This window comes from Sceloporus occidentalis, unplaced genomic scaffold (assembly GCF_023333645.1).
Source record: "Sceloporus occidentalis isolate IW3139 unplaced genomic scaffold, rSceOcc1.0.p SCAF_2, whole genome shotgun sequence".
Classification (NCBI taxonomy): domain Eukaryota; kingdom Metazoa; phylum Chordata; class Lepidosauria; order Squamata; family Phrynosomatidae; genus Sceloporus; species Sceloporus occidentalis.
Window position 1 is genome coordinate 139,036,554 of NW_028316982.1, and position 288,358 is coordinate 139,324,911.

Here is a 288,358-nt window from a genome sequence, read left to right on the forward strand (position 1 = left end):
GTGCCTTATTTAAATGGGAATAACCATATTATTATAGAAGTGTTATTTTAATGTGAAGATGGGATAAATCTGCTATATTGGAATTTATGTTCTGCTTTCATAATAAAGTGTCTTTAATAAAAGATCATGACTAGTATAATCACAAGATGCTTCCATAGCCTCCTTTGTGGGGCTAATCTGGAGTTGCCAAATATTCTGGTGGTAGAGAAAACCAAAATGTATAAAACTGAGAGACCCCATGCTAAAATATATTTGAAAAACACACTATGATAAAAATCATATTTTGGGGTTTTGCTTTGGAACATATCTCATTGATTTCAAAGCAACAAGATATGTGGTGAAATCACCATTATGTGCAGATCTAATAGTGCTGGAAAAAGTTGGTGATCAGTTATAGCCTATGTGACAATGGTCTATATATGTATATATGGTCTATGTTGCCCTCACTTGTTTTCAGTGTCAATATGCATCCAAATTTGATTGCTAATGTTATTGTGTTATATAAAGATTGTTACCATCCTCTTCACTACATCAATTTTCCTTCTGTTATCTGCACACTGGGAATTATGGCAAAGAACTCTCCATGCATTGTGGTGTACATATGCAAGCTTCCATGAAGGATGTTGGCAGAATAAGTATTTCTCTTTACTCTACTTAAATGTAATGTTGTGGCATTAAACCAAGGACTATTCGAATATGCAAATGACACAGAAGCGCTTTCCTCTTCAGAGAAGTCAGAGGCCATGTCTTCAGCTTGCATTAGTGGTAGAGTACAATATCTCCAACCACTGATGAATTTGTTCATAATGTGGACGAGGGAAGAATAATGTGAATCTCCATTATTTGAACCTTGGTTGGGAAGAATCCATGACCTGATGGATTGAGGAATTAGAAGCAACCAGACAAATAAATTATATTGAAAAACACTGAAGGGTGAGGGAAAATCAGTATAACCATAATATATTTCTTTTTCTTTTTTTGTTTTTGATAAATATACAATTGAAAATTTATAATTTTGATCACAAAATTGGAAATGTGAAATCTTTGTTGTTTCCTTATATACAGTTTATTTTAATGGACTATAGTTGATTCTCCACTCAAGCTGTACTTCATCTGAAATGGATTTTGCAATGTTAGCCACCTGTATGCTGTTATTTAATCCAATTTTGTAAGATTACTGACAGATGTTACATCTGATGTTGAACAACTCATAAAGTTGACCTATTTCCCTATTCAGAGGATGATACAGTACAATCCTTTTCTGAATGCTACTACATCAACTAATATGGAGGTAAGGCACAATTGGATGTTGTTGTATGTAAACAATTCCCTATGCATGCAAAATTCTAGTATCAGAAAGAGGAATCAGCTGGAACTTACATTTCATGTAGCAGGAAAACACATTGTTTATCTGAGCATATTGTTGTGTTTCTTTGTGCCAAAACAGTGCCTTCTTCACAAATATCTCCCCATAAAGATCTTGAAATGCAAAAACAGTCATGCAATTGATCTCTTTTTGGAGTTTTTGTGTGTGTTGTGTTTTATTTTTCTTATTTAGGACAATTAAAAAAAGTTGTGAGTAGTCTTTTACATTTCTAGTCTGAAAATTTACAACAGTGCAAAAATAACAATTAAAGAAACCAAGCTACTCCCTCTCTATGCATACACTCACTCATGAACACTTGTACACATTAATAAATCCTTGTGAGCCTGTGGTTTAAAGCTCTATTTGGCAACAGAATAAGCAGGTTAGGGAATACACAAATGAATTTTACTGGAGGGACAATATATTTTTGGTAAAACATCTGTTAGTTGCATGAAGGAGATGGTAGGGGAGTCTGGCCAGATGGGTCCCAACAGCATGCTTTTGTTCAGTAGAATAGTGGAGGATGGGGTTACACAAATATTTCTTTAATTTATTTTCCCTCTCTGGAAATTCCCCAAACCCAAATTAATCTTCCCAGGCAAGAAAAAGAATACATTTTTAAAAAGTATTCAAGAATACAGACAGTAAGTTAGAAACCAAGTAAAGAAAAGAAGATAAGAATATGTAAAATTTACTATTAAATATGAATTCTCATGCTGTTGGTAGCAACCTGAAATATATCAGGGTCCTAAGCATTGCATTGCATTATTATACAAATAATGTCAATTTCTCCATATTATACTTGTAGAGGTGTCACTGATCAGAACTGTATAATAGATGAATTCTTCAGGTGTGGACTTAACATTGAATAGATTGTTGGATGTGATGCAAAACAATATCTACACAGACATTGAACTGGATCGCCTTTCTATCAGACTTCGTCTGCTGCTCTACCAATTATAAAATAACACATATGGCCAAAAACAGTCAAGATAAATGATTATGATCTCAGAATTTTTTTGTCCTCTGTCCTGTTGCTAGTCCTAACTAGACGGAAGCTCTTTAATCAATTAACTTTACATAATTGTTGGTGTAACAATTTCCAGTTGATTCAATGGTTCTGTAGGGACTAGGTTAGATGTGACGCACTGTGGCTCTCCATATATTTCTGTCCCACAGTTCCTATAAAAGATAACCAGTGACAAAAGATTATAGAAGTTATAGGCTCTGGAGAGCCACATTTGCACATGCCTCATTCATCTGTCATCCCCTCCCTTTCTCACAAGTAGGATTTGGAGGATATTTTGAAGGCCTTGAAAGGACAAGTTTCCAAGTTTTTTTGTAAATCTTCAAGGTGATCCATGCTATTTATTAGCAATACATTTTTGAGGAGATTATTGTGTGAATAATGAAACAGAAGAGCACTTATAAAAACCATGATAATTTGAAGAAAAAGCATATCTCTGCCTCATATCACTCTGTCTTCTGAGATCTGAAAATAATGCAAAATTGGAAAATCATAGTTATGTGGAAAATCACAGCTATCTGGTTCCAGTTTTGGACTAAGAGTTTTCAAAATTATTATTTTTTTAATTTTAAAATTTTCTTAGGAGAATCTAGAGGTGATGGTGAGGTAGAAATCAGACTTTATCTGAAAGGTACTAATCTTGTTTAAAAACATTATATTCTCTCCTTCTGCTGCCTGTACACCACAAGGGCAGCTAAGAAAAACTCATCATAAAATAGAATACATTAATTAAAAATTCATCACAAATGCAACAAAATACCAAAATGGGAAGATTATTTTCCCAATTGTGTTGTTGTTGTTGTTGTTGTTATTATTATTATTATTTCTATCTCTTCAGAAATGATCTCAGAACAGCTTGCAAATTGTTAATTTGAGAGTTCCTTGCTCTAAGGCTTACAATAAATAAATAAATAATAAATAAATAAGGCATGACACAGAGGGAGAATGGCAGTGGGAAAGGGTTTCAAGTCCAGCAGATACTGTCTCTCCTTCTCTTCTTCTCTCCTTCTGAGACCACGATGATGGAAGTTGGAATGGAGGGAGGCTTTTCATTTGCCTCTGGGGCTAGGCATGGTGGAGCTTTGTCTGCCTCTTTTCTTCTTCCAAGGCCAGGGTGGTTGCAGTTGGAATGGAGGGAGTGCCTTCAAATACACGCACACGCGCACACTCTCTCTCTCTCTCTTTTATATATAGCCCAGCACCCTTATAAACACACAAAAAAAACCAACTGCCAAGTATTTCCATACGTGTAATCTGTAATTGGAGGCAAAAAGCGGCCGCCTGACTCTACAGGCAGGCCGCTTTGCCGCACGGAGCGGCAGCAATTCGCCCCAGAATGCTTCTGGGGTGAATCCTCCACCCTGATTGGCCGCGCAGGGTGAAGGGGCAGGCCCTTCCGCTCCGCACCATTCTAGGACGGGCGGAGGACTCTATGCCCAGGAGTTCCGGTCCTCCAGGGCAGCTCATTGGCTGAGCTGCTCTGGAGGAGGAGTCTCCCGGCCACGTCATCAGCTGGGGCCATAGGCCTATTTAAGGCCACGTGGTCTGGCCCTGGTGTCAGAATTTGCTTGGCTCTCCCACCGCTGGGGTCTGTGGGGTTTTGTCACAACTGTGGTTCGGCAGCATAGGCCATGGATCTGCATGGTGTGGTACCAGGGCTATGGAGTTCTGGTTTGGGAGCCATTCAGGACCCGGGGGCGAATAGGGCAGGTGTTGTGGCCATTGCGGGGACCATAATGCAGGAGCGCCTCCCAAGGACTAGGGGCTTAAGGAACAAGTGAGCGCATGGTGGCATGGCGGTCAATTGGCGTTCCTTAGCCCCTAGGTCATCCCATCGCCTGGCGGTTACCAGGCTTATTGCTGATCAGACAAACATGGGGTTGTTTGATCTTGCAGATCCTGACCTTATGCTTTTTGCCAACCCTACCAATTGTTTGAGTTTGTTTAATAAAGTTGTGGCCTTTCTTCCAGCTCGGTTTCATGTGGTTATTTGTGACAGCCTCCCAGGTAACTTGCCTTCTTCATATGTAGCAAAGATGCATTGCCAGTCCATGTTGCAAATTTTCCCCAGGTATTGTAGGCATCCCTCACTAATTATTTAAATGAACTTCCTACCTCAGTTTCCCCAGTGTTGGTGACCTAGGCTTTTTTGGGAAGGAAACATTTATATAGCAGAGGTACTCTTAAATGTGGTCTTTCTCTATTTTTCTTTTCTATTCAAGGAAAATTAAGATTTTGTAAATATATGTCACAGGTTGCTTTGGCTACAAGGTGGCTCAGTTTTAATCAATCCTTATCTAAGAACTGAGGTTGGAAAGAATGTATGAAAATGTTTGGAAAATGGCTGAAAAACATGTTTTCAAGTCCTGACAAGATGGGAATCTTGAGAATCTTCACATTTCAATATTTATTTTGTGTGAAAAATTCAAAAGTGGTTGCAAAAAATTACTCACTGTATCCTTCAAGAAGAAAGAAGATCTTCTTCTCCTCCTCCTCTTCCTCCTCCTCACTATCTTCTTCTTCGTATTTATTTATTACTATCCCACCTTTTTCCAAGACTGGGGCAGGTTACATACCGTCCATTTGGGGCGGGCTGTACCTGCCCCTTTCCCCAGAGTATCGGCGCCTCAGTGGCCAGAACGGCAGCCGCTGAGGCCCTGATCCACTGCTTCCCCACAGCCTGGAAAGGGGTGTCCCTGGGGCTTCAAGCCCCAAGGAGACCCCGCAGTGGTGGGGAGGAGGAGAAAGGGGCCGCTTTTTCCTTTGGTCTGCTGAGCGCAGCCGTCTGAAGGCTGCGCCCAGCGGACCAAACCAGGAAGGAGCTCCAAAACGGAGCTCCTTCCTGCTCCGCGGAAAGGGCGCATTATGTGCCCTGGCGCAGAGCAAGGACGTCACGTCCACGCCGCCCCGTATAGAGGCTGCACAGTCATGACATTCTCATGGCGGCGGCCGTGTGGAACGGCCACCACCATCTTGTGCATGTGGAGCGCGTACTAGGGTTAGGGGGTACAGAAGCACCGTCCCTTTCTAACCCTAGTGCGCGCTGTGCGCGCACAAAACTGCCCGTTTGTAACGGGCCTGGGACTCCAAGCGGAACACACATCCCTATGAAAAACACAGTTAATGGTTTCTCAAAATACAGTTATAACTATAATGATGACCCGAACTATTGTACCTCTATAGGCAATTGAAACTGTGCTTAAGACTCTAGATCAGCTACTTAGTTACTTGACTACATAGCATCTACTTCCCTAAGCCCCTCCAACAGCCTGCCTTACTGGGCGGCACCTGTTGTGGGTTATGGAAGTCTGTTCTGTTGTTAATCAGGATCCAGCAGATTGAGGTTTCCTTACCTTTTCTGCAAGCAATCATTTGTGTGACAATCAGAACCAAGACTCATGTCACGATTCCTCATTGCAGGAGGGATTACTTATGGGAAGGGTTTGGAAACAGTAGTCTTCTTCTGTATCCTAATTTTCAGGAAAATAGATCTACATTGTTCACAAAAGGTGCTCCCTTGTAAAGTAGATTGTATTCCCTACATTATTCCTGTCATCATCATGAAGACATGAAGACTGTGAATACAAATCAGTTATGAATGAATAAATTAAAGTTAGACATTTGTTAATTGCTGTCATGAATCTCGGGAATCATGACTAGTTCCAGAAGTAGAACCAACATAACAAAGGACAAGAACCTAGCTAGGACATACTTAGCACTACTCAAAGAAAGGGGAGAAATCATGTTAATAGCCATTTTGCAGAATTCAGCCTTCTTTGTGCTGAATCCTCAGATTCTTGCCCCACCCTTTACCTTTTTACAGTGTTCAGTCAAAACTATCTTTTAGTTACTCCTTTCCCCAAGAATAATTGGGGCTAAAACAATACTGCTGGTCTTTTACTGAAGTGGGATTGAGACTCTAAATGAGACTTATGAATATGAAGATTAAAAATAACAATGAAAGAATCATATAAATCTCCACATTTGTATTTCTTTAAGGACAAAATGATGACTCATGAGAGATTGATGAAGCAGCAAATATATATTATCACGAAACAGGTAGATGACAGCAAAGCTATGCATTGGTTGTAATAACTCACTACAGCTTTATTATTGTTATTAAAGTGCAACATGTACAATTAATTTCAAAGGCCAACCCCTCAAACTTTCCCATAACACACTTCCTCCACCATTTGGTACAGAAAAGCCATCTGAGAACCAATACAGGATGTAGGACCTGAGAGATATTGATAATCTTATTTAACGTCTTCCCTCCTTCCATCAAATTTTCTCAGGGTTTCCCCCCCTGTAACTTCCTATTTCATTCCAAAACTTTTGTGATATGTGAAATTCAGTGGCTTGTCTAATAATTGGTTTTGGATCATTTCATGAAGAGTTTTGCTACCTATTTCAGACTACCAACAAGATGGCATGTGTTGGTTAAGATGTATATTGTGTCCAGCTGGACTACATTTTGTGGGTTAGGAAGACACAACACTAATTAAGGAAACTTACTAGTGTTATGAAAACTCTTCTTTGTCCCCCTTCCCATAAATCTTGCATGTTACTTTCAAACACAATCTCATCTTCTCTTCAAAATTTTGCTTAGATCAAAATTTTTAAGACAACTGTACAGTGATAATATATTCTCCAAGCACCCGTAAAGATTCAGAGCCAGTTCAGCAAAACAACTGTAATAAAATGTTCCTTAGAGAAGAACTTGATCTGATGGCTAGCATGGGTTTATCATCCAATTTGGCATCCCTATCCCTATTTTTCACTGTCGTACTGTGCTGTCAGAGGCAGGTATCATAATATGTTGGGAAACGATTAGAGATATGTCTAGAAAAAGCATAGGAAAATGCAGGAAAACACTAATTTGACTCTTACTATTTTGTGAAATATATAGTCTCCAGAATGAAAGGAATGAGACTTTGTCTTGGTCCCATAACCTGTGTTCCTTTTATTGTGTACTTTTTCTTATCTTTTTTCTCAAGGTCACACATTGACAGTACCTTGAAAGTTACAGTTGTCATTTATTGGTTTATTTATAGTTCTGGGGATATTTTACTCCTCTTGCCCAAAGGCATTTGCCTTTATTTAGTGGTAAAGAAGAAAAATCTATTTACTAGTGGCTGAGATAATTCATTTCCTGCCTCCTTTGGGGTTTATTGCACCTCTGCAATTTTCAAGTTCTCATGCCAGCTTCCCAACAGTCCAGAGTTTTATCCTGGTTCTTTTAATTATCACTCAACACAACAACATAAATCTCTGGAAACTGAGAAGTTAATTTGGAAAAAAAAAAAAAGGGGGGGGGCAATGAACATATTTAATGGCTGTCCATCAGCAGATGACTCTTTTTATTCCTTCACATTAAAATAATATGTAACCTGAGCAAAGGCCTAGTAAAATAACTTCAATATCTCTTATCACAAACTTTGGCTTTCTTAATAGGACTCTCTGTCTTTATATAATGGTTTTTGATTCAGTTTTACCTGTTGGATAGATTACACATTTCTTGAAGTGTGTCCAATATTTTTTCTTCTTCTTGCCCCTGTGTGTTTCTTGCATGATACATGGACTGTGGTCATACACCAGAAGTAAATTAGCAGAGTCTACCGAGGATCTTTCTTTTGTTTCTTAAATGATCATTAATAATAATAATAATGCTTCATGTTGGTCTGCTACTTTGCTACTTTGGATCACATGAGACATAGGAGAGGACAAAGATAGCTGTTCTTTTACCCATATCCCTTTCACTTAGAGAAAGAAGGTCCATGTTGAGAGTATGTGACCCATAGCAGATTCCTTGAAACCTCTAGGTATCTGAGGGGCTATACATGTCAGGGATGATGGGAGTTGTAGCTCTTCACCTCTGGCTCGAGCTCACCACCTTGTTACACACCGGCGCTGACCAGTTTTGGCCAGTGGTTAAAGCTTTGCTCTAAAGCAGCAGAGTTACAGAGAATAGGCTGAAGACCCTGACAAACTCTCCAAGCCTTCTCACTCTTGCTTCCACAGAAGTCTTCACACTTCTTCAGGATCCAGCTGGCTCTTGTATCTTCACCCAAGACACCAGACAACTCAGTAGTCTTATATAAAAGATCTACTTTATTCTACTATATACAGCTCCAAAACTCCTCACTACTACCCACAAAATACATTGGGATTCATAGCCATTATTATAGCCCTTGGAAAACACCACCCACTCTTGTCAGTTTCCACCCAGTGGGCGTGTACATCCATTTTCATTGGTTCTCTTGGTTCATCCCACAATTAATGATTTCATCATCTCACCTTGTCCACTTAACAATTCTCAGGTGTGTTCAATTATCCACTTTGCATTTCTGTCCTTGGCATTTAGGACTTGCTAATTACATTACCTATTACACCTGTGTGGCTCCTAATTGCTTCTGCTGAGTCACCCTGACTCTCACATACATGTTTTATTTCTTTCACTGTATATCCCATGCTGCTTTTTCCTTAACAATACAGACTGGCCCCTTAGTAACCTAGTTAGAGTTTGATCTTGGAAAAGCAGTCTTGGAAAAGCAGAGTATTGTAAAGATAAATGCATACAGAGATGTGCTAAAGTGATCCACAACTGAGCAATGATAGCACTGCTGATAAGTTTTTGAGATTTTTTTAGTAGAACATTGAAGTCTAACAACTTATAGCCAGAAACTAAATGGTGACTTAAAGGTCAGTATTCTAAGAACCACAATATTCTAAGTGTTGTTGTTGTTGTTGTTGTTGTTGTTGTTGTTGTTGTTGTGTGCCTTCTTGTTTCTGAATTGTGGTGACCCTAAGGTGAACCTATCATGGTATATCCTAAGTATTGCATGTCAATAAATATCTTAACACATGCAGGCATGCTTGCATGTTAACAAAGCTTCTCATAATGAAGCTCCTTTTTTACAAAGTGTTTTTCATACTTTCCTGCCACTCTTTCTTTCTCATCTTTGTTTAGGTGCATTAAAAAAACAAAAACACAACACAACACCACCAGCACTGGGACAGTGGTGAAGGAGTGCTGAAGAGACATAGATTTTTGATGTCAAGTCGCAGCACATCTGGTCCCCACCTTTTCCCAAGCTAAAGTCAAATAGGCACACATGCGATGTTCCCTCCTCCTTGTGACTCCTGCCACCAATGCTATCTCAGCAAAACACTCTCCAGATTTCTTCTGTCAATACATTGTTTGCTCTGGTATCAGATTAATTCCTCCCCTCTCATCACTAATCACATGGCTGGGCACCTTGTTCTGACACCAGACAAGTGTCATGTAGATAGTGGGGCTTTGGTAAGGTGTATGCACTTGCTTGGGAAGGTGTCAGCAACAGAGGACCGGAGGAGAAAATAACTTTTAAAAATACATAAAACAATTGGCTGGTTTTGGAGTAGCAAATTGGAAAGTAGCATTGATGGAAATTAGCTTTGGTCTTTAAAAAACAGTTATCACCTACTTGAATCCAGCCTGATCCAGATGTTCATATGTCAGAAACTCCAGATTTTCCAGGGACATCTAGAGCAACTTGCAACTTTATTAAATCTGTTTTAGAGCCTCAGAGCAGCAGTTTCACTTCAGCAAGGGTTGCATGTTGTGTGGCTGGATTGAGACAGATACAGTGTAGGTTTGGGGGCAGGGGAGGGGTTGGCCAGTGTAGACAAGCCCTTAAATTTCCCCAACCACGGTAACTATTATAGTAAAGAAATCAATGGGTCACTACAATTTTAATTTTTAAGGCTCTCAAATATATCAATCACATCTATGGTTTCATTTGTTGGTTAAATACATCAAAAAGCGATAGTAGACTCATTACTCGTAAAAAATGGACAGGATAACGTGTGCAAATTGTGCCTCATTATCTTGGCTTCTACAAAGGGTTGAGACATCAATTGTTTCTGTGTAACAACATTATATCAGCTTCATAGCATTTTCATTGTAATGGTACCACCCTTAAGAACCCTGGCATGTGAAGTTTGGTGAGGTACTTAGAATTCCTTGCAAGGCAGCTTCAATCCATCCCCTGAACTATAGCTCCCAAACTAAACTGACAGATGTGAAGTTGAAGGCTTTCGTGGCCGGCATCCATAGTTTTTCGGGTTATGTGGCCATGTTCTAGAAGAGTTTATTCCTGACGTTTCGCCAGCATCTGTAGCTGGCATCTTCAAAGAAATGAAGATGCCAGCCACAGAAGCTGGCAAAACGTCAGGAATAAACTCTTCTAGAACATGGCCACATTGCCCCCAAAAAACACAAAAAACTATAAACTGACAGATGTTTTCACTGCAGAATTAAACTGAATTAATCCTTAGTCCCACTCTTTTCATGATGTATTGGTAAAGTTTAAAAACCTTACCAAACTACAAATTTGAGGATTTCTTAGGCTGGAGGCCTGATAATTAAAGGAATGTGACATTGACATAATGGTGCAGTTCAGATTCATCTTTTAAAATGAAATTTGGGGATCCAGGCCAGCTAATTGTGTAAATAGCATCTAGTGTCATTCCTGGAATTCAAGTAAAGTCTAGACAACTGCACAACATGACAGCTGTACAGTGCACTCTTTTTTTCTATCTCACCCTTCTTGTCCTGCTCTATAAGTACCACATATTCTACCTTTGCATCACCTCTCTTTCCTCCTTCCACTACCACATGCCTTCCACAAACTAGGAAAGAAGAATTCTCATATTCTGATTTGAAACATAAATATATCTGAGTGTACAATTGCATATCCGAAATAAAGATCAAGCAAGGTTCACCCCAGGAAGTTGGGTCACCCAAAAAATAGATTCTATGTTTATCTAGCTGCAAGGGTTAAAAAGGAGTTTAAATAATCTACTCCTTTTGTTTCTCACTTGAAACTACTGGCAAACAACAAGCAACTGGTCTAATCCTCAAAGTTTCCTGTCCTTACTCCTAAGATGTTTACTGTTCACGACCTACTGGCCTAGTGACTCAACACCACTTTGTGTGTTGTTTTAGAATAGAGATATAATTTAATTGAATAAAATTAATTAATTTGTTTCAAAAGTAAAACAGCCTTGAAATGCAAAATACATTTCTCTTATAATTCCTTCAAGCTGAAATTATCCAGAGAATCACAAGTAGATCACAATCTACCTTCAGTTCCTGCATCCAGTCTGTGTGTCTCTGAGTGCCTCTCTCTCTCTGTGTACATGTTCTTTTGTCTGATGTGCAAGATTTCTTTCTTGGACACTGATATGGAAGGTATTATCCTAAAGTAGAAAATCCCAAAAGCAATTGCCTTATGCAGGAGGAAAATAGCATGGTTAAGAACTACCCACAACAATGTAAGCATTAAACTGTGTGTGTTTTATATCCATCTTCTCAGTGGACCCCCCCCCCCCCCCAATTACCTTTAACTTGTGGACAGCAATGTCTTTTTCATTTCACTATTCTGTCTGGAAATTCTTTTCTATTGCCAAATCCTCTTGCATCATGGTGTAAATAAATAAAAATATCAGTTTTACTCAGTTTTTCTTCTGACACAAGCTCCAATACCCAGAGGCCCCAAAGACATGAATATGAAAGCTGGCTGCAACAGATCTGCTTAAGAACTAGAAACAGATAAAAAGCCTCAACATCATGTCTGCTCTGTAGAACACTTGTTATTGTTAAGTACAAAAACCTAAAGGAAAAAGAGATCACTCATGGGAGTAACTGAAGGATATATATATATATATATATCTTCTCCTTCATATCCAATTTACACTATGTATTCGGGGTGTCCTACAATATAAGTAGTTTTATTAGAGTCTTTAGAAAAATAGATATGCAAAGAAAGTAGGAATAAAAAATAAAGAGAAGGACAGAGATATATAAGATAGGAACATGGGGTAGGTATTAATATAAGCTGTCCATGATATTAGTGGTATAGGCAGGTGTAACTGAGTTATATGCAGTTACCTGCATATGCACATTTATGGTCCATAGGGAAGGAGGTATCCAGGATCTCTTTCCACAAGGTTTCCTTCTTGGTACAGAATAGCAGCTGGGCTTGGGCACAACTCCTGCTCCAGAAACTGACAGGTTTTGCATCAATTCCACCTGTTGTTGAGAGAATACACCAACCCAGTTGTTGTTGCAGTATGGAAGTAGCAAGGCAGAGGGAAGAAACACATCTCAGGCTGGTATGGGGGCATGCCATACACATGACACATGCCCCAATGATGCCTGGAAGCGGCTACATGCCGCCCAGCTGCCCAAACAGTAGCCGGCTTCTGACTGCTGCATCAGTGCAGAATTTAGACACTGCACACTGCTGGACTGTGACAAAACTGAGGCAGAGCAGGAAAAGCCGGATTTTTTCCAGCGCAAAAAGGAGTGGTATTTTTCCGCTTCTTTTTGGGTCCGCAAAAAGGCAGATTGGGGCTGTGTCATGCGGTTGCCACTGCCCCAATCCGGCTTTCTCGGGGTGGCTTCAGATTCAACATGGAATATTAGTTTGAGAACTGAGAATATTTCAAGCTTTCCCTTTGCACAGTCTGTTCCGTGGGTAATACACTTGCAGGAATCTATTCACTTCCAATGTGATAAAAGATTCTGGCATCTATAGTCACAGATCCATTTATTAATCAGACATTCATGCAAGCGTAGAGCAGTAAGATCTTCTGACCATAGAACAATGGAGAGCAAGTATTTATCTTTTAGCTATAATAAAACCATGCATGATCAAGTCATGCTGATTATCAGTTATATTCTAAGATTCAGGGATATAATTTCAAAGTGCATAATAAAAAAAAATACACATGTGTCTACTATTTTTTCTAGTACAAAGTTACTACATCTAACCAAAAGAGGGTGATTACTAAGCACGTCCTTATCATATACCACGAGGAAGTATTGTCTGTATTACGTCTTGCAAAGTATAACAAACTGAATTGATTATTAAATATATCTAGCATTAAGTAGTGTATTGGTTTGACCACTGGAATATGACTCTGGAAACCAGGGTTTGTATCCTGGCTTGGCCATGAAACGCACTGGGTGACTTTGGGTAAGTCACATGTTTTCAGCCTCAGACTTGTTGAAGAAACCTGCCTACAAACCCAATGATAGGATCATGGGGTTGCCCTAAGTTGGAAGTTACTTGAAGACACAAGAAGAAGAAGAAGAAGAAGAAGAAGAAGAAGAAGAAGAAGAAGAAGAAGAAGATGATGATGATGATGATGATGATGATGATTGATGTAGAAATGCTGTGGACTGAACATGAAATATTAGTTTGAGAAGTGAGAGTATTTTTATTAATGTAGTAAACATTTAGTCAGTAAATACAATCTGAAATATATGTAATATGTACATCACAACCTATTAATAAAATACACTACACAGATGTGAATTGTCAGATAGTAACACAATTTGGAGATATTGAAACGAACTTCTCCAGAATGTCATTTGTGAAATTGGGTGGGAGTATAAAGTGAAGATTATTCACAAGTGATGACATTTTGCCCTTGGCTCGAGACTGCTGTTTTTCCTCCCACTTCCTACCCATTGTCTCTATTTCAACTTTATTATGCTTGTGGATGATCTTATGTGTCTGTTTGATACTTATATTGTGGAACAGTAAATTGATATATATGTTGGCTTCAGTTGCATAGACGCCATATGCCTGTTTATTCCAATGACTTCAGTTCACTCATCTACTACAGATCACAGAGCCACCCAGCACCATGATAAAGGTGAAACTTAAATAAACAACAAAACAGTAACATAGGTCTAAAACACATGCAGAAATAATCCAGTTTGAGATCATTTTTACTGCCCTGGCTCAGTGCTAGGGAATCCTGAGAATTTTCTCAAGTAAAAAAACAAAACCTTGGGCCCGAACAGACAGGCCAAAATAAAGCTGCTTCGGGTCACTTTGGAGGTATATTGTTCAAATGACACACACATCTTGAGAGGCCAGAAGCTGTGCCAAAGCTGCACTCCAGTCTTCAGGACTAGCGCATGGCTTTGGCGCAGCTTTCGGCCTCTTAGGACGCATGCATCATTTAAACACCATACTTCCAAAGTGACCCGAAGCAGCTTTATTTTGTCCTGTTTGTTTGGTCCCATAGGCCCGTTAAAAACGGGCCATATAGTACGCGTGGAGCACATACTAGGGTTAGGAAGGGGCGATGCTTCTGCACCCCCCTAACCCTAGTACGCGCGGAGCGTGCACAAAATGGCGGCGGCCGTTCCACACGGCCGCTGCCATCAATACGTCACAACCGCGCCACCTCCAAACAAGGTGGCGTGGTTGTGACGTATTGGGGCCACGCCGCGACGCATAGTGCACCCTTTGCGCGACCCTGGAAGGAGCTCCATTTCGGAGCTCCTTCCTGCTTTGTGTCACTGGGCGCAGCCTTTATACGGCTGCGCCCAGCGACGCAAGGGAGAAAGGGGCCAAGCGGCCCCTTTCTCCTCCTCCCCGCCGCCGTGGGGTGTCCTTGGGGCTTGAAGCCCCAAGGACACCCCTTTCCAGGCTGCGGGGAAGCGGCCTTTTGCCGCTTCCCTGCAGCCTGTAAAGTGGCGGACCGGGGCCTCGGAGGCTGCCAGTCTGGCAGCTGAGACCCCGATACACTGGGGAAAGGGGCGGGTGCAGGCCACCTCAAAGGGGCGGTCTGTAACCCGCCATAGATTTGTATGCATTTAGTCCTTTATTCTGATAGAACAATTCCAGTCCAAAGAGCATTTTGATTTCCTGGAGCTCCCATATAACTTCAAAACCTATTCCAAAAAAGTGAAAAATCTATGAGAAGACTGGAACTGGATGACAAGGAGCTTCAGTAGGAAGGAGAGGTGGAGAAAATCCCCAAAGTCCACTCACTCGTTTTTTTAATTTTACACTTCGGAAAGGATCCTGTGGGGACACTAGCAGAAAAAATGTTGTTCTAGTGACTGGATTTTCCTGAGATGGTGTAAACACCAATCCTAGGACAACCAATTCTTCTGCAAGCACACAAAAAGTCATTTTTCTCATGTTTGGCTTGTTGGTTGGGAAGCTATTCAACCACAGGGCAATGGATGAGCTCAAGACAGTGACATTCATGATGCCAACATAATTCTTCTGATGTATATTTGTATTACATTAAAACTGTACAGGGTCTTAGCCATAATCTGCTGATCAACCTAATTTTAAATTTAAAGGCTAATAATATTAATTAAGTCCACTGGAGAAAAATACTGACCTATTATATACTACTCTGTTATATTGTACCTATGTGGAAAGTTTTGAATACTTTATTCAACTATATATAAAGCTAAGCATTGCTATGAAGGCAGCAAATATATAGCAGCAAATTGTTTACAGCATATAATACAGTATATTCCACATTGGAAAGCTTTCACATATGGTGGGAAAGAAACACATCACTTTAATGTTTTGCTTAAGAGTAGAGATGCATCTCAAACTGAACACAGAAGGGTGTTAAGTGTCTTAAACTTTCATATAATCTTTCACTAGTCCCCAGTACATCAGGCTAGAAAAAAATATAGCAGTCATGTATTGTTTGGCTTTCCAGCTTCTTCGAAACCTTACCCTCCTCCTATTTTTTTCACTCCCAAGAAGGTAGCAGCAAAATGTGACGTTTATTAAGAAGTTCTGAGACATTTCTGAACATTTTTAAATAATACTATCTATAATCTGATACAACTCTTTCTACTCTTCTTCTTCCTCTTCTTCCCATTTTTTTGTTTAATTTTTAGTTTTGTACGTAATAAACTGAGATCTGACCATAATTTAATATGAAATATTTGCACTCCTATGGATTTATGGCAGATTCCACTCCCTGGCTCCTCCCAGACCTATCCATTTATTCTACATCTTTATTGTGATTTTTTTTAAATAATGATTTTCTGTGGCAGACTCAGTACCCTCATTCCAAACACACCTAATTCATTTCTACATACTGCAGTCTGATAAAATAATCATGACAAAGATTTGCTTTGTACCATTCCAAGATGACTGTGTGCCATGATTACAGACATTGCAACTGTCTCTGTGTTCTCTATTATTCATGCAGTCAGCTGTTACTCATGGAGGCTGGAACATTTCTGAACCAAGGTTGGCACATTATGACATGGAACTGATTAAACTGGACTCAAAACTGAAGAAATGCATTCATATATTTTTGCAGTTGGGAACAGTCTAGTAAAAAGAAAATACAGTTAAGAAAGGAAGGGAAGTACTTTCCATTACCTTAATCGCTAGAAGATGGCCACAGGAAATCTTGCTTGTAGTAGCATGATATGAGGAACAAAATTATAATCCAATTTTGGAAAGGTAAAAGAAGGGGATGTGGTGATTAGAAGGGAAGGCTAGGTACCATTTCATGAACAGAGCAAAGGTCAGATGCAGAAAGGGATTCTCTTCCCACCACACACACACTTCATTTATTTATTCGTTTTAATACTACTCAAAACATTTGAGAACTGTCCATATGGAGACCAGGGCAGTCTAAATGCAAGCAAAATCATCATCACCATCACCACCATCAATTATCATAACCTATGATAAACATATCATGAATTAAGCAAATAAAAGCAGAAAGTACAAGCCAACATGGTGTAGTGGTTTGAGCATGGAGCTATGGCCCTGGAGACCAGGCTTTGACTTCCCACATGGCCATATAGTACTGAGTGACTTTGGGCAAGTCACACACTCTCAGCCCCAGAAAACCTTGTGATATGTTTGCCTTAGGGTCAACATAAGTCAGAAATGACTCGAAGGCACACAACAACAAAAAACAAACAATAAAACAAACAAAAGTGTATGGCCCCAGGTTATATTGATTCCACAGAGGCACTATTATGTACTTTGATGTTACAAGGGAGAAGTCTTTTTTTTTTCATGATTCCCTTCACTTTCTTTTCCTCAAGACACTGAGAGATGGTCTCTTCCAGATATTTAGGTCCCAAGCCATTTAGATTGTTAAAGTAAACACCTGCTCCATTTGCAGTCAAATAGGCAACTGATGCCACTTCTTCAAAATTGGTGCAATATGATCCTGCTCGGTTTTACTGATTACATTTCTCTCTTCTGTATTCTAATCTAGTTGATGATTCTCGTCCATCTTTAAGGAGAGCCTCATGTGCCTTGCAGTAGTCTGGGCCAACCAAAGCACCAGCCACTCTGTTCATATAAAGGTCTCTTTTACTCTACAGAATTATATTACCTTGTTATCAGTTTAACTCCCATGTAAAAATGGAGAGAAGATATGAAGCATTTGGGGGATGACAAAGGGGATTCTTGACTGTTGTGATACTCTGACAAAGAGAATTTATCTGAAAAACAATTTTTGTCACCATACCTTGTCTTTTATTTGATTCAGAAAAATACTCTTTCTCCCTCCATACTAAGTTCATACTTTCTCTCTTGCTCCTGACACAGCCATGTAGTGGCCAGGGAAAACACAGGAGGAAACCGAGGATCATTGCCAGCTATGTTCTGTTAGCCAGTGTACACTCCAGAGGTCCCAGAGGATGGAATGGACATGTTGATCAAAGATCAACCAAGATGACTTTCTCACTCACCCCACAACCATGAGAACTGCAATCACTGCACTTTTGGAAGAGCTTTCCACAGTGTAATAAATTATTTGTTATCCCCTGAAGAAATATATATATATTTAATCAACACATCTTCAATGAAATGATGGTTGCATCTTACATAACCCTGGGATTTGTTGTTTAGTAAGGCACTAGAACTTTCTGGGAGTGAATTCTTAATACTTATTGAAACTACAAATACCTGGATTCCGTATGCTGCAGTCAGGACAGTTAAAGTGATACCAGAATGATTCTATAATCCTGTAGTATGAAAGAGATCTAAGTGAGATTCTCCCTCTCTATGAATAGTCTTAGCTGGTAATACAGCCAAATATGGTAAAATGCACTTCTAGCCACTGGATATTATGAAGCAAGAAGCTTGGTAATCCTGGTTGAGCCACCAAATCAGAGTGCTGAAAATGGAGGCCTATAGGGGAAAAGAGGCAACCTAGAGGCTTATTTGTTAAAGAGGAATATAAAGGGAGAATAATGTAAAGTTAAGGAATCAGAAATAGAGTGAGAGGGCTGATTGGGAGAAGGGGAAGGCAGAAGGTCTCAACTGGGTTTTGGGAATGTGAGAATGTGGAGAGAGTTTAGGGACAAGCTTTACTTGATTTGAAAGAAGGTTTACTCTGTACAGGGTGTGTAGAACTGGCATAAGGCTTAATGTTTATTTTATTTGTTATATAATAGATCTATACTATTTTTATTTTCTACATCTCTTCTCTGGATGTTTTTTATTTCAATAATAAAGCTAGCCATATTTTACCACATTGAATCCACTGATCAACACAGCCACTTGTCCAATTACCAGATCTACCCAATTACCAGATCTAGGAAGGGATCTTAAGGGTAGAAGGGCAAGGCAAATGATATTAGCCCAGTGTTGAAACAATAGAACTATAGATCCAACCTACGGGAACAAGTAACAACTAGGGGTGTAGCAAATAGGGAAAATAGGGCATTGCATCCAAAATAAGAAATCTCCACCTGAAATTAAATTTTATTTCAGTCCTCACATTTCCTGCATTTCAACATCCTGAAACTTTGTTTTACCAGTCAATGGGGGGGGGGGGGGGGCAGTTTTGCCACCCTGAAATTATTAATGTTCAATATCCACAATGATTACAGAATAAGAAATGTATTGCTCATCAACAACTTGTATATTTTGTCTTTAGATGTTCAAATGTTTTAGTTAACTTTATATTTAAATAAAAGTGCTAAACTTAAAAAAAATATTAAAGATAAATATAGTGCGAATGGTTTTCAGTGTCCCACTTTGTGAGTCAGAGGAATTCCAGTTCATCCTAACTGTTCTGAACAAAAAAGGGACATGCTTGGAGTTTACAGTGTTTCTTCAAGTCAGTTCAAACTGGAATCAGATTGAAGTTATCTGCCATGCAGCTGCTTGTTTTTGCAAATTACTCTGGGGTTAAACAGGAGGCAAGTTCAAAGAAGGGAAAATATAATATGATGACTTCTGCAAGGGGACTACATTCAGCAACTATTAGGCTAGTTAGATATTTAAAGTGCATTGATTCACACCCCACCTTGCCCCACCTTGACACCATCTTTCTGTAGGAGTGGGTTTGCATATCCCTATTTGGCCAGAGGTTATACTGATGATTGCACTGATGCTGTTAAGGTCTTCTACATCAGGCAGGCTTTTGTTGTAGAGGCAGACCAAATGTACCAAAAAGCTGCTGGACCGCAGCAGTAGTGGTTGTGGTACTGGCAGACGATCTCTAAGGACCTTATCACAATTGGGGGTTTAAACAGTGATTATTCCGTGTACAATGCAATATCAAAATTAAGATTTTCACACACATTGCTATTAAACAGGCAACAAACATGCAATAAATAGGCAATAAACAGCAAGAAATCATTTTTGGGATTTCCCTGTGATTCTGCCCAATCCCCCCCCCCCCGCCATGTGATAAGGTCTTATGAGTTAGGGGTTTAATGGAGTGCACCAGAGAATTCCAGAAGAAAATCAACAAAACAAAAATGAAGACAATGAAGAAATTAAATATTCCAATATCATATCTATGCAGATGACACTCAGATTTTCCAGAGTTTTCATTCAATTGATGCTACAGTCTGGAGGTTGTCATGGACTGCCTGTTGAATGTTTCTAGGTGGATGACAACTCATCATCTTAAGCTGAACATGGAAAAAACAGAGATCCTAGTGTTTCAGCCTGAACACCCAGTAGCCCCACTTTCATGTCCTTCATTGTGTTTACAGGGTTGCATAATGATCTGTGTATCAGGACTTTATCGCACACCTTTTTCTGCCTGTTACGGGCACTGGAAGAGGACGCTCGTGTGCATGCACGACTGTCCCAAAACATATTTTTCCTCACAACAAAGCATCCCCCAAAAGGCCCCATTCCGTTCCGTTCTGGCAATCCGTCCCCATTCAGTGCTGAGGCCCATGAAATCTTCTGGTCGGAAGTCTTCTGACCAAGCAAAATAGTGCCTGTCAGCACTGAACAGGGATGGATTGCCAGAACGGAACGGAACAGGGCCTTTGGGGGGATGCTTTGCTGTGCAGTAAAATCCATTTTGGGGCAGTTGCACGCGCGCACACATGCACACAAATATCCTCTTCCAGTGCCCATAATGGGCAGGAAAAGGTGTGCAATAAAGTTCTCAGTCACCAGAAACCTTGGAGTTCTGCTGTATGATCATTTAACTTTATCCCCATACCCCTTTATTGGGGCAACTGCTATGGCATGTAAATTCCATCTTTTGAACATCTGTAGGATCCATAGGTTTTTGACTCCCCATTTGCTTGTCCAGGCCTTGGTTATTTCATGGCTGAACTATTGTAATAGCCCACTGACAGGTTTGCCTTTCTGCTCTATTACTCCTCTGGTCTTCATGCAGAAGAGTGCTGCCTGGGTTGTTTTAAATCTCCCTGAATACTCACACATCTCTTCCTCTCATAGATCCCTCCACTGGCTTCCAGTTCAGGCCAGGGCTCATTATAAGCTTTAAGGCCCTGTGGTTTAACCTCCCCCCTCCCTGCCCCCCACTGTATTAGGCTCCGCATTTCCTTTGCACTGCTGGCTGGAGGAGAATCTGATCCACTTTCATAAAAGGTTAAAGACTTTCCTCTTTGATTTGCCAGATTAAAGTGCTAAGCATGCCTAAAATGGCTGAGATGGCTAGCGACTCAAGATATTTATTTTGTCTTTGTTTTCAGCATATTAACATATTAATATATTATTTTAGTATTTTAGTATATTTAATCTTATATAGGGGCTATACAGACTGCCCCAAAGGGATGCAGCACTGGAGGAGCATCATGATGGTGTGCGCCATGTGGACTGGCACACACCAGAATGGCACCCTGGGGGTGGTGTTAGGGCATCCAGTGTGCAGACGCTGCACCCTAACTCCACCCACAGGCTGGCACAAAATGCCAGTCTGTATTGGACCATAGCGTGGTGTTCTATCGTTCACTTTTTATTGTATGTTCTGACGTACCACCCTTTGGTAGAAAGGGTCTTATAAATAAATGTTGTTGTTGCTGTTGTTATGTAACAATCATTATTATCCAGAAAAATTTAATAGCAAGAGCAATTTGCCTATTTTTATGATTGTTTTTCTCTTTTATTATCTTTGTACTTACGTTTTAGATATAAGTTTAAATATAGTATCTTCAGAATACTAATACTGCCTTAAAGCCAAGGAAATGTGACTGTGAATCAAAAACATGGTATGAAGAAAGAGATTCAAATTCCCCTTCCCCTTTCCCAGTATCCTAGTAATAGTTTCCAAGGTGACTTCAGCTTGCATTCTGCTGAACAAGGAAAGCACAATAGGCTGAGTTCACACTTTTTGTGGAACTGTCCAAGCTGGCAACAAAATGGAGTGCATTTTTGCCTCAGGAACTTCTACCTTTCCAAAGCTGGCAATATATTGCAGAGAGGGAGGAAATAGAGCTGTATACTTTTGAAATGAGCATGACTCAAAATGTATGCATTTGAAAAATGCACAGAAATGTAATTTAGTCAGTGGGGGGGGGGGGGGGATAAACAGAAAATGTATACATATGTGGACAATTTGGCATAAATGGGTTAAAATACCAATTTCCTGAATTTCCATGGAAGAAGGAGGCCCTAATATAAAACCAGAATGGTTCAAGATGCTGGTGGGATTATGAGAAATGTCATAGGAAGGTAACCGACATTTACATCCTCAGTCCATAGGTAACCTCATTGCATCCTATCCAAGTCTCTGTTTAGGGGAAGAGTAAAAAGTGGGGCCAGCAAACACTGGACAAACCAAGCCATGTGAACTATAGACTAAATTCAGTTTGTTGAGTCACACATTGTGCAGGCATGCACTCAGCTATAAGAATGGTGCAGCAGATCCTTTATACACTGCTGCTCCTATTATTTCTCCTGCATCTCACAGAGAGGAAAACAAATATTTTAAATGAACAAACTGACACTAAAGGGAAAAAAGAAGACTTACACTGAATACTGCCCAAAGGGGGTTTAAAATGATGAAAGCACTTTACATTATAGGTTAGCTTCAGTCTCCTAACATGAATTCCAGTCTGAAAGATTGAACATCTCCCTGAAGTCTGAAGCATTTAAATAATTTAGATTAAATTTAAATTGTGCTACACTTTACAAGCCCAGAACCACAGTCACATCTTCACTGAAAAGCTTATAAAAATTTGAAATGCTCCAATAATTTTAAATCTTGTAGAAGCCTGGTACCTTCCAAATGAAAGTGCTAATAAAAAAATTAGTACTGAAATTTAAATCAGAGCAGTGCCGAATGATTTAAAATTATTGAAGCTTTTACATTTTTTATGAAGGTTCCATGCACAAGTGAGATGAGCAACTTCTTCAGTACAAAGCAAGGTATTCAAATAATAACAAAGAAAATGACAAAAAAAATATTTGCATGAAGGGCTAGGTAATGTAGCAATTTCCCAAGAGGTTCTTTCATTACAGCAAAAGCAACCAGGTCTGCTGGCATTATACATACTAACAAATTTATTATGGCATAAGGTTTCATAGACTAAAATCCATTTCATCAAATGCATAACGTGTTTTCCTCAGTTGCTGATATATCATACACATTGCCAGGGCAGAAGGAAATGAGAGTAAGTGTCAAAGACAGTCATATTTAATTATGGCTTGAATGTTTAGAAATTAAGCTAATTATTTTTCATAACCAAAGTAATATGTAATAACATGGTTACCTTAATAATGCTATTGAAATTCATTTGTGGAAAGCAGATCACCATTACATAAATAGCAGAGTACCCTAGCTGATTGAAAGAATGTCCTACTGATTTCTGAATGTTATCATTTTCAACATCAGATTCCTGCCCACGTATATTTCTCCATTGAGAATGACATATTTGTCTTTGCATAATCAGAAAACTTATTTATGGTAAATAGTAAGATATACAGAATGCAAAGGGACCTTGCAGCACCTTTAAGACTAACTGAAAGATAGAAGTTGATAGCATCAGCTTTCGTAGAGTTCAGCCTGCTCCCTCAAATGTATCTGAGGAAGTAGGTTCAAATCTACAAAAGCTCATGCTACCAACGTCTTTCTTTCAGTTAGTCTCAAAGCAATAGAAATAGCAAGTACATTTCTAGACTGCTTATCAGTGCACTTAAGTACTCTCTAAGCAGTTTACAATGTGTAAGCTAATTGCCTCCAACAATCTGGGTTCTCATTTTAGTGACCTTGGAAGTATGCCAGGCTGAGTAAAACCTCGAGCCCCTGGCTGGGATTGAACTCACAACCTTCTGGCTTGTGAGTGAGTGGATGCAGTACCAGCATTTAAACACTGCACCACCAGGGCTCCCTTTGCTGCAAGGTCCTTCTACATACTGATTTTCCATACTAACATGGGTCCCGAACAGACAGGCCAAAATAAAGCTGCTTTGGGTTACTTTGGAAGTGTGCTGTTTAAATGATGCATGCATCCTAAGAGCCCAGAAGCTGTGCTAAAGCCACTCTCCAGTCCTAAGGACTGGAGCGCAGCTTTGGCACAGCTTCTGGCCTCTTAAGATGCATGTGTCATTTAAACAGCATACCTCCAAAGTGACCTGAATTAGCTTTATTTTGGCCTGTCTGTTCGGGCCCATAGTTATGTCTTTAAATTCTACCGGTAAGATATATGGTATCATATTAAAAAATAAGCCGGTGAATGAAACTTTGGCTATTACACATAAATACATATTTTTGATACAGTAAGAGTGAATATTCTGAATATAGGAGAAAATTGATCGCACATGAAAACAGGACTTGTAGATCATAAACCATTAGAAAGCAAAAGAAGAAAACAGAGTAGAATAAAAGATTGTATGAAAATTTGGCCCAGGATCAAGAAATGAAGCGAGAGAGTGACTGACTGAATTTTGCAAGGCCAACAGTTTGTTCATCTTTAAGCAACCTGAAGGTCAATACAGAAATAAAATAGTACATATAATTAGCAGCAGAAGATGGAGAAGTTTCATTCTCTCTACAAAAACAAGACCAGGATCAAAATATGACCAGAAGAATATTGTAGTAAAATTTAATGAGAATATAAAAATATATTTGCCCTATTAAGACCAAGTGATCAGGAGTGAAAAGAACTCTGGACTGAAACCCAGGACATTGTCAGAGAAAGATGCAAAAAGACACTATCTGCAGCCAGAAAGGAAGAGATGTCCCAATAGGTGAGTGAGAAAACTCTTCAAGTAGTTAAGGACAGATAAGAAATAATAAAAGTAAAACATGACAGAAATGGAGTCAGAGCCCTCTGTGCAACTGCTCAATGAGTTGTACACAAGGACAAAGAGAATGAATCTAATAGTAAATTCAGAGAAATAAAAGATGATAACAGAAAGAACAAGAGACCTCATGGTGAAGCATACAGCTTGCCAGGAGTGGCTGGAGGCCATTCCAGTGGTTGAACAGGCCATGATCGGGCTGGGACCATTGCGACCATGTGATCCTCTTCCAAAAAAGGTCACCATCACATTCTGAAGCTATCCACTGCCAGGAGCTGGATTATTCCAGCTCCCTTTTGATCTAGTCCAAAGGACTGAATTATGATGTCACAGTGGCTTCCAGCCTCTTTGGAGGCATGTGTCATCTGAATGCCACACCTCCAAAGTGGCCAGATTCTGCTTCTTTTGGCCAGTTCATTTCAGACCCTCTTTTACAAGATCCAGGAGATCAAGGTGAAATTTATACAAAGAATGGGGATGTTATATGACCATCAGAGGAACACATTACTTGCCCAAGCAGAAATAAAAAGCATAGAAGAAGCATTAAAAGATGGAAGCAAAAATGCTGTAGAAGTCTATACATAATACATTATAAGGATAATAGTCCTGTTCTTATAACCTGTGCTTTACAGATTGTAGCAAAGCCTTTATATTGTACATGAAAAACTATGGATCGTTAAGGAATGGTGTGCTACAACATTTGATTGCCCTAATGGATAACCTGGACTCAGGTCAAGAGGCCACCATCAGGAAAGAATGCAGAAAAACACAATGGTTTCCATTTGGCAATGACTAGACCCAGAAAAAGGATGCATCAGAACTGGAAGAAAAAAGACCAATAATTTAAGATATATACCATACTACTAATAGATAATAGCAAAACTTGAAACAATTATTGAAGAAATTCTGGCCATCCCCCCTTCCACAGAGGAGTTGGAATGGGGATGGGTTGTTTGCTGACCTCCCACTGCGGGAGACCATGAGTCAGTGTTGCCATGGCAAGAAACTTCTGGGGGTTTGGTCAGTGGCAAGCTTTGCCAGTCACCCCCAGTTGTTCTCATTCCAAGAATTTGATTGACCCACCCACCCCCCACTGCTCTAGTGTGAAGTTTTACTTGGCCGTCTTGGGGACAGGTAGGAATTTTTACCCTTTTCCACAGGTTTTTCGACTACCCCACACTGTTTCCTGCGGCATATGGGAAGTTGACTAGGGTGGAGTCTGTATAATATTTGATTTGGCTTAAAATGTTGAATTCTGATTGGTTTATGTAATTGTCCATATATGGCATAAAATATTTGAATTATGTTTTGGCGAGCACCTTGGACATGGTTTGGGTGGAAGGGACATTTCTGGAACCACCTCTTTAGGTCTTGTGACCTGGGAAGGGGGAGCAAGAAATTGTCCTTAAGTCTGGATTGAAAGGAAAACCCCATCTTTAATCTTTGTGGATTGGGAAGGGGACTTTCTGGTTAGACTTCCTTATCTGGGCCGCCAGTGAATAACCCAGCTTTTGGGTTGTCATTGAGGGCTCAGGTGTTATCGTCCTTGATAAACTGCAGAGGTGGTCTGGGGTAAGACACCGGATGCAGTTTCTCCCACACTTGGTTTTTGTTAGGAAGTAGTTTCAGTTCCATTAAGAATTTAATATATAGGTCAATAAATGGCCCTGTTTTATCCCATCTCTTGTGTCTGGTCTCATTATTCTGGGGGTTGGGTAGCAAAAGAAAAGGGTAGCAAAGTCAGGTTTACAGCTGAACATTAAGAAAACAAAAAATAATGACCACTGATAATTTACATAATTTTAAAGGAGATAATAAAAATATTTAAAAAGTTCATGATTGTCCATACCTTGGCTCAGTCATTAATCAGAATAGAGATTGGAGTCAAGAAATATGGGGAAGATTAGGACTTGGAATGGTAGCTATGAAGGAACTAGACAAAAATCCTGAAGTGTAAAAATAAATCACTGAATACTAAAGTTAAGATGGTCCATATCATTGTGTTTCCAATTTTTATGTATGATTGTGAAAAATGGGAAATGAAGTTGAAAACAAGAGGATAATCTTATTTGAAATTTGGTGCTCGGGGAGAGGTTTATAGATAGCATGGATAGCGAAAACTAAAAATAAATCAAACCTGAAATCTCCCCAGAAGTTGACTGAATTGAGGCTGTCATATTTTGGACATGACTCACTAAAAATAAGATGATATTAATGAGGTATTAATATTATTATTTAATAAATAATGTATTTAATATTAAGTCAGGGTTAGGAGTTAAGAGCGGGCAGTAGGAAGAGTGAATTGGAAGAGTCAATGGGGAGTGATTGTGTATTGAGTGTCTGAATTGATTGAAGGATAATTTCTGACATAACTCAAATTGAATATTGTTAGATTTCAGAACTAAGAACAGCAACTTCTTAAAGCATTTACTGTTCTGCCAGTTATAATATATATTATATATAATATAATAATTTTCTTGGTTTTTTGTTTACTCAGACTGTTCTCCTTTCATCCTATGTTTGTGTTTTTTATGCTTACCATAAAAAACACAAAGCTAACATGCCTGGAGATCATCTGGAGACCCACTCACTTCAAATCCAAAGAAGGATTTTGAAGGGGGACCTTGGAAGAGAGCAGCAGGCATCCCAGGCTAGGAACTGCAGGAGCATATATTCATTATATATAGCCATAGCTACAACTATAGCTGTAGATATAGCTATTAAGATAGAAGATAGTAGGAAAAGAGGAAGACCACATAGCAGATGGATGGACTTAATCAAGGAAGCCAGGGCCCTTAGTCTCAAGACCTGAAGGGGGCTGTTTATAATAGGATGACTTGGATCATTATAAATCAAAATCAACTTGATGGTAGTTAACAATGACAACAAAGGGGGGATTAGAGCACATAGGTGCACTGCACGTTACAGTTGAAAACCCCTGCATATAACGTGTAAGTGTCTCAAAGATATCTATTCTACATGTTTGCGGGCAGGGTGTGTGTCTGTGTGTGTGTCTCTTATTTATAGTGTCATTGTTAGTCAAAGTCGACTTAACAACAGTTAACAACAAACACCACTGGGCTTGCAAAACTTTTTGCTGCACCTTTCTCATTTGTATATGGTGTACCACTTCTGTAGACATACTGATTCCTCAATTCAACCTGCTACATAGATGATCTCCTCACAGGGGGCATTTCTGCAGTGCATATGGAGAAGGCCCCCTCGGAAGATCCATCTGCTGCAAAACAATGCATCTGGCAATTCATGTGCCAGTGGTATCCCAGGGAAATCTTGACAAGTACTATTTGTGTATAAGGAATGAAATGTGAAGCACTAACTTTGATCTCTATAGTAGTGTGCAATGTCTTGCTTCCAGCTTGTAGCTGCCCCCTTCCCATTTTTTTTGTAAAAAGTTTGTGAAACATCTGGATGCATTTGCATTTATTGAAATACTCAGGCACATCATTATCTATGTAACTCACCTCTTTCTCTAATGAATAAGGACAGATATGTAGTCTACCAATGTGCTTCATGGGCCCTTTCACAAACAAACAAACAAACAAACAAATGAAAACCACATTTTCTGCCAATGTTTATTTGTGTATGTGCATGTGCAAGCTTTATTTCAGCAGCTAAATATATGTGGCAAGTTAATATTCCGATTATTACGTTGCACAGTTAAAATTATAATCACAAAATGTCCATATGTATAAATAGGCTATTCCTATGTTATTTCTAAGATAGCTGACTATCTTTCTTTCTACAGATAAATGGGAACAGAGATACAGAATGATAGGGTAATGAATCAATGAATGTAAAGAAATAAATTCCTTATTTTTGCATTTCATTGGTTCAAAAGTGATGCCCAAATCAGGAAATGCTTCAGCTTATTACTGGACCTATCTTATTATATGGTCACCTAACCATAGAATCATAGAATCGTAGAGTTGGAAGAGACTGCAAGGGCTATCCAGTCCAACCCCCTTCCCATGCAGGAAATCACAATCAAAGCATTCCTGGCAGATGGCCATCTAGCCTCTGCTTGAAGACCTCCAAGGAGGGAGACTCCACTACACTCCGAAGGAGTTTGTTCCACTGTCGAACAGCCCTTACTGTCAGGAAGTTCCTCCTAATGTTGAGGTGGAATCTATTTTCCTGCAGTTTGCATCCATTGCTCCAGGTCCTAGTCTCTGGAGCAGCAGAAAACAAGCTTGCTCCCTCCTCAATATGATATCCCTTCAAGTATTTAAACAGGGCTATCATATCACCTCTTAAGCTTCTCTTCTCCAGGCTAAACATCCCCAACTCCCTAAGTCGTTCCTCGTAGGGCATGGTTTCCAGTCCTTTCACCATTTTAGTTACTCTCCTTTGGACACGCTCCAGTTTCTCAATCCATGGGTCTGTCTGTGCAAGTGATAAAATATGGTTTCACCAACTTTGAAATCCACCTGTTTAAACAATGCATATGGCCAACACAAGATGACTTCAGGAAGAAATGGTGCTCTGAGCTAAACAACAGAGCAAAATACCCTTGATTTGTTCTAGTAGGTGTTAACTATTGCACCAGTGTGAGGTTTGTGTGCAGATTTGAGGGAAGGAGCCAGTGTGATGCCAGTGCCATTGTTGCCCTATTTTATTTTATTTTAACCACCCATTTATGAATTGATCTGCCTGTGCGTGTTCAGCCCATTATAGGAGCTGGTGATGCAGTCAGCAGGTTCTCCTTATGAATCTGTAAACTCTTCAGGAAAGCTGGCATCTGCTCATCCCCCATCTCTCCATCTAACCCTGGAGCTATAATTTTTAATCAAGTAGCCAATTGGACAAAGAGGCAATTATCCTATTAGTGATTGGTGTAACATCAGGCTATCAATGGCAGGCAAGAAGGGAGGGAGCTTGAAAACTGTCATCTTCCTTGTTCCTTGACAACATTGCACAGCTTTGAGATGAGTACAGTAGGGCTTTCCAAAGCCATGGGAATCATTTGCAGCTAATGGTCATTGATGGGGTTCCCACATCTCTGCCTTTGGTCTCAGTGCCTGGCTATATTCTATGGTCCAAAAGGAGAGGGAGGGATCTCAGGGTGAGAGCACTGCTTTGAAAAGTGTGTATGTATGTGCATGTCTACACACAGATACACACACATATATTCACCTTTGTTAGACTTGGAATGAGATTTCAAAATTATTTGAATTACATACTCTAAACAATTGTAGTAGATGCTTAATGCTTCAGATATTAAGGATCCACCTCTTGTAACATAATTGGTTTTAAGTTATGGCATTGAAATTTTGGGGCCTAGGATTATATTAACATGGCAAACCTAAGAGTCTTCACAATCTTCACAGTTCTTAGCTGCAAATGACATAATCATTCAACCAAGAGAGAACACATTTGTACCTAGGGATACTTGTGCTATTTTTGGCTTTGGGAGTAACCAAGAATAATAAAAGCTTCCATTGTCTCTAGTTGCTTACACATTTTTGTTATTGCTGCTGTCAGATAAGTCCATTAGGATTTCTCCTAACTGTCTGAGTCTGTCAAAGATAAGCCTCCCTTGTCAAGTTGTGTTCTCACGGCTGATGAAAAATTTGCAGGTGGATAGAGAATATGATTGCTTACAAACTTCTATAATTCTGGCATCTTATTCATTTTTATTTTCTTTATTTTATTTTCTTATTTATTTTATTTTCTTATTTATATTCTACCATAGATCATATGATCTGAAAGTGCCATATGAGTTAAAAAGTGTTTAGCTTATTTAAATGATATAAAAGTAAAACAACAACCAAAATAGTATGAAAAAATGTGACAGATGGAAACAGTTTAAGAAGATCATTGTCCATATTAGCTTTGGATAACATAAATTAGTCCCCAAAAGCTTAAATAAAAATCCATATTTTTTAGTTGTGGCACAATGACACCAGTGTATTCTACAGCTGAAGCATCACAGCAAAGAAGACACTCCTCATGTCCTCCCATGGTGCATTGCCCTGACAGTGACAGAAGGAACAGCGATGAAGCACCCTCCTAGAGACTTCAGTCCTTGGGCTTCTGTACATACAGAAAGCCAATCCGTCAGGTACTGAGGATCCAAGTCATTTTGAACTCTGAAATTCAGAACAGAAGTGTAATGCCAGTAAATATCACCTCTTTCTGTGTGATGCTCCAATTAGTAATCTAACTGTAACTTCAAGTGGTTAAGTCCAGTCACATACAATGTATTTTAGAGCAATCTACTCTGGAAGTTAGCAGAGTACTTCACAAGTAGTAGTCTAACAAAGAGTGCACCATTCCCAGGTGCAAATTATAGTTTCACATACTATAGGTCTCTCTAGGATGCACAAAGCAGTCATTTGAGACTTGGAATTGTAGATACTTTAAATATCATACAACCCACAGCTACAAATGCTTCATACAGTCAAATGAGACTCAAATGTTCTCTGATTCTGGCTTCTGAAGGCAGGTAGGTGGGCACGCAAAGCAAAACAAAGCAAAGCAAAGCAAAACAAAACAAAGCAAAGCTTGGGATCTGGAAAGGCAGGAATGGTTTGACCTGTGGAATCATATTTTAATCCAAAAAAGAGAATTTGGAGAGTTTATAATTCTCACCTGCTGTCCAATTCTCACCACTTTGAGGCAAGCATTAGATACCCCTGAATCATAGGCCCGTTACAGGCAGGCCTATAGTACGGACTGGGTCCGTACTAGGGTTAGAAACAATGTACAAGGTACAAGGTACTAGGGTACAAAATGGTGGCACCCGTTCCACACGGGGGCCGCCATTACAACGTCACAAATGTGCCACCTCCAAATGGGGCGGTGCAGACGTGATGTCTTGGTGCTGCGCGAGAGCGCATAGAGTGCCCTTTCCACGGTGCTAGAAGGAGCTCCGAAATGGAGCTCCTTCCACGATTTGTGTCACTGGCGCAGCCTTTAGATGGCTGCGCCAGCGACGCAAGGGAGAAAGGGGCTGAGCGGCCCCTTTCTCTTGGTCCGTCGGGTGTCCTTGGGGCATGAAGCCCCAAGGACACCACTTTCCAGGCTGCAGGGAAGCGGCCTTTTGCTGCTTCCCCGCGGCCTGGAAAGTGGCGGATCGGGGCCTTGGAGGCTGCCACTCTGGCAGCTGAGGCCCCGATCCAGCGAGGAAAGGAGCGCCTACAGGCCACCCCAAAGGGGCAGTCTGTAATGCGCCATAGACTTTGAATCAAGCCTACTGTGTTTTACTGAGCAGATGATTTCAGAATGTCTCATTCACACAAATCTCCAGTCTGGGAAGATTTCTCAGGTAGAAATCCAAAACAAATATGAATGTTCATACTCAGAAAAAAAAAATTCTCACAGAAAACTTTGGCTTCATCTAAAATTGTTTCTTCATAGATCAAAGAGTTTTTAAAAGTTCTTTCTAAAGTGACTGTAGAGATAAATTTGGAAGCATCTGCTGTGGCAAAATATCAGAGGAGTTTTGAGACAAGATAGAAGAGTTTTTGTTTAAAAAAAAGCATTTGTTTTAGGAGATTTGATTAGTCCCAGTATAACCTGATAACAGTAAGTAGTATTTGTGCAATTACTCCTGCATCTCTTTCTCCCGCTCTTTAAATATATTCTTCAGATCAGTGCTTGGACGGATCAAAAGATATCACTATTTGATCACATTGCAAGATATTTACAAGTTTTTAAATGCCTACCCTTGGTATTCATGAGAGTCACATTACTCACTCTTGACAAGAATTTAGACGTTTAATCAGAAAAGTAATAAAAGAGTGTTTCCATAACCATGCTTCTAGTGCTCCCTTGCTGATATATTCTTCCTTTGCTATACAGTCCACAATAAATTAAACAATGGGACGTATTTTAAAATCTTCTAAGGTACCCCACTTAATTTTAAGATGATGAATTTTCATAAATTACAGTTGAAAAACAAAATGCTTTTAAAATATCAGTATCGTTTGGTACTATATAAGTATGAAAGTGTGTTGTAGTCTAGGGTCACTTGGGAAATGTTCATATGGTGTAATACTGTGATATTTTCTTTATCAAAGAGCTTTGACAACCCCTTCACCAAATGATGCTGCATGAACTCTTTGGTCACAAGACTGATACAATCATGGACTGATAACTCGTTAATTACAGTGGACCCTTGGTATCATCTTGGGTTTGTTTCCAGGACCCCCATGAATACCAAAATCCATGGATGCTCAAGTAAAATGGCATCCCTTATATCAAAAGACAAATTCAATGTTTGCTTTTTGGGATACACACACACACACACACACACACACACACACACACACTGTATATGTTCAAGTTGTGAATGGTGGAATCCATGAATAAAGAGTCCATTGGTACAGAGGGCCAACTGTAAAAGGAAGCAAAGGGTAGGAATGGTTTAACATTGTCTACACTGGGGAGCATTAAGTGGAGCCCCCAAGGATTTGCATTGTGGTCAAGTTTTTGGGTGATGCAACATTAATAATGGTGGTAGAGACACATACAAAACCAAGAAGGAGTCATCACAAGCCCTGAGGCTGCACATTATCCTCTCCCCTCCTTCTCCAGTATGATTGTGAAGAGGGATGTGGCACTATTTTTTTCTTCAGCCTTGATTTCCCTGAATCTCATTATGTCCTCTGGACTAAAGAAAGAAAATAAATTTATTGTTGTGACCACAAGTCATTACACAACAACTCGAAATACACCATGAAAATAAATAAAACTATAACATCTAGAATAGTAGCAGCTGCAATTAAAAATGACATAAGATAATCTTTAAACTATAATTTAACTAGATGTCTAGCAAGTTTACCTGATACCATTTTTGTTCTAATTTTAAAAGATAGCATATGTTTTTGTTGGTTTGTTGGTTTGTTTTTAAAGAAGGCAGTTTGAGAATTGACATAAGGAAATGTGTCTGGAGGCTAGGAGTTAATAATTCTACTATTGAGCCCATGAAGTTATAAATAATCTGACCGAATGTCCATTTATTACTTCATAAAAGAGACAGTGTAGGACATAATGTTTAATGTCCTCCACTTATACTTGACCACAAGGGCAAAGTGCTTTTCATCTTTGAATACTCCACCTTTTTGGATACATGGGCCATTTGGACAGTGACTGGATTTTATAACAAACTCTGCCCAATTTCAAGCTCAGACTCATTCCCGCCCAGCAAAGCTCAGCTGCAATGAAGGAGCTTTTTGCTGGCCTATTGGGACAGAGACCAGATAAGTGCTTAATGGTAGAAACACAAAAGGCAGTGTTAGGCACTGAGGTGAGTGATTGAAGTTGAGAGTTTATAGCACCCTATTCTTCTTTTAGCAGTTGCTTGGCTCATCCACTCACCTTACAGGCAGTGGAGAAAACTGCAGGTTGTCTCCAAAGTGATTTCTTTGGACTTGGTCTTGTGTATTGTGGCAACTAGGGGATGAGAAAAGAGACTACCCTTGGAGCCAGCCTGGACACATATCCTCTTTATGACACGGGACCTGGAGGGAAGGAGTTTCCATAGGTGGATTTTCCCTGTTGACAACTGGCTGGGTGTCAAGGCAAAACTATGGCCTGTATTCAGAGCTTAGATGCTTCTCCCAGGGTAGCTGTCAGGATGGCATCTGCTGCTGAAGCCCTGCAAATTAAAAATAAATTTAAAATAGTTATGGTTAATAAAATTGACACTTTAGTTACCCAATTTCCCTTGTATGAACTAAATATTTTCTAGTTGATCAGTTCTATTTCAGTCTATGAGTTATGAATCTGCCTTGTTCAAACTAACCGTATTTGGTAGTAGCTTCATTATTGTTCATATGACTCACTTCTAAATCCTAAGAAGGCCAAATTGAAAAGCTACAATGTTCTGCTTGTGATTCCATGGAAAGAGAAGAGAGGAGGAGAAAGGTTGTCAACCCAAAACCAATGACAGTTCCTTCTCCTCATGCAAATCTCCCTAAAACATGTTGGCATATGAATGGCCATGTTTCATTTATACAGTATGCATGCTAGCCTTCCTTCTCCATGGGTATATCCTTTTACATATAGAAAAGCAGTGAATTATTTATTTAGCAGCAATGTTGACGGGGATGATTAGGAAAAAATATGCTCTTTCTCTTGAATCCATATTTTTGTCAAGATATCAGTATAATCAACTCTCTTTTTTGGGGGGAAAAGGGGATTATGCTACACAGGTTTCTTTGACTGTAGGAGATTGATTTTTGAGCCATGTGCTTTGTGCTAAATCATTTTTATGAACAAGGAGGCAAAAAGCTGCTAGTCATTTAGATTAAATCAGATGATTGAAGGCCTTTGGACTTTAAAACTAGTTGTGAAATATGGGAATGTCTGTGCTCGATTTCATGAGGCTGTGTTCTCCGTGTTCAGAGAAAGGTTTCAGTCTTCAGCCCTCATCCTAAAATATTGATATAGACAGAGTCAAAGCCAATAAAATAAATAAAAATAAAATAATTTAGAGATATCTGTGACAATGACAGTGACAGTGACAGTGACAGTGACAGAGCAATCTGGCATTCTGATGCACTGTGATCACCTTAGCATTTTTTCAGTGGAATAACAGTGGAAGAAGATTATCAGACAAGGGATGTCCCATTTCTGTCCCGTCATGTTCCTGTCCTTCTGCGTGATCGCAGGAAGGACTTTCAGATGGGATTCATGCTTATCCCATCCTAGAAGTATGAATGATTGTGATTGTGCAAGTCTTTCAGATGAAGTCACACAGATCCTGTCATTATCCTTCCATTAACCTGTCATTAAAGTGACATTGGCCCACATTTTGCATTAACGGAAGTTCGCTTTAATGCCATGCCACTTTAACTTTAATGACAGGTTAATGGTGGGATTCGTGCTATGGTTTGAAAGCCTTTCACACCATTGCAGTCACGGACGGGTTAAGTATGGGGAGCGATCATGTCCTTTTCCCATCCCTGTGTGAAAATTTGCTATGACATCACTACTGCATAAAGATCGTGTTCCATTTCCAGATCAGATGCACCTGATTTCTCACTGAAAAGCAAGCAGGGACAGTCAAGGGCAGCCTACAATTCACTTTCTAAAAAAGGCTTTTGAGATAGGGAAACAGTAGATGGAGCTATAGATAAAAGCATAAAACAAAAATACCATGTAAAGTTTTTATTGGCCTGATTAAGCCTTAGAAGAGGCATTGCACACTTAAAATGGGAAGAACAAATTTATACAAATGCTGTGAAACTACAAAATTAGATTTTCTTCGTCAGTTTGTAAACTATTTGCAGGTTGTGCTTCCTGACCACTTTGCCTATTCTGTCTGTGACTCCTTTGATGTATGGTAAAAATACCTTCCCTTTGGGTGGCTGCTTGTCTTCACTTCTCTGGGTTTTCCTGGGCCTGGCAGCCCTTCTGATGTCTGAGCTGCAGTAACCATTAGCCTGTAGAGCCTGGTCCAGGTGCTTCAGTTCATCTTCCAAGAAATGGGCTTCACAGATGCATTTTGCCCGGTCTACCAGTGTTTTGATCATGCTTCTTTTTTGTCCTGGGTGATGGTTGGAGTTCTTGTGCAGGTATCGGTCTGTATGTGTGGGTTTTCGGTATACTATGTGACCCAAACGTTGGTTTGGTTTGCAGATGACTAGGACATCCAAAAATGGCAGTGTTCCTTCCTTTTCTTTTTCCATAGTTAATTGGATGTTGGGGTGGATGTTGTTCAGATGGTTCAGGAATACATCCAGGTCTTCTTCTCCATGGCGCTAGATGGTGAAAGTGTCATCCACATATCAAAACCAAGTTGTGGGCTTTTTCAGTGCTGTTTCCAGGGCTTGCTTTTTAAAGTGTTCCATATAAAAGTTTGCTATCACAGGGCTTAGAGGGCTTCCCATTGCCACCCCATCTCTCTGTTCATAGAATCCATTGTCCCACTGGAAATAGCTTGTAATGAGGCATGTCAGGATGCACAGGGAAGCCACTGAAATCCACAAACAACTGGGTAATTTCAACCAGAAAGAAGAAACCCTTAAAGTGAACAAAATTTGGCTACCAGTCCTGAGGAACAGCAAAATAAGGACTCAGCAAATGCAAATGGGAAACCACTCAGAGTCAGGGGCTTTTCCAGCAGATAATGATCACCAATTAGCAGACACTAATCCTCTTTTGCATTAGCCTCCCAGCCTGAGGCCAGCCATCAGCACAATACACATGCAAATCACACCTGCATTCCCAGGCTCACAACATATATATATATATATATATATATATATATATATATATACCCACCCACTTTTTCCAGGCAAGCATTCTCTGAAGATGCCAGCCAGAGATGCTGGCGAAACATCAGGAAGAAAATCTTGTAGAACATGGCCGCATAGCCTGAGAAACCCACAAAAAACTATGGATGCCAGCCATGAAAGCCTTCGACTCCTAGGGACCTGATTGAAAAGGAAGGAAAATAAGGCTTTAAATTTGTAGAAAGGGGCTGTACAAGCTGACCCTTCTTCAGCTGGATTGGGGCCATGGCAACCTCATGCTGATCTAGCCTTTCCAGGGTGCAAAAAGGAGCTGGTCTGAACAGGGCCTAAGCCATCCACTGGAATTTGCATCCTAAGAAAACTATTATCAGAAATCCAGGACTCTAAGTATAAACATTCCTTGACCTTCAATTGCATTTCAAGATGAGTTGTTCCTAAAATTACCCCACACTTCAAAGTGGTGGCTGGTTTGCAACCTAGGACATAGAACAAATTGCTCCCTCTTCTCCCTGCAGGTACCTGGTTTTTAGTTAAACTCATCCAAATTCAGTTCCTTCTCTCATTTCCCCATATTTATGACTCTCAGAGCTATGGCGTGAGAACTTTGTTAGATGCTGGAAACTGTGCCTATTATGTCTGAACAGATGATTGTCCACCTTAGCTATTGCCCTCTCTCAGATCAAGAAATCACAACTTGCCTTCTTAAGATTCCCCTTTCTACTGCATGCAAGAGCAGACTGGAAAATCAAATGCACTGAAACTAATGTTTCCATTTTAACAAGCCCTTCACTTTGAGACTCACATTTACTAGACTGTATGTGTTACTTGCTTCTCCAGTGCCGCCCCCCCCCCCAGCAATAGAGTTTATTCCCCTTTTTCCCTTCCATCTTTCAAATGAAAGACTCCCTCCTTTTTTCTTTTTTAAAGGAAAGCATCACTTTCAGCAGAGCCACACACCCAAATGATAGATGTAAGATATGGAGGAGGGGAAAAAGCTATTAGATGTATTCACTTTTCCTGTTGCTGTAGGATTGCTTCTTTTTGTTCAGTCCAGTTTTTATGTGTCTCAGATAACAGGATTCTATCACTTTCTGAGCTGTTAGAGAAGAAAAAGACTAAACCCTGTGACACTTCAATACAAATGGGCCTTCACATTTTTTAAAGATCCCCCTTTTTCATTTCTTGGAAATTCACTTGAAAGTTCTGAAATGATACCAAAAATCCACTGAAATTACAATTAGTTTAGATCATTTCAAAACAATTTACCATCAATACAATCAGATATGCAAGCCATCCAAAGCCCTTACCTCATCATTTTTCAGCATCCCTTACATCTGTGCTACAAACACTACATTCTAAGGACCAAACTAAACCTAGAAGTGTGATCATCCTGCTGCATTTTTAATGCTGTTTTGAAAAAACAACAGCCATGGAGGCACCTGGTTGGGAACCACAACATGGAGGAAAGGGTATTAACTCTCTCCAGTGCCATTTTTCCTAACAATGATAACAACAACAACAACAACAACAACTAGGAGTAGGTTGTGGCGGTGGAGGAGGAGGGAGCATCTTCTGTTCCAAGACAAATATCAGTTTGAAATGGGAGCAATTTTCCCTGCCAAAAAAAATTAATAATGATATGGAGGAAACAAAAAATCTTCAACATACTATCGTCAATCATCCCCAAACCCCCTGGTTAATTTAAAGAAATTTAAGGTGTATACAAGAGTGTCCTTTAGTATGGTCCTAAACTATAGTAATACTAAAAGCTTAGACTGTTTTAATATTCAAACCTCATTCCAAGGATACTCTAGAACAGTGATGCCCAAACATTGGTCTTCCAGGTGTTTTGGACTTCAGCTCCCAGAAGCCCTAGCCAACTTTGCCAAAAATTGGGAATTCTGGGAGCTGAAGTCCAAAATATCTGGAGGACCCAGGTTTGGGGATCACTGCTCTAAAATAACAGTATTCCTTTTTAAAAAAATAATTTTTATTAAGTTTCATGAAGAAAAATACATCTTGCAAAGATTAAAATAACTGAAAGGATGAGTACATAAATTCTATAACTTAAATATGTTTGTACATTGTCAAATTGGTTATTCACAAGTCTTCTAGGTCTTAACAGTATTCTAAGTGGAGGACCATATTGTATTATGTGAACCTGCATGGATGCTGAGATATTTGGGAGAGAACTTCTCAGTTCTATATTCCTCACAGGAACATTTGTTTGGAAAGGAAGAGAAGATCTTCTTGGTGGTGGGTCCCCAGCTATTAAACTCTCTTCCAAGGAAGGCCATGTTTTAGTTTTAATTAGCCTGGTTTTTTGCAAAAGAGATTTTAAAGTTTTGATGCTGTCCCTTTTAATAAATCTACCTTTGAACTGGTTTTTAACCCAATGATGTTTTAATACGGTAATTTGTTTACTATATATACTTGACTATAAGTTGACCTCATATATAAGTCAAGGGCAGGTTTTAGGGCCAAAATTATAAATTTTAATTTGACTCGTGGATAAGTTGAAGCCTATGGACATGTAACAAAGGATCTAAAGTGGATGAAGCAAAAGAAAACAATGCCAAAGAACTTTCCTGCAGGCATAATTCACACCAGGACGATTGGCAGAGCCATTGAGAGAGGGTGGGGCTTTGATACCCTCCATGATGAGACCAGTATTTTCAAATGGAAGCATGGTCTAACAGACCAAGCTTAGGCATGTGATGGGGGCAGAGTCAGTATATAAGGATGGTACTCCCCCCCTCCACCATCCTGCCTCTTTTCGATGGCGCAGGTCACCCTCCCACCCTAAAAGCAGTATGAACTTTGTTGGTTGCCTCGGGGCCAGGTAGGAATTTTCTCCCCTTTTTCTGTTTTTTTTTTTTTTTTTTTTTTGCCTACCCCATACTGTATAAAGGGAGTGGAAACTGGCTAAGGGTGGCTGATAAATACGTTTCACTAGTCCATATGGGGTTAAAAAATTGTTTGGTATGCACCATTGGCACCCCTTTGTGGTGAAAGGTTAGACTATTGATCAGCTTGTACATGTCAAGGGATGTGGAGTTGTGAGAGAACCTGCCTTTGGGGTAGACATGGGGTTTTTGCTCAACCTTACAAATTCAAGGGAATTTGGGGGAGAGTGCCTTATGTTTACCTTCTGAGGACTGGAAGAGGATGCAATCCGAATCATCGGATTTACCTCTAGGTTTGGTGTTTGTGCCCAAAGGGAAGGCTAAAGAGGAGGTCTAGGACTGACACCTGGCTTCAGCTGGTCCCGCACCAGGCTTTCACTTTAATCATTCTCTCACAGTTTGACGTTTAAGGTTTAAGTTCAAGTGCTTAGCTTAAATAGGATATAGGTCAAATAAATGGCCCTTTATTCATCCAATTTACATGTCTGGTCTCTTTATTTCATGGTGTGGTATCAACTACTTGTGCTCATACTAAAGGCTGGAGGTATGAGAGACTAGAAGGGGTCAGTGCTTCCAGGGAAGATAAAATAATTGTATTTTACAATTGCAACTTTTTAATCTATTTTTAATATATCTGTTTTTCTGGTGTTTTATTTATATTGGTCACAGTGATTTAGCGAAGTGCTGGGAATTCTTTCAGAGATTAGCACCCATAAACCCAACTGAACAACAACAACTATCAGGGTGAAGGAGGAAGAGTGAATAACACTTCATGAAAATTTTGTGGAAGACAGAAAAGCTCTGCCCTTTAGACTTTATTCCCTTTGTTGCATAGAAGGCTGCTCATCCCCCATTTCTTTCATTCCTTTTTCAATTTCATCTTGCCTTCAACACATTATGTAGAGTTCAAAGAATTTGTGCTGCATGTCAATTGAATGTTTGTAGGCTGGGGAGGAGCTTTCCTCAGGAAACATATAACTGAAAATAATATGCCATTTCTTATATGTATTACTTAGGTATTTTGCTTGTGGTAAACAGATTTAGAATTATTTCCGAAGGTGTCTGAATGAACTCCTCAGCACAATTTAAATTATTCACTAACTTCAAATCGTATGTATGAGAGAGAATAGCAAATTACTTGGAAATCAATAATCAGGCATGTAATAAATTTAGTGCATTGTGCAAAACACATCAACCCAAAATATATAAATGGAGTTCTCAGGCAATAAACATTACGCTCAAATAGCCAGAACTGTCCCTATGGTCAAAAAATAATGATGACTGACATTGTATCAGAAACCCAATGGATCTAATTAGAAATATTAATTTGAAAGTGTGGTCTTTACTTAATTCTAGCAACCACTCTTCCAGACAATCCCTTTCATATATAACAGTACTTTTCAAAGCTAAGTTTCTGCCTTTCACCTCCATGTTCCTTCCACACACACACACACAGAGAGAGAGAGAGATGCATATTACTGCTAATTATTCAAACATGAATATGTAAGCTTTTATTTTGTTCTTTTCAACCTTTTACATTTCATAAGTCACATGACAACCACTTCTAAAAATGTACCCCAGAGGTAAAAGCTCTAAGAAGGTCTCATGAAAAACAAAGCCTGTTTGCTTAAATGAAAATAAAGATAGGGAATAAAAGAATTTCTTTCTTTGAAAGAAAGAACTCTACAACTCAAGCTATAGCAAACATGAATGAGCAAGAGAACAAGATGTTCACCTATGTATTTAAGAAGAGAAGAATCACTTTCCCTCCAAAGGGATTATTTATTACAGTCCCACAACTGCTGTGATGCACTGACTAGTTGACATGGTTATAGAAAATCAATGGGATTCAATCTGAGAAAGTTGTGTTGCATGCATTCAGACCTGACAGTTGCATAAATCAGTATTTCAGGGTTTTTTTTTTTAAAAGAAGCACCTTCAGCTCTAAACAAAACTAGATTCAATTGTATACTTTTCCCCTTTCTTCTTTTAGGACTGAGGTTGTGATTGATATTTCATTTTTCTTCAGAAAGGCTGCTATTACCAATTGGCATTCAGCTGCCCTATATGGCTGAGTGATGAAAGAGCTCTCTCTCTTATATATATAAAAAAATCTGATTAGGGAACCTGTCTTCAAAGCATTTTCACTCGTTGAGATTTCTCTGTTTTAGAGGAACCTGAGGTGAAACTCTTTTGTGAAGAAACTGTACAGTTACAAGTATTTGTTCACCTATGGTAAACTCAATTCCTTCTGACAGCCTTGCTGCTCTTTCTTGTTGTAAAAATCCAGCTCATCATTTCAGTATTCTCACATTAAAGTCCTAAGCCTTGGTTTGCCAAGTTTGTGGTGTTAGACTAGCTTTTTTGGTGTTGTACTTATGTTCCCAACTACTCCCCAAGTCATTTCTGACTTGTGCCCTAAGGCAAACCTATCATGGGGTTTTCTTAGCAAGGTTTGTTCAGACGAGGTTTGCCAAAGCTCTCCTTGGGGGTTAAATGCTGGTTAAAATATTGTTAGAACATACTTTTACTACTACATATTTCATTACAACATTATGACAGGACAAAAGTATATACAACTCCTGACAATAAAATTTCTTAATATAGTTAAAAATAGCTATCAAGAGTACATACCCCATATGAAATGACATTTTAAGTCCTTATTTAAACTATGTGAAGTATACAGATATAAATAAAGAAATAGATGTACCAGTTCCCATTGATCTTGGAAGCTAAGCCGGGTCATCCCTGGATTTTAGTTGGATGGGAGACTACTAACAAAGTGCTGTAGGCTATATTTTAAGGAAGGAATTGGGAAACCACAACTGAATATCCCTTGCCTAAGAAAACCCTATGGAATTCATGGGGCCACCATAAGTTGACAGGAGATTTGAAGGCACATATACACACACATTGTACTGGCTGCTACTCCAGATTTCCTCCTTTTTTCAAGCCTAATTAGACAATTCCTTTTTCAAAAAATTAGCAAGCAATTTTTAGCAATATATAGTAGTCTAATCATATTTAAATGTCATCAGTCAAGCAGACAGTCAGTGAATTAAGCAGTATTGTTGTCCCTCCCTCCCTCCCTCTGAGTTTGTGTTTGGGTGTGTTTATGTACAAAAGAATGACTACTACCATCTTAAGTGATTCCTATATGGTAAACTGGTTGTTAGTTTGCAAGTATTCTGCCTATTTTGCTGCAGAACATTTGCCTTCCAAAACAGTATCTTCAGTTAATATTGAAATGGCCAGCAACAGACAGATTTGACTTTCTGCAAAAACAGCAAAGAGACATTTCTGACATTATGTTACATCTCAAACATAAAGAAATGCTTTCCAAAATACCTAAAACATGAGCAGCAAAAATAGATAACCAAGAAATGAAAGGCATAGACCTACATGCAATGTGTAATTTATCCGAAAGTTCAGGACTGTGATAGAAATAATAGATTGCCTTGTACAAGATTTCCTGCAGAACAAAGAAATTTGACTTTCACAGTTAAAATTGATATAGAGGATAAATCTATAGTGAACATTGCCAGGTAATGCTTTAACAGCAGAAAATCACAGATGTAAACTGTTTAGATGTGAAAGTGGCTCTAACATATCCAAGGCTGCAATTTAAAGGTGTGGCTTTGTTTATTGAAACTGAGACATAGAGCTTGGTCTATTGTGTTGTCTGAACACCTCATTTATAGAGTGAAGTTATTTAGAAAAACAATCAAGAAAGACTGGTTCAAAGGGAGAAGAGGGAAATTATATCTTTCATACTTGAATATATGTTTAATATTGTTTCTTATTGAAACAGCATACTGAAAGATATACATACATGCATGTGTAACAGTAATCTGACAATATGTAGACTCCATCATGAAAAGCAATCAGTGAGTTTGTGTACATGTGTGAAAGAAAGACTGCCCCCAATTTGTATGTATCTTGAGCATTGTCTGCATGGCCCAAAAGGTGTCCTGATGTTATCCTGTGTAGAGGATGTATGTCCCAAGCCCCAGTTGTGGTGCAAACAGTCCGAATGACATTTCGCACTAGAACTGGGCTATAACACCTGAAAATAGAGTAAAAAACATACCTGTTATTCCAGATCTTCCAGGAGATTCTGGCCAAGGAGCATGGCCAAGGTCATTAGAGAAATCACATCTTTCTATAACAACAAAAGAAAGAGGTGGTGTGGCAATAAGCAGAGGAAAAGTGTATATCATTATTCATCATTATTTTTCATATTATAGAATGTTCTAAAGGCTTTCGTTCCCACACTGTAGTGGCTGTCTGCATGAATGTCCTGCTGGATCTCACAGTGTGTGTATCACCATCTTGGGTTGCTCATTCAGTCAGTACAAGGGAGCTAGCCATATGACCATCACCAAACACCTCATTCTGACCACAGAAGCGAGCGACCTGTGTCAGTGGCAAATGCACTGGGTGGCTCAGCAGAATGCCCATGCAGATAGCCACCAAAGTATAGGAAAGGAAGGCCAGGTAATGGGGGCAGGTCAATGCAGCTGCAAGGCCAGGATACTCTAGGCTGCCCCTGGATCTTCCTGACCAGTGTAGACAAGGCCATGGCTTTGCTTATCATTGTCATTAATGGTTATCATGTCAGCTTTGACTTAGGACCCTATGAATGAGAGACCTTCAAGACACCCTATCATCAACAGCCTTATAGTTTTCCTGATTATATAATATGTATCAGGGTAAGATTTGCCAGTGTGGAAGATTAAACACAGAACCTACCTGCTGAAATATATAAGCTAGGACTAACTTATATTTTACTTTACCTGGACATGTACTCTTTTTTAGAGTTAAATTTTCTGTTCAGGCAGACTTTTAAAAAGGTAAAAATATTAAAATGCAAGCTGCTGTTTCTCTTCTCACCTTCCCATCATTGTTTTAGAAGAAAGGATGTTGGGTTGCCTAATAGAAGACTCAGAGAGACGGAGAAGGTGGCATAGAAGAGAAGGAAGGCAGACTCAGAGAAGGAAGGAGTAATAGCTGTGCAAGGTGGCTAGGGCAGCCTCTGGCTGGATGGTGCAAGGGAGCAGAGTGGCTTGTTGAAATGGGTGAGGTGGCTGTAGAAAAGGAATATTTCTAGTAGCATTTATCCCAGCTTATATACTAGGAGTATTTAGAGTGACAGTCATTAACACAATTGAAGGTAGATTTCAATAACCCATTCAATCGGAATAAAATAAGACCCGATACAGATGGGCAAAAAGCACTGTCCTGGGGCCGATTTAAGGACTCCATAAGGCTGGGTGTCCATACACGCCCAGCCCTAATAGTAGTGCCTGTGTGCCATATTGCCACAGCCCTGCCCATATGGGGTGTGCGATGATGATGGTCAGGCATCCATGTGCCCAAACAGCGCTCACCGAAAGCATTGTCGTCAGGGCACGCAAGCATCATTATGGTGATCCTAAAAAGAACTCGCTGTAGGCAGCTTCTTTTTAGGGAGTGTGTTGGTGCTGTACGGTGCGGTTGGCACGGTGTCAATGAGGGGTAAAGATGGGTGGCATGGAGTTGGCTGTCTGTTTCCCCCCTAAATTAGGAAGGTCCCAATATACCAGAGTGCTGAAGTATAGGGATGCAGACTTCAGCACCCTAGACAGCTCCCAGGCTGGCAGGGGTTAGAACAGATACCTTCTGGTATTAGATGCTAGAAAAATTGAAGCTGTTCCATATTTCCTCTTTAAGAGGTCATAGGTTTCAGAATCAAAAGGAACCAGAGTGCAGCCATAATGTTAACAAATGCTAGTATAGAAGTTTATTGTTAAAAGCTAAAAGCCATCAAAATATAAAATGGATCCAAACAGTAAATACAAAAACAGTATAACAAAAACCAAGGCACAAAAACCACAAATAAAACAATATGGTAAAATTAGTAAAAGAGACATATTAACATAAAACAATAATACATCATACATAATAAAATAATAAAAACATAAAACTAGAATGGTTCTAGCCATCATTCCGATCAAGAAAACTGATTCTAACAAATCAGTTAACAAATGCTATAGTGCTTAGGGACTAGAAATAACCTTGGAAAGCTTAGCCTATCAGATATATTTTTGCAGTTACGAGACTGCTAGGAAATACAGTTCCCATCACCAGATGTATCATAATTTGTTACATTTAAGCAACATGGGTCAGACACTGAATAAAATAATGAATTTTCTATTGTTGATTGTTAGAAACTAACTCAAATTGGATACTTTTATCCAATGAAGTAATAAGAACTTTTCAATGATACCTGTGAGCTTACAGCATTGCAGCAGATACACGTATAGTTGACAACTTGTTATGACTTCATTGGGTAAAAGTATCCAATTTGAGTTGGTTTCTAACAATCAACAGTAGAACATTATTATTTTTTGCAGTGTCTGATCCATGTTGCTTACATAATGCAAGCAGATAAAAAATACTGATTCATACTAATAAAGTTGTTCTTCTTTGTACCTGAAAATGATTGTTGGACTTTCTGTTGGGAAGAATAGGCAAATTCTTTCACAAAGATAGCTATCTTTCTACCCAGATTCAGGATCTGAATAGCAGTCCACATTAATACCAGTTTAATGTGGGGAGACTGATGCTTCAGTTCTCCCCCTGCTAACACAATCAGTGCTTTGAAGTAGTTAGATGGTAATGTATCTTCTTTTTTTGCTTTTCAGAACATGATAACCATATATAAATTGCCATAAAATCAGAAAATTATAGTGAAAAAAATGTCTGAGTTACAACAGTTTGAACTAGAGGCACACCACTGTTTGAACCCATCCACCCTTTCACTCAAAATAGACTCACAATTTCTCTTTTTGTTTGCAAAAACAAGGGAAATAATTGGGGAACATTATAGTGATGTGATTTGCAGGTATGAAAAACACCATTATTTTCATATCCTAAAAAGATATGATTGTAATCAAACATGTAAATAAATGAAAGTAGATGGTGGAGATTGTCCATGGGTATTTGAATATGTGGATGAATAGGTATGCATATGGCTTTGCCTTTTTCCATTTTGACACACGGGCCTTTCCTCATGTGAAAATGTGGCTAAGTAGCTTAAGTTACACTTTCTATATCTTCCACTTTTCTCTTAAACTGAAGGGTAGCTCTTTTTTCAATATTATCATAAGGCTATAAAATGATGAGAATTTTAGAAAATGATGTAGAGGTGAATATGAAGAAATTGGCTTGGTCTCAAATTGCGAGTGCTGGCAGTTGGCCGATGAAATTGATTGGCAGGCAATACAGGACAAACAAAAGGAAGATCTTCTTCACACAACAAATAATAAACATATGGGATTTATTGGCATGTTATAGTATGATGGCTACTAGCACAAAATACTTTCAAAAGTATTTGGCAGATGAACTCACATTATGTCTATCCCTAGCTGTTAACAACAGTAGCTAGTTGATGGATTTTCTAAATATTTCATCAAAACCCATGGATGTCACTACTGATGTACATCTCTGACACTTGTACACTTACCTGAAGATAATGGGATTTATTTGCTGACCAACTATGGAATGATGAGACCAGACACGTTGAACTGGGTTAAATAAGTACCTAAATATTTAATCTAGGACCTTTTAAAACTGTTTTGAACCTGGAAAGGAGTAAGGGAGGGAGCAACCTAATGTGGGGTCAACAGATGAGGCCTATCTGGCCTATACAAGCCCAATCAAGCCCAATGAGGTCCCACAATGCCCTACCAGACCTATAAGATCTTCCAGAGGTTTGCTAGTAGCCCACCAAGACTTCACAAGGCCTATAAGGACTTAACAGGACCTTACTAAGTCTATATGCCCTGTATAATTCCTATCGGGGCACAGCCTGACTGCACAGGGTCTATAGGACTTTAACAGGGCCTTACTAGGTCTATAGGACCTGCATGAGACCTCCTGGACCCAATAGGACCCAAGAGAATTAACTCTCTTGATTTTAATGTATATGCTTTCACATACTCTACATATAGGAGAGATTTTAAACTTTTGTCAACACGCTTTCTTGTTAGTGTACTGTAAGCGTCATTGCTCACAATACTTGAGGCACAGTGCACATTTTCTTTCAACAGGACTTGGGAGCAACAATCCTTCTTTTGTTGAGATTGTCCTATATAATTTCTTTCCAAACTCAGTCTGGTTTCTCCTTTGTAATAAATGATGTGCTAAAACCAAATAGATGATAGATGATAGATAGATAGATAGATAGATAGATAGATAGATAGATAGATAGATAGGGAAAACTCCCTGGCAGCAGTTTATAAATATAAGATAGGAAAGAAAAGGAATAGTTAAAATAGAAAAATAATAAAAATTGTCATGAACACAGTGGGAAATTCTTGGAAACTGGGAAAATCTGCAGAGCAGTGGCAAAGTACATGCTTTCCATGCAGTGGACTCTAGTTTTACTCTGTGACATCTTCAGACTGTCTTATATGAAGCTCAGGAGAGACACTATAATTCAGTACAGATTGTAATGGACTGTATCCAGTGGGGCATTGCCAAACCCTTAAAAATCAGGATGAGGATTTAGTATGTTTGCAAATGGATGGAGGAATCACATTGTGCAAGCAGAAGTCTGCTGTAGTGATGTCAAGTAGAGCCTGCTGTGCTAGATGGACGGATGGTCTGACTGTTATGCCTTCCCATGTTCTTTATGTGAAAATGGAAAAAGACAAAGCTGAGAGACAGTTTCTTGAAAGAAGATAGGATAGCTTGGCAAAGCACCTGAACCTGATGGTCTTGCATCTTTTACAAAGCAATTATTATATAAGTAGAAGAAAAAGAATATACAAGCCTCAAAAGCAGAAGGGGTATGGTAATGGAGGGCAGTGTCTCTTCACCTCAGCACATGCATTTTCAAATGTGCAGGGATGGTAAGAAGCCTCAATCCACATTTATAATAAGCTTTGTGTGACCCATTACTGCATTTGTCAAAGAGTGATTAATATTCAGAGTTTGTGTTTAAATTTATTCATGCTGATTTGTGTGCATATTACAGATTCTCATCCTGAAATCCATTCTGCTGAAAAATCTTCCCTTCATTCTAGTATAACCCCTATTTTATTGGAACTAGGAAGGCTGCTACCTTGGTCTAATTGATGATAAATCTATTGGGTAAAATTCATATCCTAGGCTGCAAAGTTCCTAGAATGAAGTAATATATTTCTTCCTTCCCCACACCCCATTACAGAAAATTTGGTTCTAGAATCTACAGATTTACATTCAGTTTTCCCTCTAAACATATTATTACTGGTCAGAGATTAAAGAAAGAGATGAGAAATTAATCTCATCTGTTGAGTAGGAAAGGCACAGGTTTTTTTTAAAAAGGTGTGCATTAGAAGTGTTCTTCTTTCCATCCCCTCTTCTACAAAATTCTATTTCAGTCTGAAATTACAAGACAGGGGGGAAGGGGAGCACACAGCACAATATGAAAAGATCACTAAGCAAATATATTCACTATTTTAATCCTTCATATATCAAGAATGAGGTTGTAATTAATAGAATAAAACAGTCTCTTCTGAGATGAATTATCTAATGAATGATTGGACATATAAATTATTCAATATATGTTGCATAACATATAATATATTAAAATATATAAATGCCCTTTGTTTTAAAAATCTCTTCAAATTTAACATACCAGGATGCTGTGAAGGTAGATGTGCTTTGTTGTTGTTGTTGTTGTTGTTGTTGTTGTTAACTGCCATCAAGCCAATTCTGACTTATGCCTATTTATTTATTTAGTGTATTTATATCCCATTCTTCAGCCAGAAAGGCACTCAGAGCAGCCTACAGATACTTAATCAGACATTTCCCTGCCCTCAGGCTTACAATCTAAAAAAGACATGACATAAAAGGAGAATGGAAGGGCAGTGGGGAAGGGCATCAGGTCCAGAAATCTTCTCTCCCTCTGAAGCCTTGACCGTGGCAGATGGACTGGAGAGAGGGCTCTTATTATTATTTTAGGCCAGGCTTGATGAAGCTGGCCACCTTTTCTCTCCCTCTGAGGCCTGATGATGTCAAAGGCTACCTTATGAATGAGAAACCTCCAATTCATCCTATCCTCAACTGCCCTGCACTCAGGGCTGTGGCTTCCTTGTTTCAGTCTATCTGATTTGGAATTCAGCCTTCCTCTTTTTCTGTTGCTCTACGCTGCTTGGGTCCAGTCTGTTTGAGAGACTGCATCTCCCCATATGAAGCTGAAAGAGTCCTGAGATCTGCAGGAGAAGGTTTTCTTTCAGTCCCATCAAGATCACAGGCTCACCTTGTGAGGACATGAGAGATAACCTTCTGGAATGCCCTTCCTCCCTGCTCATCTTTAAAAACCAATAGAAATATTTTTGTGCTGACAAGCTTTCTGTACATAATGCATAGCAGGATGGTTTTATGGAGCAGGTGGGTTTTTAGTTTGTTTTTAGCATGAGTATATTTTATGTGATTTTATATTATATCTTATATTGTGTATATTTTATGTGATTTTATATAGAGAGATTTTGTGAATTTTATAATAATTTTAAAGGTTTTATCTGTGAGCCACTTTGGTCCTTTCGGGGAGAAAGGCGGGATATAAATGAAATAAATAAATAAAAAATAAATACAAAATAAATAAATTCTGCCTTTCCAAGCATTGTTGTATTTTCTAGTATGTCTTCTCATTATATATGTTATATGTCCCTCCTCCCCTGTTCTTTGATGCTAATAGTATGCATAGCTCAACAAGATGCCAGAGCTACATTTGTTCTCTCCTCACCTTCTCTGACTCCACCTTGTTATTTCCTCTCTTTTGAAGCAAGTGGAACACAGAGATTAGCCAAAGTGTATGCTTCATTCCAGTCCTTCTTTTGTACTTCCCTTTCTCCCTGAGCAACAAAGCCACTGATATAGGATGAGCCACTTCGACTACAATTTCTGCTTCTTTCCTCTTGCCATACACCACAAAGCTTCATTCAGAGCTTGAGCAATTTGATAGGTATGGACTTTAGCTGAAAGAACCTGAAGGCCTTTCATATTACATAGTTACAATACTATGGTTCTACTTTACCATGGCAAGATCCTATGGAACACAGAGATTTGCATTTAGGGAGGGTATTTAGAATACTCAGCTAAACCTTAGGTTTCCACAAGATGTTCTCATGGGTATTAAAGTGGAATCACAGTGATACAATTGTGTAAAGTCCCCCTGAAAACTCTAGGTGGCCTAATGAGTTGCAGGTGCCCCACACAGTGTTTTGTGGTCACAAACTCCACCTACTCACTGCAGAAATCATTAGTGTGTTACCAAGTCTGGGCGGCACAGTGGCTGTAGTGTCTAAAAATGTTTGCATATAGCAGGCACAAAAACTGTGCATTTAGCATTAACTTTATTTTAAAGTAGAACCACATACTTGGAAGCACAATTCTATTCTGAAACAATAATGTGAATAACCCCTATATACCTTTTTCATAGTGGGGGCTTTTTAGCCTCTGGGCCACTGCCAAAACATAATAGAGAAATAACAATTTAAAAGTTAAAAAAGTAAATGGAGGCTTATCACCACCATCCAACTCAATTTCAGCAGCATAGTGGTGCCAGGCTTTGAATCTAGGTGCTCCGGGGAAGCCTGGTATGACACCTTAACCATGTAAAGATACTCACTGCTGTAGTAGGAATTTGCCATGATATAGGTTGAGCATTCCTTTTCATACTCAGTTTTTTAAGTAGGAACTTTAACGCACCACTATCCTAGATACAATGCTGTCTCCCTTACCGTCAAGAAGGATAGACCTCAGATAGTTCGTTCCTAACAGACATATCTGTATGTTCATAAACTGCTGCACTGGGGCTGGATTCAGCAGTTGGGAGGTGGATCCCAGATTTTGTATCTTGGGCTGTATGAGAGAAAGTTTCTAGCTTAGCATAGTGTAATATTGTGCTTTAGCACAGTATCAAAATATTGGAATCACAGATAATACTCAACCAGGATTGAATTTTTGCCACTTGTTTAAAACATTTATAACCCACCTTGCCTCATTAAAACTACAATTACCTTACCTGGAATAGAATTCATCCAATTTTAAGTTTCTTTATGTATTTCATCAGCTTAGTTGTTAGTCTTTGATTATTTATTTTAGCTAGCAAGATGACATAGTTTTGCAATCTGAAATTGCTGTGAGCAGATGGTAAACCCTTGCTGCAGCAGGTACATCTGAATCATACCTGTTAATACTTTAAAAATACAAACAATGTAAATTGAAGTTATAGGACAATTTACAGCATGCCAACCATATGACAAAATAAAACAAAACAAGTTTCCTGCATAATAGGAGAAAATCTAGCCACCATCTGATCCACTTTGGTTCCAAGATGTACTATTTATGGGAGTGGAGAGAGGGGTTTGTTCAAAATGTGAGATATTTCAACTTTACCGCAAGATTATTACTATTACTATTACTATTATTATTATTTTTTAAATCAAATACCTTTTTTTAAAAAAAATCTTGCTATATGGAGTGTACAGGGAGCAGGATATATGTCTATCAATAGGTTCCGGGGGGGGGGGGCGGATCAATACTAGTTTCTTAACTAGGGGCACCTGCATACTGTGTCTTTCAGAACTCTCACCCCCACAGAAAAGGTCACACACAATAAAGATTGCACTTGCACAAAACATCCTGCATTTATCAATCTGAAATTTGGCAGGTTTGTTAATATTAGAGTGATTTACTCCTGCTATTTCCATTTAGTTATAATGACATGTGTCTTACTTGCATCCTGTTTGGATTATTGTAACATGCTCTAAAAGAATTTGGATTACTGTTAACACATCTTTACCAAATTTTCAGAAACTTCAGCACGTTCAAAAAACTGCAAGCCACAATTTGCATACAATTCAGTCATTATAACCACTCCAATGCTATCAGTCTGTTTCTGGGGGAAATCCAAAGTAGTGGTTATAACTCTAAAGCCCTATGCACTTTTGAGTGCAGGATATCTGGAGCCTATTCTCCCATCTAATAATAATAATAATAATAATAATAATAATAATAATATTTATTTATATACCGCCCTGTGGCAAACCAATCCGGGCGGTTGACAATAGTAAAATATAAAATACAACAATTAAAAACACTTTATCCCTCCCCCCCTTAAGACAATATTAAACAGTATAACATATTAAAAACACAATATCAAGCATAAAAACAGCAATTAAACTAAAAACCCTGATATCCCTCTGTTGATCCTCGACCATCACTAAGATGGGGCCACGGGAGGAATGAGGGAATCAGGGAACCTGGGCCGGGATGGTTAGTCTGGAAAGGCCTGCCGGAAGAGATCCGTCTTGACCACTTTTTTAAAGCTGTCTAATGATGTTATCTGATGGATCTCATTTGGCAGGTCGTTCCAGAGTTTGGGGGCGACAGCAGAGAACGCCCTCTGGGAGGTCGCCGCAAGCCTAGATTTTAAAGGCTGCAGTAAGTTCCTCCCAGAGGACCGGAGAGCGCGGGGAGGATTGTACGGGAGGAGGCGGTCCCTGAGATAGCTTGGACCCAAGCCATTTAGGGCTTTAAAGGTGATAACCAACACCTTGTACTGGGCCCGGAAGCTGATAGGCAGCCAGTGGAGGGACCTCAAAACCAGAGTAATGCGGTCCCTCCTAGATGTTCCTGAGACAAGCCTGGCTGCCATGTTTTGAACCAGCTGTAATTTCCGAGTCAAGCACAGGGGTAGCCCCATGTAGAGTGCATTACAGAAGTCAAGGCGTGAGGTTACCGGCGCGTGCACAACTGTCTCGAGATCCCTTACTTCCAGAAAAGGGCGCAGCTGGCGTATCAGCCGAAGCTGATAACAGGCACTCCTGACCGTCGCATTTACCTGTTTTGTCATCAGGAGCGACGAGTCAAGGAGCACCCCCAGACTGCGAACACAGTCACTGGAGGAGAGTGTGACCCCATCCAGGACTGGAGGTTGCAACCCAATTCTTGGTTTCGGGGCCGCTACCATGAGCACCTCCGTCTTGTCTGGATTCAGTTTCAATCTGTTTTTCCTCATCCAGCCCATTACCGCCTGAAGACATTCATTGAGAGAAGAGATGCCATCAGAATTCGAGGCCGACGAACGAGATATAGAGAAATAGATTTGGGTGTCATCAGCGTACTGATAACACCCAGCACCATGACTCCGTATTATCTCACCCAGCGGCTTCATGTAGATGTTAAATATTCTCCCATCTGAGACTGTCCATGTCATGAGGACCTCCTCTCCATCCCACCACCTTCACAAGTAGGAATGGAAAAAGCTGTCAACATTATTCTCATCCCTGGAGCAAGATGGGGAATATATTTACTGTTCTCTCTGCAGGTGAAGTATGAGACAGTTAAAATATTTTATCTCTCACTTGGGGGTGGATGTGCATTTGAAATTTAACGTTCTAGATGACTTTATTGCCCCAGTACTAAGTTGAGCAATTATTATTATTATTAACATTTATTTATAGAGCGCTGTAAAGTTTGCACAGTGCTTTACATAGTAAGGGTCAAATAAAATAAGGGGGAAAAAAGAATAAAATCCTACCAAGCAGCATACAATCAAAACAACAGTATTACTTAAATAAAATATCTCTAAAATAATACTAATTAGTATACAAGAAAGACAAAGTTAGTAGCAGATTAACAACCCATAATTTAGAATGCTTTTGTAAACAAGAGTGTCTTCAATTCAGCTTTAAAATTAGCCAAGGAAATAATACTTCTTAATTGTCTGGGAAGGAGATTCCAGGAATGAAGAGCAGCACAGAAGCAAGGATAGATTTGAGCAGGGGAGGAGGGGACCCTTGGCTGGAGACCAGTGTTAAGAACTCTATGCCTGCAGAGGATGGTAAGGAGAGATGAGTGCTGATAAATAAGAGGGAGCCAAGCCATGAAGGGCTTTAAAGGTCAGGAGAAGAATTTTATATTGGATTCTGAAAGGAATCGGGAGCAATGGAGGGATAACAACAAGCGGGTAACATGGTCAAAGGGATGGGCAGAGAAGATGATTCTGGCCACTGAGCATTGTACAGAGATTAGGGGGCTAAGGTGGGAAATAGAAAGACCCACTAGCAATGAGTTGCAATAATCCAGATGTGATATCACCAGTGCATGTACCAAAGTCTTCACCATTGAAACAGAAAAAAAATCTGAATCCTTTGACTTCACATCTGATGAGATTATAAAGAAAAAAATTTGCATGACTTGGTTGTAGCCTGGATCTGTGGCATGAACGATAACAAAGAGTCAGATAGGAAGCCAAGACTATGGGCCTCATTGACAGACTGAATAGAAATGTCATTCACAGTAATTGACAAAGAATACTGCAAAGATGGCTTGGGCAAGAAGATATGTAGCTCAGTTTTGGCCATGTTGAGCTTCAGGCACCAGTGAATCATCCACTCAGAGACAGCAGCAAGACATGATAATAATTGCTGCTCAACACCTAGAGAAATCTCAGGGATAGAGAGGTACAGCTGTGTGTCATTGGCATACAGGTGATACTGAAAGCCATAGGAGCTAATAAGATTTCCCAGGGACAGAGTATAAAGGTTGAACCACAAGACAGAACTCTGAGGGACTTCAACAGCTAATGAGATGGGGGCAGAAACCTGACTCCCTGCAACCATCACAAAAGATCAGTTTGACAGGTAGGATTTAAACCAATTTAAAACTGATCCCGCAAAACCCAGGTCTTGGAGTAAATCCACCAAAAGACCATGATCAATGGTGTCAAACACATCAGAGAGATCCAGGAGGACTACAATAGAATAAAGACCTTTAGATTTAGCCAGTAAAAGACCATCAGTGATCTTAGTAAGAGCAGTTTCAATCGAATGCAATGGGAGAAAGCTGGACTGAAAAGCATCAAGAATAGAATTAGCATTAAAAAAAAACTCCAGGCAGGGAAAATAAACAACACATTCTAAAACCTTAGAAAAGGAAGGAGATAGACCAATAGCTCAAGAGAGAAGATGAAATGAGAAGGCTTTTTTAAGACTGGTAAAACTAGAGCATGCTTGAATGCAGAAAGGAAGGTGCCATTAGAGATAGAAAAGTTGCTAGTATAAAGAAGAGAAGGTAAAATAGAGAAGGCAACAGAAATCAAAAGACGAGAAGGAAGGGGATCGAGAGAGCAAGTCATCAGTTTAGAAGAATTATTTCAATCTTAGTAGTAAAATAATAGGCGGAATCAGGTGATGAAAATGAGTGTGGAACCAACAGGAAGAAGATTTTAGTAGAGAATCAAATGTGGAGAAAAGATGCCATGCCCCCCCCCGGTCATTAGCCTCAGTCACAGATTTATAATAATTCTGTTTTTTCAAGGAGATAGTGCACAAAAAAGAAAAAGGAACAAATCTATAATGAATAAAATCAGCCCATTCCCTGGTCTTTTTCCACAACAATTTGGCAGCTTGAAAACAAGAATGGAGAAACTAAACTAAATGATGAGAGTGAGCCAGGGCTGTGGCTTATAAGAAGAGGTTGCACATATCAATAAAGGGGCAAAACTATTGAGGGTTGCTGATAAGGCTGAATTGAATAAGGAGATCACTGGCTTCATGGAGTCTCCAAGGTTTAACGAAGGTAAATAAAAATCCAGGGCCTGGCCAAAAGTCACAGGATCAATAGAATGAAGGTTGTGAAAGTGGTGTTGGACAATTTGATGAGGAGGTGGATTATGGGTGCGGGCAAAAGAGATGAAATGAGGATCAGACAATGGGAAATCCCTAGTCATGAAGTTGGAGGTTACAAATTTTTTTCATAAGAACAATATCAAGGCAATGACCAGAAAAATGAGTAGGTGTATTAGAATAGCTAAACAGTTGTGGGGGGGGGGGGGGGGTTTGCAATGGACTTTTGTTGGTACATGCCTTCAAGTCATTTCTGACTTTTGATGATCCTGATGCAAACCTATTACAGGGTTTTCTTGGCAGGATTTGTTCAGAGGCGCTTTATCATTGTCTTCCTCTGAAGCTGAGAAGTGTGACTTGGGGCCATCTTTCATCATAATAAATAAAGACAGACTAGTACAATGAGATGCTGAAATTTTGTGTTGCTGTTTGTTTGTTTGTTTCTTTTGCTTTGCAAATGACTGGATTCAAATTTGTCAGCCCTAAAGCAGAAAATGATACACAAAGGAGGAGTAAGGTCTCTTTTATGGGGAAATATATGAAAGATATAGTATAGACAAGTTGGGATCAGTTTTCAGTTTCAGCTTCATGTATGTTGCATTCCCACCAAAATGATCCATTGAACAAGCTCTCTGTGTAGCTCAGAAAACACACACACACTGTGGTCCTCAGAGGCACCTCCCTGAAGAGACAATAAATATTCATTCAGTTGCATTGTTTCTTATCTGTCAGAGCTTGGAAACAATGCCTTTTTTGGATTGCAGATCCCATAGTTGGGTGGGGGATTATAGGAGCTATTGTCCAAAACTTTTCCAGGTTCTAATTCTATCTCTACACCCCCTTCTCTCCAGTGCATAAGGTAATACCCAACTTTTTGGATCAGCTAACACAAATAGAATATATAATCCAGTGTGGTCTTTAGCATGTTGGACTTTAGGTTGAAATATCTGGGTTTTCATCCTTGAAACTACTTAAATTTACATTGTGGCTTTATGGCAGTCAAGCATCAGTATTTAAGCCTTGCAAGATTATTGGACTTAATCTAATCAACCAAGAATACAAACGTCCCATTCAATTATGCAGCTATTCCCCCTTTTTAGGCTACGTTTGGGCCACTGTGGTATTTTATCATAACATATGGCCATTCAGCTGTTGTTGGACTTCAACTCTCAGCATTCCCTAGCTGATCTAGTGAATGCTGATAAATCCTGAGAGCGGCAATCAGCAACATCTGGATCATGGAAACTGTGCTGTTGAAGTCACAGACAAACACACTTTGCAATCTTTGCACCCCCTCAACCATATGATCTAAAATGGCCCTAAAAAATCAAGCAAGCTAGACTAGGTCAGAAACCCACTGGGTGACTTTTGCCAAGTCACACTCTCTCAGCCTCAGTGGAAGGCAAAGGCAAACCCCCTCTGAACACATTTAGCCAAGAAAACTGCCATAGGTTTGCCTTATGGTTGCCATGAGTCAGAAATTACTTGCAAGCACACAACAACAAAGGTGAGAGTGTGAACTGCACTGCAGCTGAAATGCTCAGCTTACTATTGAGGCAATAAAGTTATTCAGAATAAATTTCAAATAGAATTTTATTGTCTTGTCAGGTGATTTGCAGATGAAACATCTGAAGATTCTCATGCCCAAGAGGTGACTCGTTAATTAAAATGGAAAGAGGATGAGAAAACAAGATTCTATATGTTTACCAAATGGTTTACATCACTACTCACAAATAATCTGGTGGCAATATGGGAGAAGACTTTCCCAATGACTCTTTGCTACTAGACTGAATTGCTACTAGGATAGACTGACAGTCTCTATGGGCCTTGTCCCCACTATGGTTTAAACCAGATTGTGATTCCAAATGATCCAGTTTAAACCACCATGGTTGCCACTTAATTTGAATCACATTTTTACCCATTTAACCCGTGTCAAAAAGATGCTGTTAAAATTGGGTGTTTGGGGGCTGAATCGATTTATTTGGAAATAAATGTTTTGAACCAATGCCAGGGATGTCATGATCAAAAAGGGTTCTTTTATTAAATGTTTAAAATTTAAAATTGAAGTGTAAACCCTTTAAATACTCAAAAGTGCTGTGAAATATAATGTGTGGGTAACAGTAGTGGTACTGCTTTTACAGAAGGACAATCTGAAAATCCAGAAAATCCTAAACAAAGCATTCATAACCTATCCCTTGCTTTCATTGCACATGACGCAGGGGCATGTTTGTTCATTACAAGTAGTCTAATCTATGTTTGGGAGTAATTGTGCTTATAACATGTAGATTCTGCCTTCTATTTTGAAAGATCGAATAGAAACCCTTTTTTTTCCTGTTCTATGTAACTACTGTTCAGCAATATCCCCTCAAGCTTCAAAACACCAATTACTTCCTGTGCTGGATCTAAATTGTTTGCATTTCTCATCTTAAACAGCAGGCTGGTAGCACTATTCATTTAATTCCTTTTCAGTTCCATAATGTTTAATTGTAGCATGTGACAATTGTATTGCTCACTTGAAGTCATGTGGTATGCTGCATTATCAGATAACCCCTTTTCTCTCTCTTAGGATGAAAAATAAGCCCTTCTTCACTTTCTGTTGAAAACTGAGTTGAGCTTCCTAGCCTTGATGTGTCAAAAGGACAAAAAGGATCCTAACTGTGACACACTAGTATTGATTTTCTTTCCCCATTCATTAACTGTTTTTCTTTCTTTCTTTTTTTAACATCTTCTTCATTTCTCATGATAGATATATAATAAGTCTTTATTCCAATTGGGGGATCTTTTTTTAAAAAACATTTTATTTAATATATATACACTTACACACACATCAAAGGATTAAGATTATAAACAAATAACAAGATCAACCCAAGAACCATCTGTAAACAGATTACAAGGCTCAAACAAACGTATCTTTCCTCTAACACATTCCTCCAGAGAGGTGTGCATAGTTTCCTGGTAGCAGATTGAAATATGAAGAGGAATTTTGAATTACAAAATTCAAAAAGGGAGACAATTTTACTTTAAATGATATACCACATCCATTGGGGGGATTCCATTCTGTCAGAAAGTTTTTCCATTAACAAGGAGTCCCATATTTTTCGCCATCAACCCTCCAGATTTAAGTGGCCAGTTTTCCACTTCTTTGGGGCTCTTAACATATTTTCCCAATGCCTAACCTCACTTGGGCTCATGACAGTGGTGTTCCTACAACTCCCAGGAGTGGCTTCCATTTCCACCTCCTGTACAAGTGGTGACACACTACAAAATGCCTGTCACCAGATATCGCAGCTCATGTGCATAGGAGGAAATGGGACAGCCACAAGTCTTCTTGTGAAGTGATTGACTCAGTGGCACCATTGTAATAGATCTAAGAATGAGTCACTCACCTCCCTGGCTAGTTAAAGTAGCATGAGTAAAAGAGAGTAGGACATCTGCATACCTTCCCTTCCCTAGCAGTGAAGAAAGTGTAATTGGCCCATTTGGCTCCTGCCTAATCTTAGAAGCCAAAGTAAGCTCACTTTTAAGTGAAATGGGAGTGAGGGTTGGCAACTGGAGTGACACAGAAGTGCCCAAATTACAGCGGGGTGCTAGGATAAGAAATGTTGATGGACAATTGCACATGCAATGGTTTCCCATCTGTTTTCGTGCAGGTTTATAAACTTGTCTGTTGAGCTGTTTCAGCCAATAGAATTATTTTAGAAAATCACTGAAAACTTATGGTACAAAATGAATACCTATCTTGGGAAAATAAGTGGGATTGTCAGTTTTGATTTTGGAGAAGGACACTTTGTATGTTAAGAAAAGGTTAAACCTCCTTCCCAAATGCCACAACTCTGATCTAATTTTGGGCCCCATGTAGCTGCTTCAAGTTTCAAAGACATATGGATATAGTCATAGATCTGCTTCATCATGTTCAGTTTGGCCCACAAAATCATCTTCTTGAAGCTTCATTTACACTAGCAGAATTTTCAATATCTTGGTTCACACTACCTCATTTTATTTCTGTTCTGTTCAGAGTTCTAGAAAGTTAGAAAAAGCCTATTTTGTGCACATACAATTCATTTCCTGTACAGAACCTTTTTCACCATCTTTTGAAACTCATTTCCTTTGAAACTGATCAAACCATATCTATTCTTACACTGATGTTCTGATTAGTAAAGCTGGGACATGTAGGTATCTTAAAACAAAATCACAAAGGCACAGACTGATGGTAACTGAATCGAAGAGGACCCAGTTCAATCATGAATTCCTAGCTGTGTTTCCAATACAGCCAGTATTACTTATCACAGGCTCCATTTAGGTGTTCACTTGAACATAAGGAGGACAATTAAACTGTGCAGGGGTTGTGGACAGGAATACAAATTGATCCCACTCTATTGGTCTACTAGCCATCCACAGACTGGAGTTCCCATGGATCACCCTGCCCCCATATTAGTCAAAGGTGGTGCACACCCACAGGTATACTAACACAAGCTTAAGCTCCTTTCATTTCCCCCAAAGAAAGAAAAGATAGAAAAGACCTACTGTACCTCTGCATCTCTTAACATCTCCATGTGCTCAGATTCAGAACAAAGATCTGAAAAAAGGCTGTACAAACATGTTTAAGCAGAGCTCCTATGACTGGAAATGTGGATAGGGTTATATGTTTCAGCATGGGAACTCCATAAGGAGCTCTGTGTAATCTCTGAACATGGAGAGAAAAAAACTTTTCAGTTTTCATACTGAACAAGAGTAGATCTAAATGGCAATTGAGAATGCAGGAATCTCACCAATGTGCACATGAGGGTTAGTGCAGCATTGGAGTTATGTTGATGGTATAACTGCTATGCCCTAAAGACACTAGATCCTGTATACTATTGGAAGCTAAACAGGGTCAGTTTGGATGGGAGACTCCCAATGAATACCAGGTACTGTAGGCTATATTTCAAAACAAGGAACTGGAAAAGCCACCTCTAATTATTCCTTGCCTAAGAAAACTGTATGAAATTCATAGGGTCACCACAAGTCAGCAGGTGACTTGAAGGCACACACACACACACACACACACAACTATGAAAATTGTATCTCAATGTGCAGTTCTCCCCTCCCAACTACCTTGCCATACATCTTGAAGATCATCCAATGAAGCACCACCCTCCTTTTTTCACTAGAAAAACATGACTGAGGGGCTACAGTCAAAATCCCAGGCTCTAAAAGTCAAAGTAATGTTTCAATAATAGCTTTGAGTCCAGAAACTTCCTTTTGCAATGCATCCATTCTATTAAAGAATTTTTCTGCTGTTTGCTCAGCTAAAAAAATTAATAAAATTGATCTTGTAAAAAGCCATATAGAGAGGTGGATTTGTGTTCTGTTGATACTGGGTGAGGTTTAATTTTTTTTTCTTAGTGTATTTACTATTTCTTTATATGAGGACAACTACCTCAGCATAAAAAGTGAAAGATTTGCTTCAGCCATGCCTGGGTCAATAGACCAATTTCTGGCACTTTCATTGGAGGAGTGTAGAAACAAATTTTCTGTTTCAATTCCAGTCTATTACCTAAGCTGTTACACAAACACTCTTTAAGGATCCAGGACTATCCATTGGAGGCAATTCTGTGATCTCTAGATCCAGCCACTGCTCATTTATTTCTGATTCCTTTTCTTCATTTGCTAAATTATTGATTTCTGGACTAAAATGAATAATGTGTTTTGAGCTGAGGCTTTTCTATGGTGGGCCCGAGTAGAGACCATATTAAGGTGCAAGTGGTTTATAAAACAATCTGTTTAGTCCTCCTATACTATACTCTTTGATACTATGCCTTTAAGAATATTATACACACACACAAATACACATTAATTACTTTCTAAAATGCAATCTTAATCTTAAAATACTTTTAAGATACTATTAAAATATTAAATAATCAAGATAACCCAAATATTGCTGATTCTCTACCGACTTACACAACACTAAATAGAGAAACTTCACAAATAAAATGATTTTGAGACTCTTACTTTATCAGCATTCATTTCTCTCCAAAGATATGAATGACAAACCCAGTCTCTGAATTAAGATTAAAACCATAAATTAATAGTGGATCAAATGATTTCACTGATAGACAGACTGTTATGTCCATAGGCTACTTTGGACTGAATGGTTCCAAATGTTGTTACTTTCCACAGTATCCTGGGTTTGTTAAGTTTAGGTACACTTTCTAAAGTTCACTTCCAAAACTCAAGCTTTGCTGTTTTCTTTTTATTTCTTCTCCTCCTCCTGTATGTCTGGGTGATTCTCCTCTTGTGACAAGAGTAAGCATTTGAGTTTCTAGAAAGTATACCTATGAAAATATTAATAGAAGGAAGAGTTTTAACAAGTGCCTCTCTATGGTAAGGTAGCTGTGTTGTTGTTTCCATGGTAGAGATTTCAGAATACACAAAAAAATGCTTCTGCTTCCAGCCCCAAGAATATAACTCCTTTCAATGTGGAGGCAAGCTATCTTTATCATACGTCTCCACTTCTCTCTTCAGTGTTAGCCAATATTAGCCAAGATAGGCTGTTGTTGATTCAGGTTCAGATTTTCGCAGTGAGAAATGTAAAGTTATCAGTTAGTTATTAGTTATCAGTTTGTTGGAAGCAATTCCTCGTGTGGCATATGGCTCACAAGGATGAAAGAAAAGAAGGAAATGAGGGAGTGAAACAAACAGAGATCTGACTATGCCAACCATCTTCCCTTCTTGGCCTTTCATCTCTATCATGGGGTTTATTGGGGCTAAGAGGGTGTGACTTGCTCAAGGGCACTCAACAGGTTTCCATGGCTGAGTAGGGACTCAAACCCTGATGTCAAGAGTCCTAGTCCTACATTCAAACCTTTATGCCATGGTGACTCTGTCTCACTTGACTCTGATCATACCCTGATCTAAATTAGATTTACCAGTGTTTAGGAAAATTTCCCTTCTTCTTTAAATCAGTTTTCATACCATATATATATTTAAAAACCCATCCATATGACTTCACTCTACTTTTGATTAAGTTTTTAAAAAATCTAATGGGTAAAGAAAGAAAGAAAAGAAGTTAATTATTGTGATTATGCAGAATAAAATCCTCATTATTAATTTCCAATAGTGACATAAAAATATTAGCATTTTTTCTCAACCTTCATGAGACAGAATATCCTGTACATCTTCAGTTCCCTCATAAATAAAAGTCAGTCACTTCCCCCACTTTCAATGGAATTTATAATGTTAGGGTTTTTTTTCTTAAAAAAAAGAATCATGTGGTTTTTGCAAAAAGACATTTTAATACAGAAATTGCAAAACATTTTTGTCTTGCATTTTGTATTAGATTTTGTGCTAAAATCAGTTTTTGCACAAATGGAATTTTCACAAAATATGAATAAAACAAAACAAAAATCATTTTAAAATGTTCAAAACTCCCATAACATTAACCAGCAAGGGGGGAACATATCTTATTTTTCAGTGCTGTGCGTAAGAATGAAATAAGCAAATATTTATGTCTCTAGTCTCTGGGAGGGAGGAGGGAGGGAGACATTCTCTTCCCTATCTTACATATTCTATTCTTTCCTTCACGGCATGTTTGTTTCTTGATACATTTTTCATTTACACCACACGTTTGCTGCCTTTTCATCAAATATCCTTTTTAATTTGCTTTGTTGTTTGTCCAGACTTTCTCCTCAGCCTGTGTTTACATGACACCCTTACCTTTATCCTTTACTAATATTATGGATTTCTCCGCTTCCTCAATCAGACAGGCACAGTGACTTTTTCATTTCCAGCTTATTTATCTCTCAGACCTTTAGATAATTGATGCATGTTAATTTGTTTTCAGATCCTTCTGAGGTGACCCCTAGATTTTATTCTTTCAATAGTACTCCCAACATACACTGCAAACCAACACAAACACATAAGCATATTTTTGTCTCTCACTTTATCTCGTTTTCTTAAGTATATACTGAGCAGCAATTGCTTGAGATTGCTTGAGATAGCAGCCCTATGTGATGCTTGAGCTGCAAAGATAAATTAAGCTCGCTTTCCATGGATTTTGCACCCCAGTAAAATTACTAAATTGGGCTGTATTTGCCTTCAAAACCACAAGTTCTGTGATTCAATTGTTTAATGTTAGTTTTTAAAACTCTTATAACAGAAATAGCTGCATATGGATCTATGCTACATTAGGCATATAAAACCCCCTGCATTACTGCAAAATCTTAAAGCCATGTCTCAAATCAAACAAAGATGAGTAGAGGGATCAGAGAAGGTCTGACCACAACTATCCATAGCTGGACACGCAATGAAGACATCAGTGCTCAGATCCACAAAGGTTCTCTGAGGGTTTCAGCATTTCTGTAATTATTGTATGTCTGGCTGGAAAGGGAAGTTATCAGACACTTCTCTGATTCTGCCATGGAATGCAACTGTCACTCAAATGGAACATTGTGTGGCCTTATATAGGCCCACCAACCAATCGGGAGCCAGGATAGGAAGGAGGCACTGCCTTCCTGGCTCCCTCAACCAATGAGCTACCCCATGGGAATGGGGCAGCCAATAGGAGGGCTCTGCCACCCCATCCAGCTGAATGGGGCAATAGTGGACCCGCCCGACTCCAGCAAGACATGCTGGGAACCTGGGCAGGCCAGCAAGGGCCCAGACAGTGGCTCGCTCCCCTAGCGGCAGCAAGGCTGGCCCAGAAGATGAGGGGTGGCCTCATTTGATCAGCAAATGTGGCTATGAACTAAAGGCAGCAGATCTGTCTGATCTTGGAAGCTAAGTACTAAGAATTTATTGGACTACCAATGAATATAAGTTGCTGTAACTATATTTTAGAGGAAGAGACTGGCAAAGCCAACTCTGATTATTCCTTGCCTATGCAATTTATGTGGTCATCATAAGCAAGCAGGCAACTTCCACATCACTGGCAAGGCCACTGTAAGTAAACCTGATTTCCCATAACAATGCACATGAGCTTTGGCCAAAACAGCAACTTTGGAACTGAACAGTATCTGACAGAGTAGAACAGTATTCCCATTATGTCAAACCTATTTGGTTCCCCTTCATAATCTCTTTTCACTTCAAGAGAGGATCCATCACAGGGCTTTCTCATGATCAGACTGTTTCCACATCCTCCTCATTCATTACAGTAGCTAAACCTACACCTCTCATGCCTTCCTTGCAAAAGTGAGTGTAGAAAAGCTTTTTCTATCAGTGCAAATTCCCCGCTAGATCTTGATTGTGAACATGAATTTTGGCAGATACTACCTATAGTTTTAAGGCATTTCTCCTTTTGTCTGATTGCTTTCTTTTTTAAGTTTTCAGGTGTGTCACCTAGTCAGGAACCTCCCAAATTTACTTCAAGTTTTAGCAGAAAGTATACCCAGCATGGGGCAGCATATGGTATATAGAAGCACATTTTATAGTCGATGACCTTTGGCAAAGACAACTGATGAAGAAAGAGTTCCCATCTGGCCTTGCACATTGTTTGGGCATAAATTTGCCAATGCTTCTTTTATAACAAAACATACAGGCTTTCAGTTTCAGCTTTATTGGAGTTTATAAAAAAGTTGCCTCTCAACCAGAAACATTGGTTCATTCGAAGTTCTACTCTTTTCCCCCATCTTTGCTTCTCAATTATTTTTTAGTGTTCCTCCTAATTAAAACTCTGTCTGTGGTTATTAGGATATGCAAGGAGACACCCTCTCTTCATATCCATGCAGTAGGTGGTCTAGGCTTAAAATAAATAAATAAGCAAGTAAACCCACCAAAGAGGTCTTATCGGCTGCATCTGAAGTATTAAAAAGAAAAAGCCTAGACACCTCATAATTTCCATGCACTCTTAATCTACTTTGTGCACATTACACACTCAGACTTTTCTAAATTTATTGTAATTAGGCCTATATATTACAAAGGGACTGCTCGTGCAGCTCCTACCTAATCTCTCATTTATATGCAGAATAGCAGAGCTAAAGAGTTTAGGATTTTCACATGTAATGCTCTTTTTACCTAATCAAGTTATGCAGCTTAGTAGCTCGCTTCCCTGTGGTTCACACACATTTTTAAAATAAATCAGCATAGTCCTAGCCAGGCATTAATGCTACTTTCGGCAACCTTTCTCTATTCACTGATTGTTCACTGGGGACACAGTAATTCATCACTCAGAAGTAAATGGTGCATGAGTAACCCATTTTAAATAATCAGTTTATAAGAGAAGCACTACAGAATCCAGATTAAGTTTAAATGAAGTTATGTATTTCTCCATTTTCCTCTTTAAACCATACAGCAGTATCATGTATAGTGGGGAAGGATGTCTATGGCTGAGTAAATCTAGATCACTCTAGATTTGTGAGCTCATGTTTCAATCACTAGATGAAATTTCTATTTTTCTGATGTTCTGAAAGATTGGTGCTGTCTCATTTGCACTCCAGTTTTCTTTCTGACCAGCAAAACCCAAATGCTGATTTTGAGAGAGACCATCATCCTAGAATTATGATATCTTAACTATTGTCTTACTGCAGCTTAGCTGCATTAGTATTGGACACACTCCAAGCTTTTGGTCACTTATACTGTATTGTAGGAAGACAGCTTCTAACTGAGATTCTAACAGAGGTGGCACACCACTGTTCAGAATCAAAATCTGGAGAGCACTTGATAGGCTGAGATTATTGTCAATATGTATGGATCATCATAGTCAATACATACATAGAATGGTTTTTGTAGTGTCTGGAGGTACACAACACCACTTCCACCAAATTATTGCTGAAGTTTGGTGATGGCTCAAGAGCTAAATGAAGTGCACAAAACAAAGGTGGGCATCTTGGATACATCTAGGACCATGTTCCATTGGAATTGTCAAAGAATTGAAGCACCTGACACAAACAAGAAAAATACAAGGGATCACACACACTAAACTATAGAGAAAATGGCAGAAAATAAATCTGAAGAATAAAAATACAAATACATTTCAGAATCTATGGATACAGGGCAAAGGTGCCAGCCTTACACACAAACAGAAATACATATTTTTCCTCTCACATCATAGTGAAAGTTTCTGGATATGGTGTGTGGCCAGTCGAGTTGTAATTCTCACATTCTCCCCACCTGCTCCTGCCCTCTTTTTGTTTTCAGCCTTTGAATAGCAGTGTGTAACTATTTGTCTCTACTGTTGTAGAGCCTATGTTGTTAGGTTGCTGTTGCATACATTTTTTTAAAAAATAAATAGTTTTTCATCAGAATGGTAGTAATGTCAGCAGTTCAGATCCCATTTTGTGTGGAGACAGATGAGGACACAAAAGCAGAGAGAAGCTTGTGATTCACTTAGGTCATACTGCCACTCCCATGTGGGGAAAAATATTTCAGTGATAATGGTGCATGGATCAGCACTTCTCCAAGATCTGCTGTCTCTTCCTTTCTCCTGTTGTATAAGAGACCTTCTGGATACCACTGAGCTGCAGATCTCTACCAGAGGTTCTACTAAAAATGGTTCCACTCAGCCCTAGATCACTCATAGAAAAGAAGTCTTCCTTGCCCTCTGAGGGTTCCTTTTTTTGTGCAACAACATATCCCCTCATATTTCTCTTTGAAAACATGGAAAGAGTAAAAGAGAAACTGTGTGAGCTCCTCTAGGGGAGAGCCATTGGCATGGAAACACAATTAATATATTACTTTTCCCATACAGATGCAACTGCAACAATGTGATCTCTTCGTGTGGGAAATTTAAAATTAAGTGTATCAAAACTAAAACCCAAATACAGTCGGCCAAATACAGTTTTTTAAACACGGATTCAAGCATCCATGGTTTGAAAATGTTTAAAATAAGTATAAATTTCAAATATCAAACCTTGATTTTCCATTTTTTTTAATAAGGGACACCATTTTGCAATGTCATTATATTTAATGGGACTTGAGCATCCACAGATTTTGTTATCCATGGGAGATCTTGGAACCAATCCCCAGTATATAACAAGAGGTTCCTGTGAAATAAAACATTGGCCTGTTACAGACTGCCAAAATAAAGCTGCTTCGGGTCTCTTTGGAGGTATGCTATTTAAATGATGCATGCATCCTAAGAATCCGGAGGTCGCGCCAAAGCCACACTCCATTCCTAAGCACTGGAGTGCAGCTTTGGTGCAGCTTCCGGATTCTTAGGGTGCATGCATCATTTAAACAGCATACCTCCAAAGAAACCCAAAGCAGCTTTATTTTGGCAGTCTGTAACAGGCCATTGTTTCTTTGAAGGGTCTTTGGAAACTTCAGCTGGTCCAAAGGGCTGCAGCCAGGCTGTTAACTTGGGCAGGTTACAGAGACCACACAATGCTTCTATTGAAACAGGTCCATTGGTTTCCAGTTTGTTTCCAGGCACAATTCAAAGTTCTGGTTATGGCCTATAAAGCCCTATATGGCTCAGGCCTATGCTATTTGGTATCTCCCAGTATGAATTGGCCCAGGCTCTGAGATCCTCTGGAGAGGTCCATCTCTCCATCCCATCCCCATCACAATCACAATTGGTGGGGATGTGAGAGAGGGCTACCCCAGAATCTAGAACTCCCTTCCTAGGCAGGCTAGAATGGCTCCCTCCTTGTTGGCCTTCCACCAGCAGGCTAAGACTCACCTGTTCAGACAGGCTTTTAAAACAGAATGGTTGTAAAGGAGCGGCTTGGGATGTTGTTTCATTTTAAAATGTGTTAGACAGTTTTATCTTTTTAAACTGTATTTTATTCTTTTAATAGCTATCTATTTTAACATTGTAATAATTTAATTCATTTCTAATGCACCTCTTTTCTATGTTTTAATTGTATTGTTCTTTTCATATTATGAAGCTGCTCTGAGTCCCAGTTCTGGAGAAAGAACGGGATACAAATAAATATAAAAATAATAAATATAATAATAAAGATGATGATGATAATACAAAATAGACAGATATCCCCCTTAGAGCCATAGAGCTGGAATTGAGGGGAAAGAAAGAAAGAAAGAAAGAAAGAAAGAAAGAAAGAAAGAAAGAAAGAAAGAAAGACTATCCTCCAGAAGAATAAATGCTGTTTGATCCAGGGAATTCACATTAAACCAAATGTTACACTTCAATTCCTGTAAGGAATAACAGGATTCCAAGTTTAACAAATTTGTTCATTTAGCATTTAAAATCCCCCTTTTACTATGATTGATAGCTATAATTTTACACATTAGGGTAACACCTTACATTTTGTAAAGTCATTCATGCAGGGAAGGTGTTTTAAGATACCCCCGGGGTGTTTTTTTTTTAATGAAATAAGCCTGTGGGCAATTTTTAAAGTGTGAACCAGAACAATATCTGCATAGACATGGATAATTTTCAAATGAGGAAAGTAAAGTTTTCAAACAAGGACAAACACACTACACACACACAAGCACACATATTACCCTGAGCTACTGGTTTTTCTCACTACATGCATGTGTGGTTCAATATTGTCTTCCAAAAAACAGACACGATTTTCTGTTTTTCATTTGTTATTGAAAGAGTTGCAATAAGGGCAAGGTGGTAGAAGGGCAAGGTGGACACAGTGAATCTGATCCAAATGCAGATGTGCTTTCAAAATTTTGCCAGAATACAGATTATAAGTGTAATTCATATCCCACTGAAAAACAATGTTGTGCTATGAATCCAGGTTCATTCCAGCATCCATTTGAATGAACAGTAGTTCTCCACATTGTAGCAACTGATTTGTATGGGAAAAGTCCCCTGATGAGCATAGGTCTCTTTAGGTGGATGGGTTGGGAATTTGTTGGAAGCTTCTTCTGTGCATCTGTTATTCTAGGCATGCCAGGCTCTCTACAGACTGTGCTAGGAGTTCTCATCATTGTAAAAATTTGCAGCATTACAAATACAAAGCACATGCTTCAAAATGCACGGTACTTTCTCATTTGTCATAAAGAAAAATAATGCTAGCTTTATGTTCCAATATTAAGGGTGTTATCTTATATGTTCCTTAGAGATAAGGTGATCATAACGTGGCAGGCGCATAAAAGTTTTCCTGGCTTGCTTGGTCCCTTATTGCATGAGGCTCTCCTCCTGCTAAAATAGTGTGTTGTGTAAAAACACTATTCATTTGGGACTACTGTTTTTACCTGCACACATTCAGAACCGTTCTGAGATTACAGTATCTATTTGTGCTAAAACCTTATTGCAGACAACAGCATCTGTGACTGTGTACCCACTCTTCCTCTAAGATATTGCCCCCACTTCTTTTCATTGTTTGGCACACATGCACATAGAAGTCCTCCCCCCCCCCCCCCCCGTGTGTGTGTGTGTATGTGTGTGGGAAGATAGCCTTAACTAAATAGTCCTTTTGTGGCTGCTGTGGGAGATTTTTGATGGAGATAGAGCAGGCTTCCCAGACTTATCTCATATAATCACAACACTGTAGAGTTAGAAGAGACCACACGGGTCATATAATTCAACCTCCTGCCATGCAGCAAAATACAATCAGGGCAGTCCCAAAATATGTTCATCCAGCCTCTGTTTAAAAACCTCCAAAGAAAGAGACTCTGGCCGGTACAGAGCGCCTCGAAAGGGCAGTCTGCCGGCGCCCTGGTTTGCTCCGTGAGGAAGCCGCAGCAGTGTGGTTCCCTCACGGAGCAAAAAGAACCCGCAAAAAGCACATTCTTTTTGCAGCAAGCACCATAATGATGCCGCAGTGCGGACGCTAGGCATCCATCGCATCAAAATGGTGGCGCCCATCTTTCTCCCCTGTGCCGAAATCTCATATACCTTCCATTATTTTTTCTTTAAAAAAAATCTTTTTTATTTTTCCTCATAAATTGAATAAAAGCAGTGGAAGAAACAATGGTTTTTTTCCCCAGCACCGCATTACTTGAAAATCATTGAGATAAAACATTTTCAAATACACATTAAATATCTGAACCTGTATATTTTGCAAGTGGGAATGGTTTTGCATCATGTAGTAGTTTGAGTGTTGGACTATGATATGGGAGACCAGAATTTGAATCCCCCTTGGCAATGAAAACTGACTGAATGGCCTTGGGCAAAGTCACACTCTCTTAGCCTCAGAGGACGGCAAGGGCAACCCCCCTCTGAGCAAACATCCCCCAGGAAAACCCATGATAGGGTCACCACATATCAGAAAGGACTTGAAGGTACGCAGCAGCAGCAGCAGCAGCAGCAGCAGCAACATATTTTGTAAATATGTTCCCCCATGCTGAACTTTTTCCATCATATGCCTGTGAACTGCACGATTGCAGAATACAATTGCCTAAATCCTAGTCCAACCTTGTAAACTCTTGCAGTGCAAATTGCTATGGTTGGAGTATATCAGTAAATCAGTTCATTCAATTGGATTTACATACATGTTGCCTCACCAATCAACTGTTCATTCAATGAGTCTCCTGTATTTGGAACTAACACATTGGATTCCAGACAGTTGTTCCACTTCAATATAGCGTTTCTCTGAGATCTGGCACTGATAACCAGCTGTCTATGCAGAAGTCTGCATTTAAATATTCTCTATTTTAGGGTTCAACAAAAAGAAAAGAAAAAGAATCTCCCCTCCCCCTCCTTAAATATCCTCAAAGTAGTTAAAAAAAATACTAAATATCATTTCACATTAGGATTAGCTACAAGATGTAAGAACCATTGAAAAGTACCTTCCAAAATGAGTTTTCAAAGGCTTGTCAGTAAAATGATTCCCACAGGAAGATGCTTTTTGATGTAGATTTCACAGACCTAAGATGAGCAGTAATCCTCAGCCATTATGTTTAGTTAATCTTATAGACCTGTACAAAGAAGCTTATGTACCATTATATATAGCCACAGAAGCCTCCTCCGATAGCATTTTGCCCTGCAAGAATTTACATGTCTACTCAAGTGTAAGCCCAAGTAAGTTCAAAGAAGCTTAATGACAGGTGCATGAGTATAACATACTGATACACATAACTGAAAAGAAAGATGCAGCCATTTCATACACTTTTCTGACATATTTGTTTCCAACAGGGATAGGAGAGGAGAAACTCAGTGTCGGTAAGATTTATTATTATTATTATTTAGTAAAGGTGTTATAGCATGGTAAACCATCCTGTTGAGAATATGCCACACTCAGTGAGTGTTGCTGCCTCTGGTGTGACTGATACCAAGTGGACTTCTGTGTGCGTGTTTTGTATTTTGTACAATATATGTCTGCATTAATTTGTGGGACTAAGGCCTGGTACAGACTGGCACTTTGAGCTGACCTGGGGCTGAAAGTAGGGCTCGGTAGAGTGGAGCATCTGCATGCTCCTGAGCCCTACCATGTGCTGTGGGGTGTGTCATGATGATGTAGCTCATGCATGGTGTACAAATGGCACTGCACACAGGAAGCATTGTGAGGGTGTGACACGACCCTAATGGCGCTCCTGTAGCACTGACAAAAGAAGCTCTTTTTCGGGGCTTCCTTTCCTGGCAGGTTGGGGGCGTGGTGTCCAGTTGCAGTGTTCCCAACCCCGCGGATCCAGGGGCGTCACAGAGCCATCTGTTTTGGGCTGTCTGTATAGCCCCTAAATTCACACATACATAGGAATCAACAAGCATAGGGTTGATGACAAACAAACAAACAACCCAGTGTTAGTACTTTCAGTAGTCCATGAAATGAAGTAACAATAATCACATTTTCTTTCCATTCTTGTCTATTTTACGAAAATTTCAAAAAAGTGTCAAATGTGCAGGATCTTTTGAACTAACAACAAGAATAACAACAAATAATTGACAAGAATGTGTGTATGTTCCATATAACATGTGACAGTGAACTATGTCAGGAATTACACTCCTAGATTCCAAACTGGTTGTTTCTCTTCCAACATTTCCTTTGTAGTAACATTCTTAAATACCTTTATTCTACTCACCCAAGTATATTGGGTATAAATGAACACTATTAGATGTGAATAAATCTACAGAAGGGCTTTGAATCCCATATATATTTCTATGATCAAAAATTAAGAGGAAATAATTTTCAGTATTTATTTCTGAACATCTCTGTGTAGAATTGTCAGAAGTTCAAGTGGTGTGTGAAGTGCTTAGTTTTCATGGGTCAGCCTCAAACATCAGTCTGGGTAATAATTCTATTCTTTTAATGGCTCAGCACCGGTTGGGAAATGTGGAGTGGTGCAAGATCTCCTCTCCAGACTAGTTCCATAGTTCCAACTCTTTGGCTTCCGCTACTCATCTTTTCCCCTTTTCCCTTCTTAGAAGATTTTCAGATCAGCACTTAATGTGGGGTAAGCACTGGTAAATCACCACTAAAATATTTGGGAAGTGCATATGTATGAAAGCCTGGCATGTTTCCTAAATCCCTGAATCGTTTGTGGAGAAGCACTTTCCGCTGAATGCAAAGTTTCTGTTCAGAGGAAATTGCCACTCCCTGAATGATTCATGGATGCTGGAGGGGAGCTAACAATTCCCTAACATTTAGGAAGAGCGCTAGGCTTTCACACATGCGCACTTCCTAAACATTTTAGTGGTGATTTACCTGCATTTAAGCACTGGTCTGAAAATCTCCATAATCTCTTCCTGGATTGAGAACTTGGGCTTCAGGGTGACTTTCTTTTGTGGACCAGTGACTGTATTGTTTTAATGGGTTTGCTGTTGTAAGTATTATTAGACTCTCCACCAATTTAGTTGGCACAGAGAGAAACAGTATTTGAATGATCCTACCTTCCCATATGAGTCTTGCTGCTGTCTGATTTCAAGTTGTTTCTGATGTATGGTGATCTACAGTGAACCTTTCATGGGATTTCTTGGTAAGATTTTTTCGGGGGGAGGGGGGTACCTTTGCCTTCCTCTGAGCTTGAGAGAGTGTGGCTTTCCCTAGGTCACCCAGTAAGTTTCCATGGATGAGCAGGGATTTGAATCCCCATCTTCAGTGTCATAGTCCAGTGCTCAAACCACCACGCCATGCTGGCTGTCTTATTTAAATTTTATCATGTTCTAATATCTTTGAGGATGGCCTTTCTCTTGATCTCACCATCTTCACAGGCATGTTTGGTTGGAATATGGGACAGAGCCTTCTCTGTAGCTATTGTCAGACTCTGGAACTCCTTCCCTATAGAAGCTAGGATGGCATCTTTTTTGTTTTCTTTCTGATAACATATGGAGAAAATTTTCATTTCTGTAGGTTTGGAAGTTTTGATTATTTTATAAGAAATATGGATTTTCAGTGTGCAGTAGTGCTTTTCTTTGTTTTAAAGTAATGTTTTCAATTATTTTAATTATGTGGTTTAATACTGTTTTAACCACTACTTTTGCATGTTTACAACCACATATGTGCTTTTTGTTTTTGTTTGTTTGTTTGTTCTACTCTGTAAGCTCCATTGAGTCCCAGTTTGGAAAGATTATGGATTATAAATGAGGTGATGGATAAATGGATAGATGAAGTCATGGTGGACCTGGGGAGACCCATATATTCATTTACTATTATTATTCTATTTAGAAAATGGGTCAGAGTTTTAGACAAAGTGGGATAGGAACAGAAAGGGAGAAAACAGTTTTGCTGGGCAGTTGCAACAATGAGTGGAGGGTGGGAAAGTTGGAAAAGGAAAGAAGTTTAGCTCTTGTGCTAGAGAGGAAAGATAATGAGAAATAGGCTATTTATTAAGTTAAAGTTTTAGGGAGAAGAAGACTGAATGCATTTTGAATGTATCTAATGTTATTTACAAGTATTATTTATGATTTTAAGCAGATGGATGGAGAAGAGAGGAAAGCATGTGTTATTAAAGATAAAAAATGATTGATTTGGAAAGGGAGCTCAGGATTTAGTCAGGTGGGGTTTGTGGCCTGAGTGAGAGGGGAGATCATGGATTTATATTTTATGTTGTACATTTATATTTTTATAGGCTCTGGGGGCATAGAAAATAAAACTGAACAATTTGTGAAGAGATTTTGTGTTGCAAATGAACTGTGTGATATGTGGTAGCAATTGGCACCTTAGGAGTCAGGATGACAGATGTGTCAGTTGCATTGGACTGCAACTACAAGAGGCTTGTGTGAAACAAATGCTGGCAAAACAATTGGCATGGTTGTTTTGGATTGAATTTATGCTATGTGCTTTGGTTTCCCTCTCTGTTTGGACTGCAACTACCATGACCCTGAGTTTTTAACCCATCTTTTCTAGTTTCTCAGAGTGTGTGAAATGCAGGCTGCCTCAGCAAAAGACATTGCTATCTTGGGTTGAATTTGTGCTAAGTACTTTGAATTTCCCTCTCTGGCTGGACCACTGCTATCATGATCCTGAGGCTATAGACTGGCCTTTCTTTCTAAGTCTTCAAAAGTCCAGATGCTACTGGACTTTAAAAAGGAAACAATACCCACCATATAATTGATACTCAAAGATACAGTAAATGCACAGAATGAGAGACACTTAGGAAGTTAGCATTTTTGCAAGTTCCTAGTTTTTAGATCTGTAGTGAAACCTGTATATGCTGTAGCAGTTAACTTCACGATAGTCAGAAATGATCTTCACAACTTTATAAATGTCCATTGCTTCTGAGTTGCACATGAAATAATAGCCCAAATCCAATTTCAAAGTGAAATTGATGATGTTGTACTTGTTGGGTGCATTAAAGTAGTTTCCAATTTATGGCATACCTAAGGTGTACCCATCACAAGACTTGCAAGATTTGTTCAGAGGTGGTTTGCTTATACCTTCTTCTGAGGATGAGAGCTCACCAAGTGGGTTTCCATGGCTGAGTGGGGATTTGAAACCTGATCTTCAAGGTTGTAATCCAATGCTCAAACATTACACCATGCTGGCTATTATAACTGATGATGAAATTACCTGATTTGAGTATAGCAAGTGATTGTCTTATGCCTACAGGAAACAAGTGTCCACAGAAAAAGATGGAGGGAAGAGCTACCTTTAAATCAATCCAGTCCAGGTTATGGAATCATAGAATCATGGAATCATGGAATCATGGAATCATTCTTCTTTTTCTTGGCTTTACTTCGTGAACAAAGATTCAGGAAGGACTCATCCATGCTTTCTACAATTGCGTTGATGACGTTGGATGTATCCTTCGAGCCTGTGCAATGGATTTTTCTGGTGGAGTGCAGCGTGCACAGAACTGGCCTCACACTTTAAACCAGAGTTTTGACTGCTGAGGCCTTGACAAGCATGGACGGTGGCAACAAGGTCCTTGGGTTGTAGGTTTGATTAGAGTTTCCTTCTCTTAGATGGTTGACCTTACTGGGTTAGATGAGCACCATCTGCCCGGGTTTGGGATTAGAGTTTTCCTTCTCCTAGGATGGTTGCCATAAGGCTAGAGGGCCCATCCTGCCCTTTGGTGCTCTTGGTCAGACCCTTCGGTTGTGACCTGTCTGGCATGGGAGGCCCTGCTGGTGGCTATTACACCACCGCCAGCATAGCTCACAACTTCATTAGGGTACGCAAGCCTCTTCCCCACATAGTCAGAGCATAGCTGGAGGGGAATAGGAGGCCGGAAGATGACAGTTAAGGAGGGAGGAGCCTCTTTCTTCAGGCTAGCCCTAATGGAGCTGGGTCTGCCTGATCACTCCCTCTCAGGCTGGAAAATGACAGAATTCATGGAATCATAGAATCATAAATTTGGAAGAGGCCACAAGGGCCACCCAGTCTAACCCCCTGCCATGCAGGAACTCACAATCAAAGCACCCTGAAGATATGCCATCCATCCTCTGTTTAAAAACCTTCAAAGAAGGAGACTCGACCACATTCCAAGTGAGTGTGTTTTCGAACAGGATGTTCTTCCTAATGTTGAGGTGGAATCTCTTTCCCTGTAGCTTGCATCCATTGTTCTGGGTCTTAATCTCTGGAGCAGCAGAAAACAAGCTTGCTCCGGCCTCAATATGGCTATCATATCACCTCTTAATTGTCTCTTCTCAGGTTAAACATACTCAGCTTCCTAAGTAGGGTTGCCATATCCTGGTTTTTGCAGAGACAATCCCATTTTTTCAGGCTCTTGGTTTTAAGATCATGTCCAGGCTCCAGGAGAAATGATTGCCTCTCCTCTCCTGGCCTCTCCTTCCCAGGAGGCAGTAGCCATGTTTGTGGGAGTGGCTGGAGGGGTTCGGCTTCCAGCTGCTCCATCCCCATTGGCCTGGCAGGAGCAGCTTTTCAACAGCCTCCCTACTCCTGCACCTTGTTGAGATCCTTTCCGGGGCAACACAGGCAGCAGAGAGTGAGAGCAGACAGAGAGCTTTTGGCAGCAAGGCAGAGGCAGGCATTAGAGGCAGCCAGAGGTCTGGGAGCCTGGTCAGGTCTCCCTGAGAGGCTTGGAGAGGGAGGTGGCCACACCACTGCCACTGCCTTTCCCTTGCTTTTGGCAGTGTAGCCAGGAAGCAGCCAGGCCTTCTGGATGCCTGGGGGGTATTTTTCACTTTTAATTGGTTATGTCCATTTTTCTTGAATGTCCTACATTTTGTCCTAGGTTTGTGGAAGATAAATATGGCAACCCTATTCCTAAGTCTCTCCACATAGGGCATGGTTTCCAGACCCTTCACCATTTTGATTGCTTTCCTTTGGACACATTCCAGCTTGTCAATATCCTTTTTGAATTGTGGTGCCCAGAACTGGTCACAGTATTCCAGATGACACCTGATCAGTGCAGAATAGAGTAACACTATTACTTCCCTGTTCTATACACTATACTTCTATTGATACAGACTTTTTAGCTGCTGCATCACACTGCTGACACATGTTCAACTTATACTTGTACAGAGGTAATTCAAGACGTTTATATTTGTTGCAGCCAAAAAAGACCAGGTTGGCTGCAGCTTCCCAGAGGACCTTCTCAGCTCCCACTCCAAAAATTTGGAATGACCTGCCAGAAGAGATCCATCGTATCACCTCTCTTGACATTTTTCAAAAGGCGGCCAGGATGAACCTGTTTTAGCAGGCTCAGCTCCAAAGCTTCTTCTCTTTTGGCTGAATTTTAAAGGATGGCTGGCTCTTCCATAGTTCTGTTGAGGAAAGAGCCCTTCAGCTGCTTCAGCCAGTGGAAATGTTACTACTTGTAACCATCTTGTAACCATCAGCAGAGAATGATCAACAGAAGAAGCTCTAAAAGACTGTGGTTAATTTTGTGAAGGCTTCCTAGTCAAACCTTTTCAACTACAGCACCATATTAATCATATCTACATATATTTAGGTACTATTGAGTTCTATATGGCTCAGTCATTAAGAAGTGTGCATAGAATTCTGTTCTTCCCAGGCATTCATCTTTCCTCTGTCCTCAGTTTCCATCAGACAGCTTGACCTCACATCCATCCCTTCTCTCTAAAGGTCTCTTGATGTCTGAACTGAGGGTATTTAAACCCCTTTGACTAGAAACAAGTAGGCTAGAGTAAGGGGCTCAACATACTGCCCTGATAGAGAGGTGTCCTGCTGCCCCTTTCTTCGCTGGATTGGGGCCATGGAAACTGCACGCCCCAGCCCTGATCCAGCGCTTTCCTGGTGCTAAAAAGAATGGCTAAATGCCAGTCCTTTTAGCATTGGAAAAAAGGTGCTCTTGTCATTGTGGCGGTGGCTTTTTTGCACTCCTTTGGTGCAGCATCTCTAAACATTGCACCAAAGAAGTGCCGTGATGCCCCTCCCTCCATGTGGTCAGGCGCATGGCATGATGCAGGCTTTGGGGCAGCATCAGGGCTTACAGTATGTTGATGCCATGCCCCCACTCTGACCCGAGGCCAGCATTAAACGCCAGTCTGTTTAGCCCCTAAGTGTTCATTAAGTCTCCCTAAGCTAGTGAGAAGGAAGTATCCCTTCACTACTTTGATCTTAGAACAGCCTTTTTGCTAAGCTAAGGGCATATCCCTGCTAGTTAAAAGGACCAGAAAGACTCATGTTTTGTTTCTGTACTTTCTAATAATATTTTGGAGCTCCATACACATTTTATACCAGAATATTTTCTGTCTGTTCATGGTACAAACAGAGACCAGAGACCAGGGAATCCAACAACAAAGTCATCCAATTAAATTTAGTTGTGTTTAAGAAACATGCCACAAATATCTTTTGAGTGAATGGGAGATTTCCAAAGAAGACTGTATTTCAGAGAAAGGCACTGGCAAAACAACCTCTGAATAGTCCTTGCCTAAGAAAACCCTATGAAATGCATGAGGTTGCCATTAGTCAATAGACACACACACACACAATGTATAGGAGCCCCTGCAATGTGCTGTCCTTCCTGTTTTGACAAAAATGTCCTCATACCATTTACTGACTCCACTTTCTAGGAGCCCCCTCAGAGTACAGCCATGAATTTAAAGTGTGAGACAGATAACAGAAAAGAATAGGTGGTAATAGCCGTAAAACCTGAATCTTCTCCCTTTTCACTGTGACAGTTCTTTTCACACTTCGCTTCACTTTACTTCAGAGTCAGACCACATTTCTTGTATTGACCTTACACTCAAATTCTGGGGAAATATATCTGTGTTTGGGAAGAAGGAAAATGCCATGTTGAAATGTAAAAAACAGACAGAGGAGGGATATATCTTTTTAAAGGAATGGCCAACAATAACATTATGTGAAAGATGCATAAAATACTGTCAATTTAGTTTGCATATATTTTAATGCACTTTGAACTTCTTTCTCTGAAAGCTCTTACTGTATGGAAATTAAACTTCTGTTATCATCAAGATAGGAGAGAGATGATATGGTAGACATTTTGGATGAGGATAGGTACATGGGATTCACATGCAAACACACTGGGACACAGATAAAATTGCCAAAGTTTGATTGGCACAAGGAGCAAATAGGATGCTTGAATGGATAAGTGTGTGAGCAAGCTGATTGCACGTGATTCAGTGAGATCTAGAGGACAACTCTTTTGTCATTATGTCTATGGCGTGTTACACATGCGTCGAAAGTATGTGTTAGGGTTAGGAAAGGGCGTGCTAGGGTTAGAAAGGGGCATCACTTCCTGACGCCCCTCAACCCTAGTATGGACTAGGTCTGTACAAAATGGCGGCACCTGTCCACACAGGGGCCACCATCTTGATGTTGCAGACATGTAGCATCCAGACGTCACAACCCGGAAGTGACACTGCAAGTGCTCAACTAGCGCCTGATGCCACCACTTCTGGGGTGCAAAAAGAAACACCATTTTGGCGCTTCTTTTCGGCTGCACTCGGGAATTGCACGGTTTGGCCACTGCAGTTCCTGGACGCAGCAACCAGTGCCATCGGCAGACCGCCGCTTTTAGGCAGTCTGTAACGCGCCTATGTTTATATAATAATACACTCCAAAAACATTGAAATCTTTATGTAGAGAGCAGTGGTTTTGGTGTGCATAATGCACATTAACACATTGTGATTTCACTATTTTTAATAGTTTTTATAAAGTATATCAGAACTACAGTTTTATCATTTGGATAAGATTTTAACTGCCATCACTAAATCATAAATCCCAGCACCTATCGGTTTCTTTTGAAAGTTTACATTCAATAGTTGTTCTTACCCCATTCTAGAAAGCCTGTCATTTTCAATAAATGCTGGCTTGCAGAAAATTCTTGCAGCTTCTTCCACAGCCTCTGGGATTTTTATAAAATAAAATAATAATAGAACTATGTACACTTCACTAATATTTAAATGCACCAGTTTATTCTACATTTAATTTAACAATATATGGGGGTAGTTAATATTCCTTTCAAACAAATTAGGCTTTTTTCCCCAGATGAAACATTTCATAAGGAGAACAGTCAAAGCAATCTGTGGGTTATCTGTAAAGGTGACATTCAGAGGTTCTTTCCAGTTTCCAAGACTGGGTTTTTGCATTATATTATTAGAAATGCTTCCTTGATTCATTATGTCATGTACAGGTGAGACTGCATCAAAACTGTGACTTATAGTGTGCAAATTAGAAACTTACTTAAGTGCCTACACATCCTACCAGAAGCAGCAGCAGTTTCTTCTACTATCTTACAGTGCTTTGCTCTTTCTAGGCATCATCTGGATGCTCAAGAAGCTCTGGAGCTTGTAATTCTTCATATGATAGGCCATACCAAATATAAGAAAACAAGGCGGACTGTCTCTCCGGCATAAATCCTATTGTCAGTTCTCACTAGAGCATATAACAATTTGCATAGCTAATGTTTGTACTTACCATAGTCTCACTGATTCAATGACACTATTTTGGTTGGGACAATAAGACTAGCAACTGGAATCAGCCCTCTTAGTTGAAAGGCACAAGAGTGCACATTCTCTTCTAGAGAAAGGTGCCCCAGGGTCAGGCAACTCAACAGTTCAGATTTTTGTTTGTTTGAGATTGCTTTGACACTGCTTCTGTCTATAGCCAATCTCACTAGGTCTGGACAATAGAATTAACAGATAAAAGGAAATAAGCTCCTGTCATCACTCTCAAATATGACCAACATTAAATCCTTTTTTAAAAATTATTATTTCCTATTACAGTCATGCCTCAGATAACAAAACCTCTGATGAAGATGTTCCTTTCTATAAAGTCTTTTTAGAGTAGCACAGCCCCCTTCCCTTTTCTTGTCTTCTGTCAAGCTGGAGGTTTTCTGCAGCATCAGCATTGGGAAGATGGTGAAGGAGGCTGAGAAAGATGGACTTTCATTATTGGCTGCAGAAGCATGTCTGCAGTAAACAGTGCAATAAAGTTTGACCGGGGAAAGAATGCAATTCTACTCTAGGGGCCAGAGCAGATGGGGCAGGATAGCATGGACTGAGCCCATGCTATCTTGCTCCCAGTGCTCACCCGGGGTAGTCCCTGAATCAGCACAGGGATGGCCAGGTGTTCACACACCCATCCCTACACTGACTCAGGACTAGGGTTGCTCCTTACCTTTCTGGCACATCTGATGCAAAAACAGGGCACCCAGCTGCACCCAAGCGGTGAGGTGTCAAATGGAGGAACTGAGGGGTGGGCTTCCCAAAGAGATTGCCCACTGAAAAACTAAGAAATGTGTGAACAGCCCAGTTTTGTCACTGACTTTCTTAGAAAACAAGGGGTAATTTACTCTTGGATAAAGGCTTTTTATCCTGGGGCCCCCTGGATTCATGTCTGCAGGACTGGGCCCAGTTTTGCCACAGAACTCTCCCTGGAAGCCAAGGTGATTAAACTGAAGCTGTTGTACTTTGGCCACAATAGAAGAGAAACAAAGCATTAGAAAAGACAATTATGGTAGGAAAGGTAGAAGTTAGTAGAAAGAGAAGAAGACCACACGCCAGAAGGCTAGACTCAATCAGGAAAGTCACAGGCCTGAATCTATGGCATGGTATATACCTCCAACAAGTGGCATACCAGCACTGATTCTAGGGTTAGGGACCACACGGCAACCGCATGGTCCCTAACCCTAGTACTTGCAGGCGGCATAACAATGGCCATCCGCACGTTGTCATGTGGCACGTACATAACTAGTGCGCCAGTGGCACACTTGTTACGCCGCCCCTGCGGCTCAAAAAGAACCTGTTCTTTTCTGGGTTCTTTTTCCTCCATAAGGAAGCCGTGTGGTTTGGCAGCTGCAGCTTCCCTCCGGAAGAAGTAAAGTCCAGGAACACATCTACTTCTTTAACAGAGGTATGTCTTTCATCAGAACTGCAGCCTGGACTGGGTTGCTCTGGACCCTGGTGAAGGATCCCCTTTTCTCTCACATGTGGGGCCTTGGGTATAAACTAACAAAACTGTATAGTGCTGATTACCTTCAGGGAGGGATTACCACACATCATTCAAAATGGGAGGTAGGTGCACCCACATTCTTGATCCATATTCTAAGTCTGGAGAATATACTGTAGATGTCTCGATATATTAGCACAGAAAGATCTGAAAACAAATAGAAGTATACACACTCACATACACAAAAAATGATGTGGGCAAAGAGTTTGCTCTGAGTTTTGTTTTTTTTTAACAGCAATAAACACTGAAATATAAGTATTATTAAACTCTATAGTCACTTCATCCATCAAAATTAGGCTACTCTGAATATGTTAAAAATAACAGCAGACATTTCCACATATACACATAACCACACTACACACAGGCATGGAAAACATATCTATGGTTTCCCTTCCTTTTCTGCATTGCAGAGCACAGTACATGAAGATGAGACATTCCCTCCATATTCCAGTGGTTTTAAACCTGCAATTCTACAAACACTAATTCAGCTATTCCTAGAAGATTTATAATAGTTGTGAATTCTTCTCAGCATTATTATTCATTTTGGTATTATGGCAGCAAACCTACTATCAGGCTGCAAGTGATACAGGATGCAAGTGATACAGGGAAGGAGGGAATATGTTCCTCGCCTAAAGGTAAGATAGGATTCATATCATGCTACCAACTCATTCCCTGCAAGACAATAATTTAATGACACAGTGCAGTTTAGATACCACTGTTTGATTCAACCAGTTCTGGTTTACTTTAATGGACATCTTTTCACTTCATAAATTAAAATCTCTGCAATCCAAACTGAGGCCATATGTGAAGTGCTCAGATTTCCCTAAAGGAGTCCATCTGTAGCTGCTTCTGTTCAACCCCTTCATCAAATCTTGCTGTGATTATATTAAGTCATTGTTCTTATACAGCCAGTATCAAACAGTTAGGCTGTAAAGTCCCATAGATCTCTTTGTTTTGCCTTTTCATATATCAGGAAGATAATTTTGGGTTTATTCTGGCTGTATCATCTTCTAATCTATTGTTCTGGTGATATACCCACACATGCAGATCTAGTACTTCTATCTCTTAACTTGTGGCATCATCTTTCCAATCAACTTTTGAAGAAAACAAATTAGGATAGTTTTGTAAAGCGACTAGAGATATTCCATCACAGTTAACACCTAAAAAAAATCTTTAATATCCCCTTATGCACCAATATTTAATATATGAGTAATTATATATTTAAATATATAATTAGATTGAAATATCAAAAGGAGATCTATCAAAACTTTATAAATATTTCTTTCTTACTAAATATAAATCAATATCTTTATATTTTTGATGTGTGCTCCATCCCCTATGATGCCCACAATGCCCAATCTTAAATTTCTTGGTATAATAATAGTTTATATTTGTAATAAAACACCATGAATAAATATGTGCTTTCTGGCAATGAGAAACACACAAACAATTGCATAGATGATTGAAGACAGTTGCTATTTCCATTGAGCTTTTAACCATCAAATTATCTTCCTACCATAGTGCCAACTGGAACAACCTGGGTAAAATTAGATTCTTTTCTTTAGTTATACTTTTTGTCTCACTTCAGTAGCTAATACAGAAGTAAAATATGTCTTTAGAAGGAGTGACTTATATGGCAAGAGGATTTTTCCACAGAGCTGTTTACCTGTGGATGTGGTTGGCAATTGTGAGACATGGCCTTTCACTCCTGATTCTATTATGCATTTATTTAATATATCCTCCATTTCTCCCAGTAAGGGACCCAAGGCAATGTACAACACCTTAAATAACACAATACAGTTTTAAACACTTGAAATACAGAAGATAAAATACAATTAAACTAAGAGCCTGAACAGACAGGCCAAAATAAAGCTGCTTTGGTCCACTTTGGAAGTATGCTGTTTAAATGACACATGCATCCTAAGAGGCTGGAAGCCATGCCAAAGCCATGTTCCAGTCCTAAGGACTGGAGTGCAGTTTTGGCACAGGTTCTGGCCTCTTAATATGTGTGTGTTATTTAAACAGCATACCTCCATAGTGACCTGACGCAGCTTTATTTTGGCCTATCTGTTCAGGCCCACACTTTCATTTAGAAGCACAAGTGGAAACAGCATCAAAATACATTGAAAACATAATGAAATCATAATTTAAAATCCCCACTAAACTTCCACTATATTAAAAAAACTCTACCACCACCAAATGTCTCTGTAAGTAAAAAAAAGATATTTACTTGTTAGCAGAAGGATAGCAAGAAGGGAACCAACTAGAGTTTCTGAAGACGGGAGTTCCACAACTTGGAGATGCCACCAAAAAGTCTTTCTCTCATCCCACCACCAGACATTGCTGGGATACTGGTGGGATTAAGAGAAAGCTTTCCCCAACGGACTCTACTGCATGGGCAGGTTCAAACAGGGAGATGCAGCTTTTCAAATAGTCTGTAAACAGACTTTAAAAGTCAAAACCAGCATTTGAAATTCTGCCTGGAAATAAATCAACAGGCAATGGAGTTGTTTCAGCAGGGGGGTTATGTGCTCCCGGTAACCTGCACCAATCTGTAATCTGACTGCAGCATTTTGGACCCGTTGGAGTTTTTGAACAGTTTCCAAAGGCAACACCACATGGAGTGCATTACAATAATTCAAACAGGATATAATCAAGGCATGTGTCACTGTAGCCAATTCTGATGTCTCAAGAAAGGGGCACAATTTATTAATGACCTTTCATTGTGAAAACACACTCCTGGCCACTCATGAAACCTGGGGATCCAAGCTTGAATTTGAGTCCAGGAGTACATCCCAGCTGTGAAGGTGAGATTTCAGGGACTGTATAATCCCATCCCCTGAATCCCTATTTCCTAAGAAATATATATCCACTGTTATATAACTGCTCCTGATGGTCACTCACTTGATCCTATGCTTTTCTGTGTATAGCAGGAACAGCAACAAAATCTATAAACATAGAAAATGAGATATCAGAGATATAACGTATCTTTTTCTTTCATGAGGGATAAGTGTGTATGAAAGAGAATCTCCCCACTTTCCAGTACTAGTATGATACACCAGCAGCTCCCCGCAACCCTCACACACAATTTCATTAGTAGTTATTTTGATAGTGGTGGCAGCAGTTTTTGTCTTGAAGCTTAGAACTATTGAAGATGCAACTGATGGAGTGGACTGGACTACATGAAGGATTATGATGTAATGCACCCCTTTTCTCCTGTTAGTCTAAAAGGTGCTACATGATTCCTTTATTTCTTTTTCTCTCTGAGGTTTGGCTGTGTCTAGAATACACCACTTCAGACTGTAGGTGAAAGGCTCACTGAGTTGAATGTTCCTCCATTCAACATTAAAAGAAAAGAACTATACATAGAAAATCAGAAGGCCAGGCAGAAGGTTAGGCTAAATGGCCAGAAATCAATTGCCAGCAATCCAGAAAATGAGAAGACGGGATCCTAGACAAGCTAGAAAAAAATAATGAGAAATGGACTGTAGGAGAGTGGGAATACTCCACAAATTTTATGGGGAAGGCCAGCTGTGTTATCCCATTGCAGTGTTTGTGTGTGTGTGAAAGAGGGAGAGAGAGGGAAGAAAAGAAAGAGAGAAGGATTTTGCACCTTAAACTTTAAAAGATTGTCTTGAACTCCAGCTTGCCTTATTGTGATATATTCTGCCGATGTGGCATATTCTGCTGATTGAAGCAGGACAGCCAATGGTATTCTCATTCCTGCATAGTGTCCATCACCACCCAAGATATTTACATATATGATATGAAAACCCCCATGCATCCTTTTTTCCCATCCTTGTTAATAAAAAGTATAACAGTTTTTAAAACAACACTTTTTTCAAAAGGCTAGACCTGCTTCTAGATCTCAAAGATGTTAGGTTAATAAATGTGCATGTGTGCATATGCATGCATACACACGCACACACAAATATGAATAAGTAACACCTAATTTAGAACAGTGTCATTATGGTTGTTTAGTGACCAACAGTTCTCAGGAAATGAAAAAAAAATCTTCATAAAGCTGTAATTTTAAAAAATGCATGGATGTATTGCCAGGACACATCTGGCTATGAACCTTTTGTTGTTGATTTATGTCATGGTTGGTTGATTACCCTAAAAATGAATGTAACTGTAATTTTCCCTCCCAAATAGGATCCAGTGCTGTGAAGTGTGACTGCATGCATGAGTAGTGGTGTTAAAGGAAATAAGGAAGGCATTATAATCAATTAATCATGAGCGACTGCAAATATTCAAATATTCATTGGCAAGGTTTACCTATACAACACCTGAAAGTTTTTCCCCCCAGATGTGACAGTACAGAGAGCTCTTCAGAAATTCAATGTTTGCTGCCTAAGAAAAGTACAGTTAACTTCCCACAGGACAGAGACAACCTGGATCTCAAGAGAAATTACTTTTCTATTGTTGTTATTGATTTATTACTTGAAGGGTAGTGGCCTTTGCACTGAGACCATCCATACCATCTTAACTGATGACAGAAATAAAATCTGAGACAAAAATGTAAGCCTGTGACTGTAACATAGGGTGCAAACAGACAGGCCAAAATAAAGCTGCTTCGGGTCACTTTGGAGGTATACTGTTTAAATGACACATGCATCTTAAGAGGCCAGAAGCTGCGCCAAAGCCATGTTCCAGTCCTTGGGAGTGGAGTGTGGCTTTGGCGTGGCTTCCGGCCTCTTAGGACGCATACGTCATTTAAACAGCATAGAGATGAAACAGATGGGACAAATAAAGTGGTTTCATCTCCTTTGAAGACAGGGCATTTAGATGACGCACACTTCCAAAGTGGGTGGAAACCAGATTGAAGCCACAATCTGGGTTTAAAAAAAACAGAGCAAAAAGATAGTCCAACTCAAGGTGGAAAATTTACATCTTTGACCCTGCATATAAATGCCCCAACAGAACAGGAGTGATACATCTAACTCTAACCCTAAATTTCCATATAAACACACTGGTGCAGGTGCACATTAAAAATGATGGAGCTGGCACACCCAGGTGGTTGGGGCGGCAATGCATAAAAAGTGAACATGTGACACCTCCAATGGATATAAGTACAAGATACACACACCAGATAATCAAAGAGGGGCATGAGGTGAAGGAAGGATGAAGGGAGCATGTAAGGGGGGCATGATTTTCCAGTGTTTTACTGGGCAAACAGATACTCTGATGCCCTGTAATGATGGAGGATTACAGTGCAACTGTGTGGCCAATCAAAGGGGTGGCCATCCAGTCTGATGGCATCTAGGCAGCAGGCACTTGCTGGCAGTGGGTTTGTGCAATGGTGCACATGCATGGGGGGAGGCAACAAAAAAATTTCCCAGAAGTGTGCCTTGATGCCACACCATGTGGTTGCTTCAAGCTGCTTTTTTCTGCCCATCTGTGCCAGGCCTTAGTCCCTTCACCCCATTCACGTATGATTTTTTAAAGCATATTTTAACATATTTTAAACATATTTGCTTGATAAAGAAACCAGTGAAGCTTCAAAAGCTCACATGGTGCATTTTGCACATTTCAGTTGGCCAATAAAGATATATCTCTTTCTGTGGATTTGGGATTTTGTTGTATCTGGCACATATAGTAATTAACATAGCAGTTAGACCTCAATGAACTGTCTATTCTGACTTGATATTTGAAGATTTGGGTGGGGGGGGGCATTATTAAATAAACACAAAAAGCAGAAAACCAGTCTCCCTACAAAGTATATCATTCCAGACTCAATTGTGTTTAGAATCAATGAAACCAATGGGCCTACAGTGAAATTCCACTAGAACAAACAATGTTGCATTTGGATATACCTAGTTGACTTTGCAGAACATATTTTTACTATTACTGAGTTATGGATGCCTTTGGTTTGTCATTTCACTCATTGTCATAACTTTCCAGCCTCTAAAATCTTGATGATATTCTTGAATAAACTGTTGAAGAATATAGCAAGAATCATGTTTCTCATGTTGAAACTTAGCTCAAAATATATGTGTGTTTGGGTCTCATTGGCACCTCTTGATTGTTTTGGATACATGAAATATGAAATTCATTGGAACAAGTAACATCTTTTTACTCTCTCTATGTTAACCAAGTCAAAACTGGTAGCATGAGTTTCTAAATAGACTTGTGTCTACTTCCTCAGATAAATATGCAGACTCAAGTCTATGAAGGCTTATGAGACCAGCTTCTTTCTTTCATTCTCAAGAGTGCTACAAGATCTCTTTGCATACTGATTTTCCAGACTAAGGTCCAAAACACACTGCATAAATAATCCAGTTTGAGAATGACTTAACTGCCCTTTTTCAATGCTAGGGAATTCTGGGAACTGTGGTTTTCTGAGACATTTAGGAGATTATCAAACATCCCGTCTTTTCCCTGATGGAATACCTGCATGTTTAACTGTCAAAGATGAGTCTTAACGCATTCTCCCATGACCAGGTATATGCAGCCCATATGCAACCTGTGCTTGTCCCATGGCTTTTCAAATATGTGATTTTCCTGTCCTTCAAAAGCTGTGGGATATGCCTGAGTTGCATACAGGCTGCATATGAGGTGCATACTCCAAGCTATGGGAGAATGAGGTAAGACTTGTCTTTGACAGTTAAATGTGTGTGTATCCCATTGGGGAAAAGATGGGATAAGGCATGTGTGATATTCTCCTTATTTAGCCTTCTCTGTCAGAGAGCTCTGGTGCCACAATAAACTACAATTCCCAGTATTCCCTAGCACTGAGCCAGGGCAGTTAAAGCAATCTCAAACTGGATTATTTTTGCAGTATGTTTTGGACTTAACACAACTTTCAGGCAAAACAGGCCGCCCTCACCAAAGCCGGATTGGGACCATGGCAAGCACACACCTTGGGGCCAATCTTGCCTTGAAGCCATATGAAAAAAAATCCACACCTTCGTTGGTTGGCAAAAATCTGGGTTTGACCATGCTGCAGCAGCTTGAAGCTGGTTACAAGGTGCTTTGGTGGCGTACGGCATATAAACATTGCACCGCCAAAGCTTCTGAAGCTGCCCATGTCTAAGCAGCTGGGTGGCTTCAAGACATTTTGGGGGCATGTGGTATCTAAACACCATGCCCCTACACTGCCTGAAGGGCGGCTTTACTGGGCCATCTGTTTCAGCCCTATGTCTTTCAGTTCTTTCAAATCAAATATGTTGGACATGAATATAAAAAAAAATAACAAATCAAATTGGTATAAACTAGAATAAGTTTAGTTACACTGGAATTTAGCTGAAACTGCATTGAAAGCTTTAGTGTCGACTCCTGAATGAAAAGTATTTCAGACACTAGTTTATGAGTGTCTAACAAAGAGATTCATCTTAGCAAGGAGATAAGTAAAAAAACAGTAACAATAACCATAGGCGATAGGCAACAATGAGGAAAAATATAAGAAAGAAAGTAATTTTGTGTTGATTATGGGTCCTGTGTCTTGTTTATACCACAGTAAAAGTGCAGTGATGACTTCAAAAACAGCGAAGGCTAGATGAACAATCTAAAATACTGTTATTCTATCACAATAACATGGGTCAAATTTAGCTTTTTGTGAGAAAAGTGGTCATTTTAGCAGTTACAGCTGATGCTTTTCATCTTTTTTATTACTTGCACTGTGGTTTTGCAGAAAGAGGTTTGAGAGTTAACTGTACTGAGGTTTTTGTTGAACCTTTCACTTCCATATTTCTATTGTTACTTTTTCTTTCAAGATATAGGTGGGCTCCTACAAAGTGACAAAGATATTTACGTGTGGTGAGCCAGGAGATCCACAGATCTAGAGGGACCTAGCTCTTGTTTTCACTAGGCTGAAAATAGCAAGGCACTCTTTGTCATCTTCAGTCCCTTTTCTGCATGTCTAGGACAATAAATATAAATAATTACATTTAATTTCATTCACCACACTTTCTTTATGAGTAGATGCTGGGCTTTTTAACTATTCTCTTACACACTGGAGGTCAGAAGATATAGTTCAAAACAATGTGTTTAAAATAAAATGCTTGTGATCTTCTAAAAGCAAATTGTAGGTGTGATGACTTTCCATTTCTTTATGCTTCTCTCTCAGCCTGTAATGGTGATGGTACTGGTGTCCACCTGTCTATTCTGTTTTGTTAAGCTGTCTTAACTTGTCATATGACATCTAGGAATTTCAGGTTTGTATAGTTATGATTACTGACAGACCAGCGTTTCTACCTGTTTACTGGAGCTTGTCACATTACTGTGAAAATTCAGTTGTACCTAAGCGATTCTCTTCTACCATTCCTTGGTAAAACATCTGAATCTATATTTTCATCATTCAGTTTCTAAAAAAAGTATTGCTTTTAATTTCTTATCTTGCAAAAGAGAAGAATCAAGTGATAAAGATTCAAATACTTTCCAGAATTATGAATCATGAGTTAAGTTACTGAAAAGAAAATGATTTAAATAATAATAAGAAGAATAAGATAGCAACGTCCACCTGTGAGAAAAACAATTACAATATCCACTGTTGGACCATAGCTTAATAAATAGAAACTAAAATGACAAAAAGTAGTATTAACTTTCAGATTTTCAAAGTGTTTGATTTGTATGCACGTGTGTGTGTGTTGGTGTAAACAGACAAAAAGGTAATATACCAGTCAGTGTACATTGTCTAGGAAGCCGCCACAAGTAAACACATGAGCCAAAGCTGGAAGAAAGGCCACAACTTTATTCAGCAAGCAAATAAAATTGGTAGGGTTGGCCCAAAGCATGAAGTCAGGATCTGTCGTATCAAACAACTCCCCGGTTGTTTGATAAGCCGGATGCCTGGAAAGGGGATGATCTAGGGGCTAAGGAATGCCATCTGGCAGCCATGCCACTAGCCACTCACATGTTCTCTAATCCCCTAATCACCGGGAGGCGCTACCCATTGTGGCCCCCGAAATGGCCACAATGTATGCCCTCATCACCCCGGGGTACCTAATGACTCCCATATCAGTGCTCCATAGCCCGGGTAACCACACCAACCAGATCCATGACCTATGCTGCCGCCCCTGAAATTGTGACTAAAACCACCAACACTAGGGAGGGAGGGTGGGAGAGCCGAGCAGCGAATGGTACTGGGGCCAGAGCACATGGCCCTTATATAGGCCAGGCCCCAGCATGCATAGCAGGCATGGTGGCCCCTCCCCCAAGGCAATCCAGACAATGGGCTGCCCTGGAGGACAGGGGCACACCATAGAGAGGTCCTCCTGCCTCCCAGAGCAGTCCACTAAGGTGGAAGGACCTCTCCTCCTCACATCAGCCCGATAGCAGGACAGCTTGCCCCAGCAAGGCATGCTGGGGCAAGCCTGGGAGCCTTGCCGTGCAGCTCCCGGCAGCAAAGCGGCCTGCCTGGTGAGGCGGGCAGCCGCTTGTTGTAGTAAATATTTTTCTAAAAGATATTTTTCTTAACAAAATCTGCTCCCAGATTTGTTGACTGATTGAATTTAATGGTCCTCCCAGATTTGTCCTATGAAAGCTACAGATTGGACACAGAAATTTGGAACATCAAGCTTCATTGGGGGGGGGGGGGGTAAAAAGATTTTTCCTCCTTTTCTCCTGATGTACTTTCTCCAGTTAGCTAGCCTGCTGGAGAAGCCACAGCAGAACAAAGTTCTTACCAGTTTATCTCACTGTGTGTGCTCCTCTGAACAGGGATTGTCATCTGATGACAAGCCAGCTCACCCCAGCCAAGCCTCCATGAGACCAGCAGTTTCTGTCCCTTCTCTGATAATTGTCTGTACATTTTTCTAACTTGGAAAAGACAAGCTTTGCTTTTTAAACTTCTTTAACATTTTTTAAAAACCTCCTTAACATTGCTGGTGGGATGAGTAACTTTCCTAACTTTGTGGCTACTCCCAATGATTCCATATGAAACTGGCTTCCCTCTTTACACCATTCTCAGTTTATATCAGACATCCATGAACACAACACCTATATAAATCAGGACCTTCTTGGATACACTTAACAGGATGTCAGCAGCATTATATGGGTTGAGTATCCCTTATCCAAAATACTTGGAACCAGAAGTGTTCTATATTTCACATTTGGAATATCTGTTTTGGCATATACATACATAATGAGATATCTTGCAGATAGGACCCAAGCCTAAACATGAAATTCATTTGCTGATCCACTTGGACATAATGAGATCAGACAACAGGTTTGAGTTATAAAGTGGGCCATTTATTTAAATTGCCTTGTTTCTTTGCTTTTGTATGAGATCTGCAAAATGGTGGGAGCAACCTAGTGCAGGAGCAGCTGAGGCCAGCAGTCTATTTTCGAGACCACCTCCTCAGCTTCCCCTGGGCAAAACACCTGAGCCCTGGGGGAAAACTGTAATTGGGTTGTTCCCCAGTTGGTTTGCATCTGGAATGCCAACCTGAGATTTCTCTGCTTAACTGACAGGACTTAAGTAAGAGTTTATATTCCAGGTCAGTCCCAAGGAAGATCTCTTTCACTATTCCTTTAGTCATATGACCTAAAGAGGCAGTTCCAGAGACCTAACCTTCACCCAAGGCAGGTGCCATATATGTTCACCTGAATTATCTATCCCCCCCCCCCCGCCACCAACCACCAAATGATAACCTATTTATGACCACACCCTGATCTGTTGATAAAATTCCCAAACAATCAGTGTGGGGTAGGCAAAAAAGCCTTGGAAAGGGGAGAAAATTCCCTATAAGCGACCAGAAAACTCAGACAGATGTAGAGGCAAGTAGTTGGGTCAACTCGAGAACAAGAGGGGAGGAGGCAGAAGTCTTAAATAGGCTAAGCTCTTCCCCCAACCCTTTCAGTATGGCATGACTGCACCTGTACTTTTACCACTGGTCTTGATCTCAAGGGGCCAACAAAGCAATGGCCTGGAGTGCAGCTGAGGCCCCGATCCAGCAGAGAAAGGGCCAGATACAGGCCGCCCCAAACGGGCGGTCTGTAACACGCCCAAATTAGGTTCTCATCTCTTATGGGTCTCTGTTTGTGGAATTCTATACTGCTTAGAGACTAACCTTGCACTTCATTAGAATGAAATCAGATCCTAGAAAATTAAAACTATACAAAGTAGCATTATTTTCTGAAACTTTGTTTTGACTAAAACTACCTTTATTTATCATGCAATATTATATGAGTTTTTCCAAGACATAACACAGTTTAATTCATTTATTGGACTGTTTTGAAAAAGAATTACAGAAGAAGCCTTTAAAAAGTCTCTTGAGGAATAAATAAAGGAACACATTTGTTTGATTTTGCAAATGAGAAGATGTAAAGTACGTATGGCCCATTTCTCTCTCGCTTAACACTTTCCCATCCACTTTAAATATTGAATCTATTTTACAATTATTTTTGTTTGTAGCTTATTTGTTTTAATCTTTTGGTTATTTTAATTATAGACCCTTTGATCCCAAAGCTTGATTTTTAAAAGTTGCAGAGACATGTTTTGTGGTACAAAAGAAAACATTGAAATATATGACATAATTTTAATAGTTGTATAAACATGTTTCATATCTTCTGAACATTTTGGGGTTCTCGGGAACTCCTTTGTTTTTACCAAACATATCAGTTAGAACTTAGCTCAACAGTTATGTTGATTCTGTCCTGTTCTTTCTAGTCTATGTGTGTTATGAATAAAGTCATCTAGCTGTCTAGTACACTAAAGAGACAAAATTGTTGAATGTGCTGCTAGTTTATCATTGCTGATATAGTGACAATAGAAACTATACACAGAATGATCTGGGAGAGCTGCCTCTGAACTTTCAAGATGCCCAAATAAGATACAAGATAAAATAGACCTCCATCAGCTGGTCCAGAGAGTAGCTAATACTGATATATGTTGTTCTGTCTTTGATGACACTATTGGCTACCTCCCACATCCTCTAGTTCAAGGGAAGAGATTATTCTGATTGATGTCACTTCTCCATCCCAATAAGACACCTCTTTTAATCACTGACCCAAGTTGACTTTATCTTATTCAGACTGATGTATCCCCAATATGAAAACAGGCTGAATGCCACACATGATGGTTACACTGCTCAACTAAGGTAAAAAAAGAAAAGTATGTATAACATATTTTATATCTTGATTGGACTGGTGGAAGGCAAACAGAATTATGGGTGAATAAGTGAATCAGTAGGTAGTTCAGTATCTTATCAGAGATTTAAGTTAGCCATCCCATAAACATCTTTCCTGACATGGCAAGCTGAGGAACCAGGCCAAGAATAATCAGTTTTATGGGACTAGAAAGGGTTTAATTTATTTTTAATTATCATCTGATCTCCATTAGAGCAAAATACCACAGTGGCATTGATTGAAGGTTGTTAGATGCTACAAGGAGTAAAACAGCTGGGATTACTGGTTTCATTGTGCTACACAGTATTCAAAGCCAAATATAAAGTATAAACCTGTTTAAATAGCAAACTTCCTATGAGGTGCCATCTAATGTGAGTACCATGTACACATTCATGATGGAGGATTCTGTGGCATTTTCTTAGTGCCTTAGTTTTGTTGTTGTTTTTGTTGTTTCCCTCCAGTCTGAAGTTCAGTGCATTGCAGACTGTAAGGATTTTACCAATCTAACATTTTTTTTTGCATGATGTATACATGAAATAAACATACTGAGTAATTAATGCTTTTTAAAGTACAATTTTCATAATCTTCATGTGAGACTTTTGAATTTGAACAGTTATGAGCTGCTAGTTTGGAAAAAGTAATGCTGACTGTGAAATTGAACATCTCTCAGGACATAGAAATGTCAAGTTTGTAAACTTAGGGCCTAGACACATGGGGCGAAAGATGCAGTGAGACGCTGCCCCTTTCTCCCCCGGATGGAGACCATGCCAATCAAATGGAATGGCCTCAGGGAGGCCTAAAAGCAATCTGCTACTGGCAGGTTCTTTTTAGGGTGCGCACGGGGTGCCATTGCTGCGCTCACTGTGCTGACATCTACACAGTTCCCCGCTATTTGGATGTCACGCTGCATGGAAATAATCTATGCATGCCATGCTGATGACATCCACACAGCACCCTGATATTTGGGCATCATGCCATGTGGATGTCACCGTTGCTTGCCCTACAAAACCCTAAAATCGGCCTTACTTGTTAATTAAGTTCTGCATTTTACCACAGTCTTGTCCATTCAGGAAGAAAAGGCAAAAGTCAGTGGAACACTTCAATTTGCCTTTGTTGAATACTAATCAATCTAAAAACTACATATGAGGTCACACTGAGTTGTAAAAGTGTAGATAGACATATAAACAGTTGCCATTTAATGATGGCCTGCTCCTCTTGCAGCAACTCCATCTAGGCTGAAGAAAACACTCTGCCTCTGACCAAGGATGGGATACATGTGGCTCCAAGGTTATTTTCCCTCACTTATTTTCATCCCTATTTACTACTGAAATTATTCACCAACATAAGCAGCACTATTGTAATTGGCCCCATCCCCATAAAAAATATCCTCAAAGAAATTCCTTTGAAGGGCAAGACACGTTGGCCATGATCCTATATTGAACAGGAACAACTTAACATTCTTTATGTTTCTCTGTCCTCCCCCTGTCGCAGCAGTTGCCATACCCTGAGAGGGGCACCTGCTGCTGTTGATTACTGTTGAAGAGGAGGGGAAGGGAATTCAAACAATGAAAAAACAGGTGGTCTAGACTCAAAATGGGATCATGGTTCAGAGTACTCTCAGGTGGAGTACACCCTCCTTTTCCTTCCCAGGGAGCCCAGACCTGGCAGATCTTCATTATTTGAATTATTTCTTCTGTTTCTCCTCTAGTTAGAAGCTGTCAGGGAGCCATTCTGAGAGTACAAAAGGCTAGAATATAGATTCTAGCATTCCATTCAAAAAAGAGAGACATGCATGTTACTGCAAGTATGCGCCGCACTCTGTCCTAAAGATGGGTATGGTGATACCAAGTGGGAGGGTTCTTTGACAACCCTGTTGCACTGTAGCGAGCCACCATATTTGCCATAAATATTCTCCTTATACACCAGGTAGTTGTCAACCTCTAATATGTACTCTTTCTCCTTATGTGACCTGCCAGAATGTCTGCATTCGGCCAAATCACCATCACCACCACCAGCACCACCATTATCATCATATCAAATCTGCACAAACACCTAGACATTATACTCAGTAAATGAAGGAAGCATAGCAGAAACCACTCTTCAGGCATACTGAAATCCCTGGGAGAACAGGAGTGGTTCTTAATTTTCTAAAGATAATTGAAAGTGCTGCCTGAAAAAGTAACACTGCTGACTTTGGAGATTTGTGCACTGGATTTTATTCCTGCACTAGACATGAGATGTAAATGCACAGGGATGGATTCTATCACACAACTCCATCCCCAGGCAATACTCATCCTGTACCTGACCCAGGCTTCTCCCAGACATTTTAAAGAATGGGATTTTCTAGTTCTTTAAAGGGTCTGGGAGAAGCCCGGGTCAGGTACGAAATGAGTACTTCCCAGGGACAGAGGTGTGCTATAGAATCCATCCCTATGCGTTTACATCCTGCACCTAGCACAGTAATAAAAGCCGATGCCTTAATCGCCTTTGTTGACTTTGCTGATACTTCTCTTCTTCCTGTTCTTATAAAACTTGCAGCAGCTCTGGGATTCTTATAATGGGGTGGGATTAAATGATAGTCAAAGAGGCAAAGTAGAATCTCAGTTGAACACACACACGGGGGACGGGGAGACAGTTAAGTGAACATTAAATGCACCAAAGGCTATCAATAGGGGGCACTTGCAATTGTGGACATCCATATGTCTTGAGCAAATAGCCTGTCCCTAAAACATTTCCAGTTTAGCAAGGAAAAAGCACATGGGGAAGTGAAACTGAACAATAAGAGCTGTCAAGTCACATTTTGTGTCAAGAGGTATGCTCGGTGATGACACCTGGGCTTAAGTGCTGTCTGCTTGCATCTGTCTGATCGTGCACTGCTTGAGAATCAGATTAACTGCCGAGGTCAGAATTGCATTTGTAAGTTCCACCAGACATCTGCCATAGGTACAGAGATGTCTCTTCCAAACAAAAGCAGCACCAACACAGGAAGGTTAATTTCTAAAGAGAGGTGCTGAGAAGCATTAAAAAAGAAAAACCCTAAGAACTATTCAAACAGAGCAAGGTCTGACTAGACCAGTGTTCTGTTTTCAGATAGAACAGTAGCCAGTCAGAAGCTCTGGGAGTTCACAAGCAGGGCATGTCAGTGATGGCTTTCCCCTTTTGTTTATCCCCCAGGGCCATAACTCTGTGGCAGAGTGTGCATGCTTTGCATGCAGAAAGGCCCAGGTTTATAGTTCTTGGCACTTCTAGTTAACAGGCTGATAGAAAGAAGGGCTGAGAAAGAGTCCTGGAAGGGCCAGGGCCAGGGCAGATGGACCAGTGGTCTGACTCAGTTGTGGCATGCAATCCCCTTGGAAGTCCAAAGGACACTGACACAGGCTTCATCCTGACACCCAATTAAAGCAGATACTTGATTCTGATGCCAAGTTAAAGTGGAGGTCATTGAGCTCTAACAATTTTGCCAAAATCTATACAGGCGTTAAACTGTTTTAATTTGTTTGCCTGAGAGGCTGCCACAAATAACCACCAAAACACAGAGCTGGAAGAAAGCCCACAACTTTATTATCAAAGCAAATAATTGGTAGGGTTGGCAAAAAGCATAAGGTCAGGATCTGCAATATCGAACAACCCCATGTTTGTCTGATCAGCAAAAAGCCTGGTGACCGTCAGGCATTGGGATGACCTAGGGGCTAAAGAACGCCAATTGATCGCCATGCCACCATGCACTCACTTGTTCTCTAAGCCCCTAGTCACCAGGAGGCGCTCCCGCGTTATGGCCCTCACAATGGCCACAACACCTGCCCTATTCGCCCCCAGATCCTGAATGACTCCCAAACCAGAACTCCGTAGCCCTGGTACCACACCATGCAGATCCATGGCCTATGCTGCCGAACCCGAGTTGTGACAAAACCCACAAACCCAAGCAGTGGGAGAGCCAAGATGGGAATGACACCGGAGGCCGGGCCGCACCACCTTATATATGCCCCCAGCCTGTGACGTGGCTCGGGAGCTCCTCCTCCAGAGCAGCTCAACCAATGAGCTGCTCTGGAGGACCGAAACTGCCGACCACTGAGTTCCCCTCTGCCCGTCCTAGAGCGTTGTGGGGTGGAAGGGCCTCCCCTTCTGGCCCTGCGAGCCAATCAAGATGGAGGATTCGCCCCAGAGGCACTCTGGGGCAGATTGCTGCCACTCTTGCGGCAAAGCGGGCTGCCCGCCGAGTTGGGCGGCCACTTTTTTCATTGTTAAATGGTATAAAGTATCCCTTATTTGTATTTGTGTGTGTGTGTATTCCTTGCCCTATGGTCTGGTGATACAGAGTGGGATATAAGTAGTTTAACAATCAATAAGGGTTCATCCTTAGGGTTGGCACACTCTGACCTATATTTTCTGCCATTCCATTTACTATCATGTCTAAAAGCCATAAACAAGCATAAGCCCAGATATGGATGAGCTGGCTGGAACTATTGCATAGTGAGAAAATGCAATCATTACAGACCACCCATTAGGTAGTATGAGTCAGTTGCTTCAGGCACCTGATACTGGATGTCATGGAAAGGGGACTATCTGTAGGTAATTTACATTGTTATTATATTTTTATTGGCATGAGCAGGAAGATGTGCTTGTGATTTATTTATTTATTTATTTATTTAAATTAATTATATTTTTTTGGCCTGATGTGGAAAATTACTTGACTGACCTTGGTTACCAGGCATTCTGATTTCAAAGAGCGGCATGTGAGACATCAATTTCATCTTAAAACATCAAAATGTCTTGGGTTGGCCCAAGTCCAGATCAATATTCGAGAATACTGCTACTACTTTTGAGGAAGCTGTCATGATTCTGGGATGCAAAGCTAATGTCTATAAAAACCCAGAGATGTTGGAAGAGTATATTACACATTATTAAATGAATGAGTTAATAAAAACAGAGTATAGACTTTAATCTGCTACTGGGATGTATACATTTGTACAACTCTTTGGGACCTCAGCTCCTCAGCTAACAGACGCCAACAATTACAGCTTTAGCTGCCAGGGGCTCTACCACTGACCCATTCATACCTATTCTTTAGGCTCATTCATATGGGTATGGACAACTACCAATCTTTTAGTTCTGCACATGTTTGAGGTGGATTTTAAAAGTACATTATGAATAATCTAGGAAGAATAATATTTCCCTTTCCAACAGCAACTCTCTCTCTCTCTCTCTCTCTCTCTCTGTGTGTGTGTGTGTGTGTGTGTGAGAGAGAGAGAGAGAGAGAGAGAGAGAGAGAATCTTTCCACCAACATCTCTCTCTCTCTCTGTGCTGTATGTGTGTGTGTGTGTGTGAGAGAGAGAGAGAGCGAGAGAGCGAATCCTTCCACCAACATCTTTTCCTCTTTGTGTTTGTGCGTGCATGCATGTGTGTGAGAGAGAATCCTTCTGCCAACATCTCTCTCTCTCTCTGTGTGCTGTATGTGTGTTGTCTGTGCAGATGTGTGTTTGAGAGAGAGAGAGCAAATAATTCCACCAACATCTGTGTGTGTGTGTGTGTGTACTGTTTGTGTGTGGTGTGTGTGTGTGCAGAGAAGAGGCTGTACAAAGAGAGAAAGAAACCTTACTTTTGTCACTAGTGTCTTCTACTTCAAGCCTGTGTTTTATGATGGATTACAACCAAGGAAAACCAGCCCTCAAAATAATGATGATAATAAATGCCCACACTCCTGCTTCAGTAAAATAATAACTGTTCTTTCGTTATTCTCTGCAACAGTGCTTCTTCTAATTGCTGGATTCTTTTGCTACTGGTTGCAATCTCATTGCATCAACTTTCACTTATACTACTGTTCAATTCACGATTTTTTTTAATATGACCCCCAACCTGGCCCAAATTACAAAATAATGGTTCTTTCTTTTTCATTAAGCTTGAACCTGCTTACTGGACAAGTTATAAAGGGCAGTCTACATATCCACTCACGAAAACAAATTGTGAAGCTATTTATATGGTATATGCAATGATGCCTAATTTAATTCTTGTCACTACAGTTATTAAACCTTCCTATGTATTCTCTCTAGGGCCATTTGCAAAGAAATATCCTTTTTTTCCTGGGGTATTTATATATAGCTGCATACTTTCATCCATCACAGTGGGACCTTTCATTCTGAAGAGTCTGTTGTGTTATTGTCACTCAGGTAAACCAGCATAAGGGTTCTGGCTCTAAGATGGAAAAAAAGAGCTTTAGAAAAGAGACAAATATTCAGTCGCTAAGGTTAACACAGGATCAAGCTTACTTCATTGTAGTTGCTCACAGCAGCATACAGATCGCAGTAGGCTACCTTATTATCTGCTTAGCCTGCCTCACCATCAGAATCCTTGTTCTCAGAGGTAGCCCAATCCTCCAGACATTGGTGAGAAACAAATTCTACTTAAGTATATGGTTTCTGATAATAGCAGAGACCTCCAAAGAAATAGGTTGTTGTTGGGAGCTAATAGAGACCTACTGTGTGAGAGAAGAACCTCATGTAAAAAAGAGAAAAAAATAAGAAAAAGACTCAGTTAACTAAAAAAAAAACCACCCCAAAACACCACAGTCAAGATATTTAGCAAGGTTGCACACGGGGGAAAAGAAAAGACAGCCAGTCTTCTAATGTAGTGTGTTAGATGTTATAGATTAATGTTGATATGCTCTGGATTTCTTTATATTTATCTTAAATTCTTCAAACTCCTAGCCATTTCTCCATATTTTTATGAGGTGAGAAATGTGTGTCCCTTCAAATGTTGTCAGATTGAAGCCCACATCAACCCTAGCCAGCACAACAAATGGTTAGGGATGATGAGAGCTGCAATTTAACCACATCTTGAAGTTCTAAAATTGGAAATCCTTGAACTCGTGTGCCTAGTTCCAAGAAGGGGTCACAGATTTATATCCTGCCTCTTCTAAGTATAGATACAATATTGCACTAATTTTCTTCTTGAAGGACTGAATAAATATTTTTAGTAATTTTCTTGCTGCTGAAAGAAAATCTTAGAAAACAATTCAGTTTTCAAAGCTTCTTCATAATTTGAGATGGAAAATGATATTTCTGTGCCGAGGCATGAAATAAATTATTATTATTATTATTATTATTATTATTATTATTATTATTATTATTATTTTGCATAGAGAAAGCCATTTCCTGTGCAGAAAATTCTATTTTCTTTGCAAAACAATATTTTTTTTCACAGAATAAGTCACAAACTGCTAAGATTATCACCAATCCATCATTTTTCTCATCCAGGTTTTAACACACCTAAACAATGTTTTCCCACAATTTCCCAAATATTTTTGAATATTCTTTTCATGCCTATTCCCAGGTTATCTCCATTTTGTAATTAACTATGCGGTGAGCTCTACATTATCGCATACAACACTTGTCTTTTCCCCTTCCCCATTAGCTTTTCACTGAACAGTACAATACCACATCCCTTAATACTTGGAAACCATCCAAATGAAACCAATTGTTTCCTATTTTCAAAACAAAAGCAAGCATATTTTCATGGGATTTTGACCAAAATTTTAAAAATTATAATCAAGTTGATGACTTATTGCATGTTTCTCATATCCTGATGCTGATTCCTGATTTAGGTGAAAGTAAGATTTCTGTAGATGGTAGAAGTGAAATAGTGGAGGAATGGAAGGGGAAGATTTACAGAGAGAGTGATATTTCTTGAGGAAATTTCACACACTGAGAGTTGAGCTTTGAACATAACTTCATCAAAGGCAAAGATGGGGGGGGGGTGAAGGATTGTTCTGAGACAAAATATCTGGGGACTTTTGAAACAAAACATAAAACTATATGTATACACACTCATATATTGAACAGGAATAGCTTTAATAGGAAGACTATCCCAGATTTGAGGAGGAGGATGGAAAAAGACAACAGATTAATTAATTGCTAGAGGTCAATATCTGTATCAATAATAATTGAATAACTGTTAATTGTTAACCACCTTTTACTCAGATGGGACTTTCCTACAACATAGGCTGCATCTGCACTTCAGAAATAATGTTGTTTGACACCACTTTAACTACTATGGAATTCTAGGATTTGTGGTTTGATGGGGCACTAAAGCTCTCTGACAGAGCAGGCTAAATGTTTCACAAAACAACAGATCCCTGAATCCCATAGCATTGAACAGTGGTAGTTAAAGTGATGCCAAACTGTTTTATTTTGGCAATGCAGACAAGGCCATCGTTTGAATATGTAGGACAAGATGAAAAGTTTAAGTCAGGGGTGGGAAATATGTGGCCATCCAGATATTGTTGGACTGCAGTTCTCATTAGCCCTAGCCACCAATGATAAAGGATAAAGAACAACAACATTAGGATGCTGATGTGTTCTCCAACACTGATGGAAATGAACACACCCGTAGATATTTGGCAGAGAGCTCCTTTCAAATTCTGGGTGTCTATTTTTTTTCATTTTCTCCTTAACTATTTTTCCTAATGCTGACTATGGAGATGCTCTAAGTCCCTCCTGATGCACCTAATTTTATAAACAGGGCACAGGATGCTGATGCCCCCCAAAGTTATTTTTATGCTTTGGCTTGTGAAACATAACTGCTTGCATACACAAAAGCAAATAAATGGTTACATTTCTCCTCCGTGCTGTAAAAGCCTGGGCCATCTGTAGCTCATCCTTTCCTTGGTCAATAATAGATGAACGAAGCCCTGAATACTGAATGGATAATCCATCAAAGACAACCAAGGGCATAATGCTTTCTCAGAGCAATTTCACAATCAAGGTAAGAATTGCACTCATTTGACCGCCTACCTTGTTTTATTTCCTGAAGCCTAAATTGTCACATGCAAAAGCATTAGCCTCCTGAGGGACATGGGGCTCTAATCCCAGCTCCTTAATTAGAAGAATGGGAGAGTGAGAATTAATGATGTTTCATGTGACATTGAGCAAATTTCAGGTAGGCTGTTTTAGTTTCTTCTCTGCAAAGCCTAAAATAATAGGGTAATTGGAGCAAGACAAGCAAAAATGAAAACACAATCTTCATTTCATTTAAAGGAACAGAATTTTTAACCAAATACAGTGTTGGGAAAATTGAATTTACTGCCGTGGCAGCAAAAGCTAATAGGGTCAAGCGGAGAAATGGAAAATTGTATTGTGACACTCTGTGCAGTGGCTTTGTTATTCTCTGAATTAACAAACATACCATTCTGGTTGTTTAAATCAGAAAGGCCAGACTCAGTCCTTTAACCAACTTATTCAAGAACAGCCTGTATGACACATTTATGTCTCTTGAGCCCCATCAATGAGAGCTGTGAGTCCCATCTATAAACTGCATGCTGCAGGGAACAGCAAGAACTTCTCCACTGCACTTCTAAAGATTGAACGGCAATGAGTCGGTGTGATTCAGACATCATATAGATGTTTTCTAAAACAACACATATCATGGAGTTTCTAGAAGTTTTACTAGCCTTTTCAGGAGAGGCAGAGAAGGCATGAGGGGAGCAGTCAAGATTTTAAAACTTTTCGGCTGTTTAATTCTGTTTATTGAAATTAACTGAATACACTTATTTTAATTAATTTTGTAAGCTAGCTTGAACTTTGTAGAAGAAGAGAAATAAATTCATAACTCTAACAGCTTAGCTCTGTATATCTTTCTCAGTACAACTTGGAAGGAAATTTTTAATTGATTGATTTAGATTATTTCAATCCTACCTTGCAATAAAATTTGCTTTAAAGTACCGTATATACTTGTGAACAAGTTGACCTCATGTATAAGTCGAGGGAAGATTTCAGGGTCAAAATCCTGGATTTTGATATAACCTATGGATAAGTCAAGGGTAAAAAGTAAGGGGCTATAAGGAAGGATGGGAAGGGGGAAATATGATTTCTATCCTTCCTTCTCCTTCTCTGGACTACTCCCAACCAATTCCCAGGTGCTGTAGGAGAGGTTTTAACATCAGACTGAGAAAGGAAGCAAGTGGATTTAAATGAGAGTTGTTTCCAAAAGAAGCAAGGTTTTGCCAAATGGACTGGAAACAGAAACAAGTAGTTTTAAATGGAGAGGGTTTGTTTTTTTTTCATGGGAAGCAAGGTCTTGCAAAAGGGACTGGAGACATGGTTTTTAATGGAGAGGAATTTTTTTTTTTACAGGAAGCCAGGTCTTGCAAAAGGGATGAGGCGGTGAAGCAAGTGGATTTAAATGGAAAGGATATATATATATATATATATATATATATATATATATATATATCCATTTCCATTTCCATTTCCATTTCCATTTCCATTAAAATATATATAGGAAGCCAGGTCTTGCAAAAGGGACCAGAGAGGGAAGCAAATGGATTTAAATTGAGAGTTTTTTTTCCATAGGAAGCCAGGGCTTGAAAAAGGGGCCAGAGAGAGAAACAAGTGGATTTAAATGGAATTTTTTTTTTGATAGGAAGGTAGATGTGGGTTAGGCTCACAACTGCCAATAATGTACCAGGTGACATTAGCCAATGGAATGCTGACTGAGAGGTGATAAAAACCCCATCAGTGACTGTTGGAAAATTAGATAGGATTTGGTCTTCAGAGTATTAGGGTCTTGCTGTGTCCAGAGAGGGACAGATGTTGAGGGTTCCAGGGTAGGACTCTACACTTAATTCCTGTGTAGAACTCTAAGTGAAGGAATTTTAGAGAAGAAGATATCCTGAGGAAGCCAGGATTTGCAAAATGGACCAGAGAGAGAAGCAAGTGGATTTAATTGGAGAGGTTTTTCAACAAGAAGCCAGGGCTTGCAAAATGGACCAGAGAGAGAAGCAAGTGAATTTATATGGAGAGGTTTTTCCATAAGAAGCCAGGGCTTGCAAAATGGACCAGAGAGACAAGGAAGCGAATTTAAATGGAGAGGTTTTTCGATAGGAAGCAAAAGCTTTCAAAATGGACTGGAGGGGGAAGGAACTGGTGTTCAATGGACATTGGGGCATTAGGCTTGCTTGCTTTAGCCCGGTACAGACGGGCCGCATGGCACATCTTGATGACATGCTAGGGTTGCCTCAGGGCATCACTTACAGACACCCTGCAACCCTAGCATGTCTTCTGTACATCAAAATGGCGGCGCCCTGTACCGATGGGCATCACCATTTTGACACAACGGACACCTAGCGTCTGCACATTGCAGCACCATAATGACGCTACAGGTTCTTTTTGCTCCACAAGGAAGCCGTGTGGTTTGTCCGCTGCAGCTTCCTCACAGAGCAAACCAGGGTGCTGGCAGACCGCCCTTTTTGGGCGGTCTGTACCGGGCCATTAGGACCTTTCTAAGCACTACTGATGGGTTGACCTTCATATAAGTCCACCCAAAATTTTAGGGTCAATTTTGGGGCATAAATTTCTCGACTTATAGTCAAGTATAAACAGTAGATTCTAACAGGTTGAAACATGGAAGCCTCCACCACCACTGAAAACTAACATATATGCAATCTTGCCACCCTGAGGGTGTTCTCATTTGCATAAGCTGTACCAAGACAACTTACCTTTTGAATAGAAAAACTGTGAGAAACCTTTAGTTCTCCATATGTTTTGGACTTTAGCTCTTAACATGGGCTGTACAAAGTAAGGCCAGTGGATGTTGTAGGCTAAAACATCTTGAGGAACATACATTTCTCAGCCCAAGACTAAAATGAGAGTGAAAGACCATCTTTTGAGGCATCTCTTTTTCTACCTGATTACTGAAAATAGTTTGTTTTCTCTTTTGTCACTTCTTTCCTTATGATATAGAAGAGAGTAACTATTTGGATTCCCCATCTGGCAGGGGGACTTGAACAGCACACACCTTTGCAGACCCACAAAAAACATTTTTAATTTTTTGCCCCAAATACCTCCCCAACACGCACTAATGGATGTGGGAAGCAATTTCTCCATTACTTTGTTTCTCTCTGGCCCAGGAGATGTCAGAAGTTTACTTCATTTACAAAATGGCCCTTGGTTCCTATAGCCCAGAGCCTGCACTCTTTATGTCACCAATTCATTTTAGCATAGTGGTGTTGTTGCTTTGGAATATTGGGACAGATTAAAGGCCCACTATCCACATGTTAATGAAGCTGAAGTTATTTGTTTTGACAATAAAGATGTGTGATGGTGTTTTTCAAACATATCAGCAAGGTAGCATCAGAACAATGCTAGAGATGCAACTGAACTCCTGTGCACAGCCTCAGTATGATAACTATTGTGAAAGTGCAGTGGCAAAGACATAACTGGGAAGTATAATTTCTTCTTAAACATATCTGCGTACAGCACTACTGTATACATCTGTTAAAAGCACAGGTCACCATCCTGGATTTTAACATTTTAGCATCCTACCAATCAGTATAATGTTATTCAGAGGGCCACTTAACGTGTGGAGTAACTGGTAGTAGTGATCAGCACCTAGTAGAGAAATCCGCATGAGAAAACCAAGTGTCATAGTTCATCACCCAGTTTGTTGGGTATTAATTTGAAGAAGTTGGTTAGTATTTGGATAAAGAGATCCAAGGATTTCTAGGTGTTCCAGGCTACATTTTAGAAGAAGTCAGTGGCAAGCCACCTCTGAGTATTCCTTGCCTAAGAAACCCCTATGTAATTGTCAAGTCTTGGCAGAAGACTTGAGGCAATACTGATACTCATGTCAATATTTATGTAAATATTATTAATTCAATGAGTTGACTCTAGTTGAAACTATCAGTTCTATGTAGGCTTACAGTATATTAACAATTAGGGTTTGGAGAAAAATCTTCAGGAAATGCCGCAGAGAAATGTGGCACTGGTTTCTGAAGAAGACTCTTGCCAGTTTTAACTTTTAATACTTTATCAAGTTGGAAACTGTTAGTGAAATCATTATATCAAAAATCTCACAGCTAGTACATTAATATAATCTCCCACTAGTTAATGATAGAATGTTTCTGAAATCTTGTGATAATGGTTGTGAGTTTAGCACTTCCCCCCATGAGAAAATCAACTCAATGAAGTTTATAAAATATATTTATAGAAGAAACCTTTCTGACTAAAAGATAACTGTCATAATAAAAATAGGCACCGGGGGGGGGGGGGGGAAGCACTCCAAAACTATCAATAATTTTAGACCATTAACAATCCAACTGTGTGCCCCCTTCACAGCAAAAAGCTAATGATGTTGGCCCTAATCCAACAGAAAGGAACATGTTCCCTTTTCCTCCAAGATCATTTAGTGTTGGTTAGATTGTGTTTGGAATGTCACAATTTATCTGTTGAATAGAGGCCAGGATTCAGCATGTGTGTGGATGTGAGATTTCCCAGGCAAGATGAAAGATTCTTAAAATTGAGAGATGAGACAAGACTGTAACTTAAAGGGCAGAGAAAATGCTTTGCATGAAGAGTGTCAACATTTCAGTTCTTGGTATCTTTGAATATAGGGAGCAGATAAAGTAGTAGACTATAAGAAAGATATCTCTCAGAGGCCCTGGTGTCACCTGACATAAGGCAGATTCCCATGACGCTTTTTACATTCCACAGTAAAAGCCCTAGTGTTCCATTAGACCCAAATGCTAGAATTTAAAGAATATTCCAGAGCCTGGTTCAACAATGCACATCCAGCTTTATTCAGTACAGTTCAATCTGGAGCTGATCTGGACACCAAGTCCAAACTGAGATTGGAAACTGAATCACTACTCTACCATATTGAAATGCATTAGAAAACCAAGTGCCCATTCACAGCACACAATTATAGCATTATCATTCCACTATAGCTGCCATGGTTCTATGGATTCTCAATGTTTGCAGTTTGGAAAAGCACTGAAACTATCTGAGAATTCCAGATGGTTATGCCTTCTTGGTATCCCTCCCTAAATTGCCATTCTCAGGATTCCATAGGATGCAATCATTGTGGTTAAAGTAGAATAATCACACTATAAATGTGTAGTATGAATGGAAGATGGCTGCAGTTCTGGTGTTTTTCCCCACACACACCTGCATGAAATTTATAAACATGATGGGCCCTAAAAATATGATTAATCCTACCAAACTGACTATCCTGCTTTTTAGTAGCCCATGCTACACTGAATTACAGTAGTTTTCAAGGTTCTAAATTTACAGAAATGCACAAAAATAGTGCTATAAATGTGGAAAATTATCTCTAAGACAGAAACTTACCTCATTTCTCACTGCCTCATGGGGAAGAACTGTGTGTGTGTGTGTGTGTGTGTGTGTGCATTCTTGATTAGTGTATGAAGACATCTCCTGAATCAATACATCTCCTGCATCTGTAATGGTACATGGTGCTTTATCTTTTTATACTGCCTCCTCCTTGTCATTATGTTCTCTTCCACATGCACATGCATGTGCATACACACACAAGTGCATGCACACACACAAATTAACTGCTCCAATTTACAAGATGGTTAAGTAGAAGATTAGTAGGCTACACAGCAAGACTAAAGACTGTCAAAGGAAAAGACCTAGACTCAGAGAGGCCAAGCTCAGATGACAGTTAAGAACCATTGAAACCCGTCCCACAAGTGCAGCGAGCTGCCACTAATAGCTAAATCTTGCAAATGAATGAAGATTTGGAGAATGAACTCACATGATCCCTCCTCATGAGCAGTGTCATTGGAGAATGTTGGTGAGTATTGTTGTGTCTTATTGTGTGTTGGAGCTGACCATGACCAGAACCCATCCCTGTCCGAATTATGCCACCTTGGTATTTTTCTCATATGATCATGTTAAACAGCCTGATTCTGACCAATTGTGAGACTTAGATATCAAAAAATATTTGTGTGTGTATGTGTCAGAATCACTTTGAAATATGTGTTTCTATTCTGGAAGTGAATTGGGTCATTCTGTGTTGATATGGACTTGGTATAAATCAGTCCAGATCGATCTATTTATCTACACAATACATCAAAATTTGTTGCACATGATATGTGCCATATAATAAGTGCAATATGTGACCTTGCCCTAAGGCTGAGATGCCATCATTCTATATGAAGTTTTACCACGTCTTATCTGTGCTCTGGACTGGTACAATCCCTGTATTATTGCTTTCTCTTTACTTTTAGCTTGACATTTTATTAGTATTTTATGAAACATGTAAATCAAAAAGTGGCAGAAGGTGACCTATATGTGTGCAGTCAGGTCCACAATCTCTTTCCTTTTCCACTTGTCCTTTAATACGTGTCTCAGTATGAGTGTTTATGATTTCTTTATTGATCATGGTAAGTCAACAGATAAAGGAGTGTGGATAAAGATACAGTATCTGATAGTCTGTGCAAATGAGTTGGAACAGCCCAGGGAGACTTTTGAATTTGTTTTTCCACTTGCAAATAAGGTAACAGAAAGATCTTCATGGCAGTTCAAAACAAACATAAACCAAGTAGGAAATGACTGTCTCTTTTACTAGTCTCTGGAGCAAACAGAAACCACAAAGAGCATGTAGCTATCAAGGTATGGAAATAATTAGCCTGCAAAGTGTGTGTGTGTGTGTGTGTGTGTGAGAGAGAGAGAGAGAGAGAGAGAGAGAGAGAGAGAAAACAGACAAGGTAGCAATGTTGCATCTGTCAAAGTTCCTCTTCCTCATTTCCACGCACAGTCCACTACACTTCGATACACTATACATATAGTGTGGATGCATATTTCATTCAAGAGATGAGTTGATTCAGAGCTTCCCCAAATCTACAGAATTCTTAATTATTTTCTTGATCAACAAAAGAGGGAAAGGACTTATGATATGTATATATTTTAATGAATGTAGAAAACAGCAGAACAGTTATCTTTTCTCATTGAGGTAAAAGGCTTGAAACACTTATTTAATACTTACTGATTTAGTAAATGTACTTCTATTTATTCATGAATGGCACCCAAGATGGGTCACAACATGAATTACAACAGTATATAAATTAAAACCTAGTAAAATATTTTTCTTTTTTAAAATAAAAATAAAAATTTATTTATTTATTTACTGCTTTTCTTCTTGCTTACTACCCTATCTAGCTGTAATAGACTACCATATTAAAACAGCGATATTTTAAAGCAATAAAAAACTATTTAAGTACATGACAAGGATAAAAAAGGCATCCTATAAGACGATTTCTGTACAGCCCCCATAGTCACTAAATGCTTGTTCAAATAATTTAAGAAGATATTTTCTGCTAGTGGAAAGAGAACAGGGAGGAGGTCAACTTAGAGCTAGTCTACATATAAGTATATTATGCAAATTGCTGCATATTTTCACACATTCACATCAACACTTATTTGTCTTCATTTTTCCTGCAGAAATTTGCATCTATTCACCTTCCTTCTTCTAACAGTGCACAGCCTTGTGAATCCATGCAAATCCATGCAAAATGGACAGATGGTCACATGTGAAATAATGTGGATCCTTATGGATATGCCAGTAAAAACTATTAACCCTTTTCCAGTGAGTTTATGGAGTTTTATGCCCTCTCCCACCACAAAAAAGCCTGAATTTTTCCCAATTGTGTGTGGCCAGATCTCAGTCTGCTTTATTTAAATGAGGAATGTTTTAATTTGTAGACAAGTCCATAGTCTCCTGTGGCGGAGAATTTCATAGCCTGGGAGCAGCTTCCATGAAGTCTCTTTCTTATGCCTCATTGAACATTGCTCTGAAGGTGTTAAATTTAAAAAAAAATTCCTACTTTGGGGATCTTAAGACTCAATTAGGGTCACATAGGGAGCTAGGGTCTTTCAGATAGTCAGGACATAAACTGCATAGAGTTTTAGTGGTTATAACCATTGCTTTGAATGGAACATGGAAACAAATCAATCACTAGTTGAAAGTTGCTTTGAATCCTTGTGCATTCAGCCATGTTCAAGGCTTTAAATTAGGGTTTTCTGCATCTATGACAAGCTTTATATAGTTAACATACATGATTCATACAGGAACATGCTGATGCTGGAAATTTATAGTGCCTACTGAGTGTAACCATTGCAGATGGAAGACAATTTCATTTGGTTCAGTTTTGGTAAGAACAGGTCAGCATTTACAAATTTCTTTCCAAGAAAGTCTAGAGATCATCTGGTGACCATCTAAGTGGTGACCATACAAACACCCAGAATACCAACTGTACTGTAATCTGAAAAAGAATGTTTAGCTAGTTGTGCTAGGGATTATATTATCTTTCTGATCTTGGATAAGTATGATTTAACTTTGTAAAATTGTAATAATTCATATGTAATGTGTGAAGGAAGGTATATCCTTGTACGATATGTTTTTGTTTGGTTGTTGTTGTTGTGCCTTCAAGTCATATCTGACTTATGACAATCCTAAGGTGATCCTATCAAGGGGTTTTCCTTGTTCAGACCAGGTTTGCCATTGCCTTCTTCTGAGGGTGAGAAAATGTGACCTTCACAAGGCCACCCAGTGGATTTCATGGCGGAACCGGGAAAAATCCCCTGGTCTCCAGAATAGTAGTTCAATGCTCAAACCGCTATGCCACACTGGCTCTCACCACATACATTATACCCCATTTGCTAATGTAAGATTGCTTGCTTAGAATAAAAGCTTTCTTTAAAAGATCACTTCTTTTTTATTCCCTCTTCACATGCTTTGCTTGGTGTATGTATCTATGTATGGGATTCTCATCTTCCATTGAAAAGGGAGGGAAACACTCTGGAAAGTTAGTAGTAGTAAAAAAAGTCTGCACATATAATAATAATAATAATAATAATAATAATAATAATAATAATAACCCCTTTGCTGCTGGTAATCCTTAGTGGGAATACTGGGTTCTGAGACTTTCAAATGCTGAGCCTAAATAAAATCCATGTGCAATATGAGTTTACACTGTGATTCTGCCCATGCCCATCACAGACACATACAGAACAGGAACTAGGAAAGAAGAGTGAATTATTTCTGAAAGTACTGTTTATTTCCCTATGCATTTTTCTGTTTTGTTTTTAAGTGCATCCCATCATGCAAAATGAATATTCATTTGGTCTAATACAATACAAAAAAAAACCACCTTATCACATTAACAGCTCTCACATTATGTTAGTGTTGATGAGCACTAATACGATCCAACACTAATTTAATTTGAAGGAACTTGTCAGTATAAGTCTTGCTTTTTGGGTTACAGCTGCTGTCAGGCTGGCTTTTCTCTTGCAGCTTCAGCACTGCCTGCAGAGTCAGCGTTTTCAATGAATAAATACCAAATCAAGTTGTGATAATGGCAGCAAGGGGAAGCAGTTAAAAGGAAACACAGTAGAAAAGTCCATGGTACAGACCCAAAAGTCTTCTTTGAATCCTATTATATGTATACTCAAGACATTTTAATATCTTTGCACCAAATCACATTGGACTACTTCAAGTGCTATACTTAAAGCACGCTTAAAATTTTCATACCCTTCTTTTCCCTTCTGAAGCCTCTGTGGTTCTGTAAATCTACTCCAGAGGCTTTCCCAGAAGCCTGGAAAAGGGTTTTAAGATTCAAGGGTACTACCAGACAAAGGACCCTATCACATGGGGTTAAAACTCTGGCTTACCTTTCCTGAATTCAGTCTTAATTTGGGAGGCAGCCGGGTATTAACACAAAAAAATCACTGCCGAATCACCACCCAGGTCTGTCCCGGATGCAGCTTGGGTCCTGTAAGCCACTTCCATGGCAATTTTTAGAAATCTGAAGCTTTCAACTTCCAAAATGGCAGTGGAAGTGGCTTACAGGACCTGAACTACATCCAGGATGGACCCGGGCAGTGATTTAGTGGTGATTTCTTTGCTATAATACCCGGCTGCCTCTCGAATCAGGACTGAATTTCGGATTGGTAAGCCAGGGTTTTAACCACTTGTGATACAGTCCAAAAACTAAGTAAATTTTTCTTCCTTTGCTCTTTCCCTCTAAACTCCACAAAATCTCACATTTTGCAGAACGGCTACAAAGTAACATGCTTAGTCCGAATATACTATTATAACTAAACCAAAACAGGTATATTTGGGGAAAATACATTTTACGTTCTTCACCTTTCACTTTATTTCACTTTAATTCCTTTTTTATCTCCCTGTATTGTGTTCTTTCCTGGTAGGGGTCTGACAAACATAACTTTGCAATTTGTCAAGTTCATTAAAGGAAGGAAAGATATACATATTCAATATAGTATTCATAGCCAGAATGGGCAGTGTGTGCTCCCTTAATTGTTGTGGAACTGTAAATCCCATCATCTTTCACCATTCTTCCTGCACTCTAAGACTTCAGACAAAAATCTGTTGAGATTAGTTCCACCACTATAATCCAACACAGTACAGAATCAACCATCTGTATACCATGTCTATGCCCAAGATGGCAGTATTTCCATGTCCACAGAGTGCATATGTATAGATGTGTGTTTAAATGCATATCTAATTCTGACTGAGAATAACAATGGCACAATAAAACCTCTATTTTCACTATAAGGTTGGATAGTATACTTCACAATGATCAAAGACACATGAGCCTAGCCTCCATCAGTTCCGTTCTACTTATTTCATAGGACGGTTTGTTCTCACTCTTTCAAACCTGTCCACTACAACACTATAAAAAAAAATAACTTTTGTAATTAAACATACCATTTTCTCCATAAACAGTGCACACCTTTTATTGTTTCAGAGTGCATCCCCTATTTGCACAACTTTTTAAGTGATTGTTCTTTATGTTCTGTTCCTGTTGCCAGTTTGTTTAAAGCTCCATTGTTGTTGGTGTGCCTTCAAGTTGTTTCTTTCTTATAGTGTCCTTAGGCAAGTGAAACTACTATGAGGTTTTCTTGGCAAGATATTTGCAGGAGAAATTTGTCTTTATTTTCTCAGGCTAAGAGGCTTGCTCAAGATTAAATGGGTTTCTAAGGCCCGATACAGACGGGCACTTTGTGGCGTGGTGGCGGTGATGCTAGGATTAGGGATCATGCACCAACCACATGGCCCCTAACCCTAGTACAGAGTGGCAGCGTACTAATGGCAGCACCCTATGTACACAGGCACTGCCATTGTGACGTAGGCACCATGCAGTGTCCTCATGGCAGCGCCCATTGCTTACCTTGTGAATGTGCCAGTGGCACACTCGCAACATCACTCTGGTGCCGTAAAAAGTACCCAGTTTTTCCAGATTCTTTTTACTCCGGAGAGAAGCCACATGGTTTGGAGGCTGCAGCTTCCCTCCAAAGGGAAATAGGCCACTGGCAGGCCGTCCTTTTGGTGCAGTCTATCCCGGGCCTAAGATTGAGTGCAGATTTAAACCCATATATTCCAATCCAACACTCAAACACTACTTCACACAGGGTGCCTGTTAACCAACATTGTGTGTATGTGTGTGTGTACATTCAAGTTACCTGTCAACTTATGGTGACCCTATGAATTTCATATGAGAACATACTTTGTGCAGTGTTTCTGTAAGCTTCATTGTCCTACCCGGAGGTGGTGAGAATAGATAATAGGGATTGTTTGTTTGTTTGACATGCAAAGGACATGCTTACATTTAATTGTTAACCTCACCAAACCAATTGGGATGGTGGCTTATACTGATTCAGATTATTTGTCCATACATTGTCTGTTCTCTCCAAGATGTTTAGCTGGAGTCTTTCTTAGTGCCTCCTACTTAGTTATTTTTCAGCTAGAGCTACAATGGATTGAACTTTCTGCATGCAAAGTTTGTACTGTGCTGCTGAGATAAGGTCCCTCCCAGAAGGAAACCCAGATGGATTTCATTATAAGATGAGTCTGTACAGAATCTAGACAATGCAGGAAAGGGAAAAGATGATAGCACTGAGAAAGACCAGAATCAAAGGGAACAAAAGGTCACCAATCAACCTTACAACAATGTGAATGATTGTCAGGGTATTCCCCTCACCCTCCCATTGATTCGGCTTCATCAGAGTCCTACTTTCATAGCCAAAGAAGAAATGAAATAAGGAACCTTCTCTTAGCATACAATATGTATCTAGGAGAAATATTCAAAAGATGATCATCTCTAAAATGTTTAATAAGCTAGGATAATAAATACTCTTGTGGTTTTTCTGAAGTCACAATTTAATCTGTTTTATCTCTAGATTTTGAATATCCTCTTTATCATCCGTGTATCTGTAAGGCATAATTGAACATTTGTTACTGTGCTGCTTAATTACAAAGGGTATTGCAGCTGTATAGCATGTGTTTTCTAGCTACATAAATATTTAAGTGACAAATTGGGAAATGTAGAAATCACAGTAGTGGCATGTACAAATCAAAGTAACATATTTTTTTTAAAAAAAAGCTAATTGTTGTTATTAATGGCAAGCAAAGAACTCAGCATATTATTCATCCCAATGAGACTGAATAGTTTTCAAAAGATTGAATTCTGTATTATAGGAAGAAATTTCTTACTTACATGGGAGGGATATTTCTCTCCCCCCCCCCCCCCTTATGTCCAGGAGATCTAGCAACCAACGTTTTGGTGACATTTTGCCAGCTTTGATAGTGACACTTGCTCATGTTTCACAACATGATGACATCAAATTACCATGTGAGCACTGTCACAAACACAGAGGGGCTGCATTAGAAAAATGTGCATCTGGTCCAGTATTGTCTGACAACCAGTTCCTCTGCAAAGTTCTTCCATATCACCTTATTGTTAACTCAAGGTTTCAGGGACAGACTCAGGGACCAACCAAGACTTGCTCTTTATCCTGGAACTATAACCTTCTCCCAATGTAAGTCTCTGTATAATACTCATTGTATATAGAGCAAAAGGGAGAGGGTACAGTGTTATTTCTTGGGGACAGTTTAATAGCCATATGTTTCTGACTCCTGAAGCTGAACACATATGAATGATATACTATTGTGATCAGCAAAGGGACTTTCCATTTTCTACTCTGTCTAACTATGCAGTCCATCAGCACCTCATACAATTGTGCAAATGAAGAAATTACATCTGGAGGGAAATGTATGAGGTGCTACTTCAGGGAAAAAGGACACATCTTACATACTTTTTACATACTGAGATTGAAGACAAACAGTCTCTCCATGGTCCTAAAATGGCTAATCCTAGTGAATTCAGCTCTTCTTACTCCACCAGTCTTTTGGACACTGCTTTTTCTATTTTAATAATGTCCTCTAATCCCATTAAAGATTCAGATGTAAGGGCTAAAACCTGAGTTATAATAATAATAATAATAATAATAATAATAATTTTTATTTATATCCCGCCTTTCCAATTGCATGATCAAGGCGGCTTACAAGACAAGAAACAATAAAATACAAGTAAAACATCACAATATAAAAAGTTTAAAAACATCATTACTAGGGGTAGGAATGGGAATCTATACAAATCACAATTCACTAGGGGCAAGAAAAAGACAATATATTGCACTAATCCGGGGTCGAAAAACAGAGGGCAAGGAGCAGAGAAAAAACACTATTACCTAAAGTGAAAAAGCCAACTGGAATAGATGCGTTTTTAATTGTTATCATCCCAATTCCTATATCATTACATTGTACTGTGGTTTCAGCTTTTTCAGACAGTGATGTCCTTTCTCTAATGCATTTAATATACTAATGCTGAGGTGGGTATATATTAAAGCTGATCAGAAACAATCCACAGGGTTGCTGCTGTTTGGAGATACATTGTCATTATTGCAAAAATAAAAGAAAATATAATAAATTGTTTTGTTTCTTTTAAAAAAAGAGCAACAGCCTCTTTTGGTGATTTGTTAAATTTCCTTCCATGTGTGTGAACATGAACATATCTTACTTAGGATTTTTTTAAAAGTAAATATATTCAATAATCTAAGGGATTTATGGCACAGGCGTTGTATTTTATTAAAATGAGAACATAGTTATAGTGGTGTAATATTAAATGGACTCTTTACTGGAGTGTAAGTAGGATAAGCCAAATTAAAAATGATCAGTAAAAAGGATCATGATAATTCAGAGTTGGTTATTAACTGGTATGTGTATGTGATTTTTTTTCTTCTTCTTCTTCTCTCTCTCTCTCTCTGTATAAATGCACAGATATTTGCCTAAGAACATAAACTATTTGGAATTCCTCCTATCTAAGGGAAGTTGCTGCCATGCCATTTTCCTTTGCCATTCTTGATTTTCTTTCAGGTGGCTCTTAAATGTGATTGAAATGACTTGGGGTCACTTCTCCTGTATTATGGAGAATGATAATTCATGTGTCAGAAAAAGTTAATCCAACTGTCGTACCCCTCTCTGTGATTTGTGGTTGTCAAAACAAACATTTCAGAAAGCTCATTGTAGAGGCAAGCCATAACCCCTGGGGCAATGATCCCAATACCACTTTCTGCCACAGTGTCATAAGATTTGAAGCATACCTAAGCTTCAGGGTCATGAATGTTTGTGTGTATGTGTGTGTGTGTGTGTGTGTGTGAGAGAGAGAGAGAGAATCCTGTTTTATACATAATATGATGAAACGTTAGTCATCTTGATGCATCATTATGTGTTCTCTTTCTTCATATTTTGTAAAGAAATTATTATCTCAGATAGATAACACAGGTTGCACTTTCTTAAATTTCCAAAATTCAGTACCATGTTGCATCCACTTCAGTTCACACCAACCAATGTACCTGGAAGAGAACCTCAATACAGCTGTATACAAGCCTCTCCAATCATACAGTAGCTTGCGGCCATGGTGCTGGTATAATGTACTCTGCTAAGCATTCACAGACTATGGGAACATGTACTAAGGTCCAATAGCCTGTTCACTGTAGGTTAACCTGGCCATAGCATATGAGTAATTGTGGTGTGCATCCCGGGAAAGACTGGATCTTATTTTGGGACTGCTGAAAAGATTTCCATTTGTGTCAAGCTGACATATACCAAGAATTATTATTATTATTATTATTATTATTATTATTAACCTTTATCTATAAAGCACTGTAAATTTACACAGCGCTGTACATACAATAATAAGACCTCATCATTTATTACATTAGATTTTAGTTTGAGCAAGAGAAAATTTGTTCTCAAAAACCACCCTTACTTCTAGTCAGGAGTTCCCAACCCTCACAAACAATAATAATAATAGTAGTAGTAGTAGTTGTTGTTGTTGTTTCCTGACTCACGTCAAGACCCAAGAGGTGGGGTACAATGTGTTAAAACACAATTAAACAAGAAAACATATAAAACCAACAGTTAAAACCCAGCACTATAAAATCATTAAAGTACACTCATATAAGTACATTCTTTAAAATATACAAATCAAAAAGTCATGATTTAAATTAATAATAATGATGATGATTTATTTATAGCCCACCCAATCACAAGGAATCCAGGTGGGTTACAACAATAAAAAGATAGAGAATACAATAAAATAAAATACAAAAAATAAAATAAAATAAAATAAAATAAAATAAAATAAAATAAAATAAAATAAAATAAAATAAAATAATGGAGAGCGATGTTAATTACAGTAATTCACAGTTAGGCCTGATGGAATCGGGCCTGTCTTTTTCACTCTCTCCCAGGTCTGATGGTGACAGTTGGGATGGAGGGAGGGCTCTTCCTCTTGAGGCAAGAATATAATTTGTATTAATTTTAATTTAATTCTTCTCATTAATTTAAGAGAAGAGAATTGGTGGACAGAGTGATGTAAGTCACAGTAAACGGAGAGAGGAATTAGGTAGGGAAGGCCTGCCGGAAGAGATCCGTCTTAAGAGCCTTCTTAAAGGCTGCAAGAGTAGAAATGTCATGGATCTCCTTCGGCAGGTCATTCCATAGCTTTGGAGCTGCGATGGAAAAGGCCCTCTGGGTGACTGAAGTCAGCCTAGATTTTATTGGTTGAAGTAGATTCTTCCCCAAGGACCTTAGAGTGCGGGACGGACAGTACTGAAGAAGGTGTTCCCTTAAGTATTCTGGACCCAAGCCATATAGGGCTTTAAAGGTAATCACCAACACCTTGTACCTTGCCCGGAAACTAACTGGCAGCCAGTGGAGGGATTTCAAAACTGGTGTTATGTGATCGTTACGATGAGACCCTGTAATTAACCTGTTGTGTAAATTGTCTGGATAGGCCTCCTGGAAGTGTCTTTAATGTTGTTTTAAATGGTGTCAGTGTTTTCAGCTGTTGTATTTCTTTACTCTTTAACTTAAACAAGAACAACTGCATTGACTGATTGTGGTTATGGTTTTCTAACAAAATATTTAAATCAAGCCACTAATTAATAGCATAAAATACCTGTTTGCTATTAAGGAAAAATAAATATGAAGCCAGATGCTGCACAATTGGGCCAATTAACATTTGCAGTTTTTTTCTCCAAATTAGTATTCCTGAATAAAAAATAGTTTGGGGCTTGGATCCATTTCTGTTTCCTATAATTTCAATACCTCACCTACCCTCTATACCTATACAATACTATCACTTTTGAATGAATAATATGGATAGTATCAAAGTTCATTTTAATGTTATGTTTGCATTGTATTTGAAGATAGAACTGCAACAATAAAGAGTGCTTCATCTGCTGAATTTTGGCTTGCTGTGCTATTATTAATACAGACATCTGCACATTATAGAGGAAAATGGAAGTTTCTGAAGTTGAGCCCCAACTGCACCAAGGTTTTTTGATCAATGGACAGCACAATTGCATAAAAGATCAGTTAAAAAAATTAACACCCCTCCATATTATATGAAATAAAATAATTTAAAAACCATACAAAAGTTAATAATAAACTGCATATCTCTGTAAGAACCCTATTAAAAGCATGCTTGAACAAAGATATCTTTACTTGGCAGCAAAAAGAAAGCAGGAAGGAGGCCAGCCTAACCTCCCACCAAAGTGAGTTCTACTAAGAGGGTTTTATTTCATGTCCTAACAAAGTAAGTGTGATGGTGATGGTGATGGTGGCAGGATCAAGAGGATACCTTCCCCTGTACATCTTAAAATTCTGGAAGATTTATATGGTTGAGGTATGGTCTTATAGATACGCTGGATCGAAGACATATAGAGCTTTATAGGTTATAACCAGCAATTATATGTCTTAACCATCACTTTGAATTGTGTCTGGAAGCAAACCAGTACCCAGTAAAGCTCTTTTGCCAAGGTAGTTATATGTTCCCTATAACTGATCAGCTTTCTAGCTGTAGTACCTTGGACCCACTGAAAAGTCTGAATTGTTCCCAAAGACTACACATGTAGTCTAAATGGGATTTGGTGAACAACCCCAGAAATAATGAGACAACATACAAAAAGTGGGTTGAAAACAGAGCCATTTATTAACTTGACCTATTTATTAATTTATTAAGAGAACTGAAAACAAAGTGGGAGAGTAGCCTAGTGTGGTGCAGCAGTAGCCAACCATCTCTGCAGCTTCCCCTGGAAACTCAAAGGCTGGGTTATTTGCTGACTGGCCCACATCAGGAAGACCAACAAGAATGTCCCTCTCCAAGTCCCCAAAAATTAAATAGAAGGTTTATCCTTCAGGCCAGCCTCAAGGGCTATCTCTTTCACGACCTCCCAGGCCCCAAGACCTAAAGAGGTAGTTCCGGAGACCTCCCTTCCACTGAAATGTTGCCTAGGTGCTCACCAAACTCTAAATTATCCCCCCCACTCCTGCCATAGATAAGGAGCAAGTGTCTGCTTAGCCCCTGTCTCCCACCAAGGTATTTAAAACACCCATAATACCTTGTTGCAAGTGAGTTAAGAAAAGAGAGTTACCTCAATCAAAGAAGTGAATGTCATCAGCCCAGTAGAGCTCCAGCCTTTGAAATATTATTTGCAGATGTGGCAAATAATGACCTATTACATTGTCAAGAGCATTTCAAATTTCCCTATTAGCCCACACTCTAACTGGGGCCACAACTTTACAAACAAATTTTAAACGAATTCTTGAAATTTGTGCAGTGTAGCCTTTTTGCGCAGCAAAAAGTGGTGGACTGTTTGATGTAGACCTGTGATCTTGTCATAAAAAAGTCTAGTTTGCTGACTGATCGTATCAGTTGTAATGCCTTAAAAAATCTAATTGTGCAAATGGTCCTTCAAGTTTTTTTGAGAAATACCCAGCTCATGTGTTAAAGCTCCACAGTCTCTCAGTAATAGGTAACAGCGACCTGAATCAGATGACTATAAACAAAAAAGTCATCTAAATAGTGAATAACACCTCTAAAACCATCCCTGTCTTGGTGGTCCGACTCTAACAATGTGCTAAAGGCTTCGAAAGCTGCACATGAAACCCATAAGGAGAGCTTGATCGATATAAAAATTGCCCTCCAACTGAAAGCCTAACAATTCAACAACAACAAAATTTGTTGTTGTTGTTGCCTAACAATTCAAATCTGAAGGAAGACCTGGCAACAGATGGGAAGCCGACTTAATGTTGCACTTGGCTAGCTTAGGCCCCAAACCATGACTGTGAACCTGTCTAATTGTCCTACTGAAAGATGTATAACAAACAGTGCACAGTTCATGGGAGATGCCGTCATTAACTGATTGGCCATGAGGATAGAACAGATAGTGAATAACACAAAACTCTTCTGGTGTTTTCTTTGGAACTTGCAAGTTAGGAACAAAAGGCCCCAGGGGTATCCCTAGTCCAGTTTATTTTTATGGCAACCAACCAGATTATTAAAAGCTATCAAACAGGAGATAAAGAATGTTTGTTCCCCCTATTATTTGCCTGCTTTGTAAATAAATCTTAATAATAATAATAGTATTCAAAATTTATTTATGAATGGAGGGGGGAAATCTATTCATTGGTTCAGGCTGAGGGCTATGTGTATTTAATCTTAAAGCATTTACCTATGTATTTAACCATCTTACATGGTGCTGAATTAGTTTTACCTTCTTCTAAATCTAATTGCTAATTAATGGATGATAAAATTCACCAAAATGTACAGATTCATTTATAAAAAGGATTAAAAGAACTAGGGTGAAACTGAAAGTTTTCCATCTGTACCCATAGGAAAATTCATGAGAGTAGCTATAGTGTGGGCAAAATTAGGGCATTGCACCTGGAAATAGGAATTCTGCACCCCCAAATTAAAATTTCATTTGTAATCAGTTAAATTTTCACTTGAACATTTAGAAATACAGCTTAGGCATCCAAAGAAAAGGAGCAGAAAAAGAAAAGGCCAGACTTTAAAATCAGTATGCCAGCTGATTTTGGAGGTATGCTGCTATTCAAAAATCAAAATTTTAATCACCTTTGAACATGGAGATCTGGCTGAATGGTAATTGAATCTTCATGGCCTAGATCTGACCAACACTATAGTAGCATATATGTTTACTCTGCAATATGACTTAGAGTTTAATATACTTTGGCACATATTGCATCTCTAAATTAATACTACATTACCAATTACTATGTGTCCATGTGTGTGATTTCAGTCTCTAACTGGACCTTCAGAATAGCCCACAACCATAATTATAATTTATGTAATTGTTGTATTGTATTTTTCAATGGCCCTTTCTCTTTGTTTCTTTTTTCCATGTCCTTTCTTTCTTTCTGGTCTTCCCAGAAAACTATATGATAGGTTTGCCTCAGGGTTGCCATAAGTCGGAAATGACTTCAAGGCACAAAACAACAACAATAGTTCTGCATGTCCACAAGGGCAAAACCAATCAAATTTCCATTTTGATTTACTTCTACACTGCCACCACCTCTACTTCAGATGTAGTGAATAATGTTCCAAATAATGTCCTCAGTAATGTCCCACTCAGGAATTTGATATGTCACAATATTTATCAAAATGTATACATGAACTGTATGTTCATAATAATGGTGGTATGATCATTTATTTATGTTAAGAGGTGGCTGTTATACCCCAGTGTAGCATCTGTGGATTCGCTTATGGCACAGAGGCAAAGTGATTACTGTATCATGAGGTAATCGTACTCAGGGGCATTACAAAACATGAAATACAACAGAGTTAAGGAAGTTCTCCCAATTTTCCAGGGCTGTGATTATCACATAGGAGCTCACAGCTTGCATTTACCAGATGTTTGGAAATATCTCTGGCTTTGGAGTTGCTTCATTGCTATAACAAGAAGATTCTACAGCAGAGAAAAAGACTGGCATTTTCTCTGCAGGAAGAAGATGAAATTGGCAATTGAGAACAGCAGTTTTTACTGAGCAACGTGGTTTGCATCGATTAATCTAACTCATTAGAAAATTAACTAACCAATCACAACCAAGGCTCAAACAGTTGTAATCCATGCCATATGCCTACTGCTCAGTAAACATTTGCTTCTAGTGACAGCAGAGAGCACATAGGAACTTTGACTCATTTCCCCAAGCCAAGGAGTCCTTAGGTACTAGAGTAAGAATGTGTGAATTATTTGTTTCATTAAAAAAAATACATTTTTTGCCAAATACTAGGGATGATATTCTTCATTTAATTTTTGCTCAAAATACACAGCAAGTAATTTCAGCAATTTTCTTCCTACGCTGAGAAAGTGTTAGAAACCACACAATTTTCAAGGCTGGGACTTATTCTGCCCCAAATTTGTATGTGTTCGTTTTATGTAGAAAACAGAATTTTCTGAGCAGTAAACAGCATATTTTTAGTGAAATATTGTATTATATATTATTAATATTATTTAATATTATTAGAAATATCAGAAATGATTTCTATGCAAAAAATAATGTTTTCATACAAATCAACCATGTGTGAATTTTTTGCAGAACAAATGCCCTATTACAGCATTCTCTGCACAATAAAATATTGTTTTCTGGGTAAGAATAACTATTTTTGTGGAAATATTATTTTTCATATATATATATATATATATATATATATATATATATATATATATTTGAACAGCCTTTCAAGCACTGAAACTGGAACTAGACATGCTCTAGGCTTGTAATGTGTTCCCTGTAAAGAAGAAAATGGATTAGGTAACCCATTAATGTTTGAAAAATCTGAAAAAATGACACCACTCTTTTATATATTCCTAACCCACAGCCCCACTGATGTCAAGCAAATCATGTGCACCTGGCAGTGCTGTCTACTGTGGCCATGCAATAACAAATATGTGCATAAGCTATCAAAAAATACACCATCTAATGATGTTCCCAAGAGAATCCCCTCCCTGGCTTTGGTGAGCTATGGGAATCAGACATTGATGAAGATAAGGGGACTAAGGCGGGTTATAGACCGCTGCTTTGAGGCGGTCTGCCGCCGCCGCCGTTTGCTCCGTGCAGGAGCCGCAGCAGCCACACCGCGCGGCTCCCGCGCGGAGCAAAAAAGGAGCTCCAAAATGGAGCTCCTTCTTGCGGTGCCTCTGTGACGTAGCGAGGCGCTGCTGGCTCATTCGCGACGTCATAGGCGCTGCGACACGTCTGGATGCTATGCGTCCGATACGTAAACATGGCGGCCCCCATGTGGAAGGGGCGCCGCCATGTTGTACGTATGGAATACGTACTAGGGTTAGGGGGTTGCGGAAGCACCGGCCCTTCCTAATCCTAATACTTATTCCATACATATTTTTTGGCGGTCTGTAACCCGCCTAAATCACTGACAAAAGAGAAAAAAAGCTGGGCTGCGCTTTAAAGAGACCACTTTCCAAAGCGAGGGAAGTTTGAATCCACTGCATTTCTAGAGCTGCTTTTTTCACTCCCACAACCAAATGCTGATAGGAAAAAGCAATGTCGCTTGGCTGGCAGAGAGAAAGCAAAGGAGTGGGCATGATCTGCCCCCTGCATATTGACCCCCCTTTCCTGGATGCCCTGAATGGGATCAGTTGCAAGTTCCTATTGGTGGCACCCTAATAAAATCCAGCATTTTGGAAAAGAAATGGGGGAAAACTCAAGGAAATTATCAGTGAAAATAAATCACATGCAAGAAAATGTGTAAGAATGACAACAGCGAGCCTTGGCAAATAAATTATACTTATACCAAGATAGGTGGTGTGAAAAAGTTGGATAAATCTCAGCACACAAACCAAAATCTCTTATTTTCATATTTTGATGTAATATTATAATAAAAGGACAATCAGTGAATAAACATACACAGCAATGCAAGATCACTAGTGAAGAAGGAATGAAAACGCCGCCCACGCCCCCTTTCCATCGGGCAGGAGCGGCCCCCAAGAGACTCAGCTGTGCCGCCGGAGCGGCGTTCCTGGAGGGGAGGGGCTGGTGGCAGCGGCCCCTCTAAAGCCGGCCCGCCGGCTCCGTGAAAGGAAACGCCGCCCACGCCCCCTTTCCATCGGGCAGGAGCGGCCCCCAAGAGACTCAGCTGTGCCGCCGGAGCGGCGTTCCTGGAGGGGAGGGGCTGGTGGCAGCGGCCCCTCTAAAGCCGGCCCGCCGGCTCCGTGAAAGGAAATGCCGCCCACGCCCCCTTTCCATCGGGCAGGAGCGGCCCCCAAGAGACTCAGCTGTGCCGCCGGAGCGGCGTTCCTGGAGGGGAGGGGCTGGTGGCAGCGGCCCCTCTAAAGCCGGCCCGCCGGCTCCGTGAAAGGAAACGCCGCCCACGCCCCCTTTCCATCGGGCAGGAGCGGCCCCCAAGAGACTCAGCTGTGCCGCCGGAGCGGCGTTCCTGGAGGGGAGGGGCTGGTGGCAGCGGCCCCTCTAAAGCCGGCCCGCCGGCTCCGTGAAAGGAAACGCCGCCCACGCCCCCTTTCCATCGGGCAGGAGCGGCCCCCAAGAGACTCAGCTGTGCCGCCGGAGCGGCGTTCCTGGAGGGGAGGGGCTGGTGGCAGCGGCCCCTCTAAAGCCGGCCCGCCGGCTCCGTGAAAGGAAACGCCGCCCACGCCCCCTTTCCATCGGGCAGGAGCGGCCCCCAAGAGACTCAGCTGTGCCGCCGGAGCGGCGTTCCTGGAGGGGAGGGGCTGGTGGCAGCGGCCCCTCTAAAGCCGGCCCGCCGGCTCCGTGAAAGGAAACGCCGCCCACGCCCCCTTTCTATTGGGCAGGAGCGGCCCCCAAGAGACTCAGCTGTGCCGCCGGAGCGGCGTTCCTGGAGGGGAGGGGCTGGTGGCAGCGGCCCCTCTAAAGCCGGCCCGCCGGCTCCGTGAAAGGAAACGCCGCCCACGCCCCCTTTCCATCGGGCAGGAGCGGCCCCCAAGAGACTCAGCTGTGCCGCCGGAGCGGCGTTCCTGGAGGGGAGGGGCTGGTGGCAGCGGCCCCTCTAAAGCCAGCCCGCCGGCTCCGTGAAAGGAAACACCGCCCACGCCCCCTTTCTATCGGGCAGGAGCGACCCCCAAGAGACTCAGCTGTGCCGCTGGAGCGGCGTTCCTGGAGGGGAGGGGCTGGTGGCAGCGGCCCCTCTAAAGCCGGCCTGCCGGCTCCGTGAAGGAAATGCCGCCCATGTCCCTTTTTTCAGGGCCGGTGTGAGCGGCCTCATAAAGCCATAGAAGGGTGGGGGGAGGATAGGGATGCGGGGGATGCCTGGGCCGGGGATAACATCTTGGTGGGCGGAGCCCCTATAGAGGTTGTGTGGGGCAGGGGGAGGTATGGCGGTGGGAGAAGGGACTTTCGTTCCAGGGGAAGGCGAGATAGATGCATCATATCTATCTCGCCTTCCTGTCCCCCTCCCAACCTGAAGGACCTGAGGGTCTCTCCAACCGTGCCACAAACCCTGTCGCTGCTCCTGTGCAATGCCAGGTCTATTAATAACAAGACCCACATCCTCCAGGACCTCCTGGAGGACTCAAAGTGTGACCTGGCTTGCATTACCGAGACCTGGCTGGGGCCTGAAGGGGATGCTGTGTGGGCTCAGGCCCTCCCTGCCGGGTTCACGGTGAAGGACCAGCGTAGGTTAGGTGGGCGGGGGGGGGGGGTGTGGCCTTGGTACATAGGAACACCGTGCCCCTCACCAGGAACCACCTCCGACAGACCACCTATATCGAGTGTATTTACCTGACCCTAAAGGCTAGGGACAGTCTGGGGATTCTGCTGGTGTATCGGCCACCCCGTGCATTAGCGGACTCCCTTAACGAGCTGACACAGCTGGTTGCTGAGCTGATGTTGGAGACGCCCAGGCTTCTTGTCCTGGGTGACTTCAACATCTCCCTCACGGCCAGCTTTGTTCCATCTGGTGCGGCTCGGGAATTCATGGAGACCATGACAGCCATGGGCCTGTCCCAGCTGATACAGGGTCCTACGCATTGCGCGGGTAATACTCTCGATTTGGTCTTCTGTTCGGAGGCGGAAAATCCGTGGGTGGAAATAGCTAATATTTCCCCCTTGTCATGGACGGATCATTTCCTGGTAGAGGTGAAAATCAAGGCCTCTACCCAGATCCCCCCCGGGGGTGGTGGACCTATCCGGATGGTCCACCCTCGAAGGCTGATGGAACCTGAGAGGTTCCAAGAAGCCTTAGAGGGGCTCACGGTTGGAAATGACGGCGACTCTGTTGATGCCCTTACCGGTATCTGGAATACCGGTCTTTCTGGGGCTATACACAGAATCGCTCCCAAGCGCCCTCTCAGGCCCGCTTCCAAACGTAAGCCCTGGTATACGGAAGATCTCCGGGCCAGGAAGCGGGTCCTGCGACGGCTAGAGTACCGTTGGCGGAAACACCTTTGCTTCGACGACAAGACTCTCCTAGACCGACTGTTAAAGGACTATGGAGAGGCAATACGAGCAACAAAGAATTCGTTCTATGGTGCTCGTATTGCGTCCGCGGAGTCGCGTCCGGCAGAGTTGTTCAGAGTGGTCAGGGAGCTAACTCAGCTCCCTCCCACCCTGAACCAGATCCTTGAACCTTCTAAGGCCTGCTGTGACTTGTTTAACGACTTTTTCGTGGATAAAACTTCTCGTATAAGCGAAGGTCTGAACGCTGACGTTATGGCAGAACCTAGGGTAGAAGTGTCCAGAGCCTCCGTGGTCTATGTTACACTGGATCAGTTTGAGTTGGTGAGTACCGAGGATGTGGACAAGATCCTCGGAAGTGTTCGGAAGACGACCTGCTCTCTCGATCCCTGTCCCTCATGGTTAGTGGCCCAGGGGGGACCGGCGGTAACGTCTTTGCTACGCCGGATAATTAATACATCCTTCAGGGATGGGCGATTTCCATCGGATCTTAAATTGGCCATAGTAAGACCGATCCTAAAAAAGCCCTCCCTTGACCCCCTGGTTCATAATAATTATCGGCCTGTTTCGCTGCTACCATTTTTGGGAAAGGTGATCGAGAGGGCGGTTGCGATCCAGCTTCAGGCGGTCTTGGATGAAACGGATTATCTGGACCCATTTCAAACTGGCTTCCGGACGGGTCACGGGGTTGAGACGGCCATGGTCGCCTTGGTCGATGATCTCCGTCTGAGCAATGACGGGGGAAGCGTGTCCCTGTTGGTGCTCTTGGACATCTCAGCGGCTTTCGATACCATAGACCATGGTATCCTTCTGGGGCGCCTGGCTGAGGTGGGAATCGGGGGCACCGTGCTTCAGTGGTTCCGCTCCTACCTCTCTGGGAGGTCCCAGATGGTGCAGCTGGGAGACGTGTGCTCCAGCGAGCGGGCCCTTAAGACCGGGGTCCCTCAAGGAGCCATTCTGTCTCCCATGCTATTTAACATTTACATGAAACCGCTGGGAGAGATCATCCGGAGACATGGGGCGCGGGGTTATCAGTACGCTGATGACACCCAAATTATCTTCTCTATGTCTCCGACTGATGCAGTGACCGGGGATGGCGTCTCTCCTCTCGTGGCCTGTCTAGAGTCAGTAATGGGCTGGATGAGGGAAAACCGACTCAAACTTAATCCAGAGAAAACGGAGGTACTGGTGATAGGTTCCCCTGGTCCAGGATTGACGGTGGTTCCACCAGTCCTGAACGGGGTCACGCTCCCCGTGAAGGACTCCGCGCGCAGTCTGGGGGTGCTTCTTGACTCGTCCCTTCACCTGACTGCTCAGGTGAATGCGACGGTCAGGAGTACCTGTTATCAGCTTCGGCTGATTCGCCAGCTGCGCCCATACCTGGCCCAGAGGGACCTTGAAACTATCGTACATGCTCTGGTAACTTCGAGACTGGATTTCTGTAATGTACTCTACATGGGGCAACCCTTATACCAAACTCGGAAGCTGCAAATGGTGCAGAATATGGCAGCGCGGCTGGTCACTGGTGTCCCCAGGACCAGCCATATAACACCTGTGCTTAAAGATCTCCATTGGCTGCCCATCCGCTTCCGAGCTCAATATAAGGCGTTGGTTATTACCTATAAAGCCCTAAATGGCTTGGGCCCAGGTTTCCTGAAAGACCGCCTCTCCCCGTACATTCCGCCTCGCACCCTCAGAACATCTGGGCAGCAACTCCTGAAGGTGCCTGGGGCCAGGTTGGCTGTTACTGCCAGAAGATCTTTTTCCACAGCTGCCCCAGCCCTTTGGAATACGCTGGCCACGGAGCTCCGCTCATCTACCACCCTGGCCCAATTTAGGAAGGGTCTCAAAACCTTCCTATTTAATCAGGCATTCCCCGACTAAAATATCCTATGGGCCTCCCACCTCTCTCGTGGCCGTGAGGTGGGGCCAGGGGGCTTTTTATTTTATTGTTTTTAAGGATTGTTTTTATGTTTATGCTTTTGGCTGTTTTTAACTTTGTTGATGTTTGCACTTTGGTGCACTTGTGAGCCGTCCTGATCGTTTGGAAGGGCGGGGTATAAATAAAAATTTTATTTATTATTTATTTAACATGAGAGCCGTATTTAGGTTTTCCAATTAACAGACAATGCAGGAGATGAAGGACAATCATTCTAGCTCTGCCCTCTGCCTTTGTTTTTGCTGTCCTTTCAAGTTGAAGACACAGTTCTGCAGAGAGGACTTCCCTCTTTCTTGAGGCTCCCCTTACAATTAAAAACCTTGAAAATAATGAGATTTCTACTCTGTGAGGAATCTGCATAGTAAGATTGTTTAAAAAATTATATCACTGTGTAGATATTGGTTTGCAACTTATGGATAAGCTTGGACACTTATCCATATGCTTTCTTACTGCATCATACCCACACTCTCTTGTAGACATGATACCTCAAAAACAAAGTATTTTGAACTCATATTGATGAAATAATTAATGAATATTGAGTTTCTTAATTGCAATGTGTCATTGGCCTTCTACATCTTTGCTTTCTTTTCTGATTGCAGACTCTTATGAACAATCTGAAATAGTCAAGTATTCAATGAAATGCTAGTCAAAGACATCTTAACCTCAAACATGCAAAATTTGCCAAGACATACTAAAAACTATTAACTATATCAAAAATGGTACATCGTTTATCTTCATGTGAGCACACTGTAACATTTCAAAATTCTTCTAAGGCAAGGGCAAAATGATTTTATTCTGCTAACCCATAGAAGCAGAAAGTCTGGGAAACTCAAGCACTCATTCCAGAAGATTTTTTCATCATCACCCTGAATTTGGATGCCTTGATGCACTTTCACACACAAAATTGGATTCAAAAAGTCCCTTAATTCTGTGATTAGATTGAAAGCCAGATGTTCTGGTGCATCAACAAAATGGAAGTGGATTTTGAAAAGAATATTTTATTGTATACAGTATTAGCTCTCAACATCAGGATTGAAAAACATGGCATGACAAGTGCTTTCACATTAAGTCAGAAGCAGAAAAAGGGGGAACGGATGTGAGCAGGTGTGCCAAAAAACATGCAAAGGCAAAGGAGATATTTGTCATAGAACTTATTTGCCCCTAATATGTATCAATACATTTTCCCCAGGGGAAAATGTACATCGTGAAAATTTAGCACACTACTAAATATATTTAAGGGCTGAATCCTGATGCTTTCTGGGTTTCTATCTTTAAAAAAGAGTGCACAACATTTTCCAAGATCAATTACATAAGTTCTTGCATGAACTGGAAATGTGTTTTTCTTAAATCATAAGTTAATTCCAATTACCGTATCAAAATGCTGTACTAAATCCAAGTACAGTAGACCCACTAAATCAAAAGAACTTACATAAATGTTGACTTCTGGTAATAGGGGAGGTCAGGCCCAGGATACCCTCACAGTATTCTGGCTGATGCAGACAAAGGGCCAAAACAGACTTTCACGTATCTTGGGAGCACAACATTTATACACCATATGCTCTGAAGCTGCCCAGAAGTTGGGCAGCTGCCCAGACATCGACAACTTCATGACACTCCAGCAGAAGAGTGTTTACATGCTGCATGCTGCCAAAACATCCTGAAGCTGCCCTGGGGCTGCAGTAAGGCTGGGAAAGGCAGCTCTTTCCTGGCCCAAATAGGAGCAGATCTTTATGCTTCTATTTGGGCCAGGTTCAGGGAAGATTGGGGCCACAGCATGTGTTTACTGTGACCCCAATCTGTCTTTTGTAGGGGCCGCTTCAAGCCACCCCTTCAAGGCAGTCTGTTCTGACCCAAGGTCTATATATGACATTATTGAGAAACTAAAGCTTTCACATTTCCAGTTTGCCAAGCCTTGTAAATTATAATGCTGCACCAGCCTCAGTGGTCTTGAGCCACACTGCACTTATTTATTTCTATATGCACAGAATCAAATGGTTAGTGATTCTGCTATTGGCTTTTGAGCTCTTTTTTTAAAAATGAGGTTTGTTCTATTGGTGATTTTAATAACAAATCATTTTGTGTTTCTGTCATGTTGTTTTAAATGTTTATTGTATGCCACTTTTGGGAGACTTGTCCTGAAATGCAATGGAAAGAATGGCTGAACTGAAATTAAAGATGAGAATCGTGTGTTTCTCAGGATGTTATCTGACTGCATTTCCCATATTTCCTCAGCACAAATATCCTGGCTGGGCCTGTTGATTAAGCAACATCTAGATTCCCTCTGCTCTCCTAAGATTCCATAATGATTCCCACCCTTCTCCAAAGCACATAAATAAGAAAACAAATTGGGGCAACTGGTGCTTCTCAGAGTGAAATTGAGAGGAAAATTATGTATGTATATCCTTAACTTTACTCTGGATTGTCATCACAATTACTGATTTTTAAAACTTCTTTATTAATGCTGTTTTGCACTACCCAGTAAACATATATCCAATCAATCAGAAACCACCAAATGTGGAAGTGAATGAGGCAGAAATGCTATACAACTACACCTAGCATTTTATCGTTGCTGATTACCTTCAAGACCATAAGGTGAACCTATCATGAGATTTTCTGGGGCTGAGAGTGTGTGACTCACCAGAGGTCACCCAGTGTGTTTCCATAGCTGAACAGGAAATCAAACCCTGATCTCCAGAGTCATAGTCCAAGCTCAAACAGCTACACCACACTGGCTCTCATACCTAGCATTACCATCTCACATAAGAATCTCCTTCTAACACTGCAGAGGATGAAACACTGGAAATGCTCACATTTATCACTCTCATATCTGCTGTGTTCACATTCCTGTGTTAACTTTGACTGCCCTCTTTCACTGGGTGACTAAACTGTATTTCTAGATGCTCAACTGACGTTTGAATTACTTTAGTGCTAAAAACCTAGGGACTGAAGTGGAATTCCATTTGGGATGGAAGAATTCTTATCTGGAAGGGACAATGCCCTCAGTTGGTCGCCTGTAGTTATATCACTGCATGGGATCTAAGCAGGGTCAGCTCTGGTTAGTATTTGAATGGGAAACTGCCATTGAATGTGAGGTGCTGTAGGCTATATTTCAGAGGAAGAAACTGGCAAGCCTTTAAATATTACTTACCTAAGAAAACTCTGTGAAATCCATGGGGTTGTCATAAGTTGATAGGTGACTTGAAGGCAAACACACACATACTGGATAAGCCATGGGGGAGGCATGCACATTTAGTGCCAGGACTACACTTTGTCTATTCTTGCATTTGCTGACTTTTACCCAAAGCCCATTCTTCATGTTATACTTCACTCCTTAATGTCTGTCATCAGTTTCACAACTGCTTATAAATAAAATCATGTTATCCATTTCTTTCCCTAATATCTAAATCATCCTACATTATGACTCTAACTTAAAGAATTTGTTCTTTTTGGGAATACATTATTACAGGACTATATCTAAACATTAGGGCAGCAGTTCTCAACCTGTGGGTCATGACCCCTTTGGGGGTTGAACAACCCTTTCACAGGGGTCGCCTAAGAGCATTGGAAAAGACATATTTCCAATGGTCTTAGGAACCAGGACACTGCTCACGCCAAACTACAAATCCCAAAATCCCTCAGGATGTTGCCATAGCAACCAAAAGCGCTTATAGCTCTCTAACAGTGTGGTAGTATGATAGGGCCCTTATAAGGAAGCCACACCCCCTTCTCAGGGCCTCAACCAATCAGAGCAGCCTCTGGAAAGAGGTTGGAGAAAAGAGGACTCTTTTCTCCATCCTTAGTTTAGCAGTTCCATTGGAAAGCTACTGGAGTGGATGGAGAAATGCAGTGGAACTCTTTGTGCCTGAGGCAGAGACCAAGGGGGATGCATTTTGCTGACAAACCATGAGATGCTGGAGACATATATGAGCAAAGCACTTGCATTTTTTCCTGCTCACTGACTATGTTTGTCGACTGAAGGTTGCTGAAGAGCATGGCTGCACCTCTGGGCAAAGTAGGTACACTTTGGGGCAGGCGAAGGGATGTGAATGGAAGCCAGATACCTTCTTTATTGCATTATTTGTCTTCTCTCTCCATGACCCCTTGCTCCCTATGTTTTACATTTTGTTATTGATGTCTTCAAGTTGTTTCTGACTTAAGATGACCTTATTGCAGGATTTTTTTTGGTCTTACTATTGTTCAGAGGGAGTTTCCCTTTATCTTTACCATCCTCTGAGGCTGAGAGAGTGTGACTTGCCCAACGTCTCCCTTAGTAGGTTTTAATGGTAGAGCAGGGACTTGGAACCCATGTCTCCAAATCCTAGCGCGCATCTACACTGCAGAAATAAAAAAAATTGACATCACTTTGTCATTAACTCTATTCTACAGATTCCTGAGATTTGTAGTGTGGTGAGGCAGCAGAGTTCTCTGAAACTACAAAATCCAGGATATGTGCAACAACAACAACAACAACATTAATATTAATAATAGTTTTTCTTTTTTTTCCCTTTTTTTGGTGACAAAGACAAAATTCCATTTATTTGTAATTAGAAATAAATATTGTTTTTGTGATTAATCACTACGCTTTAATTATGTTCAATTTGTAACAATGAAAATACATCCTGCATATCAGATATTTACATTATGATTCATAACAGTAGGAAAATTCCAGTTATGAAGTAGCAACGGAAATAATTTTATGGTTGGGATTCACCACAACATGAGATAACTGTACCTCGTGTCATTAGGAAATTAAGAACCACTGCATTAGGGCCTAAATACATTAAAGGCACCAAATCCTGTCTGATCTTGAAAGCTAAGCAGGAATAGCCCTGGTTTCTCCTTGAATGGTAGACTACCAATGAATACCATGTCCTGAAGGCATATAGCAGAGGAAGGAACTGGCAAACCCACCTCTGGGTATTCCTTGTCTTAAAAAAATCCTATGAAACTGACTGGGTGACCCTGAACAAGTCACATACACCCGACTCCAGAAAACTTCACAATAGGTTAATGTTAGGGTTGCCATAAGTCATGAAGGCACACAACAATAACACCACCACCAACAACAACAATTTCAAGTAGTTTGGAGAAACAGGACAGTAAAGAGATACTTTTAAAATGTAACTACAATAGTAACTACCTAGTTTAAAGCAAGGCTTGCCACTTGTTGGTGCTCTATACTAGTGGAGGTGGTGGTGGCAAGAAGAAAGAAAGTTGGAAGGGCTTGCAAAAAAAGACTGATCAGAACTGCTTTCCCTTGCCACCACTGTGGAATCCTGGAAAAAAGCGCAACAGGATTCCAGCGAATACAGAAACTGTAACTAATTACTTTTTAAAAATTATCTTTATTAATTTTCTGATTTATTAAAATACACAAAATATAAACATGTTTACCATATTTACCATTGTTGGTAAAATATGATGCATTGATACAACAGTCTTCCTTCCTTTAGTTTGTTTCCAGATTCCAGTCTAAATCTGCACTGTCAGGTTCAAATTCCTATTAGCTTAGATTAGCTATCACTGGTAACTGTAAATGCCTTTAAATCCCAGTTTTTATAGAATGCTGATACTTCAGCGTAGACAAAATTAAAATTAGCGCATTGTTACCCAGTCTGATTATAAATAGGTTTTCCAACAAACCTGTATCTAATAAACATAATAGATGATGGGAGGGGGGAAGGAGTATGAAATGAAACAGATGTTCATCTCCAAATCAATATATTCAATATCACACATGAAGCAGACATTCATCATCTGTTTGTAAAAAAAAAATCTACTGGGGTTAAACACATCTATAGTAGCTTAACAGTGATATCTATTTACAAGGCAACTACACATTCATAATGGAAATAAGTAAAAGATGGAAACAGCTGCAGTAAAGGTTTAGTGGACTTCCACAGATTGAAAAAGGAAATCATGACTCTACTTAGACAGGTTTTATTCAGCTATAATCAGGTTTGGCTGCTCTGCTCCCCAGGGAATACAGTAATTATGGCTCACTAGACTGAAGATAATTACTACATTCCAAGGGGATCGTCACCTGCTCTCTTCTTCCATGCTAAATTGAAGAAGAGAAGAATTTACCCCTGGAAACAGGCTGGGGTGGATCCATAAGCTGCCCTGCTTGTGCTCTTTGTACATAGTCAAATATCTGTGGTTAGGGAATTACAGTGGTGAAAAAGGCAGCATTCTAATCAGATTGTCAGAGGCTAAAGCAAGAATGAAACAGGAGAAGTAAACTTCTTCTTTTATAGGAATTGGAAACCTGTGATTCTTAAGAGGAAACACTGGGCCTCTCATCATGCACCATTGGTCAAAATGGCTAGGGTTGATGGAGTCAAATAAAACTTGGAGAGCCGCTGCATTGCCTAGAATTATTACTTATGGACACTTGACAGAACTTGTGATCAAAGCTTAACTCAGATCACTGTACAAGCAGTATGATTTTCCAGGTACTTGATTATGTGCCAATGTATGTACACACTCTTGTATCTGTACATGCAGCTGATCCTCAAGCCCTGCTGCTTTATTTCACAAACAATGTGTTTGGTGCTGCAGGTTTCAACATCAGTGGTCTGTATTCCAGTACTCATGGGTCTGCAGGAGACATGACTGAGTTATTCATACTATGCATGAAGGAATGTTAATTTCACTTGCTCCCACTTTTTTCCTTCTAAAACATGTAAATTTTTCATCCAATTTCTTGAGACATCACCAAATTTTGGAAAGTTTAAAACAATAACAGTGTCACACACCTATGCTACCCATGTTGAGTATAGTGTTGAACCTTTTTGCCACATTGCTGTTGATAAGGAAATTTGCAGTCTGACTGTTTGTGCAAATCCATTTACTTACCAGTGATGAGGCTGAATACTCAGGAATTCAAAGCCTGGCTTTTAAAAAAAAATAAAAAAAAATAAAATCTACAGATTTTATTTTAACTTCAGGAAAGTGATAGATTCATTTTTCTTGGTTTTTCTGGAGTGGTGGGATGTGGAGTGGTGACCATATGTACAAATAAAATCAGAACAGAGAGGGGCCTAGTTAAGAAACATTTAAAAATTCAAAAGAACAGGTCTTGAGTTTTGTATGGGAAAGGAGTGATCCAATATGGGGTGTTCTGCTTCCCTTAACCCCCCTTGGGGTTTTTGAAATTCACATGAGCGTTTAATGAGCCTGTACCACAGACATGTCTCTGAGAAAGAACCTTCATACAATCAAAACAATCAGTGTATAGTGATGTACAAACTTATGATAAATGGAATTTATTCCTCAACTGGCAAGTGTATCACAGAAAGGATATTCGGACAGGAATCTGGTGAATGTAGAACATGAAGAAAGAAACAGAAAGACGTGGACATCTTCATTTCTCATGCAAGCACCCAGGTTCCATGAGCACCATCAAAGCAGGTTTAACATTCCTTCTCTAGAGAGAAAGAACCAGCAAAGATCACTGAACACTGGAGCAGTTTATTCATTTATTTACTGTATTTATACCCTGCACTTCAGCCGTAAAGGCTCTCAGAGCAGTGTACAGATAATTATTCAGACGGTTCCCTGTCCTCAGGCTTACAATCTAAAAAGTCATGGCACAAAAGGAGAAGGGAATAGTGGTGGCGAAGGGGATCAGGTCTAGTGGTTCTTCTCTCCCTCTGAGGTCTGGACCATGGCAGATGGACTGGAGGCAGGACCCTTCTTCTTGCTCTCACTAGGCCTGATGGCATTGGGCCTCCCTTTTCTCTCCCTCACAGGCCGGATAATGACAGAGGGACTGGAGGGGAGGGGGTCTTCTTCTGTGCATTCAATAGCTCTCTCCAAAATTAGAGTTGGAGACTTTTCATAAAAATATTAACAGTAATACGAAAAGTGTGATACTTCAGAGAAGTTCTATTTTCGTTTGGGTATCTTTCATATCTGTTATAACCAACTTGATATAACTCTGTATATGGATTTCATCACAGTCCAGATCACCCCCCTAGTGTGTGTGCTATCTCCTTCCCATTTTAAACTCATAACAAATTTCTGACTTAGGTTAGGCTGAGAGTGTGCAATTCGCCTGAACTTGTCCAGTAGGCAAGTTCTGAATGAACAAAAAACAAACAAAACAAAGGGAAAATATTTGAGAGATGCTTGCAGCCCTGTTCTCCTCATCATCAAATTAGAAACTTTCATCCTACCTGCCACCTGCATATCACCCTAGGGTATGAACATCAGATACCATATGTACTTAAACAGAAAACATGCTACGAGAATTTATTAGTTTCTTCCTCTGTAGAAATCTTTCTTTTTGTTATGAAGTGTTATAGTGTGTGGTGATTTGTCCAATTTCTTCATGTGAGACACATTATCAAATTCTTTTACATATCTAAGGAAGCGATTAGAGACTTAAGCAAGGCCTTAACATTAGCTTTTTGTAGCATGCTCCATTGCATTCAGTGGAATTAATTCATAGCTAACATTTGCTAGATTGAGACCTGTATGCAAAAAGAAAGGAAAGATACCTTATCCAAACAAAACAAAGAAGTCAAACAAACAAAACTCTGAGGAGGGAAAAATGATAGAAATATCATGATCTCATTCTAGACATATGTGGAAAGATATTTAAAAAGTGCATGAGACTGTGGTCAGAAAATAGCATTCTAATGTACACTGCATTTATTTGATTATTTCACTCTGAGTCTTTGAACTTTACCGCACAAGTCCTCCGCGGCCTCAGAATGGAACGGAAGGGGCAGGAACGAGTGTGGAACGAGTGGGAGATGGATTTTAACACACATAAAAGTCCCCATTCCATTCCGTTCCCCTCTCTTCTGTGCCCATTCCATTCCAGAGGGGGCAATTTTTGAGAACTATTCAGAACAGTTCTCAAAAATTGCCCCCTCTGGAACGGAATGGGAATGGAAGAGAGAGGAACGGAGCGAGTGAGGGACTTCCTTGTGTGCAGTAAAATCTGTCCCCCACTCATTCCATTCCATTCTGAGGCCGTCACTGGAGCCTTGTGCGGTACAGTCCTTAGATCGGTATGCAAAGTAAAATTATATTGCTACACACACACACTAGCAATTAAACATTTAAACAAAGCTAAAAGTAGCAGCTGATTAAAATGACAGGTAAAATAAAAAAAACCATACTAGAAAGATTGTGACATACATACTAGGAAGACATCTTTATGGGTACTGTTCCATACCAAACTATTAATCCTGTTGAAAAAAATATAATGCAAAGGGTCTATCATATCTGAAAAAGAAATTACAAAAAAGACACTGCAATGTTACTGTTAACAATGTGTAGAAGACACATGTTACCACAAAATAGAATAGTTGCATTATAAGAAAATGTTGACTGCTGATACCACTGAGGCCCAATCAAGATAGTCATCTCACTGGGGCATATGGCTAACTCTTCAAGTTCCCTGGCCCCTTCTTACCTCCACCTTACTATCATCACCTACTCCCCTGTTTCATTTTGTTTTGTTTTAAGTAAACATGACAGCAACACAAACAAAGAATCACTATCTCCCTTATTGTGGTTGTCCATACTGAACCAACAAGGAAGTCGGCAGTGATAACAGCAGTGGGAAAGAGGTAATTCCACTGACAGCATCCTGCAGAGTTGCCCTCTAAATTAGGAGTTAATCCCACTCTCTTGTCTGTAGCTGGAGAATGTCCTAAGCAAAGTTCTACCACAAAACAAGACTATAATTTAATATCTAGCATTTGCTATCTATACTTCTTTGATATGCAGCTCAGTGGAGTGTTTGCTTACCTTTCATGTTGAGTTTGAAGGCCTCAGGTATACCTCTATGGTATACTCTGACTTGTTTTATTAAGTTATGTATTGAGGGCTTCTTTTCTTCTTGTTCAGTCATTCCTGTGTGGTGCCCTGAATACTATCTTTACTTGTTTTCACTCAGTAAAACTGATTCCTTTGCAGGACTGTATAAATGCAAAGACTGTGAAAGCTACTGCTGCCACCAGTGGGAGTGTATAGCTTCCATCTTATATTTGTGTTTGTGTATATGAATGCAGATCTAGGAATGGGTAAAGATGAGTCATACTAGCATAAAAAATACAACAAAGATATAGCAATCCTATTTATATCAGTATGTAGAGAGAGTCTATGAAAGCTCATACTGCCAACTTCTTTCTTTAGTTAGTCTCAAAGGTGCTACAAGATCTCTACATACTGATTCTACAGATTAGCATGACTATATCTTGAATTCTATTTATGACAGTATAGTTGATCTAGTACAGTTATAATCTGATCATAACACCAATACAATTTAACTGCCTTGCAACTGTGAATTTGGGATAGTTGTATTCAAAACTCTCTTCAAGGGCAGCCCCCAATAACATACATAACAGAGGTCTAACTAGGTATTACCATTTCTATATCTATTTATTCAGAAGAAGTGTAATATCATCGAACACAGTGAGTACACATTAAGTAGTAATAAGTAACCCATTATGAACAATGTGTAGTCATGATGCCATTATTGGCTTGTCCTCATCTCTCAGTAATGTGTAATTAAGGAGAAAATTCATGATGTTGTTATGAGCACTTCCCTGCCATTTTTATTGGGGGACAAGCCAAGGATCACTGGTAGGGTATTGCAGGCAGAGGACCCCAGTTTAATTTGCTGAAATCTCCAATTGAAAGGATTAGGAAACAAGTGATAAACAAAGACCTCTGTCTGAAAGACCTTAGAGTGTCACAGGCAATGAAATAAGATCCCTGGATAAATTATCTGACTTGGTACAAAGCAATATTTTCTCTTCTATCCCTAGTATTGTGCCTGATACCCCCATTCTATGTTTACCTGCAGTTGTGTAGAACTATTGTTCCTACCAGCTAATAATATTTCCTGACTTGGGAGAAGGAACAGAAGATAAAGGATATTACTGTATTGATATTGCTAACTTTCAGCCTTCCCTTCATAGCAGGACAGCAGCAATTATTCAATGTTGAACTCAAGGCTGGCTGGTGACTTCCATGTCAGTGAGGAGTGATTATGCATCAGATTTCAGTTCAAACTTTAAAAAAAAACTATCAAAAGTGTTGAACCTTATACCCTTAATAGGCTCAGCAACCCAAATTATTCAATTAAAGTTGCTGTTGTTGTTGTTGCTGTTATATTCATTTGTATCCTGCTATTTTCCCAGGACTGGGACCCAGAGCAGCATCACAACATTAAAATACAGTTCAATTAAGAACATAGAAAAAGTACATTAAAAAAGAATTAAATTATTAAAATATTAAAACAAAATAGTTATTGAAAGAATAAAACACATTTTAAAAAGATATACTGTATCAAATTTGGTATGGAGACTTCCACCACACCAAGATCATCATCTCCCCATCCAGCACAGAAAACAAGATCCAGAGCATGCCCAGCATCATGAGTAGCGCCAGATACTACTTGGCATAGACCCATGGTTGTCATGGAGGCCATGAAGTCCTGAGCCACTCCTTAAAGGTAAGTCTCAGCATGGATGTTGAAGTCCCCCAGCAGTAATAGATAGGGAGACTCCAACACCAACTCTGAGATCACCCTGGCTAGCTTAGGCAGGGAGACTGTTGTGCAATAGGGAGTTCGGTACCCCTATACTGTCCTGACTACCCATCTTTAAATAAACACACTCAAACCCTGTAGACTATGCTAGTGGGCATCTGGATGGAATCACGATAAACCACAGCAACTCCACCTTCCTGCTCCCCAGGCCTTGCCTGCAGCTGTACAGAGAAACCTGGTGGGCAAAGCTAAGAGAGATTAACACATACACACTGACCTCATCCAACCAGGTCTCTGTTATACATGCCAGGTCAGTTTGTTCTTCCATTATCAGGTCCTGAATGGCAGATGTTTTACCATTCACTGACCTGACATTCAGCAGCAGTAGCTTCAGCCCAGGGGGGCTGCCATCAAGGCTATCATGCTATTTGGATTAGGAGACAGCTTGGGGACCACAAGCACCCTCTTGTGCTCCCCTCTTCCTTGGTGTTTTACTTGTCTGCTCCCTCAGTATCTCCCTCTGCCCTGAATGACTCCAGTGACTGCTCCCTGATTCTGTATATCCCCTTCCTCCTCAGGAAAACACATCCTTTGTATTAAACTGACAGGACAGAAGTATTAGAAGGGGGAGGGGACAGGTGGCTAATAAATCTGGATGTTGTCTGGTGAGTCTCCTGCTGAAGGTCTGACCTTATGCCTCAGACAGATAAGGCAGCTGTGCTGGATGAAGCAGTGCCTGCTGAGTCAGTCCTCAGTCCTACAAAGTCCAGTCCAGAGAGGGAAGCAAACGTCCATGCAGCAGGAAAAGAAGCCTCTTACTTCCTGCATCCTCCAGACTGAGCTTGTGGGTCTCTGTCTCTTTCCAAGATGTTGTCTGGTGAGTCTCCTCCAGATGGCCTGGCCTTATAACTCAGACAGGCAAACTAAAACCCAGACTGGATTCAGGACTCCACAGATATGGAAGCTATCTGATGCCACTGGTGGGACTGCATATAAAAGCAATGATAGTAACAGTCTACAACACTTCTTGGTATCGGGCTTGATGGATGAGGATTGTTTGACCTAAATGAAAACTATAGCGTGCAAACCTATTTCTAGACTCCATTGTTCTAATTTCCAGGCATTAATGGATAATAAAATTTTCTCTCCCCCCCCCCCCTTGTATCACAGAACCAAAGGCAAATATAACACATTAAAATCAAGAGATCTCCCCCCTCCCCCAGTTCAGAAGGAATTGCAAATTACTATAGTTTGAGCTTTTATGTTCACTGAGCTCATCCTGAAGTTTATCAGAGTTTTCTATTGACTCCGGAGTTAAGAGCCAATTGGCCACAGATGCTCAAAAAGCAATGTAAATCCAGATATGTCAGTATCAATTACTCGATCTTGAGCTCAGCTAACAACATTAGCATATAAATTTGTTAATTGGAATTTTTCAGTATGTTTGGATGTTCTGTGCCACTCTGCCAGTGCACAACCAATATGTGCTTGATCCAGACAGTCTGTTGTCTTTGCAAGCAACAATGGTTACAATTTGAATCTTCATTAAAGGATGCTGTTGTATTGGGTTCTTGTTCCACACAACAAAGGGTGCCAGGGTAAGGATTTGTGGGCCAAAACCCATCCAGTTTCAGATATGATTAAACAATATTCATGTGAATTTGCAACAGCTGGATCTGTAAACATCATAAAGCTCAGGGGAAGAGTTATCATTTAAATATTTTTAGCCTGAATAGAAAACAAATCTAAAAAGGCTGCTGTGGATCCATTAAATCTATAGATGCACATTTCACAACATCCATGACTACCACACATACATACACAAAACTTTTTGTTAGTCTCAAAGACAGACATTTTTAACTTTTCTCAAAGTCCCCCATGTTTATCCCAAACAGGGGTTTCCAAATCTGCCCTGAATTACACTGTAAGCACATCTCAGTGGCAGTATCTCTTGTTTGTTCATGCTGATGATCCCCTCTGCCTAGGCAAATGCAGCAGCTGCACAAACAGACAAGTAACTCCAGCTGTGAAAAGATAATATTTATTATTGTTATAATAAACACTCTACAAAAAAGTTAAAATGCTGCCTGCAAGGTCCCAGCCTAATAACATACAAAGATGTCAAGGGAAGAGGAGAAGGAAACAAATGGAAAGGAATGTTGTAGCCAATTTGTGACCCTCTAAATGGATTTGGATTGCAACTCATCAGCAGCCAAGAATAGTCAATGGGAAGAATTATGGAAAAATATTTGAAAGCTACATGTTGACCTCCCCTCAAATACAATATGTCATTCAGTGAATTTAACACGTCCCAAGCATCCAGGGTTGTGCCCACTTGATGTACCTCTGTTCACAGAATATCATTTGACCTAGAAGAGGCTCCCATTAGAGGAATAATAATAAATAAATAAAACTTTTATTTTTACCTTGCTTTTCTGTAGTGAAACAATCAAAGCAGCTAACAGCAAGTTAAAACCCCTGTATACAAAATTTTATCTCAACATCCCCCCCTTGAAAAAGAATTACACATCATACTGTTAAAATTAAAACATTAAAATAGCTATTATTAATAAAAATAACATGGGCAATGTGGCAGCATAATACATGGAGTGAGGGGGCAGTCATTCTATGGTGGGCGATTTTATTCAGGAAAGGAAGAAGTAGGAAGAAACACTGGTTTTGGTGATTCCTTCCCCTTCCTGCACTGTCTTGTGCCACCTCCAACGGTATTGTTAAGGATTCCCAACAATCACAAACCAATTTAAATGTGAAAAAATATGACATATAATCACTGAAAATTACCTTGCTTTCGAATTTTACGAACAAATAATTTATTATGGCACATGGCCAGCACAAATTAATAAAATGTTTTGCAGAAATTACATTGCATTGCATCATCCGTCGGAAACATACCTTGCTTTCTATTGCTTCTGACAAAAGCTTCTGCTGGATCAAAGACCTTTCCATCATATAAAGTATGGTACTTGGAATAAATCCTTACAATAACAACAGTAGCAAGAACAACAATGGCAGCAGCAGCAGCAACAACAACAACAACAACAACAACATGTCCCATATTTTTCAAGAGTTATGATAAACATGGAAAGTCCCCTAACATCTTAGGCATTAAATTCTTAGCCCCTATTTTTTCCCCTCTCAATTCTTCTGACCATTTTGTACATAAGAAGCAGAACATGAAAGTCACAAGTGACGCCATTACATGCAGTTAGTTACTTTGGTACTGACAATGGTTCAAGAAATCTGTTTCAGATGTAATGCAATGACTAACACCAAGCAACTTCATAGGTGTGATGAGTTATAATTTCTAGTTCCTTTCAAAAGGTACATTTAAAGGTAATTTTTATAAGCATTTTCTCAGAATTTTTAAATCATCAATCATAAGTGATTTTTTCCCCTCACAAAAACAGCAAAAAGTAATGCATGGTACAAACATTGTTAACCATTGCAAGTAATTGTTAACTAGTGCAAGTAATAGTGGAACAAATTATTTTCAAAATGTAATATTCCAACCTATGTTAATACCATTTAGTTTGGCTTATAGGTTTCTGATATGTCTTGGTGCCACCATCCTCAGAAACACATTTAGTGGAGACACAAGAAAGTGAATGTTCCCAAGCTCTAGGACTTCCTACCAAGACACAAAGATTTTTACTTAGGTGCACACTTGACAGCTAAGCTGGGTTGTTGTACAAGGGGCCTTTAATATAAGTGGAAACTTTTATTTTTCCATGTACTGATTTGGCTTTCAGTTGCTTCATGTTCTGTGCCCTATGTTGTAATTCATTTGATTTATGTTTTTAATTGTATTGTTTTATATGATTGTATTAATCTTTTGGAGCTGGAGGTGGAAGAACATCAGGATACAAATCAAATCAAATCGAATTGATTATTTTGAATTTATGTTGCTTTTAGTTTTAACATGAAAAAAAATCTTTTTTTGTTTTGTTTGCAGAATGAGAATTTTTGCACAAACTGGAGTGTGTGTGTATGTGTTCCTACACCCTTCTTATAGCTCTCTCTATGTATGTATGGTCCTTTAAACTGCCTGTCTATTTGGAGTGATCCCATTAATTTCATAGGCTTTTCTTAGACAAGGAAAACTCAGAGGTTGTTTTCCAAGCTTCTTCTTCTGAAAAATAGTGTACAGCACCTGGCATTTGTTGGCAGTCTCCCATACAAGTACCAACAGGGCTGACCCTGATTATCTTTAAAGATTATATGGGATCTAGAGCATTTAGAGTGTTTAGGCCATTCCTATTAGAGCTCTACAATGCACATATCAAATAATCTTCATTTTCCTACTCTTAGATATCATAATGTTTTGCAAAATGAAATATTTTTGGTAAACCATGGATTTACAGCAGTACCACCAGTTGATGCAACTCTGTCTCTCTTGTCTGCTTAGATAATGAGGATAAAACTCAGTTTGTCTCTGATGATATCATATTGGATGAATATGTATGGAAAAACATCCTTTCCTTTTCTCAGAATTACAAGAAATGTTCTACAAAATAAATAAATAAATAAATAAATAAATAAATAAATAAATAAATAAATGCTAATTTATGAACTAGTGTTTTCAAATCTTCTTAGCAATGTGGCTGACTTTTCTATTTTTAGTTTCAGTGGAACTTGATATGCTGAAATATAAGTGCAATATTTGGTATCAGATTTCCCCCTAAATCCTGAAGTCATACTCTAGATGTTTGAAACTCCTGTTAATCTTCTTAAAAATCACATAACTTCCTAGAGATTATCACAGACATTTTATTCAAAAGGACCTTACCAATTCCTCTAGAATTTCAGTTTTCTCAAAATTCTAAGTTTTTGTGGATTTCAATCATTTGGAATGGTAGGGAGTAAAGAGGAAACATTCAATAGTTGTGCACAGTGAAAATTTATGAGTCAGGTTGTTGTTGTCAACCACTCTTGAGTCAATCTCATCTCATAGCAACCATGGATGAGACATAGCAATGTGGATGAGACATTTCCAAGACACCCTATCTTCCACAATTCTTCTAAATTCTTGTGGATTCATATCCATGACCTCCTTAATTGAGTCTAGCATATTGCCTTCCTTTCTTTCTACTTCCCTCCACCTTTCCAAACAGTATTGTCTTTTCTAATGATCCATGCCTTCTCACGATGTGGCCAAAGCATGACAGCCTCAGTTTTGTCATCTTTGTCTCCAGGAAAATTTCAGGCTTGATCTGTTCTAGGACCCATTTATTTGTTCATTTTGCTGTCCATTGTATTCTCAACACTATTCTCTGGCACCACATCTCCAATGAATTTATTCTCTTTTTGTCTATTTTATTAGCTGTCCAACTCTTGCATCCATACATGGTAATGGGGTATACGATTGCTTTTACAATTCTAACTTTCATGCTTAGTTGTATATCTTTGCTTTTTAGGAGCTTTTCTAGATTTTTCATAGATGCCCTCCCCATTCTTAGTCTTCTAATTTGACTGCAGTCCCTGTTCTGATCAATGTTTGATCCAAAGTATAGGAACTCTTTTACTATTTCTATCCTCATTGTGTAGATTGTATTTGTGAAGATCTGTTGAACTTTTGAAGATCTGTGGTCATTATTTTATATTCAATACAAAGGAGTCAGGTACACCTTCTATAAAGCAAGAAATTTATAATTTTTGTAGCTGGGTAGGGGTAATAATGAATAGTAGCAATAGTAGTAGGAGTCATTAGTTGTGGTTGTAGTATTTGCTCTTGTTTTCAGTTTTCTGACAGGCCTCTCAAATGTTGGAATGCTTTTGTATTAAAGGCATAATGAGAATGTTCACATTACCAGAAAGTTTAAGTGTTGTTGCAAATGTACAGGAGATAAAGTAAATGTTATAATTAGAGAAACTCCATAGGAAGCTCCACTCCAGCTTCTGATTGGATTCCATAGGTCTATAAATCTAGTAATGAACTTCTCACTCAAAAGGTTTCATGCTGTGGAATCATTGAGAGCAACACAATCGTTTTCTTTAATGAGCACATGTTAACAAAAAGCTTGCACAGATGATTCACCAATCACCAAGGATACCACTGTACCTATACACATAAGGAAAGGGATTAGGATATTGAATTAGAATTGATTCACACTTCATGCGCTAATAATATTTGTCACATATTTGCTGTGGCAAACACCATAAAATGTAATGCAAGAAATGTGCTTTGTACAGAGTTTGGGGATAGGGAACACATTGTTTTAATTAGTGTGCCTAATTTATTTAAATCTGTGTCCACAATGACTAAACAAAGTTAATGTTCACCCCAAATAATGAGGATTATCTTTAAAAACAACAACAACAGAACAATGTTAACTCAACAGACTTGTTCACATAGAGTCAGAGCAGATATGCAAGAAAAAGTGCCTCGATCCTACTTTTTTCTAAATCAGGTTGAAACCTCACTCCCCGCACTGTCCACTCCCAAGGCAGGCCAAATGTGCATGGCTCAATCACACAGCATGGCATCAAGCCATGCTACTGGGTAGAGTTTTGTGTTGTTGTTGTCTCTTCACTATATATGCACACTATTGCACCAACAAACCACCAACAACTCCAAAGTACATCCCATGTCTGCCCAAATAGCATCCCATTGCATGGCCACCACTTGCATGTGTGATGTTCCACCTGTACAGAGCATTGGTGCATTGGTGTGAAAGTCATAGATTGGCATAGCACAATAATGGCAGCTGCCTTCACCCATTGGCTTCAGTCCAGTTTCTACTCCCTTTGGAGGTGTGTGTCACCTAAACACCCTCCTGTAAAAGCAATTGGAAACTCTTATAGTTTGCAGTCTTTTATAGCCCATGGTGTCTGCTCACGAAAGGGTTCAAATGCTGGCTCTTCATGTTATGCATATCTGTTGCTGCCTCACTGCTTGTGCAGAGATTGCAATCAGCAGAGAAAGACTAGTCTGGGACTTCCATTGATGTCAGGGCAAATCCAAGTCAGAGAGACTCAGTCAAGAGTGGATAATGGAAATCAAGAGTTCAGGAGTAATAACAATGGAAGAGGTATTATTTCTTATTTTATTTTCTTATATTCCACCTTTCTCCAGATGTGTCCCCCAGGAGGAGATTTTCAGGAACTTCCAGAATACGCTGGGAACTTCCGGCAGCGGCAGTGGCATTCTCCTGTGTGGTAAACTGTGTTCTACGCCGCCTTCCATTCTTATCCCACCTCCTTTGGTAATGCGCCAGAACCTTTGCAGAGGCCTGTGCAATAAACTACTCAATTAGGCACAAACCCTGTTCTTTCTTTTTTTGCAATCATTGATTCAGTTGTAACTAGTACATAAAAAAAAAAAAAAAAAAAAACTTCCAGCCAAGAGATCATCAAAGTGATCTGGGAGAAAGGAAAGAGATGGAAGAAGTGAGGCAGACAGGCAGGTATGTGAAATCACCAGGACATCCAGTCTTATACAACCATATGCTCTATTGATCATTCAGTATTTGAGGAAGTGTTCTACTGGCCCCTGCAAGAATGGTTGTGAGAAACTTAGTAATTTATTAAAATGCATTCCCTCCACCTCAGATTCAATATCCTCCCCCACCACATCCTTTCCATAGAAAAGAGCTAATTCACTGCACTGCACTGCACTAATCCCTTCCCATATTTCCATATTCTACTTATTCTACTTTACCATAGGGGTGGGATTGTGTGTTCCAGTAAGGCAAGAAGCTATGATGGAAGTAGCAATGCTGTTGGCAGAGTCTCCTGTGTTACATAGGCTTTTGCCAGACTAAGGCCCGGTACACACGGGCGCTTTGTGGCATGGCAGTGGTGATTTTAGGGTTCAGGAGTGTGCAGCAACCACATGCTCGTGAACCCTAATACACGTGGACGCCAGCATCATGGGATCCTCCCATCCATATGGCAGCTGCCATGATGCCACCGCCACCGCAGTGCAACCAGACATTGCTAGCAGGAAGTGGTGTTCTGGCAGCACCCCTTCATGCTTCTAAGCAGCTCTTTTTTTGCAGCACGTCTGTGCTGTAGCATGGGGGTGCTGCAGCACAGACATGGGGCAAACATGGGTGGCAGGGAGCCACCTGTCTCTACTGCCCCTAAATGTGCCAAACAGCTACTGGGCAGCAACAGCAGTCAGGGAGTGACACTGGTGGAGAGACAATAACAGTGGCACCATAGCTGACATTTGTTAGTACCTTGTAGTAGGAGCTACAAGAAAATCACTTTTCAATGTGTTTTACCAAGAACATATTATGGTGAGACAATCCAAAATTAAACAAGAGATACTGGCAGAAGATGAGACTTCCAGGATGGAAGGCATTCAATGCGCTACTGGGAAAGATCAGAGAAGATGAATGAATAGTGCTTTGGCAATTGCCCAACTGGACTCATGCTGAAGAGATATTCAATTTTGACATGCTAAGAAGTAAAATGAAAGTATAAAGATATATAATGACATATTATAGGAACATAGGAGGTAAAGAAAAAAAAAAAACATGAGTCAGGGCAGCTAGACACTGCCAAAACCTGGACATGCAAGTTCAGGGTGAATCTAGGAGAATAAACTGTGAACCCAAGCCTTTCGGGAACTGAAATCACATCCAGCAAAACTGGTTCCCTATTCCTAGGTTCTCTTCTTTGATTGACCAAGAACAGCACCTCCTTGTCTGGATTAAGCCTCAGTTTGTTTCCTTTCATCTGGTCCATTGTTGAAATCATACACTATTGATCCAAAACAGCCTTCTTAGGTTTGGTTGGAAAGGAGATATAGAACTGGCTGTCATCAGCACACTTCTAACATTGAACCCTCATATTCTTGACACTTTCTTCCAGTGGTTTAATGTGCAGGTTAAATAACATGCAGAACAAAACAGGATCTTGACAGTGGCACCATAGCCACTTGCTTTTTCATCCCATCCAACCTACATCTTCTCAGATAAATTCCTGCCACGAACCTTTGAATTTACTCCTGCAGGAAAGACAAGAGCCACTATAAATTTCATCCCTGAGAGCTGACTGAAAAAGATATTGTACTATGGCTAATTGTATCAAAAGTCACCAAGAGATCCAGGAGAATCAATAGGGATGCAATTGCATCTGTTCCACACAGATTGTCAGCCAAGATAACTAAAAATATTCAGGGATAGCTGTGTTGGCCATATAGCAAAGTATAGTATCATCCAAATGCCACAAGATTACTAAAGTCATCTCTATAACATAAATAGACTTGGGACATTATCACATGCAGCTTTTAAACTGAACATCCCCTGGAAAGAAAAGGTGCTGATTGCATGACACCACTTTCTCCTGCAGCTGCCTCATCCTTGACCCATCCCTGTTCATTCATGGGGGAAACCCCTGAATGAATGCCAGTCCCACAACGCTCTGGGAATGAAAAGACATTCCTGTGTCATTTGCATGATTTGCAGTCACATGGGTTTGCTGTTCTCTCCTCCTCTCTTTCCCCTCCTCCTCACTATGTGTGTGTGTGTCTGTGTGTATTAAAGTTATGTTTTTCATGCAATTCCAGAGCTCTGAATCCTCAAAGTTTCAAAAGGTAGTTTTAAAAAACACAAATCAGAGCTGTAAAGCCCTGAAATTGTGCAAAAACCAGAACAAAATTTAAAAACCCTAAAGGTATGCTGGATAAGGGAGTGAGGGCGAGTTTAAGGGCAAGGGAAGAAGGGAACACAATGGGGACAATAACCCCATTCACACGAATGATAGCAGTGTGGAGTTGGCTGCTGTAAAATCAGAATATTCCCATATTTGTGATTGCATGACTGCAGCAGGAAACAAGCAACAAAGTGGCTGGTGTGATAATCTCCTTGGATTGGACTGAAATTAATCACATCACATTTTCCAGTACCACAATGGGACACTGAAGACTGTCCAGAAAATTATCCAATATGGCAGAAGTTCCTTTTTTCCTTTACCTCCAGTGAATTCAATATTCATTTTAATGTTATCATTGGAAAAACAATTGGCAAAGTTGCATCCATTAATCAACTACAGTATCCCAGTTGGAATGCATCCAAACATATTTTTATCCACAAATTGGTCACAATGAACTACCAAGTATTTTTGTAATGTGTACCTCTGCATAGAAGGCTTTTGACTAGGAAATAAAAAGTTGTACTGAAACAGTTTGAACAGAGAATGATGAGGAATGAGTAACCCCTTCACAAGTACTATCATGTAGTAGGTATTCAAATGGGCTCGATACCATCTTTAGCCTGATTCATTCAAAGTCTTTGTTGAATATTTGTTATACTCAGCATAGTGTCCCTAGAGAACCAACCAGGAGGTTTATGATTACATTTTATAGAAAGGTTAGTCATATTGAGTCCTGGACACTTAGGGGGAAAATCAAGATATAGAACAGCACCAATATTTGGTCTAATATAACAACATACCCTTTCTGAGTAATGACTACAAGTTCTTCACATTCCATTATGGAATGGCTTTTAGATTCTTCTTTCATCATGTTTTTAAGTGTTCAACTTAAAGCAATCCTTCTGTTAGACCTGTGCTCCTCAAATAGTGCTCTTTAAGGGATTTTGGACTTCAAGCTTCAAAATCTCTTAAAGGGCACCGTTTGAGGATCACTGTATTAGAAAGAGCAAGGCAGTTACCTCAGGCAGCAGGTTTTCAATTATATGAAAGTGTAGCACATGGTTTCATTCAACACACAAAGACACATGGACACACGGACACCTTTAAAGCTGAATGGGGGTGCTTTTGAGTATGAGATAGGGATATTTACTCTTCTGCCTCAGGTAGCAAAATGCCATGGACCATCCCTTCTTTTGCCCAATAATGGTTCTAAATATACACTACAAATGTAAAAACTGAAGGCTTTTTTTTTTGAGGGAGGGTAGCAAATGTGGGTAGTAAATACATCTACTCATCAATGACCTGAAGCTGGCTATAGATGCCTACAGAATGTAGTTGCTGGTGTCCATGGGTTTCCCTTACATATTGTTTTATATACTGATCTTTTGTGTTCCTTTGCACATGCAAATTATATCAACCAGCACATTTTAACTACAAAGTTCAGGGGATGTTGTTTCAATTCCCCTCCCCATATAATCAGAGCAGTGACTTTTTAGAATAGCAATTCATTGTGGGAAATATTCCAATGTAATTCACCTTTGTATACAAACACATCAATTAATCTCTAATATGAAATTTAAATATGCTATGATCTATTAAGAGTAAAACAATTAATTTGTCCAAGAGGAAAATGGGAAGAGAGGGGAGATATAATTCATAAAGTAACCCTTCAGGAGGTCAGCCATTTCATGGTGGAGACTTGAATGTAAGAAATGGTGGGCTTGTAGATTTAAGGACCTCCTCCCTTCCATTTCTTCATTACCGCAAAATAGTACTCTAGAAGCTGCTTTTTCAATAGTTGAATACCTGCATCTAACATGTATTTAGGTAGTAGGAAATTAATTTTGAATTGTATTTAATCATACTACCCTGTGCTTTTAAGTCAATATAGCAAATAGATGGTGTTATTTCTACTGAACAGTTTTCCCTCCTGTGGATTTTCTGTGTAGTTAAGTATGCGAACAGAGCTAAACTACATGTAAATCAACATTATCATTTCACACATCAAACAAAATTGTGTGAGAGAGTATACTTTCTGCCTCTAAATCTGTTGTTCTCAAAATAGGGAGTGAATGACTTCTCATGGCGGATGACCCAATTTCCAGACAGTAGTGAGCAAAAAATCTATACTCAACCATTCTAGTCACATCTGCATACAGATATTCAGTGGACTGAGACATAACATTTCAATCTGATTTCTCCCAGATTGTGAAATGTGGAGTTGAGTGGAATGATGCAAGAATCTACAGAATATGAAAGAGGAGTGGTGCAGGTCAGATATTGAGAGCCCACATTCCCTGTACCCTGTATCACTACATCCACATCTCAGAAAAGAGAAATGCAAGCATTTGAATTCAGGAAGCAAACACAATGATCTTGGTTCATGAATCACAGAACCAACTCAATGCCAGTTCAACATGTTTTGCTGCCTGAGGAGATGGGTGAGATGGCTCCCATTACCAAACCTGGCAGATGAATCTTTCTTCCACACTGATTCTGAGATGACATTTTGTTTACCACAACTGAGGACACCACAGTAGGTAAAATGATACAGGGAAGATTATGATGGCACAAATAACTTTCTTCAAACACTTGGCTGCACTTAATTACCTCCTGGCATCCGCTGCTTGGTAGGCTGGAACTAGGCTGACCACACATTATTGCTACTATAGAACTCTTCCAGACTAGGTTTATCCCACACAGAAGGTACTCAATATCCTCTAAGTGCTTCCTATCCATTTTACCTTATGCATCTCATTAATGTCTCTCCAGCTAGCCAAAACAACTTCTCTGGCATTGGGAAATATTGACTTTGTCTTGTGTGAGTGAAGGCATCATTTGCTGAACCTTCTCAAGCAGCAAAATGTCTCGAGGTGACTCTGATAATTTGAACTCTTCTGAAAATTATTCTAAAAAGACTCTGCATCAAAAATGCAATAGTGAAAGGATGTTTCTTGTACTCTTTCCCCATTAGCTTTGGGCCCAAAACACACAGGGCAAATAAAGTGGCTTCGAGCAACTTTGAGGGCATGCTATTTACATGATACATGTCTCCAAAGTGTCTGAAAGCCATGCCAAGGCTGCACTCACGTCCAAAAGACTGGATTAAAAAGCAGTTGACTAAAACTGACTTCTGGCCACCATGGTTTGGGACTTGCGGGGGTGGCCCACTTTGGAAGTGGGCTGCATAGTCAACACAGTCCCAGCCAGAACACAGCACCATCACTCCTTGTGGGCCCTCTGCTTTGCCCCATTGAAACAGATGGCTGGTTGGCACTGGTTACAAGACAGTGTTAATTATTTGAAAATATCTATTTTAGAAACTTATTGTCAGCCAGAAAATGTAAATATCGTCCAAGGAGGTACTTTGTTTCTCACCTATGCGCCAACATACTTTTGGGAAGCATTGCATTGAAATACTGATAAATGTATTCTAGAAGTACTTAATTTATATTAAGTATGTGGATTCTGTTCTGCTAAGTGGTATTCAAGAATAGACACACAGACACTACTATACATACATGTCTAGGTGTTGTTGTTTTAAAGGAACCTGGTATAAAATAAAACTTTTATTCATTTTATTAGTTGTTTTATTTAACTATTTGTATCTCACCACTATATCCAGTGGGTAATCTATATGTTAATTCACTGAAAAAACATGTGAACATTATATCATCACAGGGGTAGTAAAAATAAATATTTATAATTATTCATTCCCAGATTGAAAATGGGTTTCAAAACAGTTAGGAGACTCTGTCAGGGAGGATAATAGACCAGGGTGAATTTTGTGTAGTTTTCTTCTAATATTCAAACATTCCAAAATGCTGTGACAAATTAGTTTGCAGAGTAAAATGTGTAAAGTTTTGGGTTTTTTTGTGTGTGCAAAGCTACAGCCTTGAGAATCTTTCTTTCTTTTTTCTTAGCCCTGGGACTCAAAACTGTTTGCTAAGGCTGAAAAATATGCAACTAAAAGAACACATATTTTATATATTTTTTAAAAAAATTAAACTATCAGTAAAATTAAAAGTAATAAAAAGCATGCCCATTGAAAAGAAAAATAACAAATGTAGTTGACATAGCACATTATTAAATATTTAGTTCCCATGAATAATCAGTTCTCTGAGGCCTGCTGGCACAAATAATATCTTTTACAGCCCGGCGTAATATGCCAGCCTTGAGGCAGAGTGGAGGTATGGTATAATGACATAATGGCACCTTCTGTCTGGTCAGGTGGGCAGTGTGGGGTGGGGTGGGGGTGGAGTTCGGGCAGCTGATGTGTGGTCACTACGGTGCCCCCATGCTGGCATATAACGCCAGCCTGTCAAACCCTGCTTTTTTTTGGCTTCTTTTTGCACCACAGAAAGGCCAGATCAAGGCTGCAGTGCATAGTTGCCACAGCCTCGATCTGGCGAGGAAAGGGGTGAATGCAGGCCGCTGCAAAGGCGTGGTCTGTTGAGCCCCTAAATTTCCTCCTGTGAATAGAAGGCTAACAAGGAGTGTGCCAATTCAGGCTGTCCAGCAAGAGAGTTCTTGAATGTGGAAGCAGCCATCATGAAGGGCTGCCCCCAAAGATCTCAGAACATAGACAGTCTGATATATGGTGATGTGGAGTGTCAAATAGACTGGGTCTAATCCATATGGCTTTATAGTTCCTAAGCAGGACATTCAGTTGTGACCAGAAACAGTGGAATGGTTGTAGCAAGGGAATTGTTAGTTTACAGTTGTAAACCACTTAGACACTGCTTAGGCAGTATGAAGTGATATATAAATGAAGCTTGTTTGTTTGTTTGTTGTATGCTCTCTGTAGTTATCTCATTTGAGTTAGGAAAAAATGGCATAAACTAACAAATGGTGATGAATCATATATGACATGGGAGGAATAAGACTAATTAACTGAAGATACAAAAATGTAACAGAAGACTGGAAACAGATGAACATGAAGAAAATATTCAGGGCAACCTACAAATCAGCAAAAGGAAAGAGTTTATTTTGGTTAGCGTTGTGGTAAAACTGAGTCCACACACAGAAGACTGCCAGCCAGGAAGACAAACAACACTGCTGAGTCTGGAATTAGTTCACAACTGCTTAGGTTCTTCCAAAGAGGCTTTTGATCTTAGGAGCTGTACGTACAGTTCTCAAGGGGTGGCGGGATGCTGCCCCTTTCCTAGCCAGATCGGGGCTGTAGTAATCTCATGCCACTGCCCTGATCTGGCCTTTCGAAGGCACAAAAAGGACCCTCAAAAGGCTGCTGTAACCACATTGCCATGTCTATATGGTGCTCCTTCAGAGCTGCGTTGTATGGACACAGCGCCTGAGGAGCACCATGTCACTGCGCGCCGTGTGGAGTAATGCACAGTATCAGGGTGCCCTGAAGGGCAGTGATGGGCATGCATTATAAAGACACTATGCCCTGACTCTGCCCCAATGCCAGCCTTAATGGCCAGTGTGTATAAGGCCTTAGTTGCAGCAAATATTTACAATCATGATACAGCGATATTTACACGAACCAGCATAATGCTCTGCCATCCATACCACCACACTGTGTACTGGAACATTCATCCTTATATACACAAATGTAGCTAGGATTCTGATCTATCCCCCTGCTAGTGTTTCATCAGCTTCCTGTTATGTAGCCAAAGTGACAGTGCAGCTTTGGAACGTCTATGACTCATCTCCATGCTCAAGTTGCATCAGCTTTCTCTGAGCCAGCATTTCATCTTTAACCCATTGCATGCACCTGAGACATTTTACACAGCTTGTGGCAAAAAATATCCTGACAAATTTTGTATTTGTATGACAGAACACCAGAAAAGGCCTGCTGAATCAGGTCAAAAGGTCCAACTAGTCTAGCACCTTATTTTACAAATGCCTAATCAAATGCCTTTAGGAAGCCCAGAAGCTGGATGTCAGGGCAGAGTCCTTCTTCTGCTTTTGTTTCCTAGCAACTTGTATTAGAAGCCAATTGCCTTTTATCCTGGAGTTATCAGGAATACTACAATATTGGGTTAACTCTTCTGCATGTGTTAGGGGACATTCCAGCAGAAGTTAAAATTCTATGCATTTGCCTATATTATATCATAGAATTATAGTGGCAGAAGGGATTTTGAATATCTAGTCTAACCCCCTGGTGTAAGCACATGTAGCAACACTGGCAGATATGTGCCCAGATTCTGCTTAAATGTCTTCTGTGAAAGAAAATTCACTAATTCCAGAGATATTCTGCTTCACTGCCAAACAGGTCATACCACTAGGACGTTTCTCCTGAATTTACCCATATCTAGCAAGGAACTAGCAAAACCACCTCTGAGTATTTCTTGACTAAAAAGCCCTATGAAATTCATGGGGTTGATATTGGTTGATGGGTGACTTGAAGACAAACAGACACACATGCCAGAAATGTTGACTCATTTGTTAAGTATTCCATTTTAAAGCTCTGCATGACAAACTTTTAGATTATCTGTTATTTATGCTATTACTTGCTTCTTACTATTTTTCCTCAGCTACTATTTATTGACCACAAGACTATAAGATAAGGTTGATTAATCAGAACTAGCTTCGAGACTGAATCTGGAATCAAGTGGCTTCCATGTCCTATCACGATATAACAGAACTAAGGTATCCTGTGGATACCTCTTGGTTGTGATAGTTGTTCTCTCATATGCCCATAAGTCTACTGTGTGGGATGGAAGGGCCATTTAAGGATAGTCATCTGGTGTGATATGAGGTAAGTGAGCACTCCTAAATTATGGCATATTGTCCATCTGTTTTCTTTTTCACACATTTTAACTAGCAGAACACAACACAATTGGGGTACATAAAATGATTAAATTAATGTACTGAGCATTAATATAACAGGAAAGGTTCGATAAATCTATTGAAGAATACAGCATTAACCTTTGTAAGGTTCTAAAAAGAATCATTGGAATTTTGCTGATGGATATTTAGTGGCTTCTAAGTCAACAATAATTTTGAAAAGTGCACATTACTCTACAGGAAAATAGGTGGCCACATAACTATAAAAGGAAATAAATACCCCACTGATTGCCTCCTTCCTTTTGGTGTGTAGTTATCACATTCTGTCTCTCTACATGCAGCAGGAAATAATGAGAGGGTTTATTTCTTGAGTGATTAAAGCCACAGCTGTTACTGCTTATTGAATTGCTTTAACCCACAAACTGAATTAAAGAGCATGATTCTTTGTTTTACACCACATGCCTAAAGTTGTTCTCATGAATATTAAGGGACAAGTTGCATAACACAGACAAATGTATATGACAGTAGATGGATGGCTGTGGTTGCTGTCGGGAGCACAGAAGCAGTGAGGAATGTCAGAGGTAGCGCTTAATCTTGTCCTTACTCTAAATTATTGGCCACTTGCCTCTTCTAGGAAATAATAAGTGGTTGGCCTACTATGTTCAAGCCCTAGGCTATGTATCCTTTCACTCTGGGCTCCCCATCACCCAACTTACTTCTTTTCAGAAACTTCTGGACATTCACTAGGGTGAACATAAAATGGCTCCTAAAATGGAAAGGAATTGTATTCTAAAATTCTCTGCTGTTGCAGACCTCTGTCCTCCAACTGCCATTTTCAGTTCCAATCCATTGTAAGTTAAATTGTCATCCCCCCTCCCCCTTTCCAGGTCTCTTTCCAACATTTTGAGGGCTATAATATCTAACCTACAGAATGGGCAAGAATGTAATGTGTACTTTGTTCTTGAGGATATAATCAATGAAGCTGTGTGATTGTTGGTCTTAGTTAGTTGATGTCAACCACTCTGAACTGTTTCTCACCACTGTCCAGCTTTTATACTTCCCTACTACTGATTTACTCAAAATTGTATATCTTAGGTAAAAACAAAAAAGACCCCCCCCCCAAAAAAAAAAATCCTCTTGAGGTGGCTCAAGGCTAAACCCTTCTGAACAAATGTTGCCAAGAAAATCATATGATAGGTTTGCTTTAGGGGCTCCATAAGGTAAAAACAAGTAGAAGGCACCACCACAACCACCACCACCACAACAACCCGTAAAGTCTTGATATTAGTAACTATCCAGCTCTATGAAATGAGGGCTTTTGGAGAAAATGTTTTTCTTTGCAAACCATGAAGATTAACAAAATGGAGAAGGCTATTTTGTTCCACAAAATGGTCCACAGTGCCAACCATCTCAAGACTAATACCCCTGCCTCCTTTCTCTTTCTTCCTTCCCTACCTTGAAAGATGAAAAACCTAAGCTGCACTAAATGTGCAGTGGGCAGATGAAACCAACCTTCTGTATTACAGACAAATGAACCCGTATAGTCCCTCCCATTCTGTTATTTTTTAAATCTCAAGTTTGTGATGAACATTAAAAGTGTTAGCATGTTTTACACCTCCTCCCCAAAAAAATATTAACCAAATAAAATTCTAAAATATCTCAAATATCTCAAATGACCAAATCAAATAAAAAGAAATAGTCCCGGAGTGGGGAGGTTATACATCTGTGTGCTGTATAACAGGACTCTCACCACACTAGATTTTAAGAGCAAGGGACCTGTGAGAAAAAAAGTAACAGTCCATTTCAGCAGCACAACATGGCTGAATACATAAACATTCAAATCCCGTTAAGTTCTAAACACTCAAAAGTCTCTTCCTAGAGAGAAGAATATTTCAATTTTGTACACCTTTGAATTATTTTCAATCTCAAATTACTTCTATTATTATCACAAAACCTATAAAGATATTTAAGAATAGTTTGGAAAATTTGTCAAATAAAATTTCCCATCTATCTTTACTGCAAAATTGGGGTATAGAGCCTGCCCAAGATTAGGTTCATTTCCTTTAAGTAAAATTTTTATTTACCATTTACTTATTTACGGTATTTATATCCTGCCCTTCAGCCATAAAGGCTCTCAATAAGAATTTTTCCCTTAGCAGATATTGTTGTTGGTCACTAGAGAAAACTATAAAAAAATCTATTAGCACCAATGGAGGACTTAAAATAACAACAGCAACAACAATATTAATAACAGTAGCAACAACAACAACAACAACATGCACTTAATTAGTCATTATGGTTAAGAAATAGTAGGGAATAGCTTATTCACTCATTTGTTCAATGATTTTCTGGAAAAAAAACTTTTTATGTTAGATTTTCAGTGCTGAATTTACATATCATCAAATAATCCACAGTGAGGATTCCCATCCCATCCCATCCCACCCCCACCCCCACCCCAGTTTTACTGTATGTTGCTTACTTTATTGTAAAGTACTGTTAACCCCCTTTTTTTTAATTTGCCAGAAAATCTTTATTGTTACCAGCAACTATTTTTGATGTTTTGCAATGTAAGTGGGTAAAATGCAGTCCATAAGCTGCATGTGGCCTACACCATCTTTCTGTTGTTCCATGATACTTCCAGTGCACCCTCCACAATGTACAAACAAGCGGCTCCTAAGCAGCACTCATTGCAGCAAAGGCAGTTTTCTGCCAGTATTATGTGACAAGCTGCAGCATAAAAAATGTTTCTGCTTTCATTTTTCTTCTTCTCAACCCTGAGCTCCATTTTTCTTCCTCCCTCCCTTCTTCTCTTTGCATCACTGTTTGTTGACCAACCACAAAATACCGAGGCCAAATGCAAGACATTGGGTTAAACAAGGGCCTAAAACCTATTTAAACTGAACCTGGAGATAAGCAACAAAAGGGAGGAAGAACCTGATGTGGGGCCATCTGAGGTCTAAGTGTCAACCTGTGACCATCTCTCCAGCCTATAATTGGTTGCTCCTCAATTGGTCATTTACTGGGTGGTAAACCAAGGTCTGTAGAGTTTACAGAGAGAGCACAAAACAAACAAACAAAACAGTTAGCCCCAGGAAGGCTATTTCCCCACCTTCCAAGCCCCTCAGTCGGTGTAGGAGTTTCCAGAGCCAATCCTTCATCAGAAAGGTGTAAAAGTGTACAGTTAAGTCTGATATACCCCCCGCCATAACCTATCAATGACAATCTATTTATAGACACCACCTGATCAAAGTGACAATGTCCCACTGGTAAAGTGTAAGAGTAGGGGGAAACGTAAAGGGGGGGGGGGATTTCCTACCTGGCTCCAAAGTGACCAGCAGAGCTCACACTACACAGAGGGCAGGAGAGTGGGTCCATGCAAATCTCCAGAGAGGGTTCATGAAGGCTGGCAGAACAATAAGAAACCTCTGTCTCTGCTCCCTGACAAGTTATAGCCTGGACACTTCACATGAGGCCAATCAAATCTGTCCTTCGATTGTGAAGGACACCAAATTCTGTCCTTCTTGTAGCATCTTCCAGATGCCCAGAGTCAGCCACAATCTATGGACTTTACTGCACAAGAAAAATAATATGAAACCAACCAAGAACATAGCAGCTTTATTCTGTGCCATGCTGCATGGTATCACAGCACTTCCATTCTCTTCCTAAAGGAAAAAGTCATCAAAGTGTGCCTTTTGCTAAAGGGGAAAAAATCATTCAGCAAAAGGCATGCTTTGACAACTGCCTCCCCTTGGGAAGATAAGAAAAGTGCTACAAGGGCATATGTAGTGAAATGAAGAAAGCCGCTATGATTCTGACTGGTTTCATCTTTCCTTTCTCATGTGGTAAAGTCTTCGGTGTCTGTTACTCAATATCCATTACTGTTTCTCTTCCTTCTTCTCCTTTACATGTTCCTCTGCAAACCTCTGTTTCTTTCTGCCTCTCCATCCAAATATGGAAATAATGCTGTTTCCTGCATAGAAAAATGCTGTCTTCACAAATTTTGTGAAGAAAACATCCCAGATTTTGAAGATTATCAGTCTGTATTCTCCTTACCAGGTTTCCTATCACCTGAGAAATATATTTTGACCCTTTTCTAAATAATATATTTTTATACCCTTCCTACCCATAATATTTGGCTTACCTAAACCATTTCTTTCAGCTGCTAGAATACTGAAGCTTATCATAGATTTTTCCAATACATCTAAACACCCTGAAGCCATAAGGGGTGTTTTTCAATTCTAGCATAAATAATAAAAATTGGAACTGGGATTTAGATTCTCTGAAAGTTAACTGATTCGGCATTATTTTTCACACAGGAAATCCTATAGTTTAAATAGCCTTCTTATTTTCTGCTAGATTTTACCCAACTTTTCCATTCAACAATACTGATGTGGTACCCATTAACAGAGGTTTTCAGTGAAAGAGAAATGATACCTAAGACACATACTTACAAATTCTCACTACTGTGTGACCAACTGCCTAACAAGCCTATGGCTAATGAGCTTATTAGAGATATGTTGCCAATTTTGTTTGTTTGCTTTAATTAGAATCAAATGAGTTACAAGGGTATTTCATAAGGGCACAAAAAGTGGGGAACCAACAAATTATAATAGGCAAGGCCATGCAGCTTCTAGAAAAACCTTCATTTTCACTTCCATGGCTCATGTGGGTGAGAATGTTGGTGAATCAGTCTTTGCATGGCTGTGTGCGGGACCAACTCTACCATTAGATAGAGTGAGGAGACTGGCTCAGATAGAAATGTGGTGCTTGCAGCCTTCTGGCTCTTTCTCATTAACTTTCTTGTTCTCTGTTGAAGCGACAGAGCCATGTATGTTCAGTTGTGGTGGAGGATCTAGCTATCTCTTCCCCAGTGCTGAGTTAAGATTCATCTGCTAGTATTGAAGAAAGATTGATCTGACTAGCTTCTGTACATGGACTACGGGAGGGGTACCATCTTGTTGTTCTCCACAGGCAACAAAAATGGCTTGCTTAGACTCTATGTGGATGTGAAAACGGTCTCTTTCCTTTTCCTGCTGCATCACCCCGCACACTCTGGTCCTCTGGGAGGAATTTATTGCATCCTTTAAAGACCAGATTAACTGCAACCTCCCAGAGGACCTTTTCTGCAACTGCTCCCAGGTTATGGAATGGCCTGCCAGGCAAGATGCACCAAATTACTAATTTAGACAGCTTCAAAAAACTGTCAAGACAGATCTCTTCCAGAAGGCCTTTCCTGAATAAATTCCCTGGCCACAGATTGATTACCCCCTCACACCATGTATTTACTACCAACCTGCCTATATTATCTTTATTATAAATTGTTTTTAAAACTCTTTTAATTGCAATAGATTTAATTATTTTTAAGGGGGGATATTGTAATTTTATGTATTATACTGTATGTGGACGTTTTAGTGTGAGCCACTCAGATTGTCTTGCTACAGAAGAGCGGGATACAAATAAACTTTTTATTTATTATTATTTATTTATAAAACATGCCCATCAGAAACTGTTAGGAAATATTATGGGGAAAACACACACTTGTGCCTGAATTTGTTCACATTGTAACTGAGGGCAGTAATCCAGCACCTATGTGTGTATTGTGTATACGCACAAACACAGTGAAACATCAGTTCCTGAGATATTCACTCTCACTCTCTCTCTCTCTCTCTCTCTCTCTCTCTCTCTCTCTCTCTTTTGCAGACTATATGTTTGTTTTTTATATACATACAAAACTAACCAGCTGAACCAGAGGGACACACACACATGCGCGCACACGCGCGCGCACACACACACACACACACACAGAGAACTGGTTTCCCCCTCCTTCCAGTTATTTGACTTCTTCCACTGGGGCTGTTACAGACAGTTTGAATGGTGGACATCTAAAAATAAATTATTCTCTCTTAGTGATATAATTGCCTTAGAACGAGGTTAGCAGTGTAAAGCAGCATTTAAGGTTTCCTCCATTTCAACAGAGAAAGACAGAGAGATCAAATGCTCTTATGGGGCATATTCCTAGACAGAAGCACAGAGAAATTAATGACAAGTCCGCCAGGGAAAGAAGACAAGTATATGTAACTAACCCTTGCTGCTTTTCACTGATGGTATTATAGCATTACTACAATTACTGTGACCCCTTTAATGAAGGAAATGGGACTCCCATCACATTTGCTAATCTACCAGTAATTCTAGAGTTCATCATTCTCTGCTGGTGGTTATTGTTACATACAAGGGTTTTTATTAAATCTGAATAAAATTCAAGCCATTCTGCCACTAATAAGACCTAATCCCCCAATTAGCTTTCGACTAGTTGAGTCATTTACGCCTATGCAAAAGGTAGGGATAGAAGCTTCAAGAGTTCTGTTCAGGTAAAATACCGGTAGGGATATCCTAGGAAGATTTTTTTAAAAAGTATTTTGATAAGATTAGTGATGTTTTATGGAGTGAGATATGAGCTTTGCTCATTTTGATACACATTGTGTGATGTAATACCAGCTGCTGCTTGGATTAGAAGGAAAGGCTGGGGTATAAAGTGCTATATTCATCAACAATTCTCTGTGTGCCCACTCTATGGCTCTGTTTGTGGTGTGGTGTGGAGCAGCTCATAGTACCCTGGCCCTGGAGTTGACATGAAGCTCTGCTGTTGCAAAGCCCTCTGTTCTGACACTGGGTGGCTGATTGCATATGCATCCCTCTGAGTCATGTAGCATGTCCACAATGAATTGCTTCACTCTGAGGTCAGAATAAGGCACCCAGCCTCAATCACATGCCTGGGAGTCTTGTTCTGGCCTCACATCAAGTGATTGGTGGCAGTGGTGAATGTCAAGACACTTGGGGCCTGAAAAAACAGGCCAAAATAAAGCTGCTTCTGATCACTTTGGAGGTATGCTGTTTAAATGAAACAGACCTCTTAAGAGGCCAGAAGCTGTGCCAAAGCTGTGCTTAGTCCTTAGGATGGGAGCGTGGCTTTGGCGTGGCTTCTGGCCTCTTAGGACACATGCATCATTTAAACAACATATCTCCAAAGTGACCCGAAGCAGCTTTATTTTGGCCTGACGGTTCAGGCCCTTGGCTTGACTAATATAACTTCCAGCCCAACTGGAAGAGCAGCTTTCTCCACCAGGATGACATGGGATTCCTAGATAGTCCTAGATAGTCCTTTTGTTACTCTAGACACAAAGCTTTGACACTTTCATAGGTAATAACAAACCACTTGATTTCTGCCCAGAAGCATATTAGTAACCAAAGAAGATGTTCTAAATACTGAAGCACTATATTCATATAGTCATATTCATAAGTTATCAGAATTCTGAACCAAGAGAATCTTACATGGAGCAGACAACAGCTTTCCTACATTGATGAAACCAAGGAGTGTCTCACTGTGAAGTTGGTGAAGGCCCCCATTGCCACACCCATTATTTAAGCATTCAACAGCAATATTATTGTCTTATTTAAAGGCTGCAACCCTCAATACAACTCCACGAGTATTTGTAGTCTGTCCAGTGACATAAGTCTGAGGCTAGTCTGTGTGTATTTCCTGAGCTAGACAGAGTGTTTCTTCAACAGATCATTTTGGTTGGAATGCAACACGTAAGGAACTGAATTGGAAAACTGATCCCAGCTTGTCTTCACTGAATCCTCATAAAGGTACCTTCCCCCTCCCTTGTGTGGCATTTTCTCTTTTAGGGTTGAATCCAGTCATTTGCAAAAACAATCACATACAATTTCACCTTCTCATTGTCAGTACGTATGTATTAGTATGCTTTTATTTATTATGATCTAAGATGGCCTTAAAATGTAAGCTAAACCACAGGCATGCTAAACCACAGAAACCCACTATGTAACCTTGAGCAAATCATGCTCTCTCAGCCTCAGAATAAGGTGATGGCAAACTTCCTCTGAACAATTCTTGCCACGAAGACCTGTGATAAGTTTGCCTTAGGGTTGCCATAAGTCAGAAGTGACTTGAAGTCACACAACAACAACAAAGCTAGACCCATACAAGAGGCAGACACAATTGCATCCCTGCTGTTTAACTATTCAACTTACTACTGAAGCAATAAAAACATACAGAACATGGAAAGGACGTTTTTGCCATTAGTTCATTTGCAAATAAACCATCCGAAAATTCTCACACCTGGCTGAAAAGGTGACAAATTTCTTGGCTGGTAAATAGAAATTTAAAGGGGCTATGAACACAAAAATCTGTGTATGTTCAAATGATCACCACATCCCTGTGATCCAGTTACAGGAGATGAAACCTAGAGCCTGAAATAGATTGTACTGGAAACCAAAATCTGGTGATCATACTAAGGCAGAAAAGGTGTGTGTGTGTGTGTGTTTGTGTTTGTGTGTATCAGTTTGGTTGTTTACGTATGTCATACTATCCTCACTACCCCACTTTCTTCCTTGAAGACACTAAGCTAAAGGTAGAGTACAAAAGGATAACTTTATGAAAATATTCAGAGATAAAGCCATGTTAGTCTTAGAATCAGTACGTAGAGAGATCTTGTAGCACCTTTGAGACTAACTGAAAGAAAGAAATTGGCAGCATGAGCTCTCGTTGACTTCAGTATTCTGAGGAAGTAGACTGAAGTCTATGAAAGCTCATGCTGCCAATTTCTTTCTTTCAGTTAGTCTCAAAGGTGCTATAAGATCTCTCTATGTCTATGAAAATATGTGAGAAAACACTTTACACAATGTGGATCTTTGTATGAGAATTTTATATGAGTTGACATCTGATCAGAATCTCTCAAAATTTATTAAATTTGAAGGTGGGAGAAACTAAATGAAACTGATATATTTGCAGTGTGTTTTGGACCAGTGTTTCATGGCTCTAAGTCATTCACTGCTTGGTTTGACCAAGAACTTTTTAGCATCCCTTTGTAGGCCTATGTGTATATGTGAACAATGTATGCATCCTCTCATGTTATACCTTCTGCTTGGCCCCCAGTTCAAGGGAACTAAGCAGATGTGCTTACAAGCAGCCTGCTCCCAGTACTGAGCATTATAACTTTTATTAATGTTTTGCACTGATTTGGGGAACTGTTAAGTGGGTAGTCCCCATTTCCAGCAATTCTGAAAGTATCAGTGGAGACAGAGTTCATTTTTAGTTTTTGTGGGGGATTTGGGCTATGTGGTCACGTGCTGGAAGAACTTGTTCCTGACATTTTGCCTGCTTCTGAGGCTGGAATATTCAGAGGTTGGTGGCATGGAGGTGAGTGGGATATATATACTGTGTGACCCTTTGTTGGGAGGAAGTGATTTAGATGTTGATTTCTGTGTTGGTCTGTTGTTGAATGGCAAGGTCTCAAAGTGGAAGGATATGTGCAGGAGGATATGTGTGTCTCCTTAATTAGTAATCAATTGTTTGCGGAGAAACCCCTTGGCCCTCGATGATGTTCATGTGCTGAGTCTTGATTTTGGTGTTTTTCAGGACTGGTAACCAAACTTTGTTTACTTTCAGAGTTTCTTCTTTCCTGTTGAAGTTGTCCAGGTGTTTGTGGATTTCAGTGACTTCCCTCTGCATTCTGACCTGATAATTGTTGGGATGATCCAGATTTTCAGTGCTTTCAAATAGCATTTTATGCCCAGTTTGGTTTATAACATGTTCTGCTACTGGAGCATGCCAACAACTATAAGGTCAGAATGCACGTGGAGGCTTTTGGAATACACAAACACCTGGACAACTTCAACAGGAAAGAAGAAACCTTGAAAGTAAACAGAGTTTGGCTACCAATCTTGAAAAACATCAAAACTAGACTCAACACATGCAAATGAACATCACCCAGGGTCAGGGGTTTTCACCACAGGGAATGGATTGCTAGTTAAATAGACACACATATTCTCTTGCATATCCTCCCACCCTGATGCCTTACCATTCGACAACAAGCCAACACAGAGATTAACATGTAAATCATTTCTGGCCAACCAATGGTCAAACAGTATGTATATCTCACTCATTTCCATGCCACCAACCCCTGAAGATGCAATCCACTATGGATGCCAGATATGAAAGCCTTTGATTTCACAGAGTTCATTTTATTCTCCTAAGATTTATGGGCATATACTGTAAATAGAGACTCTGGTCTCATTTTGCTCTCTCTCCCACTTAGGTAAAATTAATGCTCTTGTATAAGCATACCCATTGCTAATATGGGCATTGATAACTAAATTAATAACTAAATTGGTAACTATTCCACAAGATTCAAGAAATCAAGAGAAAGTTCAAACCAAGGACCAGGATGCTCTTTGTCAATAAAAATAAGAATTCAAGATCAGAAAGTAATAAAAAGGTGATGGCTGAAATACACAGAAGAGCTATATAAAAGAGATGAGAACATGAGGGACACATGGAACAAAAGAGCCATGTGTAGATGAACTCCACATTCTAAAAACTGAGGTGGAAGCTAAAATAAAGGAAATGACAAAAAACAATACTCCAGGAACAGATGATAGTCTAATAAAACTGTTGCAGTCCACATTGACAGAATCAACTCTAATACTAACCAATGTATGGCAATAGATATGGAAAACATAACGATAGTCAACAGACTGAAAGTGATCCATATACATCCCCATCCACAAAAAAGGAGGCACAAGAGACTGCAGCAACTATAGAACCATAGCACTAACCTCCCATGCAAGCAAAAACATGCTAAAAAATCTGCAACATAGGATCCAACCATACATGGAGAGATAAATCCCAGAAGTCCAGGCAGGGTTCAGGAAAGAAAAAGGCATCAGGAATCACATTGCAAATATATGATGGCTAATGGTGTGTAACAAGGAGTTCCAAAATAAAAATAAAAATCAGCATGTGCTTTATAGACTATAGCAAAGCCTTTGACAGCATAGATCATGAAAAGCTATGGAATGCCCTTAAAGACATGGGAGTGCTCACACATCTGATAGTCCTGGTGAGGAATTTGAACACAGGACAACAGGCTACTGTCAGAACAGAACATAGAGAAACAGAGTGGTTTCCAACTGGTAAAGGGGTCAGACAAGACTACAACTTATCACTTATATGCAGAAGATATTGTAAGGAAAGCAGGCTTGGATAAAGAAGGAGGAGTGAAAATAGGAGGAAGAAATAACAATCTGAGATATCCTGATGACAGCATAATACTAGCAGAGAACCTCACAGACCTGGAACAACTAGTAAGGAAGATCAAAGAAGAAAGTGCAAAGGCAGGCTCACTGTTGAACATAAAGAAAACAAAAATAATGACCACAGAGAACTTACCCACATTCAAAATATACAATGAGGAAATAGAAACAGAAAAAGTTTTTATATCTTGGATCAAACATTGATCGGAACGAGGAATGCAGCCAGGAAATCAGAAGAAGATTAATAATTGGGAGGGTGGGCATGAAAGAACTAGAAAAGATTCTAAAATGCAAAGACATACAACTCAGTGCCAAAGTCAGAATCATACAAGCCATTGTATTCCCTATTACCATATATGGATGTGAGACCTGGACAGTCAAGAAAGAAGAAAGGAAGAAAATCAACTCATCTGAGATGTGGTGCTGGAGAAGAGTGCTGAACATTCCATGGGCAGCCAAGAGAACAAACAAATGGATCCTAGAGCAGATCAAGCCAGAAATATCCCTAGAAGCCAAGATGACAAGACTTAGACTGCCATATTTCGGATACATCATGAGAAGGCATGAATAACTGGAAAAGACAATAATGTTAGGAAATGTGGAGGGAAGTAGAAAGATAGGAAGGCTACATGCTAGATGGATGGACTTTGAACTTTATCGCACCACGTTCTCCAGGTAGGGATGACAATGGAACGGAAAGGGGCCAGGAATGAATGGAGGATGAGTGGGAGACACATTTTATCACACGCTGAAGCTCCTCACTCTTCCGTTCTGTTCCTCATCCATTCCCCATCCGTTCCAGAGGGGGCGATCTTTGAGAACTCTTTAGATTGGGAGCATAAGAGAAGGGAACAGAACAAGTGAGGGACTTCCTTTTGAGCTGTAAAATGTGTCCCCCACTCGTTCTGTTCCCTGCTAGGCTCCTTTGGTCCCGTTCTCATCCCTGCCTGGAGCCCTGTGTGATAAAGTTCTTTATTGAAGAGACCGTGAATATGAATTTGCAGGAGCTGGACAGAGCAGTAGAGGGCAGGGGGCGGGGGTGCTAGAGCTGTCTCATCCATAGGGTTACCATGGGTCGAGATTGACACGAAGGCAGTTAACAACAAAACTAAATTGAACATGTTCAGATGCAATAAACCTGAAGCTGGACAGAGAAATGAGGTGAGGTGAGGTGAGGAAAGAGAAGGAGGATGATTTTTCCCTGCTTGGCTGTTGAAAAATGACAATACCCATCATCCCTGACAATTGCTCATATTGGTGGAGATTATGGAAGCTGTAGTTAACACATTTGCGTATTCAAGGTTGTGATAACTAGAGAGAGAACATGGGGAAAAAATCAATCTAAAAATATTGCTGAAATAATCCCAAACCTATCCTAGTCACCATCACAGGGCCCAAATAAAGACATCTTAACATGCCTCTAAAAGATGTTTTACTCCAATTTTCTAAGAGCTACAGAAATTGAGTTCTAGAGAGGGGAAAATGTCATGTCGTAGTTTTAAGAGTCAAAGAGGATTACTGTAAAACACTTTGTATCCAATTTCAGCACACTTTGCATCTAGATTAGCTTCAAATTAGTTTTATTGACCAGTTTTATTCAGGCAGTAAAAATTAATCATTATTATTGGTCCTACTTTTATGATCCTATGAGTAGTGCATAAAATACCACAAATAAGAACATCTTCAAAGATTGAAATGAAAATGGATGCTAAATACAGTTCTGCTGTCCTGACCTCCCTCTATACCACCCAGATTAATGCATTTAGCAGGATTTTTTATTGCAAGAAAGAAATATTCGAGTGGAATAAATATTATTTTGCAATCTCCCCCTTTTTTAAAGACTCACTGCTGGAAATAAGATGCTACTTTATATGAAGTCTGGATGGCTTTAATGGAAATATTACAGTTGGCTATTTACATACTGAACATCACATTTTCTCACCAGTTTTCATTTTCTTTAAAGTTCAAATCTTTTCAGTGGTGGGATTCCAGTAATTTTAAAGGAAAATAAATATGTGCAACTCTTCTCAAGGACTCATGAGTGAGATCTCACTTTTATTTCCTGTCAGACTCCTCGGGAGCTCTGTAAACTGGAAGCCTTTTTGAAAATCTTACTTTTTTTCTTCTTGATGACTGATGGCACTCTTAACTGCTTTACACATTCTAAACTTTATGGTACTTGTAGTAAGTGAATGGATACTCTATGTTATACTGCTGTCCTAGTCAATGAATTAATCAGTAAACCAATCAATATAAAATAATAAAATAAAATAACATCCTGCTCTTTGGCTTGAGCATCTCTTATCTGTACTGCAACTCCTTTATTTTGCTTCCCTTCACTATGCAAAGGACAGGGCTACAAGTGCATAGTTAATATGGAACAGGCAACAAGAAGTTTTTAAAAACTATATTTTAGCAGGATGGGTGGAGGAAATTCATAGCTGGGACTGTGGACAGAATGGTTTTAATGTCTCCCTTTCCAGTTATGATCTCCTGTAAAATCCCTCCCCCAACTATTCAACTTAGGGTGAAAGCGTCTATAATAAGATTGTATGAGCTTTGCTCACTACAAGCTCCTTGAAGCCCCAGGCAGATTTTTTTAGACAGTCAAGGTTGAAAAAGAAAGGGTTAAACCTAAAAACAACAACATGTGATATAATCATGACAAACATTGTTCTGCCTAGAATTAAAGAAATTGAGAGTTCTTGCTATTAGCAATGTAAATAATATTCACAAATGTTTGTATCTCCAACAAGAACCAGTGTTTTGACACATCATGAGAACACACAAACAAAAACAGTAATTGTCACAAGATTGTTTTTTCAATCTTTTTGCAAGTTAGATTTTTTTTCTCTTAAAATGCATTTTGTGTGAAATAAGGTTTCCTATACAGAAATGTGGGATTTGATTTTGTGTGTATGTGTGCAAGCAACGTTTTTACAAAAGTGTTCCTGAATTCCAAAAAAATAATCAAACCAGTACAGAAACTCTTGTAATCTCACCTGACTAAAACTTTTGGACAGTTTAAAGATATAGCCATATTAGTCTGTGGATTCAGTGTGTAGAGAGATCTTCTAGCACCTTTCAGACTAACTGAAAGAAAGAAATTGGAAGCATGAGCTTTCAGAGACTTCAGTTTACTTCCTCAGATGCATTTAGTGGAGTGGAAGCCAGGCACAGACAAATATATGCCATTGGTATGTGAGGATGTCAATTCAAATTACAAATCCTTTGCGTGTGGAAATGATGTTGCAGTTTCAGTTTTTACAATGGTCATCAATACACAAGGGCATTGGAAACTAGCCTTTGTGCATGGAGATGAACTGGCAGATCTTGTTTGGCGATGAGACTAGCCTGTGGTGGGGAGAACAGATGAATGTAGGGGTCATGAGGATGGGTTCAGATAGTGTTGAAGTGTGTGTGGTGAATCAGGAAATCATTGTCTTTGTTCAACCCATTGCTGATGGACTGTAGTTTGTGATGAACTTCTATTCTGCTGTTTCTCTTTCCAATCTTCCTTTGTAGTTCTTTTGTTAAAGAGCCGCTGTTCGTTCTTTCTTTCTTTCTTTCTTTCTTTCTTTCTTTCTTTCTTTGCTAATTTTTCTTAAGCTGGTTTTGATAGAAGCAATATTGTACATTTCTTACATTTTTAACCAATCAATCATCTATCTAATACATAATCTCATCCTGACTCATATATTCCTTCCTGTATATGATTTCTTCTTTTTTCATGACATTCTTGTAAATCTAGTCTATTATATCCAGTCTTTTCTACCCAAATTCTTCTTGTATCTTGTTTTTATTGTTGGTCTTTTTTCCCCCTGTTGTGTTGAGTGCTTTTCTTTCTTTTATCTTCTTTTATCTTCTTTTGCTTCTTACAACCTATACATAACTTATGTTTGTTTTCCCCATTATTTATATACATAAAAAACCTAATTTCTAAATCTCCTAATTAAATAGAAAATAAGCAAACAAACCAATGAACTATCCTTAATAGTAATAGTAATAATAATAGTTAATGAGAGTAATATAATTGACAAACCATGATACATAAAACATGCAAAGCCAACCCTCTAGATCCCAAGATGAAGTAGAGAATAGGCAAGCAAACCTAAGAGTGAAATGATAAGAATTAGCTTTTTTTAAAATAGCCTCTTTATTTCCTTAACCCGTTTCTTCTCTTGTCTGCCTATGTTCTTGCTTCTCCATCTTTCTTTTATCTTCCCATCTACTCCTCTATCTACTTTCCTTGACCTTCCACTTTATAAGGTTCTGAGGTGTGAGATGAAATGCCCAGGGAGATTGAATTGTTCTGCCACCGGTTTTTATGTATTCCCATTCCCATTCCTAATGTCTGATTTATATCCATTTATTCTCTCGTGCTATCCTTTTTTAAAGTTCTTTTGTTATAAGTTATGATTTCTATCTTTCCTTGCTACAATCAGCCTGATGTCTACTTTGACACTAAGAGAACTATATAGGGGATGTGGGGTTAAGAGCATATATTCTGCATAGTGCACGGTTTTCTAAAACTTGAAAACAGCATTTCAGCTCTGATAATAGCTTTCAGTTGCATGAATTCTGGCAGCTAACAGAACTGCCTTTTGTACTGGGCAAAATATGATAATTTCTTTGGACCTCTATCATAGCTTTGGTGAGTTGCATTGTTGGGAAAGCATTATATTAGAGAACGTTCCCTTCTTCTTTTGTTGGTTATAGCCTCTCCTGGATGGTGATACTCATAGAAAAAAATACCACATACTTTAACAGCTTCTCATCTGAAAGGTTTTCTCCACAAGGCCTTATTTGTGGTGGAACAGAAGGAATATACTGTCTGAAAGAGAAGACAATGGGGCAAATCTACATGAGGGCTCAATCCCAGCTCCACTGCAGAATTCCCTGCTTCAGTTTGGCTTCTTTACATGCAACTTCTAAAGTACAAATTAAAATCATTTGGAGGATCCCCATTATATACCAACATCAATGCAATGAGGTGTTTCTACTGTATATATGTGTTTGATGTATCCGTTTATTTCAGTCACATGATTGTGGCATATCCAAATTGGTTTTTTGTTTGGGGGGGGGCTTTCCACAACACGTATATACTTATATCATAATTGCTTCCTCTTTTTTTAAAAAATACCCCACTTGTGCTCTTATAAACAAAGCTGGGACAGAAAGAGTAGGTGAAATGCTGGTCTGCAAAAGTGTGCAGTAGTTTCTATGTGAAGGTTCATACACAAATACTAGATTGGGGAATGGGGAGACAACATTGTGTTTTCAAGATGCCGATAGAAACAAGGGAGCTATTTTCACATTACAGAAAAAAACCTATGTGAGCACTCATCAACCTGGTCTCACCCTCTCCCCAGCCCCCAGTTCCACCATAATCTTAATTGCGGGGGTCAAACCATAAATTTAAAATGCCTGGATCTTTCCCAAAACTGTTGTAAATTGGAAGTGTGTATTGTTTCTTTTAATCGCCTTAAAGCCCTTATGCATTGAAAATAAGTGTTTTCACATCAGAATGAGTGGAATGTTGTGTCTTTCCAGAGGGCTAGGATAGAGGTAAGAATACATTATTTAGTCAATGTAGGCCCCATACAGACGAGCCAAAATAAAGCTGCTTCAGGTCACTTTGGAGGTATGCTGCTTAAATGATGCATGTGCCCTAAGAGTCCAGAAGCCACACCAAAGCTATCCAGACCTAAGGACTGGAGTGTGACTTTGACATGGCTTCCGGACTCTTAGGACACATGTATCATTTAAACAGCATACCTCCAAAGTGACCCAAAGCAGCTTTATTTTGGCCTGTCTGTATGGGTTCATAGATTCAACCTATGTGGCAGTATAAAGCCAGAACCAACGCCTCCATCTCTCACACAGACATAAATACTGCTATTTGTATCGTATGTTAATGCATGCATTAGTGTAGACTTGGACATGTTATATGAAAAAAAGGCCAAAAATGAAGGAATTAAAGCTATATGCAGTGGTCATGGTGATAGAGGAGAAGTTGTGTGATTGGAAAAATACAGTAATGACTCACTGTTAATATTGATTATCCACTTCCAGACAATGTTGTTTTGATTCCATTTATCACAATAACAATACAAGCTAATACAAATTCAAGATTGTTATAGGCCAACTGTCCAATAATTATTGGAAATGTAAGAATTTTTAACGGGAAGTATAGAATTCCATGGAATCCCTCTTCATATATTCATTTGCATTAGGATATCATTTACATTCAAATTGCTGAGTATGCTCCAAAAATTGAGGAGTACAGGAGCATGTCTATGGCATCTGTTGACATACCACATGCGTACAGCACATCTCTTATAGCAAAAGGGACCAACAGATCATGAACGGAGGGCTCACATGCACAAGGAAAAATGGCCATACTGACATGATTCACACCACGACTGTAGCAACCACATGTACCCAGCCCTGATTTTGAACTGGGCCAGCTAATGGAGCAGTATTTTACCACACTTTTTTGTCCCAGTTCTTTGGGGAAGATGCAGATCCAGCATGGTTTCACTTCATGTTTGGGGCATGTGTCATCTAAATGTTACACCCCGAATGCAGCCAGAAACTGTGTTTTTTGGCCCATTTGTTTTGGGTCTAAAAATATTTTTTCTTTTCTTTTTTTTTTCTTTTTTTCTTTTCCTCCCCCCTTTCTTTCTTTCTTTCTTTCTTTAATTTGGGATGTGGTAGGATTGGGCCCTTGTGGTCTCCTCTGACACAACCCAATGACTCCTTGAGGCTTCCAAAAACAAGATACATTTTTACTCTTAAAAATAGCTTTGGAACTATGGTGAAGAAGTTCCAAAGGACACAGATTGCAAAAATGGTCTTGGGGACTATATGTTTCCACACCCTCCATGCAAAGCTTGCATTCTGGAGCAAAGTATTATCAGTGTTTAGATTAGATGTGAATAATATTTGACTCCCCATAACTTGTCATCTTCCATGCCTGGGTGGCCATTGCTAAGGAATTATGGATGTTGTATTCTAAAACATCTGGACTATACAGGCCTTAAACTCACAATAAGTCTGGGCCTATCATCATAATGCCTTCACCATACCAAGCAACAACAACAACAACTGCACACAGAAATTATGTCAGAGAAAAGTCTACTGCCTGCCATTTAGTTTTCCATGGGAGAAAGTATTTGTTCTATGGATGGTCAGTCACTCAGGTAAATCCATGGGGAAAGGCAGGTAATACGAATACTAATACTAATAATAATGCAATCTAAACTTGGCCAGACATATATTTACTCCATCATCAATTATTAGATTTAATTCTAGGCACACAGTCTTCCTCTGCATAGTTTCATTATCCATTACAAATTTTTCTTTACACATTTGCCTCCTTAGTCACATTGCAGTATAGTCGTTCGCATGCAAAAATATAAAGCCAGAAATCTCCAGGTTACATGACTTCTCTCTACACTACCATACTTTCAAGAGGGGGCACTGCCTATGAAATCTTTGTTCTATTATCATATATTATTTTCACAGACTAAAACAAAATGTCCTGCAGAAGAAGCAGCTTCCATGCTGTGAATATAAAGAATAATATGCATGGTGTAGACCAGAGGTGGTCAAAGCCATTTTTTGCTTTTTGTTTGTTTGTTTGTTTCAAAAGAGTTCCAAAATGGCCTCTAGGGGAAGTGTAGGAGATTTATAACATAACTGAAGCCCCCTGGATCTTCCAGGAATCAAAACAATTTTTTACAACCCCCCCCCCCCCCCAAAATAAAACATTTACTTCAAAGTGCCCCAAAATGTTGTCTAAGAGCCCAGGAAGACCTCAAAACAAACATTCTAAAGTGATAATGCACTAATGTCCTCTAGAGGATGTTTGGGGGCATTTAGAGACACAAAAGGTTTTGTTGTTATTTTTCTTGTTGTTGTTGGAGTGGGTGCAGAGGGGTGTGAGGACCTTCAAGGTCTGGTGGTGGTGGTTTGGGAGAATGACACACAAACCATGTGGACTTTTAAAAAACGTGCACAACTAAAATGCTTATATTTGAAATATGTATACAAATATTTAGCAGTCACTGGCAAAAATGCATACAAAATGTGTATATTAGGAAAATGTGTATGGAAAAGCAAGATTTCTTTTGGTGGTGGGGGGAGATAAAATAACCAGAAAAACATGTACATATTTATATACATAACAAGGGGATGAAGTCTATAATATTCTATTCTTGGGCAAGGCTCTGGAGTGAGTCATGACCCCCCCCCCCAGCTCCAGATGTTTCTGGATGGAACAGTTTATCTAGATCTATTTTGTCTGGCTTCAGACCTGGCTATGGGATGGAGACAACTTTGGTCTCCTTGGTGGATGATATACACAGGGAACTGGACAGGGAGAGTGTGTCCCTGTTGGTTCTGTTTGACATATTGGCAGCTTTCAATAACATTGACCATGCAATAGCAATAGCAGCTTCATTTATATACCACACTAAGCAATCTTTAAACAGTTTACAACTATAAGCTAATTCCCCCCAACAAGCTGACTACTCATTTTAGCAACCTCAGAAGGATGCTAGCCTGCGTCAATTCTGAGCCCTTGGCTGGGATTGAACTCACAACCTTGTGGTTTGTGAGTGAGTGGCTGCAGTACCGTCATTTACCCACTGCACCACCAGGGCCACCAAGGCTGTGGTATCCTTCTGGGCCACCTCTCTGGGATGGAACTACAAGACAGCATTGCACAGTGATTCCAGTCTTTCTTCATGCACAGAAATCAGAAGCTTACTGATCATTGGCCTGTGGAGTCCCACATGATTACCAATACGTGGATGACACCCAGCTCTAGCTATCCTTTCCATCAGATCCCCAGAAAGCTGTCTCTGTACTGAACCAATGTCTGTTGTCAGTATGGACTGGATAAGGACAAACAAACTGAAGCTTAATCCAGACAAGACAGAGGTGTTCCTGGTCAGGTGAAGGCAGATCAGGAAATAGGGACTCTGCCTATGCAAGATGGGGTTACATTGTCCCTGAAATCTCAGGTTCACAGCTTGGGTGTGCTCCTAGACTCTATTCTGAGCCTGGATGTCCAGGTCTCAGCAGTGGCCAGGAGTGCATTTTCATCACTAAATCTAGTGTGCCAGCTGCACCCGTTCACTGGGATATCAGATCTGACTATGATGACATATGTATTGATTACATCCTGTTTGGACTACAGTAATGCACTCTACATGAGGCTGTCTTTGGAAACTGTTTGCAAATTTCAGTGGGTTCAAAACACCGCAGGTAGACAGTTTGTTTCCATGCAGAAGAACTATAAGAACTTGCCAGAGGCCTAACAACTATGGGGGAAGGCTTTCTCTCATTCCCACCACCACAACAGGCTCTCATGGTGAGGACATGAGAGAAAGCCTTCTCGGTGGCTGCTCCCACCCCCTGGAATGCCCTTCCATGGGGGACTAGGCTGCCCTCCTCCCTGCTTTCCTTTCATCAGCAAGAAGAAACAGCTTTATTCAGGCAGGCTTTCAATGCATAATCATGGGATGGCTTTTATATGGGGTGTTTGTTATATGGTGTGTGTACTGTAGTTATTAATGTATTTACTTTTATACTGTTTTTATTTGATGTTTTTAATTGTTTTTAAAACATTGATTGTAAATTATTTTAAAATGTTTATATTTGTGAACTGTCTTGAGTCCCTTTCTGGGACAAAGGCAGCATAAAAATGAAAATAAATAAATATATATATATAAATTACCTGATGCAGACACAAGGTGGGACATGAATTTCAATGGGATTCTGAGAACTGCAGTGAAAATGAGTCTGATAGATTTTGACATTCCCTAGTCCTGTTCATATTTTACAGATCTCACTGGGAGGCACTAGTGTACCCATGATTGGTATTTTTCCTGCATTATTGTGAATTGGAATCTCCTTTCACTATGCCTCCACTGGTCTGGCTGCATTTTGGGGAGGGTTTACTTGTGCCTTACATCTGTCTCCACATGTTCCCTTCACCTACCAAGATGTCATGACCAATTGAAAGCATGGACATATACCACTAAGGCTAGGCTGTCTGCAGGTGTCTGCTGCTGTTTGTCACTCTTCACCTCAGTCCCCTGAGAATGTCAATTCCAATAGCGAGAAAGCAAATATCTGCATGAAGAAAAGATTTGATATGATGGAGATGACAATGGATGCTACGTCTGGCATACATTTTGCTAAGGTTGCTGAAGGATTCTTAAGAGGAAAGGGTGTCTTGCATTGTTTTGTGGTTGCTGTTTTCTAGATATTTAAATTTTTAAAAAGGGTCTGATATAAGAAAAAAACTCTCCATGGGGGACTAGGCTGGCCTTTATTTATGTATCTGTTACATTTCTACACAATCCAAATCACCTATATTATCATAACAATTGCTTTCATCAAACTGTTACTGAAAGCTTTGAATATTTATTTATGTTTTTACTTACAAATTTATTTGTCCCCCCCCCTTTCCATCCTGAGAACCCTAAAGTGTCTTATGCCAGAGATGGGAAATTCACAGCTCTGAAAATGTTAAATTTCAAGTTATATTGTCCCTTACCATTTGCTGTGCTGGTTGAAGCTAAAGGGAGATCGACATCTAGACATAAGGGGTGGGTGGGATTTCTTTAAAAAGGAAACTATAAAAATATGGGAAAGTAAGATATTGAATAACTTGGAGGAAGTAATATCTTACAGGAATGTAAAGGACACTCCATTACATTTTTAAAATCAAGACACCCAGCTGATGAACAGAAAAAACATCTGAAAAAATCTTCATATATCAAGTTAACTCACATAAAAACATTATGGTATAAAATACAAAAATGCTGCCTTTTGACCCCCCCCCTTTCAAAACTGAAATCCCCATGCCATTTTCTGTGCATTTTGTCTGCAGACAAAAAAAAACTTGCATTGCTTACAAAAATTAACTTTCCTGCCAGAAATCTTGATGTGTGAGTACTATTTGAAAACAGTGCAGAAAATTCTTATGCAGCAAAGGGAAAAGTGCTAAAATTATTGTTGTTGTTCTCATGGGATGGAGTGAAATGAGCAAAATTTAGAGTCATGATTCTGTATCACCTTAGTGGCATAGTCCCCTGGTCCATCCCACCCCCAATTATATTTTAATTCAGTGGTATTTTAAATCAGCTGTGTTTTAAGTTGGCTTTGGCCCTGTCTGCACTGGAGTGGAGCAACCCAGAATACCCTGCTTCATGAACTTTTCCAATCTTCCTCTGTTGCATAATCCTCTGTTCTGAAGCCGGCTAGCTGACTGCATATGCATCCTGCTAAGCCTACAGGAGCACCTGCTGTGGGTCATTTCACTCTGAAGTTAGAATAAGATGCCCAGTGATGGTCACATGGTTGGCACCTCATTCAGATTTCAGAGATAGTGACTGGTAGCAGTGGCTGATGTGCTGGGTTACTTCTTCCTTTTCTTTGCAGATATCTGGTATAATAACCAGATCAGGAATGCCAACAACTTCATTCTCTGTTCCACAAATATGAGGAGAAGGTGACTTCAAGACCCTTCTTATTTATGACACTTATGAAGCAATTCAAGAAACTATAGAATCCTCCTTATTTTTTTTCTTGAGGTTGAAAGCATCCTGTCAGTTTGTAGGGAAGTTTTATATATATATTTTCAACTAGCTGACATAGGAGATTATCAGATGGAGCAAAGTGCCTTGCTCCCATCCTTAAGCCGTGCTAATCATGCAATTGGGCCCCCGAAGTTTATCACACCCCCGTGCGATTATCCCATTTGTCTCCCATCAGTAAAGAGTAATGGAGCCATCATTTGGTATTTTTGGGGACTGCATTTAGCATGGTCTATGGATAGGATCAAGCCACTTGGTTGCTCCCATCTGATAATCTGGGGCCTCGATCGCATGATTAGCATGCTTTAAGGATGGGAGCAAGCTGCTTGTTTGCTCCCATCTGATAACCTTCATTGTTTTCTTCTTACACAGCTGATTATATGGTGCTCAGAATATTGTGGCAAAGTACTGTGAGTTAGGTGTGCATCCATCCCTGAATTCAAATTATAGATAAAACATCTGCCCAAGAGAAATTCTCAGATAATTTCTTAATTGTCCCAGTGTAGCTGCAATGCAATTATGTAACAGCACCTTTATAGTCCTCTTGGTAGGAGACTTGCAATGACGAGTCAATGCAATCTTTCTTGTTGCTGAGTTCCAGACCCAAGGTGGGAGGAAAAAACTGTTGGCATTCTTGATCATGGTCCCAAACAGACAGGCCAAAATAAAGCTGCTTCAGGTTAGTTTGGAGACATGCTGTTTAAATGCTGCATGTGTCCTGAGAGGCCAGAAGCTGCACCAAAGCCACACTCTAGTCCTAAGGACTACAACACAGCTTCTATCTAATCAATCAATCAATCAGTCAATCAATCTAAACACCACACCTTCAAAGCATCCAAAATGAAGCTGCTTTATTAAGTCCATGTTTTTCAGACCTAAGTAAACAGGGCATCTGCTTTTTACAATATCTTTTCTGGGAGGGTATACATAATGACAGCCTGCATGCTGGGGAAAATCCAGTACTGTAGAAATCCAGTCAATAGTGTTGTGCCTCCATATGTTCCCAGTTTTGAACAGGTGAAGAGGGCTACAGACAAACAAACAAACAAGCAAAAAGGACTAATATTGGGCAATTTCATATTACATAAGAAGAATACTCTGCTACAGAATTGAGGATAAAGTTATTTGTTTTATATTGTTGTGTATGATGTAGAATCTAAGGCAGCAAATGTTACAAGGAGTAGGTGGAAATTTGTAAAAATGGAAGTATTCATTGTTTTGTAGATTACTTTTTCCTTCAGTATTTTCATGCTTAAAATTACCTATTGTATGCATTTTTCACTAGCAGCTCTCTAGAGACTGGAGCCTTCTGGAGATAATGGCCATGAAAAAACAAAAGCGCTTTCAAAAGAAATTTGAAGCTAAAGACAACAAACTACCAGGTGAAAGAAACCATTTTGGTATATTATATGTTAGTACATGTACAAATTGCTACAACCAAATCCATGGTACGACTTCGCTTCCACTATTATCACACATTTACATACTTTGAATGTTGAAAACAATAAATGTTTATTGTCTTTTGTGTCATATTTCTTTTGAAAGCTCTTGCTGTTTTGTTTTTTCATGGCCATTATCTCCAGAAGGCTCCAGTCTCTAGAGAGCTGGCAGTGTCTTTGCATGTTACCTCATGCAGTATTCTTATAAAGAATGCAAGGAATACTGTCTTTATAGAGTAGCTCCTCTAAGTCCACGTGGAAAAGAAAAAACTAATGCTTCAGTGAATTTGGAAGTAAAGACTTCTATTCACAGCTGAAAAATACTTCAAGGTTGAAAAGAAATTTCAGGAAATATTAACTGAAGGATTCAGCCCAATCTTTTCTTGCATATACTAAAGATTGCATTTCAAGAGAGTGAGAAGAAAGGGGGGAAATGGAAGAAAAAAGAAAGAAAGGACAGAAAAACATTATTTTCTGTATAGAAAATGTTGTTTGAAATGCATGTGCATGCACACACATACACAACGTGTGTGGATTTTGTCACAGAATAAGTCCCCAACTGGCAATCACAGAGTTTTCTGCATAAAATAGAATGTTTCATGAACATAAAATGCTGTTTTCTATCTAAAAATACCATGTGAATTTTGTACATAATAAACTTCTAAAATTACTCATTACTTCTCTTTGAGAACAAAATCGGTATAGAATTGCTTTATTATAATTGAGTTTGTCTGAATATTCCCACATTGTTTCCCCATTTGTATTTCATATCAGATTGTGAAATTTTGTGCTTTCTTGGACACAATGCTTAAAATATATTTTTCCTAGTTGTCTTATGTATTCATCCAACTGAATATCCAGTTTAATATAATTTCTGTATTGGTTTATATGTTTCTGCATTTTTCTATCAACTATGCACAGTTGCAACATTCACTCTCTAAAATGCATTTATTAGTTTGAGAGCACATTGTTTCTTGAAAACAATCTGTAAGTCCCAGAAGAGTGAAAAATACTCAAGTCAAAGTGTGCATGTTTTCCAAAGAAGACTGAAGTCCCATGGAACTGCTGTCTTCTTCAAAAATGGTGTATTTAGTTGAAGCCCACCAGCCTTAACAAAGCAACTGTTTTAGTAAAGTGGATAAATTAATATGCTGGGGATGCAGTGCTGAACTGTATTAGGTGACAGTAAGCCCAATGGAAAACCATGAGTTGTGTCTAGGTAGACAAAGACAGGGATGCATTGTAGAAGAGAAAACTGCAGACGCATGGTGGTGGAACGTTACAAAGCTAACTTTGCTGGAAGAACATAAGTAATGTGGAAGATGTATACCCAGCTCAACAATAATAAGTTTGTTAAATAAATTCAGACCTTCCTTTATCAATTTTCTTCATTCTGCACCCTGGCAGTAATCTCCAAATTCCAAATTAAAATGGCCTTTTTGGGAGGTATTTGGAATCTCTCAAAAGCAAAGCCACCCTTTTCATAAGCAATCAGCAACAGAGAGAACCAAATTTTCAAATTCATTTTGTAGGACACTTAGTTATATTTTATGTATCCAACAATGATATCCTACAGGATAGTGTTATATAAAAAGACAGGGAGACAGCCCTGGAGGGAAGAACTGCTTTGTGAAATAGTCTGGAGTAAGACAAGAGCTGGGAAGAATAAAAGAACTAGACAGGAGTTGAGACCAAGGATCAGTCAGGATCAGTGCAGAATCCACTAGTTAGAGAACAAGCCAGGAGCTGGAATCAAAGTAAGAACCAGACCTCAGAAGACCTATTTTGTCTCTGAAGAAAATCACTACTGAGAAGTCCTTTTAGCTCTTTCTTGCTCAATAGAAGCCACTTTGGGGCAGAGAATTTTCAGTGAAAGGCTGCAGTTATACACATAACCACATGGGGCAGTGATCAGCAGTTCTTGAGATGCAGGGAAGAGAAGTAAGGGATAGAGTTTTGTGGTTGAGAGTTTAGACTTCAATCAGGGAATGATCAGTCAATTTGAATTATATTACATGGGAGGAGGCAGGGAACTGGACACTGAAGTAACATCTCAGAGGTTGTTCTAGGGCTTACAGTGTTTCTAAATTCTCTTTAAGATAATATTGGTAGTAGCTGTTTGGTTTGGGTTTTTTTTTAGAATGTACCTTGCATTCTTATTTTTACATTTTGCTTTTGCTGTTTATACATTTCTTGAATGGCAATTATTCGTTATAAATCAGTATATTATTTGGCAACTTCCATTGTTGCAGAGAATGTCATCTTAAAAAAACAAAACAATTTTAAAATTCATCCAAAGAATACTTCAGGAACTATTCACAAATTTCTTCATTATTTTAGTAAAAGACAAATTAAAGAGTGAATAAAGGAAGTAAACATTTCTCAGTGACATTTAATTCCATCACAATGCTGCTAGGGAAGCAAGCAAGAAGGAAGCTGTCATTTTATCCAGCCTCACAGAGTTCAGCCAGGTAATTCTAACATTCAAGAATACTTTGGCCTAAATCTGTCCCCAGAACATGTCAGTTTTGTTTATGTTCATTCATTAATCAACTGCTGTCCTTTTTCGATATTAATTTGTGATTTTTAAAAAAATGCAAAAGAGAAATAGGGATTCTAATAAATACTTATTTCTAAACAAATTTTATCTTGTAGTATACATTGCTAAATATAGCTTACAGTAAAATATGAACTTTATATGCATTTTGGTATGTTTTGGGGCCTCATACAAAATTTAAAAAAGACAATTTACAAAGAGAACTTCAGGCACTGGAACAATTTTCAATCTGTTACTTCATTGATCTGTTCCAATCCCCATTTTAGTCTAAGACACATAGATCAGGGCTGTTCTCATCAGAAATCATGAAGAATAAATTCCTGAAGTATTGTTGTGATGTTCTTTGAGCATTTCAGTACTCACAAATGAGAATAATTTGAGCCAGTTTCAGATCCTTAGATATTTGACCCCACAACACAAAGATATCACAACAGTTTTTAAAAGTGCTACAAATTTCTGTCTCAGTCTGAAAGTTTCCTTTTGACACCATCTCGAAGTAGAAATACAACCACTGTATCAATATAGTTCATCAACACATTGCAGTGTATTCTGTATCTTACTGAAGTCTCATTTTCCAGCCCACAGCCATATAAAATTAAACTTAAATAAAAGCAAAAGGTCAATGCAATTCTCCCAACATAATGAAATGGAGGAAACCACAAAGGAAAGAGTAGACCAGAACGACTACGCTTTCTATTCCCGGAGGCAATGGAGGTTAAATTAAGTATCGGCATGGGGCCTGAAGGTAGCTTTCCTGCTATATTTCACTAGCATGCTGGCTAGCAAAATTCTTTCTAGGAGAAACAGATTGCTATCACCTATGTGGTCGAAGGTTAAGCCAGAAGCACACAGAAGACAGAGACAGGTAATTCTATTTATTATCCATCTGTCAATGGTTCATTGAATATAGCCCAATTACTGATGCATAGAGTGCTCATCCAACAACAACATCTCTAGTTTCAATCAGAGAAGAGCAACTGGTCAGGAAAATGGTACAAATCTTTTAAGCAGAACCACAATTTTGACTTTGAGTCAGTTTGAGGAAGAAGATTTTTTTTATATAAAAACGAATAAATACAATAAGAATGAGAGTCCCTTTATCCCTGTATTCTATGAACACTGATAGAATATATTGTTAGAATATTACTGGACAATATCTATTGGGGAGTGAGTATGAAGCATTGGTGAATCTTAGAAGCTGTGTCCCTCTAGGTTTTCTTATAACATTCATTTTTTCCATCAAAACAAGATGTGGGCAATTTGCCTCTTGAAATTCTTCCATCTATATGTGGGTATACAAATTGGACACATATTTTATTCAGTTTCACTAGAGGAAAAAAGTCTCCAACAGTTGTTGTTATTGCTATTATTATTATTATTATTATTATTATTATTATTATTATTATTAGGTACACATACTATTAAGAGTGGCTATACTAGCAGTACTCATCCCCTGTCTAATTTTTGATGTTGTTGCCATTGTGGCATGAAATACAGTTGGCCCTCCCTATCCTTGGATTTTGGAAGTATCCACAGCTTGATAAAAATAAAATGAAATAATCCAAAAAGCAAATTTTGATTGTGTCATTTTGTAGCATTTTATACCAATTCTATAACCATTTCTATACCACTTCATAATCAACTAAGCACTCTCTGAGCTATTTACAACGCGTATGTAAATTGCTCCCAATAAGCTGTGTATTCATTTCACTGACCTACAAAAAGATGGAAGGTTGAGTCAACCTGGAGCCTTGTAGGATCAAACTTACAACATCGTGGTTACAGTACTGGAATTTAACCACTGTGCCACCATACATTTTTGGATCCGGTTAGACTAATACACCTTTTGCTAAATTTAGAATTAGTGACACACCTTGAATGGGAAACTTTCTGAAATTTTGTGTAAAATTTCTGGGTGACCAAAGGAAAGGAAAGATCCAGAAGTGGGTGTTGATTTCTATATCTGTGCTAAAGTGCAGAACCTATTTTGAGGAGAGTATTAAGACTTCCATCATACAGAATGGCTCTTAAATTTAATGTGGGTTGTAAAGGGTGTTTCCAATCATGGTGATAGTGCCATGACCATGGATAATACCATAAGTGAATATGTAGCAGTGAATATCTTGTAAAAAAATAGTCCTTGAGTCGATCTTGACTCTTCGTGACTCTACTGATGAGACACCTCCAAGACACCCTGTCTTCCACTTCTCTACATAGATTCTACAAATTCATACTGATGATTTCTTTAACAGTTTCCATCCATCTAGCATGTGGCCTTCCTCCCTCTACCTTTCCTAGCATTATTGTTTATCCCAATGATTCATGCCTTCTTATAATGTGTCCAAAGTATGACACCTAAGTGTACTAGCTGTTTTCTGAAACCATTTCTGATCTTCTCACTGCTTGGTTCTTTAATAATTGTATGAGAATTGGCAACTGGGGTTGGTTTCATCATATGTAACATGCTTGGAAATTGGCTGATCAGAGCAAAAATAGGAATATTACACAAGGAAACATTTTTTTTCTAGTTCCACTTATGTCGGTGTTGCTATTTTGCCATTCAGGGTAAAAAAGTTATTTAAAAGAAATTTCTAAGCAAACATTAATGGAAATGACAAATAATGCATAAGGATCCAGTCCCCAGAGTAGTTGGTACTAAGAAGCCCAGCAGACACAGGCTGCATCCACATTGCAGAAATACTTCAGTTAGATTCCACTTTAACTGCCATGGCTCACTGCTATGGAATTCTGGGAACTTTGTTGTGGCATCAGAGCTCTCTGACAGAGAAGACTAAGGCGGGATACAGACCGCCGCTTTGCGGCGGTCTCCCGCCGGCGCCATTTGCTCCGCGAGGGAGCCGCAGCAGCCAAACAGCGTGGCTCCCACGCGGAGCAAAAAAGAAGCTCCATTTCGGAGCTTCTTTTTGCGGCGCCTTTATGACGTCGCGAGGCACCTGGCGCGGACTCACGACGTCATAGGCGCCGCGACACGTACAGACGCTCAGCGTCCGATACGTAAACATGGCGGCCCCCATGTGGAAGGGGCGCCGCCATGTTGTACGTATTCTATACGTACTAGGGTTAGGGGGGTGCGGAAGCACCGCCCCTTCCTAACCCTAGTACGTATAGAAGACGTACTATATGGCGGTCTGTATCCCGCCTAAATATCTCACAAAACTATAATTCCAAGGATTCCATAGAGCTGAGTCAAGAGAGTTAAAGTGGTGTCAAACTGGATTATTTCTGCATTGTGGATGCAGCCACAGTCCAGCTGAAGTGAGCTCTGATGAAGAGATGGAAACAATATTAAAAAATGTTTAAAAAATGGCCAAAAATGTGTGTGTGTGTTAAATGGTGAAAACACAAAGCAAGAAGAATCCAGAGGATGAGAAATTTCACAAGTTAAGATTCATTCTGTGCAAAATATTCATACGATTGTTTTGTGCAGAAAACAGCATTTTCTGTGACGAAAATAATATTCTATACATATTCTTGGGTGTCTGATCTAACTGCCTTTCTCTTGGCTATACAGAATTTTCTCCCTTACAGAACCAAGCTATTTCTTGCACATACTGGAAATTCAGTAATCAGGGTCTGTCCTGTTCAAAAATTATACATTGTTGATTTGCACAGAACCCAGCATTTTTAAATAAACAACCAAACATGTTGTTTCTTGTGCAGAAAGAGCAGCACAAATCAACCTTGTGCAAAGTTGGCACAGAAGAAGCCTCAAATTGTGAACTGACTTCCAAAACTCTGAATTTTAAAAAGACTATTTGGAAATAGGTAGAAAATTGCTAAAATTATTTATTGCTTCTTAGAAGAGGAAAATTAGTGAAGAACTAAATTCCTGCTTTAAAGTTATATTAATGTCTTAATGTCTTACTCTGCTGGAATTCTTCCTTTGGGTAATTGGTGGTGAAAGTGGTGGGGATTTAAGAAAAGGGGAATTAGAGCAAGGACCTGACACAGTCTTCACATACTTCTTTTCTTTTCTTTATATTCTTACATTTTCCCCTGGAGTTCTCTGGGTGCTGTCTTTTATCTATTGACTTTACTCATGTATTTAAAATTGTGTTCATTATTTAATGGTTTTATTATCCAATTATATTTTATTTCTTTGTATTAGGCTGTATTTTATTGTTTTACAGTGAGCCTCCTCAATTTAATTTTTTATGAGATGGGGTAGGATATACATCTAATGTGTACATCCTTAATTTCTCTTTTCTAGGTTTCAAGATTATGGGATCAAGATTATGATTGGCATGATCATATCAATCATGCTATTCTTTACCACGGTTCATTTCTCATCTTCACCACAGTTCTGGTAGTCTGCTAAAATTCAGTGCATATGTGCTGGCAAGAACAATTGTTCCTCATGTTTAACTGTCTGAAATTATGCTCTTTGATCTAGAATCTCTTCAGTTCAAGAAGCATGGAATATTTCTGATTTCAACATGGCAAACTAAAAGAACTGTGTACTGACAGAGAGGCAAGCTATACACACTTTTGTTGTTTCTAATACTGAGCCCTGGAATTGGAAAACATTTCCAATGGATTTTTTTTTCAGGAGTGCTGGAGTCAAAGATAAGGTTTAGAAAAAAAATATCAGATATCTTAGATCTTAGTGCATTAAAAATGTTACTTTTTAATTGTTACTAGTTTTGATTTATTTTTTAAAAAATTCATTATATTACCTGTTACTAAAAGGTTACTTCCTAGTTACTTTTTAAATGTATTTTATTTTAAATTGATTTTTAAAATGGCCAAAATGGCCAAATACTATAACAAAACACTTCCAAAAAGCAACTTTTTAGGAAGGTTGAATAAATGTCAAGTATTAAATAAGTAAGTAAATAAATAAATAAACATTATCTGTGCCCATGCTACTTTTTTAAAAAATCCCATTATTACAGATATTTCATTATGTTACATTATTTGAAATTTATTTCTTCCATGTTCTGGTCTCATAGTCTGCTTTAGGCAACCACAGAAGTGCACACATGACTATCTAGCATTGTCACCCTGAAACGTCTAGATTTGTCTTACTCAAAGCGATGACTGATTAAGTGTTACTGGTCCACAGACAATCTGCTGCCAGTACCAGCAAAGGAAAAAATTGTAGTCAATGGGAAAAAATATGGTACTTGTCCCTGACACATTAATGAGGAAATTGTCAGTTCTCCACATCAGATAATCTGAGAGCACTTCATTAGTTTATATACCTGTTATAAATGCAAAGACCTTGACTGTCTAGCTTTGCCTTTGTCTTATTTCACAATTGGGATACCACAAACAAAAAGACCTTCCCCCATGTCCATTCTACTTTGTATTGCCCCCACTGGTGGGACACAGAGGTGGGCCCACTATTCAGACCTCAGGCCTTGAACAAGTATATATAGGGAGATGCTCTCCTACAAGTATAAAGGTCTTTAGCCATCTAGAGCTTTAAGTCACATCAGTAGCACCTTGCATTCAGATTAGATGCTAATAGGCAACTCATACAGCTTCTTTAAGAACAGTATTATCTGGTGTCTATGGCTGCATTTATACAAGAGCTGTACCACAGTTCCACTGTGTAGTATCTCTGCCTGAGTTTAACCCCTTTACTGCCACACACAGCTAACCAAAGCAGAAACCTGTTTGGAAAGCCACATGGAACTCCCATTATGTAATCACATTGCTCAGTGCAAGCGAGTGTTTCTACTGTGTACATTTGTTTGCTATATCAGTTTATATCTGTTCACATGAAAGCAGCAGCTCCAGGGTTGTTTCTATCTCCACAATGCATGAACATATTCACATATTTGCTTAATCAAATGCTTTTTATGTTTTGTTTGTTCTGATTGTCCACCTGCACTTCTATAAAGTGAAGCCAATACCGAAGGGGGAGGTGAAATGCTGACCTGCAAATGTGTGCATATTAAAAAAATGCAAATTTTTAAAAAAGGAAGGAGGGGAACAAAGAGGTATCATCACCTTTTTCAGAAAAAGAAGTGTTTTCACATTGGAAGAAGAGTAACATCATGTGTTCCAACAGGATTGGGTTCAAGGTAAGGACAAATTATTATCCTGTGTAGATTCAGCCTATATGATCATGCAATCATGTTAAATATCTTAAAGGCACCAGGTCTTATCTGATCTTGGAAACTAAGCAGAGTCAGCTCTGTGTAGTACTTGAATAGGACAAGACCAAGTAATACCAAGTACGTTATGCTAGATCTTAGAACAAGAAATTAGCAAAACCACCACTGAGTATTTCGTCTCTAAGAAAACCCTGCAAAATTCACACAATCATCAAAGGTCAGCAGGCAACTTGAAGGCACAAGCAGACACACACAACATACACAAACACAGCACACACAATAATTAAGTCAGGAATCTTGCTGCTGCATTTTGTACATGACAGATTTAGCCCTTGCTTGTTCAGGAAGTATCTCAATAGAACAAGCATGAAGCTTTCTTCTGTATGTTTTAGAAGTGATACTCAGAGATATTCACTAAAGTGTGAAATGTATGCTGTGAAATCCAAATTTAGATTGATCAAATGGCCCTTTTCCATTTTAGCACTTCAGCTTTGTTCAATCTTTCATTCCCCAATGAGTTGCCTTTAGTGGACCTTTTCTCAGCATCTTTCTTCATCTTGTAAATGAAACTGAAGATGGAGTGGCAGCCTTTCTGACTGTCTTTGAAAAGGTAACTTAAGGCTTCCTGAGCTACCACAGTAAGCGGGTGGTGGGAATAACAATATTCTCAAGTGCTGAGAACTGTATTCTCATGGGCTGGGATCAGATTTTCTGTTATTACAACACAACTGTTGTCAAAGCAGAGTATCAGCTCAGATACTATTTAAATTGATATTATATACAGGCAATATTGTAAGAAAATTCACAATTAATTAACAATTTAAAGCTATAGCCATTAAAAAAGGGACCAGCTATAGTTCTTGCATGTGTTTGGTGACATTAGCATTTAGCCAAAGTGGATCAGTTGATTTATTTAATTTAGTCTTTCTTTAATTAGTGGTCAATAGAGAAATTTCCAACTTTATACTATTAATGTATTTCTCCACAAGTCACCATGTGCAAGGGGACCTATTCCAAGAACTGCCTGCTTGGTTAACAAAGCACCAAGCTACCAAGTTACACTATAATGGTCTCTTTGGGGCAGTACAGACTGGCACCTTGTGCTGGCCTGAACACGAACTAGAGATGCAATAGGGTGGAGCATTCACACACTCCCAAACCCTACCCTGCAACCTGGCAGCCATTTTGGGATGTGCCCATCCATAGGGGGCATGACCATCCATAGCGGGCGCACCAATGTGACGCATGTGTGTCACAGCACCAAAACAGCACCGGCCGGAAGGGGCGTTATGATGACGCATGAGCACCACTATGGCATCCCTTCCAGGATGCTTCTTTTTGCTCCCGAGAGGGAGCGGATCATTGCCATGGTGAGTGATTGCTACGGCAACAATCTGGGGCAAACAGGGGAGGCATTTAACTGCCCATCTGTCAAGACCCGTTGTGTTTAATCCCACACTTGTTTTGACAAGGGCCATATTTTGAAACAGACCCCATAGTATGAATTGGCATTATCCATACAACAGTTATTTTATTCCTCCTGTTTCTCCATTCCCAATCAAGAAGGTGTACTACTGTTTTTAACAGCATCTTTTGAAGAAGCAACAAGTTCTTGAGATCTATGGCATCTTGTCTCCAGTGGCCAAACTATCTCCCCAGGTTCCAACAGATCATGCATTTTGTGGTATCCTGTGGTCAGTGGGATGATGAGATAGCTTCTTGTTTCACAGATGATGATGAGATATCGTCTGGTTTCAAATGGTCTGTGGCAATAGGGTTGGCACTGAGGTACAACTGTTTCCACGTGCAAAAGATTGCCAGTCACAAAGACTGCCAAGTCTGGAAGTCGTTCACAACTGCTGAGGTTCTTCTGAACAGGGTTTTAATCTTAGTTGCAGAAATTATTTACAATCACGATACAGCAATATTTACACAACTAGCATAATGCTGCACCATCAACTGACGTCCACACCACCATACCATGTATTGGAGCATTCAACCTTATATACACAAGCACAGCTAGGATTCTGATCCAACCCCCTACTAGTGTTTCATCAGCTTTTTGTTATATAACCACAGTGGCAATGCAGTTTGGAACTGCTATGACTCATTTCCATTCTCAAGTTGCATCAGCTTCCTCTGAGTCAACATTTCTTCTTTAATATATTGCATACACCTGAGACATTTTACACAGCCTGGGGTAAAAATATACTGGCAATCCCATCCAAAATGTCTTAATTGTTACGCATGATAAACAAACTACATCAGTATACATTTTTACGTACAGTCCCAAGTGTTTTCATTGAGTACAGTTCTGTATCCCAAGGCCCAGCCTACCTGTTAGTCTCTCGTGACTTTCTACAGGTAATGCCTTTGTGAGTAAATCTGCAGTGTTTTCCTCAGAAACACAGTATGCAGTTTTAGGTTTCCACTCTGTTAACTCACACATATTTTGATACCTTACCCCAATGTATATTGTCCTGTTTTTGAGATTTTCTGCTTCTGCCATTGCGATTCAGGCTTGTGAGTCTTCATTGATCACTGTTGGTGTATGGCATGGTTCACCAAGATCCCCCATCAAGCTATGCAAGTAATGGGAACAATTGAAATGTAACGGTACATGAGCAATAGCAAGTAGCAATAGCAAGTACATTTCTGTACTGTTTATTAGGCCTCCACTCTTTCCAGGCCTCCTATTGGTGGGCCGGCCTATTTAATTCCATGTCGTGCACCATCTGGTGCCATTTTAGCACCATTTTAGGGTGGCAGCATAGGTCCTTGATCTGGTGGGTGTAGTTTCCAGGGCTCTGCTGCACTGGATCTGGAGTCCATTGGTCCCGGGAGCACTGAGGGCAGGCGGTGTGGTCAATATTTCTGACTTAGGGGCAACCATGCCCTAAGTGGATCTACTTAGATATTGTTTTGGATGCTAAGCAGGGTTGGCCTCAGACAGAGTTTGGATGGGTGCCCAAATTTTTTTGACCCTGGTTTAACTTTATTCTTTTCATGAATTATTTAATGGATATGATAATAAAGAACTTATTGACTGGACAATTCACATTATGGTATCAATAACTGACCAATATCTGGATTGGGGAGCCACTCCTACTAGTTTTGTTCACAGTGTTTATCATTTCAGTTTTAGGATAATGTCGCTGAAGAGAGTTGCCAATAAGAGTAAAGGAAACGCTCCAGCTAGCAAGACACCTATGAAGAGGCCTTTACCTACGTCATGTGATTCATCTGAAGAGGATGATGAGGTGCTGGCTAGAGTGTCCATTTTGTAATGTTTGAATCATCAATAAAAAAAGGTTATGTTTTAAATAAATAAATAAATAAATAAATTGGATGTGGCTAGAAAGAGGGTCAATAGAGAAATACGAAATACAATGTGAGGGTCTTTTGGCCATGTTATTGATCATCCCACTATTGTATTTTGTAGACCTGAATTATATCACTCAGATGGGGTTCACCTTTCAGAGCTAGGTAATGAATTGTTTTGGGGAGATATTCAGCGGATGAAGTCTGTGTTTGAGGTCCTGATGGGAGAAAGGGACAAAGCAGACGCTTGTCCCTTATCTGTGGATAACATTTTCAAATGTTTCTTTTAAAATAGCTATAAAACCAGACAGTTTAAAAAAAACAACTCACAAACAGCATAGACACCCCTAATTTTAAAAATTTAAAAGGTCAAGCAGAGTTTTCATTGCCCACTGGAAGCTCAGAAAGGATGAAGACAGTCTGACCTTAATCAGGTGGAAGCTCCACATTTGTGGTGCTTCTACAAAGAAATGTGTGTCCTGGCTACCTACCAACATACTGTCATGGAAAGTGGACATTAGGACATGAAAAGGAGTTTCTGCTGATGATCTGATGCCTAACAAGCTTATTGAATTTCACTAGCTATGTACTACAACCTCTTACATGCTTGACCATACCCTGTTTGCCTACCTATCCTCCACCACTCCGTATCCTGGTCAATCAAGGAACTATTAAATTGCTAAAACACAGACTGTTGTCATATGTAACTGCTGACTGCATTCAGATCAGCAGATTATGTGATAATGAGGGCATAGATCCCATGATGCTGTGGTGTTTTTGTTTGTCTGTTTTAAAGGAATAGCCAATTCCTCTCTTATTTTTGAAAAAAAAATAATTTTTTAAATAGGTATTAAAATATGATGGCAGGAGAAGAGATTTAACAAATTATAGCAGCGGCAAGAAAAGCAAAACTTCCTACTGAATGTATACAGACCATTAGGTGTATCTAAAAAAACCCAACAGCAAAACCCTGGATCCTATCCTAAGGTACATTATGCCTGGTGGTTGCCATTACAAATGTGCAGAGCTGATTGTCCATTGCCCAAGCATATCATGAAATCGGAGTGAAGAAGTGCTGAGCAACAAGGCTTATAAAAATATCAAAATAAAAGTCTAGAATTTTATGAGAGGCAGATTCTGGAAAAGTACCTACAACAATTCATTTTGATTGCTTCTTCTTGGTCTATAGAACAGTTTTTTATCATGTTGTTTTTTAACTTTAGTGTTGCTTCTCAATGCAAGGGCTATTGGACAATAAAATATGTACCATCTGACTGTGAAAGCACGGGAGAGAAAGAACAGCTGTTCGCCCTAGCATAGACACTTCTTTGAACTATTCTGAGAGGTCAGATGTAGCAGTGCCTTGAGGAAGTAAATAACAGCAAGACACATAGCAAATCCATTAAGAGTAATGATAACTCAAATGTAGGAAGTTATATCTTTTTTGCTTCTTTTAATAACTGGTATGTTGTGGATGGTATTTCTCCTTATTGGATGGAAAAAAAACATGTCTCCAAGACAGTGAGAGTAAAACACATAGGGCAGAGAAACAGGTGAGTCTCAGTCAGGCCTCTCAGAGCAAATTCTGTGTCATCCTTCTGATATTTGTTTTTCACTGCTTTTGGTCCATATGGGGAGACATTAAGGATAAAAATGGAATAAAATAATACAAATTTCCCATGTATTGGGTTTCTTTGTGACTGTTTTGCTGGAAGATCCAGTCCCTTGATCATGGGCTTTTTTTTTTTTTGGGGGGGGGGGGTTGACCTTCCTTCCCAGAAAACATAAACCATTCTCCACGAAAATGGATGCACTTGGTCTCCAAATATAAAAGGCATGTATATCCACTGAAATCATGAACTTGAAGATGCATACTCTACATTTACCCATAGGAAGATGGGTGGTAGTGTTTCTGAGCATTGGCAGTGGAAATAATATCACAAAATATTCTAAAAAATATTTTGAAAAAATATTTCTTACATGCTAAGAAATTCCTGGAATGATGAGAATCTTTGCATTTCAGGATTTATTCCATGAAAAATTCACACGGATGTGTGCACAGAAAACAACATTTCTCAACAGATGAAATAGACTTTCCTGCATGAAACACAATATTTTTTTCAGCTAAAGTTGGGGACTTAGGAGTTGTGCCTACAGCCACCCCTTTTAGAGCCAGATGGGGGCCATGGCAACAGCTTGCTGCAGCCCTGATCTGGCCTTTCCGCAATGCAAAAAAAGCTCAGAATAATATCAAACTGCAAATAGTCTTTTAAGACTAGTTTTCAAAATAAATTAAAATAAAAAAAACTTTCTCACATAATGCAGCAAATAGCTGAAATTACATCCTTCACCAAGGAAATTAGCAATAATTACATTCCTATGCAGCATCCTACCCACATATCCTTGTTCAGCCAGTCTGTCTGCTCAACACAGTCTAGAATAGATCTATGCTACTGATATTATCTTATTAGTAGACCTGACATCTGGGACTCTCTTCCTGGGCATATTGCACTTTACATGATGAAGAGCTTCTTGGGCTCATTTGCACCTGAATACTGAATGGTTACCGGTGAGAGCCCCCTCCAAATTAGGGCTGAACCTTGAAAACTGTCCACTTTTTTGCACCTGGGCCTGGGACACCAGTTTGTTCTCTTTTGTTGTCCTCAACTTCCTTGGTAAGTAATCTTGCTGTGAGTTCTTTCTTGGACTTAATTATGGAGTCTACATCTACTACCATATCTTTTGGCCTCTGACACTCCTACTTCCTAGAATCATAGAATCATAGAATCATAGAGTTGGAAGAGACCACAAGGGCCATCCAGTCCAACCTCCTGCCATGCAGGAAATCACAGTCAAAGCATCCCCGACAGGTGGCCATCCAGCCTCTGCTTGAAGACCTCCAAGGAAGGAGACTCCACTACACTCCGAGGGAGTGTGTTCCACTGTCGAACAGCCCTTACTGTCAGGAAGTTCCTCCTAATGTTGAGGTGGAATCTCTTTTCCTGCAGTTTGCATCCATTGCTTCGGGTCCTAGTCTCTGGAGCAGCAGAAAACAAACTTGCTCCCTCCTCAATATGACATCCCTTCAAATATTTAAACAGGGCTATCATATCACCTCTTAATCTTCTCTTCTCCAGGCTAAACTTCCCCAGCTCCCTAAATCGTTCCTCGTAGGGCATGGTTTCCAGACCTTTCACCATTTTAGTCGCCCTCTTTTGGACACGCTCCAGTTTCTCAATGTCCTTTTTGAATTGTGGTGCTCAGAACTGGACACAGTATTCCAGGTGGGGCCTGACCAGAGCAGAATATAGTGACACTATTACTTCCCTTGATCTAGACACTATACTTCTATTGATGCAGCCTAAAATCGCATTGTCCTTGTTAGCTGCCGCATCACATTGTTGACTCATGTTCAACTTATGGTCTATTTGGACTCCTAGATCCCCTTCACACGTAGTTTCATTCAGCCAGGTGTCCCCCATCCTATATCTGTGCTTTTTGTTTTTCCGCCCTAAGTGTAGTACGTTACATTTCTCTGTGTTGAATTTCATTTTGTTAGCTATGGCCCAGTTTTCTAGTCTGTTCAGGTCATTTTGTATCTTGATCCTGTCCTCTGGGGTATTAGCTATTCCCCCTAATTTGGTGTCATCTGCAAATTTGATAAGTATGCTCCCAATTCTGTCATCCAGGTCATTGATAAAGATGTCGAATAGCACTGGGCCCAGGATAGAGCCCTGTGGGACCCCACTGGTCACTTCTCTCCAGGATGAAAAGGAGCCATTGTTGAGCACCCTTTGGCTTCGACCAGTCAACCAATTACAAATCCATGTAACAGTTGCCTTGTCTAGCCCACATTTTACAAGCTTGTTTGCAAGAATATCATGGGGAACTTTGTCAAAGGCCTTACTGAAATCAAGATATACTATATCCACAGCATTCCCTTCATCTAACAAGTTGGTAATTTTATAAAAAAAAAGAGATCAGGTTTGTCTGGCATGACTTCTTTCTCTGAAACCCATGTTGACTTTTTGTGATTATGGAATTGCTTTCTAGATCTAAGCCCCCCTTCCTGTGTTTATTCCACCGCTGTCATGCCTGAGACATTTTTTAGTCTTCTCAACTAGGACCAAAAGTAACATTTAAAGCAATGGTTTTCATATCTTAGAGAGGTGCTCCCCTTTGGTGAACAAATACTTCACTCATATGTTTCAGAGCACACTCTCCATTTTTGGGATCACTTACATTTGTAGCCAACTTATTGGTTCCACACACTGAACTCCAACTGTTATAATCAATGTCATGCCTACATACAATGTCAGAAGCACAATTTCCTTTGGTTTAAAATAAAAAATAAAAAACCCACACAGATAAAGTATAAACATAATTTATTGGCAACAACACTATGTTTTTTGTGAGACAAATTAATTCAGATCATTCTCTTCAAGGATATATGTTCAGTATCATTTAGTCCTTTTGAGCTGGACAAAGATTGAGAGGAATTGGACAAGAGATGGAGGTGGCAAAACTTCAGTTATTTGGAAGCTTCATGTGTTTACATCTTCATGTGTTTACATGCCAATGATATGTTTGAAGGCAAAACAAAGAGAGATCAACTGAACTGAATAGGTCTTAATTTTAAGGAGATATGTATAGGATTTTGTTATACAAAACAGAATATAATTATACCATACAGTCTGAAAACTCAGTTCTAGGCAACAATGTGAGCATTTTTATCACATCTTGTTTAAAATTCATCTGGGCTCCAAAGCCCTGATAAATTCTCTTTGGGGTTGGATTTGCATGTTAGCTGCTAGTTGGTCATCTCTGAATTATAGTTAATTCAACTGCAAATATAGAGTTGAAATTAATGATCAAGTGAGATTATTAATGTGAGCAGCTTGCTGGAAAAATATTTGACTATAAATATGTTTAAAATACTATCCTGAAATGTAATATTGTTGCAATCTCTTGATTTATTGGAGCTAGACACTTTCCTGCATTTTAAAAATGATTATATTGTTCTTATTTTTTTGTATGAAATAATAAAGTGCAAGTACAATTTGTCAGATCCACACTTTATTTTCAGGACCACAGCTGTGTTTTCTTGCTCAACATCTGTCTGGGTTTTTCTTTTAGTGCCTGTTCATATTTTAAAATTTATAATTTATATGATTTCATTTAAACAAAGAGAACGGGAAAACATTTTCAGAAATTACATTTTTCTCTAAGTAATAGTAAACATATGCTTTATGCTGTAATTAAATTAAAAGGTAGGTAGAAACCACACTAAACTGAGCATTTTTATTTGGATGGAGAGAAAAATGCATATTTAACTAGCTCCTCCTAAAATCTGTGGGGCTGACAAAGTGTTATGGCATTGCTGGTTCATGCTCCAAGCTGCTGTACAATATAAACTTGTAACACTGATATGTGGTTAAGAAGAACCTATTCCTGGAAGCTTTATTTCATGAAACATGAATTGTATATTAGATGCTATCAATACGAAGGGAGAAGTTTATGTTTCAAATATATGGGAATTAGATTATTAATTCATATAGAAAGTTATAGGTGCAGAGCAGCCACAGCTGGAATACCTTGCAAGGAAAATACTCAAACCTTTGAGACCATTCCAAAGGATACATGGCTTATGAAGAGAACCCAGATCTCCATAATAATAATAATAATAATATAATAAAAATTTTATTTGTATACCTCTTTTCCGTCTGATCAAAGCAGTTCACAATACAATACAATACAGTACGATACAAAACAGTACAATAATCAAGCAATACAATATATCAACAGTTACATCAGCAATATTACACAATTCAATAAAAGTCTCATAGCAAATGTTTCCTCTGAATCCCTATGGAAACAGTTATGGCTCTCACCTTTCACATGTTCAAAATATGTGACACCATTTGTGGTCAAAATACTTTTTAAAAGGTTATTTTGAGGTAAATTATGTTTAAAATTTTGGAGAATGTATGTTTAGAAATTCAGATAAAATATGTTAGAAATGCATATTTCAAGAGAAACCATGCATAAAATCAAGACCTGATCCCTTCTGATTATATATATAATAGCAGATTAATATATTTGAAAATGACATGAAACAGTAATACACTGTTAGACTATTCATATTTCTGGTATAAGCTTAATTGTGTTTTTTTGCCTCACAAAGTATCTCATACATTCATTATTGTCCCATTTATTGCAGATGGCTAGTGACTATGACTAAAAGCCCTTCCAGATCAGGAAAGGGTGTCTGAATGTCCCAGGCTTTGATCCTGTACAAACTGATTTTATTTTGAATATCTGTTGATCTTTTCCTTCTCCTGAACTATTTCCTGGAAAGTCATAGCATTACCAAGGACTTTTCATTCCTACTCTCAAGTCAATTTAAATTAATCCAATATTTTCCAGAATAGAATGGCTCTCTGTAACATACCAGACCTGTCTAAGATGGTTAGTAAACACAGCTGTAGTTTCCAGTACACAGTTTGAAGAAAGATCAGATGGGGAGAAAAAGAATGTTTTCATGAAACCAAATTTCACAAATGTGCCATGAATCAGTATGTGACATATGATCAGGAGAGAGGGAGAAGGAAGAAGAAGAGAGGAAGAAATTTGGGAAAACTGGAATACTACTTGAAAGAGTTTGGATGCAAATCTGGGAATACGCAGATATAAAATCAACACACAAACACACACACTTGGAAACTCTCAATGCTTCCAGAGATTTTCCTCCCTTCCTGGATTGTCTGAATCCAAACCAGAATATTTAAACTCCTGAAATCAAGACTTACATAGAACCTTCTTCATTCTAAAATACGAATATAAGATCTGGACCAGGGGGTTGAAAGCTTCTTAGCAAGATTGACCTGGAATATCTAACCCAACCCTCTAGACCTAGTCAGCAAATGGTTATCCCATCACTAGTCACACTCTATGGAAGATCAGTTCAATTTTATATTAACTACTTTATGACAGAGAACATTTCACCAAAATCATTAACCAAATTCTTAGTAGTGATAGCGAGGAAAAGGGTGCAATTAATTATCTGATACTGAAAGAGTCATTTCTGGAGGAATTACTGTAGTTTAGGCCATTTGCAGTCCTTTATATCTGAGCTAATGGTGTTTCAGCTCAATGGTGCATTGATGTGCATCATCCTTTGATGTGTAATTAAGACTACTGTGCCATGTATGGTTTTGCTTCTGGTCTCTCAGCTGTTATAAATAAATTACATTGTATAACTATCTATTGCAAACTTCCTATGGCTTTTAAAAAAAGAAATAGATTTTTAAAAGATGAATTTGCATAGCTGAAATAATTCAGTTAGACACCTGCCTTGGCTCAATGTGCTATAATTTTGGGAACTGTAGTTTTGTGAGACAATTTAGCTTTCTCTGTCTGAAAGCTTTGGTGTCCCAACAAACTACAATTCTCAGAATTATACAGAATTGAGCCATGGCAGTTAAAGTGCTGTCAAACTGGATTATTTCATAAGTGTGGATGCAAGCTTGGTTCCCTCAGCTAAATCTCTTATTTTGAATTTGTCAGTACAATGAGATTAGTGGATTGTTTGGCGAATTTTTTTAAAAATAAATTAAAGGACTAAGGGAGAGCCAGTCTACCTAAATAGAATCATCAATTGGGTGGGGAAGGCATTTATTATCAGAGCAAGGCCTTTGTCATAGAAGATTTTCACTTGGAGACAAATGCACAAAAGAGTTCTTCTGTTACAGTAAATATTCTGCAACTTTCCTCAGATGAGTTGTATGTCTTAAATATGTCTGCACTATGTATGCATTGGCGGCAATATGTATTGCTGGTGGGCTGTATTTGACTTGTTGGGTCACACAAGCGGTGCAGGCCTGCTCCAAAGACTCATATACTTGTGAAGAGTGAAAGGACTCCCGCTGCATGCCTACTTGGTTTCTTTGAATGGGCATTTTTTTACTTTCTTTGATCATATTGAAGAAGCACACTGCCTGAGGGGATACATTATTACATGGAAAGACATGACAGAAAATGGAGTAACTTTAAGTAATTGATTTTTTCTTATAAAAAAAGCCCTGTTGATGTGGATTCTATTTTTTTAAGAAGCAATAATTTGAGTAGTCAGAAGATTTGTAGCACCTGTCTCATATTCATAGGAAACAAATGTGTTTAATGTTCCTATATTCCTTTAATGTCCCTATATTCTCTCTAGTTCTCTCTCTCTCACACACACACACACACTCGGGAACCTTTGATGGCTCTCAATTCTCCTAGTGTTATGGTTCCACAAAACAAGAAAGATTAATGGCATTGAGGAAGTAAGGCTGAACACCTTTATTTATTAAGTCCTTTAGAACACAATGGATATTTTTCTGAGTATACATGAAATTCTGCCATTAAACTATTTTCAGTAGAATGAAGGTCAGTCACCAGAATGAATGGATTTATTTTTCATAGCTATAAACACCTCTGTGGTATATGCTATAGCGATATGAAGAATACTTTAAAAATAATCATATGCACTTCAGCTTCTCGACATTACACTTCCTCAGAGGTTTCTATCACAGGTGCAAAACAAGTCTGCTTCCCTACCCTTTCCTCAATTGTAACCTTCACAGAGGAAGGGGAATCTATGCAAAGTGAAACAGATGCCTTTATAACTTTGACTGATTCTAGAAATGGCTGTTACTGCTCTAACTGTGTCCAATGACCCCTAGGATATGAAAAGAATGAAGAAGAAGGCATTGCATTGATGACAATGTGGTTTGCACATGATTGATTATGTAGTTTGTGCAATGTGATAGTCTACTCACCCTTTCTCTGATAATCTTTACAGTTATTCAATGAGGCAAAAAAAAAAAAAACCAACACTTTTTCAAATTGCAGAGATACATAAATGGATTATTCACTTTGATTGTTTTGGGGAACAAAAGCAATGAACATTTACATCCTTAGAATGTAGCAGTTGTGCAAAATATGTGTTGGTTGAATTGGTGCTTAATGGGGATAAGAAACTATCTCCTCCCCCTAGTATTGCTGGACTTTGACTCCCATTGTTCAGTAGTCAGGTATTATGGAAGTTGCAGTTCTACAACACCTGAGAGACCACAGAGTCCACACTGAGATTTCAGCAAACATTGTTGTGTGCATGAGGAAATTCATGGAGAAAAAAAAAAAGGCAAAGGCAATCGCCCATGAACAAATCTTGGCAAGAAAACCCTGTGATGAGTTCACCTTAAGTTCACCATGAGTGAGAAATGGCTTGAAGGTACACAACAACAACAACAAAAACAACAACTGTTAATATTTTCAGATCTCCTATCTGCAAAAGCATGATCCTTTTGATATTTCATTCCCATAAATTTCTGCTATCTTCTCTTTTCAGCAATCTATGTGATGTAATATAAATGTACTGGTGTGAATTATTTTTTTACACCTAACTACCAATATTTAGTACTCTGGCGAATGCTAGAAAGGGAAGATAAATTTATTTCCAGGAGAGCACCATACAATATTGTGAGATGCTCCCAATATCTTAAACATGAGTAAAGCCTGAGAAATGTCATGTCTGAATTAGTATTGGACTGATGACTTCCATGTGTAAACTGTCCCTAAGAAATGGCTCTAAGTAAGCTGGCACAAATAGAAACCTCCCACCTCTGTTTCCAATTTGTGCTTCATTATTTCCTCAAAGTAGTAAGATTGTACTTCAAATGGCCTTTGCTAGCTCATATCCTTGTTGTTTTATTATAGAAGTGCACCCAGTTTACAAGAGTCTCCTAAGGGTATTTAAGTGTCAGGTCTAAGTGATACCAAGGATTAGGATATGAGGAATCCTGTTAGCAAGTTGTCATGTGAATATTTTTCCCCCTCTTCTTTGTTTTTTAATCTGATAATTATTGGAATTTCCCCCTCTTAAACCAAAATGAATGGCTTCTAGAAAGTGCCAAATATCAGGCACCCTCAAGCAACTGGAACAGAAAAGCTAATTAAAGCAATTAATTGCTACCATACTGTGTTTCCACAGATAGTAATTTTACAAGTGAGAGTTATTTTTTTAAAAAAAACCCCAATAAAAACAAATAAATATGCTAAAATATGAAAGAAGATAACCTTAGTTCTTGAGTTCTCCAGATTAGATTTTTGACTCATTGTTTTCTCTTGTTTTTTTATTTCACCGTTATTGTAAAATTCTTAGTTTCTTTCTTAATTTTAAATCATTATTCCAGAATTAAATTGCACATATGAACTGAACAGTGAAATTATTGTAAATTATTTGGAATTATTACATTATTAATAAGGTACTGGATTATAAACATTATTAAAAATGCATATATCGTTTATAGTTAAAACTTGCCAGGCTACAAAAAGGCAATCATGTCTATAACTCTCTGTGTTGTCTTTTCGTTTCATTTCATATTGTTTTAACCAGCTCTTCTGGCTTCTGAAACAAGAATCAAACCATCTTGGGTAACTTGTAGGCAACTAGTGCCTGTGAGTATTGAAAAAGAACATATCCCTATTGGTTTCTCCTGAGCTCTCAGTAACTTTGAATACCAGTAAAGATCACATCCTTCTGAAAACATTTTTTGCAGTAAAACTTATTGGCACTGTTTCCAATGTTTCCATTCTTACCCAATAGATAAGTTCCAGAAATATACTACAGTTGTCCCTCTCTATCCATGAGTTCTGTATCCATGGAATTCAACCATGCACAGCTTGAAAATATGTTGTTGTTCTTGCTGCTACTGAGTTCCTTCAAGTCATTCCCAATTTATGGCAACCCTGTCATAGGGTTTTCTTTGCAAATTTCATCAGAGGCGGTTTGCCATTGCCATCTTCTGTGCCAGTGGGTTTATATGGCTGAGCCAAGATTCAAATCCACTTGAAGCCAAAGAAGCAGGTTTATGGTAAACTAATAAACAAGATTTTCTTTAAACATTGATAGAAATCAATGGAACCCAGAATGTTGCATGGAAAGATATTATTTTACCATTTCCCCTGCTCTAGGACCCCAGCATCACATTTTCAATTTATTTTCTCCCCCCACCCCCACCCCAATATAAGAGCATGAAACTATTAAAAAAGCAAGTGAATCCTCTTTAAAACATATCTTTGTACAGCGCGCCCACTCCATATGCGGGCATGCCATATGCAGCTTCCACTTTATGCGGAAGCTGCGCTGCAATGTATTGAATGGTGTGAGCATGTGTGGCGTGTGCGTGCCACCACAGACACAAGATATTGAATGGGGCGCGAGTTTATGTAGTATTTGACTTATGCCGGGGGGGGGGGGGGGCAAGGCTCTATTGTAAAATATATATATATATATATATATATATATATATATATATATATATATCAAAAAAACATTTGCAAAATCAAATTAGTGGATGGGTTTGTAAATGTTACTCTTTGGACTATATATTCTAGAGTTTCCCAGCACAACATCTTTATTTTACATGTAATCTTAATACTTTGGGAATTATAGTAATGTGGTCAATGGTTCTGTGAAGAGGAAAGTTGAAACATGCAGGTATTACTCTTTTGCCATGGAAGTTCAGCCATATCTGAATGCCTGTTGGGTGTGGGCACATCATCCCCACTGTAACATAATATAATCATGCAAGAAGGTTGCAAGTAGGTTACACTGCTGAAATATGTTAGTAGGAAGATAAGGGGGAGGGGGAGCATTTTGACCACCAACCATTTTTGCCAAAGTAAATGGATTTCTACTGTTAAAGAATAACATATCCATACAATGCTCTCTTTCTAGGTTAGATATTTTTGGAAATAGAACACTGGGAATTCTGGACTAATGCAACAACCATGGGGACTGTTAAACACAGTATATCTACATGAGACCACTGCTGAAAACATCATCCCCATCATCTCTTTCACTGCAACAGAGAAACACTTTGCCTGTGAAAGCAATAATTTTAAGAAAGCCACATCCCTGCTCCACATCCCTGTTATTTTTTTCCAGCTTTTTGTAGCTTCCATAGGATCTCCAGAAGTAAAAATCTCTGAAGGGGTGAGTTCTGAAGGAACTAGATAACTATACTACATATACCTATGAAGTATACATTAGGAAAAAGCATCGTCCTTATAAGAAGCTCTCCAGGTAGAAAAAGTTGTTGAAAATTTTTGAATGACAACTATTATAGAGATTCCTCAGATGCATTTGGAGAGTCAGATGTCTGTGAAGAAGTAGATTTAAGTCTATGAAAGCTCATGCTGCCAACTTCTTTCTTTCAGTTAGGCACAAAAGTACTACAAGATCTCTATACTTACTGATTTCACAGATGAACACAGCTATAGCTTTGAATATTACAACTATTCTACAATAAGGACAACCAGGTTCATTATGAGAATATTTAATCTGTTCTAAAGGGTTTGTTTTAATTTCATTTTTTTAAAAAAATAAATAACTAAACTTTCCATTATTTTACATGACGGTTTCAGAAACTACCAGAACAGACTGTTGTCAAATATCAAAACAACAGATGAGAGGGATTGAAATGTTGTGGCAAAGGTGTTTTTAAAAAGGTTATGATGAGAGAATAAGGGTTTTACACAAATAAACAAGGCCTTCCTCATTTGTGAAATGTAGGCAGGTAGGAAAACATGAAGGCAATCCAAACAATAATAGCTTTGAAAATGCTCTTCTTTTTTTCTCTCCTTAATGAAATTGAGATAACGTCTAACTTTTCAGAAGTGAAAATTCAGTCCTCATTTGTCTTCCACATTAATGGATGTAACTTTTTTTAAAAAAAATCTTTGAAAATACTTTCTCAAATTTGTTATTATTTCTCTAAAGGGATGTGAAGATCTGTCAGCTTTTCGTTGTACTACAGCTTTATGTTTTTGCCAGAATGGAACTGTATGTTGCCTATATTAGTATTGTAAAAGCAAGGACTTCATGGATAAAACATGAACTTAAAACTGTGCTAAGTGGAGATATTTAAAAGCTTGCAAAAGGGAGAGGATGAAATATTACCTAAAATCTATGGCTTTTGGGTGTGTGTGGAGATGTTAGACAATTTCTTAGTGAAAAATTGCAGTACCTCAATAATTGCTTTTCTTTGTTTGCAAGAGATGCTTTGTGGTTACAGAAAGTAAAACTTCTGACAGAGAAACACAGAAGGTCGAAAGGTTAATTCCACTTACTGCAATATGTATTTGAGAGGTGATTCATTGGTGTAGCCTGCAGTACTGAGGAGCACAAAATGAAAAGATAGCATACTTTTTGTTGTGGAGATCCAAACCTTTGAGAAATGCTCCTGAAAATACAGAATAAAGAAAAGAGGAAATATTTGTCCTGATTTATTCATCTCCTTGCTGTTCAGGAAGCAAAATGTGAAGTGTGCAGAAAAGAAAACAAAACACATTTATATGAGAGACTAATCCTGTGTGCTTGGGACATCATACAGAATAAAGCATGAGAGCTGCCTCCATTGTTATAATATATATAGTACCTTGCTCTGTACATCCAGCATGGCCACCACACTATCAAAATGTGAAATTCCTATGAATTGTATGAATTGTTTTTGAAAAGAAAGAAAGAAAAGAAATTACTTTGAGGACCAGCATCTTAGAAGGAATCTATACAGGTTCCTTTAAAAATTGTTATTCTAATATTTCTAGTTCATATAAGCTAACTTTCTGTTACTCTTTTTTAAATTTCATAGAATTGTAGAATCCAACCCCCTGCCATGCAGGAACTCTCAGTCAAAGCATCCCCGACTGGTGGCCATTCAGTCTATTTTTAAAGACCTCCAAGGAGGGAGATTCCACCACACTCCAAGGGAGTGTGTTCCACTGTCGAACAGCCCTTACTGTCTGAAAGTTCCTCCTAATGTTGAGGTGGAATCTCTGTTCCTGGAGCTTGCATCGATTGTTCCGTGTTCTAGTCTCTGGAACAGCAGAAAACAAGCCTGCTCCATCCTCAATGTGACACCCCTTCAAATACTTAAAGAGGGCTATCATATCACCTTTTGACCATGTCTTCTCCAGGCTAAACATACCCAGCTCCCTAAGTCTTTCCTCATAAGGCATAGTTTCCAGATGTTTAACCATTTTAGTCGCCCTGTGGACGTGCTCCAATTTGTCAACATCCTTTTTGAAATGTGGTGCCCGGAACTGGACACACCTCTCGGTGAGGTCTGACCAAGGCAGAATAGAGTGGCTCTTTTACTTCCCTTGATCTATACCCTATTCTTCTATAGATGCAGCCTAGAATCACATTGGCCTTTTTAGCTGCTGAATCACACAGTTGATGTTCAACTTGTGTGAAAGGCCTTACTGAAATCAAGGTATGCAGTATTCAGAGTGTTCCCTTCATCTACCAAAATGGTAATTTTATCAAAGAGAGAGAGGGGGAGGGGGGAGAGGGAGAGATTAGATTAGATTAGTCTGACATGACTTGTTTCTCAGAAACTCATGTTGACTTTTTGTGATTATGGCATTCCCTCCTAAATGTTCACGGACTCTCTGTTTAATGATCTGCTCTAGAATCTTTCCTGGTTTGATGTCAGACTAACTGGATGATAATTGTTGGGATCCTCTTTTTTCCCCTTTTTGAAGATGGGGACAATGTTTGCCCTCCTCCAGTCTGCTAGGACTTCTCCTATTCTCCAAGATTTCTCAAGGATTATTGCCAATGGCTCTGAGATTACATTTGCCAGCTCTTTTAATACCCTTGGATGTAGTTCATCTGGTCCTGGTGATTTAAATCCATTTAGTAGTTGGGTGCAGATATAACTTAACATATTATAAGACAGCTTCCTATGTATTAAAAAATAAATTTTAAAATGTTGTATTGTAAATTTTTTTTTTTTTTAAAATCCTTTCTGGAATTGATAGGAATAATCAACTGCCCTGAGCAGAATCTTTGAACTGTGATAAATTACATTCCTTGAAATGCCTGAAAAGATGGCACATTCAGCACCAGGCAGGCTTCAGTGGCTACCTTTCCCACAGGACCACAATTGAAAAGGCACTCTTCCTTGTAACCAGGGAAAGTGATATTTGGAAGAAGACTATTAATCTCAGAGGCACTGTGAACCACATTGCAAACATCTGATGGATAATGGAGTGTACCAAGGAATTCCGAAAGAAAATCAGCATGTGTTTTATAGACTATAGCTAAGCATTTGAATACATAGATCTCAAAAATCTATGGATGGCTCTTAAAGACATGGGAGTGTGAGTATATCTGATCAGCTGCCCAGAACAGACCAGCAGCCAGGGAAGCTGTTTCAGCAGGTGAGTTATATGAACTCTGTAACCAGGGATCAGAGATATAAAGTTCAGGCTACAATCCTAAATGAATTTACTGGCATGGAAGACATGAATTGTCTCTAGAACAACAGATAACTGCATTCTCATGCTAGGATATAGGATGTACTGTCTACATCCTAGCTTAGTATATTAGACTTGGGCATGTTGCCCTGGTAAGTTAAGCTGAGCAATGCTACACAGCTGTTCAAATCAATAAGATAACTGGGCATCCTCACCTCCTCAGAAAGAAGCTGCTCAAATGGTCTAGTAGGCTATTGGGGCATAGGCTTGGTCCATTTCCTTCCATTAAAAATGTTTCATAATTTTGAATACAAAGGAAAATATATGAAGAAAGTTATCTCTAATGAATCCATCACTGACATTTCAAACAAGAATGCAGCTTATAGTTTTCATCCATAGTGAACTCTTAAATGTCCCTTCATTTTATCAGCCAAAATTTTATTGCTGTTTTAATCTCCTAAATCCATGTGGATTCCTAATGTAAACATGTCATTATCTTTACCCTCTGGGAGAAAAAAAATGATATATGTAGAGTCTCATCTTCTATGCACATAAAATTCCTGTTACTCCATTAGACACAGCAAGCATGCTTTCAGTAGATTTCCATGCAATATACATTCTATTGTACTAATAATTTAAAGTAATGCTGAGTCAGTGTCTTAGAGAAAGCATTTGGTGCAGATGGGGGCAGGATTAACTAGTGTTTATGAGCGTATGTGCAATAAACTCACTTCCATGTTTGGAAACTGTGATATCACTGGAAACATCACAGGGGGTGTAGCTACAGTGCAGAATTAAAGCAGTTTGACACCACTTTAACTGCCATGTCTGTATATTATAGAATCCTGTGATTTGTAGTTTGGAGAAATATTCAGCCTGGCCTGTCAAACTGCTCTGGTGCCTTACCAAACTACAACCCCTTTAAGGCGGTGCTTTTTGGACCAAAATTATTTGAGGACATTGGTGTCATGCCCAACCAGGCTGAGGACTCAGAGGACGAAGGGGATGAGTTAGAGTTCCAAGTTGAGGCTATGCTCTGCCAGTTCCAGCAGAGTCTGTGGCTTGTCAGGAGGCTCAGTAGCCAAGCCTCCCAGCAGCAGAGATACCAGGCACAGGAGGAATGGAGGAGAAGGACGCTGAAATATTTACCTTCAGCCAGAGAAGGTCTGAAAGAGCGTGCCTCCAACGGTCACGGAGACTTTATGAGAAACGCACAGCAATCAGGAAACACCTGTGATTATGAAACTGGGAACTATAAACAGGTGCAGGATACCGAGCTCTTTGTCAGAGATTATCTGAGCTTCCTGGCAAAAGCACGTTTGTCTCTGACTCCCTTTGTCTTCTTGGCCTGAACCCTTGACTCTCGGACTGCTGACTGATCTTGACTCCCTGGAACCCTTGACCTTTGGACTGCCTTGCTAAACCTGCTTCTTTGGAATACTAAACCTCAGACTGCCTGACCCTTCTTTGACTGGACCTGGACTTGGTTCTTTGGAACTATGTTTTGTTTTTTCTTGTTTGCAAAGTCGACCTCCCAGAGGACATTTTCTGCAGATGCTCCTAATTTATGGAATGGCCTGTCAGACAAGATCCATCAGATTACCAATCTAAAGAGCTTCAAAAAAAGCCATTAAGATGGATCTCTTCCAGCAGGCCTTCCTGGAATAAAATACTTCGCCACGAATAAGACTTTCCTATTTATCGAACTTTGCCCATGGTTATTATTTAGATTTTAAAATGTTAGTTTTAGTTTTATACTGTTTAATCTTGTTTTAAGGGGGTGTACTGTGTATATATGGATATATTTTAGTGTGTTGTACGCCGCTTTGATTGCTTGTCAAAAAGTGGGATAAAAATAAACAATTATTTATTATTATTATAAGTCCTTTTGCTTTGACATAAATCTTTACCAGCCTGTGTGCGCAGTTATCAGCATTCGTGGCAGCTTTCCTGGACAACTGGGGTGGAAAATCCTGCAAAGGGTGGGCATGGACTGGTTGCTGTCCTTAAGTCTAGTGAACAGTGAGGAACTAGAGAAGTTAGATATCCATGTCAGTCCAAAAACTTAGTTTTATCTCCACCTATTTTCCCTCTATTCCAAACTGCAGTTATTGTTCTCTTTAGACAGAGAAATAGCACCCTCCTGAAGCTAGACTTCAGATGAGTTGTCTCTTCCAACCATGATATAGCTTTGTTAAATCACCTTCTCATCCTATGGAAATATATTTCCTGAGTATCATAGCTCTCCAAATTCTTTTCTTCATGAAAGTCATAGCAACACATACTGATGACTCTACACAATCTAATATGAGACCCATAATAATGAATAGGGATTCCAACTCAGTTGTAAGAGCCAGCTTCAGTTTGTACTGCCCATATGATATGCATCATCCCCACAATACAAATCCTAGTTCAACTAAATCACCTTGATGTGTGATTTTTGAATGTTGATGTGGGTAAATAGTTGTATCCACTTCAGGGGTACCATGAGTTCAGCTGGATGTTATAGTTGGAAAATGCATCTATTTCTCATCACACAAACTGAAAAGCAAAAAAAAAGTCTACCTTTCATGCTCATTGTGCAAGAGCTTCTGCAAAAATGAAGTAGAAAGAAATAGAGACTTCATTTGGGTATTGCTGCCTAATCTGAAAGTTCATTCTAGCACTTAGGGCACATTCTGCTAGCCAAAATGTTCTGCAAGAATTCACTGAAACATTGCATAGCATGTCAGCTGGGGCACAATGTAAGAATGGAGGTACAAGGGGAACATGAATTCAAATGTATTCCCTCATGGCAAACTAAGGAAATTATGCAAAATGGGAATAGAATAACTTTTGATGTTAAGGAATGTAGAATGCATGTCTTGAAATAATATAACAATGTTTTATCATTCATAAAACATGAGAATGTATTGTAATCAAATTAAGGCTAGCCACAGGCAAGGGAAGAAACAAAAGTAGAGATTATTCACTAATGTCACATGGTAGTATGCATGCAAGAGCTTGATATCAAGGGACGGGACAGAGTACAGCATCATTTTAGTGCCACCAGCTGGTTGCAAAGATACCACTGCATGAGTTTTGTTATGATCCAAATTCAGGCTCAGTTGGTCTGCAGTTCTGTGCCAAGTTTCTCTGTTCTTTCTTTATCCTGTGTGCTGTTTTTCAGTGAGAAGCAGCAAAAAGTAAGGGATTTTTTTATTGTGGGGGGAGGGAAGGTGGATATGCTTTGGTACATACTACAGTTCTGAAATTAAAAAGATGTAGGTATCTTGACTTTACTGCTATCTTCTGCTGATGGTGCTTATGTTTTCAGCATAATTCCTTTTACTTATTAATATTTTTTTTAAAAGAATCTTCCAAAATAGCCAATTCAAGTTACAATGTTTGTTTATTTGCCTCTGCCAATTCACTACTTTCCCAATTCCTGAGGCAATGACGGATATTGACGGGAAATCCCGAGCTCTCTCTCTCTCTCTCTCTCTCTCTCTCTCTCTCTCACACACACACACACACACACACACACACACACATGCCTAAAGGTGTGTACACAATGCATACCTTGCATATATTGAACAAACATTTAAGATGTTTGTGGCAGTTGTGTGTGTGATGCTCCCAATAGTCAGACAACTCACCATCTGGCATTTAGCTGATCTGTGAACAGTCTATGGACACAGTGGTAGATCTGTGAAATGTTACCATGTATGAGTGTGGGAAGTAGATTGACCCCACCTTTTTCCTTGTTTGGAGGAACTATGGACACATATAATGGTGCAATGTTTCAGACATTGGTTGAATGAGATAGTGTGAGAGAGAGCTACATAACATGTGGCCCCATAACACTTGTAATACATACTTTCAATGCATTTGTGTGTTTCCCTTTCTCCAGGCACTGTCTGCCTTGCACAGCAAAACCTCCAATCCATGTTCTCCTAATATTCCTATTACCGGTGTACAGTCTCTCCTATCTTTAATTGTAAAAGTAGACATATTGAAAGAGTCCAGAATCAGGGCTTACTTTGGGCTCCAACACAGTTTTATGGCCTTGGTCCCTCTGATCCAGAAAAACACTAAGGTTGTAATCCTGTTGGTGTAATATGTGCATTTAACTTGGAGTTTGCTCTGTGTGTGTGTGTGCGCGCGCACACACACACACACACACACACACACACACATGTCTCTTTCTCCACATTGCACAATGAGCAATTTATTCTTTCCTTGCAGAATATTCAACCTCACCCTACAAGGTGGTTGTCAAGCCCTGGAGGTGCTGCCATGGCTGCTTACTGTGAAGAAAGGGAGGTCACATGACAACACCCACTTTGGCTGCAGAGAAATAAAATCATCTATCCTGGATCTCCAATGTGTGTTAGAAATTATCTAATGGCAAAATCAGTTAGCTCCACAGTAGAAAAGTTGTTCAGCAAAGCAAGTTTCACAACAAAGAGATGATTCCAGGGAGTAGCTGGGAATGGTTGCTACCATCTGATCTGAAAATAATATTCTGTCCTAACCGGAGGTTATCTGGCAGATAAAGTACAGCAGCATGAGCTGTGAAGTCCAGCAAGATGTCTGGCAGTGAAGTATTCATTGCTTAGAGGATCCAAGCAGAGAGCTTCTTGTTAACGACACTGTGCTAGCTTTGACCTTGCCTCCAGGTATCCAGATTTTGACATGGACTTTTGTCTCTCTTATTCATGATAGTATTCACAGCTGGCCATTGTCTGCTGATGTGCCCTCGTGTCTTTCCAGCAGCAAACATCTCTTTAAGGATGTGGATGCACAGCAGAGATGTAAGCAACATGCTTACTCCTGAGGGCCACATCATCTCTTCTAATAATTTTCCATGTATCTGTGAGTGAGCACATATGTCTAACAGCCTGCTCCTCTGGAGCCAGAAGTCTGAGAGGAGCAAGGGAAGACTGTTTTCTTTAAATGGGGCAAAAACTCCTGAAATACTATTTCTTCTTTAAAAAAAAAAAGATAGGCAAAGTACAAACTACATGTTGTCTGGTTTTTGTTTTTTGTTTGTTCGAACCCTTAAAAAGTCTTAAAACATCATGAAATCCTTTATACTAACCTTTGTTGGTGTTGAATCAGCCATCTCTTTCTTTGCTAAGAAACCTCTCATCTTTAAGACCTATGTGGCAAACAGGGAGAACACAAAGCCTTCTCTGCAGAAACAATATTTTAATTGAATTTGGCTAGTGCAAATTCTGGTGAATTCTGTTACAATCCATTTTTCAAGCATTTACCAAAATTCACAAATTTCTTACTACTTAGGATGGATAGAAATTGAGGCTCAACAGATCTAAATATGTAATATTTTAAAAAAAACCCCACTGAATTTGGTAATCTTTGGTGGGAAATGGATAAATATTTTGGGTTTGTTTGATTGATGTGTCCTTTTAAATTATGTTCTACTGGTCACAAATTATTTCATTATTTATGGATTGTATTGATTATGTATATGTTCTATGAAGAGTGGTGTAGGGAGATGGATTTAGCTTGTGTAGCTTGTGGGAAAGAAGGCTAAAAGGTGACATGAAACATGTATCTAAATATTTGAAGGGATGTCATATTGAGGATGGAGCAAGCTTGTTTTCTGATGTTCCAGAAAATAGGACTCACAACAGACTATATGGATTCAAACTACAGGAAAAGAGATTTCATGTAAACATTAGGAAGAACTTCGAGACAGTAAGAGCTGTTCAACAGTGGAACACACTGCCCCAGAATGTGTTGGAGTCCCTTTCTTTGGAAGTGTTTAGACAGAGGCTAGATGGCCATCTGTTGAGAATGCTTTGATTGTGTATGTCAAAATGTCAGGGTTTTGGACTGGAGTACCCTTGTGGTATCTTCCAACTCAGAGGCCTGAAACACACAGGCCAAATAAAGCAACTTCCAGGTGCTTCAGGAGCACAGTGTTACATCAACACATGCCCCCAAACCACCTGGAAGTTGTTCTAAGGCCATCTAAGGTGGCCCAAAGGCCCTGAAAAGGAGCAGCAAAAAGCTGTGGTAGTGGCCAGCTTTGGAATCATGGCATCCAGTTGCCATGGTCCTGGAGTGATCGCTCTGTCTGCTTCACCCCAAATATTATGTTATTCTGTTTGTTCTTGCTATATTGATTAATGAATACTTGCAAGCCTTCTTTGTAATATATTTTTAATGATATAAAATGACCCATTAATTTAAGGAAAAAAATGAACAAATTGTATTACCATCTTTTCAACAAGTGAAAGCAGTGATTCTTATTTCTGTAAAATTTTCAGGATAACCAATGTTTATCATTGAACTGCTTGGGAATTTTCCTAACCTTTCAGAAGCCATTGATGCACTTATCTGAACTTTACATTGAGTAACAGCCAACGTCCAGTGGAAGAGAAAAATATGAAGAATTGTAATTGGACCATCTGTCTGGGCCCTGTAGTGCAATTGTGACACATGCCACATGTCACCTTCAGTGATTATGTCCCACCAGCATGGAAAATTAAGAGTACTGGAAGAAAGTCATATGTTGATTAAATGAAAGTTGACAGTCTTGTAAAGTAATAAACAACTGATCTAATATAATCTAGATTTTTTTTCTTTTTAAAAGACCATTTGATCACTAGAACAGTCTGACATCACTTTGTCCTTCAAATACAATTATTTTCATGGTGAGAGGAGGAGATTGTGAGTATTGCTCTGGGAATAATTTTAAAGACTATATGAGAGAAAGGAAAAACATCAGCTGCATGGAGAGATCAGTTCTGCTGGTGACAGGAGCGTGAGTGAAGGATATTTCCACCAGTTTGTTTTTTGGGGGGAGGGCAGCAGGAGAGATTACATAGGGGCAGAACAGACCACCCCAAAGGGTCAGCTAGAAGTCACCTCTAATAAATCTGAATTGGGGCCATGACAGCTACATGCCATGGATCCAATCCACTTTTTGACAGCCCAAAAGGAAGTAGCAAATTGGTGCTCCTTTTTGCACTAGCAGAAAGTTGGCTTTCCCCATCCTGCCGCAGGTTTACAGTGCTCCAGTGGCATACAGTGTGTAAAAGCTATGGTGCCAGAGCACCCAAAGGCCAGTCCACATCTGGGCAGCTGGACGGTGGGAAGCTGGCTTCCAGACATCTTTGGGCAGCCAGCTTTGTTGGCCAGTCTGTTTTGCCCCCTATTTAAATATGCTTATATAAATATCTGATGTAGAATACTGATATTTCTAGTTTATATAATTAACTGCAGCACAGAGTCATATGATGGTAAGGCTATACAACAGGTTCCTACCCATCACTCCCTCTTGTACCTCCCTTGTTTCTGCCACTGTTCTTTCTCAGGTCCAGAGAGCCTGTAATCCACCAAATCAAACACAAGCTGTCTCCCATCCAAATATAATATCTGCCTAGACTGAAAAGCTATATTAAGCAGGCCAAGATGCAACATCAATCTACCCCCCCCCCCCATTGCTCTGTACCCTTCTCAAATTGGCCCACAGCTGTCAAAACCCTGAACTGTCCATGGTTCTGTTTACTGGTGTAGTGGAAGGGGAAAGGCAATTCAGACAATGAAGAAGTAACTGGTTTCAGATGGGGTTTGTGTGTGGTGAAAATGCAGTTACAGATAGAGTGCATGCACATGTGTAAGCCACACTTATATGTGAATGTTATTAACATGAAGCTTCCTTGATTTGCTGTTTGTTTGTCCCACTTTTGATGGTAAGTCTGTCAAGTCTATCATCTCAAGATTTAGGAAGCCTTTGACTGTGATCCTGTCTGTTGGGTCCTTCTTTGAGAACTTCATACTGTTCAGTGTTTGTTATCATTTCACTTTGCCCTTTCCAAACCCACCCAGAAAAAACAAACATAATTTTCCGCAGACAGAAAATTACCATGTCAGAAAGAACTCTTGGCTAAATTCCCATCTTTTTTTGACACACACACACATGAAACAGCTAGAAGAACTTCTCTAGGCATGGACAGTGGGTATTCACAAGTAAATTTATAATACCACTGATGAGATTTGCATTTTATTTTGAGAAGGCCAGTGGGGCTCTGAAAAACTGGAAGAATGACATCCAGCAGTATATGACTGGTGAGTTGCATTTGAATTGGTAGCTCTGAAAATATTTGTTGGAAACATGTCTCTTTTCTTAGGTGAATCTGTTTATCTGACCTTGTCTGGTAAATGACCAGCACACACACACATACACACTCACACTATAGATATATCCCAATTGTATCTCATTACAGTGAAGTGGTAAGCTTTTCTCTAGGCTGAGAGTTGGAGACATGTATGAGTATTTTTTCTTCCATGAGAAAAATATTCTCTATATATAGAAATCTAGATATCAAGGACAAAGGTTTTATATTTTCTATATATAGGCTTTTGATGTTTTTTAAAAAAATCAAACAGAATTAAACCTCTTTTTGTACAGAGAAAGTGCATGCATTCTCCCCCTCAAATTTAATTTTCTGGAAATGAGTCCTCGGGTGTAAATAGTGGCTGAATATTGTATGTAAAACTCATTGTTTGACAGTGGGAATGGACTATTCGACAACTACTGAAATTGTTCTCGCATGCAATAAAGAAATATATGATGTATATATTTGCAATCCAAATTACAACCTGAATTAAAAGTCCACATCAAAATGGAAACTACATCTGACATAGTGACTCAGTTCATGTATTAGCATAAAAATTATTAGCCAAATGGTTGCTGGGGATATGAGGTGGGGAAACTTGTTGGTTTTGTTTTGTTTTTGTTTTTGCACAAAAATTGCTTTTTATGCACAGAAAACCCATTTGTTGTACAGAACACAAGTTTCTTGTACAGAAAACAACACTTCTTCAATTTTATTTCAGAAAATGTCCTTTTACACACATACACACATAAATATACAAAACAATGTACACTTTCTTTTTCACAGAGTAAGTCCCAAGCTGTAAGTGGTATTCAAAAACTGCACAAAGTTCAATGAATTTCTGGGAGCAAGTAGTAAATAGGGGAAATTATTTGTTCTTGCCAGCAAGAATGGAATTGATAAAAAATTACATCCATAGTGTTTCATTTCAAATATGTGGGTTTGCTGTCCCAGGAAGGACAGCAGGGTGTACTGCTTTGAGTGTTCAACTATGGCTCTTTATGCCAGGGTTTGAATCCCCACACAGCCATGGAAGCCCACTGGGTGACCTTGGGCAAGTCACACTCTCTCGGTGTCAGAAGAGGTAAAGGCAAACACCTCTGAATAAATCTTGCCAAGAAAATCATATGATCAGTTAATCTCAGTGTTGTTATTACTCAGAAATGACTTGAAGACATACAACAGTGTGCAACCTCTAGTGCAGCCAATCATTTCACATGTCCACAGAAAGTTTTCTCTTATATACCTTTGGACTGGTACAGACAGGCCTCATGGCACATCTTGATGACATGCTAGGGTTGCCTCGGGGCGTTGCTTAAAGACGCCCTGCAACCCTAGCACATATTCCATACATCAAAATGGCAGCACCCTGTACACTGTGGTGTCATAATGGCGTCGCAAGAAGAACCTGCTTTTTGTGGGTTCTTTTTGCTCTGTGGGAAAGTCCCACCGTCTGGAGGCTGCGGCTTTCCCGCAGAACAAAACTAGGCACCGGGAGACCACCCTTTTTGGGCGCTCTGTACCGGACCATTGATTTGGTTGGTAGGGGACTAAGGGGCTAAACAGACCAGCAAAATGTGACACGTTCCTAGTGGCTTGGAAGTGCAGCATGAGATTCCAGGAACATGCTGGCCCACATCCGGCAGCCCACACATTGGCAGTTTTTTAGTGCTCTGGCAGTATGGCATTTAGAAGACGCATGCCACTAGAGCTAAAAAAAAAACAAAAAAAACTCACTGCAGTGGCAACAAAGGCACCTTTTTCTTGGCACAAAATGGAGCGGCTTTCTGACACTTTTTTTTTGCACCAGGAAATTGCTGGGTTGGGAGCGTAGTGTGGGGTTGCTGGGGCACTGTGGAATTTCACTTTGTGAAATCCTCAATCCAGCATTTTGGGGCTGTCTGTTTCACCCCTAATTGGTCATTATACAATGGATGAGCTCAGGTTCATGGTATCTATTGTGCATCTGGTTGCACAACTGTTGATTGAAGGTAGCCATGTTGCTGTATATTTACACTATATTAACATGCATAAGATCTTAATCCTCATGACTTCAAGTTTATAGATTAATTTCTCCATTTCCTTCCCAAAAAGGGGGGGGGGGGAGGGTAGATGAAAATTTATGATGCTGTTATGTGTTTTATGAGTACAAAATGAGATGATGTGACAACACCACTTTTCATGATCTGTGAGTCCAACTCATCAGTGGGTGCTATATATAAGATAACATCTCATCCACGACAGCTGTTTGTACTCTTAATTAAATACAACCTTGAAAAATCTTGCTTCCTTTTTAACAGTGAGTAAATATGTATATAAAAAATAAGCATCCTTTGTGATGCTTTTTATATGGTTTGCAGTCTTAAAGTCTTAGAAGTTATTTCAAAACTCCAACTATGGGATGTATCTTCCCCCCTTGTAAATAATATTTTGTGATGTGAAGTAGAAGGCTTTCATGGCTGGCATCCAAAGTTCTTTGTGGGGTTTTCAGGCTATGTGGCCATGTTTCTTCCTGACATTTGGCCAGCATCTATGGCTGGCATCTTCAGAGAATGCTTGCCTGGAAAAAGTTGGGTCTATATATACTGTGTGTGAGCCTGGGAATGCAGGAGTGATTTGCATGTGTATTGTTCTGTGCTGATGGCAGGCCTCAGGCTGGGAGGCTAATGCAAAAGGGGATTAGTGTCTGCTAATTGGTGATCAGGGGCTTTCTCAGGGGCGTTCCCTCCTCCCGTGATTTTTTAATGTCAGGATATATAAATACAGAATTGGATTTTGATTTCATCATACTTTGAGAACAGATGCATTTTGACATGTAGCTCTCAAAGTAGGTCTAAGTCCAAACCATTCTGAACAAATAAATATATAAAATAAATCAGTCATTACTTTCATATTATAACAATGTATTTCTAAGCTTTGTCACAGTAAAAAAATTCTTCTTTTAGCATATTTTAATCTCTGATTAAATGACTGTATAACCAAGCTATCTCTTTCTTTTCTTTCTTTCTCCCATTCCCCCCTCCTTTTTTGACAACTGATGTATATCCAGTTGCACATGTGTTGACTGGGAGCTACTCTGCAAGCCAATTAGAATTGAGAAAATTAAACATGTTGTTCTTGCCCTGGATGCTGAAAAACTGGTACAGTATTGAATTAAATATAATCTTTAGAGTATCTAGTGAGCTTGACTATGTAACTGGAAGGTATGCAGTATGCTTTAAAAACAGTATGCAACATGCTTTTACTTATTTACTTCAAACGTTTTTTGGCTAGAGATTTATAGCAGGACTACATGCAGTTTCGATACACCATGTACTTCGGGTGAACTTATGTACTAACAAAGGGCAGTATATGAATTTTCTAAATAAATAAATTAACAAAATAGGTAAATAGAACTTAAGTGTAATCAAAAGTCATTGATCAAAGTCCTGAAGAGTTAATACAGAGAAACTATTGCAAATACAAGGAGTTCATATCTGTGTAGGGCTTCTTGTTGGGAAGGAGTGGAAGCTTATGCAAATACTCTCTTCTACCAATGTTTCAAGATGTGCTTTTTTGCCAACAGAGAAATTCCTTGTTTATCTTCAAGTTCGATTATGTAGGTATGACTGGGTTGAAAATAAACAATACATGATCAGTCATTTATTGTTGCTGTTTATACCTTTATTGTACAAAATGTGGTGAATACAACCCTAACCAGCAGCAGTATGCTTAATTTTACAGACTCAAAGAGTTGTTCACAATTCAACATTAACTCAGAAGACTCACCACCATTTAATTTCATGGGGTGGGTAGGTTAAAATTTATTTTGGTAGAATCCATCAATGACTTTTTATATATTTGGTTCTGACAGATGTTCTACTTACATTTGCAACCAAGTAGTTTCCTAGGCTTTAGAAGAGACTTGGTGAAGGCATAGAAGTTAGGATCTTAAGCGGTAGTTCTATGCTTGCTCACATGCAATGGTGGCAAGGCTTACGTGTAAGTAGGGCAATGAATCTTCTTCAGGTTTTAGTTTCAACTTCAATGTAACTACTGTTGTTGTTGTGTGCTTTCAAGTCATTTATGACTTATGGTGACCCTAAAGCAAACCTATCATGAGGGTTTTCTTAGCAGGTTTCTTCAGAAGCTTGCCATTGCCATAATCTGCGGCTCAGAAAGTGTGACTTCCCCAAGACCACCCAGGGGGTTTTATGGCTGAGCTGGGATCTGAACCCTATCCAAAGTACTTAATCCTATCTTCAAGATAGCTTCAGTGCATTGCATGGCTCCTTTAATATTCAGAATAAAACAATGGGAGGATTCGTTGCCCCACCAACATAAGATTCACCAGCTGCCACTATTAACCTGATGATAGTTTCATTGAACTCAGAGAGGCCATCAGAGCAATCCTATGACAGACAAAAGGAAGAATCAGTTTCAAAGGAATGACCACTCCCTGAAATCTGATAAAGAGATGTGCATGTTTTATGTTTCTTTTTCCTCACTTTTTTTCTCTCCTGCTTCTAATGTGGCTCTAACATGGGTATAAAAGCTAAGCCAGCTCTAGAACAGATGTGTTCCTCCCAATACTATGAGTCCATCTGTAGAGTGCTTTGCATAGGGTGGATTGGATATGATGGAGTCAGAGGACCCAAACAGACAGGCCAAAATAAAGCTGCTACAGGTCACTTTGGAAGTATGCTGTTTAAATGACACACACATCTTAAGAGTCCAGATGTTGCACCAAAGCTGTGCTCCAGTCCTTAGGACTGGAGCGTGGCTTTGGCGTGGCATCCGGCCTCTTAGGACATATGCATCATTTAAACAGCATACCTCCAAAGTGACCTGAAGCAGCTTTATTTTGGCCTATATGTTTGGGCCCAAAGTCTCCCCAGGTCAGTTCCTAGTGGGTCCCTGGAATGTCATTGCTTTTCACAGAATACCAGTGACATAGCAACCACAGAATCACAGTTTTTACTGATGGAAGAACTTCAAAATTGGTTTCCTTCTATGTCCTCAGGGGATAAATGTGTTGTGTTCTATGATCTTAGAAGTGCTTCACAAGTACCATTAGTTTGTACATCTTGTACACCTTGCAAGTCAGTTATTTTGGGCAGAAATAATAAAGGGTCTAAAGAGCTAATGTGGAATATTTCAAAAGTAATCCCCACCTATTTATTTTAAAGGCTAAGGAAAAAGTATATACTATCAACCCACTTTCTGAAAGCAGCAGCTCCATTAACAACAGCAATGACAACCACAGAGTTATTCTTCACAGTGTGGATTTGGCAGTACATATGGACTTTACTTTCCTGGTATGTTAAGCTGCCAACCTTTGATCAGAAAACTTCAAAAAATGGTTCGTGGGAAAAACAACAACAACAGCAACATTGTGCATCTCTAAAACACAACAAACATATTTCAGCACTTTGCATATTGCTGCAGGTTATTTGTATTTTTAACCTAATTCAATTCTGAAGCCAAAATATCAAAAGAGACAATGTAATCTTTTTTTATTAGACTCTTGTTTTTCAAGATGCTATCTGGAAGTTTGTGTGCTCAGAGACATATATAATGAATGTAAGAGACTTTGTTCAAAGTAGGTTTTTCACAGCTGTTTTCATTTTTATATATAAAAAAGAGCTAGAACAAGTATAGTGTATAAATATTAATGAGATACACACACTACAAAGAGCTAAAAGCCATTCTGTGGTATTTTCCTACTATTACAAAGAATACATAGGCTAAATATAAGAAATAGATTATTTGGAGTTTGAATATAGTTTTGTTCTGTTTCCTGAACAGGCAGGAAGAAAAGCTTCAACTTTGTATTTGGTTTTATTTGATTTTTCTATTTTGTACTATAATGATGATGATGATGATGATTACTACTACTACTACTACTACCCACTTCTCCCCAAGTCTAGAGTGCGGGGTACAACATAGATTAAAACACATAAAATCATTGAAACACTGTAAAAATACTATTAAAACACATAAACATAAGTCACATTACAATAATCCACATAAACTAAAATATCCTAATCTAAAATTCATACTTTAGGAAGAAACCAAATTAAAATGTTAAACCGTTCTGAACTACTTTCAATCTATCGTCTTCATGTTTTACCCATAGATGTGAATTTCATTAATACTGCAGTGATTCCTTCATAATAGGACATTTTTCTTTTAGAAACAGTTGTACCATAACCAGCATAGTTGTTTCCCATTAATGAGTGGCTGATGTTGGCAATTAGAAGATTTCAAAGTTCCTGGGCCTCACAGTATAAAGGGGGATAAACCATTGCATCAGTCCACAGAAGAGAATGTGTCATGAGAAAAGAGGGAAATAGCTAGTTCTTACAGAAGAGCTGAATGTAACAGAGCAATTAAGGCCCCATTCCCACTGGCTTATAACATGGATCAGGACGTAAATCATGGTGCATCGTTCCCATTTGAGCACACATTCGATCCGCATTGCTCCGATATCGTTCCCATTGGAATTTGAATCTGATTCCCGTGTGATCAAATTATCCTGAAAAAACCCGAATCAGTGGTTGATAAACCGGTTTAATTTAACAATGCATTTTCCCTGATTTTTCCTGTGCCTCCCGAGTCTGATTCGTGGCATACGAATGGGAACGACAAGGGTGTCTAATTAGGGAACTAGGGGATGGGAGGTGCAGTGCTTAAGGGGCTGGCCTGGGGGTGTCACCCACTTGTTCTCTTTCCTGCATTACTGGTGCCATTTCCCCCATTCGCATAGTCTTTCCCCCAGTGAAGTGGGAAGCAGGGAAGACACAGAAGAGCCTAGGATGCAAAGGGATTTGGAGTGAATAGAGACTCCTTCTCTCTTCCAGAGGGACTATGGGAAGACACAGAAGAGCCTAGTATACAGAGGGATTTGGGGCGAATAGAGGCTCCTTCTCTCTTCCAGAGGGACTATGGGAAGACACAGAAGACTGGGATTCAAAGGGATTTGAGGGGAATAGAGGCTCCTTTTTCCCTTTCCTGGAGGGGAAATAATAATAATATAATAATAATAATATTTATTTGTATACCACCCTATGGCAAACCAATCCGGGCGGTTGACAATAGTAAAATATAAAATATAACAATTAAAAACACTTTATCCCTCCCCCCCTTAAGACATTATTAAACAGTATAACATATTAAAAACACAATATCAAAGCATAAAAACAACAATTAAAAACTAAAAACTAAAAACCCTGATATCCCTCTGTTGATCCTCAACCATCACTAAGATGGGGCCATGGGAGGAATGAGGGAATCAGGGAACCTGGGCCGGGATGGTTAATCTGGAAAGGCCTGCCAGAAGAGATCCGTCTTGATCGCTTTTTAAAGCTATCTAATGATGTTATCTGATGGATCTCATCCGGCAGGTCGTTCCAGAGTTTGGGGGCGACAGCAGAGAACGCCCTCTGGGAGGTCGCCGCAAGCCTAGATTTTAGAGGCTGCAGTAAGTTCCTCCCAGAGGACCGGAGAGTGCGGGGAGGATTGTACGGGAGGAGGCGGTCCCTGAGATAGCTTGGACCCAAGCCATTTAGGGCTTTAAAGGTGATAACCAACACCTTGTACTGGGCCCGGAAGCTGATAAGCAGCCAGTGGATGGACCTCAAAACCGGAGTAATGTGGTCCCTCCTAGATGTTCCTGAGACAAGCCTGGCTGCCATGTTTTGAACCAGCTGTAATTTCCGAGTCAAGCACAGGGGTAGCCCCATGTAGAGTGCATTACAGAAGTCAAGGCGTGAGGTTACCGGCACATGCACAACCATCTCGAGATCCCTTACTTCCAGAAAAGGGCGCAGCTGGCGTATCAGCCGAAGCTGATAACAGGCACTCCTGACCGTCGCATTTACCTGATTTGTCATCAGAAGCGACGAGTCAAGGAGCACCCCCAGACTGCGAACACAGTCACTGGAGGAGAGTGTGACCCCATCCAGGACTGGAGGTTGCAACCCAATTCTTGGTTTCGGGGCCGCTACCATGAGCACCTCCGTTTTGTCTGGATTCAGTTTCAATCTGTTTTTCCTCATCCAGCCCATTACCGCCTGAAGACATTCATTGAGAGAAGAGATGCCATCGGAATTCGAGGCCAACAAACGAGATACGGAGAAATAGATTTGGGTGTCATCAGCGTACTGATAACACCCAGCACCATGACTCCGTATTATCTCACCCAAGCGGCTTCATATAGATGTTAAATAACATCGGGGACAAAATAGCCCCCTGAGGAACCCCACAAGTGAGGTACCTCTTACTGGAGCTACAGTCCCCGAGCAGCACCCTCTGAGACCTGCCCGAGAGGAAGGACCGGAACCACTGCAAAGCAGTGCCCCCGATACCTAACCCCCTAAGCGACTGATTGGCTGTGACATCAAGCACTTAGGTTCTTAATTGACAGCTGCTTTTAAAAATAAAGAGGTTCTGGAAGGGCAATGGGAATGGGGAGCAAAATAACCCACTTCAAATTACCACAGGGAAAATACCAAAGGGGACGAAAACAGGGGTTAAAAAAACCGGGTCTGTTTGCACCCATTTTTAATGGGAACGATGGGTCAGATTCGATTACGACTTGGAAAAAATATCAGAATCAGAATCGCAGTGATATACGGTGTGTTATATGCCCAGTGGGAATGGCCTCTTACTATTCAACACTTACTTTACCTAGTAAACAAAAGCTTTAAGTCCCAAAGTTCATTCACAAGCTTCAGATCCAGCACGAGAGTTCATCAATATCCAAGTCAGGTAAATGGTATCCAGAGTCAACAAACACAGTCCAGGTCAAACACAGAGTTCAGGAACGATGGGGAGTCAGGTAGGTCAGATAATCCTTATGGGCAGGGCTGGGAATTTATGGATCAGCATTTTAGCACAGCTGTTGCCTAACTATTTGCTGTTTTCTTAAATCCTCTGAGACTTCTGAGCTTTTCCCACCATTTGTCTGACTCATACTGTCGTAAAAAGTGGAAATGGTTGTTTGATTTTGCTTTACACAGTGTAACCATCAGTCATGGAGGGAATGATAAATTTAAAACTCACAGTTATACCTGGGTACCCTGATGTGGTCACATTTTATTGTCTTATTATTGTGTACCTTCAAGTCCTAACCAAGTTATGGCAACTGTAAGATGAAACTATCATAGGGTTTTCTTGGCACAATTTCCCCCCAGAAAAAGTGGTTCCATCACCTTCCTCTGAAGCTGAGAATTACCCAAAGTTACCCAGTGCGTTTTCATGGCCAAGTGGGATTTTGAACCTTAATCTTCAGAGTCATCCAGTGCTTACAACTTTACACCACACTGACACTCTCTGCTTGTAACATTGGAAGATATGAAATCTTCCCAGTAGTAATTCCCCTATGATATTTGAAAATATAACATAAAACATGTTTTATGCTCTTAAAGGAAAATGCAGGCCCATGGAAGAACTTCCAATAACCTGACTTACACATTGCTCCAATTGTGTTAAAATATCAGCTGAGCTGACTATCAGCTGCCACAGATAGCACCATAAATAGCATTAGTCACAGTTGAGAACATAATTAAAAGTTGCCATGGGCTGACTAATGACATGTTGACAAAACAATCTTACATGTCTTTCCATCTCTGCAAGGAACATTGGCAAAAGCAACATTGTGTGTGGATGTTGTTTCTGTAACATTTTTTCCTAGTCACACAGCTTGCATATCTAAAATTCTCTTGGAAAGCCATGGCAGGTAGACCAAGACAAATTGTTTATATTTAGAAAAAACCTTAAATCCTTAAAAATGGGATTTCATGGGCTCCATGGGTTATAAAAACACCTACAAAAGTGACTGTTGAAATAAGAACTTGATTTTTTTTTTAAAAAAAAGACATTATTGAAAGGGGATATCCGTATTCATTTCTTCTTCCTATTTTTTATTAAGAAAAAGTTTTTTCATTAAATTTGATAAGAAGTATATCAATACCAGTGAAAACTGAGTGAACAAGAATGTGTTGCTCTATTTCTGAACTCAGGGGTATGGCAACCCTCTGAGCATTTGTGCTGGTAGAAGCCCTGCCGACTTCAAACAGAAATCAAACAAAGAATGTAAGACTCCTGTGGGCTGCGAGCAAGGAGAGAAGGCATCATGCAACATAAATATGAAATATAAGGACACGGCATTTTTTCTCAAAGAAAGACAGAGAGAAACCTTTTAATTTCACTAGAGTTTCTGCTGATGCTGTTGCTTCGAAGAGCTGACCTTGCAGAAGACCATACTGCAGTCAAAAGCCATCTTAGTTTAACCAGCCAGTGTACATTATTATTATTATTATTATTATTATTATTATTATTATTTTATTACAGTTTTATATTATATAAGATACATGTTCTTTACTTTTCTTCTGTTTTCCTCTTGTTGATGTCTGCTTATCTTCAGTGAAGACCTCCTTTTGTCACTCTTTAAAGGTTGATTATCTTCCTTTTAATTTTCTTCACTTCTTCTTTTAAGTATCATTTTATAACAAAAATAAAACATTTACAATTCTGTTGCTCATTATAATTAACAGTGGTTCTCTACCTATATTATTCAGCTATCAATATGAAAATAATACCCAGACATTCAGAACAAAACTCCTTCCTTTTCTTTTATTATTAACTTGTATACAATATTTTCCTTCCCCCTTTCCCCTTAAACTCTTTATTTTACATTGTTATTTTTCCCCTTTCATTCTTCTATCCTCTTTCAATAGTTTCTATCAATAGTTTCTAATCTCTTTTCTATTTATCCATATTATTTTTATTTATGATAGCTGTCAGTCTATCCATTTTTTTATTTAGTAAATTTTTGTTTTCCAGTCTTCTGTCTTCAGAGCTTATTCCTTTTTCTAATTTTTTGCAGTTATAATCCTTGCTGCCATTATTAAATATAAAATAATTTTACCAATATTTTGTGTATTTTCCTTTTCTTTCCCCAAAATTGCAGTTATGTTTAGTTGATATAATTCTGGATTGAACTCAGATTTTATATTAAGCATCTCTTTTATTTTTATATGTATTTTCAGCCAGAATTTCTTTATTATTTGCCAGCCCCACCACATATGTATCAGTGAACTTTTTTCTTTTTTGCATCTCCAGCATGTATTGTTGATTAGTTTATATATTTTGTCTAATAAGAGTGGAGTATACAGTAATAGCAACAATTAGCTATTTTATAACAATTTTCTTTTAAGCTTTGTGAGGCAGTAAGTTTGTTGTTGAACAGCCAATTTTGGAAAAATATTATTTCTTGCATAATATTGTTACCATTGTTAGAGTCCAGCAACCTGAATCATGAATGGTAGGATTTAAGAATACTTATGGCACAACCATTTCTGTCCTTCTCTCAAGAGGTGTCATAGGTAGTGATATTTGATTCAAATATTATGCTCTTGTCTACTCCATTGTCCACAAAGTATGCTTCCACAATGTGTGCGCATTATCTCCTGTACTGATTTTATTGTAGGTTTCTATTGTGCATAAAACTGTGATATATAATCTTGTAGAATTATTAATCTTTTTAATCTTTCTCATAGAGAGCTATGTATTTGAATAGTTAAGTGAAATGTTTATTTTAAACCATTACTCCCATTTCTTTGTCTCCTCACTTCTCCCTCTTTCTCTCCATCTCTCTCTCTCCAATCCTCTTTTAATTACATTGAAGATGGGTAGAGAGAAAATGGGCATGTTACATATCTGATGACAAAAACCAAAGATGACACAGACAGACTGAACTTGGGATCTCTGACTCATACATGAAAACATGTGCTCTGCCACTGATCTTTACAGACATTTCATGAATGGGGAAATATAAATGCAGTGATTTGGTTATGCAGGGGGGGAAATCTGCATATCCTCAGAAACTCTTAAAACACTCATTAAGAGACTCACTGATTCACTGCGAGTTGAATTCCCTGATCCACCAACAATATTTGCTGCCATTATTGTTCTGCATATGGTGAACCATACCCTTTAAATGAAATAATAAATAAATGTTTTGAGAGTTGAAAGAGAAGAGAGATAAAAATGAATGATAAATTGACTTGAAGAGGTTGTAAGATGAATTTTTTGTGATCCAGTTCAGCATTTTCCAACCTGATAGCTGTCAGGCATTTTGGACCTCAACTATTTCCAGGTGAGGATCATATCAAGGACTTGTATTCCATTTGAGACAACAAAACAAAACAAATAAAAATCCTAGGTTAGAGTAAGACAACATTGTTGCTGTTGATGATGTTGTTGTGTGTCTCCAACTCTGACATAAAGCAAACTACTAAAAAGTTTTAGTCACAAGATTTATTTATAGAAAGTTTATAGTTTATATTATATCAGGCTTAGAGAGTGTGATTTGCCCAAGTGGATTTCCATGGCTGAACAGGGATTCATATTCTGGTTTTTCGGAATCCTAGTACAACAGTAAAACAGTTATATTTGCTCTCAAAAATCTTTAAAAAGACCCCCAAAAGAGAGAGAGTCCTTTTGAAAAAGACAGTAACAAAATATGTTCCTTAAAGGTCAACAGTGACAACCTTCATATCATGATCTGGAAATTCGTGGAATGGAGAAACAATAATATCTTTAAAAACTTAATGTTGCTAACTTGTAGTGAAATGTTTCTGATTACTAGTGTTTATGGTAATGAATTAATTTTCCAATTATTAACTTATAAATTTATCAAATTAATTTTCAAGATTAGTGTTCCAAGATCTGTTAAAAGCAACATGTTTAATTAGATTATTACTGTGTATATATATATATATATATATATATATATATATATGAATTTCTACCTTGTGTGTGTGATTGCACTTCACATTTTTTCTAAATACAACCCTATAAATTCACGTAAGACCTGGAGTTCTCCCATTTAGTACTAGTATATATTGGTGCACACAGTTTGAAGGTTACCCAAGCCTCTTGCAAAGCTATTTCCTCCAACATTTAAAGTATTGCTGACATTTGGTATGAGCCCCAGCCCCCCTCCCCTTCCCCAAACTATGATGACTTTTCTTATACTGCCATGGCAGCTGCGTTTTTCTTCTGCATTCACAACAAATCAGTATTCTCCGCTGCATCTAAGAACAGATGATGACTGTATGGGTTACCAAAAAGACTCTGTGATAATGAACCCACCCATTATCTGAGCAATACAGTTGAGGGGATAGTCTCCTTTCTAGGTAAAGAAAGGGTTAATGATGTGATGAAGTTAAGTTACATTTTATTGGTGTATAAAAATAAATATACGGGCATCATGAAGAAGTCACAGATCATGAAAGACAACTGCCCAATGGAATGTCCAGTTGCTCAGCAGTTTAAAATGCTGCCAAGGAAAAGTTATAAAAGCCTCCAGACCAAGAGTGAGAAGAAGAACAAAGAGAAACAAAGGGGCTGTGTGTCTCCCACAACTATGGATGTTTGGCCAAGGCTGGACTAGGCCCTCCAAAGCAGTCCAGTCTCTTAGCCTGACCCAGGAGCATCTAAGATCCAAGGACATCTGCTTGTGAGTGGAATAGAAAAATGTATTTAGCTAGACACATCAGGGAAATTATGTTTATTTTGGGGATCTTGGATGAATATGATCTACCATTCTGTAACCTCTAACTTCTAAGTGTGCCTGAAGGGAAGGTGCCCTTCAAGTAATATGACATCTTTTTGCTATGAAGTTCCCTGTTTAGAATAAAGCTTCCTTTTAAAGACTTGCTCTCTTCACATCCTTCACATGCCTTTTGCTTGGGGTGTGTGTGTGTTGCCTCTGCAGAGACAGAGGGAGGCAAGCACAAGGCAAGTTTTCCTCAGTAATTTGCCACTGAATTGCTAGTTAAGGAGCAATGGGTTCAAATCAGTGACAGTGTAGATGATCTCTGTTGACCCCACTCCTCCTCTTCTGAAGCAGGAATGGGATGGATTAGATGACAGCCAATGAGAGGAAGTGTTGAGTATGCCTTGAGGAATGGCTGGAGTTGCTGCTGCTTCACCCCAGCGTCTCCAATCTGGGGCAGTTGGTAAGGCTTGGGCTGTCTCAAGTTGAAAAGCCCGTGTTGAATTCAAAATAGAAATGGCAATCAACAATGCTTATTTCTGTTAAATAATCGTGGTGATGGTAAGGAGGAGGAGGAGGATTGACTGTTCAGATACCTTCATTACATTCTAATAGCATTTTACTTGTGTCATTGTTTCAGCATGCTGAGATCTAAAAAATTCAGAAAAAATGCACTGTAGGAGTCAGAACATTAATTAGCAGCAGCAAGTAAGAGGATTGTTGTTTCTAACAATAACATCTGTATGAGTGAATTCAGGACATGCCACAACCTAAAAACACACAGAGAGAAAACACATAAAAGTCATTGCTCATTAATAAATGGTTCCATTTGGGTTTCTGTTTTATTATTTGTTTATTGTTTTTTCAAGGTGCATTTCTGCCTGTATTCCATTTATACTGATATTCTTGGAAATTAAGAATAATTAAGAAAAGTCTTTTCGTTTTGGGGCTCATTAGATAGTGACTGTGTGGCTGTCAAACAATTTTTTTTGTGCCAAGCTGGGCGGGGGGGGGGGGGGCTGGCATCTAAAGAGAGTTATAGTGCAGGAGACATGTAAGAGAGTCCTGGGTTTGAGTCTCACAGTGAAGACATCATCTTCACATAATTGGTGGCAGCAGTGGGATAAAAAAGACCCATTGTGCTGTCAGGAAAAAGCAACATGGGATATATAGTCACAAGAAATATAATATGTATATGAATGTATTTGAAAGTAACATGACACAGCAAAAGCTATTGAAATGGCACATAGGTGTTGCATATAATGTAATTAGAAGTTCCTAAAAGCCAAGGACACATGTGGCAAGGACAAAGTGAAAAGGTGCAAATTGATATCACCTGAAAGTCATTGAGTGGACAGCAATGTATGATGCAATGTGAGGTAAAGATTGAGCCAAGTATGATATGTCAGTCATAATGTATGTACACGCCCAGGAGGTGGCAACTGTATAATGAATGGAGAGACAAATGCCTATATAAGCAATAATGTATGGCAATATTTTTTGTGGGTATTGAGGAGTATAGTAGCATGGGTATTGAGGAGTATAGTAGTGTGAGTTTTGTGAGTAGTGAATTGTTTTATGCATAGTGTATATATTAGAATAAAAGTAGATCTTTTATAGAAGACTACTGTGTTGACTGGTGTCTTGAGAGCTGAACAAGAACCAGCAGACTCCAGAGAAGATTGGAAGACATCTTCAGCCAATTCTCAGAGCTACTGGTCAAACTGGTTGTTCTTCTGCGGACCAGGGGGGTGAGAGTGAAAGCCAGGAGAAGAGCTGCAACTCCCATCATCCCTAACATGTGCTACCATCCAAGAAAAGAAGTTGGGTGGATGATTTGTTAAGGTGACAAGATGGCACTGCTAAAAATTCTTTTAACCTTTCATTCTTTTTAAGGCGTGCCACCACTGCCACCAATTTGTCACGAGGTGAGACTTACCCACTCAACTACTTTCTTGGATGATAGCCCAATATGTCTCTTTGATTCCACTGTTGCCACCAATTTTGTGAATGTGATGGCCATTATGGTCACTGGGAGACTTCTGCAGTATAACTTTCTTTAGATGCCATCCCTCTGGGTTTCAAATTTGTCAATTTGTCACAATGAGACTCAACCACTCAACTACTTTCTCAGATGGGCCTTTTTGATCCCACCACTGACACCAATTATATTGTGGCGACTATGTAGCACTGTCAAAATCTCTCAAAACCTTCCACTCCTATTTAATCTGTGCCACTGCTGCCACCAGTTATGTGAAGATGATGTCTACTATCCCACCAATTCTTCACAGTGGGACTCTATTAAGTGTCTCTTGCACTATAACTTTCTTTAGATGTCAGCACTCTGGATTTCAAGTCCTTCCCTGTCCCCCACTTGGCACCAACTATTTTTTGACAACCACACATCCACTATCTAATGTGTCCCAAACCTAAAAGTCTTTTCTCATTGTTGGCAACATTTTAATGTACTTCTGAAATCACTTCAGACATCTGCTTTTTGAAAGAAAGTAAGAAATTTATTTACAAGTCAGGCTGAGTACAGTATCTCTTTTAGTGGATGGTGTTCACAATAGATACATTTGGTGTGGGTGTGGTTTTAAAAGAAACTATGAATGTTCAGATAATTATTAATTCCAAATTTGTTTTTAAAAAGTTATAGTGCCAGTCTTCAAAATGTTGGTGATGACAAATTCCCAGTGGTCAGATTGTCACTCACATGGGTCCTGTGCATGAAAAAAATCTCAACTTATATTAAATAAATACATAGGAAGCAGGTCCACTGGTAAAAAGCGGTTGCCTGACTCGGCGGGCTGACCGCTTTGCCGCTAGACGCAGTGAACGACTACAAGCCCCAGAGTGCTCTGGGGCTTGCCCCAGCTCCCTATTGGTGCGCGGGGCGAAAGGGAGGCCCTTCCGCCCCGCGACGCTCTGGGAGCTGGGCTCGGTGACCGGGAGTTCCGGTCCTCCAGGGCAGATGATTGGTTCAGCTGCCCTGGAGGAGGAGTCTCCTGGTCAGGTGGTACTGAGGGTGGGGCTTAGGCCTATATAGGCCGTGCTGCCAGCCCCGGCCCTCAGTCGGCGCTTGGCTCCGGATGGTTAGGAGCCAAGCAGGAAGGGAGGAGTAGCTGAGCCTTCTCCCACCCACCCACCGCTTTGGGTTTGGGTTTTTTGTCACAACTTTGGGGCGGCAGCATAGGCCAGGATCTGCACGGTATGGTACCAGGGCTACGGAGCTCTGGTTTGGGAGTCAGTCGGGACCCGGGGGCGAATAGGGCAGGCGTATGGCCATTGTGGGGGCCATAACGCGAGAGCGCCTCCCGGTGACTAGGGGCTTAGCGAATATGTGAACGCATGGCAGAGATGCGGTCATACGGTGGACCTTAGCCCCTAGGTCATCCCAATGCCTGGTGGGTGCCAGGTTGTGGTTAATCAGACAAACGTGGGGTTGTTTGATTTCACAGATCCTGACCTCATGCTTTGTGCCAACCCTACCAATGGTTTGCTTAATAAAGTTGTGGCCTTTCCTCCAGCACGTTCTCCTGTGGTTATTTGGCAGCAGCATCTGAGGCAATATGAAGCAATGTGAAGCACAATAAGTTGATTTGGGTCACATTAAAAACAAGTCTTTGCCTCAGCACAAGTTCAACACAACTCCAGCACAGTGGACAACAGGAGAATGTCAGAGAAACTGTCATAGAAATAAATACTGGCTTTGGCTTAGAATGTATCTACACTACCCAGTTGTAGCAGTATAACACCACTAACTTTCATGGCTCTATCCTATCCAGTTCTGGGATTTGTAGTTTGGTGATGTATTTAGAATTCTCTTATAGAGAGATGCAGCATCCTCTCTTAAATTACAGTTCTAGAGCTCACTGGGAGAGAATTGTAAGTGTCATGTTGTTGTCTGTTTGTTAGTTTGTTGTTGTTGTTATTGTTGTTGTTGTATGCCTTCAAGTCATTCCCAACTTATAGCAATCCTAAGATGAACTAATCATGGGGTTTTTCTAGAGAATATCTGTTCAGAGGAGGCTTGCCATTGCCTTTCTCTACGGCTGAGAACATGTGACTGGCCCAAGGTCACACCAAACTATGTATCCCAGGATTTGGTTGGATGAATTCTGAGAATATAGCAATATAAACCTGTTATTCCTGGGTAGTGTTGATACATCTTTAGTAAAGTGTAGAGATCAAAAGGCAAAAGCCTAGTAGGAATACAACAAGAACTATGAGTTACATGGGCTTCCTTTCTTCTTTATCCTGATCTAGATATGGTACGTTTAGAAGGAACTGTCCTCCACTATGACATTTAGTTTGGTTTAAAGGTATTTTAAAATGGGGAATAAAAGATGGGGAAAGACTTTTTTGAGCTAGTGAGTTTTTGCCTTAGTTTAATATAGTTTAGAGATTTTTTTAAAAAATCAGTGAAATAAAGAGATCAGGAAGTGTTTGGCTCCAGAAGCAGAAAAGTTTGGGGGTGAAGAATGAACAAAAGTCAAAAAGCCATCCAAGGAAGCCAAATGGAATAAAGTTCAGCAAAAGTTCACAAACAGTTATCTTAGAAAATTCAGTTATTCCAGGAAAATGAAAATCTACTTTCCTGAATGGTTGGAGTTGAAGGAAGAGAGAGAAAAAGAAAGAGAGAAGCCAAAGGTCAATAGGCAGGAAATCAGACGAGAACAGAGTTTGGAGGTGGGGGGAGGAGTGCAAAAACTATGTAACCAGAGAACGAATAGGAAGCACTTAGGACAGTATGATGTTGTTTGGATTAGGGATCTGGCTAGAATAAGGAGACAGGATGCATTTGTCCCTGGATGTCATATTATCTTATTTGTGATATGCTTGTATGAATGCACACAGACATACGTTTAGGTTTTAAAACTCCCCTAATTACAGTCTTCACTGAATTTAATTGGACATTGTTATTCTGATATGTGGGTTGGTGTGAGTATGTGTGTAACCACAACACTATGTAAACTGGAGCTCTAAAGAATGAAAAAGTTTTATTTCCCACATGGAAAAAGAAAAAAAGCCACAGGAAGGGAAAGGCACGTGGGCAGATATTCATGTAATGGGGTATAGCTACTCTTTAACAAAGAGAATGCATATGACTGTGTACTGCAGGGATGGGCAACTGGGAGGCCAAGTCAGTCCTGTATGGGACCTTAGAGGACTGTATACTGTTGTTCTGTATTCTTATTTTTACTTCAAAAAAACTGGCCCTGTGGTGGTGGGGGTGATGAAGCTTTATATGACCTTTTTTTTTTAAGATGAAGGAAATAAATATATATATTTTAAAAAATGGTACAAGCTCTTGGGGAATGAACTGAACTTTTTCCTGTTACTCAAATACTTCACCTGGGCAAGTAAACTGGTGTTTTCTGTGTGTCTTTGACCATCCCTAAGTGATAGGAATAAGCAATTGTGATAGTTTAGTCCAAGGTATGTGCAGGTATACTTAGCTAGTCTATATCACTCGACTAAAATTTCATGGGTGAAAAATGGAATATAATTGCTTATTTAGAAAAATCCCTGTTCTCCTGTTTGGTTGTCACCCTGCTCCATTATTATGAAAGGCTCCTTTCTACTCAACATTGTATTCATTAGCTCACCACAGCCACCCCAAATAACAACAACAACAAAATACAACTGTTTGAGCTCCCATAGAGCTGTTTGTCTTCAGAATGTATTCCATGCAAATTACTGTCCCTACCTTTAAGAACTAGGAGAACATAGAGCGGGAACAAACCAGCAGCTTCAGCTGGCTTCAAGCGAGCTTGGGGGTATGGCGTTTACATGTACCATGCTCCCAAGTCACCCGGAAGTCATGTTGGTGATTACACACCAGGCAGCTTCCAGCTGTTTTCGGGTCATGGCATTTAGATGCCATGCGCTCCAGAGCTGGCAAAAAGCCAGCTCTACAAGCAAAAGGGGAGCTTTTTTCCACCCCAAATAGCAGCAAATTTTTGGGGTAGAAACTGGCTGGATTAAGGCCATGGCGTGCAGTTTCCAGAGCCCCTATCCAGCCTTAAACGGGATAGCTCCAAGCTGCCCCATTGAGGCTGTCTGTTTTCCCCCTAGTGAAGCATTCTTAAATAAAAAACCTGTAATGTTACAATAAAAATTATTTGTTATTGTACATTTACAAAAAAAAAAAGTTCCTTAATAAGTTACTCATTGGTTTTTGCTATATTCAGCAAGATTTACTGACTATTTTATTCCCATCACGGGATCCAACAACAGTATGAAAGTACAATACATTTTTAAAATGTTAATACAAAAATTAAAACTTAATTAAATAAAACATATTTTTAAAAATCAGAACAGAGATTGCAGTCAAGAAATTAAAGGAAGACTAGGATTGAGAAGGGCAGCTATGAAAGAACTGGACAAGATCCCAAAGTGTAAAAATATCAATCTGAACACCAAAGTGAGAATGGTCCAAGCCATCACCATTTATGGATGTGAGAGCTGGACAGTGAAGAAAGATCATAGAAAGAAAATCAACTCATTTGAGATGTGGTGCTGGAGAAGAGTGCTGAGGATTCCATGGATGGTCAAGAAGACAGACAAATGGGTTCTAGAACAGACCAAGACCAAAGACAAGACCATCCCTTTTAGGCCTAGCTTAAAGTAAGAAGAAGAGCCCTCCCTGTCTGCCATCTGCCATCATCCAGCCTCTAAGACAGAGAAAGGCAGGCCCATTTCCATCAGACCTAGCCTAATGTAAGAAAAGCCCTCCCTCCAGTCCTTCTGCCATGGTCCAGGCCTCAGAAGGAGAGAAGAACCACTAGACTTATTTCCCTTCCCCACTGCCATTCCCTTTTCATTTTCTGTTCTGTCTTTCTAGATTGTAAGTCTGATGACAGGCAAATGTCTAATTAACTATCTGTAAGCCTCTCTGAGAGCTTTCGTGGCTGAAGAGCAGGGTATAAATACAGTAAGTAAATAAAGAAGTAAAGAAATTCTGAGCAAAACTTTTCCTATTTTACTCCATTTTCTTTTCAGTTACTCTCTAAAGTAACAAAAGGTAGCAAAAACTAATGAGGAACTCATTAAGTAACCTTTTTTTGCAAATGTACAATAACAAATTATTTTGTTATTGTACATTCGTTTCAAATGTAACTGTACAAGTTTTTATTTAAGAATGCTTACTATAATCTCCTAGTTTGTAAAGGCAAGGTTAATATTTTCTACTTTGACCTTCTAACTGCCTGTAAAACTACTGCAAGTTCAACCTTATGAAACATGTCACCAGTGGCCATTCAGTTTTAGCAACCAAGATAAGGACTTATAGAAGTAACAACAAGAAGAATGTACTCCTCCCACCAAGTATACAAGCAAATGGTCACATTGCACCAGAGCAGGCAATGACCCAATTGAACCAGCTGAACTTTCTGTAAAATTGTGTAGTGTGCAAGTTTTAACCAATTAGTTGCTAGGGGCATATAGAATGCCCACATTTTTTCTTATCCTTAGCGAGAAAGGGTGTCCCATTAGAAGTGAACACCAAATTAAGAAAACTATCAATAGAATCATGCAATCATAGTTAGAACAGATCATAAGGGCCATCTAGTCCAACCCCCTGCCATGTAGGAACTGTCATTCAAAGCATCCCTGACACATGATTTTGTATTCCCTTTTGCTTTGTTGTAACCCGCTTTGATCTACCCTGGAAAAGCGGGATATAAATAAATTATATTATTATTATTATTATTATTATTATTACCATCATCATCATCCAGCCTCTGTTTAAAAACCTCTAAGGAAGGAGGTCTTAGCAAGTAAGATGTGGGGTGGGTTTGTTTGTTTGACATTTTGGGACTGTCTTTTGAAAAAAATCATTCACACACACAAAAATCCCTTTGTTTTGGAGAAGGTGGCCTTGTTCTGAATGGGAAAGTTTGTGGGGGTGTTTTTTGCACAGAAAATGGTGGTTGGGATCTCATTGGGGAGATACACAAGCATAATTACAAATGTGCATCAAAGAGTTACAATTCATGACTGCTTCATATTCACAACCCCCGTGTATCACATTCTTTAGAGGATACACAAGGCCCATAAAAGTCTCTGAATCCCCACCTAATGATCAACAGGTATTGTGGTGGACAAGCATATATCCCCCTGTGTATTAGGAAGCAGCGGACCAATATTTTCACTCCCCTCATATTGCTGATCTCCACTGCAAATGAAAATTGTGACAGGGACCCTGTTTCTGCCTATTGCAATGAAGGTAGCTTATGAAAGGGAGTGGGACCGTGAGTCAGCTGCTTTCTGATCAAAAGGGAAACAGACCCCATCAAGTGCACTGGCTGCCAACCAGTCATTGGGGACTGGGAGATTCAGGCAGGGATTCATGAAGTAGCTATGTAACTATTGTGGTTAGATAGCAACGTAGTGCATAGAGGACTGTGGCTGACTTTTTTCCCCCCTACCAAAAAAAAGTTTATATTGAAAAAAAAAAAAAAAGGTTCTTTGTGCAAAAGTATGTTTTCCGTTCAAATAGATATTTCATAATTTTAAGTACCCTCCCTCCCCCACAAAAAAGCAAATCCACCACCATCCTCCTCTCATAATCCTGCTCAGGCAGGATACCATTTTTGAAATTATTTATTCTCAAATATGAGAATGTAATAAACAAATCCCTGTCATTCACAAATTGTACTTTACTTACCTACTAACAGCGAATGTTGGTCTCTTTCCCTAGTGTCACCTTGTATATCTATTTGCACACATTCCAGTGTGACAGACATTGCATCAAAAATATTGCTGCCACCAGTGATATTTCAATGCAAGGATGTCAGATAGTGTTCTCTGTGATACAAGCTGACCTCCATGGAGTCCAACAACCTGAACAAGATTGTCTGCCCCTTTGCTCAGCCTCTTTTAAAGCTCTGACATTCTTGCCTTTGAAACAAACTGTCTGATGGTTTGTTTGGTTTTGTTGTCCTGTTTTGCTTTGGTGTGGCAAAACTGCAATACCTGAATCACCAAGATATAAAATGCATAACAGGTAGTTTCTTGTGTAGCAGTGACTGAATGAGATCTGGGGAAGTGATATGCATTGGAGCAATAAATGAATTAATTAAAGAGGTGAAATCATTAAAGGTTATAGCATTTCCACACACGTTGCAAAACAATGTCAATGCCTATGTAAATGAGTTTCATCTCCCCCTCTCTTTCTCTCTTTTTCACTGTCTGCTCCATAAAACTACCACCTGCCAAGTTCTAGGGTATTTACAGATCTATAATAAATACAGCCTATTTCTTTAAATTTGTTAGCAGATGCCAAACTATTCTGGAATTAACTAATTCTTTCTGCTTACTTTAAGCAATTATACGTGTGGCAGTTTTCTGAAGTGTTGAAAGATCTAATTTTTCATTTGCATAATTGTTTCTTCTAGTTCGACAGCAGTTTAAAATCAGATGCAACAACAACAGAAAATGTGGTAGCAAATGGGAGTGCAATAAATAAATAAGGAGCTATCTAGTTGAAGTGTGACTAGTTGGAGCTATTTACATACAACCTAAACTCAAAATAAATTCACAGACATTGCAAGGGAGAGAGGAAGAAAGAGAGAGAGAGTTTACATTCAAAAGATGTACATAGCAATGATAAAAAGGAGGAAAGGTTCTCTCTTGACTTCAGGTTTCAGCAGACAACAGATCTGAGAATAAAAGTTAGACTGTAATAAAAACCAACAGTGTTGACCATATTGTCCTTACACCTAGGAATAATCCAGCTGTTAAACAATAAGCTTTGGTGATTTGGGGTAGGGACTGTAAGTCAGTAGTACAACGCTGATTTAAAGTGAGTGCAGAACACACTTTAGTATGTGAATTGCCTGCAAAAGGTTCACATGTAGGTGAATTCATATGTAAGTATGTGAATTGCCTGCAGAAGGTTCAGTCCCTAGTATATCCAGCTCTGGCTAGGAAACGACCTACTCAGAATACCTTGAGATTCACTGCCAGTTTGTACAATTTGTATTAAACTATGTGAATCAAGAGTTTGACCTGTGGTACAGTGGTTAGAGAATTTGATTGAGAGTTACAAGCTCTAAGATGAAGTTGTAACTAAAGCATAAAAGTCATTGATCTGACTCATTATGTTCTGTGAAGACAAAATGGTGAAGAAGTGAGCCTGAGCCATATATACCTCTTTGAGTGCATTATGAGAAAGGTAAAGAAGAAAAGTAACTACTAAATATATACTAAATTGGGATGCTGCCACTAACAATAACTAATAAATACATACTAAATTGGGATGCTGCAGTAATCTCATATGTGAATGTGAATGTGAATATGAATGTGAATGTGCTGGAGGGTGACAAAGTTTGTGACAAGCCTGTACTGTTCACTCTTCCTTTAAAAAAAAGTGTGCGTTTTTGCAACCGTTTCCCCCATATCCTGATGCATAGAAACCACTTTAAAAATATTCCATTGCATGATTCAGTCTGGGATCTGGGAGTCAACATGCTGCCAACAAGCATCAGGAATCCAACCAGATTTGGCCACATTATGACACAATAAGCAACAACAAGCACAACAACAAAGCCCACAGTTTCAGGAGATTAGTGTGCTGGCTTTTATTCTCATACTAGGCACAGGATATAAATGCATAGGGACAGATTCTATCATACAGCTCCATCCTTGGGCAGTACTCATCTTGTACCCAACCTGGGCATTTCCCAGACCTTTTAAAGAACAGGAAAACCCCATTCATTTAAATGAAATGAAATGAAATGAAATGAAATAAATGCTTTAAAAGGTCCAGGAGAAGCCTGGATTGGATACAGGATGAGTACTGCCCAGGGATGGAGCTGTGTGATATAATCCATCCCTATGTGTTTACATCCCACACGTAGTTCAGGAATGAATGTTGATGTACTAATCTCCTCCATGAGAGAAACAGAACCTTCTTGTCCAGTTGTATGGGTGGTATCACTATCTATACATACTGCATATCATATCGTCTTCCTTGATACAGTTTACTTCCATATTTATTTATTTAGAGTATTTATACCTTGCTTTTCCCAGAGCAGTTTACATGTTGCTAATTTGACAGTTCCCTGCCCTTAAGTTTATAATCTAAAAATACATGACACAAAAGAAGAAGGAAATGGCAGTGGAAAGGGGGATTGAGTCCAGCAGATAGTGCCAGTTCTATTCTCCATCCACAGCCAGGGTGGTGGTAGTAAGGATGGAGGGAAGGCCTCCACAAATGGCTAACTGAAATATGATGGGATCAGTGTTACACATTCAAATGCAAATGCCCATTTCATTGAAATACATCAATGCCCAGCAGATGGTTATATCCACATTCAGAAGTTTCTTGGGACATTATACACATCCTACCCCCAGAAGACAAATAAGCAAAGCATCTAAAGAGTAGATAAACATGGTGTTGACTAGGAGATCAACAAGATCCTACCATAGCCCAAAGAGTATAAACATTAAGGCTTGTGTGAAGAGAAATGAAGTGTTCTATTAACCTGAGTGAACTGCAGTCTCTCCTCTCCAGTCTAAAAATCAATAAACAGGACAGGCTTTGATATCTGCAGCTTGTGCATCATTCTACAGCTGCAATTGACTTACCACATGAGATATAGCCTGAGTTTCAGGGGGGCATTTAAGGCCACATTTAGCAATTTTTTAAAAAGACATGGTAAACTTTACTAATTTAATCAGTAAAGTTACTCTAATGTGTCAGAGATGAAAGTTTAGCATGGCTTCCCTCTTTCAGGCCATGGAAGAAATCAGTTTTCTGTACTGAATGTAATTTGTAGAGTTAATGTTGCAATTTCATGTAAATTAAATTAAAAATGACATTGGGGATTCATGTACAATATCCAAGGAACTCAAAATAGCTGTGATGCCTAGTAAGATATCTGTGGAGAGTCTTATATATTCCTACATTTAATCTGGATGGTGCCTGAAGGAAATATCAAAACAAATCTGGAGGTTCATCTAAAGGATTCTAGGAAAATGAAAAGACTGGGACAAATTTGAAGGGGATGTTCTGCTTATTCCTCTGTGTGTGTACTTCAAGAATCATCAGCTTCTTTTAAATTTTCACTTACTCTTTTGTCAGGGCTGTGCCTTTCAAAGTTTCAAGGATGCACTTCTGCACTTACCCACAATACTGTGAAGTCTTTTGTGCCACCTTCATCATCTATCCAAAGTATTCTTTAATTTTTTTTTCTTGGCTAGCTTTCCCAGGGATTTTGAGGCATCTCAGTCAGCAATTTCTGCTTACAATGAAATATAACATTCTCCTCCTTTTATTAAGTGCCTGCCTGGGGCATAGTTCCAGATGATTTTCCCTTTTGTGATATGGACCAAATGATGTTTTTTTCCAGAGTCCAGAAGCTAACAGTTCATAACACAGAAAAATAACTTTTTCCCACTATGTTAACTTTGCAAACCCAGCTGCTGCACTACTTATTTATTTATTTTCCAATTTTTATTTTATTACAATTCAGGAATTGTATAAAATGTTAACATAGAAAAACTGTTAAAAAGTATGTTAAGGGCTATAAAAAACAAGATGAACATCATGGTATGCTCATGGCCTTGAGTAAATCACTAGGTAATTAAGGACCAAAATACATTGCAGAAGTAATCCAGTTTCAAACCACATTAATTGCACTGGCTCAATGCTAGGAAATTCTGGGAAATGTAGTTCTGTGAGATATTTAGCCTTCCCCGTGAGAGAGTTCTGGTGCCACAACAAACTACAATTCCCAGGATTGCGAGAATTGAGCCAAGGCAGTTAAAGTGGTCTCAGCTGGACTATTTCTGCAGTGTGCTTTGTATCTTAGAGGGGTTCATCTTAATAAGAAAATCTTAGGATAATGTTCATAAATTGGAGTTGACTTGAAGCATACAGCACCAAAAATTTAGCTGACTACATTTTCAGGGTTTTCAAGATCAAGGTCTTGGTAACTGTGTAAACCTTTGAAGAATGTCCAACTTAATTCTCATTCAAAATTCTTTTCTCATCTTCATGATAAATAGCCAGATGCTGGGACAACTGGGGTTGAATATGTACATATTCATGTATCACATCTCCTCTTTAGTCCTATATATGTTGCAGGTAAATGCTTGCATGGAGTAAATATCAATCACATGTATGACTCCTGCTAACCCTCTGCTCTCACAGAGGACTGAATATCTCACAAAACTACAAATCCCAGTTTTACATTAGCATTGACCTATAGCAGTTAAACTGGTGTCAGACTGCATTAAATATGCAATGCATATGCAGATTTAGAACCAATGCATTCTGGGCTCCTTAGTTAAATTTACCACTGCACACTTTTCTATACACTGTTCATCATTTTGGAATAACAAATGATGGTTAAGCATTAAAAGAAGGGATTCTATAGTTCAGCTATTAGCCATGGATTCAGTTTGTAACCTTAGGCAAGACACTGTGTCGTACCCAAAACATTTAGTATTTGGAAATTCTGTCAAGTTCATATTTTATCTTATTCATTTACAAAATTATATTATATTACCAGTATCTGTCATTCAAGCTTAGAAGACAAAATAGCCAAAGCACAACTATTTTGACCTATAGCAGATTGTAGTATGTCTGTAATTTTCATATACGCTGCTTTGATGGTATGTCATTTGGCTTCTGCCATAATCACTGGGGTGCATGAGAAAAATGAATGAATGATTGCATGATTGAAAGAAAGCAATAGTTCAAGTTGTTTTTATGAATCTTATTCAGTCATAAATCCAATTGTCAGTCTTAACCACTGAGTGCAAAGAACATAAATAAATACTGATGTACCAAATCCCACTTAATACAATGGGTCTGCTTTAGTACATGAACTAGAGATTCCTAAAGATAACATACCAAATCTGTTAATAATCCAATCCACAAATATCAAAGCTGCAAATATGGAGGGATGAGTGTGTATGTTCATGCTATCTTATACTGTGCATTTCAAGAATTCGATCATTGTGAATGGATTTGTACCACATACGTGAAGATCACACATACCCTTTTTCTAAAATAGATATTAAGAATCCCCTTCCTTCCCATTGATGCAATATTACACACACACACAATTTTCAGAAAGATTCTTATTTTACTTTATCTTTGTTCATTATTTTACTTATCTTTGATTCACCTTCCAGTTCCTTAGGCTCCACTCTCACATATTTCAGAAATGGACATAATGTGAAAGCAATAATATTGGTTGTATTGAAACTGTCCTTTAACATACTTCATAACATTGTCCAAAGTTGAATCAATATAATTTCTGGTGAGCAAATATTCTGGTTGATTTCAACAGGTAGTAGAATATGATTCCTGTGCATTAGAACCAGGTATATTTATGCGGTGGAAATATATTTTCATGCATATGTGCATATGTTCCTGATCATATTTGTAGTGCTTTGAACACTAATTTGCTATACATGATAAATGTTTTGATCAGCCCATTGTAGAAAGACACACTTTAAGGGTTTGTGCTTGTATATTCTATATCCCCTAGCACTGCTAGGAATGTGAGGATATGAATTTGATGGCTTCCGATGAGGAGAGGACACAGTACTGGTTGACCTGGTGCTTTGCACCAAGACAGGAAGTGTTGGGGGATAGAGCTAAAAGAATTTAAGCCTCTACCAACCAGTCAGTCTCCTGCCTTTGAATTTTTTTACCTGCCCACCCACCTCTAATACAGTGTAAGTTTGCTGCTCACTTTGGGCCTGGTTAGGATTTTGTTTCTCTTTCCATTTTTTTCTCTACCCTACACTGTGCAATGGGGACTTGGAGATTGGCTTGAGTGCTTTCTTAAATAGGTAGTTACTTTACAGGTAGTACTGGGGGTAAAGTGTTCAGTATAGTACCCATTAGGTGAAGATAGCCATCTAGAAATGCTTCTGCATGCCATGATAACAGGGGATTGAAGAAGGAGACTGTCTTTTGTAGTGGCCAGGAGGTCTTGCTCACAACAGATGTAATAAGAATTGGGGGTTAGATCCTCTAGTTGGCCTTCCAACAGATGGCCAGTCAGGGAGAAACCCAGTTTTTGGATTCTCCTCAGGACTCAGATGTTTAGCCCAAGAGAAAATATAGAGGAGGTCTAAGAGAAACCAGCTGCCTCAGTTGGTTGTGCACTAGGTTTCTCCCTTCCCTTTCCACTTCTGAAGAAATAAATCATAGAATCATAAAGTTGGAAGAGACCACAAGGACGATCCAGTCCAACCCCCTGCCATGCAGGAAATCTCAATCAAAGCATACCCGACAGATGGCCATCCAGCCTCTGCTTAAAGACCTCCAAGGAAGGAGACTCCACTACACTCTAATGGAGTGTGTTCCACTGTCAGACAGCCAAATAGGTGATTGTTTAAATAAAGTGGCCCATATTTTATCCCACATTCTGTGTGCACTATCATTATTTTCATTGGTTGGTCATCAATATAATATATTCATATTTTCTCCATAAAAATAGCCAATCATACGATAGCCTACACTTTAAAAAATATCTTCAGGTGTACATGAACTATCTTTTGGTAGTATCTTCTAATATTTCATTCTGGAAAGGAAAGAATATTTTAAAACCAGAGTTACTTTTACCTAGAAAAGTAGGGCAAATTGGACTACAACTCACATTGCAAATTAATTCTAAACATATGTACTTCCAAGGTCTCTGCTTCTTCTTAAACATTACGGAAGTGATAATTCATTGATTTTGTTTTTTAGGGAAGCAATGAAAACTTAACAATTTTCTTCCTGCTGCTGCTGCTGCTGCTGCTGCTGCATCATCATCATCATCATCATCATCATCATCAATCAATCAATCAATCTTGAAAGCCACACTATTTTTGAAGGCCATTCATAATTCAGGATTTATTCTGCTCAAAATTTGTTTGTGGATGTCTTGCACAGAAAACAGGATTTTCTTATCAGGAAACAGAATTTGGAGAACAGTTAATATTTCTACCCCAAAAAAGAAAAGTATTGGTTACTTCACAGAAAATATTATTTTCTGTGAAAATCAATAAATCACATGTGAATTAGTGCAGAAGTCCCTAATTATAGAATTGTATGTGCTGGAAAAAAAACATTTTCTGTGCAGAAATAACATTTTCCTGAACATAAATTTCTGCATAGAAATATTATGTTATGTTATTTTATATGGAAAACAAATGTATGTGATTTTGTTGAGAATACACCCCAAATTGTGAGCATTCTCAGCAGTCCCAGATTCTCTTTATCAGGGTTTCTTGAGTTTTGAAAAGCATATTTTTGACCATTTTTCAAATATTGTCAATTGTTTCCTATCCCTACTATCCCCAGTATATATGCAAGCATAATTAATAGTTTCAAACCAAAGGTGTTTTCCACTTGAGAAATGCACATGCAACTCTGGATTCCAGCCTACAATTATTAGGTTCTTGCTAAGCATAGGAAACAAATAAACAAAATGTTTCTCCTGGAGTGACAACTAGAAAAAATATTTAATGGCAGAGCATGAGCATCTACGATTTTTTAAATGTTGCAGTGAATAGATAAATGTTTTACAGAGGAAGGTTAGTAACACCGCCAGCCAACTTCTAGTCAAGCTTCGTTCAGATACTGGGTCTCCATTGTTTCATTCCCACCACTTATATATTTTTTTAAATTCCAGAATCATCTGCATGTAAAGCACATGTTTCAACCACAGAATCCACATAGATGATGCTTGCATAATAATAGATAACAACTTTTGTCCCTTTCAGTGTGTTCCCCCACCAACAATCGCTAGCATAAACATGGTGAGAGAAGATGGGAATTGCAGTGCATCAATATCCGGCTGAAATACAGGTTAGCCACTCTTGATTGTAGTCTCATACATCTGATGGACTGTATTGTGTCAAGAGTGCTTATTTAAATCTGTCTCCTGAAACATCATATGGCTAACAATGCATTGCAGGTAAATGTATAGTTTCAAAAGCTTTGTTAAAAAAGAAAAAAAATGTTGATGGGACAACTCACATGACAGGAGAAAGATAACCTTAGACCCTCTGAGAGCAGTCTAGATGCTGTAGATGTAAACTCTCATCAGTCTGGCCCAACACAATCCATGGTGAAGAATTATGGTTGCTGCAATCTAACAGTCTCCCACCTGAACTCTGTATAGGAGAATTATTGATCTGTATTTTTTAAAACTGTGTTTCTTCTCCTTCCATACCATTCCTACCACACACAGAGAGAAATACAAACATATTTCAGTTTTCAAAGCGTGGCTTGAATTTTAAACTTTAAAAAGTCAGCATCAAGGCTGCCAATTCTATTAATCTTTATTGCATAGCTTCTGGGCTCAAATGCCTCTAACAACTTGTAATCAAGCTGTGTGGGGTTTTTTTTCCAGCATAGGAATATTAATCTATACTTGTCTCATTATGTCTTATCTTTTTGTGACCTTACCAGCCAAATCATTGCTATTAAGCTAGAGCACAGCATTTTTTTAGTGTTTTGATGTTTTATCAGTTATTTACAGGTTACAGTTTAATTTTTGATACCCACCAGTCTGCCAAGTGCCACACAGTGTTTCTAATATTCACACAGTTTGACAAAAGCAAGAAAGACATACCCTACTTATATGATCTAAATTAACTGGGGGGAAAAGATGGCAAAGAGTGCTCTAATTCTGTCTGATAAATATAAATCATATACCTTTGACTGAGTCTTTCTTTCTTTCTTTCTCCATCACTCCCCTTGTATAAACACACAGTGTATGGTGGAGGGAGTGAACAGTTTTTGCGTACAGTGCTGAGAATTTAAAAAAAATGAATGTTCATACATGTACTAGGGATACCTGTAAAGGATTTTTAAATTCCCCAAAACAATTTTTGGGTCAATTGCACATTAACAAAATTATGATAGCTACACTACACTTACACTATTATAGTGTAGAATTGGGGAAAATAGAGGCACACGATGGATTGTAGTTTTTCATCATTCAGTGAACTCCTCTCTGCTTATCCTGTGTGTGTATTTGCACACATTTAGACATATGCCAATTTTAACAAGGGAAAGGGAAATAGTCATTTCTGTATTCAATTTTGTGGTGCTTATGGAAACTTTGACAGGGGAAAAGGTGCTCCTTCTCTTGTTCTGGAGGCAGGGCCTGTCATGGAGAATAGCAATTTCTCAGTAGTGTCTCAACATGTTTCCATACTACAAACATAGATAAATACTATGAGGAGATACTGCATATCTTTCCAAGGTTATTTGAAGTTTGGAAAGTGGCAATAGAATTTGAACAGTCCAACTACATGTCCATGAAATGAGTTCAATTGTTCTATTATGTAGTACTGCTGGTAATCTTTATATATATATCCCATTTTCCTCCCAATATAGAGACTCAAGGCAACTACCAGAAAATTTAAAACTGTACAAATTTAAAAAAATGAAAACATTTAAAAGTATGAATATCACTTTAAATATCAATTAAACAATTTATAAAGCTAAAAATACTAGACAGTGAAATATAAACTGGAACGTGTCCAAAGTAGGGCAAGTAAAATGGTGAAAGGTCTAGAAACCATGTCCTATGAGGAATGACTTAAGGAGCTGGGGATGTTTAACCTGGAGAAGAGAAGGTTAAGTGGTGATATGATAGCCCTGTTTAAATACTTGAAGGGATGTCATATTGAGGACGGAGCTGACTTGTTTTCACTTGCTCTAGAGACTAGGACCCGGAGCAATGGATGCAAGCTACAAGAAAAGAGATTCCACCTCAACATTAGGAAGAACTTCCTGACAGTAAGGACTGTCCGATAGTGGAACAAACTCCCTCGGAGTGTAGTGGAGTCTCCTTCCTTGGAGGTCTTTAAACAGAGGCTAGATGGCCATCTGTCAGAGATGATTTGATTTGGATTCCTGCATGGCAGGAGGTTGGACTGGATGGCCCTTGCAGTCTCTTCCAACTCTATTATTCTATGATACTACGATTCTATAAAATGTATTAAAACAATATACACACTTTAAAATCTGAATTGCACAACATTTAACATCCCAGCCCTTCTCAATGTGAAAAGACCTTATGTCATAAAAATGTTCTTCCCTAGTAATTAAAGGAGACCAGGGGTGAGCTATCCAGACCTCTCTTGGGAAGGAGTTCCAAAGTCTGGGAACAGCCAGCAAGAAGACTTGGAGAGCATGGCAGGACAGAGGGAAGGGCCTCTCTGGACAATCTTAGAGCTCTAATGGGCTATAAAAGGGACTTCTATAACATTGTAGTTTATCGCACATACCCCTGGAACAGTCTGGCGCATTACAAAAGGGGCGGGAGAACACCGCTGCTGGAAGTTCCTATCGCGTTCCGGATGCATCCCCCAGGAGGCGATTTTCAGGAACTGTTTAGAAGCATTCTTGAAAATCGCCTCCTGGGGGACACATCCAGAACGTGATGGGAAATTGCGGCAGCTGCATTGTCCTGTGCGGTAAACTGCATTCTATGCCATCTTCTGTTCCCAATCCCGCCCCTTTTTATTCCAGGGGCCTGTGCGATAAACTCCATTGCTGTCACTAAAAGGAAATGAAACTGACAGGGTGGCTGAGTCTAGCCACACACATGTTCACTCACTCATTTGCTCTTTCACGAGGGGAGTACAGGAGATGGAAGATTATGAGGAAGGGTGGGTGCATTCCCCTGCTCACTTGGATGGGTAGGAAGGAAGGGGATGGAATGAGGGAGCACATGGGTGGGTAGGGGGATGGGGTACATAGAGGCAGGGCACACATGTTCTATCACTACCTGTGCTGAGGCCCAGCCATCAAACTACTACAAATACTTTTTTTCATATTTGTTGGCAAGTAGTAGAGCTTTTCATAGTTTTTCCACTTTCATGAGGGTCCTGCACCCTTAATCTCCTCAAAAATGGAGGGGCAACTGTACTTTTCTTTTCCCTGTTCCATAATTGTGAATTTTAGCATTGCATGGTCATTTCCCCCATACAGTACTTTCTCCTTTGATTCCAATGACCAACTTCTGTTGGTTAGGATCAAGTTCAGAATTGCTGATGCCTTGTTCCACCTTCTGATATAACAAGTTATCTGCCAGGCACATCTATTGAAGAGCTTGTGCTTAACAGAGTTAGGCGGCATACAAACCGCCGCTTTGCGGCGCTTCCCCGCCACCGCCGCCTGCTCCGCGCGGGAGCTGCAGCAGTCAAACCGCGCGGCTCCCGCACGGAGCAAAAAAGAAGCTCCATTTCGGAGCTTCTTCTTGCGGTGCCTCTATGACGTCGTGAGGCGCCTGGCGTGGACTCGTGACGTCATAGGCGCCGCGACACGTCTGGACGCTATGCGTCCAGTATGTAAAGATGGCGGCGCCCATGTAGAAGGGGCGCCGCCATCTTGTACGTATAGGATACGTACTAGGGTTAGGGGGGTGCGGAAGCACCGCCCCTTCCTAACCCTAGTACGTATCCTATACGTACTATATGGCGGTTTGTATCCCGCCTTAGTCTCCTAGCAGATATCTGGGTATTTGAAGGCCTCCATAAGTACTAATACTTGCACTTTTGAAATTTCTGATATTTGTTTCTGAAACAGGAAAGGAAAGGTGAAGATCATAGACCTCTCTTTATTCTACGGTAGGTTCAAATTAAGAAGGGGGAAAAAAAGCATGCAGGTATAAATTGAATTAGTTGTGTCCTAAATTAAAAGGACAATACTGAATTTAAAATTAAGGGTAAGTGTACTATTGGGGGGGGAAACTATTCATGTTTTATTGATCATTTTTTAACTTTATGGTTTCATGTTATTCTTTTAATTATGCAATCCAATGCATAAGATTATCAAAACTTTCTAAAAAGATCTCTACTTTATTCCTAATTGCTTTTTTTAATCATGCACTATAAAAATACACATTAGCTTTCATTCTCAATGAGTCAGAATGAAAGATTAATAGCTCTTCTGTTCCTATGAAATATCTTTTTAAACATAATGCTTCTATTAAATATTGTATAACATTGTTAATTACCCAGTCTCAGTGCACATTATGCTGCAAAAGGATTATGTACTGGTTAGGAATATTTTACGCTGATGCTGTAAAGATCAGCTCTATTGACTAATTTTATTTTATAAATGTTTCATCTTTCATTAATGCAGTGCAATGATGGCATGGATGGTCTACTGTAAGAGAGAGAGGGGGATATGTAAATGTTGCTTCTTAAGAAAGTATTATTATTCATTTTATTCTATTCATCACTCATAATCACTCATTCATTATCACACAAAATAGTACAATGGACAACGTTTTGTTTTTATAGGGGTTGTCATGTAAACGTATAGAAATAGGATGTAAATTTCTATACCGCTTATCAATGAACTCAGCACTTTCTAAACAGTTTACAAGCTGGGTACTCATTTTACCAACCTAGGAAAGGATGTAAGGCTGAATCAACCTTGGAGCCCCTGGGATCGAATTTGTAACTTTGTGGCTTCTTTACTAGCATTTAACCACTGCACCACCAGGGCTTAGTGTTCATTTCAGTGGTATGGCGGATCCTCTTACTGAACCTATTTTGAAGACAGTTGTCAGATGTTTGAAGATCTCTTGTGAAATTTGGACTAAAGTCTAAAGTGGATTAACCATCTAATTGATTCAGGAGCCACCAGCCACCACTGGCCAAATTGAAATTTATTGCTACCAATGAAATTAGAGTATTTGAAAGACTGCAAACAGATAAACCTAAAATTTGTCTTGCAGGAAACTTTTTCTCCCTACTGAAACAACATATTCATGAAAACACTGCCCTACAGAGAGTAATATTTTTATATAATTTGAAGCTATGCTGATTGGCAGGACACTTTCCTGATTAGATGTACAAACAAAGTTCATGATGTACAAACAAAGGGGGGGGGGTACACTGCAGAATGTGTTGGTCTAGGCTCCAAATAGGAGTGGAAAAGATCTGCTCCTTTTTGGACTAATTTTGGTTGCCTTAGGCATCCCTGTGCAACCCCCAAGTGGCTTCCGGTTGCTCCAGGGGTGTGCGTCATCAAATCACCATACCCCCAGAGTGGCTTGAAGCTATCCCCATCTGATTGGCTGGGTGGTGTCTGGGCATCTTGGGTGAGTCCATAATCACTTGGAGCCCTGGTGGCGCAGTGGTTAAATGCCTGTACTGCAGCCATTTACTCAAAACCACAAGGTTGTGAATTCAAGACCAGCAAAAGGGCCCAAGCTCGACTCAGACTTGCATCCTTCCGAGGTCGCTAAAATGAGTACCCAGACTGTTGGGGGCAAATTAGCTTATTTGCTAATTAGCTTACTTGCTGTTCACCGCTATGATCTTTGGAATAGTGGTATATAAATAAAACAAATTATTATTATTATCATTATTATTATTATTATCAAAACACCAGGCCCCCAAGCTGCCTGGAATCCAGCTTTTCTGGCCAGTCTGTTCGGGCCTAAGTGAGGATGAAGTCAGTGCAGAACTGCCCTCATGTCATGAAGACAGTCCATACCTGTATTGGGGCTTTGGCCCTGTGTCATGTAGACAAGTCACCATGATGATGGGAGGAATCCACTTCATATGGCTAGTGCAGACAAAGATCTTAAAAGGCAAAGATCTTGAGTGTAAAGATATATCATTAAATATAAAAGTCAGAATAATTCAAGCTATAGTATTTACCATTTCTTTGTATGGCTGTAAAAGCTTGACAGTGACGAAATCTGACTGAAAGAAAATAAACATATTTGAAATGCAGTGATAAAGAAGAATTCTGTGGCTATCATGCACAAAGATGACTAAACTGAAAGTCATACTTTTCACTTATCATGAGATGATGTGACACAGTGAAAAAGATGGTAATGCTTCATATAAGCAAAAACAGCATGAAAAGGGAATAATAATAATAATAATAATAATAATAAATGGTTTATTTATAATTTGCTTTTCCAAAATTTGATCAAAGCGGCATACAATTGGAGTATAAAACATCTCAATAAAATCAATTAAAACAGCATTAAAAACAACACAGTAATCATAACAACAAAAGGGCCAGATGGATAGGGGAGTCGATATACACATTACAAGGTCGTCAATAAAAAGGGGTAAGGGATAATATGATTTTCACGGTGGGAAGGATTGGGAAAAGAAGAACGTCTTTAGATTCTTTTTAAAAAGAACTAAGGATGTGGTGGAGCGGAGCTCATCTGGGAGATTATTCCAAGATCTAGGGGCCAGGATAGAAAATGCCCTCTGTGAGGTCCTCACATAGCGTGTTGTTGGGACCTCCAACAATTTCATCCCTGTCGATCTGAGTATGCGGGGCGGATTGTATGGGGATAGCTGGAAAACCACACTACAAATGTATTGATTGAACAAAGGAAGGCATAGCCTTGAATTTTAAAACCCAAATAAGAGAGTTTATGTCTGAAGGCTGGAGGTCTCTCATTTATATGGCTTCCATATCTGAAAACTGACTTGATGGGAAATAACAGAAACACCAAATGTTTGTGTGATTTTTTTTTTTTTTAAAAAAATATATGTATGCAGTTTTACCTGATCACATTTTAATTGCTAATATGATTTACAGACTTGGTGAGCATATGACTTTCCAAATCAATATGCACTTCATACTGGTATCTGTATCAGGAGGTGTAAAATTTATGTTTTTAAAAGACAATCTAGACTCAATGAATTTTCTTTTCTATCCCTAGAAATGGATACAATTTCATAACATTATTATGGAGTTTTGGTTAAAATATGAATATATTTTAATGGGATATGTTTACAATTCAGCTTGTAGCTATGCTTTGTGTCAATGTTTCATGATATTTTCTTTAAGTTTTCTTAAAATCTTGCCCCTAGGACATGACATATTTCTTATAGCAGGTGATGTGGATTGTCACATCCTGCTGAGCATTCAATCAGCTTCCTCTTATTTGTGTGCCAAGTATCCTCTAGCTATACCACAAGGCGCACCTCTTTGATTGTATTAGTCATGGTTAGAAGCCAGAGAGGTTACTGAGTAGCCAGTATGCATTTCCGTTCCATCTTTGAGGCTATTAATATAAAATGGCATTCTCATTTGGCATCTCAGTCAGTGCTAATCTCTGCTCTCTCCCTCTCCCTTTCTCTTTTTAAATCCTGATTTGTAAACAATCCAGAACTGATGGTCCTGTGTTCCTTTTAACATGTTTCCAAGGGGAAACAACCATTTGAAATGAGTATCTGAAATCATATTTATATATTGTATAATAATCAAATAAGTATCTAGAACACCAGGATTCACATATTATATATTATAGAACAACTTGCCAGAACACATTATGTATACCTTATGGTGTCCATGGGAAGTATTGACTTTTTATTTTTTTCATCTGGATGGTGGCAGGGTTCCAGGAAGCTACACAGTCTGCCTAGTAACAGAAATAAAGGGAAAACAAGGAGAAATAAATACTGCTCAACTCATGAGATCACTGCACACATAGAGTATACAGTAAATCATGTTTTGGTAGAAGTATCTACTTTCCCAAAGTAAATTTAGTACAGTTCAGTAAGAACTGCTAAGGACAAAAAATTTCATTCATCCTACCAAATTCTTTGTGCTAGGCTTGATATTTGTTGCTTATATCACAAGGCCAGAAATAGCCAAATGAACTTCAGACTGTTGCTTTCAGATAGTTTAGGGAGTGAAGAAATAAACCATCAAAATTCTTATTTTTGTGTAGCAAAGATTACTTTTCTTCAAGATTACTTTTCACACATAATAAATTCTTGAAGAAAGCAGGATGTTGCTTAGGAATGTAGCTGAATTGCTTTGTATTGATTTGTAGGTCTCTAAGGTGTCATGGGACTCCTCTCTCTCTCTCTCTCTCTCTCTCTTTCTCCTCCTCCTCCTCCTCCTCCTCCTCCTCTTCTTCTGCAACAAGTTGAAAGTACACCTCTAATGGGACAACACAGCCAAGGTAGATGAAAAAATCTTAAAGATGAAACTGGGACTGTAAATTCTGGGGGGTCAGAATTAAAGTTAAAGTTAAATAGATTGAGTTAAATATAGTTGCCCATTTTTATAACCCAGTTCTGTGTGTCTAGTCTCGTTATTCAGTGAGTTGGTCAGAAAAAAGATAAATTTATGGGTGATAGAACAACTCAAGCCTGAACTCTTCCTAGGAGCAAAGATGACTAAACTGAAGTTGTCAAACTTTAGCCATAAGATGAGATAAAAGGACTCACTAGAAAACTGATAATGCTTGGTAGAGTGGAGAGCAAAGGGAAAAGAAAAAGACAGTATACCAGATAGATGTATATAATCAAGGTCTGAGCAAAACAGTTGAGGATAGGGTACGTTGGAGGTCTCTCATTCACCATAAGTTGAAGTCAAATTGCAGGTGGATAACAACAATTTGTGTTTGATAGTCATTACAAATCAGGTAGGAGCCATAGTACAGTCATCCTGCATAATTTCACAAGTGAAATAAGGAGGAGTTTGGATCCAGAGGAGCTCACACATTTTCTGGTAACCAGAGGTCTGGTCCTTGACCTGAGTGTTTGTGCCTCTATGCCACAGTCTCATTGATGAAGACTTAAAACTCTGGATGAAAGTTTCTTGCTGGTTACATGCTTTAAAAAACGATCTGTGCTGAGCTGGAATTGGGCTGGCCACAGTTGCTTCTACTGGCTGCTTTATTGCACTTCAGACCTGCTGCCAAGGGTACATAGATTCTTGAGGAGTGCTGTGGGTAGCTTCCTCCTATCATGTCCTCTCAGAAAACTTTACCGGCACTATGATTTAGTAGGAAAGGTACACAATGTAAAGAAATCTTCAGTGCAGGACTTATTCTCAGCAAAATTTTCACAAGGCTCTTTTACAAAGAAAACAGCACTTTCTGTACAGAAAATGTTGTTCTCTGGCTAGGAAACACTATTTGCTGCAAAATAAAAATCACTGAACTGATCTCAAAGATCTTCTCACAATGGGAAGAAAAATTCTAAAATTTACTTATACTTCCCTTTGAAGAGAAAATTACCAAGAAAAAATTGTATCCCTATTGTATTACTAGAAGGCTGTTCTTGCTGATCTTTAGTGATTTGAGAAACCCATGTTTTTCTTCTCATTCATTGAGAACTTGGTGAGAATTTTTTAAATAAATATCCGTTCCACAAGTCCCCCATTCAAAAGGTGATTTCTTCTCTCCCTTTCAGCAGCTAGAGAAATATTTTTCACAGATTTCTCGAATGACAATAAAAGACAAGTAGAATAATTGCGCTAATTACTTTGCATTTCAAACTCAATTACCATGTCAAAAGGAAGTTTGGCAGATGTTTAAAGAACATTCCCATGCTTAAAAAAACCTGAAGGCACACACACAAAAGGGGGGGGGGAGACCAGTCTCAACAAATAAACTGTGATTGAAGCCTCAACAAGAAATGGTAGAGTTGAGGGGACCCTCCAGGACCATCCAGTCCAACCCCCTTCTGCTATGAAGTAATATATAGGAAAACATGGGATCCTAGAGGACATGTAGTCTGACCCCGTCAGACTACATTATTATTATTAACCTTTATTTATAAAGCGCTGTAAATTTACACAGCGCTGTACATACAATCTTTTAGTTAGACAGTTCCCTGCCCTCAGGCTTACAATCTAAGAAGACACGACACAAAAGGAGAAGGGAGTGGTGGTGGGGAATGGGATCAGGTCCAGCAGTTCTCCACTTCCGAGGCCTGGACCAAGGCAGATGGACTGGAGGAAGGGCTTGGCTTGTTAATGGATGGTTAAAAGGAGGCTTCCTGGGTCAGAGAGGGGCTAGCCTCTGGGAATGCTTCTCTAAACAATATAGTCTTTAACTCAGTTTTGAAACTGGGTAGAGAAGTGATGAGGTGTGCATGTGGGGGACACAAAAAGGAGCAGTAGGAAAGTGTTCCTTTTGCAGCCAGGTTTGGGTTGCGTTAGGCAGCCCCGGAACAGCTTCCATGTGGCCTCTGTGCAATCTGACAGCCTCCCTTTTGACCTACCTGTTTGAGACCTAGGTGAGGTGAAATGTTCCCTACAGTTAAAAAGGAATGAGTAGCCTGATTGTCTATAGAGCCACTTCGACTCTATGATTCTTGTATTCCCTTACTTCATCTGGACCTAGGAATGTCACTTTCATCTATGATTTTTGTGTCTTCATTTCTAACTAGAGAAACATTTCCTCCTTTGTTGGTCTTTGTTGGAGTCTAACAGCCACCTTCTGCTAGCTAATGAGGAAATGCCACTTAATTTTCAGTGGGCTGGAAGTAGGCATTTAATTTCGATCATTCTTGCATATATGTGAGTGAGGCACCGACAGAATCTTCTGGTTACACAGTGTCACTTAGTATATCTGTGATTTCAGTATTTCAAATGCTAACAGCTAATTGACAAAGATTTAGCAAACGCTCACTGGAAATCCAAGTGATAGAAAATGAATACAAAATGTCTGTCAAGGTTTTCCCTGGCAATAGGCAAAGTATCATTTTGTTCAATAATATTTTAATGACAATGTGCAACCTGCATCCAAATGCTGAGCAAATATTGCTCCATTTGCTGCTGAGATTGATGTAATTAGATTACAGAGATCATCACAGAATTAGATATAGTAGTCTGACCTTTGCAGGAATTCTCTCATTATTTAGGCAAATTAGTTTGCATGGTAATCTTCATACTTGATATCTAAACTAAAAGATTATTAGGTAGTTTCAAATACATTACATCTTTATAGTACTTGATATTATGTCAAGTTTACCTTGAGTCTCTGCTTTTATTTTCCCATTCTCTCAAAGGAAGAAAGAAGTGGGCACATTTAATCCTTTTTTATTTAGTTAGTTTTACTGAATTAAATGCAAATATTTTCATTAAATGATCAACATTGCACACAATATGTCTTCTTAACTAGAATCTAGGGATGTAAAAAACTCACCATATCAATTTTCTCGTGTGTATTTAAATCCCATTAGCATAGCTCTCCCATCCTTTTCACACATGAAGTTGCACAATTACCACACGGAAATTAGTATGCAGTTCCATAATCAGATTTCATTTTTTGAAAAATACATATTCTGCCTTATGCATTTTGGGACTGATTAATGCATCTTTTAAATATGAATAGCTGCCACTCATTTTTAAAAAATACAGACATTAAATCAAAGAATTCTCAAGCAAGGTGGACTTCCTTCTCAAGACTCACAATGTGTAAGATGAGTAACATCAGCAAGAAAAAAACACTGAAAGCATTGAAACTATTTGCCTCAGATGCTGCTGCAAATAACCACACATGACAACAAGTTTGGAAGAAAGGCCACAACTTTATTAGCAAGCAATTGGTAAGGGTTGGCACCAAGCATGAGGTCAGGATCTGCGAAATCAAACAACCCCACGTTTGTCTGATTATCCAAAAACCTGGCACCCGCCAGGCGCTTGGGATGACCTAGGGGCTAAGGAACACAACCTTACCGCTCAACATGCCATGCGTTCACATATTCACTAAGCCCCTAGTCACCGGGAGGTGCTCCGGCGTTATGGCCCCCGCAATGGCCATACGCCTGCCCTATTCACCCCTGGGTACCTATTGACTCCCAACCAGAGCTCCATACAGTACCACACCATGCAGATCCTGGCCTATGCTGCCGCCCCAAATTGTGACTAAAATCCCACAAAACAGCGGTGGGTGGACGGGGGAAGCTGCTCCTGTCTTCCTCCCTTCCTAGCTTGGCTCCGCACCGTGCGAAGCCAAGCGCCGACTGGGGTACGGAGCCTGCAGCACGGCCTTATATAGGCCTAAGCCCCGCCCCCCACAACGTGTGCTGCGGAACACCTCCTCCAAGGCAGCCCAACCAATGGGCTGCCCTGGAGGACCGGAAGCTCCGCACCACTGAGCCCGACTCCCAGAGCGTCGCGGGGCGGAAGGACCACCCCGTCTGCCCTGTGCACCAATAGGGAGCCAGGGCAAGCCCCAGTGCATACTGGGGCTTGTAGTTTTTGCCGCCTCTAGCAGCAAAACGGTCTGCCCGGGTAGCGGGCGGTACCGTTTTCTCTCACTTCCCTAGAATCTGGGCTCTTCTCAGTTTTCACTTTTATTATGTATCATTCTGTCTTAATAATCTATTTACTATTTCTATGCTGCCATCTTAGTTAGCATCACACAGAATCATTTCAAATAAAGCCAGAGTAATAATCATCTATCCTCTCTCACAGTAATGTCAAAATAACACAGACCCCTTGTATCTGGTTGGCATGGGTGAATACCTTTTCAAACAGTGTAACAGAAGGGAATTTCTCAGTTGGATGTTTCATTTCAATGTGTGGGAGATAATTAACAACACTTATTAGTGGTAGCTGGTCACTTTCGTGTCAATGAAGTTGAAAATCCACTTTTGGTTTGAAATAGAACATTAAAGAAGCTATTCAAGGTGGGGGACCTTTTTGGGAGGTAGGGTTCAGCACCTTGAATATTCCCTTCAAAGTGTGGCTTGAAACCCAAAGTAGTTTTACCATCCCACTGATATGGAAGCCAACAGCTACAACAGGAATAGCATGAGTGGAAACAGTCCATTCTCATTTATTTTAATGCCCAAAGATCTGGTCTACAGATATTGAATGCAGATTTTGAGTAGGCTACATAAAATAATAAAACTCAGAGTTCTGTATTGCCAGTTATGCTTGAAATCTTTTAATGCTTTTGCAGTCAACATAAATTTTACATGACACACAAACACACACACACACACACATATAGGAAGTCTACAATAATACAGAAAGAATGGTGCAAAACTGAGTAAGAACAGCTTTACTCTTACACCATTCTTTTTTAATCACCCTGTATAGGATGCCTACAAAGTCTTCATAACCTATGACTCCCTATGACAAGTACTGATTAGTAACCATATATTTTGGCTGATAAGGATCAGGATCTGCTGCCTCTCCTCATTCTATTGTGGGAAACTGTGTAGAAAATAATACATCTCTTTGAAGGACTGTGAGAACTACAACAAATCTCAGAGGGGGAAAATGTTTAATAGCCATTATTTTTTACAATTCCAGACTACCAACAAAATATTTATAAAGTAAGTACAGTCAGCTTATATGGTAGGTTTTCTGTGGGTTTTCTGGGCTATGTGGCCTAGTTCTGGAAGAATGTATTCCTGACATTTCACCTGCATCTGGGGCAGCCATAGATGCAGGTGAAACATCAAGAATAAATTCTTCCAGAATGTGGCCACATAGCCTGGAAAAACCCCAGGAAACTATGGGTGCCAGGTGTGAAAGCCTTCAGCTTCACATTACTTGGTAGGCTGTTGTGTTGGTCTATATTAGACTGGCTATGTAATTCGCAAACAACATATATATATATATATATATATATATATATATATATATATGAGAATGATTGTGAACAGGGCAACAATATTCCACAGTTCATAGACTCTTTTATGCAGCCAGGGAAGATGATTATTACTATTTCAAAAGTTAAAAGATAATTAAATATAAGTGATTTTAAAAAATGGTTAAAATATTTGACTACTATTATTTTTACTTCTGCTGTTGCTGCTTCTGCTGCTACTATTGCTCTTCCTCATCCTCCATTTATACCTGTCCTTTCCCCCAGTCTGGGACTCAAGGCAACTTAAAAAGATACAAGTAAAAACATAAACAGGTTCTTATTAAAATGTGATTAAACCATCTATAGAATTAAAACAACTCCGTTAAAAACCAAAAGATAAAAGTCAGCAAAACAACACACTGCAGTCATTCCTACAAAATACATGCTTGAGACATGCCTCCATTCATGCCTTAACTACTATGGAATTACACAACTATGAGGATTCCACTGAAAAAGTTCAAGAGCCATTGGTAAAAATGATAAAGGTGTCCCCTTTGACAAGGTTGTCAAGTCATGTCCATCTGTAGGGAGTGGTGCTCATCTCCATCACTAAACCAAAGAGACAGCTTTGTCAAAGATTACTCCATAGTCATGTGGCTAGCTGTTACCTCCCCACCGAAGTAGTAAATATTTTTGTACTTGCACTTTTACATGCTTTTGAGCTGGTAGGTTAGCAGAAGTTGGGACTAATGATGGGAGCTCACTTTGTCATGTGGCACTTGGGTCTGTAACTGCCAACTGGCCGATATTGCAGTCATCATAGCATTTTAACCGCTCAGTCACTACATCTCTGATAGCCATGGCTTGTAAAAAATGCAGATTCTTGTCTACTACGTACTTTAGAGACTACAGTATATATCTCCAATCTCCAATTAATTTCTGGATTCAGTTTAATGTTCTGGTTTTATCCTGCAGAGCCCGAAACAAGTTAGGGCCAGAATATCTGATGGAACAGGTATTTTTCTATATGAGCATTCCTGGAATCATATATCTTCAGTATAGGGCTTATTGTGTGTTGCCACATTAAGAGGATAATATGGTGAATACACAAGGCAGGGCTTTCTCTGTTACAGTATGTTAATTGTGATGATCTCTCCCAAAGGAATCCAGGTGGGCTTCTTCTGAACTGAGATTTTTTTAAAAAAAAATGCATGTAATAAATTAAAACAATTTTCTTCCTCTGAGATTTGTTGTAGCTTTCACAGTCCCTCAAAGAGTTGTACAGTACTATTTTCTACACAGTTTCCCACAGTTTTATGAAATGCTCTTCTTAATCATCTGGAAACATGAGGCTGTTTGCATTGCCTACTGAAACAAGGAGGAACTGGAGAGGCCATCTAAAAAAAAAATTGGAAGGCAAACCACAAGATATCAATAGTATCTTGTAAGTTCACCTTTCTCCATTTTAAAAGATAAATTGGCTACCAAAATTATTAAGATATTTTTATCTTCCATAAAGTCTACATTAGGCACAAGAGACAAATAGTTCCTAAAGTGTTATTACTGAGAAACGGCTGCTTTCTCCTCATTTTGACACATCTGGGGCATGCAATTATTCACAAAGGTCACTTTCCACAGAAGGAGAGGACAGTGACCAAAAGGCAGCACTTAGACTACAAATACGCTATGACAATTTAATCAATGAGAAAGCCCCAGTGTCAAGAACCATCTCGCTCCTGGGCTGACGAAGACTGACACCTCATCAGACCTCTGGAAAATTGTCTATGGACACAGGAGGCTTGCTGAATCCCACTGCAGCTGTTAAAACATGGAGAGACTCAAACGCATAACAGATATAAATGTTGAACTAGAGCCTTCTCTCAATGTTAGACTTGTAATTAGCTTGGGGAACAAAAGAGGATCATCTGTGGATAACGGTGGCTGCTCAGCTGTGGCTGATGTCAAAAATAGTTTTCCAGGCTCAAAGACATGGTAACCTCTACATTTTCTTTGGATATAACATGAGTATTTTTTTATTTCCCCCCAAAAAGTGCTCTTATTTAATATTTGTACAGCACAAGCAATGTCATGGTGTTTTGTGCATAAGCAGTGAAGACAAGTCTTTGACCCAAAAAGGTTACAATCAAACTTTGACTCTGGAAAGTCTTGGATAAATCATTGATTCTCAGCTTTAGAACACCAGCTATAGTTTATACTATTTTTCTAAGGGTCTCTCTCTGTTATTATTATTATTTCTTACCCATCTCTCCCCATGGATCAAGGTGGGAGACAACAACAATTAACAAACAACATCATTTAAAACACATCAGTTTAAAACTCATATTAATTTTAAAAGACAAATAAGATATACACATATGAAAACAATCCACATTTAAAATTCACCATTTTACAAATGAAAAAGAAAAAGATTTTAGTTTACTAGCAGGAGTAGATTCTTAAATAATGGGAGTTTTATGATAGCCACTTGCTATAATAACATATGCTGTGTTGCTTGTGGCCTCCTTGTTCCATTCCCCCTTGAACCATATTAAAATCTAAGATGTTTAAGCCGTTGTGGAATAGCTTCATTTTCACAGTTGTAGGCAACATGTGATAACCCTCTAAGCAGATAGTGTGTTGCTCCCTGTCAAAATGGATTGTTTTTGAACAATCAGAAATTCAAATGACATGGCTCTTAACTATACAACACGGGGCTCAATGCATTCAGAACTTCTTTTGGTCAAAATCTATTGTAAGAAAAGTGAGCTGAAGAGGAACACCATTTGAGACCTACTTCTGTATAATGTACAGAGTGAGTTCAAACCTCAGCTCAGTCACGAGTCATGATAGCAAGTCTCCATTTTTTTTCACCCTGATATGCCTCACAAGGGAATGGACTATGTCGCTGACATGCTGCCTCATATTGGCGCGTTACAGACCGCCCAAACTGTGCGGTTCCCGGGCGCAGCAACAAAGAAGCACCAAAATGGGGCTTCTTCCTGGGCCCCGGAAGAGGCGCCGCAAGGCGTGCACTCGCGGCACCACTTCCAGTGCACGATGTCCAGACGCTGCACGTCTATGACATCAAAATGGCGGTGCCCATCTATGCGGCTCTGCCATTTTTACATAGTCGTTACGCGTGAGGGGCAAGGTGCATCAGGAAGCGTCGCCCCTCACACGTAATGACAGCACCCCATAGGGCCCGTCTTGAATGCGCCATTGATTCCTAGATACGTCTCTACTCTTATATCAGAGCATTCCAACTATCTACAGTTCATGGTAATAGGACAGTATCTTCACACACACACACAAGGAGAATTAATTGATTAACTTGAATATTGAATGTTGACTCCTATTAGGTAGGTCTCTGCTCTTATTTCAGTGTATTCAGGGGGCGTGGGCATATGTTGCTCTTCAGACAAAAGCAAAGGATAAATTGGTATACTTGGCACTTGAATATTTATACCTAATGGGACCATACCTTTTGCTAGGAATGTTGGCACTTTGGCACCACATTTATTTCAAAAGCAACATGAGAAATTTATTGATAAAAGGTAAACCCCAAAACTTTTTAAAGTTGATTTGGTCCAATTAACAACATGAAGTGTGTACTAATAGCTTATGTGATCTTTTTTGTGAAATAGAGACTCAACGTCATTCAGTATCTACTTGCTTACTTTTCTAACAGAAATGTTGACAAGATTGGTAGTCTTTAGTCTATAACATATGGAACTAACCTTCCAAAGGAGGCCACAAATCTCCTTTTAAGAAGAATCATTAATATTAATCTGTATTATTCATTTTTCCTTATTTTTTAGAATAGTCATGTCTATATATTTATAATAGGATAAGAGGATCCATCTATTAAATTTGTTTTTACCACTTAAAGACTAATAATAATAATAATAATAATAATAATATTTTATTTATATTCTGCCTTTTCCTTGTGGAATCAAGGCAGATTACAAGCAAAGGTAACATAAAATACAAATACAAAGTACAAAATAACCCCCTTGTCAATTAAACAACAGCAAACATAATAACAATAAATTAATTATGCAAAAAAGACATTCAGGTGTATAACTAAATTCTATGTTTTAAAAAAGTAAAAGAAGTACTTTTTCCTTTTAATGGAAAGCAATATATATTTAGAAAAGTTATTGATATCTAGCTCATTTGACTTATCAGGTGATCACTAGAGGTCACATTGTAACTTTAGAGGAATAAACAGTTATAAGCAATTATAATAAAAGGAAATCAATCATTTATTCAGACATTTCAAATTTCAGAGAATGAAGACGTGGAGAACTGAGGATGTAGTAGCACACCATCTGAATCTGTCTCAAGATTTCATGGTATCACTACATTTGCTTCAGGCATGTATCCTAAATTATGTCTGAAATTTACTTTTCCATAGTCAGAAAAAAAGTCCTTCTGAAACACTAAGGACTGGATCAAAATTATTCTAACACTATGAAAAGTCTTTAATTCTCTCTCTCTTTCTCTCTTGCTGGTCCTGGCTCTCTTATGACAGAGGACAGGCTGGTGATGATCTAATAAAGCTGATACAGAAATATCACATATTCTTAAAAGAGCACATATACAAAAATAATTCTTTATAACTGTACATGGAACTTTTAAACTTCAGTCCTCGTTGCAGTTTTCCTTCATAAAGCCCCTAGAAATGAACAATGGGGAGTGCATCAAAACTGTTTCTATAGAAGAAGTGTGATGGAGAAAGTAAAACAACAAAATTATGTGTTAACTAATGAAGGCTGTCCCAAAAGGAAAGGTGGCTTAGGAAGAGAATGTGTAATGACATGCATCTGCAGAGCAAATGAAGATTGGAACCAAAATGTACAGGGAGACAATGCCCTCATATGAGTTGCTCCTACTGAGGAACCAACTCTCAGGTAGGAGCTCAAAAAGTTCTGGTAGGCCCTTAGACTTAGCTGACAGACTATTCAGAAAGATGAGAAAACTTGCAAGGGAACTAAAATGTTTGTGACAGCACCTCTAAATAGTGGTTCCCAGTGTAGCTGTAAATCTGGTATGGTTTTGAGCCCAAACATTAACAAAATTATCCATGGTGCTGTTCCCTATCAAGCTTTTTTATCTTATTTTATTTTACATCCATCTTGTTAGTCATTACAAGGACTATGTCAAGAAATCGCATGGGCTGCTTTGCTTCTGTGATCTGAGCCAAAGCCTCTTCATTTAATAATAAACTGTGAGCTAGTTCCATGGCTAGCTAAATTTAGGATTTTTACCGATGCATTTATTTCCTTCCCCAACAGTTCTCACCAACATAGGAAGCCATGGCACTCAACTGAAGGGAACCAAAGCCCTCTGTCACTATAACCATATAGGATGGCAACTGACCTTCCTCTCCCTTCAGAGCAAGCTGAGGCATGGGAGCACTAGAGACTCTGGCGCATTACAAACCACCATTTACTACACGCTCCGTGCGTACTAGAGTTAGAAAGGGGCGTGCTAGGGTTAGGAAGGGTCTTACCTTCCTAACCGGCCCCATTCCTAGTACATGCGGAGCATGTAGTAAATGGCGGCGCCCGTCCACATGGGCGCTGACATATTTACGTCTCGGACGCACAGCAGCCAGACGTTGCGCGGCAGAAGTGACGCCGCGAGTGTGCGCCTCGCGCCTTGCAGCACCACTTCCGGGGGCCAAAAAGGAGCGCCATTTTGGACTCCTTTTTAGCTGCGCTGGGAAGCCTCGCGGTCTGGCCGCTGGGGCTTCTTGGCGTAGCTAATGACAGCGGCGGCAGACTGCCTGCTTTTGGGTGGTCTGTAATGCGTCTCTATCTTCAAAATAGTCTCAACACCTTGGATAATATTTACAATCTGGACAAAAGCACATAATGAATTTACTGTCCCACTGACACAGAAGACACTGTGAGTCACAAAAGATAAAGAACTGTAACACATGCTTGTTTATGATACTATCCTCCTTACAGTTGCACTTGAGTATTTAGCTATTGGATAATCTCAGGAAGATTATTATCTCTTACGCTAATGTCAGAGATGGTTTCTATATGGAAGTCAAGATAACATCTTCCTCTGTCCTTACCAAACTAGGCATCTACCACATATTATTAGTAATTATGCCCAAATCTGCCCCCAAATTTTGCCATATGTAATTTTAGAATCATAGTTTCTGAAAAGCAAATGTTGGTTCATTGATGAACTTTAAATCTACTTTTTTCTTCTTTTTTGCTGCAAATGACACTAATTGACTAATGCCTGAGGTTTGACTGGCAAACTTAATTACAGCTTGCATGTAGTTCTGCAGCAGTAAGGAATTTTTAAAATGTACTTCTCAATTAGGTTTAAATTTTCCATAGAGTTGTGGGGTTTTTTTTAGCGGGGGGGGATCATTGGCAATTTTAGCACCCTGTATTAAATCCATTATTCTAACTTTATAAACACATCTTTCCATTTCCCATTTTTGCTTCTCAAATATATTATGAGATATATATATATATATATATATATATATATATATATATATATATGAGAGAAAGAATGGAAAATAAAAGACCAAATTGCTGGCATATGGCCTTATTGAAGGCTCCAGATTTTCTCCTCAGTTTAAATCTTCACTTGACTTCAGTGGAGAGGGAACACAGCATCAATTATTCTTAGACGGTTTGTTTATTACAAGCTGATTGACTATGCCAGATTTTTAAATGGAGAGAATATGTCTGATTCATTAAAAACATTGCTTAGTTATAATAGCAAGTATCTGATAACAGCTATAATGGAGAAAGTAGAACTTGCATCTCAGTGTTTCCTAAAGCAAAATTCAAAGCAAAATCTGGGGCTCTTCTCAGGTAAAACTTCAGAAGAAATACAAAGGAAACTGAATGGGTTTCAGAGTTTCTCACATCCCTAAGAAATGAAAGAGGCTAGTAACATGACAAGCACTTGCACAAGGGCATGATATGCTATGACACTGTGAGATAAAGAATGACAACTAGTTAAAGACAATGAAGATTTTCACACAGCATCATTATATCGTTCCGTTATCGTCCCGAAGTGTAGTGGAATCATCTTAACAGATAGACAATTCCAAAAGATTTTCACATGAGGCTGTTAGTGTTCTTAAATCATTGCTAAATCATTCTTAAATCATTGCTGTGTCCAGTGTGTAAATGTAACTGTTTTGAAATCATTTTGTAATCATTTATTGCTGAATTCTGATATATCAACGATTTAAGAACACTAACAGCCTCATGTGAAAATCTTTTAGAATTGTCTGTCTGTTAAGACGATTCCACTACACTTTGGGATGATAAAGGAACGATATAACAATGCTGTGTGAAAATCTCCAATGTCACCATAGGCATTATCACCACATTTAAGAACTCGAGATCACTGACTGACTGAGGCTGCATCTACACAGGTTAAATAATGTGCCCTTACACTGATCCCAGTCCTGTTGGAACATGTTATGTTCCTCCCATTCCAATTGAAAGCATATATTTTTGATGTCTAGGGACTTTAAGGTAATTTTTAAAACCCTTTGGTTTACTCTGCTATGGGGGGAGGGAGCAGTTTAAACAAACAGACAAACAAACAAATGGTTTCTCCCACCTTAACTTGGAAATTGAAGTTGAAGGATGCAGCGATGGTGAGGCCAGGTTGATTAGTGGTCACCTAGGTCAGGTGGTCACCTAGATCACTGATCATTCCCACCATGAAAGGATAGCTCCCTTGTTTGTATCAGGTGGCACCACCTTTTTTGTTTGTTTTATTTATTTAGTGTTTATATGCAAACCTTTGCACACATTCACAAATCAATATTTCACCTCTCTCTGTTCTACCTCTTTCACTTTATAGAAGCACAGATGGGCAATCAGATCAACTAATAAACAGAGATAGGCTATATCATTAAGTGAATATGTGAATACATATATATGCAGTAGTAATCCAGAACAAAACTGCACCTGCTGTGATTGTGTGACCAGTCATAAACTGATACAGCAAAGGCATGCACATAATAGAAACCCCCCCCCCCTGCACTGCACTGATGTGGATATGTAATGTGGGCCCTGTGTGGATTTTAAAACTGGTTTCAATTTGGATTAAAACAGGTGTGTGCATCAGTAAAGAGGTCAAACTGGGTCAAGGATACTAAGCGGTGAAACTGATTTATAGCCCTAGTGCAAATTCAACCATAATCTCCAACTGATTGGAAGATGGAGAATTGAACCAGCTAAAATCCCATATTATCTTCTTTACGGCACACTGGCTATATGTTGTTGCTTTTCTCTCCCCTCCCCTCTATAATTTTCACTCTGGAAACTATTTTTACATATGAAATTAACCACTTGCTGATACAGTCAGTAATACAGATCCCATTATGATCTAGTTTATGTTTCCCATTTTGAGCAGGTATATTTGCCTAAGAGTGTGGCCTAACATGTTTCACATATGGATTTCAAAACATGGCATAACAATATGTTCTGAATTTGAAGCCCATGTTGCAATTATTGTTGCGAAGAGATGTGCATCAAGGATGTATGTTTGTAACAGCTGCCAACAGGCCCAAACAGTAACTATAGCAACAAATGGAATGTAGGAAAAAGTTGGAGCGGCAGACCTTTATAACTGATTTCACTGAATCCTTGCACTTTTAGGACAAACATTTATATTTACAGGGTCAAAATGAGGCTACTCATTTGGGAAATAAATGGTAAGACAATGAAAATCTTTTAATAAATGTGCAGGGCTGCACAGTAGTTAAAAACAGAAATACAGTTTGATGCAATTGTGACAAATGTCCCCATTATTAAATCCTCAGGCTGGCCAATGAAAGCTGATTTCCTGCCTGGGCATTTGATAATAGGGACTGGAGCTAAACAGTGGATGCTATCTGTTTTTGATCCTTCTTGGAGGATCAAATTTTAAGGAGATTGTAGTGACTGAACACACCAAGATCTTTAAATTCCAGTGCCCCAGCAGATTTGTCTCCCTTTCAATGTAACACCAGTTCACTTATACACAAGGTCCCAAATAAAGTAGCCAAAGAGGAAATATGAATGAGAGCTTCATAGTTAGAAACATGGGCCCTCTCCAGACGGGCCAGTTTGTACGTACTCCGTACGTACTAGGGTTGCCTGGGGGCATCTCTTTTAGATGCCTGCAATCCTAGTACATACAGAGTACGTAACAGATGCCTAGCGTCCACACATCTCGGCACCCAGGTGTTGTCACGAGTGTGCCAATGGCACACTGCAGCATCACTCACACGCTGCAAAAAGAAGCCACTTTTTGAGGCTTCTTTTTCTTGCCGCCACCGAGCTGCATAATATATCCACTGCGGTTTGCCAGCGGCACAAACAGCACCATTGCCAGACTGTCTTTTAAGGACAGTCTGTAGCACGCCATAGATACCAGGCCACATACCTGCTAAACTCTGAGATTAGCAGAGAAAAGTAGCTCTCTATTATCTACCATCTGGGAAAGCAGCCAAATGGCTGATAAGGCCAGCCTAGTTCCCAAACAAACAAACCCCTGGCTAACAGAGTCAGTGCAAGCAACACAGTCTTTGAGCTTAAAGGCATTATTAGAAGAAGGATTACCAAAACAGTTGTCAAAGGGTCAGAGAGTTGAGATATGAGATAGGCAGGTCGATAAGGCAGGCCAATGTCAAGGATTCCAGAAAATCAAGATAGGTCAGCAGTCTAAGAAGCAAGGGTTTGGTCCAAAAAGCTAAGGGAGCCAGAGACAGAGTCTTTCTTCCAAGAAGGTAAAATAATCACTGGCAACCAGACACACCATGCTCCAGCTGCCTAAATAGGCAGGCAGCTAGCATTCAGGTATGTGTGATTGCCAACTCGTTTCTGATAAGGCTTCTTTGACCTTCAAAAGCCTTCCCTTTTGGCTCAATACTCCCTGAAAGTAGGCACAGTCCCCTGATCCTCCTCTATGTCCACAGTCTCAGCCTCAGAACCTCTGGAGAGGCCACAGACTCCCCAGTTGCAGGCTCAGGTCCCAGAGCCTTTGGCTGATCTTCTGCATCCTCTGAGTCATCCTTCAAGCTGGGCATGACATCTACCACCCTGCCTATTTCCCTAATCTTCCCAAGGAGCTCCATCTCACGACCCCCCTCGATACATTCAAAAAGAGACTCAAAACTGTTCTCTTTCGTCAAGCTTTTCTCCCTGAAGAATAAAGTTACTCTTGCTGGCTGTTATCAATCCTCTGCTTTACCCTGGATATGTATGTGATATGTTATGAGCGAGTATTAATAGAGATTGTATTTTTGTACTGTTTTATATTTTATAAAAATTTTGTAATGGTTTTTTAGTCCGTAACCCCGCTTCGATCCAATGGAAGAGGCGGGGAAACATAAATAAAATTTATTATTATTATTATTAATCATGCTTCCCAGGCCTGCTGAATGAAAAAAATCTCTGGTAGTATCCAGAAAACCTTGAGCCTTGAACCAGAATGTCAAGGCTAACAAGCAAGTCTTGATGGACTGCTTGTTAGACCAACTTTTAAGGAAATTCTTCAACTCCTTCCACTTCTCTGTGTCAGGGTGTAAGACTGGGGACCACTTCTCATGTTGTCCAAATACTTGAAACTGTGCTGTTTGGTTTTGTGCTCAACATGTGAATATGGAATTTACCTCTACTGTAGATGAATGGGAACAATGGGGTCCGGAATTACATGCATGATCACATTTCTGTCCCTAGTTTTATCCCTCAACTGGAGCAGGGATTTTCTCTCCAGTGTATCGGGCTTTCGGGAGTGATGTCACCACAGAAACCTATGCTTCTCTTGCCTATGTATCATAATGGATGTTCTGCTGCTCCCCTGTATATTCATAAACATGCAAAACAGCACCAAAAAATCTCTTTCTTGTTCCTATTTTCCATCCATTTATAACATTGATATTTGTCTTCTTCATATATTCTTTGAAGACATAGCAAATACCACAGTAAACACTAAAACTCTCTTCTTTTTTAAATTATGGTTATTTTTCAGCATGAAACAGGAACACATCCATTTTCTAAACAAAAGAAGTAATATTCTCCTTGCCAGAGCCATAGACTCATTATTTGAGTCTACAGAGTAAAACTCTTTACTTTCCTGAGCACATTCCAATATTTCTGTGCTTTTTTAGTGCTTCCAGGCTCTACTTAATCCAGTCTTCTTCAGACAAGAGATCTGATTATTCTGTGGACTGAACATATGGATCCAGAATGCAGTGTGTACATAATAAAAGAGAAATACAAGGTTGCTATTAAATATGTGTGGGTGGTATGGTTTTTCTGTTTACTTTTGTTTCGACATTTCTTTTGACAGTATTTAAGAGTGTTTTAATATATTTGCTGTGCATTAACACCTTCATATATACACAGATCATGTTTTCTAATGCATTTTTCTTCAGATGGCCTTTTAAAATCTGACTACTTAATTAGCATAACCATATAATTAGAATAAACACATTTGAGAAGATCCTTCTTCCCAAATATGTGCACTTCACCAAAATGTGATGTTATGTGTATGGGGCAATTTAATCCAAAGCTATTTATGTTCTAGGAATGTAATTTTTGCTAATTTTCTTCGTGAAGGAAGCAATTTACTTATCCCTGTGTGAAACTCATCTAAAACTGCACACTTTGGGGAGATTATTTAAACTCTGTGCAAAATTTTATATACTTGTTGATCACAGAAACAGAACTTCACAGTACAACAAAAATAAATAATCACATGTCAATTTTATGTACAATAAGTATCTAACTGAAAATATTTGTCACTCCAAGATTCTTCTTGTCAGAGTTTCTCAATACTTGAGAAGCACATTTTGACTTTTTAATACACACACACACACACACACACTATATATCCTCCTTTTCTTTAGTAAGTTTTTCCCCCAACTGTACAATTTCCCTTGTATATGTTAGATAAATCATAGCTTAGTGGCCTCTGCTCAATAGAGCCCTCATACTAATAGCTAACTAACTTGCAAATTTACAAAGAGTTGTGTTGCCTTTTTACTGTTGCATGTGTGTTTATTTGTGAAACATTTCATGTCCTTGAGGTGTACCTAATGGATTTCCTTCTCTGATATATTTCCTTCTCCATTCCCTAAAATCTTGCCTAGAATCAGAGGACTTTATCACATAAGAAAAGAAAGATGAAACCAGTTGGGAGAGTAGCGGCTTTCCCTGTGCCTTTCCTCATGCCCGGATAGCACTTCTGTTCTCTTCCTGAGGGGAGACAGTTGTCAAAGCATGCCTTTTGTCAAACATGAAAAATCAGCTTGGCAAAAGGCACTTGCACAACAATGTTTTTATTTTCTTAGACTCAAATGAAGACAAAGTAAATCCTTTCTGAACAACTTTTGCCAAGAAAACCCCATGACAAGTTTCCCTTAGGATCACCATAAATCAGAAAATGACTTGAATGTACACAACAACAACAAAGTTACAGTGCCACTAAACAACTGGAAGTTCTTCCTAGTGAAGCCTGCTTTTCTCCTTTGTTATTTGGCTTCTGGCAAAAGGTGAAGGCCAACTGGTTTCAAATACTATGAAACATATAACGTTATTTCCTGTCCCCTTTTTGATGTCATCTTGAGAATCTCTTCTATCTTGTTAGGACTGTCATGTTTATTTGATTATTTTAGTTTACTATGGGCTCTTCCAGATTGGTTTTTTTTAAAGTATAGACTTGTGTCATCTGGAGCAGCTCTATTATTGTTACTTATTTTGATCAGTTTACCTCAGTATAATATTGTTAGTCATCTTGAAAGTGCAAAAGGTACAGCACTAATCTTTTTAGAACTAAGTAAATATGTAAGGTAAATGTTTTTTCCAATGTTTGCAACTGGATAAATTTCACAGCCTTTTTCATAACATCTCAAACAGGTCACCATTCCCTTTCCGCGCCCTCTGCTTTCAGACACTTGGTAATTCTTTCCCATAAATGTAATATGTGGAGATTCATGTCATCTATATAACCACAGCATTTTAACTTCTGGTATTCCTGGAAGCCATAATCTCACAGAATGTTATAGTCTTTCCTGTGAGGACAGTTCAAGTAAGGCTCACTTTTAATTTACTCCTTCACCGTTTGGGATTTCTCAGTGTGTTATGACTTCCGTATGGTGGATTCACTGAGGGCCAAAGCTCTCATGAGTTTGGCAAAATGAAGAAGAGTCAACAGATGGACACCTCAGGTAACATACTGAGATCAGTGTGGTTGATTAATACACAAATGTTCAGTTATGCTATTGATGAATGTCAGACTTTCAACATCAGCACTGTAGTGACTCAACAGGTTGTATTTTTACTGAGGAGGAGTGCAAATAATGGCATTATTTGCAGAATATGGCAGCCAGACTGGTCGCTGGTAGTTCCAGGACAGACCACATAACACCTATTTTAAAAGATCTCCACTGGCTACCCATTCGCTTCCGAGCTCAATACAAGGTGTTGGTTTTGACCTATAAAGCCCTAAATGGCTTGGGCCCAGGGTACTTGGAGGACCGCCTCTCCCCACACAATCCGCCCCGCACACTCAGAACATCTGGGACCAATTTGTTAGAGGTCCCTAAATCCCATTTGGTGAGGACCTCACAGAGGGCTTTCACTATCGCCGCCCCCTCATTGTGGAATAAGCTCCCTGTAGAGCTCCGTTCCTCTGCGTCTTTAGTTTCTTTTAAGAAACAATTAAAAACGCATCTATTCCAGTTGGCTTTTTCACTTTAGGTAATAGTGTTTTTTCTCTGCTCCTTGCCCTCTGTTTTTCGACCCCGGATTAGTGCAATATATTGTCTTTTTCTTGCCCCTAGTGAATTGTGATTTGTATAGATTCCCATTCCTACCCCTAGTAATGATGTTTTTAAACTTTTTATATTGTGATGTTTTACTTGTATTTTATTGTTTCTTGTCTTGTAAGCCGCCTTGATCATGTAATTGGAAAGGCGGGATATAAATAAAAATTATTATTATTATTATTATTATTAATGCAATGAATGTTTTCTTAGATACCTATTTTTTTTTAAAAAAAAAAAATCAATCAATAAAAGATTTATTCAGCTTGTGCTATTCAGTTCATTTCTCTTTTCAGCCAAAGAAGCAGAGTCCAGCCTCTCCATTTAAAAGAGCCCAGGCTGAATAATTATATACTCCAATTGTTCTCCATCTGCTGCTAGCTTGATCTACAAATGCCTTTTCTTGTACCAGAAAGGCAAATAGCAGATATTCAGCTGTTCAGTGTTTCCATCTAGGTAAATGAAACTGACTACAGTCTGGTAGAGGAGCATATATTAACACTGTATAAAAAGTTGAGGGGGAAAAGTTGATTTATATTCAGTTAAGGGATTGTCCAGGCAGTGAATTATAAGCTTGTCCCTCTTTGGAGATTGTGTCAGGAGAAAACATCATTGTGCATCGTCCAAATCCAACATCATTTCTTTACTGATGATTCCCCCCACCTCAACTTCCTTGCTTTTGCCAGTACACCTGTCTTCTTCAGGAATGCAAGCAGAGACCGGAACAAGATGCCTACACATTGTTGTTGTTGTTGCTAATGATAATAATGATGTTTCTCTTTCTCTCTCTCTCCTTATGAGCAGTAGTGTGAATTGGGTCTAAAGTAGAGAGCAACTAAACAAAAGTGGAAAGTGTGAAAAGAAGGTGAATTCATTAAAGGAATTTTTTTAAGCTCCCATTTTTAGTACTCTTGCTTAACTTTGCTTGTTCCCAAAATCTGGAGACAATAGCCATTTATTACCTTTGTGAGTAGCCTCATTACTTGTGGGACTAGACTAGTATGAGGCAAATGTAGAGATACAAATTTGACCTCCTTCCTAAATATCCCACACTACAAAGTATTATGAAGATAGTAAGGTTATTCTCAGATAAAATACTTTACAAGTGGTACAATGATAAACAACAATGTGCACACTGAAAGAGAACCGAGAAGCTGCTTAAGGACACTGGACCAGAATGGAGATGTTAGTAGAATATATGTGAAGTGTACATTGTTGTTAAGGATTATTTACAGTGGCAAATGACTGAAGCAGAAGTGAGAGGAGGGAGAATTCTGACATTCACCTCATGCGGCCTTACTCTGGAAGCCTATCAATGGTGGTAACCCTAAAGCCTGCCAACTTCCACACTTTTAAAATGTTGAGCATGTGCCTTGCCACCATCTGAGATAAAAAGGCTTTATCTTGGAAATAGTGCACAGCTTAATCTTTCTGACTCCAAATAGTAAACAATGGCATTTACATCTTCAGATGAAGTGGGGCAAATACATGGGCAGATTAATATAATTTGTATTCTTCTATTAACTATCATCAGTATAAATGTAAATACTTGAAAGCTATTTAAGAAGTCAATCCTAATAGTTATCTCAGGAGCTCCAATGTTGTAGCTTCCAAAATATGCAAAAAACTATCATGGCCATGCTAACAGGGTGAGGAAAGTAATATTTTGGCTCACCTACCATTTTAAATTAAGCCATACCCTACTGTTGAAAGTACTGAAAGGAAAACAGTCTATCCCATATCCAGTGCTGCTGTAGATTATAGCCAAATTTAGGAGAGAGACTGGTAGCCAGATAAGCTATGATTCTTTCTCATGTTGGAGTTCCAGTATAGATAAAGGTCATTTTGCAAGGACTGGGAGAGGAAATCCAGGATCAAGTCCAAGAGTGATCACTGTACATTTAACAAATTATATTCTGAAGGGATTACCATTTTTCCTGTTTGTTTTCCCCCTTCCTCTTATTTTGTTTTTTGTACAATTTATCTGTGTTGTTTCTATTTAGACTCCATAATTTGGTAACAAGACAAAAGTTTTAATACCAGAGTTTCCTAGCTCGGTTCCTGGCATGTCCAGTTCAGAAGATCTTTTGTAGCTGGTAATGTGAAAGAAAATCTAACACAGCTGGTATACCTGAGATCCAACTGCCTTTAGGGATTAGACTCCAAAATACCCGGAAATTTATTTGTAAGAAGAGTGGGCACAAGGACATGCTGGATTCTGATGCTATCATTGCTCAATTATTAATGGTTTTACCATATTACATATATTCTTTTTTAAAGTTACTGGATCAGAGCATGCAATACTGGAGCAGTACTGGACATATACACTGGAAGTCTGTTTCAGAGCATATAATAATGGACATATACACTGGGGTTCTGTAAGGTACATGTAAAAATGTAAGTGCTCTTTACATATCTGGATGATCTTTTGGGGGGTGTTGTGGTAGTTAATATTCACCTCCTCCAGCTTCAGTGCCCGAAGTCCCTGCCCCATCTTATTGTAAGGCTCTTGAAACTGCCTCACAAAGCCATTTTGTGTTTCACAGTAAGCAGGCAAGATAGGAGAAGCATCTGACTAAATCTCCATAGCCAGACACAAAATGATGACATCAACACTGAGATCATCTGGGATCCTTGTAGGTCTATGTCCTAGTCTCTGGAGCAGCAAAAAACAAGCTTGTTCCATCTCGGTATGCCAGCCCTTCAAATATTTAAACATGGTTATCACGTTAACCCTTAACCTTTTCTTTTCAGGCTAAACGTAGCCAATTTCCTAAGCTGCTCCTCATAGGGCATACGTTTCCAGAAGTTTCACCATTTTTGTCACTCTCTTCTGGTCAGGCTCCATCTTGTCAAAATACTTCTTGAATTGTGACACTCAGGTGAGGTCTGACCAAAGCAGTTACTGTTCTGTCCCTTAATCTAGACAGTATCTTAGAATTGCATTGGCTCTCTTAGCTATCATATCACATTGCTGACTATCAGCAGTGCTGTAATTACTGTGGGTTGGACAATGGAGTTGTAGCCAGATGCTCCTCAAGTCCAGACTGCTTGCAGCAAAGCACAGAATGCCTGTGTAAGACAGCTTTCAAGTAGGCTGGGAAAGCTCAGCATAGAATTGGTCTGTGTGTGGATGTTTATTCTATTCTGAGGAGGTGTTGTATTGAGGCTGCTGTCTAACATGATACATGACAATTTCCTATGTTTCCACAAAAGTAATTAGAATTGTCCAGCGAGATTCATAGAGACTGAGGAGAGATTTAAACCCAACTCTTCATTAAGAGTGTGTGTTTCTTTTATTCTATAACACTGGTTTTAAAAACAAAAAGAACGAAAGAAAGAAAAAGCAGAGGTTCGTTCACACCAGTTTTGAATCAGTTTGGAATCTGCATGAAAATTCATGCACCTCCTTTGTTCAGTTTCCCTTCCATATATATATATATATATATATATATATATATATATACAGTATATATACAGTATATATATATATATATATATATATATACACAGTATATATATATATATATATATATATATATATATATATATATTAGGGTGAATATATTTTCCTCTAACACAGGACTTTTTGCAAGCAATTCTGTTTTCCAAATATATATAATAGTCTGCATATATTTTCTTCTAACACAGAACTTCTTGTAAGCAATTCTGTTTAATGTAAGCACATATTAGTGCATTTTTAAAATTAGTGACTGGTATTTGAAATTCACAGAAGTCCATAAGCCAAAGATTAATAGCATTCCAGTTTACCTCTTCATTTGAGAAATACAAATTTGGTTGTTTGATATTCAAATAGAACCAGAATAACTTTACCTCCAGCCTTCATCTCTCCAGTACAATGAACCATTCATCCATTCAGTGGTGACTGAGAAGCTATAATGAAACTTGGTAAATGTTGTGCCATGTTGTACATCAGAAATACCTCTTCAATACAAGTCTCATTAATGCAATACAGATCAGGATGTTTTCTGGTGTTGCTACTTGTGTTCATGAAAACATTCCCTGTTTTCTCCTTGAATTTGCATGTAGAGTTCTCCAAGAATTTGTCTCAAGTGAAAACAAGAAAAATCAGATTTGATTAAGATGTGTCATGTGAGGTGTTGACACATGATGAAAATATACTAAAGATGGTAATTAAAGTGCTCTTATTAAACTGCCTGCAATTCCTGTGTCTCAGCTTAGCAGAGGAAATGATTGGTACAGGTGCTCTGAATGCAAGGAAGGAATAGAGGTTCCAGGAATGGGGTTATAAAATGCAAATCCTTGTAGTAAGGTGTCCTTTTCTTTATTCTTTGGTTGGGGCCCTAATGAACATTTCTTGCATGATTCCCATTATCTTGTAGCCAATTGGAACTTAGGCCATTCTAATTAAACAGAGACATTTTATGTTTTAGAAATTTTGCCACCACAATCTCTAGTCTGAAATAACTATACAAAAGAATGGAGTTAGTTTTCATTTGTGAGAAAGGAAAGTAATTCTGAGTCTGAATATACCAAAAGGGAGTTCGGAGCTATATAGACCACCCCTAAGAGACAGATTGGGGCCATGGCAACTGCACACCACGGCCCCGATCTCGCCTACCCATGATACAAAAAAGAGTCTCAAAAAGTGGCTCCTTTCTCCACCTTGGAAAGGGCACCATAGCTGCTGGCACCATAGATTTTTGGTGTTTCTTTGGCACTGCATCTTCTAAATGCAGTGCTAGAGGAGCAATGTGATGCTGTGCCATGTGGTGCAGTGTGCAGCATTGCACCAGCCTAGGGGTGGAGTCTGGGCATGCACCGTATGTTGTATACAGCCTCTTAGTTAGTTAGTTTATCCACCCTTTTCAAAAGTTCCTGTCATGAGATTTGACACTGAAAACAGTTTCTGAGTCAGTTTAAGACTTGATCAGCTTAGACTTGATCAGGTGGGGTCCACATCTCATGTTAAAATATCCCTTGAATTTCATGTAGGAAAGAGTATCAAATAAGAATTGGCATAGCTGTAGAATAAAATTGTTGGGCAGTCTTCACCATGAACATATTCTGGGGGCAGATTATGGAAGACATAATCAGTTTTGGAATATGGTTGGTGTTCCAAATGTAAATGTAAATGTTATGGTCTAAATCACAGTGAGCCCAGAGAGTACTACCAAAACAGAAGACACATACAGTGTTAGTGTAATCAGCAATCTAGTGAAGCTTCAGTGAGTCAGTAGTGCCTCTAAGAATTGCATGGCAATGGCTCCAAGGAGAAGACAACACTACAATGCCAGTGCACACACTACCTTGAAAATTTAATGCTATTGCTGACTTCAACTCATACCATAGGATCCTATATTTGCAGCATGTGGTTATATTCTTCTGGACTTTTCCAAAACTAATAAATGAGGATTAGGCACCATCTTAAAATAAAGTAATAGTAAAAAACACAAATCCTGATATATTGCAAAGTACAAAGCACAAATCTCGATATAAAGCTAAAGTAAACAGATAAAATCCCAGTATGTTAACCCCATCCTAAACCCTGATACATAAACAGTTTTCATCATATCCACAATTGTATTTTGCTTCCTATTCATTCAAGGAGCAAAAGCTGCTAATTAAATTCACTTTCTCAGGATGCTTTTTATATAACACATGAATAGCAACTAAAGTCAATTTGTGAACCCATTGTCCTTGATGCTCTATAGAAGAGTTCCCAGCTGGAACTGATTACACTTAATCTTCTTTGTGTTATCCAGGTAAAAAAATAATTCAAAGGCAAGTGTAAATAATTGCTGCTCTCCTTTTATTTAAATCCATAACGACAGTGTTATCGAACAAATGCAGATAAATAGCAAAAGATTGGCCACATTGTCCAAAGTGAACTTTTTCTCTAGTAAGAGGAGTCATAGCTATGATGCAGATTTGTTTGCTATGGATGAATCATTCACTGTTTAAAAGCATCTCACAGAAATGAATGTGGATTGCGTATTTCAGAACACTATGTATCAGCCCCCCAAATATAACCCTGCATTGTCTTATATTTACTTATTGTAAACATAAATTGCATTTTTAAAAAAAAAAAATCAATTTGCAGTATGCTTTTATTAAGTCTATTCACAATTAAGACCCATGAAGTTCAATGGGACTCCTAAGTCAATTGGTGTTCAAAACTCCATTGTATTACTGCCCAGACCACTTAAGAGTCACTATTACTACCTAAAGGGAAGATTCATTTCTGCCCCTTTACATCCACGTTTTTGGGGTGATTTTTTTTAAAGAATACATTGAGGTCATGTTTTGCCCCCAACAAGTTGTGTTCCCTTCATTCTTATGAGATAGTGTCAGGTTTAACAAACCAAGATTTGAAGAGCTAAGTAAACATCACAGTGAGGTTAACTGATGATTTATCTGGATTCCGAAAATAGAGGTCCACTACAGACAAATTAGTGTCCAAACTGAGTTTTCCCAGATTGATAAAAAAAAAACCCTTTTCTTTCAGCCCCCCCCCCACCTTTCCCAATGAAAAGCACCAAAGGATTCTTTAAACTCTCTACTTTCCCCCAACATCCATATCAACCTATCTAACCCAGAAAATAAAGTCTCACCTGGTTGGTAATCAAGGTCTTGTCTTAGGAAGTAAACAAAGTCATAAAACAGCAAACCTCCCCTGATACTGCCAATCTACCCCCGTTTACAGCCCCCGTTCTAATTTGTCTCAATCATATTCCCCCTCATTGCTTGACCCCTCACTTTGTGCTTCCAACTAGTTAAACATAACACTGTGTCATCACATCCAATTACTTCTATTTCACCATATCGCTGTATCAACATATGACACGTCTGGATTCTAACAGACAGCCCCTAAGGAAGAGGTGAAAAAGTGGATACACAGAGCTCCTTTCTCTCTCTCATCTGTTCCTCTCTCTTAGACCAGCCACTCTCTCTTTGATTTGCCTCCCTGCTTTCCCGCTCCATTCTCAAGTCATCTTCTTCATGCCAGAATGAGAAAATTAATGTGTGTGTTTTAACCTATAGTGCCTTAAGCTTAGCTCAACCCCCTTAAGTTGGTTAAAAGTAGGGTTTTTAACTTCTGTGCCGTTTTTCTCCTCTTTTACTTTGAGAACTAGCTTGCCAGGAATATAGGCTCTTCTGTTAGTTTCTGCAGCTATCCTTTCCTGTCTTTCTAATAATGAAATAATTATTTTTGCTGAAAAATCAGCCTGTCTTTTTACCTCATTTTTACTTGGTGCCACATTGGTTAATGGTCCATTTTTAAAACCTTCAGCCTGCAAGTTCCTGCAGGGAATTAGTGCCTGAAAGAACCTTTTTCCCCAGACCAGTAAACCAGTGCATTGCTTTTAACAATATAGAATCAGATACTTAATCGAAGTTAAATTGTTAATTGAGAATGAAATATTACAATGTCAGCACCTTTTCATTCAAGTGGAATTTTGTCATTGAGTCATAATTCAGTACCCATGGGTTTGTAACTTTTGGGGGGCAATATAAGGGAACAAGACACGCTGAAAGAAGAGGAAGATTGTATCTTTATAAAGTAAGCTTACAGGTTTATTAATGGAAACCAGCAAGTGCCCAGTTTACCTTTGATGAAGCTTCAGATAACTGAAGGGCTCCCCTGCTTCTAATCAGGAAAAATATGGTGAAAAAACTAAACTCTGAATGGAGTTATAATATGTCCAAAATAGATGTATAGGAGAAGATAGAGTATAAGCAGAGGTAGGTAGCAATTAAATGACCTGCACATTTAAATATCCCTTAAGAATATTCAGAGATAATTAATTTCATATACCAGAACTCCATCTGGACCTGACAATATACGATTCTTAGTATAGTTAACAGTCAGTTTTTTTAAAAAAAAAGACCAGCAGGGGAAAAAACAACAACCTTCAACTGGTTATTTCTCTCCAGAAAGTATGGAGAGCCCAACTCCTAAATTGCTATCCAAAAATGGTACATTTACCTCTCATATTTCTCATAAATAGAGCAATTAAATGCTTTGCAAAATTCTCAGCCATACCTGCTGTCACTACTGAATACATGTTAACTTTGGAGAAATATTATGCATGCATCAGTAGTGGAAAGCAATTTGGTCTCAACAGGAAGCTTGGAACAGCACAAACAATTGTAATATACAGTACATGCTACATCTGCAGAATGTCCCCAGTTCAATTTCGACCATCATATCCATCCTTTGGCAGCAAGATTAGAAACGACAACTGCTTGAAAATATGAAGGATCAGAGCCAACTGGGGCAGATATCTGTGGGCTAGATGGACCAACTACAGAATAGTTTAATATATAGTAGAATTATGAAGTATGCAACCCTCCAGATGTTTTTGGAAGTAAAACTCCCAACAGCCATAGCCAATAGGCCCAAGGACAAGAAAGGTGGAGACCTGCACTTCAGTAACATTTAGAAGGCCATCTGATTCTTGCTTGTGAAAAAACCTATCTGTTAATCCCAACTAGAGTAAATGTTTTCATTGTTGTTTTTATTCAACTTAAGTCAACATGCTATCACAGGATTTTATTGGTCAGATTTATTAAGAGGGAGCTTGCCAGTGTCTTCTTTTGAAGGCTGGAGAGTGTGACTTGCTTAACTTCATCCTGTGGGCCTCTATGGCTGAGTGCAGATTTGAACCCTATTCTCCCAATATCCTAGTGCACTACTCAAATCACTATGATACCAACTGAATTAGTAGGGTTTTTTTGTAAATCAATAGACAAATAAGTTCCATTGTTTCAATAGTGAGTAACACAGGGGTCTGCAGTTCACCATCTGGGTGGCCAAATGATTATCACAATAATTTATAGAAATATCTTCACATAATTGAAGTGTATTTTGGAGCAGTAAGAGACTTACAAGACAGCACCCAGGGCTATACCAAACCAACCTTTTCTGTCCCCAAAGATTTTGATATGATTGTAAACACTTAATTTTCTACCTCTAGCTTATTGGTCTGTGCTGCTCCCTTTGCTTTAGTAAACCCTGATATGATATCATTAGACAATGTGAGTTGGTCACCTCAGGCAGCAGATTTTGAGTGCCATGAAAACAGCTAAAACAATGTTGGATATTGTATTTATTGTGACTCTGTTTCTATTATCTTGGGGAGAGGGGTTGCATCATATGCCAAAATAACTTGTCTAAGGCGCGTTACAGACCACCTGAAAGCGGCGGTCTGCCATCGCTGCCGGTTGCTGCGTCCGGGAACCGCAGCGGCCAAACCACGTGGTTCCCGGATGCAGCAAAAAAGAAGCCCGAAAATGGTGCTTCTTTTTGCACCCTGAAAGTGGTGCCATGAGGCGCGAGGTGCCGCGACATCAAGATGGCAGTGCCCGTGTGGAAGGGCGCTGCCATTTTCTATGTGTTCCATGTGTACTAGGGTTCAGGGGCATCTAGAATAAACGCCCCTTTCTAACCCTAATACGCCCCTTCCTAACCCTAGTACGTGCAGAGCGCATACTTTCGGCGCATGTGTAACATGCCTAACCTCAGGCATTATGGTTCCAAATGTGGTGAGAGGAGGTGCTATTTACTTTTCAGCATCAGACAACAAAATATACTTTGACAATTCAACTTTTTTTCCTATGTTGGATGAATCATAGGTAGTTGTCAGTGGTGGCTTGTGCTCTCTCTCTTTGTGTAGGCCTGTCATGTGCCTTCCAGTCATTTCTGACTTATGGCTACCAGAATTTTATTTTATCTCTAACATTTTGACAAAGTTAGTTAGTGGAGTTCTGTTCCTCCTATTCCCACATGTCATTCTACGTATATCCATGTCAGAATAAAGGTGCAATAAAATACATTTGAAAAGGTTCATTTTCACATTATTCTTGGTCTCAGTAAGGACTAGAAACTTTTTTTATTTGTAAGTTCAGATTTTAAAGCACCCATGTTCTGAAGTGGAGCATATACTATACATAAAGGGTATAAAATATAAGCAACTCCACCAATAGAATGGCATCGATTTTCTTTTACTCACAGTTATTCTTAGCATCCATTCTCACCTCAAGAAGAAGAAAGATATATTTCATTGTCTTTTTTTTTTAGTGTTCAGTCTCCCAGAGCAAATCGTCTTCTCTCAATCTCATTTTCAGCAGCATAGTACCCTTCTTGCTCCTGGACAAGTCACAGTGCATGACAGGTCATTAACACACCCAGCTTAATCTACACAGGGCCATGGCTGGCCTTATCTACACAGACAAATTGATTAGTTGCAGATGATGGCTGATGGCAATCAGTCAAACTAAATTAGTGCTGGAAAACAGCTTAACACCTGCTGGGGATGTGATGGTGCAAAAGAAATGATTTCAACATCAGTGCAGTAGAAAGTGTTTCTCAAAGAAGTCCATGCTCTTTGTATAGCCTTGGAAAATTATCTTTGCTGAAAATAGCTCAGAGAAAAAGAACCCCTCATATAGGTGTTGGAATAGGACAAAAGCCCCTATGTGCCACAGTAATGGATGTTTTCTTGAAATAGACTCCCATCAGATTTCAAAGATGCTTTCAGCTCTCTGGTGTTGACAATATCTTTAAGAACCTTGGAAATTTACTCACCATGATGAAATCCAGTGTATTTCAGAGATGCATTTAGGTGATTACTCTCTCTTTCACATATTTTAAGAGACTAGTCCTAATTTTGATGCTTATCTGTGGGTTCTGAAATCCCACTCCCAACTTGGCTAGTGTAATTGCCATCATTTTCCCCCAGAGTTAAACATGCTTAAACTGACCTCATCTTAAATCAACTTACTGACCTGAGGGGTTGCATTTATCTGGGAAGGTCTTCTTGCAGGCTCTTTTCAGATAGGAACTAAATAGTTCAAATCAGTTTAGTTATCAATTAAAAATTCTTACTCACCTCTAGCTATTGTTTTTAAAAGTGAGAACTAGGCAACAAGAAATAGTAATTTGTCCAAATGCCATGATAATGGCAAGCTGACATATGCAACATAAATATCATACATTCAGAGTCTTGAATTGGTAATACAAGTTGTAAGAATTGGTCACAGAGTTTGCCAACCAAACCATCATAATAATACCATCTGGATAGCCACTTGGATATTTCCACTCAGCTCAGGCTTTTGTCTTAGAGAATGAATAATTTTAATATCACATAAATTAAAATGAATTACCATACACACATAAGATGCATAAATACCCAATCTCCTTTGGGGGAAACGGTGAGCCTTTGACATAAATGATATTCATTTTAGTATGTGGATCATGTTGGGAAGATCCAGAACATCATGGTTCATTGTACAGAGTTCCAAGAATCATTTTGATACACAAGAACAAGCCAGTCTAGAGTTTCTTACCAGTCTTGTGAAGAATTGGCTAGCACTCCTAATGCTTTGCAAGGTAGATCCCTAAGTTAGCCCAGGCTGAATGATAGTCTTGTTCAAGGTTAACTGGTCAGCCCTATTCATGCAAAATCAACTGTGTCAAACTTGCTCTTTCCAGTCTCACTTATTGCACGGCTCTATTCCATTTCAGTGGTCTTCTACAGAGAAAACTTCAGTCAATTGTGTTCTATCATCATATATGTTTGGGTTTTCTTCATAGGAATTTGCTGTAGTTTCATCTCTTCTGTATAACTCTTTAGTGTATTGTTTCCATCGTCTTTTTATTGCTTCCAGGCCATGTAATGTGCTCCCTTGCTGGTTGTAGAGTATCCCCATTTTCAGTTTAATTTCTCAGATCTTTTGATTTCTCAGATCTTCTGGAAGAGGTATCTTGTTCTTCCTTTTTTTTGTTGTCAGTTCCTACTGATTATTATAATATTTCTCTTTATTCCTACACACAAGCCATTGGACAGTTACATTCATTGTTCTATTTCTTTCACTTTTCACTTTTGCTTCTCTTCTGTCCTTAACTGTTCTCTTCTTCTCATCCCCCTTTTAGTCTACTAATATTGTCTTCTTGCTTTCTTCCCTAACAATGTCCTTGGCATCAGTCCATAATTCCTCTGCTCAATTAGGCTTAATAGTGCAAATCTATTTTTCACCCTGTCTTTTAATTGTTTTTTGTGGGTTTTTCAGGCTATGAGACCTTATAGAAGAGCCTCACAGCCAGAAATGCCCCCCCCCCCCAAAAGTATGGATGCCAGATGTGAAAGCCTTCAAATTCACATTGTCTTTAAGCATTCTTTCAGAATGTTCTTCATGTTGTATTTTGGTATGTTGGTTGGTTTTATGTTCTATTTAGCTGTACTCTAACTTTTGCTGTTAATATCTCATGGTTTGTGCCACAATCTACTCCTACTCTTTTTTTTTCTTTTTCTTTTTCTTACAGAGATAATGGAGCTTCTCCATCTTCTGCTTCCATTTATGCTGTCGATTTGATTTCTGTTGACTATCAGAAGATGACCATGTATAGAATCACTTCTTGGGTTCTTTGAAGACTGTGTTTGCAATTAATTCGATTAGTCAGTTTCCTGCCTCATTTCTTGACCATAGGCCGAATTTTCCTATGATATTTGATTCTGCTCCATTTTGTATTTTTGCATTCTAGGGCTTATTTAAACAAAATACTTCACATGGAATTCAAATAGAATGTGATCCAGGCACATGCAATTGGAGGAATTCAGTCATTTTGAGGGGTGTGTGTGAAAAACTCCTCAAACATAATCACAGTTTTTACCAGAGTATCCACAAGGATGCGCATTATTTGAT